We start from the raw sequence: 288,358 nt of genomic DNA, 5'->3' as shown, positions 1-288,358 counted from the left end.
AAGAATATGATAAATCTCTTTTTCAGCTGGAACAATAACCATCCAGTCCGAGGAACTGTCAGTTTGATCATCTCTTCCAACTGAAGAGCTAGACAGGAGAGCCTCCTGACTATATATATTCTTCCCAGGAGCCCCTGGGAAAGTCAGTGCATAGCTGTTCAGAGCAGAGAACTGAACTACTCCTCTGCTCCTTTGTTAAAAAGCCACGCCTCACTACTCAGGCATTTGTTCCTGCTGTCTTTAACTTTTTATTATTTTACTGTTTATTATTTATTAGAAATGTGTGTGTGTGTGTGTGTGTGTGTGTGTGTGTGTGTGTGTGCACATGCATGTGTGCATTCACACACATCAAAGAGAGTACTTGTGGAAGTCAGAAGACAACTTGTGGGAGTCTCTTCTCTCCTTCTCCATGTGGGTCTGAAGGACTGAACTCAAGCTGTCAATCTCAGACTGGGCCATCTCACTGGCCCTGTTTCTGCCTTCCTATTCCCCATATGAAAACTAGGTCGACCCTGCTAACTTACCTGCGTTACATCATTCCTGTGGTGGTTTGAATAGGAATGGCCAGTCCTATTCATGGGCTCATATATTTGAATGCTTGGTCGATCATCAGGGAGTGGTACTACTTGAGAGAGAGAAGGAGGGATGACCTTGTTGGAGCAGGTGTGGCCTTGTTGGAGGAAGTGTGTCGCTCAGTGTGGACTTTGGGGTTTCAAATGCCCAAGCCAGGCCCAGTATCTCTCTCTTCCTGCTGCCTGCAGCAGATCCAGATGTAGAACTCTCAGCTACCACTCCAGCTCTATCCCTGCCTGTGTGCTGTCGTGCTTCCTGCCGTGACAATAATGGACTAAACCTCTGAGCTGTAAGTCAGCCCCGGTTAATTACTTTCCGTCATAAGAGTTGCCATGATCATCATTACAGCAATAGTAATCTTAACTAAAACAATCACCAAGCTCAATTTTCCCCCATTGGTATAGTGATTTAGTTTCCATTTTTCCATCTATAGTGCCATATTTGAACAAGATTAAGTGCTTTCCTGATTATCTCATTAACATCTCATCTTTCTCACATGATGTACAAAAGCAGCTTCAAGCTATGGCAGACACCACCATCACTTTTGATAAATAGCTTTGATGCTGGAGTTTCAGATTTTCATAGTAGAAATGGGTATATACCTGTTTTAACTTTTCTAGTGATCTTATTCCTCCATGGATCTTGTACTTAATTGCTGTCTTAACTTTTATCTCTTCTTTTCCACATGATCCACAGACAGTCCCGTGGCAATCTCACTCCATCAATCTGAGTCTCCTTGAAAGTCCACTAAGGCTGGAATGTCAACAAGGGTAGAAATCCTAAGTCCTTATATGACCTATTTCATATGGAAGTAGCTAAATCAACCTGCTACTCATCCCATAAAATATTCTGGGGTTTCTACACTTACAGGGCATTGCTAGATAGCTAGTCATGTAGCCTTGAAGATGATTAGTGATGGGACCCTTCCCTCAGCAGCAGCAGCTTGTAAAACTAGGAACAGAAACTTCAGGGCTCAGAAAAGTCAGATTTGAGTTCCATCTCTGGCCCTGGGTAGAGACACATATGGTATGACTTTTGCAGGGAGCTATAAAAAAATCTATTCACTTCAATGGGGAACCTGTGACCAAAGAAATCATTCTACTTAAATCTAGTTTAATGAACCAGTGAATTTATTGAAATTTGTTGGCAGGATTTTCCTGTCCCAACTGCCTGCAATCAAATAACCAGCAGCCACTTTGCAAATAACTGACTTGGAGACTTAATATAAATTCTAAGTGCTCAGTCAATGCTCAGGCTTGTTACTAACTAGCTCTTAAAATTTAAGTTAACTCATATTCCTTATTTATGCTCTGCCATGTGGCAGTACCTTTATTAACGTGACAGGTTCATCTCCTGCTCCTTCTGTGTCTGGCTGGCGATTCCTGACTCCACCCTTCCTCATCCCATCCTCAGTTTGGCTTTCCTGCCTAACTTTATCCTGTTCAGCTATTGACCAGTCAGCTTGTTTACTAAACCAATCATAGAGACATATATTCATACAGTGTAAAGGAGTATTCCGCAGCAGGAGTTACTTATATAAATACGAGTGAGGGTTATTACAAGAGCATCACCACAAATTCCACCCCAGTATAAGGTAACAACTCATGAAAGCTGTATCTCTGGAGCTTTCCACATGACTTGAAGGCAACTTAGCTGGTTAGAGAGTCTCCTTTTCTAACAAATATTAGTACTTACATAACTTTGGGGAGAGCCCTTGAGTAAGTTTCAGGAACTTTCTGAGACTTGTGAGTTTTATTTACTTCCCTAGCCTTGTGTGTTTTGCTATTTATTTTATGTGTATGGAATTTTTTGTATACGAGTGTATATATGTAGTGCCTGGAGTCACCATGAAGGAGCTGGGAACTGAACCCAGGTCCTCTACAAGAGCAACAAGTGTTCTTAACCACTGAGCCATCTCTCCAGGCCGTACTTCTAGAGTCAATGAACCTCATTCAAGAAGCAATGTTTCAATTTAGAAAAAAAAAAAGCTACACAACATGGCATTGCAAACTGCCCCAAAGATCCTAATATTACAGTCTAATTGGAGGCTTTCTGGGGTAGAACAAAGACATATTGTGTGTCATAAGTTAATTCAAATGGGCCTGGCAATCACCTGAGTAGAAAAAGTTATTCCCAGAAACTTTAAGAAGTAATACGAAATATACCTAAAATGTAAGGAGACTCCCTGGTCTCTCTGGCCACTTCCTATCTCGTGCCTTGTGTTGTCCTCTGTGACAGTCTCTCAGGCTAGTTTACTCCAGCACCTGAGAGTGTGCTCTACACTCTGTGGCTGTGGTTCAGTTTCACCCCTCACGAGGGTTCCTTTTGGCCATTGCCTACTTTCACCTCACACTGCTCTGTAACAAACCCTGCCTGGCTTCTATGCCACTCTCTGTGTATCATCCGAATTGGTTTGATGGAGATTACAAAACTGGAAAGCCATGGGAGACCAGAGCAAGATCCTTGTAACAAGACCTATGTCAAACCACTTCAAATCACTCATAGGACAGCAGATGTGGTGGGTTCACTGGGAAGGGCCATGGGAGACCAGAGCAAGATCCTTGTAACAAGACCTATGTCAAACCACTTCAAATCACTCATAAGACAGCAGATGTGGTGGGTTCACTGGGAAGGGCTATAGCTTTAGGTCAGACAGCTACTTTTCTCTCTTTATTTTATGTTTCAGTGAAAGAGTAAGTCTAGGAAGGACCTATGAGAACAAAACTCTTGAGACCAAAAGATCTCTGAAAAGTGTCTGCTGAGCTGTAAAGATGTTAGCCATACCAGGGCACCAGGTCCTAGGTTCTTGCAACTTTCAGAAGCAAGTCTAGGTAGCAATTGTGATATGTCTGTTGGACCAGATGAAGAACCGTTGCTGGTTTTGTTGTTTAATGGAAATATACAGAAGGTTGGCATGTTATTTACACTGAACACACACACACTGTGGATAAGAGAGGCACTCTGAGATGGGAAGGTAAATGGAGTCATTTTTGCTTCTGAATTAGTTGGGGCTGTAAGCAGGATATAGTTGTACCTAGAGGCTCATGATGTGGAGTCAAGTACATTCAGGCATGGGGCACAGTTTTGTTCTTTTAGGCCTGTAGCCTGTTAACTTACTACCCCTCTACACACACACACACACACACACACACACACACACACACACACACACACACACACACCCCTATCCTCCATTCCATGCCCTGTCCCTATCAATTAAATGCAGGTGATTTGAGAAAGTTTCTCTTTTCAATTCCTGCCTCACATAGTCTGTGTTCCAGCATCTCTACTGCGAACTGCATTCAGTGAGTCAGGCTGATCTCAGGGGAACTACCTGTCCGTGGCTTAAGGAAGTATGTCTGCTATCAGGTCGACAAGGGGTCAACTTGTGATAATTAACCTTGATTATCTCCTTAATTGGCCTAGGCATTTAACAAAGCACCTCCTAGTGTGTCCATGAGTGATTCCAAGAGGGATTGCCTGAGGGAGACCTGCCCTGAGTGTGTGTGGTGCCATCCCTAAATAGGAGTGCAGAGAGAATAGATGAGGGAAAGGGAGGGAGCCAGTTAGCATAGGCATCCTCTGCACTCCTCCATTCCTCTGCTCCACCCCTAGCCCCACAGCCTCTTTCCTTCCTCCCTGCCACGAGTCAGCCTCTCTGCTCCCCCCACCCCTTTCTGCCACAATGGACTGAAACCTGAAACTGTGAGTCAAATTAAATCCTCCCTCCTGTGCTTTGTTTATGTCAGGTGTGTGATCACAGTGACCAGAAAAGTAACTGATGGGCCACCATAGACAGAAGAGAAAAACCCTGAGTCCAGTGAGGGGTACTGTTTATAAATACTCCACTTCCCAAGTCCTCACCCATGAACAAATGTGAGATAGATAGGTAGATAGATAGATAGATAGATAGATAGATAGATAGATAGATAGATAGATAGATAGATAGATAGATAGATATAGATAGATATAGATACAGATACAGATACAGATACAGATACAGATACAGATACAGATACAGATACAGATACAGATACAGATATAGATATAGATATAGATATAATCACTATGCAGGTAACAGGAGAGTAGAAAGCCAAGCCCCTCATGCCACCTTCCACAGAGATTAGAACAGCAGGGCATTCTGTATGTAGCAGATGTTTAACAAATATTAGTTTTTCTTCATATCATGATCTTCTGTCTCATCCAGATTTCTGATCAATCCCACTCAAGCTGTGACAAAGAGGAAAACTCAAACTGATTGCATTATATTCTATATTTTCTCCTAAGGGGAGTTGGTAAAGCTTCTCAATTGACAAATATTGATGTGTTTATTCACAAACCTTGTTGAAATAGGAATGGAACAGTTGCCTACTCCCAAACCACTCATGCGTTCTCTCCAGACTACACAGAGAGAGGTCCAACATAATGTCTTCCCTCAGAGTTGTCTGTCTAGAGCTGGTCCCTGTTGAGGGACAGTTTGTCTTTATAAACTAGCTCATAATTAGAAAGTTAGTCACCAAGAAGAATCTGTCCATCCGCTACACATGCACACACTTTCTTCCAAATCATATTACACAAGAACATAGCTAGGAAGTCCAACATCTCCTCCATTTTAGCTTTAGTTACGGCAATGGGTTTGCTTTGGGGCAACTGATGCTTCCCGGGTCATCACACCTGGAGCAGAGAGTTTTCCTAAAGGAACTCTGGGGGAAGTGTCACCGTTGGCCAATATGGCAAACTATGTGAAAATTCAAAAATAACTTACAAATACATCACAAATCTGGGGTTTCGGTTAGGTGAGCGGTTGGTTCTGATATCTATGGAATTGGGGGCATGGGTAACATGATCTGGGCAACTGGAATCCAGGGATCCAGGAGGAAGATGGAGCTGCGGTGTAGGAGGAAGGGCGAGAAGGCCTCTTCCTGTTGCATGGGCCAAGCATGTCAACATTAACACATGAATCTCCTTAGTCATTGGGCTCACCTGTAGGACTGCAAGTTTCCTAATGCACCCCAAATTCTCGTTCTGTCATTGGTGTGGACCAGGGCATTGAGGTTCCCAGCCCCTAAGCCACTTGAGGGCAGTGTCTTACCACTGCAGCCACAGCTGGGCCTCTGCCCCAAGAGCTCTGATTTCCCTGCAGCTCTCAAAGTTAGGAGGCCCTCTGATGCTCTCTTGCTCTGGTATCTGGTGTTCTGTTTCCTCTGTGTCTATAAGCCACAAGAACTTCACTACGTTCTGAGTAGACGTCTCCAACCTGATCTTCTCGGCTATAGCTGAGTGCTAAGTCCTTTGGTAGCAACGTTTATACCCTGTGTCTTTTGCTTCCATTCATTTATACAGTGTCTCCAGGAGCTTCTCCTGGCTGCCTCTCAAAAATGAATCTCTTCCCCTAAACTTATTATAACTTCTGCTCTATAGATTAGTCATCCCTTCAGAGTACATCAACTGGTCCCAAGATAGGCTTCACTAATTTGCTAGACTCCAAATGCTTGTCAGAGATACTGGCAGCATCTTCTGAGCAAGGAAGAAGTGTGTGTGTGTGTGTGTGTGTGTGTGTGTGTGTGTGTGTGTGTGTGTGTGTGTGTGTATGAATGGCATCCTTCCCCTCCTGCAAGTTATATGGTACAGAAAATAGAATATCGGTGAAGGAATCTAAAATCCTCAAGTAGCTTATGTTTTAGGTGACTCTATATGTTTGATGCTGACCCATGTTCACCTTAGTATCATATTAGAAGATTAGAAGGGAAAACTCTGCCCATTTCACTATGTACATATGTGTGCATTTCTATATTTTTGTAGTACTAGGGATTGCTCCTAGGGCCTTGTCCATGCTAGGAGAGAACTCTGCCTCTTAGCTATATCCCTGACCATTTTTACTGTTCGTTTTGAGGCCAGATCTCATTAAGTTGCCCTGGATGACTTAAAACTTGCAATCTAGCCCTTCAAGTAACTGAGATTGTGGGTAGGATTGTGTCACCAGGTCTGGTTTAGCTTTACCTTTTCTCTTCTGGAAATCCCAGCACATCTGGAGGGAAGGGTAGGTCACACAGTGTGGCAGTGTGGGTAAGGACTCTGCCTACCTTTAGGGAGCCTTGAACCTGTTCCGAAGGATTTCTTTGTTCCACTGGAGGGTTTGGTTTTCAGGTAAGCAAATAAAGGAGTCCGACGCTCACCTGAAACATCCTACTTTCTTCCTGATTTTTCCGAATTCACCAAACCTCCCTGCTGAACTTTTCTTGGAAGCAGTTCTTTCTAGCCTCACTAAACCCAGTTCAAAGTTAGTGTGTGAACTAGCTCCTTTTCTGTTGTGGTGAAGTACCCCGACAAGGCAGCTTACAGAAGACAGGGTTCATTCTATCATACGGTTCCAGAAGGGTGGGCGCCATCCTGGTGGAGAAGCCATGGCAGGGGAAGCAGGAAGCTCACTGATAACATTTTCATCTACACACAGGAACCAAAGAACAGTAAATGGGCTGAGGCTCTAGAACTTGAAAGCCCCTCCCCCCAATGACATACTTCCTCCAGCATAGCTCCGCCTCTTAAAGGTTCCATAACCTCCATAAACAGTGCCACCAACTGGGGACCAAGTGGGGGCCATTTCTCATTCAAAACACTACACTGTTTTTGTTGTTGTTGTTGTTGTTGAATGAATGAAGGAGGGAGGGATAAAAGGAAAACAAATGGGTATGTCTTGGGAGTCAGTAACTACTGGGTACTACCAAGCAAATTAGGTTCTCTAGGCCCAAGGTCCACACCGTTCAAGTAGGCTTAAGTTAAGTTGGACATTCTTGAAGGCAACTTGCAATGCGAATTCTCTTCAACTAACCATCTCCTCCCCTCCCCTCCTCCATTTACCCCTCTTCCACCTTCTCCCTTCCCCCTTCTTCCCCCTTTCCTTAAGCCTGTTGTTTTTCTTCCCAGACCTCCACACAGGCTCTTTTATTTTCATCACCAGGCTGTTCATGCCAGCAATGTGATGCAAATAAAGCGAGACAGGATTTTGGTTCTGACTGAATAAGAATCGCTCCACTCGAATTTACAAAAACACAACATCCCAGTTCCTCTAAACAGATTCTATTCAAAGTTTCTTGGCTTCAACATTTTAAGAACAAGCTGTTCTTGTGGGAGGTTAATGAGAAAGTGCCTGGTTCACCTCCTGTCCCACACTAGTGACCAACATGAAAAGAACCCTGGAGAGGAGTCATTCAAAACGAGGACCCCACCCCTGCTCTCAGGACAGTGAGGCCAAACTCAAAGATCTGTGACGCCAAAATGGGGTACAAGTTGAAGATGCTCAGAAACTGATGGTGTTTACACACAGACACACACACACACACACCATACACACTGGCACACACCCCCCATACACACACACACCCTGTACACACATACATACACACACACACACACACACACACACACACACACACACACACACACACATACATAGATTTGGTAGTTCCTACTAAAAGAGACCAACATTAACAACTTAGATATTTTATGTGTTCTCTCTTGGTTATGGAAGACAAGTAGCAGGGGTAGACTGGTGAAATTTGAAGAATTTAGAAAAGCCACAAAAATCGGGAGGATCGTGAATGCTTTCCTGTCTGTCAATGTATTCAATTACTTGAGGTAGGTGACGCAATACCAGCAGATGACGGGAATAAGAATTCATGTCCTCTTCTTGCCGATTTTCTCCTTAAAACAGGACATGGAACAATCAGAAAGAAAAAAACAAGATGCTGTGTGTATGGCCCCAGATAGGTGAGACAGGAAGAGTCCCTAGATTCTCAGCTGGATTCTACCCCAGGCAGTTTAGTCGCACTCGACAAACATCTTAGAATCAGACACAGGGGCAGGGGAGTTAGGAACAAGAGACTAACTACCGCAGAGAGTCAGTTCTGGAGGATATAGTGAGTAAGTGTCATGTTTCGTGAGCGTCAGGAGATCCAAGCTTCCTTAGCAGATGGTCAGAACTTAGAAAGCAATGATTCCGAGAAGGAACAACCTGCCTGAAGTGCATTCCCACAATGCCCTCACTCAGGACTCTGAGGCAAGAGGATCTCCAGTCACAGTTCAGCCAGGGCAACAGAGCAAGAGCCTTTTTTTAAAAGACAAAAGCAAACCAAGCAAAGAGCCCAACAAACCAGCACACCTTTGTTGAGAATAAATCCAGCCAACTACAATCTCATTTCCTCTCCCCCGCCCCACCCGACTGTGTTTGCTTAGCAACAAATTGGAAAGAACCTGAGTTGTACTTCCCTTGGGTTTCAGAAGAGCGTGTTAAAATTGTTTCTATTACTTGTTTTTGTTTATTGATATAGGTTCTCACTCTGTAGTCCAGGCTGGCATTGAACTTACTGGCGACTCTCCTGCCTCAGTCAAGTACAGGGATTACAGGCATGTGCTGCCATACTCAGAGACTCAAGATGTTGAAGACAAGATGCAGAAAGGCTGTTCCTGTAGTGACGTGGTTAAGGTTACAGGTACTTAACAGCAGTTGTTATATACTTTGGACTAAGAGGCTGTATGCCCGGGTAAGAGGGCCCTTTACATCACAGTCTAGAGCTCTGCTTTTAAGTCTACCCCAGTTATTACTTCATTCCAGGGATTTGTGTGGAGATAACTATGTGAGTGAAAGAAGCAGATTAGAATCACAGAGAAAAGCCAAAAGCTTGAAATTTCATAAGAATAAAAAGCCAATTGTATTTCCTACACATTTGGAGAGGGGGGAAGTAACCCAGTACTTGGGAAACTGAGACAGGAGGATCCTGAGTTCCAGACCAAACTGAGCTATACAACATGACTATCTCAAATAACAAAAATCACAAAAACTCCCAAATCCTCCAAAACAACAAAAACAAGTAAACAGAAATAAAATATAGGATGAAGAAGTCTACGAGAATGACTTAAGAAAATCAAGAAGACTTTTAAAATTCAATGGGAAAGCATAAAGGAAGATGTGATTAAAGGGGAGGTAGAATTGGTCCATTAAAGGAAAGGTAGAATTGGTCCATTAAAGGGGAGGTAGAATTGGTCCATTAAAGGGGACATAGAATTGGTCCATTAAAAGGAAGGTAGAATGAATCTATTAAAGGGGAGGTAGAATTGGTCTATTAAAGGTAAGGTAGAATTGGTCCATTAAAGGGAAGGTTGAATCAATCTATTAAAGGGAAGGTAGAATTGGTCCATTAAAGGGAAAGTAGATTTCATAATTGCCCAGGAAGAAACAGTGGTACAAAGTTGCCAAGTCTCTCTCAACTGATGTGCATTTTAGTCAATGAGTCCAATTCTTACGTTTTGGGACATTACTGGAATTCTTTCTATGTCTCTTTTAGTTAGGAAGGAGCAGATGGGGGCTTCTAGGCACAGGCAGTGTTCTATTTATGGATGTGGATGGTGAAGCCCGAGTAGTTGCTTGACAGTGACACTTGGCAGTTCACATTTATTGTCCACATTAACAATCACAACTTTCCCTCCCCTTCCCAGAGGCAGCCACTGCTCAGATTTTTATAGTAAACAAGTCCAAGCATTAGTTTGTCAACCTCAATAGTTTTGTTTGTCTATCTGGGAAGTAAATATAAATGGAATGAAGGATACCCAAGGCCAGTGCTGGGCCTTAGTACCTGGAAGTCTTCAAAGTAAGTAGATAATACCAAGCTGATTTTTTTCTTTTCTTTTCTTGGGGAGGAGGGAGTTGACACAGGGTTTTTCTTGGAACTCATAAAAAGATCTATCTGCCTCTGCCTCCTGAGTGTTGGAATTAAAGTCATGCACCAATATACCTGGCCTTTAAGCTGTTTTTCAAAGTGGATGAGCAATGTATGCTCTACCCCAAGTATATGGCATTCTTAGTCTTCCAGATCCTTGTCAGTTCTTGATATTGTCAGACATTCTTGTTTTAACACGTAGAAATTATAATTATGTTGAAGTTGTCACATGAGCACTTAAAATTTATATTATCAAAAAGTCTAGGGCTAGGATGTGCTATGGTTTGATTCTGAAGTGTCTCCTTGTTCCCCAGGTGGCACTGTTTTGGAAGGCGACCAAACCTGTAGGAGGTGGGGCCTAGCTGGCTGAAGGAGATTTCTAGGGCAGGGTCTTTGAAGGTTTGACTCAGTCATTTCCTGTCATGGTCTGTCTCTTTTTTCCTGTCTGCCTCTGCCACACACTCCCACCACCAGCACTCGGCTACTTTACCATGTCTCCCTGCCATGATGGACCAAAACTCTCCAAAACCATGAGCCAACACAAGTCTTTCTTCCCTTAAGCTGTTTCCGTCAGTACTGCAGAGAGACACAGGAATGACACACAACCGTACGGGATGTGTCAGAACCACAGCGGTTGCCTAGTGTGTGCAAGGCCCTGGGTTCCGCCCTCAGCACTGCCAAAAACAAACGAACAGAAAGTCTACAATAAACGTCTATTTTTACAAGTGCATTGGCATGCTTTTACTTTTCATTGTTCTCTTGCTGTTTGAAATCTTATACGTACTCAACATACTCATGTTGTTATCATTCAGTTTTAGATAAATTTTTTCATTGCTTTTTTTTGTTTTTAGTGAATAATGTGTAATTCACTAAAAACCAAAAAAAAAAAAAAAAAAAGCAATGAAAAAAATTGATGGCAAATGAACATCCAGATTCCTGTAGTCATTCTGTACAAAGCAGGGATGCTGATCAAATAAATTGTAAGGGAGATGATGGCCTCAGAATGGGACTTTGGAAATAGGGTGGTGGCCTGGCAGTGACCTGGAGTTTCTTTGTTTTGTATTTCTTCTTAATGTTGCATTTTTGTTTTGTTTTGATTTTGGAGACAGTATCTGACTCTGGAGCCAATGCTCAGATCTTACTATATAGTCCAAGCTGGCCTTGAACCCACAGCTATCCTCCTACTCAGTCACGTGAGCATTGGATTATCAGTGTGTGCCACCGGGCCTGGGCTGGAGTTTTTCCATGACCCAATCTTGTTGTTTTTATTTTATTTTCTGATGAGTGTATTAGTATATATTTAATTTTTATCTAGACTATGTAAGAGATTGGAGTATTTGCCCATTATGTAGCTCATTATGAAGTCCTCTAGTTTTTTTTCCCTAAGTAATAACATAAATACAATAAGACAAAACAAAAACAAACACATTGAGATTGGGCAAAACAAACAGGAAAAGAGCCAAAAAGAAGGCACAAGAATCAGAGACCCACTTGTTCATACACTCAGGAATCCCATAAAAACACTAAAGTGGAAGCCATAATTTACATACAGAGGACCTGGTGCAGTCTTATGCAGGCCCTGTACACATGGCCTCAAACTCTATGAGTTCATGTGAGCTTTGATCATGTTGATTTAGGGGTCTTGTTTTCTTGGTGTCCTACATTCACTCTGGCTCTTAAACTCTTTCAGCTTCCCTGAGCCCTAAGGATTTGATGGAGGTATCCCATTTAGGGCTGAGTGTTCCAAGGTCTCTCACTCTTTTCATGATATCTGGCTGTAGGTCTCTGTATTTGTTCTTACCTGCTGCAGGAGGAAGCTTCTCTGGTGATGGCTGAGGAGGACACTGATCTGAGTAGAGCAGAATGGCATTAGCAGTCATTTTATTACTATAGTGTTTTGTTGTAGACCATTAGTATTTGGCTTTACCCTAGGTCCTTGATCTAGTCTCAGGTTCTTGGTCACCCAGGCAATGTCAAGTATGGGTTCCATCTCATGGAGTGGGCCTGAAGCCAAATCATATATTGATTGGTTATTCCTACTAGCTTTGTGCTACCATTGCCCTAGCATTTCTTGTAGGCATGCAGGACACCATTGTAGATCAATGGGTTGGTATTTGTTTCTCTTTTGGAAGTGTGCTGTGTGTCTTCTTGTGCCAAAGACACAAGAACATAGAGGTAAAGACTCTCTGTAGGAACCAACTCATCTTGCCCATGTTCAATAAGTTGTATAGGTGTTGTCTTCAGCAATGGGGCATTACCATCAGTTTGTGGAGAGACACCCATGGTCTGGCAACAGCCTAGGTTCTTTGAGGATTCCCATGGGACCCCTTTGACCACTAGTTCAATTAGATGTCACCCAATCCTGATGCTGGAAGCATTTTGGTGACAAGAAATGGCCAGATGAGGGTCTGTGTCCCTGATTATTTGATGATTTCATTTAGATCATTTTCATATATATATATATGAAACTTCTACCATATTAGGTTTCTGTACTACCCTTCTATTGGCCCATAATTTTAGCTGTCTCTCCCTTATTGTCTCTCTCTCCCTCCCCCCTCCCCACTTGATCCATCAACCCCTCATCTATCCATAACTAGATATTCTCTATCCCTTCCCTGTGGAGATCTGTCTGTCCCACCTAGTCCCTTAATCTATACCTAATCTCTGTGGCTCTATGGACTATAGCTTGGTTATTGACTTAACAGCTAAAATACATACCATATTTGTCTTTCTGGGTCTGGGATACTTCACTCAGGATGATTTTTTTTTTAGTTCCACCCATTTACCTGCATATTTCATGGCTTCAATTTTTAATGGCTGAATAATACTCCATTGTGTAAATGTACCACATTTTCTTTATCCATTTCTTTTGTTAAGGGACATCTAGGTTGTTTCTAATTTTTGGATATTATAAATAGAGCAGCAATGAGCGTGACTAACCAAGTATCTCTATGGTAAGATCAAGCATCCTTTGGATATATACCTGAGTGGTATAGCTGGATCTTAAGGTAGATCAATTCCCATTTTCCTGAGAACTGCCACATTGATTTCCATAGTGGCTGGACAAGTTTGCATTCCCACCAGCAATGGATGAGTGTTCCCCTTACTTCACATTCTCAACAGCATGAGTTATCACTTGTGTTTTTGATCTTAGTCATTCTGATGGATGTAAGATGAAATCTCAAAGTAGTTGTGATTTTCATTTCCCTGATGAAAAAGATGTTGAACATTTCTTTAAGTGTTTCTCAGCCATTTGAGTTTTGAGAATTCACTGTTTAGATCTGTATTCCACTTTTAAAATTGGGTTATTTGTTTTCTTGATAACTAGGATTTTGAGTACTTATATATTTTGGAGATTAGCCCTCTGTTGGATGTATAGTTGGGAAATTTTTTTTCCTATTCTGTTGGCTGTCACATTGGCCAAATGACAGTGTCCTTTGCCTTACAGAAATTTTTCAGTTTCATGAGGTCCCATTTATTAACTGTTGCTCTTAGTTCCTACACTATCAGTGTTTTGTTCAGAAAGTCTTTTCCTGTGCCAATGAGTTCAAGGTTATTTTCCACTTTCTCTTCTATCAGGTTCAGTATATCTGGTCTTATGTTGAGGTTTCCCATCCATTTGGAGTTGAGGTTTGTGAAACATGGTAAGTATGGATCCATTTCCATTCTTCTACATGCAGCCATCCGGTTTGACCAGCACCATTTGTTAAAGATGTTGTCTTTTTTCCTGTGTGTATTTCTGGCTGATTTATCAAAAAGCAGGCATTCATAGGTGTATGGATTTATATCTGGCTTCAATTCAATTCCATTGATCATCGTGCTTGTTTTTGTGCCAGTGCCATGCTGTTTTTATCACTATATCTCTGTAGTACAACTTGAAATTGGGGATGTTGATACTTAAAGAGCTCTTTGATTTTTCAGGATTGTTTTAGTTATCCTGTTTTTGTTTTTGTTTGTTTCGAGCGTGCGCGCGCGTGCGTGCGTGCGTGCGTGCGTGCGTGCGTGTGTGTGTGTGTGTGTGTGTGTGTGTGTGTGTGTGTGTATGTGTGTTTCCATATGAACCTGAAAATTGTCCTTTGGGGATCTGTGAAGAATTGTGTTGGAATTTCATGGGAGGTTTTTTTTTTTTTAATCTTCTTAAATCATCTTCAATTTCTTTCTTCAATGTCTTAATTTTTTTTATCATACAAGTCTTTCACTTGCTTTGGTAGTTACCCCAAGATATATTATTTGAGGCTATTATAAAGGATGTTGTTCCTCTGATTTGTATACATTATTTTTGTGAGTTCATTTTGTATTCATCTGCTCTAATGAAAGTGTTTATCAGCTGTCACAGTTTCCTGGTAGATTTTTTTGGGATCTTTTATGTATATTATATCTTTGAAGATGAAGATGACTTTGACTTCTTCCTTTCCAATTTGTATCCCTTTGATCTCCTTCAGTTGTCTTAATGATCTAGCTAGAACTTCAAGTACTATATTGAATAGGTATGGGGAAAATAGATCACCTTAACTTGTTCCTGATTTTAGTGGAATTGCTTTGAGTTTCTCTCAATTTAAGTTGATGTTGGCTATGGGCTTGCTGTAAATTGTCTTTATCATGTTGAGTATTGTCCCTTGTATCCCTAATCTCTCCAGAACTTTTGTCATGAAGGGGTTTTGGATTTTGTCAAAGGACTTTTCAGCATTTAATGAGATGATTGTGTGGTTTTTGTCTTTCAATCTGTTTATATAATAGATTACATTTATGAATTAACATATTGAACCATACTGTATCTCTGGGATAAAGCCTACTTGATTATGGTAGATGATCTTTTTATGTGTTCTTGAATTCAGTTTGCAAGTATTTTATTGAGTATTTTCCCATTATGTTTGTAAGGGAAAAGGTCTATAATTCTTTCTTTGTTGAGTCTTTATGTGGTTTAGGTATTAGGGTAACTGTGACCTTGTAAAATGAATTGGGCAATGTTCCTTTGATTTCTATTTTGTGGAATGGTTTGAGTAGTATTGCCATTAGCTCTTCTTTGCTGGTAGCATTCTGCCCTGAAACCATATGGTCCTGAGATGGTTGGGAGACTGTTAATCATGCTTCTATTTCACTAGGGTATGTCTGTTTAAATTGCTTATCTGATCTTGATTTGAATGGTATATATAGAGAAAATTATCCATTTCTTCTTGATTTTCCAATTTGGTAGATTATAGGTTTTTTTTTTTTTTTTAAAGTATGTCCTTATGATCCCTGGATTTCCTCAGTGTCTGTTGTTATGTCTCCCTTTTCATTTCTAATTTTGTTAATTTGGATATTCTCTCTGTCTTTTGGTTAATTTGCATAAGGGTTTGTCAATCTTACTCATTTTCTCAAAGAACCAACTTTGTTTTATTGATTCTTTGTACTATTTTTGTTTGTTAGTTACTATTTTGTTGATTTCATCCCTGAGTTTGGTTATTTCTTGCAGTCTACTCCTTTTGGGTGTGATTTCTTCTTCTTTTTTCTACTACTTTTAGGTGTGCTGTTAAGTTGCTAGTATGAGATCTCTCCAGTTTTGTTTTTTGTTTGTTTGTTTTCTGTAGGCACTTAGTGCTAAGAACTTGCTTCTTAGAATTGCTTCATGTATCCCATAACTTTGGATATGTTGTGCATTCATTTTCCTTCATTTCTAGAAAGCCTTTAATTTCTTTCTTAATTTCTGTCTTGACCCATTTTTCATTCAGTGGTGAGTTGCTAAGTATCCTCGAGTTTGTAGACTTTCTGTTGTTGAAATCCAGCTTTAGTCCATGGTGGTCAGATAGAATGAAGAGTGTTATTTAAATTTTCTTGTATCTGTTGAGACTTGCTTTGTGTCCCAGTGTGTGGTCAATTTTGGAGAAAGTTGCATGAGGTGCTGAGAAGAAGATATATTCTTTTGTATTTGGGTAAAGTGTTCTGTAAACATCTTAGGGTCATTTGGTTTATGACATCATTAGCTCCAGCATTTCTGCTTAGTTTTGTATAGATGACCTGTCTACTGGCAAGAGTAGGGTATTGATGTCTCCCACTATCAGAGTGTCAGGGTCAGTATGTGATTTAAACGGTAGTAATGTTTCTTTATAGACTTGGATGGCCTTGTGTTTGGTGCATAGATGTTAAGAATTGCAAGTCCTCTTGGTAGATTTTTCCTTTGATGAATATGTAGTGCCTTTCCTTATCTCTTCTGATTAGCTTTGGTTTGAAATATTTTTTTGTCAGAGATTAAAATGGCTACACCAACTTGCTTTTAGTTACATTTACTTGGAATATATTTTTCCATCCTTTGTATTCATTCTGCTAATCTGTGTCTTTTATATCAGAATTAAGACCATTGTTGTTGAGAGATATCATTGAGCAGTGTTTGTTGATTTCTGTTATTTTGTTGTTGTGGTTGTGTGTGTGTGTGTGTGTGTGTGTGTGTGTGTGTGTGTGTGTGTGTGTGTGCGCTCTTTTAATTTGCTGGTATGTTTTCTTGGGTGTGGTTAGCATCTTTAGATTGGAATTTTCCTTCTAGCACCTTCTGTAGGCTGGATTTATAGATAGATATTGCTTAAATTTGGTTTTATTATGGAATGTCTTATTTTCTCCATCCATGGTGATTGAATGTTTTGTTGTGTATAGTAGTCTGGGCTTGCATCTGTGGTCTCTTAGAGTCTGCAGCACATCTGTCCAAGCCCTTCTGGATTTTTAGAGACTCCATTGAGAAGTGAAATATAATTCTAATAGGTCTGACTTTATATATTCCTTGATCTTTTCCCCTTGCAGATTTTACTATTCTCTCTGTGTTCTGTATAATTAGTGTTGTGGTTATCATGTGCCAAAGGACTTTCTTTTCTGGCCCAGTCCATTTGGTGTTCTGTATGGTTTCGTCTATGATTTTGTTGAGAAGACTTTCTGTGCCTTTGACCTGGGTGTCTTCTCCTTCCTTTATTCCTATTATTCTTAGACTTGGACTTTTCACAGCATCTCAGATTTCCTGATTGTTTTGTGCCAGAAGTTTTTTAGATTTAACATTTTCTTTGACTAAGGTCTCCATTTCTTCTATTACATCTTTCATGCCTGAGATTCTCTCTTCCATCTTGTGTATTCTGTTCTTTTTGTTTGCTTTTTGTTTTTTTGTTTTTGTTTTTGTTTTTCGAGACAGGGTTTCTCTGCATAGTTTTGCGCCTTTCCTGGAGCTCACTTGGTAGCCCAGGCTGGCCTCGAACTCACAGCGATCCGCCTGGCTCTGCCTCCTGAGTGCTGGGATTAAAGGCGTGTGCCACCACCGCCTGGCCGTGTATTCTGTTCTTAAAGATTGCCTCTGAGGTTCCTGTTAGAGTTCCTGAATTTTTCCTTTATAGATTTCCCTCAGTTTCTGCTTTCTTTTTTTTATTAAGAGATTTTCTGTTCATTTTATATATCAACCATAGATTCCCCTCTCCTCCTTCCTCCTGCCCCCTCTGCCTTCCCCCCTAATCCAACCCCTATTCCCACCTCCTCCAAGGCACGGTATCCCAAAGGGAATCAGCAGATCCTGGCACATTCAGTTGAGACAGGTCCAAGCCCCTCCTCCCTGCACAAAGGCTGTGCAAAGTATCTCACCATAGGCACTAGGCTCCAAAAAGTCGGCTCATGCACTAGGGACAGGTCCTGATCCCACTGCCTGGGGCCCCCCTATACAGTTCAAGCTAAACAACTGTCTCATTTATCCAGAGGGCCTAGTCCAGTATCATGGGGGCTCCTCCACTATTGGTCCACAGTTTATGCATTTCTACTAGTTTGGCTGGTTGTCTCTGTACTTTTCACCCATCATGGTCTCGATATCCCTTGCTCTTGGAATCCCTCCTCTCTATCATCAATTGAACTCCTGGAGCTCCACCTGGGATGCAGCTCTGGATCTCTGCATCTGCTTCCATCAGTCACTGGATGAGGGTTCATGTTTGTCCTTCTGAGTCTGGGTTACCTCACTCAGGATGATATTTTCTAGTTCCATCCATTTGCCTGCAAACCTCATGATGCCATTGTTTTTCTCTGCTGAGTAGTACTTCATTGTGTATATGTACCACATTTTCTTTATCTGTTCTTCAGTTGAGGGGCATCTAGGTTGTTTCCAACAGTGGAGGAGTATTTCCCTTACTCCACATCCTCTCCAACATAAGCTGTCTACAGTGTTTTTTATCTTAGCCATTCTGACAGGTGTAAGATGGTATCTCAGAGTCGTTTTGATTGGCATTCCCCTGTTAACTAAGGATGTTGAGCAAAATTTCTGCTTTCTATATCGATTGATTTCCACTTTGAGGTTTTGAACTCTTTTATTCATTTACTTGTGTCGTTTGTTTGTGTTTTCATAGATTTCTTTAAGGGATTTATTCAGTTCTTCTTTAAAGACCTCTATCATATTCATGAAGGGTATTTTAAGGTCTTCTTGTGCTCCAGCTATGTTATTGATTATGTTTTTATGCTGGTATCTAGGCATCTGGGTTCAGGAAGATTGTAATTCTAGGTGTTGATATCCGGTTTTGTCTTTGTTAAATGTTTTGTTCCTTGGTTTCTGTTTCCTCTCTGGTTCTTAGGAGAGTGTGGTGGCTGTGTTGCCTGGTAGGACATTCTTCTGGGAGCCTGATAGCTGTGGCCACTGGTACCTCTGGGTAAAATGTGTTTCTAGGTATCGGGAGCTGACACTTGGGAATGGGGATGGATTGAGGGAGGTTGGGGGGGGGGGCTCCACACGAGGGAGAAAAACAGGGTGTTCCACCGGGATCTGCTAGTCCCCTGGGAATGGGAACAGAGATTAGGAGAGGCTACAGCAGAAGGTCTGCTACAGAGCTGGGGATGAGACTGGGGAAATGGACTTGGAGAAATGGAGAGAGAGGTGAAGATCTCCGGTTAGCCTACCTGCTTCCCTGGCCAAAGTGGTCTTCTGATTCCCAGGGAATGCCTATTGGTGTTGGGGGCTGGGAAAAAGCAACCAGTTGGGGGAAGAAAGTTTGGAAGGGAAAATCTGTGTGATCCACTGGAAATGGAGCTGTGGAGAAGGGAGGTCTCAGCCAGTTAGTCCTAATAACTTTTTTAAATAAGTGTTTGTAGCTGGGCAAGGTGGCACACACCTTGAATCCCAGCCCTTAGGAGGCAAAGGCAGACAGAGAGATCTCTATGAGCTCCAGGCCAGCAAGGGCTACAGATTGAGACCCTGTACCAAAAAATAGTACATTTTATAAGCATGCTTGCAATATGTTTATTTATTTGTATATCATTACATTATCTGTTTATTTACTTCTTTTGGGGTATGTTTAAAAATTACACTTATTTATTTATTGTGGTGGGGGGGGCACACTACAACTTGCATGCGGAGGTCAGAGGACAACTTCAGAAGTTGATTCTCTCTAGGGTCCCAGAAGAAGTCAGGTTCCCAGGGTTGGATGCCCCTTGCACCTTTCCTTACTGAGCCATCTCTCCAGCCCCTCTTTCTGGGTTCTCCACAGAGAATTTCCTTTGTTAGCTTTTTTTCTCCCACTGAGGATCGGTGAGCGGTAAACTTTATAAGTATGGATATGTCTTTATTACATTAAAATAGAATTTAATAAGGTATCATTTTGTGTAATCAGAGGGAAGATGAATTAATCAATTATAGTTAAAATTAGATGCCTACTTTTTTTTTTACAGCAGAATCATTTTCAGATGTATCTATGATTTAACAATAAAATTCTGCCTTTCTGTGAAAAATAGAATGAAACGTGGATTTTTTTTAATTTAGCTTTGGACTAGGGAATTATTCCTTTAATATGACATACAACTTCAAACTTTATAAGAAATAAATGTCATAAAGTTGAAAGAGTTTCATATATCAGGGAAGAAATAATTGTAGCCCATAGAAAAAGCAGAAATTATTTCTCATAATATAAAACAGGTTTAAAAATTGTGTAGTAAAACCAACAAATAAACCTAAAGTAGTTGATGAATAGGAATATAAAAGTTAAATATAATATGTATTTTATATAAGGTATATGTATGTATATAATATAAAAAGGCATATACAGGGAAGGGATCACCATGGGTTAAATGAGACAAAGCATAATGACAAAATACAATGAGTTCTCCTTATTTGGATCCTGAATAGACTACATCAATAATGGAAGACATTTTTGAACAATCAGAAAGACTTCAACATGGAGTAATAGATGATACTGAGGAATTATTGCGAATTTCCTTGGCTGTGGCACCGTTTAGTGGGTACCTTTTCAAAGTTCTCAACTTTCAGAAACATGCTGAGACACTTATCTCATGGCTTTAAGGTGATGGAAAAAGAATTTGAAAAAAAAAACCCTGGTATTTTTATAGAGGGGGTGGAGCCGAGGGAGCTTTACTTCTGTGAGCATTTATAAGAAGCTGACGGCACTTGGGAGGTGGAGGCAGAAGGATCAGTAGTTCAAGCCCAGTCTAAGCACATAACAAGCTTAAGGCCATCGGGGGCTATAGGAGACCTGCCCACCAAAAACTAAAGGCCAAACCAAACCAAAGTGGAAGAAAAAAATAATGCTTTCATAAATCATCACAATTGTGTCCAAAAACACTCCGACACGTTAGCTACACTCATAACAACCACAAGCACAGGGAAGAGTTTTACTTTTTCTGACAAAGTCAATCCAAGATGTGGAAAGTGGCAAGGTCGACGTGATTTTGCTACAACGCTTGTTATGTGCATAGAGCAAAGAGGCTGGGCTGGGTAAGTGTGCTCTCAAATTCAGATTCACTCAGCATCTCAAATGCCATATATAGAGAAGTTCTTGGACCATGCAAAGGAAATTTTTTGCAATTCTCGAGCTATACATTTAAGTCTCCTTGGTTTATTTCTGGCATTTTCTGCCTCAATGGCTTTCTTTTTTTCTCTCTCTCATTAGTATCCGGACACTTTCAGAATTTAGGTATAAAGGAAATAAATTAGCTGGAGTTTTCAGATTACCATGAAGAGATAAAAAGAGAAGCATCTTGTATGATACAGAGATGCGCTGTTCAGTTTTTCGCGGGATTGAACTTGTCTCCCACACACCCTCTCACTGCACAGTTAACGGAGTTAGTTCCTGGCTAGTCCTGGTGACGGTTAATCTTGATTGGACCTGGATCAAGTAAGACCCTTCCCTGGGCAGCTCTGTGAGGTATTTCCAAGAAGAATTAGGAGGGTAAGACGCCCCAGGCGGGCAGCATCTGCTGCACATGGTCCAGATACCAGAGGTCGGAGAGTTAGGAGTGAGGCTGGCTCGCCTGTCTCTGCTGCTTTCTGGTGACTCGGCCATCTTGTTGCTGCTGTCCCTCACTGCCGTCAGAACCTAGATGCTTTGGTTCTCCAACACGGACTCTCCAGGAATATCCCGGGCAAGTTTGGTACTATTGAGACATCCAGGCTTGCAGGCTGATCAGCTCCGGGTTCTCATCTTCCCAGCATGCAGATAGCCATTGATAGACTCCCCAGCCAGTCTAATAAGTCCTCTTTGAAGATATGGTTCTGTTCCTCTAGAGAGCTTTGACTAGTATAGTCCCTGTTAGTACAGAGGGTTCATTACATGAGGCCCTTTTGCCTCAAGAAACAGAAAGGCCCTCATATTTCCCACCACCAACTATTCCTTCCTCCTCAGTGTAGGTCCTACAACAGGTGAGACTATGGAAGTCACGTTGAGATGATAGTCTGTGAACCCCAAGTGCAGTGTCTGGAAGCATCCTCTACAAGTCACATCCCCCGGGGGTCGTGGTAAGAGGTGAGCCTGACCACAGTAGGGCTGTCAGAGTAATCATTATCTTCCAATTTTCTACCTCTAAAATCTTCCAGAACGTCTTGATATTTTGAAAATATAGCCATCTCTCTAAATCCATGGGGTTTGTCTCTGTGAATTTAGCCAATGTTGGATAGAAAAGACTTGAAAATAAATTTGTATCTACAGTGAACACGTTTTTTCTTGCTCTTATTCTTTATGTAGCATTATAGCTATTTGTATAATATTGACATTGCGTTGGCTACTTTAAGCAATTTAGATATGACTTTAAATGGGCAAAAGGATATCCATAGGTTGCATGCAACTCCTAGGCCATTTTCTATAAGGGCATTGTGCACTGGTGAATTTTGGTACATGCAGAGGTGGAGAGGTATTCTGGAAGCAACCCCCCACTGACTTCGGGGGAGGACTGTGTAGTCAAAAATGAGGAAAAACACAATCACAATAGCCTTCAAGAAGAACCAGAACCTTCTGTGCTAATGTGGCAGTGAGCTCTGCTTTTCCACTGGGCACCGTGGTGGTTTTATTATGACCAGGTGCTGGATTAAGGCATAGGGGTGGAAAAGGGCTGTTCTAGTTAGAGTTTTGTTGCTATGATGAAACACTAATACCAAAAGCAAGTTGGGGAGGAAAGGACCCTCCCCCGTCAATCACTAATTAAGAAAAAGCCCTACAGGCTTGTCTACAGCCAGATCTTACGGAGCCATTTTCCTAATCGAGGTTCCCTCCTCTCAGGTGAGTTTAACTTGTGCCAAGTTGACATAAAACTATTCAGCACAGGAGTCAAAGGGCAGGTCCTTTTTGTTGTTGTTTTCAGTTTTTCAAGACAAAGTTCCTCTGTCTTGGAACTTGCTTTGTAGACCAGGCTGGCCTCGAACTCAGAGATCTGCCCGCCTTTGCCTTCCAAGTGGTGAGATTAAAGGCGTGCACCACCATGGCCTGGCTAAAGGGCAAGTCCTTATAAATGACAAAGAATTTCTTGAGACAATCTGAGAGCAGGGAGGTAAAAGTAAGAAAAAGGAGTGGAGAGAGCCGGCTAGTTAGTAGAAGGCTGGGGCACCATACGTGTGGGGAGTCTGGCCAGGGAAGTATACAGGGCACAGTGGCACAGGTGACCATTATAAAGGGAGGGTAGTAGGCTATTTAATAATTGGGTTTCTGACAGAACTCCTGAGATGGAGACAGGAGGCTCAGAAGTTCAAGGTCATCTCAGATGAATCGTGAGTTCAAAGCCAGCCTGGGCTACAAGAGATCATGTCTCAAAAAAAAGATGGGGACTTTGGTTTGTCTATAAGCATTGCTATAACAACAAAGGCCTTTGTGATCAAATAGTTTCATTTTGTTGCTTTCTTGGTAGAAGGGTGAAGGAAATCAACTAGGCTCTGCTTCCCTATCATGGTGGGCAGATCCAGTAAGGAGTAATGTCAAGTTCACGAATCCAAGTCATTTTTCAGAGGCCAGAAATTAGAGCCCTGGCCACCATGACAACACAAGTCTTTGGGAATATGCCAAAATTTGAGGACAGACCTTCAATGCCCTGCAGCCTGTGGAATGGGTGTCTGAGCCAATCTCTTGAGAGGCAGGGTTCCCGCAGTTAGAAATGAACCAAAGGAGCTGCCAACTGTGCCTTCCCTAAGCATCACCCAGCCTCCAAGGAGGTGCTCTCTAGTCTTTCCCTCCCTCCCTTGTTCCCTTCCAATGGAGAGAGTTCTCACTGTATTTCCCAGGCTGGTCTTGAACTCCTGGATGTAAGTAAGCACTTCTCACAGTCAGTGTCCATTCAGCAGGGGCTCGAGTTGTGTGCCTCCACACCCAGCTGTGATGTCTGGCTTCTGAGGTTGAAAGGAAAGCCAAGTTCCCTTCATCAGCCCTTTGATCTGTTCTCTTTGAAACCAGATAATTATAATCATTTCAGTTATCTTCATACAAAAGCGGTTCATGACAGCTCTGATTCATTCCTGTTATTGTTAGGTGCTCAGTGAGAAAGGCATCACTGGGGCCAGACTCCTATAGTAACACACCTCCTTTCTTATTTTAATGGCTAAAACCAATTTGGAGAAAACTGAGCTACCCAGAGGTGTTCCTGTCCACTATCTTTGTGATGGAAGCTGAGCATGCCCCAAAATGTTCCATTTTAACCTTTCAAACATATGGCTTTGAGCTAAGCATCCCTGAAACATTGCCATCTCCCCTTTTTTTCTTTTTCTTCTCCTTCTTCCCCCTCTTCCTCCTTTTGACAAAGTCTCACATAACCTAGGCTAGCCTTGAACTTCCTATGTAGATGAGAATGACTTTGAACTCATTCTTGCGCCTTTTGAGTGCTGGGATTACGGGCATGTGCCTCTGTGCTCTGTTGTATGTGGTTCTGGGAACTGACCCCCAAGGCTTCATGCATGCTACTCTACCAACTGGGCTACATTCTCAACCCCTACCCTCCCTTCTTCACAAGACAATTATTAATATGTGTATTGGAGGATTTATTAAGGCAACTCCACATAGTTAAAAAGGAGGTTTATTTTGAGGGGTAACTTACAGCTAGTAAGGGGGTTAGTTACAGGATCCAGGAGAGGTGAGGTGCAGTCCAACTGGGTTCTCTGGAGAACTCTGCTCGGTCAACCATCCAGCATCCAGGATCATCAGGAACCAAGAGAGCCAGCACATCTAGATCTCAGGTCTTAAGGGCTCCTGTCTCGGCCTCGCCTCAGGGGCAAGCCATAGGTAGATGTGACAGTTACCGGAAGCCTCACTGGGGTTAGTGCTTCCAGGTCAAAGCTGGAACAGCTACCCACTACATATGTGTGTGGATGGGTGTGAGTGATGTGCATGTGTGGTTGCTCATGCTCTCACACATGTGTGAAGGCCAGAGGATTCAGCTCAAGAGGCTTACATAGCAAGCTCCTTTACCTTCTGGGTCATCTTGCAGACTGCCTCATCTTCCCTTCTTGAACTATGATCTTAAACTGAACTCAGGAACCTACTCCTTAATTGCGTATGTTCAGGACTATGCCTGCCTCTGCACTGCTTTCCTATGTGCATATATATATTAGCTTCCTGAATACAATCCTGATGATTCTCTTGACACAAGAAAACACAGCTCTCACTTCAAAGAGAATGGTTTATTCCAGAGCCAAATTTGAGGGACCATAGGCCAGGAAACACAGAGCTGGGTTACCCCAAGTTCCAGGTTCCCCCCATAGACGTGACTTCATAGAGTTCTATAGTAACAGAATAAAAATAGTCATCAATCAAGGGACTTTGAAAATACACTGGTGGGGGGCATTAGGGAGGTGGCTGTGACAAGATAGCATTAGCTTTACATAGGCCTCAGATGCTATCTGATGACATCCTTAGCTTTTGGGTTGGTGGAAGCTAGTGCTCTGCTAAGTTCATAGATTCCAAAAGGTTTTCATCTATTAGTCATGGATGCTAGTTCTGACACAGAGGTGGGTAAGGGATGCATCTTTTTTGTTGTTGTTGTTTGTTTTTTTGAGACAGGGTTTCTCTGCGTAGCTTTGCGCCTTTCCTGGAGCTCACTTGGTAGCCCAGGCTGGCCTCGAACTCACAGAGATCCGCCTGGCTCTGCCTCCTGAGTGCTGGGATTAAAGGTGTGCGCCGCCACCGCCCAGCCAAGGGATGCATCTTCAGGGCACCAAAACTAGTCTGGCATAAGGTAATTAGGCTCTGGACCTGAGGCATTTCAATCTTTCCACATGGCTGTGGTTCTAATCAGCCAGTCAGTCTTTGTAGACAACTCCCTTCCAGAAATTCTCATTTACACCTTTACTTTGCTGGATGAGGGCAATTGCTCTGGAAGTCCCATGGTTTCCTCACCTGCTCCAGGCAGCAAATCTTTTCTTACTATTATTTCTGAGTACTGCTTGGTTTGGGCTTTGTAATCATGAAGGTGGGAACCCACCAGTTTCATTTACCTTATTTATTTTTTGGATGAGGCACGGTTTAAAACAAATGTTATCTAAGGTCAGTGTTTGTCATCCTTACTTACATCAAGAGAGCTTGGTGAAGTGGCTTTGAGCCATCTCAGACAATGCTAGGGAGCTCCAGACCGCAAGTCTAAAGTCCCTGGTGCTGGGGGATGTCTTTCTGAGTGCTGTGAATATATGTTGTTCCCACTGGTTAATAAATAAGCTGCTTTAGCCTATGGCAAGGCAGCTTAGAGGCAGGTGGGAAATCCAAGGAGGGAGCCAGGAAAGAGATAGAGTCTGGAGAGAGATGCTAGCCTGCTGCCCAAGGAACAACATGCCAACAGACCAGTAAACCACAGAACACGTGGCAAAACATAGATTAATAGAAATGGGTTAATATAAGATATAAGACCTAGCTAGCAAGAGGCCTGCCATAGACCATACAGTTTGTAAAAATATTAAGCCTCTGAGTGATTATTTTATAAGCAGCTGTGGGACTGCTTATAAAATAAGCAGGACTGGAGAAACCTTCCAACTACATCTTGGCTCTGCCTCTCAACTCAGAGATGCCTTGAGCCCTTGATTGCCTTATCTATCTTGCTGACCTCACAAGAGAGAAGATTAAAGGGGTAACTTGCATTAGTAATCTCATTCTGATCTCAATGCTGCATAAATAAGGGGTTCAATGGGTGTCTGGGGGTGTATCCCTGCTGGTAAAGCTTCTTTCTGCCTTGTGTGAACAAAGCTCTAGGACTGATTCTAGTGTGGTAGCACATGATTAAATTCTAGTACTCAGGAGATGGGGGCAAGAGGATCAGAAATTCAAGGTCGTGCTAAGGCACATAGTGAGTTTGAGGACTGCTGAGTAGGCTACAATGGTAGTCTGCCTCAATATAAAACAAAGAGTTGACAATCTGTCCTGGATAGGATGACACAAACCTGTCATTTCATGAGGCTAAGGGCATGATCACAAATTTGAGGGCAGCCTAGGCAACATAGCAAGATCCTGTCTCAAAACACAAACTAAAACCAAACAAAAGCAAAACCAAACAAAACAACAAAGGATCAGCAGTCAGGCTGATGATGGTTAGAAACTGAGGATAAAGAGATGTGATTTAGGTGTTTGCCTGAGAAACAGGTCCCTGGCCCCTGAATGTCCTTTCTTAGTGGGTGATCTGGCAACAGTCTAAACAAGCTCAACACTGCAAACCTCTTTAAACCTTTCTGGCTAGTTTGCTTTCTTGGGTTCAAGCTGGCCACACTCCAGCTAACTTCCAATGTCTCTCCTGTGGACAAACTGCATAGAACTTTAGCCAAAGTTACGTCAGCCGTTACTTCCCCGGGGCCCTTCATGGGCTCCAAAAACACTTCTGAAAGCCAAGGATGAAATCTTTAGAGAGGGTCAACCTCAGTGAAATAGCCCCAGGACTGCGGGGCTTCAGCCGAGTGGGGAAAACCACCTTTCCCAGGGATGGCTTCCAGCTCTCCTACTGGTTCACACCCTCTGGATGCTCTCTCCGCTGTCATCACCCTTGATGGATCCTCTTTGTTCCAGGGAAGAAGTTTGAAGAGCCTACAGGTCTCAGAGGTGTAAATATTTATCAATCTTTAAAAGCTGGGCCACAGCTTTGCATGGTCGTGGGGGAAGTCACGACTGGGACAGAGCAAGATGTAAATTTCAGAGCAAGCTCCAATCCTATCTATGCAAGAGCCACACACATGGTCTTAACTGGTGGCCATCTCTCCAGTCCCCGTGCGGTTTGTTTGTTTGTTTATTGTGTTTTTGTTTCAGGTTTAGAATTTTAGGCAGGGTGTCAGGTAGCCCACCTGTCTCAAATTCTATGTGTATCTGAGGATGACCTTGAACTGCCAATCATCCTACCACCACCTCCTAAGGGCTGGGATTACAGGCTCAGACTACCATGCTGGGCTCATTTTTATATGTTATCTATCTACTACCTATCTACCTATCTACCTGTCTATCTATTTATCTATCTATCTATCTATCTATCTATCTATCTATCTATCTATCTATCTATAGATCTGAGGCAGGGTCCTACTAAGTAGAACCAAGTGGCTTAGAACTTGCTATATAGACCCAGGCTGACCTCCAGCTCACAGAGATCTACCTGCCTTTGCTTCCCCAGTGCTCAGACTAAAGGTGTATGCCCACATGCCTTGGCTTCCAGAGAACTCTTAATGTTCCATGGTGCCTCCATGTCTTAATGCTCCCGGGCTCTTGCCTTGACCTTGGCATTCCTAAATGCCTCATGGCTCTTTACAGGGCAGCTATGGCTACACACTCATGCCAGGAGACAGGGCTCCATTCCACTCCTGCTCACTTTTCTCTTAGATTCATTCTTTCCTTAGGCATACCTCTTTCCTTGTCTTCCTTCCTAACAAGACCATCTGTGACCTACTTATAGATTTTTTTTACTTTTATTGTATAAAGGCCCAATTATTAATTATAGATCTGAACTCTTCTACAAAGCAAGTCAGTTGGAGAGCAATGGATTATATTGCATTACTCTAAAAATATACAGTTGAAAAAGTGAACAGTTGGGAGTAATTATAAGGCTTTTTTAAAAGGGATAACTTCTTTTTATAAAATAATAGATCCTCATTATAGAACTTGGCAAAAATATGAATAGCCTTAAAATCCTTTTGTCTGACATGTGTGATTGTGCATTTGTCTATGGAGCCCAGATGTAGAAAGATATCACCTTGCCCCAGAACCCTTCCCTTCTTCACATTGTGAATGCAGGAGGAAAATACCCAAAGGAATCAAGGCAAGGAGACCCAGCTCCTCACCGTGAGAAGGGGCTTTATCCCAAGCCAAAGTTAGAGCTCGGGTACTCTCGCTGGATTGAATGTAGTGCCTATATTAAAAAATAATTGGGCCGACAACTTTGAGCTTATGCTGGCTAATGAGGCCTTCCATATGTGGCCAAAAGAAATGCCACCTCCTCCCACTGGAGCCATAAGAAGCATTCTCAGTTCAGGGTCTGTTTTGGCCATTGTTTCAGACCTCTGATGAGCAAGAGCCCTGGAGAAGAGAGGTGCTTGATTTGGCTTAGCCATACCCTCCCAAGCTAGTCCCGTGTGACCCGGAATATGGCGAGTAAAGATCCCCTCTGGCCTCCTTGTAGGGGGAGGGTGGTGGTGGCTGCACAGCCCTCACGTCTGCCCCTGTGGCTGCACCTTCAGAAATGCTCTTCGAAGGGAACATCGAGTTCCCATAAAACGCCTTGTCTGTAGGGATGGTCAATGCACCATTGTTCACGTTGTCTGTGTTAGTTACTTTTTTGTTCCTGTGATAAAGTACCATGACCAAAAACAACTTCATAGAAGAAGGGGTTTGTTTTGACTTATTATTCCAGAAGATTAAGAGTCCATCACGATGAGAAAGCGTGACAGCAGGCTACAGTGGACAGAGGAGGAAACTGAGGATTTACATCTTCAATCATAAACATGAGGCAGAGAGAATGCACCAGAAGCAAGGCAACGCTACTGTGCTGGCTAGTTTTATGTCAGCTTGCCACAAGCTAGAGTCACTGGAGAAAAGAGAGCCTCAATTGAGAAAATGCCTCAATAACATAGGTCTATAGGCAAGCCTGTAGGGCATTTTCTTAATTTGTGATTGATGTGGGAGGCCCCAGCCCATTGTGGGTGGGGCCATCCCTGGGCTGGTGGTCCTAGTTCTAGAAGAAAGCAGGCTGAGCAAGCCCAGAACCAGCAATCCTCCACGGCCTCTGCATCAGTTCCTGTCTCCAGGTTCCTCCTCTGCTTGAGTTCTTATCCTGACTCCTTCTAATGATGAACAGTGATGTGGAAGTGTAAGGCAAATAAACCCTTTCCTCCCCAAGTTGCCTTTGGTGATGGTGTTTGATCACAGCAGTAGTGACCCTAACTAAGACAGTTATATACTATCAAAGCCTCCCCCAGTGACGTACTTCCTCCAACAGAGCTGCACCTCCCCATAGTCTCCCCAAAAGCAGCACCAACAGGGTACCATGCATTCAAACACCAGAGCCCTATAGGGGACAATTCTTATTCAAACTACCACAGTGTCTGAAAACACAGTTTTAGACACCAGTAACTAAACATGAGGTGTGTGGAAGCAGATGCTAGGAATAAAAGTGAGGGTCCATTACTCCAGCAAAGCCACCTTTTGATCCCAAGACCACTTTCCAGGAGGCCAGCTCACAACTCAATAAAATTGATTCCTCTAAATTTCACACAATTAACCCATTTCCCCCACAAGTTAAACAACAGGGGGAAAAAAAAAGAGTCAAATGCTTTTCGCTGACTCAAAAGCCAAAAATAACACAGACACTTGGAGATGGTTTGGTCCACTGCCCTCATTGTACAGATGATAAAACTGGGTCCCAATGAGGTGAAGTAACTCAACCTCAGATTAAGTCAGAACCAGAATCCAGTTTCTTTTATACCCCAACCTCATGCTGCCTCTGCTGTCCCTTTCAGTGAATGCAGTCTCTTTGCATTCTGGGAGAGATTAGGTCAGATCTTCCCCATTGAGGCGGTCTCTGATTAAAGTTCACATTCAAATAAAAATGCACAGTTTGGGCGGTGGTGGCACACGCCTTTACTCCCAGTGCTTGGGAGGCAGAGGTGGGAGGATCTCTATGAGTTCAGGGCCAACCTGGGCTACAGAGTGAATTCTAGGAAAGGCACCAAAACTACACAGAGAAACCCTGTCTGGAAATAAACAAACAACAAAAAATTGCACAGTTTGATACATATAAGTCAACACTCAGTAAAAGTTTAATATCAGATAAAAATAATATTTTCAGATATGTATGTGCCTTGTGAGCCTACATTTGTTATTTTTATGATCATTAGTAGTAGTAATTTGAGGCAAGGGCTTATTATATAGCTGTCTAAAATTTGGCATGTAGATCAGGCTGACCTTGAACTCACATAGGTCCACATGCCTCTGCCTACCAAATGCTAGGATTAAAGGAGTGCATCACCATCCCAGCTTATTTTTTTTACAAAAAAATTAAATATACATATATTATAAATGTATATATAATGTATACACACACACACACACACACACGCACGCACGCACGCACGCACGCACGCATGCATGCTAAAATTACCTGCTCACTTGAAACTCGATGTGAATGTTGAAATTTGGGTATTGTTTTTGAAAAACAGTGCCTATTTTTTACTTGCTAAACCTGGCAACCCTATATCCAAAAAGAAAAAAAGATTCACAGGTTGTTAAAATAAGAAACTCTGATAATTCCATTCCAGCATCTCAGTTTGCAGAGATGAGAAAACTGATGGACAAAGAGCTGTGACTTGTCTAAGGTCCCACAGGGATTTAGTTTAAGATTAAAGGGTGGATGCCTTCCAGAGCTCATCTAACACATCACTGCAGGTGTGCCTCCCCTGAAGACAATTGGACTGACTGGGTGCATTTCAGTAGGAGAGCACTTCCCTAGCATGTGCAAGTTTGATCCTTAGCACTGAAAAAAAAAATCCCACTTGTAAATGTTTTAAGAGTGAAGTTCTGAGAAGTCTTCTCCTATACAGTCAGTTTTCCTCCCTCTTAGGGCACAGCAGTACAATATGGGCTTTCGTCACCGTCAAAACAGCATCAGGCAACAGACAATTATTAGAATATCTCTCTTTTTTTTTTTTTTTTTAGTTTCTCATGGTGTTTTTTTTTTAATTAGGGATTTTTTTTAATTTTACAATACTATTCAGTTCCACATAATAGCCACAGATTCCCTTGTTCTCTCCCCTCCCACCCCCCTCCCCTTCCCCCCAGCACACCCCCCATTCCCATCTCCTCCAGATCAAGGTCTCCCCCGAGGACTGGGATCGACCCGAAAGACCCAGTCCAGGCAGGTCCAGTCCCCTCCTCCCAGATTGAGCCAAGAGTCCCTGTATAAGTCCCAGGCTTCAAACAGCCAACTCATGCAACGAGCCCAGGACCTGGTACCACTGCCTAGATGCCTCCCAAACAGATCAAGCCAATCGACTGCCTCACCCATTCAGAGGGCCTGATCCAGTTGGGGGCCCCTCAGCCTTTGGTTCATAGTTCATGTGTTTCCATTGGTTTGGTCATTTGTCCCTGTGCTTTATCCAACCTTGGTCTCAACAATTCTCGCTCACATAAACCCTCCTCTATCTCACCAATTATCATACCACAAGAGCACTTGCTTAGCTATGTTCATATCAGCATTGTTTGTAATAGCCAAAACCTGGAAACAACCTAGATGCCCTTCAACTGAAGAATGGATAAATAAATTGTGGCACATATACACAATGGAATACTACTCAGCAGAGAAAAACAATGACATGATGAGGTTTGCAGGCAAATGGATGGATCTAGAAAAAATCATCCTGAGTGAGGTAACCCAAACTCAGAAAGACAAATATGATATGTACTCACTCACAGGAAGATGCTAGATGTGGAACAAGGATGACTGGACTGCTACTCATATCACCAGGGAGGCTACCTGGAAAACAGGACCCCAAGAAAGACACGGAGAGTTGGATGAGATCTGCATGGACAGCCTGGACATGAGTGGGAGCGGTGAGGGGCGAGGGGCGAGCGAAAGAGAGCGGGAGATCCTAGCTGGATCGGGAAAAGAGAGGGAGAACAAGGAATGGGAGACCATGGTGAATGAAGACCACATGAGAAAAGGAGGAGACAAAAAGCTGGAGAGGCCCACAGAAATCCACAAAGATGCCCCCACGAAGGTCGGGAGATAGCCAGGATTGGCCTACTCTGGTGATGGGATGGCCAAACACTCTGATAGTTGTGCCATAAGCCCCATCCATGGACTGAGGAATCTGGATGCAGACATCCACGGCTGGGCCCCTGGTGGAGCACTGGGAGTCTAATTGGTGAGATAGAATATCTTTAGATCAGACTCAGAGTGCATCTGATCACTTAGAAGGCTCGTTGAAACAGGGATCAATGGGTCCCACCTAGGTTTCTGATGCAGGGGTCTGGGTGGCACTTACACGATGCATTCGTAGCAAGCTCCTGGATGCTGCTCCAGGACCCACCTTGGAGAACCACTCATTTGGTTGATGCTGTCCTGTCAATCCTGTGAGTTCTTGACTGACCTAAGAAAACAGAGAGCTTTGTGCTTGATAATGTGTCTCAGTCATAGAAGAAACACCTTCTCTGCATTATTAGAGATGTTTTTATCATTATTTATTATTGGGCGAATGTCTTCGGTGTGTATGCACATGTTCATACGTGCATGTGTGCCTGTGGGTATATATGTGTTTCTTTCTCAATTACCCCCTACCTTACTGTTTGAAATAGGGTTTTCTTGCTGAAGCAGATACCATTTTGGCTAAACTGCCCGGCCAGCAAGCTCTAGGCATCCACATGTGTGGTGATATATTGTGTACCCCAATAAAGCTTGCCTAAGGATCAGAGGACAAAGCCAGCCACTGTATTAAACATAGAGGTCAGGCAATGGTAGCACATGCCTTTAATCCTAGCATTCAGGAGGCAGAGATTACTCCAGATCTCTGTGAGTTCAAAGCCACACTGGGACAGAGCCAGGCAGTGGTGGCACACGCCTTTAATCTCAGCACTAGGAAGGAAGGAAGGTGGCAGGGCACAGAAAGGTATATAAGGCGTGAGTAAACAGGAAGTCTCTCTTTTGAGGCTGAGGTAAGAACGTGGCTGGCTTGTTCTGTTTCTCTGATCTTTCAGCTTTCACCCCAATATCTGACTCAGGGTTTTTTTGTTTTGTTTTGTTTCTTTTATTAATAAGAGCTCATAAGATTCGTGTTACACACATGTATCCAGGACTAGGGTTACAAACATGTATTTCATAGCATCCAGTTTTTTTATGTGGGGTACTGGGGATCCAAACTCAGGTTCTCATGCTTACCCAGCAAGTGTTTACTGACAGAACCCTCTCCCTAGCGCTGGAGACTTCTTGGAGGGACTGAACCATTCTGAGTAAGTTCGCTGAGCTAAGACCAATGGGATTGGGCCACAGCAATGAATAAGACAATAATGAGGCGAATTTAGCTATGAACGGAAAGAGAAAGCAGGAGCGAGGAACCACGTGAACGGTTTTGTGAAGAATCTGAAACTACACTGCAGTCGAAGTGTTCTGGGGCTATTTCATACCTTTTGTTTTTTTCCTCCAAACATAGCTGTCCAATTATGTGGCTAATTGCAGCTGAATGAGACATTCTGTTGAGATTATTCAGGTCAATACTCGAAGTTTTGAGGGCTTTGTTCAGTCACATTGGTGGGAACTCAGCGCCCTATTTCCACCATGGAGCTGGGGGCTCCTGGGTGCAGCCGGCTCCTGTTGCTCCTCCTCTCTGTGAGCTGCCTGGTCCCCGCCCACAGAACAACACGCTCATTGTTACACCTCTCTTGGCTCCTGCAGGAAACCAAGCTTCTAAGTCCATGCTTCTCATCTCTTTCCTCCTTCCACTGGCCCTTGCCCAGCTCTGAGCCCCAAGGCTGAGAAGCATTTCTGGTGAGAGTGTCTCCTGCTTTGCATGGAGCGAAGTATACATATTGTGACTATTCATCTTTTACCTAATAACATAACTCAATTCTAAAATAACTGAGGTAAATGTTATTTTTTTTAATCAAATTATATCTCCACACCGAGGCATCGGAGAGTTCGAGGGGAAGAACAGGCTTTTCTGAGAAATTCGGGTGGCCGTGGTATATTTCCATGAACAAAGCTTAATTAGAAAATATATACAACAGTGAATAAAGAGCAAGGGGTGGGGTGGGCAGAGAAACCCTCCATCACCCCATAGCTGAGGCAAGAGTCATCCCTGCTCAATGCTTATGAGTCCCCAGGAGCTCGTTTCAAGCTTGCCCGAAGGCAGAGTTCCATACAGCTAAGAGCTTCACACAAAGGGAAATGTTTCCATTAATATAGCTGGCAGCCTAGCAGCCCTTCCAGAATACCGGAATGGCACCTCATCCCACAAAGTGTGATGGGAGAAAAAGCAGATTTCACCTTTCAGCTAAAAATTCAGGAGCTGGGAATTAGTATTGGCTCCTTTAAGGATACAGGGCTGTGGGCAGTTGAATGTAGGATTCTTGTTTCCTCTGGGCCTCTCACCGGCCTGTGATCCCTTGGAGAGGAAGTGGAGCCCAGGAGAGGCCGGGAATGGAGAACTGCGATAGATTAGGAATCAATGAAGCCATTGATGGGCAGTGAAGGGGAAGCTGGCTCGGTCCCAGGCTTTCTTGCTGCTGCATCTCAGAGCTTTCGTGGGGATGGTCAGATACTGTCTGGGGAAGCGACTGCCCATTATTTAAGAGAACACAGTTGACCAAATTGATCTGTAAGAATAAAGTGTTCTAGAAGAAAGAGGTGAAGGCACCTGTCAATTATGGCCCCAAGAGGTACTTCCCAGGAATGTGCTGTGTGCTTTGGACTCAGAGGGCTATATGACCAGCCACCAAAGGGTTCATAGCAGTGACGTATGTGTTGTAACTTCTGTTTTTGACTTGGGGGACCTGTGCAGATTCCTGCTGTCAAACTCTCCCACTCATTCATTATGGTTTTTATTTAAACAATTTTTAGATTTATTAATTTTATTTTATGTGTCTAAGTGTTGTGTCTATAAGCATTGATGTGCACCATGTGCATGCCTGTTGCCCATGGGGTCAGAAGAGGGTGTCAGAGTCTCTGGAACTAGATGGTTGTAAACCACCTGTGGGTGTTGGGAACTGAACCTGGGTCCTCTGTAAGAGCAACAGGTGCCTTTGGCGGCTGAGCCATCTCTCTAGCTCCTTGGTGTTACGTTATTTTTGAGACAGAACCTTGTCATGTAGCTTAGGCTGTCTTGGAATTTACTGTGCAGCAAGACTAGCCTGGAACTCTCTATTCTCTTGCGTCAGGCTCCTCAGTACAGGAATACAGACCTATGCTACCACACTCGGCTTCCTTTTGTTCTTCAAACTAACATACACACACACACACACACACACACACACACACACACACACACACACACACACCAAAAGTCTTCAAAATATAAACTCTTTTGGAGAAAGGTAGTTCAGCTCCTCTAGTAGGTCCTTATGTTTCTGACCTTCTGGTTAGTTCTCTTCAAAGCATTAAAGAGATCCAACCCTCACCCTGAAGGAAACATCCCACACAAGCCTCAGATCCTTTCTCTGCCTTCCCCATCACATTCATGTGGAGGGCCCAAAACAGCGTGACCACACAGCTGCCATGACAGGCTTACTGGCAGGCAACACCCTGATCCAGGAAAAGTCATAAGCTGACACCACCCAGGGATCCACCCAGAGATGGGCCAGCATCTAAGGGAAAGAGCCTGACATCCCAAACATTCCAACCATCAGATAAGATTAGATAAGACAGACAGATGTCCCTGAGCCTAGCACACACCTATTCCCCTTTTACAGATACCCCTAAACAAATGTCAGCCAATCAGGGTACTGAACTCTGGAAATCCCCTCACCCCAACCTCTGCTATGACAGAAAAACCACCCTGCCTGGGCTCCAGACTCTCCTCTCTTACCGCTGCTGCGTCAGGCAGACAGAGAGTCCAAGGTCGAGCTTGAATAAAGGCTCTTTGCTTTTACATACAGGATTCGGTCTCCATGGTGGTCTTTTGGGGGGTTCCCTGTGATCTGGGCATAACAATTCACACATTCACAGGCTAAGCTCAAGACTCAAGCATAGCCCAAAAGCTGTTTGCTTCTAAACGTCTTGAAGTAGTTTCCTGATTCAAGGTATCTTACGTTTTTTTTTTTTTTTGTGTGTGTGTGTGTGTGTGTGTGTGTGTGTGTGTGTGTGTTTTCCTGTTGCTCTAATAAAATAGTCTGACCAAAGCAATGTGGCAGAGGAAGGGCGTGTTTTGGCTCATGGTTCATCCACCATGGTGGGGAAGTCAACATAGCAGGAACTTGAAGAAACTGGTTCCATTGCATTCATAATCAGGGAGCAGAGAATGATGAATGAATGATGGCTGCCCTATAGTGCTCCCTCCTCTATTTCATCAGTCTGGTATCGAGCCTTGGAAATGGGTGTCACCCCTGGTAGACAGGTCTTCCCACCTCAATGTAATCAAGACGCACACACACCCCCACACACAGGCATGTGCAAAAGCTCTTCTTCCAGGTGATTCTAGATTAACACTAGCAGTCACTAGCAGTCACGCATGTTGTTTGTTATACTGGCCACAAGCAGACTGCTTGCTTTGTGTCCATGTCTTGTTTCTATAGCTCCTCTTCTAGGCCTTGACCTCTGACCTTTTGTGATTTCTCTGAGCCCCAGTAAATATTTTTCACTTAAATTTGTCAAAGTTGGTCTCTGTGGCTGGCAGCCAAGACTCCTCCTGACTGATGGAGTTCCTTGCTCCTTGGAGTGCCTCCTGGCTCTCACCTCTCTTAGAGAGGTAGGTTCTGGTTTTGCTGATTAAGGAAGCTAAAGGCATACAACTTGGATGGGGAGCCCACGACAACAAACTTCATGGAACTGTCTCAGGTAGTAATGAATACTTCAGAGCTTAGAGACCATCTTTACATAATCTTATTTGATCCTCAAAAATTACCCTATAAATTAGGTGGCTGAATTATCCATCTTTAAAAAGAGGGGAGATGCTTAGGAGTTAAAGCCAACAGCTCAGATCTGAAGTAAGGTTTTGTGCCTTCCCAGAGCATCAGTGGTCTATGGCAGCCTACTGTCAGGGGATATTTTGATACAGAAAGAAGTATGTGCGATGAAGAAGCCAGTCTCTTGTAACAAGTCTTTCTCTCTCCCACCAGCCAAGCTCCCAAATAATGACATGGAGACTTCCTATTAATTATGAAAGCTTGGCCTTTAGCTTAGGTTTGTTTTCAACTAGCTCTTATAACTTACATTAACCCATATTTTTGGTAATGTATGTCCTACCACGTGGCTTTCACCTCTATCCCATTCTGTGTAGCCGACTCGTTCCCCATCTGGCTGGCATCTTCACTTTCTTCTTCCCAGCATTCTCTCTCTGCCCGGAAGTCCACCTATCTCTCCTGCCTACTAGTCATTGGCCATTCAGCTTTTTATTACACCAATCATCACAGCAATACATCCTCACGGTGTACAAATATCCCACCACAGTCTCTGTCTTTTGAATTAATGCAGAAGCAAGGAATCAATTTCTCCTAAGCGTACAGTGGACTGAAGGGGTTTGGGGCAAAGCAGGTGGATGAGAGAACACAAGAAGGAGATGGATTAGCCTAAAGTCGAAGAAACTGAGGCTTGATTTCAAGGGGGAAAGTGGTGAAGAAGATATTTTCGAATGTCCATGTTAGCTCTGAGACAGACACCCTACTAAGTGTTTTGTCTAAATGAAATGTTTACATCCTGTAGTCCTACAAGGCAGGTATGTATCAAGATGAGTAGATCTGCTACTATCATCACTTTATAAATCCAAAAACTAAGACACAGACAAGTCAGCTTGCTTTGAAGTCTTACAGCTTAACCAAACTGCAAGGCAAGTAGTAGAGCCTGGATTTGAACCCAGGTAGCATGGTTCTGCCTTCTGTATGCTTAATCTCTGTTTCACTGTGGCTTTTCTAGTGAGCAAGTTAGCACAGAGAAACCCACGGAGAGTAGAAGGATGCTGAGGTGTCTGAGCTTCAGGTAAAAGTTACATAAGTCGAGCTGGTCACTAAGTGTGCTGGCCATCGTTGTTGTTGTTGCTATGACTACAAATATGCTATGATATCTGAGAAAATCAACGTAAAGGGGAAAGCTTTATTTTGGTGCAATTTCAAAAATATAGATGCATGGTTGAATGGCTCTATTGCTCTTAGATCTGTAACAATGCAGAGCCATTACAGCAGAAGGGTACAATGAAAGGAAGCTGCTACATCAGAACATCCTAGAAGCAGAGAGACGAGAGGCCGGGAATAAGATACATCTTCAAAGCTACATTTCCAGCAGCCTGTTTCTTCCCCACTTCTTCCTGTCCCTTCAGCTATGAACTCACTGATAGTTTAATCTATGATGATGTTATATCCCTCACGGTCTAACTACCTCTCAAACGCACACCGGTTAGCAATGCGTCTTTAGCATGTGAGCCTTCTGGAAACATCATGAGGTTCAAATAATAAGACAAAAGAATACCAGGAAAGGATGAGCTGAGCAAATGGAAGAGTAGAGGGACATCTCCCCATTAGCTAAGCGTCAGCTCAAGCCTGTCCAAGTAGGAGGAGTGTGGATTTGGATCCTGCTCTGTCTCCCATGAGCCAAGTCATCTTGGGCAAGTCACATCGCATTGGTACCATGCTGAGAAGTGGCCTGCATCAGAATCAGGATATTCTGTTCCTTCAACAGGATAGGAAGATTGGTTTCTTGCCAAGGCCTAGATATGCAAGTGAGCAACAGACGTCTCTCTGGGGAAAGGAGGATACTCAGGAAGGTGCAGAGCAAGGACCCCCAGTAGACTCTGCAGGGGATCTGAGCACAGTTGGTGGCCTCTGGCTACAAAAAAGCCTTTAGCCCACGTGAGGCCAGGATGTATCACAGGAAAAGCTCCGGACCCCTGAGTTCTGGGAGCAGGCATAGACCATTAGGTTTTTCCATTGGAGTTCAGGGCCTATGCGGGTAGTTTTGGCAATAAGACCCAGGACGACAAACATACAAATAAGCAAGATGAAGCAGAGCTGAGCAGGTGGGAATCCAGTGAGTGCTTGGACAGTGAGGCCAGAGGAGGTGGCAGGAAAGCCACAAGGAGCTGGCTGTGGCCTGGCTTTCAAAAGAACAGGACATTGGTAATGCTGTTCCTGGCACCCCAGGCCTCCATACAGTGTGCCTCAGAATTTAGTGGGCATCAGAAACACCTGAGGGACTTTGTTAAGTGCTAATTTCTAGACTCTAACCCCAAAATTTCTGGTTGGGGGTCTGGGCACAGGGCTTGAGAATTTGTATCCAGATCCACTCCCTTCCTGTCTCTCATTTGAAAAGAGCAGGCTTCTATGAGATAATAATAAAAAAATAATATATAATATGATAAAATAAAAACTGTCACCTCAGAGTTGGACATGACAGACAAACAGAAGGAAAAGAGCCTAAGAGAAGGGTGCCTGGCTTTTCATGTGGGTCAGTGGTTATCAACCTTCTTAATGCTGCGACCCTCGTGTTGTGGTGACCCCCAACCATAAAACTGTGTTCATGGCTACTTCATAACTGCAATTTTGCTACTGTTATGACTTGTAATATAAATATCTGTGTTTTCCGATGGTCTTAGGTGACCACTGTGAAAGGGTCGTTCCATCCCCCCAACGGGGTCACAGCCCACGAGTTGAGAACCCCTGACTTAGCTCCTCCTTCTTGCCAGCAAGCTCTTCACTGATGAGAGCTCCCTAGCCTGTGGTATGATTTTAAACTTCATCCCATCCTCTGTGTGTATCCACACAGGACACACTGGCACACCAAGAGCTGAATGTGAACTTTCAACTTGCTTCTAGGCTCATCCCAGACACTGAGAAGTTGGGGAGACTTTGCATCCCTCGTTTAATTTAATCTCCCCCCACTCCCCGCCCCCCGTCAGTCAACTGAAGATACCCAGCAGGCTTAGCTCTGGCCTGGGCATGGACGCCAATCAAATGAAATGAGGGGAAGTACTCTTAAAGCCCCAGGAATGTTGTAGACTCAGGGGCTGCCACTACCGAGATTTCTCCCAGTCGTTGCCTTTGGCTGTTTTAACTTTGATTCAGCCTTTGGATGGCAAATATAAGACAAGAGATACTCTTGCCTTGACCTTGAGAAAGGAAATCACTTTCAAAAGCTCTTTGGGGAAATGCTTAGCCTGTATGTGACTTGAGATCAAATCACAGAGTCCTTGATGCTGATAATAAAATTAATAGACTCATATCAAAAGGGAGCAGAGGTCTCATAATATTGACATCATCATCCAGCATGGGCCCTTGTTGCACGGATCCTCTCGAGTGAGGCAAATGATTAACTCTGAAAGGGTCCAAAGTGCCACTGTCAGCTAAACCGTGTCTTCCTGGCTTTATGGATGGATGTGCAGCTGGTTTTCTTTTTTGGACCAAAGTATAGGAACCTCATATTCATCACTGTTTAACTTTATTAAATCTTATCCTTTGGGAAATAAAGACAAAGATGGGCTACGGACAAGGACAGCTAAATTTAGTCATGACAGTTTGGGAGCAGAAGCAGGATCAAGGCAGAATTTAAGAACTATTTATCTTTTCATAAGCAAACCCATTTTTTTTTTTATAAGCTAGCTTAAAAAGTAACAAGTTTCATTGACGTTTTCATACATACTCTGTTTGGATCGATCCTCTTTCCCACTCTTCCTTCCCATATTCCCGCCCCCCAGCCATTTGTTCACTTCTCTCCCCTCTCCCAGTATTCTCCTTTTCACTTTCATATCACGTGTGTGTTTCTATTATCTTCTCCACTCTGCTTCCTCAAAACATTTCCTCCTCCGCATGGCCCCTTTCTAATTTCACGACCTATGCTCATACTCAGGTGCATATAACCACACATATGCAAACCTTGGAAGCCAGAGTATGCATTTATCTGTCTGAGCCTGGGTTACTGAGAGATGTTTTTATGACTGACTCTAGCAGTGAGCAGCATTGCTCGGGTGCTCTTGAGTGAACCCTCCTAGGTGTTCATGGCAGCCGATACTCAAAGACATTTAGATGCAACACTTTCTGCAAATGCTATTTTGCAGCCAAGTGACAGAAATAGGTGGCAGCTTCCATGCAGGCCTGTGGTCACTTTCTGCTTTAGCTCACTGCTGCCAAACTATGACTTTAATCCTCAGAACTGACTCCAAACCCAGGCTGTTTCCAGTTTCCGGAAGTCCTGGAGCACGGCATGGGCTCACCTATCTCTTTTGCGATCTGCTTGTTTCTCAAGGATGCAGCCTATCTGGGCTGGGAGGCTCATACACGAGGAACAACTTATCCCATCACGTTCTCTTCACTGGCTTCTTCACCTGGCCTTGCTCACGTTTGTCCTACCCTCTGAAGTTCATGACCTGTTCTTGGTGGGAATATGAAAGCACACAGGAAAGAGATAAAGAGTACATCTGCTCCGTTTGTTCCCGGCATGCCTCATCTGCTGCAATACCTCATGGAACCCATTATGTAGTGTCTTTTAAGGTACTTGTTTTCTATAAGAAATGCTTGAGTGTCTGACTTCTAAGGAGCCCAAGAGCTATGGAACCTGACTAACTTCCTTGCTTAGGAGACATCAGGATTGCTGCTTCTCTCTCTCTCTCTCTCTCTCTCTCTCTCTCTCTCTCTCTCTCTCTCTCTCTCTCTCTCTCTCTCCCCCCCCCCTCCCATGGCACCCACTGAAGCTAAAACAACGGACCTTTGGTAATAAAGCCAGAGGCAGGACAGGAGAAACACCCTCTTTGGCATAACAGTGTCTAGGAAACTGGTTACCAGGGAGTTAGCATTGGCAGGATTGATCAGCTTTACTAATTTGTTTTATGTATCTGAGTGTTTTACCTGCCTGTATGTGTATGAACCACATTTGTGAAGTGCCTGAGACAGTCAGAGGAACGTGTCAGATTCCCTGGAACTGGAATTACAGGAGACTGTAAGCCAGTGGTTCTCAACCTGTGGGTCATGATCCTTTGGGGTCATATATCAGATATCCTGCATATCAGTTATTTGCATTGCAATTCGTAACAGTAGCCAAATTTCAGTTATGAAGTAGCAATGAAATCATTTTATGGTTGGGGAGGGGGTCACAACAACATGAAGGGTCACGGCATTAGGAAGACTGAGAACCACTGCTGGAAGCCAACATGTGGGTGCTGGGAATTGTACCCAGGACTCTGCAAAGAGCAACCAATGCTCTACACCGATCTAACCCAAGATCTGATCATTTGTCTACCTCTCGTTGTAATGTTAGATGGTGATGAATGGCCATCCCTTTGTCCATCCCCTCTTTACCACTCTCTAATTATGGAAATTTCAAGAACTTAATTCATTCTGTCCCCCTACAAGGGATGGTGACTTGGAGCACCTGGTAGCCTACAAGAAATGATCCTGCCAGGCAGTGGTGGCACACGCCTTAAATCCCAGAACGTGGGTGACAGAGACAGGTGGATCTCTGAGTTCAAGCCCAGCCTGGTCTAAAGAGTTCCAGGACAGCCAGGGCTACACAGAGAAACCCTGTCTTGAAACCTAACACTCCCCTCCCCCCCCCAAAAAAAAGAAATGGCCCTAAAGGTATTGAAGAGTCTGCAAGACTGAGTTGGATGGAGTAGCTAATCCACTCCCTGAATCCCACAGTCCTGGCAATGCCGTGTGTGTCGTAACAGGGCAAGCAAGGAGAGGCAAAGGCTTGCATGAGTTTTCCTGTGATCTAAAGCATGCTCTGCTGGCTCCAGTGAGAGTTCCTTGGCGAGGGATGCATCGTGCCTCCCTTCGCTCCACCCTGGCCCTTTGATAAGGCTTCTCGGCCTCCTTTCTCTGGCAGACTGCCAACTCCCTGCCACCAGGCTGTCAACTGATTCGCATGGTGCTATCTGTGAGACCCACTGTATTCCATAACTTCAGGTTCACAAATCCATATCAACCACTGGCAGTTGAGGTGGCATTGGGAACGACCCTGGGCTGTGGCACTGAAAGAGACAGGATCTCTTCTCATGAGCCTCACATTTTTGTGGTGGAGTCCAGGCAGCAAGTGATTAATCACCTATTGTGAATGATGACAGTAATATGTCCCATAAAGAGGAGCCTCAGGCACAGGCACGTGTCCTTCAGAGAGAGTGGTGTTCCATCTTAGCTCTAGAAGTGATTAGGATTGTCTCGGTGCTGATGGAGAGAAGGTAAGAGTGTCACCAAAACAGATAAGGACGTAGGTGTCTAAGCAGATACACACGGAACAAAATGATCTTTCTTCTGTGATAATGTGGAGCGATTTTGTGGGAAACTGGGAAGACAGACAAGAACAAGGTCACTCAAGGCCTTGGAGACTGTGTATACTTGAGGATTTTATTCTGTGGTCAAGAGTAAGTGGATTATGAGCTTTAAGTGGTGTGTATGTGTGTGGTGTGTGTGTGTGTGTGTGTGTGTGAGAGAGAGAGAGAGAGAGAAAGAGAGAGAGAGAATGCAAGAGAGAGAGTATGTGTGTGTGAGAGAGAGAGTATGTGTGTGAGAGAGTGTGTATGTGTGTGTATGAGAGAGAGAAAGTGTGTGTGTGTGTGTGTGTGTGTGTGTGTGTGTGTGTGTGTGTGTAGCAGACAGGTTCAGTTAGTAAAGTGCCAGCCACATAAGCATGAGGACCCAAGTTAGGAGATCCAGCACCCACATAACAAACCAGGGACATCTTTAACCTGGGTGCAGTGGGGACTGGAGACAGGAGGACCTGGGGCTTGTTGGCCAGGCGATCCAGTGAGAGGTTTTATCTCAAAAGAGAAGGTGGAGAGGGATCAAGGAAAACACCTAGTCAGCCTCTGGCCTCCAGGCATGCACATTCCTACACACAAACACACACTATTTTCTTCTGTGAAATAATTAGATTTTATAATAGGAATGATTAGATTTTTGTTTAAAAATATTAAATGGATAGAGAATGGAAAACAGACTGCAAAGGGTTAAGAGTGTAAGCCCCTCAAGGCATGGGAGTGGCCAGACACCACCCCAGAGGACCTCTGGGTCTGACTCAGGTCACCTACAGAACACTCTAATAGCCAAACCAAGCCTGTCCACAGGCAGGCAGTCAAGCTCCACCCTACAGAGTAAAAAGCCTGAGCTCAGTTCCAGGCCTTGAAATCCCACCAACCCCTGAGCTGAAAAACCCACCAGTCCCGGAGCTTGCCCCAAGCTCAGGCCTTGAAATCCCAACAATCCCCACCCTGGAAAGCTCTGCTCCCCCCGGCAACCCTATTCAAGGCCTGCTCAGTTCTTCGCTGCTTCTCACCCAGGCAGAGGCAGCCGCCCTCTTGGGTCTTTCCCAATAAATCTCTTGTGTGATGTTTGTTGTGTGGTGTGACTTTGTGGTTGGTATTCCTGGCTCCCAGCTGCCAGGATACCTTTCCCCTCAGAGCTATAACACTTACACGTGGTGAGGCCTGTCTTATATATTATGAGGTGTCTATGGTGCTGAAGAAATGTGAGTAGACTTCCAAGCCAATGATGTCAGGTCAGTTATCCAGACATGGCAGTTAGCTTCATATACAGAGGAGAGAACCATCTGACACAGCCTGCAGAACTGCCCTTTGCTGATGTAAGGGTGGCAGAAGAGACCAAGTATGGGAGAGAAACGGGGCTGTGCTTTGGGACTGTTGCATTTAAGAGCTGCTGGGAATCACCATGCACCTTCTGGTGACATGTGTCAGGACCCTGGCAAAAGCCATCCAGAAATGGACCTCCAAGCACAGACGAGCCTATGTAATGACTCTAGTACCTAGAATAACTGAAGTATGTGTCTAAAGGCAAAAGAGGGATTGCAAGTAGATGTAAAAGAACTATATTAAACCATATGAAGGCAAAGTCACAGAATACTTCTTTAAAATCCATTTTGCTGAGCTAGACACGCGGCATATGCTATAATTCCACTACTTGGAAGGCTATGTTGTGGAATATTACTTTAATTATGTAAAGATATGCTACATTTGTTTACGTTGCAGAATATTACTTTAACTATGTAAAGGTGTGTTACATTCGTTTCTGCTGTGTTTGCTTAATTATGTAAAAATGTGTTGCTGTTTTATCTTGCCTGCCTAAGGCACCTGATTGGTCTAATAAAAAGCTGAATGGTCAATAGCTAGGCAATGGAGTGACAGCCGGGGCTGGCACTGGCGAGCAGAGAGAATAAGTAGGAGGGATCTAGGCTCGAGAGAAGAGAGAGAAGAGAGAATGAGGAAGAAACAGAGGGAGACACCCAGGGCTAGCCAGACAGACAGACAGACAAACATGGAGTAGGACATACATACAGAGTGAAAGTAAAGTAAAAAGCCCTGAGGCAAACATGTAGATGAATAGAAACAGGTTAAAATAAGTTCTAAGAGCCAGTGGGACAGGCATACAATAAAGCCAAACATTTATAACTGATAATAAGTCTCCGTGTCCTGATTTGGGAGCTGGTTGATTGCCCAAAAGAAAGCCTGGTACAAGGTTGAGACAGGAGGATTGCTGCAAGTTGAAGCCAGCTTGGGCGACATAGTTAAGACTCTGTCTCCAAAACCAAATCCACTTTATAACATACTTTAAAAAATAAGTCATGTAAAATAAGACTCATCGTTTTCAAGTGTTTGGTAGAACAGTTCCCAATACCTGCCGGCTGTACTGCTCTCATCCCTGTCTAGTTCTAGAACACTCCCAGCACCCCTAAAAGGAACCATTTGCTCAGTAAATAATCTCCTCCTTTCCTGTTTCTTGTCCGTGTACCCAATCACCTACTTTCTGTCTGCAGGAGCTACTGAGACTTGTGAAAACGGAATCATGATCTGTATATCTTAATGGCATGTTTTCAAGGCTCATCCATGGTGAAGCATGTATTTATGCCTCATTCCTTTTCAGTTTTAATAACCCCTTGTGAGTATAAGACACATTTTATTTATTCAGTCGGGTATTGGGTTGTTTCACAGTTGACTGCTGTAATCAATGCTACTATGAACATTCATAAGCAAGTGTATAAGCACCTGCTTTTTGTTCTCTTGGGAACATTCCTAGGTATGAAATTCCTGGCTCCTGTGGCTCATTCTATGTATGAATTTTTTTAATAATGGCCAAGTTTTTTTTCCCATAGTGGACCACATCAATTTACATTCCCATTAGTAATGTGATTAACATTTCTGTCTCTTCTCATCCCCCTCCCTTTCTATGGTTTGGATGTGTCCACCAAAGTTTGTGTTATTTCTCAATGTGGCAGTGTTAAGGGTTGGGTCCTTTAAGAGTTGATAAGTCCATGAGCCCTGTTCTTACATAAGTAGATTAAGGCCATTATCGCCGGTGGGGGGTCCTGGTAAAGGGGGATATTTACTCTTCTCGGCTCCCTCTCCTGCTGTTTGCATAAAGGGATAAGATTTTATAATTCTCTTCTACCACCTTGATATCTGAGAATGATAAAGCGCCCGGGTTGTCACCTGAAGGTAAGCAGAAGGTCTGTGTCACACTCACATGTATTAAATTCTCTTTGAATACTTGTCAACGGCCCCTAAATCAGCACTTCACCATGCCAAGAAGCCCATTTCCTAACTTCTGGGAGCTATGAGTACGACTCTTCGGGAGAGACAGCCATGTTTGTTACTGCTCATTTTCAGCTTTTAATGCCCCCCCCCCCCCCCGCCCTGATCTGCTGGGTTTACAAGTAAGGAAATCTTAAGTCTCTCATTTCAACATCCTTCTACCAACTCCCTCAGAAACTATCACTCAGGTGTTTTGTTCGTCCCTTCCCTCCCTGCAACCTGTTGCCCCCACCCCCACCTCATCCCCCTACCCCCACCCCCACTCCCCACCCCTGTCTCTTTGCCCGCTGCAGCCTCTTCATGGTGTTTTTGACTCAGTAGCTACTACGCTTGTGGTATTGGCAGAGCAGCTACATCGGCCCAAAGACACACAGTGTCTTATGCTCCACACAGGTGGACACAGAGGAGTAGCCTTAGAGCCACTTCAAATCCTTGGCAGGGACAATCAACGCAAGTGCCACCCTCTTTACCATAGAATCCTTTGGCTGTGCTACCACTCTTGCCATCATTTTGATTCCCTCTCCTTGTCTCTGCGTGTACGACTTCCCACCTGTCTTAGGGCTCCTGTTGCTGGGAAGAGGCACCATGACCACAGCAGCTCGTGTAAAGGAAAACATTTGGTTGGGGTGGCTCCAACAGTTCAGAGGTTGAGTCCATTATCATCACGGTGGGAAGCACAGCCGCGTGCAGCCAGATATGGTGCCGGAAAAGGAGCGGAGAGGTCTACATCTTGATCTGCAAGCCACAGGAAGTGAACTGTGTACCACACTAAGCATGGCTTGAGCACAGGAGACCTGGAAACCTACCTTCCACAGTGACACACTTCCTCCAACAAGGCCACACCTACTCCAACAAAGCCACTCCTCCTAATAGTGACACTCCCTTTGGGGACCATTTTCTTTCAAACGAGGTGGGGAATTTTAAAGTTGGACTGAATGTACTTTTGCATTATGACATGGCTACAAGCCTTTGGGCCCAGGGAGTTGGAGTGTGGTGGTTTAAAAAAAAAAACGGCCCCCAAAGGGAGTGGCACTGTTGGAGTAGGTATAGCCTTGTTGGAGGAAGTGTGTCACTGTGGAGGCGGGCTTTGAGGTCTTGTATATGCTCAAGCCATGCCCAGTGTCTCAGCCCACTTCCCGCTGCCTGTGAATCAAGATGTAAGAACTCTCTGCTTCTTTTCTAGCACCATGTCTGCCTGCATGCTGCCACATCCCACCACAATGATAACGGAATAAACCTCTGAACTGTAAGCCAACCCCAATTAAATGTTTTTCTTTGTAAGAGTTGCTGTGGTCATGGTGTCTCTTCACTGCAATGGAAACCCCAACTAGGACAGAATTTGGTTCTGTGATAGGCCTGACCATGTTTTTGTTTGGAAGTATTTGAACTTCGGTATGCTTTAAGCATAAAGTGGAATGCTTTAAGCTCTGCTTAATGGGCCATACTAGTAGGAGCATGGAAGACAATGGTGCTGAGAATTATTTGATCTGTGTGAGGCTGTCTCAAGAAGTTTCAGAGGAGAAGAATTTTATCATGCTGCCTAGAGATTGTTCTTGTAATATTTTGGTGAAGAAAGTGGGTGCTTTTTGCCCTTGTCTGAAAAGTCTGCCTGAGGCTAAAGTGAAGAGTTTTAGATTAATTTGCAGAGGAAATCTCAAAACAACGTAGTATAGACTCTGTTGTGTGGTTATTAGTGGAAACTCTAAGAAAGATTCATAATGAAAAGGAGCAAGCTGAGAAGGGTAAATTATAAAATGTAAAAATCTTAGGAGAAACGGAGAACCAGAAGTGTTCAAGGAGATAAACAGATTAAGAAGTGGAATAAAGGGAGTGGTGACCTTAGGGCAAGATCCCACCCAGCTAAATTTCCAATTTGTGAAGAGGGATTAAAGAAAAGCTTAGAGCTGGGTGTGGTGGTACATGCTTTTCTTCCCAGCACTCAGAAGGCAGGCTGGCAGGTTTCTGAGTTTGAGGCCAGCCTGGTCAATAGAGCAAGTGTTTCCTCAACTGCTAGGCCTCCAATCGGCCCACTTCATGGTAGACCAGTACGTGGGTCTCACTCTCTTTCTCAAGGATACATTGACCCAGCATCCTCAGGTTTGGGGAGCTCCAGCACCATGACTTGTCCCCAAACATCTGGAAGAGCCACCTTCCACAGTCCGACCCTCACTGCCTCTGGCTTCTCCTCTGAGAAGTGTTAAACATTAAGGTGCTGAATGGAGAAGCCCCATTCCCTGGACACAACTGCACTTCTCAGGGGATCCTCACTGCCTCTGTCAACCTCAGAGTCTCATGCAATTTGAGTAGCCACTGCAACAACCAATATTTTCACAGTGTCTAAACTGTGGCAAGAGAGAGACTCCCTCTTAATGCTCCCATCTGTCCTTTCTCTTTCCTTTATATAGAAACCACCACTTTTTCTTTGGATCTATTATAGGGCTTTTCAGGAACCAAGTAATGGATTTCCATTCTAAATAGTGAACTGGAAGAGAGCCATTTGTTGAAATACCGGAATCCTTTGTTTGAAGATATCCTCCATGGCTTTGTGTCAAGAAAAGAGAAATTGGATCAAGGAACCATTTTATATGGGCTTCCCCATGAAGTAATAATAGGAACAACTGATACTCCTTAGGAAAACCAGAAGATATTCTACAATGACTCGAATAACCTAAGCTGGAATGTAAAAGCCCGGAAGTGTGAAGGAGGGTCGGCAGTCCAGGACATGGGCTATGAGTGTGTTGGTGAAACACCAGCTCTGTGTGCAGTGCTGTGTCCTGCCAGTCGGCTGAGACCAGCCTCTTTCTCACTCAAGGCTGCCATAGATGCGACATGAGCCATCCCCTGGACACTTCTGTTCCTAAGTGTCCTTCTATCCTGATGCGACATGTGTGCTCTGAGCAGGTGGGAGTTAGGTGTCCATCCTTATGCACACTATATATTCTCAGGAGGAGTACTTGCTGTGATCTCCTCCTGTCAATTGTGTGAAGGGGCTCCAGTCTGCCAGAGGTTGTCATACCAGCCACTGGCTAAATTATTCCACATTTCTCTTTTTTTTAATCCTTGCACAGGAGGAAAACATGGCCCAGGAAAGAGACTTTCCCAAATACACAAACAAAAGAAAATAATATACTTGTGACTAGACGTCAGATTTGCTTCCAAGACTCCTGGTTGCTTGTTGTCGTGTAGATGGCATTTTTAGAAGTTAAAAATACTTGGTATTTTTTCAGGTTTATGCACCTCCAGTGCCCACTCCAAAGCTATTGTTGTTTTAAGGCAGTTTCACTCTCTAGCTGGCTGGGAACTCACTGTGTAGCCCAGCCTGGCCTCCAAACTCACAACGGCCCTCTTGTCTCCACTCCCAAGGGCTGGGACACAGATGTGCTGTAGCATGCCTGGCTCCTGTGGTCATTGTTCTGTTTCTTTCTCTTCATAACAGATGTCATTTTAAAAATCATCGTCATTACAAAAACGATAAAGGCTAATTCTGAAACAAAGGAAAATGCAATATTTACGAGGCTCCCTTACATATTTGGTGCATTTCTTTCTTAACTTTCCCTTCAAATATAAATAGTACATGCTATATGTCACAAATTTATAATCATATTTTATAGCCTGTTTAGTCTTTATCTGATCCATTGTAAACATTACTCCATGCCATTAAGAAAGTTCAAGTATCCTGTATCTTGGCAGGAGCAAGATTCCATCATGATTTTCCATAATTTATACAACTGTCTTTGCTTCATAGTTTTATTGCTACCACCATTGTTGAGTTATATATGGAATAGCAATTATCATATGTGTACCTAAATCTTTGTCAGTGTCTCTAAGCATGATCCCAGCATGTGTAACACCTGGGTGCAGAGTCTGAGCAACATTGCTAACACACTGGGCTGCATGAGAAACATGCTAACACACTGGGCTGCATGAGAAACATGCTAACACGCTGGCCTGCATGATACACGTCTGTTCCAGACTTCTTGAAAGAACAGTCGATATTGGAAGAGCCTGTGCTCTTCTGTCCATCAGTCTGTCTTTTGCCCCCTCAGCCCCTCTAAAATGGTTGTTATGTAGGAAAACAGTTAAAACTGAAATGAATGAGACTCAGAAGAACAAGCACGACACACTTTCCTCATGTGTGGGATTTAGGGGAGAAAGGGTGAGAACATAGGAGGGAACTGTTAGGGAAGAGGAAGGGAGGGGAGGGTAAGAAGGGTAACAGGATATGTGTGAGCAAAGTAGATGACATACATGAAGATGTCACCATCAAACCCATTGTTTTGTACCACTAATAGCTACCCGTAAAAAAGGACAATAAAATGGCTCTCCTCTTTAACCTCTTACTTGAAAATTGTCGTGAAACTTCTCCAGTCTCATCTTAAAATTTTTAAAAATTTATTTTTGTGTCTGTGTGTTTGATGTATGTGTGACAGTGAGTGGGGTGTGTATGTGAGTGTGTATGTGTAAGTGTGTATATGTGAGTGTGTGTACATGAGTGTTTGTGAGCATGTATTTGAGTGTGTATGTGAGCATGTACGTATGTGAATATATGTGAGTGTGTGTATGTGAATGTGTATATATGTGTGTGGGTGTGGGTGTGCATTTGAGTGTGTATATGCGCATGTGTGTAAGTGTGTGTATGTGTGTGAGTGTGTGTGTAGGTGTGTGAGTGTGTGTGTATGTGTGTGAGTGTGTGTGTATGTGTGTGAGTGTGTTGGGGGTTTGTGCATGCCACAGTGCGTGTGTGGAGGTCAGAGGGAGTCTGTGGTTCTCTCTTTCCATTGTGAGTTCTAGGGACCAGTGCGGGTCATCGGGCTGACAGCTGCTGAGCCCCCTTGCCGGCCGGTGCTTCACTCCATGATAACATTTGCTCTCTTTCTCGAAACTCTACTTCTTGGACTTTCGCATCCTCATTTTTCATGTCCCACTTCCCGGACCTTTACCGCATCTTTTTAGACATGGGGATGATGCGGGCTGCTGGTGACAGGAAGCAGCTCTATTAGTAGAGATAAGTGAATGAGGATGGCTTTTTCCTACCTACAGGAAGATGACACACAGCTGCTGAAACCTGGCTGAGTGGCTCACTGAAGCCAGGGCCAGCATCTCTGAGACGCTCTTGTCCTTATTCATGTCTGTCCCAAGGTCACAGCGTAGCTGGTGTAGCCCAGGCATCCCATCTACATCCAAGAAAGGATGCAGCAACTTTCCCCTCTTCGTGTACTTTTTCCCGTAGGAAAGGAGTGTTGTAGCAGAATTCTTACTGTTTCATTAGCTAGAGGTGAGTCACACATCTGACTTCAAGTTCATCCTCTAGGGGCCTGGGAAATGTGAACCTCCTCGGATCGGGAGACCTCAACACTCTACACGAAGGAGTCAGTGTTAGCGGGGAAAGGAAGGGGTGAGGGGGCGAACGGTTCTGCACTGGCTGCAGCTTGTGATTACAGATTCCTTCCTTTGCCCTCCTCCCATGCGACTTCCTCCCTGCAAACACCGCGTCACAGTCAGATTCACATCTTACCACACTGTGATGACAGTTAAAATCCTGCACCTCCAGCCCCGGTCCAGGCACGGTTGTCCTACTCGAACCTTACCCAGGAAGATGCTATAAAACAGAGCCCTCGATGTCTGCTTCATGGTCAACGCTGAGCATCTCTGAGACTCTTGAGGACACCGAGGAATAGAATAGGTCTTGTTGTCTTAGCTTTGGGTGCCCCAAGGCAACCCAAGGAAAGTTCCGCCTGTTCCTACTTTCTTAGGGAGGTCAGTTCTGCCTGTTTCTACTTTCTCAGGAAGCAGGAGCCAGCAGAAAGGGACCAGGACCTAGAAGGAGGGAGAGTAGGGGGCAAGCACACTAAGGATCCCACCTCCACTTGGCATCAGTCTTCATTGCTACATCAATCTCTCTTCCTACTAGACCTTTTCTGAGTGGTCACTGGTGCTGTTGCATCTTGGAACAGACTGCTCTCGGGAGAATATGATAAGAATGTGTCTGAGGGTTCCCAGAGCCCAACACTCCACTTCAACGTGCCCTCAAGGAGTGTCGTTGGATCTCACAGCATGTCACACTCCAGAGGCAGCAGGTGGGTCTGGAGGAGGTGGTTAAAGATGATGAGGTGCTATTGGAACACCGGAGGTGGCCAGCTAGAACCAGGTGAGGCCACAGGAACTGGGGGGAGGCACGAGATGTGTCTGACAAAGTAGGTGAGCACGACATTGAACAAAGAGGAAAACTAACACCATGAACTTCCTTGCCCCGTGCTGGACAGGCAGCCAGTGGCGGAGTGTTGTCCTCAAGGGTACCTAGTCCTCCTCTCACACTCAGCTGTCACTGCATACGGATGCTCCTGTCTTCCACACCGTGACCCAAGAAACCGCCATTAGAGCCTTGGCCCTTGTCCGCTGAATTTCCTAAGTGACCTTCGCATCAGCTTCATCACAGACTGAGTGCACGTTCTCATCGGATGACAGCAAAGACGAAGATGGAGGCTGTGATGATTTTGTCAGCCAGGTTCTCCTGGAGCTGGGGAAGGCAGCTCTCTGGAAGGAAGGCTGCTAGCCATCAGCCACACCTGACAAGAACAGATGGAGGCTGGCTTCGGTTTCACCAGGACTCACCAAGAGCTCTTTTCTTTTAATAGAGAGCAGAGGATAATGCTAAACCAACACCTATGGAGCAAAGCCTTAGGAGCGCTTTTTAGCTGCATGTGTTTTCCCATATTGCAAATTGCCTCACAGTTCTTCTCTAATGGACAGTAAAACCAGCCATGGCTCTAATAATCACAAACAGATTTCCTCCTAGAAAATGAAACCAAACCGAGGAAAGGGATTAACAGTTCATAGATTAGTCCTACTTGTCATTGCTTACAGAGAGACAGTCACGAGTTACCTTGCTTAGATTCCGGACCCTCCTAAAAACTGTTGGTTTTCTGCAATGGTTTCCTGATTCGGGCTTCTGCATGGAAATGACACTTGAGTAGCTGTACACTTCTGTGGTGAGTTCGAACACAAGTCTAACAACTGCCAAGCAGCAAGAAACGGACACACCAGAGCACTGAGTAAAAACAAGCCATGGTGGGGCCGGCATGCACATGCACACTCCTGTTTCCCAGCCCTTGCTTTCCTACAAGGATGGCAAATATACTTGCTGACCAGAGAGAGACATCATGTGGACTCCAGTTTGTGGGAATACTTTTCCCAAAGACACAGTATTTGCTAAATGATTTTTGGTGGTTCTTTTCTTGAGTAGAGTGAAACGTGTGTTCTGATCTTTGATAGTTGACTGATTTACCCTCATGAACTAACTGGAATTGATTATGTTTTCACTGGAGGCCTGTACGTGTCTGTGTGTATTTATTTAATATTAGAAACACATTTGTATTGCATTTACTCAGCTACAATTGTTTTCCCATGAAAATTACTTGTTCAAGCTGGATTAATCATAAGAAATGCCATCATTTGTAAATTCCTCATGCCTAGATGGAGGCTGGCTTGGCTGCGTGTTGGGGTCACAGAAACTATAGTTTATTCCTGACTTTGCAGTCATTTTAAAATGTCTATCTCTACTAAGCCAAAAACAATTTCCTTTTCATTTCTCAAGTAAAACTTATTTCAGCTCGCTTAGGAAAAAAATTCTTACATGTCTCTTGAGGCTTTTTTTTAGTTCGTGTAAACAACAACAAAAGCAACGATAACTCCTGGGCAACCAAGGCCACATATTTCTCATCTGGCTGTGAGACTGGAGAGTTGGAGATAGTGATCCAATCGCACATTTATTGAACATTTATAGAGATAGAAAGAAACTGCCTTCCATATTATCAAATCCACACCCATGTTTAGAAAGTCTGGGACTATGATGATGCTGGCTTCCAGGTGGAGAGAGGAAGCAGAGCAGGAAGATAACACAGAGACCAAGTTTTAAAAGTTAGGCGAGAGTCAGGCATGACCATGAATGACCTAATCCCAGCACTGCGGGTGGGGAGCGTCGAAGGAAGAGTATCACAAATTCAAGCTTAGCCTAGACTACATAGAGAGACCCCATTACAAAACACTCAGGACACAACTGACAGTCCTTGACTAGTGGGTTGTAACCATCAAGGTACAAATACAAAACGTCATTCTAAGCACTCAACTGATTGATAGGGACGATATTAGATCATTTCTAGACCTCTAGATACAATGGACAACGGTAGGTTAGGCATCTTGAACAATAATGCATGCTGAATGAGGGCTTTTGGAATTTAAGAATGAAATTAATGAACTGTATGTCCTTATAGACACGGGCTATTCAGCAAACCAATGGATGTTTTGTAAGAATAAGCCTGTGGAGAAAAACTCAAGCTAAGCCCCTTTATTAGGGGAGAGACTCAAAAACATTCTAATAACATGGAATTGTTTATATGAGAGGAACAGGATAGTTTAACAGGTCAAGAGACAAATGAAACTGACCTGGAGACAAGAAATGAGGGAAAAGAGAAAAGCCAGATCTCAGGAAGTTTGAGTTTCTGCAGAACTAAAATAAGGAAGTAGAAGGTCGTGAATTCCTCAACACTTTTGGATCATGACCATAATTAAGAAAATCATGTAATGCTGCCCCCATATGCATGCATGCCAGTAAGCACCCCACCCCAGCCTCCCATATACTGGGTAGTACAATGTCATTCAATGATGATCTTATTACAATGAACTGTGATAAACTGTGATAGATAAACTCTATTTATCTCATTTCAGAAATGCAATTTTTCTCTCTGATTTTGTAAGTGAGTTATGATCTATGGTTTGAAAAACAGGGCTAGGTGAGGTCTGAACTAACTAGGCCCATGCACTTAAGAGTTTTGGTGAGGTCTTATTGAAAGACAAAGCATTTGGATGGCTCAAGTTAGCTAAGAAACTTTTGGCGAGCTGGCAGGTTGAAAGTTTTGCCCTTTCTCTGGGAACCATGTGAGCACCAAAGTCGGATCTAGGTATTTGTTACCTGAGTGAACCTGCCTCCAAGACATGGGGGAACTGAAACTGAAAGCTATCAGCTATCAGGGTCCACGACGACGATTGGAAGGGACATGAATGATGCTGGTGACAAGCAGTCCTGGAAGATGCTACTTGGCTGCACAGATAGACTCCCTGTAGACCTTGTATCGTGTCATGATTTGAATAACCACATGTCCCCCACAGGCTCATGTGTTTGAATATTCAGTCCCCAGCTGGTAGCATTGTTGTGTTTGGATGTAACTGTCATATGTAGGGAAAAGGGGGGAAGGGTATGACTACCCTAGAGCTGACCAAGGCTCCCACTCCCTCATCTGTTACGATCTGCACAAGCTGCCTCACGCTTTCACTGCTATGGATCCAGTCACTTCAGATGTCTTGCTTTCTGCCATGATGGCCGATACGGTCACACCGTGACCACAATAAATACTTCAACATTGGTATTTCCGTGACAACTAGCAAAGTAAACTAACGCAGAGGAAACAGTGCCAAACATCTGTGTAAAGATGAATTTCAGAGGACTCCCATAGTCCTAAGAACTCCCATAAAACAGTAAGTGAAAAGAGCCCATGGATTTGAAAGAGAGCAAGAAGTAAATGGGACAGTTTGGGAGGAGGAAAGGGAAGGAAGTGTTGCTGGAGGGCTTCTCTCCAGGTTCCCCAAGCCCCACAGTCCCACAATCCACTTATAAAATAATCACTCAGACGCTTATATCACTTATAAACTGTATGGCCGTGGCAGGCTTCTTGCTAACTGTTCTTTTATCTTAAATTAACCCATTTTTATAAATCTATACCTTGCCACGTGGCTGGTGGCTTACCCGCATCTTCACATGCTGCTTGTCCTGGCGGTGGCTGCAGTGTCTCCTCCTCAGCCTTCCGCTTCCCAGAATTCTCCTCTCTCCTTGTCCCACCTACTTCCTGCCTGGCCACCTACTTCCTGCCTGGTCACTGGCCATCAGTGTTTTATTTATATAGAATGATATCCACAGCAAGGAAGACATGTTGTAATCTCAAAAATAAAAGATATGATTTTTAAAAAAACTAGAAAAACACCAAAACAACAACAACAACAATAAAACCAGGGCCACCATTGACAACATGCACCTGTAGTCCCCAATGTTAAGAAGCCTGAGGGATGAGGAATCCAAGTCAGCCTGGGTAATAGAGTGAGACCCTGCCTAAAAATGAATGAATGGATGGATGGATGGATGAATGAATGGATACAGGGGCTCTAAAGTCTTAGTACTTAATTGTGCTCAATTTTCTTTGATAATTTTCAGAATATTTATACCTCTCTAATCATTTTCATTGATGAGACTTTCTCTCTTCTGGAATCAGCTTTTCAACAAATTTGATTCTTTTCCAATCCACTTTTGAGTTAATTCTTCCTGGTATTTCTAGCCAAAGTCTTGTTCTAATAACATTTGCATTCACTTATTTATGTCATTGTTTTTTAATTTTGAAAACTGTTGCATTTATTAGCAACAGCTATAACATTACGTGGTTATTCCAAAAGCTCTCTGTTGTTGATTCGACTGAATGCTTAAGGATTTGAGATGAGCCGCACTCAGCACACAGCCAGAGAGATCCACTCTGTCTGTACTCAGGTAAGCAGCTCAGAAAGGGGCTTTCTGGCCTGGAGCTAGCAACAGTGCCCAGTGTTTCTGATTGGAAACCAAAAATACATTTCTGCCTTTTAAACACAGAATTTCATAGATGGCACTAAATATTAAAGTTTTAAAAAGGAATAAAAAATGAAAATAAGTTTAGTTGTCTGAAACTCATTGGTATTCTCTAGTGGTTCCTAAACCTGTAGGTAGCCTTTGGCTTTCCCCAATGTAAACACACCCACTTTCTGGATCCATGGCTGCAGACAGGGACAGCAAAGGAACTCTGTCAGGTAGGCAGCACACACTGGGAACTAACCAGGACCTTTTGTTGCCTTTCTCCTGTTTGTCTCAGGGAGATCTGGGACATTTTCAATTCTTTATATCCCAACTTGTTCAAAAATTCTAACCAGGCATTGTTCTCAGCAAAAATCGGGAAACTGTGAGGAACTTGAGTACAACTGAGTTGTAACATATTCTGTACATTACTTTTTGGTCTCATCTTAGTTAACAGTGTTGAGGTCACTTCCTTAGCATCATGTTTTGTCCAGGTTTAATGTCTGTGGTTGTTCCTATTTTAGGGCAGAATTGGGCTTTTGGGTTCAGAATTAACTGCACAGTTTGAGTACAGCACAGGGACTTTTATACCACTCTTATTTCTGCCAACAGTTTAAAAGAAACATGGGATACTAATCACATGATTTGATTACTTCCTTTCTTAGTTGCATCTGTTTTACTTCTTTCTTTTGTCTTACTGGTCTAGCTAACACTTTGAGCACTATAATGAACAAGAACATAGGAAGTATATACCTTTGTCTCATTGCAAATTTTAGAGGAACATTCTCAGTTTCCCCATTTGTTGGCTATGGGTTTGTTATATATAGCCTTTATTATGTTGAAATATATTCCCTCTACTCTTAGCTTCCTCAGGGCTTTTTATCATGATGGATGTTAATGTTTATTGAAGGCATTTTCTGTATCAAGTGAGATGATCATATGATGTCTGGCCCTAAGTCTATTTATGTGCCGAATTACACTTACTGGTTGGTTTGCTTATCTTGAACCAACTTTGCATTACTGGAAGGAAACCTCCTTGGTTACTTTACACAATCTTCTTAATGTTTTCTTGAATTAGGCTTGCAAAATGTATATTGAGAATTTACAGGGGAGGGGTGTTGTTCTGAGACAGGGTTTCTCTGTGTAGCCCTGGCTGTCCTGGAACTCGCTCTGTAGACCAGGCTGGCCTCGAACTCACAAAGATCCACCTGCCTCTGTCTCCTGAGCACTGGGATTGTGCCACCAGGGAGATTGGCCTATAGCTTCCTTTCTTTTTTTATGTCCTTATCTGGCTTTGGTATTGGAGTACTGCTGACCTTGTAGGACATGTTCCTTCCTTTTCTATTTTATGGAATGATTTCAGGAGCACTTGTATTCACTTCTAGTCACAGGTTTTATAAAAGTTGTCAGAAAATCCTTCTGGCCCTGATTTTTTTTTTTAATTGTTGCTGCAATCTCATTGATTGTTTTGGATATGCTGAAGTTGTCAATACTGTCTTGATTTAATTTCATTAGGTCATATTTGTCTAGGAATTTATCTACTTCTTCTAGTTTTTCCAGGATTTTGGGGGTATACATTTTTACCATATTCCCTAATTAGTCTCTGGATTTAATTAAAATCTACAGTAACTTCTTTTTCATACATTATTTTATGAATTTGGATCTTTCCTTTTTCTATTTAGTTAGTTTGACTAGAGACTTAGCAATCTTACTGAGGTTTTTTTTTAAAGAACCAACTGTTTATTTGATTGATTTTATGTATTGTTCTATCAGCCTCAATATATTTTAATTAATTTCTTCCCTGTTATTTATTGTTTCTTGCCATCTGCTTCTTTTGAGTTTGGATTGTTCTTGTTTTTCTCAGACCTTGAAGTGAACCATTGGATTATTTATTTCAGATCTTTCTTTGTAAGTACTCATAGCTATAAAATTTCCTCTTAAATCAACTCCATTGGATATGAGAATAGGAACACCAGCTTAGTTTTGGTTTCCATCCAGTTGACAGGTTGTTTTTCATTGTTGATGCTCTGTCTGTGGATGTCTTTACTAGTGAGGTATGTTTCTTGTTTCTTGGAGACAATAGAGAGTTGGATTTAGGTGTGTTGTTTTGTTTATTTTTTAAAATTCAGTTAGCCAAGCCTGTTTATTTTATTTTATTTTTATTGGCAAGTCAAAGCCATTTGCATTTAGGGTTGTTACTGAAAGATGTTTACCAATTTCTATAATTTTGTTGGTTGCTCACCTGATTGATTGGGTTGGTTGTCTGTTCTTCACTCTCTCCCTACCACTGTTTGGGGATTTCAGACTTATTATGCTAGGGTGTTGGATTCCTTCCTACCCTCCTTTGTTATTCTTCCCTATACCCTTAGCAATGGAGACATTCTGTCTGTCTTCTCTGTGTACAGAGTATTCCTTTGAATATCTACTGGCTCAGTAGTCATGACCTGCCTTAGTTTGTTCTTGGTTTGAAATGTCTTTATCTCTCCAACAACTTTAAAAGATAGCTTTGCAGGATGGAGCAGTCTTGGTTGGCAGTTACTGTCAAGGCCTGAAGTATGCCATTCAATACTTTCTGACTTTTAAAGTGGCTAATGACAGTTCTGATATTATTCTGATGTTTTGCCTTTGTAGATGATTCCATAATTTCTCTTAAAACTCTTTTTGGAGACAGGGTCTCACTATGTATCCCTGGCTGACTTGGAACTCATTCTGTAGACCAGGCTGGCCTTGACTTCACAGAGATCTGCCAGTCTCTTCCTCCCAAGTGCTAGGATTTAAAGGCCTATGTTATCATGCTTGGCCCTTCTCTTAAAACTTTTAACATTGCTTTATTGCTTGTATTTTTTTAAACATCTTTGCATCTTATATAATAGAGAGGTTCTTCTCTGGTCATGTCTACGTGGGTGGTTTGGGGTTCTAAATATTTCTTTTGAATATCTGTCTCTAGGTTTGGGTTTTTAATGTTTATCTCAGCTTCTTCTTGTATCCTATAGATTCTTAGGTTTGCTCTCTTGCCTGCACCCCAGAGTTCCTGAATTTTGTAATCACGCTCATTTACCTTCCCCTCCCCCACCATTGGTGCCTGAAATGCAGCATTCATCAATCTCTTCTCCTGTCTCTGATATTCTTTCTTCTGCTTGCTCACGTCTGTTAGTGATGCTGTCCACTGTGGCTTTATTTAATTCATTGATGTTTTCATTTCCAACATCTTTTCTTTTTTAAAATCTCAATTTCCTTGAATTTTTCTTTTACATTGTTGACTTTTCCATCCACATTGCTGATTTTCTCATTCATTTTTGCTGACTTTTCCTTCTATGTGCCTGACTTTCCTCTCCAGTTCTGGACTAAACTCATTAACTGATTTGTATCCTCTTTCAGGACATTGATCATTTCTACCAAAAACTTAAAAAAAATTTTTTTAAAGATTTATTTTTTAATTTTTAAAAATTGACATATAATGTATTAGATACTGTCTTTTTTTCTCTCTCCCTCCCCACCCCAGACAAGGTTTCTCTGTGTAGCCTTGGCTGTCCTGGAACTTGCTATGCTGACCAGGTTGGCCTCAACTCAGAGATCTGCCTGCCTCTGCTTCCTGAGTGCTGGGATTAAAGGTTTGTGCCACCACTGCCTGGCCTAGATACTGTCTTAGTTACTTTTCTAATGCTGTGACAAAACACCATGACTAAAGGCAATTTGGGAGAAAGAATTTAATTGGGCTCGTGGTTTCAGAGGGCTCCAGTCCATCATGACAGATCAAAGGTGGCAGCAGGAACAGCTGAGAGCTCAGAGCTTGATCTAAAAGTCAGAGGCAGAGAGAGAACATTGGGAATGACAGGAGTCTTTTGAAACCTCAAAGCCCACCTTGTGACATACCTCCTCTAACAAATCTGCACCTTCTAGTCCTTCCCAAACAGTTCCACAACCTGGGGACCAAGCATTCAAACATATGAACCGATGGGGGCCATTCCCATCCAAACCACCACGGGTACCGTTATGGCATCCAGCATCTCCCTTGTTCCCCTTTGACCTCATTCCTCTCCCCTTTCCTCTTTCATGGCCCATGGGTCCTTTTGCCCATCCGCACTCTTCCTCATCACCAGGACTACCTTCTCTTGTCTTTCAGTCATTTTTGTATCTGTGAGCTATGCTTGCTTGGAGTCACCTTGCTTTTTCACACTTCTTGCATTTTGTATTGAGATTTGCACATCTGTTGCTCTGGATGCCTCTTCTGGCTTGTTTGTGGTGGCGGTGGCCTTCTTATTGACAGCCTGCTCTTGAAAGCTGAACTTCCACTACCTCTCAGCAAAGGGAAAACAAACTACTAGACCACCGTCAACACAAAACCATACAATATGTAGAAATGTTCAGAAAAACATGTCAGTGACAGCTCAGTAATAGATTCCAGGGAACAGACAACTGAAAACAGCAAAACTCCTGTGAAAATGTACTCTGAGGCTCACAGTTAATTAGGGTGAGTGTGAAAACAGCAAACAAGTGAAATAAAGGAAGGAAACAAAAAGAGTAGAAAAGAATGCTAAGAGGAGCAAAAAAGAGGAGGCCAGAGAAAAGATTTCGGGTGGCAGGGGGAGGGGCAACAACAAGGATTTCCCAATAATTAAAAAGTTCAAAACCAAAATCAGAGCAATAAAAATACAAATATAAGACTATTTTAAAAATTAAGAAGGTTGCCGGGCGGTGGTAGCGCACACCTTTAATCCCAGCACTCGGGAGGCAGAGGCAGGCGGATCTCTGTGAGTTCGAGGCCAGCCTGGGCTACCAAGTGAGTTCCAGGAAAGGCACAAAGCTACACAGAGAAACCCTGTCTTGAACCCCCCCCCCAAAAAAAAATTAAGGTAAAGTAAATAGATACCACTAAATGTATAGAAGCTACTAACAAGAAATATGCCAAGAAAGGAAAACAAAAAATATTGACCCAAATGGAAAAAAAGCGTAAACAAACGAGATAAAGGAGAATAACAATTAAAAATATAAAAAACTTAAGATGGGGGGAGGAATGTAGAAATTCTGCTAAACGCAGAGTAAAACCCTGGGGAGCTGGACATGACCTCAGTCTGACAGATCTCAGACTTCCAGGTTAGTTTTCAGTAGAGAAGATCCATTTCCCTCACCAAGGGCAGGGCCATTTCTCTTTAGGCGCTTGTCAACCTGAGCCAGCCTCCTGCTCTTTGTCCCATGAGGCCTGGCGTCATCACAATCGCCTGTGTGGGTCTTCCCTCACGAAGGATTATAACGGCTAACCCGAGGCTCCCTGGTCTGTGGATGCTCCCGACCTCAGGCCCAGGGTAGCTCAGCTTTTAACCAATGAGTCTCTGTCCAGATGGCACCTGGCTTCGGCTGCCCTAATCACACAGTGTGACAAAAAGGGATTTCTCTCCATCGCTGACATGCCTGCCAGAGGAACTACTCTCTCACCAAAGCCTACAGCAGGACTTGGGGCTCCTAAGGGCTGTGGGTTTGTGCTGAGGGCGAGGCTGGCCCATTTTTTTTTTTTTTTTTTTTTTTTTTTTTGTGATATATATTTTTTATTTTACAATACCATTCAGTTCTACATATCAGCCATGGGTTCCCCTATTCTCCCCCCTCCCACGCCCTCCCCTTACCCCCAGCCCACCCTCCATTCCCACCTCCTCCAGGACAAGTCCTCCCCCGAGGACTGTGATCAACTTGGTAGACTCAGTCCAGGGAGGTCCAGTCCCTTCCTCCCAGACTAAGCCAAGTGTCCCTGCATAAGTTCCTGGTTTCAAACAGCCAATTCATGGAATGAGCACAGGACTTGGTCCCACTGCCTAGATGCCTCCCAAACTGATCAAGCCAATCAACTGTCTCACCTATTCAGAGGGCCTGATCCAGCTGGGAGCCCCTCAGCCTTTGGTTCATAGTTCATGTGTTTCCATTCATTTGGCTATTTTTTTTCAATAATTGAGTAAAACTGAAATTGATTATATGCCACAGTCATCCTAGGGACCTCCATGCTATATATATAGCCTCTATGGTTCTATGGGTTGTGGTCTGATTGTTCATTTTATATCTAGAATCCACCAATGAGTGAGTACATACCATAACTGTCTTTCTGGGTTTGGGTTACCTCACTCAGGATGATTTTTTCTAGTTCCATCCATTTGCCTGCAAATTTCATGCTTTCATTGTTTTTCTCTGCTGAGTAGTACTCCATTGTGTATATGTACCACATTTTTTTCATCCATTCTTCCGTTGATGGGCATCTAGGTTGTTTCCAGGTTCTGGCTATTACAAATAGTGCTGCTATGAACATAGCTGAGCATGTATCTTTATGGTATGTATCAGCATTCTTTGGGTATATGCCCAAGAGTGGGATGGCTGGGTCTTGAGGTAGTTCGATTCCTAATTTTCTGAGAAACCGCCATACTGATTTCCACAGTGGTTGTACAAGTTTACATTCCCACCAACAGTGGAGGAGTGTTCCCTTTGCTCCACATCCTCTCCAACATTGGTTGTCATTGGTGTTTTTGATCTTAGCCATTCTAACAGGTGTAAGGTGGTATCTCAGAGTCGTTTTGATTTGCATTTCTCTGATGATTAAGGATGTTGAGCATTTCTTTAAATGTCTTTCAGCCATTTGTAGTTCTTGTTTTGTGAATTCTCTGTTTAGCTCTTTAGCCCATTTTTTAATTGGACTGTTCATTGCTTTGATGTCTAGTTTCTTGAGTTCTTTATATATTGTGGAGATCAATCCTCTGTCAGATGTGGGGTTGGTGAAGATCTTTTCCCAATCTGTTGGGTGTCTTTTTGTCTTATTGACTGTGTCTTTTGCCCTGCAAAAGCTTCTCAGTTTTGAGAGGTCCCATTTATTAATGGTTGTGCTCAGGGTTTGTGCTGTCGGTGTTTTATTTAGGAAATGGTCTCCAGTGCCAATGCGTTCAAGAGTGCTTCCTATCTTCTTTTCTATTAAGTTTAGTGTAACTGGATTTATGTTTAGGTCTTTGATCCACTTGGACTTGAGTTTTGTGCATGGTGACAGATATGGATCTATTTGTAATCTTTTACATATTGACATCCAGTTATGCCAGCACCATTTGTTGAAGATACTTTCTTTGTTCCATTGTATGGTTTTGGCTCCTTTGTCAAAAACCAGGTGTTCATATGTGCATGGATTAATGTCAGGGTCTTCAATTCGATTCCATTGGTCCGTATGTCGGTTTTTATACCAGTACCAAGCTGTTTTTATTACTATAGCTCTATAGTAGAGTTTGAGGTCCGGGATGGTGATGCCTCCAAGGGTTGCTTTATCGTATAGGATTCTTTTAGCTATCCTGGGTCTTTTGTTTTTCCATATAAAGTTGAGTATTTTTCTTTCCAAGTCTGTGAAGAATTGTGTTGGGATTTTGATGGGGATTGCATTGAATCTGTAGATTGCTTTTGGTAAGATTGCCATTTTTACTATGTTAATCCTGCCTATCCATGAGCATGGGAGATCCTTCCATTTTCTGATATCTTCTTCAATTTCTTTCTTTAGAGATTTAAAGTTCTTATCAAAAAGGTCTTTCACTTGTTTAGTTAGTGTTATCCCAAGGTATTTTATATTATTTGTGGCTATTGTAAAGGGTGATGTTTCTCTGACTTCTTTCTCAGCCCTTTTATCATTTGTGTATAGGAGGGCTACTGATTTTTTTGAGTTGATCTTGTATCCTGCCACTTTACTGAAGGAGTTTATCAGCTGTAGAAGTTCCCTGGTAGAGTTTTTGGGGTCACTTATGTATACTATCATATCATCTGCAAATAGTGAAAGTTTGACTTCTTCCTTGCCAATTTGTATCCCTTTGATCTCCTTTTGTTGTCTTATTGCTCTAGCTAGAACTTCTAGTACTATATTGAATAAATATGGGGAGAGTGGACAGAGGCTGGCCCATTTTTATCTGGCTTACCTTTTAGAAGTATCTTCAGCCTCCTCCTCCTCCTCCATGAGGGGCCGTGTTCAGTTTGCGGCTCTGTGTGTTGTATCTTTGACCATTTCACTGTGTGCATTTCTGAAGCTCTTCCTTGATTTCTCTTGTGGAGATAACGTTTCTTATTCTGAACTGCCTCTTTCGTTGGCTCGCGCAGAGGCAGCTTCTAGTTGTCATCTTACCCAGAAGTCCTTACGTTGTTTTAGGATAGAATCTCACTATGTAGCCCAGGCTGGCCTCAATCTCCCAATCCTCCTGCCTCAGCCTTCCATGCTGAGATTACAGGCATGTACCACCATGGCTGGTGCTCCTAGCAGCAATTATAATTTATAATGTTATACTATACGTATATATTGTGCGTACATATGTGTGTGTGTGTGTGTGTGTGTGTGTGTGTGTGTGTGGCAAACTTTCTTGTCAGGCTATCTTTGGACCGCCAGCCCGCAAATAATGACCCAGAGATGACTTATTAATTATGAAATTTGGCCTTAGCTTAGGCTTTTTCCAAACTAGCTCTTATAACTTAATGAACCCGTATTTTTTTTTTTTTAATCTACGTTCTGTCACATGGCTCGGTTACCTCTTCTTAATATAGCACGTCCGACTTGCTCCGGGTCTGCTGGCAAAATCCTGTGCCTAGATTCCTCCTCCTGGTTTCTCTCTCTCTGTGCCCAGGAGTCCCACCTATTCTCTCCTGCCTTGCTCTTGGCCATTTAGCTCTTTATTAAATCAACTAGAAGGCACCTTAGACAGAGACATATCTTTACAGCTTAAACAAATACTCTATAGCGTGTGCATGTGTGTGCACACTAGTGTGTGCACGTGAAGGTCAAAGGGCAACTTAAAGCTGTTCATTCTCTCCTCCCATTTAAGTGGATCCTAGTGGTTGAACTCAAGGCACATGCTTGGCATCAGGTGCCTTTACCTACTGCAGTTTCTCTAGTAGCATTTAAAAACAAAAACAGCATCCCAAGTTTTAGCTGGACACTTGCTGCAAGCTGCAAAAATATACAAGTAGGATTTCAGCTGATGATGACAAAGCCAATACCTGGAAGTAACGGAGGGCATTCCAGAGGTCAAGCTAAGGTCAAGGAGTCTTGGTGATATTTGGCTTTTAATTATCAGCCATTTCCTGCTATGAGTTTATTTGTGGTGGTAATCTAATTGTACTGAAATGTGATTTTGATTGTATGTTAATAAATAAAGTTGCCCAGGGGTCAGAGCTATTAGAGCCACAGCAAGAGTGTGGCGGTGGTGGCACATGCCTTTAATCCCATAGATCTCTGTGTGTTCAGGGATACAGCCAGCATTGGAGACATATGCCTTTAAGACCTAGGGGGCTGTACATTCAGACAGTGACGAGGCAGTCACGTGTTTGGGTTTACAACCAATGAGAAGGCAGAATGACTGGAAAATCGACTTACAGACAGGAAGTAGCTCTCTTTCGGGAAGCTGGGACACCGCAGGCGGAAGGTGAGATTTTAGCTCTGAGCTCTGACCTCTCGGCTTTCTCTTTTACATTGTTTCTGTGTTTCTTATTTAATAAGACGGTTGGATACATCTACATTTCTTGTGTGCTATTGTAGCTTTTCCATCATTTATTGGGTACCATTTCCCCTCTACTAAAGGAATATTTACATAACCTTGTGCGCTGACAGCTATGCACAGCCAGAACCCCAGTTCAAGCCTCCCTGTAATTATTGTCATTGGCAGCATCCGGCCAGGTCCATCCCCAGAAGGAGGAAAGTACCTTATCTGAGATACCTCTGTACTCTCTAAAAACAGACTTAAGTGTCCAGACTACCTGTTTGAGAAAGCCTGGTGGATGTGCCAATTAAGCTTAACTTCCTCCTTTCCCAAATCTTACCTCTAGTTCCAGATCTCCCTTTAACTATCACCAGAGGCATCTAGCTGTACACAGGTTGCCTAGTGACTGAGCACACTTTCCCCTACCCTGCAGAAAAACAGCAGATAGTTTGGACAGATAGGAGCCACAGGGAAAAAAAAAAAAGAAGGCAGTTTTATTTTCTCCCATTGACCTAGCAACTTACAGATTCTTTTTGTTTGTTTGTTTGTTTGTTTGTTTGTTTGTTTTTTGAGACAGGGTCTCTCTGTGTAGCTTTGGTGCCTGTCCTGGATCTCACTCTGTAGATCAGGCTGGCCTCAAACTCACAGAGATCCACCTGGCTCTGCCTCCCGAGTGCTGGGATTAAAGGTGGGCACCACCATCACCTGGCTGCAATTTACAGGTTCTTAACATTTTCTACCAATCACATTTAGGACTATAGTGGAGCATATAAGATCCCTTTTCTTAGATATTACCCAAATTTAGCCTTTAGTTAATTCATTTCCCCATTAGTCACTTCCCTTTTGGGTTGCAAATGATAATTAACAATTACTATCCCTCTATGTGATTCTTATCACCCCTCCATTTGACCCTGGGAGCCTGGTGGTCACTGCCTGAGGAAAATTCTTACCTGCCTTTATGACCCTGTAGAATTTAAGTCTGGTGACCTTGCTCAACCAGGGGCTTGCTATTGCTTGGGTTTACAGTTGGATTCCTGGGAGACTTAGGAGGAACAAGAAGAAAGGAGAGACGGAGAGAGATAAGGAGAGTACGTGTAAACGAGATGAAAGATGAGGAAGAGTCAGATGGGGAAGTCCTAGCTGGGTAAGAACAAGATGAAAAGGACCTAGATGAGGCAGACTTAAAACGGGAGAATTAAGATAGAACTTAAGAGGGAACAGTAGATAAATATAGAGAGAAATCAGGCAAGAAAGGAGCTAGGCATGAGAACAGAACTGGAGCTGTGTATATAGGATGTTATACCAGAGGAATTAAAGCAAGTGGACTATAGAGCTTGGTGTGCTTAGATTCTATTTCCCGAAAATAGTCCTCGCCATTAGTAGTTCTCTCTCCTGAGCCCCTGGAATGTATAATATTAAGGCTGCCCCCTCTAATATTATACAAGAGACACTTATACTATACACAAGACCTATATCTGCTTCTTTTTAGTATTCATATCTATTATTTACTTTTCATGTCTTGTTCCTTGTAGCTTGAGTTTTTCTGCCTTGCCCACAGTCAGGACAAATCTTTGTCACCCGCCAGTCCCACAGCCGCTCAGACCCAACCAAGTAAACACAGAGACTTATATTGCTTACAAACTGTATGGCCGTGGCAGGCTTCTTGCTAACTGTTCTTTTATCTTAAATTAATCCATTTCCATAAATCTATACCTTGCCACGTGGCTGGTGGCTTCCCGGTGACTTCACATGCTGCTGGTCATGGCGGCGGCTGCAGCGTCTCTCTCTGCCTTCCTGTTCTTTTATTTCTCCTCTGTTAGTCCCGCCTATACTTCCTGCCTAGCCACGACCAATCAGGTTTTATTTTTTGACCAATCAGAGCAACTTGACATACAGACCATCCCCCAGTACAGCCAAGTGCAGACCATCTCAGACACCTGCACTCAGGCCCATGGTCCTAATCATCCTCTATGCAAACCTGCTGGGTAATGCCACAAGGAACCCAAGAAGGGCTCCCACAGGACATACAGAACATCCCACAGCAGTTGCTTAATCTCTAAAACAATATTAACAACAACGATAGCATCTTTGTCCTATTTCTGAGTTTGCTGGAAATGCCTTTAGCATTTTTTATTTTGTATGCTCTCTGCTGGGTTAACCAGCTGTCATGTACTGTTCCCTGAAAAGCCAGTAAGATTGGATTGAATCAGAGGGGTCCTAAGAGAAAAAAAGAAAATATTTTAAAGGAATGATGGACTATACTTAAAGCTGGAGAACAGATTATTGGCTTTAAAAATACAGTGGCCACTGGCTATTCTTCACTGAGACAACAGGAGTGGGTTAAAAAGAGAATGGAGGAGAAGACTTCATCATGAAGGATTGAAGAGAGATGGGAAATAGCTAGAGAAATGTCGAAGGGTATTTTTTGTTCTGCTTTGGATTTGGTATTTGTTTTTCTTTTTAGACAGGGTCTCATGTAGCCTCACTTGGCCTCAAACTCCTATAACCAATGGTCTTGAAGTCTTGCTCTTCCTGCCTCTACCTCTCTGGATTGCAGGCCTGAGATACCTTGCCTAGCTCCTTTTGGATTTCCTTTTGGATGGCCGTCGACATTAAACCATTACAATTCTTTATTACATTCATTTACTGAGGGAGAGGAGCAAGCGTGAAGGTCACAGGACAACTTCCTGGAGTCAGTTTTCTCCTCCTACTGAGCAGGCGCCAGGGACCAAATGCAGGTTCCTAGGCTTGGTAGCACTATCTCTACCTGCTGAGCCACCTGGCCAGCCCTTAAACCATTTTTAAAACTGTTCGAGGGAGAGGGGAGAATTTTCGTGGAAAGATGCTCTTGAATGAATGAGGGAATGAGATCGTGTCCACAAGTGGCATTTGACTGAGACACAGCAGGGACAGATGTATTTGTTTATTGGTGCTAAAGGTTGAACCCAGGGATACCTCCACCCTAAGCTTGCCCTCCACCCCCTATTCATGAGCCCAGCCCAGAGCAAGGACAGTTTGTTTATAGTCACAGGAGGGAAGGCAGAGGACCACAGAAAGACATTGGTGAGCGGGCCACCGTAGTCAGTCTTCCCAGTACACGTGAACATCTCCTAGGTAGAGCTGATGAACGGGAAGGCTTCCCATCAGCAGCCTTGCACGGTTAGACCCATGCAACCTAGAGAGCCGGCTGCTTCCTGCCGCCAGGCTGCACCTGCAGCTTGGGTTTCCTCTCTACCATCCAACAAAGGTATTTCTAGAACAGTCTGAAGTGGCAAGAAAGAGGGCGTGGCCTCTGATTTGTAGGCCTGACTGAGGCTATAATGATCCCTCGGGTCTGCCTCATTTTCCTATGAATAGGCTTGAACATGGGTGTGTGTGTGTGTGTGTGTGTGTGTGTGTGTGTGTGTGTGTGTGTGTGTGTTTCACCAAGTGGCACTTGCTTCAGATACAGCAGGGAGAAAAACACAGGCGAGGAGAGACTGAGAGAGGGTAGAAGAGAGGGAGAAGGACGGAAACAGGAAGAGGGGAAGGAGGAAAGGGAGGGGGAGGGAGAGAGGGGGAGGAAGAAGAGAGATATTACCAAACTTCTTTGCAAAAGGACAGAGGCTTGCTTTCTTACGCCTTTGCTGAGGGCTCCAACCTCCACTAGACATCAAGGTTCAGTAGGTTTCTCAAACCTGACCAGTTCTCATCCCTGGGAGAGAGGCCACAAGCAAAGGCATTGTCCCTAAGTAATGCCAGCTCCTCCTTGGAGCAGAGGGCATGGAGTAGAGGAAACTGTTGTGTACTCTGGAAGTTTGGTTTCCTTACCACCTAAACCTGAGTCAGAGGGTATGAATGCCCTGAGATGAATCTGGCAGGCAGGGCATTTTCCTGTTCCCATGTCCTCCAGGGCTACCACAGAGGTGGACACCCCACCCTAGCCACTGAGGTAGTCTGTGTGTCCAGACATAGGCCGTGGGGCATGGGACAGAATGACCTGGAGAACTCCCTGACTTCTTAGTTCTGGCAGTTACTCTCAGGGATTAACACTTCCTTCCTCTAGCTATGACTCCCCTGAGGAGTGAAAGCAAAGGACTCTCTTGTTTCCGAAGAGCAGCACCCACAGGAGAAAGACTCCACATAACTGGGCTGAAGGAGCCCAGGTAGACACTCCAGTCCTCATTCGTGCTCCTCCCCCCCACCCCCGCATTGTGGGGCAGGGGACCCTGATATTCGAATGCATATTTCATAGTCTCTCATCCCACAGTGTGGAGGAGGGCCATTTGCTGTGCATGAGCCATTCACTCACGCTCATCACATGGAGAAAATTACATTTCCCCAGTTGCCAAATGGAAGAGATAAATTACTCACATGGGCAAAGCACACTGCTACAACGAGCGTTTCCAGACCCCAGACGCGCGGAGCTAAACCACACAGAAGGGAGACTCAGGGACTTCCTGTTGTCTTGGGTCCCACTCTTTATTCCCACTCACCAGACCCTCATCCGACACTGGTGGATTTACTTTGTGCGATATTTGCCCCTCTGTCCGTTTTGCATAAAACACACATCTTGAGGCCTCTTTTTCTTCCTTCCTAGAAGAGATGTTATAAAAAAAAGGAATACATCAACACAGAACGCTGCATATTTATGCATACTTGCTGAATCGATAATACTTATTTGTAATGAAAATTAAGTAAGCAGAATGTTAAAATGTGCTCTGGGGAAGAAGGCACGTTGAAATGTCTGACTACAAAGGGACACACGCCATCTTTATCCTCACCTTCTCTTTTAGGTTAATGCAAGTTCAGATAACTACTCTCTCTAACCTTGCTAGGTGTAGTCCCAAACCTATTGGTTACCTACATGATTAATGGCAATTATATCTGCACAGTAATTACAGCGACCATCTGTACCCTTACATAGGACTACCACTGAGCTGAACACTTGCTACAGCTTCCAAGGAAATCCTGTAGCTTCGAAGTTTTGTGTTTTTACCCATGTTACCCTCAGTGCGGTTACGCAACCCAAACATAACTTCCAACAGTTACTGAGTACCTTATTAAGCACCTGAAATGGTATCACTCTCCCACCCGGGATGAGGCAGAAATAAACACACGATACAGCAGACTGTGAAGTGTGCAGCTGTAGTCCCCACTCTGAGTGCTTTGGTTGGGAGGAGGGAGGGCTCACGGCTCACGGGCCCGCTAAAGCCACTGGTGACCTCATTATACAATATTTAGTTCATCACATTTTTCCCCCTGCTTAGGAAAGCAGCTTCCCATTTTAAAGGGATGCAGGCATTCAGTGGCGCATCTACTCGCTGGAAGACAGCTCAACACCAGTCACCACCGAAGTTTGGGGGCTGGAGGCTTCTCGGGTTTTTCTCTGGCTACCGAAGTCTTGGATCCCATCTGAGTTTTACTTGTACCCTACGAACCAGGACGGATGCACAGCCCAGGCAACCCGCAGCACATCCAAGGTCCGCTCGTGACCTGAGCTCCCACAGCGTGGCCTCGACCCCTCGGCCAGGGGATGGCTCCTTCCCACGCGTGTCTCCCCCTGCCTGGAGCGGTCCAGTTCCAGCCGGCTCTTTCTCTCCGCCCTCAGTCTCAGCAGTTACTGTCGAGAGAAGGCTGACCTCGAGAAAAGACCAGGCTTCGGCCGGGGCTCAGGGAGAGTTCCACTTCCCGCCATCCCTTCCCCTCGGACAGGGCCTTGAGGTGACCCCCTAACCCTGCAGAAGTGAGGACCCGCTTCTAGAGCGACCGGGGCCTTGGAGAGCAGGTGCCCGGCGGGAAGGCCAGGCTGCCCCCGGGACCAGGCTCCACGCAGGAGGTGCAGGAGCCGGGCTGCTCAGGTGAGGCTGCCTCTTGGTTTGGGTCTTGGATGGACGGTCTCCGGTGCGGTTCCCCGGGGCCCTCTGTCCCCCCCCCCCCCCTCCCCAGCCTCCCTCGCCGCAGCAGGTGGGGGCCCGCGGGCCAGGGAAGGGGCGGGGCTGGGGGCGGAGCTGCGGCGGGGGCAGTACGGGTGGGGGCCGGGCTCGAGCCGGAGCCGGACTGTCGGGGAGCCGCCGGGAGCTCGCCGGTGCCTGGGCTGGAGCAACCGGGCCGAGAGCGCCGGCGCCGCGGCTGCAGACAAAGGGCCGCCGCGCTCCATCTGCCTCGGTGAGTGGCTCCCTGCTCGCCCTCTTTCTTCTCCTTCTGCCCGCGCCTCCCGGAGTTCCGCGGGCTCTCGAGAGCGGGGAACAGCAAGGACCGGACTTCCCGCCTCTCTCTGCACCCCAGCTTCACCTGACCCGTGATCCCCCCCCTACAAGGCCGAGCAGACACCCAACTCGCGACTTTGCGAGCGCTGGCCGCGGTCTCCGGTGGGACCCACCCGGGCCGCCTTTCGGTGACCTCTTCCTTGGCGCACCGCGCGCGGGTGCTGTCCGTGGGTCGCCAGTTTGGGTGAAAAGGTTGCCGCTGGGCTCCCCCGTGGGTAGGTGCTAGCGAAGAGGACGGGGGAGGGGGGAGGCTGGGCGCCACGAAGGGACCCCACCCCTTGGGGGACAGCGCGCGTTCTGTGTCGTGGAGGGGCGGTTCTCGAGTTCCGATTCGGATCGTGGTTTGGGTGTCTGGTTCAGTTCCCTGTTAGCCTCTCCTCCAGCTTATTTCCCTGTTCAACGGGTAGCCTAGCATTTTTGCCCGACCGCACCCGAAAGAAGCGTCCCCTTTGCGGGTCGGTGGCCCGGAGAGGGAGAGGACCGGCTGCTTCCCTTGGCTGGACTGCTAGAAGCCTGCAACTGCTGGGGAGGGCTGGCAGTGCGGGCAGCGGCCGGGGGCTGACATCACTGCTCAGTCCCGGCCGGCTCGATCTCCATCAGAAAAGAATCGGAAGCCCGGCGGGCTTTTGCTTTTGTTCTCCTTGCTACTCTGGAATCCTTGGAGAAACCTGGAGGGTGGTTACCCAAAGAGGAGGTCGTGGAGAGAGTTCCAGGTGCTGCCCTGAAGTGACAATCTTCGGAAGAGGCGCTTTCCAGCCCCTAGATCCCGATCGCTCATCAATACCCTGGAGCGGAGGTGGGTAGAGCGTCCCAAAAGAGCGCGACGCCTGCCGCGGCCGCGCTTGTCACGCGCTTCTCCTGCACTCTGGAAAGCGCTACCTCGAGACGTGCATTTCCATTCATGGATCTGTGCCGAGGTTTTGATTAATGTCATCTCTGCCAGGTTCTCTAAGAACGAGTGCTGGCTGGTGTTCGATTTTGGAGCCTTTTACTGGAAGCCTACTGTGTGCAAGGCAGCTGTTTTAAGATCAGCTTGATTTCAGAGATGCTTACTGAGCACCTACTACGTGCAAAATGGATGATGTGTCATGCATGTTCTCAGTTTGACAGGTACTTGTTGAGTATTTCCGGCGTTTGAGGGAGCTGTGTTATGACCCCGTTACTGTAATCATTATTTACGGAGGACTTAATATGCAAAGGACATTTTTGGCCAAATGGATGCCAAGTGTACTAACAGGGCACGCGCGGAGGGGGTTATAAATAGAAACAAGAAGGTGAGAGTATAATAGGCCTTCAAGTTCCGGAGAAAACTGCGTTTTAACTTTATGGCGTGGTGTGAAAAGAGCGTGTCTCTGCACTTCAGGCAACTTATGCTTGAATGCTTGGTCCGACTGGAACAAGGCAGAATCATGAAAAAAAAAAAAAACTTGGCTAATTATAACAGAGAATGAAACAAAGTTTAATGTGGCAAAACCCCGGTGCTAAAAAGAGAATCCATGTTGAAGGCAGAAAGACAGGCGAGGGGTGGGGTTGGTGGTGGTGTTGGGGACTACTGGGACTCAACCAACCCAAGAAGGAAGGAGTCAATAAGTGAAGAGCTGTGGGGCCAGCTGCACTTCCTTCAGCAGGTAGCTCACACTGGTGCCAGGCCCAAGAGAGTGTCCTTAAGACCTTAAGATCCCGACCTTACAAATGGTCAGAGAGACCTGTTGAGAGATTTGAAGAGTTAACCCCGGATCTTGATTCGGACTAGCCAGAAAATTATTGCTCTTCAATACAATGGTGGATATCTAAACACTTCTGTGTTAGAGCTGCAATCAGGAGATACAATCTAAGACACAGTCGTTGTCTTGAAGTACCTGACCGAGTTCCCAAGATAAACTTGTAAAATACAGTTTGGGCATCAAGACGGAAAAGCCAAAACAGGAACATGGAAAACAAAACAAAAAGCAAAAGAAACCCTCAGAATTGTGGCTTTTCTTTGATCAGAAATGGAGAGTTTCCATTTGTTCTGCATGTTTATCTCTTGACATTGGCTTTCAGCAGTTTCTGGCAACTGCTTAATCCTGGCTTCTTGATACGAGGAACCTCTTCTTAACATTGTTTTTGATTTCCATTTTAAGTCCTTTTAAAGCGGCATGGCATTGTTTTTGTTGTGAACTTAACCCTCCTCCCTCCCCCGGAGTCTTTTCTGGAAGTAGATGTGTTAGAAAAGCTTCATAGAAAATATGGGAAGCTGCAAATGAACATGCTCGCAGGCTCTGTGCTCACTGAGGAGCTAAGAGAAGGAAATCCAAAGGAGACCAAGAGCAGGGCTTTCTAGAGAAAGCGTAAGGTGGCCTTGCAAGATGAAATAGGATTCCACTGGAGGGAAATGGCAGTCAGCAAAGGTGTCAGGGGAAAGGGGACATCTTTCAGAGCCCCAAGAAGGGGCTAGATCTTCATCTGGAGGGGTTTCCATCCATTCACCACAGTGCTCCTGAGAGATTTACAGGGTGTTGGACTGTTAGGTGCAATGTGGGCATCACTCAATTTGAGGTTCTGTGAGATTCCCTAGGTGCCCCAGCAGCTGGCCAACCTCACACCCCGCCCCCCTATTCTTTCAAGCATTCCTGGAGTGTTTTCACCTGAGCTGAGCTTGACTGTAATCTTCCTCCAGGCCAGGAATGTGACTTCTTTTTCTCCCTGCCTCCGTCCTTCCCTGCATGCTACTGCAGACAGTCTGTGGTGTAGGTGGCACTTCAGTGTCTCCCGCTGCCCATTTCTTCACCCTTGCCCTCCCTCCTCAGGTCCTCCCGTCCTCTTCATCATTCCCAGTTGCTCCAGGCAGGCCTTGCACTCTATGAAAACTGGTCTCAGGGGAAAGCAATCTGCTGCCAGTCTATTTGTCCTGAATGTGAATATAGGTCACTGTTCGGTCTTCCTTCGGGGGTCCTTCCTCTTTGAGCCTCGTTAGGAGTGAAAAGCTGCCTCTGTGGTGTTGGAAGTAACTGGGTCGACAAGGTGCCTTCCTGGCACTCCTGAAATGATGGCACAGTCCAGGGTCCTTGCTGGCCCATGATCCATATACATCTGGAGGCTTCAATCTTCTTTTTGCACAGGATCTCGCTGTATAGCCTGGGTTCACTGACCTCAAACTTGAGATTTTCCTTTCTGAGCTTCCTGGGTGCCGGGATTACAGGCATGCTCCACCATACCCATCTCCCTCTCTTTAAAGTGTAATTTTCATTTTCCCCTCAGGGCCTTCGTTGCTTTTTATCATGTGATGGTAGCTGATGTCAGACTGTAGCTCTTCGTGAGCCACCCGCCAACAACTTGGCCTTCACACGCTCTCCCCCAAGGTTTATAGATTTGTTATTTGGCTGTGGGAGTCTGCTTCTCTTTCCACGCATGCCCGTTACTTCAAGACAGATTCTTAACCGCAGCTTTGGACTTTGTGATTCCTTGTTATAGGAATGGGGACAGCTGTCCTCATAGAAATACCTTGTCTAGTGTTTAGTTATATCCATGGCTTCTACCCATTGGATGCTGGTAGCCTGTATAGCCACCCTTTCTAAATGGTGCCAACCCAAAATATCTCCAGATATCAACACATGTCCCCTGGGAGAAAAGTTACTCCTGTCTGAAGATGGGCCACTGTTCTATGGGATACTGGATATTATCTGTCATACAGGAGAGGCTTTATTTATTGTCATTTGATTCTTTTCAGTAAGAGTGACTTAATAAATGAATGATTAACTTTGTAGAACTTTCTATAGAAATAATTTCAGGTCAGAATTAACATTCTCTGTCCGCACACATGCTAGAATTCCATCATCATATTGTCAAGTTCATTTCTGAGGTAACTCTTCCCCTCTCAAATTCTTCCCTTGATGGAGAGCTCCTTACCTACCAGAAGGGTGGGTAGGGGAACCATCATTGAGAGCAAGCACGTCCCTACAGGAGCATCTGAACCTGCTGCTTGGGCAACAGGAGATCAGGGAAGTGGTGGTAGAGGTTGAGTTCTGCAGGGATTTGCTCATGTAATTTGGAGATGGCCAGGCCTTGGATGGGCTCCCTGACAATGAAGTAGGGAGCTGTGAATTTAAGCGTCAGTGTGCTTCCTGGGAAAGCTGTCCTGGGCACGGGTTAAGGAATGATGGGAGTGTGCATGAGTAGGACCAGTAGAAGCCTAGAGCAGCTTCCAAGGGTGTTGTCATAAATCATAGAAAGATCAACAGAGGATTGTGAGTTCCAAGGGTGAGCTCTAGGTCTACTGATATCTGCCCTCAAAACTAAGAACTTGACGTACTATATCCAGCATCAGCATCACCAGCATCATTGGAGGATGGAAAGAGGGCAAGGTTAGTTCAAGTCCAGCAGAGCTGCAGAGGTAGAAGTTACTTTTGTGCCTCGGAAGGTCGACCAGTGTACAGTGTACAGCGTACTGCTTCATAAAGTGAATGAGCTGGGTGGTGGTGGTGGCGGCGGCGGCGGCGGCGGCGGCGGCGGCGGCGGCGGCGGCGCACGCCTTTAATCCCAGCACTCGGGAGGCAGAGGCTGGCGGATCTCTGTGAGTTTGAGGCCAGTCTGGACTACAGAGTGAGTTCCAGAAAAGGTTCCAAAGCTACACAGAGAAACAATGTCTTCGGGGGGAAAAAAGTGAATGAAGTGTGTCTTCAGGTCATGAAATTGTCACTCAAAAGTTTTAGTAGGAGTTCATTGATTTAGATTTCTCTTTGGGAATTTCCAAGCTTAGAGTGAGACTTTTCTGTGCATTTTCCAAACAGACCAAGTGGGAAATATTTGCCTTCTTATTTGGAGGGTTGTTGTTGTTGGTGGTGATGGTGATGCACAAGCAATTTAAGTACTTGTAAGCTAAATAATAAAACATTAAAAACTATATTTTAGGTTTTTAATTAATTCATCAGTAAGTTAATTAATCTTTTGCCTTAGTTGAGGGCAATCTAGTTTCACTATGTAAATACACCCGGCTCTGTATGAGGTTAATGTGTCAAAATCTAGATGAACAAAACAAAAACAAAAAAACACCTAATACTATTATAGGGGCATTTAAAAATACTGTTTTATTCTTAAACGGACACTTTATATGAACATTTTAAAGAGTTGAGCTCTATTGAGAATTTTTTTTAAAAAAATACATTCATAGAAAATAGAACTGGAGGAGATTTAGGGGTCCCCTGAGCAGCCCTCCTTGCCCATCATGTAAGTGGGGAAACCAAGGCAACAAGCAGTCAGGTGGCTTGCCAGGGTTACAGAGAGGACCTTGAGGAGACCGGGGCGGGCAGCCAGGAGGGTGTCCCGTCTTTCTGATGCTCAGTGCTGCTGGGATACCCTTCAGTCTTCCTGGTTGCCAGATCTTGTTGGTGGAAGGGGAGGGGGCAGGAAAAGGATTTAATTACTTGCCTCATTTCCAGGGCATCTCATTCTGAGAAAGCGACTCATAGATTCCAACTAATTACACTGGTGCCAGATGTGTGTACACACACTCCTCGATCTGAACACAGCCACGAGGAAACTCCAGCAGTTGCATCGAGGGGATGGAATTATCTCACAGAATTTATTTTAGCTCATTTGAAAATGTCTTTACAGTGAATGATAATATTCATGTTTCTGTTTAGGAAAGCCATACAGAGTATCAAGAATAAACAAATCTATCTGTGCACGTCTTTGACCTCACTCATAGTTTGTTTGTTTGTTTTCTTTTCAGTAGTTTCCTCGGCTCATTTTAAAATAAAATTGAGACTATATTATATGTACAATTTTGATTTTAATCCCTTCTCAGCTAATACTAGAACAAATGATACCTATGATTCAAACTCTTGGTAACTGTAATTTCTAATGAATGGGTCATTCGGTATTTGCAAGCTCCATAATGTATCCCAACACTTTGCTATTAGTAGATATTAAATTTCCCTCCAAGTTCTCCCCACTGAATTATTGTGCCTATACTCTTTTGACAACTTAGATTATTGGTTTTTTTTCCTGTGATATATTCCCAGATATCGAAGTTATTTAGTCAATGGTGTAAGCATGCTGTATTACATGTCTTTATGAGAGTGGCATGCTAGCTTTTGCTCTTGTTGGTAGCTTGCTGTTAGTGATGAAATTTCTTCACCCTATTGAGAGTGCACAATAATCAATGTTTCTATATTTGATTGATAAAATTAATGAGTTAATCTTGTTGATTTCATTTGCATTTTAGTTACCAAATAGCTAAGCATTTTTTTCTCTAAAACTGTTTCCTGTTTATATTTTCTTTTGGTGAGTTACTTTTCTGTCTGGTTTTGTGATTAAAAACAAACAAACAAACAACCCCCCCCAACAACACCTGTGTATAAGGCCATTTCTCAAAAGAAAAAGAACAGTATGTCCCTGATTTCAAAGATAAACTGGGAATTTTACGAAAAAAAAATGTAGCCAATCTTAATGGTCCATGGTGCCAGAATCTCACTCAAAGTGTCATGTTTATTCACAGTAGTGGAGCTGCTTATGAATTACTGAAGCAAGCTTGGGCGTGCATGCCTGCGTGCCTGCGTGTGTGTGTGTGTGTGTGTGTGTGTGTGTGTGTGTGTGTGTGTGTGTGAAGACCAACATTCAAAGCTTTAAGGGGGGGCTTTTGAAGACCACCATACAGTGAACCTTTGCTGACCTTCATAGGCATTAATTCTTCATCCCTACAGCAGCCTGTCGAGTGGAAAGTGGAAAACAAAGATAAATACCCACACACACATGCGCTTTCAGTCACAGCCACTTTACCACTGTACGTTGCCGTGTGTGACCTGCCTTGGCTGTGTCTGTGGACACGATGGGAGGTTAGGCGGGGGCATATTGGCAACTTTCTCCAGACCTGATGGCTGATTTGTGGGAGAACTTTTGTGGTACAAGGTCAATGTGCCATCCTAAATTTACTGTGCCCTCTGTCATACTGCTTCCTGCGTTTTCCACCCCTCTCCCCGTAACCTCTTCAGGCTACGTTCCGAATCGTTCCGTCTTCCAAATCCCAGTGGGTTTCTTCAGCTATATCTAATCTGGGTTGCATCCATCTGTTTGTTTGCATTTTCAGTCTTAATCACTGAATTCCTTTTGTAGAATTCTAGTCCTTTTTCAACTTCACAGCCTTACTTTACGTAGTTTCCACTTACCTTGTAATTTTGTTGTTGTTGTTGTTTTTGAGACAAGGTCTTGCTGTAAGCCCAATTTAGCACTCCAATTTAGCACTGATCTTCCCACCTCTACCTCCTAAGGTTCAGGATTGCAGGCACGCACCACCGGCTCCTTGATTAAATCCAGCTTTTGTACTTGTATGCTAGGCATAGCTGTTTTACATCGTATGTCTGGGAATTTTCCCATAGCACGAATTCTAATTGGTCTTAATGATAAAAACCCGGGGCCAGATATCGGGTAAATGTTAAAAGATCAGAGAAGTAAAGGAACTAGTCACTAGAGAGGCTTCTTACCTCCACTGAATCCTCAGACCGAAGGGGAGGGGAGAGCTCTTATCTCCTTCCTGTTTTATATTCCCCTCTCTGCCCAGCCATATCACTTCCTGTCTCCACCTCCCAAGTGCTAGGATCAAAGGTGTGTGCAACCACTGTCTGGCCTCTATGGTTATCTAGTGGCTAGCTCCGCCCTCTGATCTCCAGGCAAGCTTTATTTGTTAAAACACAAATAAAATATCACCACACTTTGTAATGCCTAAGCACTTACTCTTCTTCTTTGTTACATGTTCTGATCTTTCTTGCTGGTTCGTGTTTATGTTGCCATGTTTCCTTGCTTGGTTGGTTATTTTTGAATGTGTCCTGAATATTACTTTGACGAAAATGTTTGTGTAGCTGAGTGTAGTAGCACCAGCATGTAATCTCAGCACCTGGAAGTCTGAGGTAGGAGGATCTGGAGGTCACCCTGGGCTACATAATAAGACCCTGACTTTAAAAATTTTTATGGCTATATAAATACCATATTTTATTATTTTAAAATATAAATATTTCTACATTTTAATCTCTGAAACCAAGACTATTGTTTACAGTTAATGGACTCTTACATTTATATTTGGCATTTTTAAATTTTTCTCTGATACATTAAACAATGATACATTGTGTAATTAGTATTATTTAACATTTGAGGACATAAAGTTTTGGCTGCTGCTGCTAAAGATGGCAAGGATTCTAAAAAGGATTTTAACTGGCTTGTGTGGGCTTTCTTTAGGGGTTGCAGACCGTGATCTGTTAGGAAGCTTGAGACTCTCTGGGCCACGCAGATGGCATGAAGCCAGACGAGTTTGTCTTTTGTTTTTACTTACTCCCTTTGCCTTGCTCTTTGGACTCCTGCTTTTTGATGTAAAGCGGGGACCCTGGCCTCTTGATCCCAGGGGGCTGTCCATGTGCTGCTCAGCTTTGGCTTCCTCTTTGTACCTTGCCACCCCTGGGACAAAATGGCCTTGATGCTCAGGTGCACGTGCCGGGTCTTCTTCTCCCCCAGAACCTCACATCTGCAGCCCCCCTGTCGTCTTAGCTCTCTGGAACTTAGAGGAAGTTTTGTTTTGTTTCGTGACTTATTACTAATTAACTGTGGTGTGTGTGTGTGTGTGTGTGTGTGTGTGTGTGTGTGTGTGTGTGTGTGTTTACACATGTGTGTGAAGTCAGATGACAACTTCCATGATGTAGGTTCTGGGGACTGAACTCAAGTTGTCAGACTTTGTGGCAAGCGCCATTACCCACAGACTACCGCTGTGGGATGGTCTTTCTGTATGCTGTGAATATGTGTTGCTACCATTGGTTAATAAAGAAGCTGCTACGGCCTATAGGAAGGCAGAATGGAGCCAGGTGGGGAATTCAAGGAGAGAGAGGAGAAGGAGGAGAAGGCAGAATCAGAGGAGATGCTGAGGACTTGCCGAGGAGCAAGATGTAATGGACACAGGTATGCCGTGAAGCCTCGTAGCAAAACATAGATTAATAGAAATGGGTTTAATTAAGTTGGAAGAGCTAGTTAATAATAAGCCTAAGTCATAGGCCAAATAGTTTGTAGTTAATATAAGCCTGTGTGTATTTACTTGGGACCGAGTGGATGCGGGATCAGGTGGGACACAGGAAAACTTCCTGAAACAGGCTACCCTGTTTTTTGTTGTTGTTGCTTGTTTTTTGTTTTTCAAGACAGGATTTCTCTGTGTAGCCCTTGATGTCCTAGGACTTACTCTGTAGGCCAGGCTAGCCTCGAACTGAGAACTCAGAGATCAGTCTGCCTCTGTCTCTGGAGTGCTGGGATTAAAGGTGTGTACCACCACCCTCAGATTCTTATGCTCACTGGGAAAGTCAGTTCATTATCACCAGCAGGAGGCAGAACCAAGTCTGATTCATTGAAGAGACTGATCAGAAAGAAGCACTGTCCCCAGCTCTTTTTGCCTGCCTCTTGTAGCTGGACATTTTCCTGTGTCCGGCCCGGTCTGCAGCTGCTCAGACTCAAGTAAACACACAGAGGCTTATGTTAATTAAAACTGCTTGGCCATTAGCTCAGGCTTACTACTGACTAGCTCTTACATTTATACTCAGCCCATTTCTGTTAATCTATATGTCACCATGTGTTCCGTGGCTTTACCTGTGTGCCATTGCATGCTGCTCCCTGGACAGCAGGCTGGCGTCTTCTGGCTTAGCCTTCCTCTTCCCAGAGTTCTCCTTGTCTGCTTCTCCCGCCCATACTTCCTGTCTGGCTACTGGCCAATCAGCGTTTTATTAAACCAGTGTACAAAAGCATTATTCCACAGCAGCTTCTAATAAGAGATCATCCTCCAGTTGCTCCCCAAATGCTATCCTGGTGGCAGCTGGAAATGAAGAGGTTGGGGGTGAGTAAATTTCCATTAATTGGACACTGGTAAATGCTGCTCTAGTTCCCTGCATGGATAGAAGTAATTGTCCGGCTCTTTTGTAATAAGGTGACCCGGCTGAGAGCGGACACTGGAGTGGTACCTGGAACCCCCTTCTTGTGCATGTTGTGAGGACCCAGGGAAGTGCTATCCCGGCACTAAAACTAAGCAGTAAAAAGTAGACTGACTGTGTGTTAGCTGGTGAGGCCTTTTCATCCAGCATGATGCCCAGCTTTCTATATGGAAGACAGAACCTCTCACCCATGACCAAACTTCCCTTTATGGAGACTGAACAGTCATATTCAGGTCCGAGATGCAGGATAAGCTTCTCAAGGAGGCTTGGGTCTAGTTTTTAAAAAATTACATTTATAACAATTAGTGAAAAAAAAAAAAAAAAGCAGCCATGACTCTGAAGGTGAGCAGGGAGGGGCTCTGTGGGCAGGTCTGGAGGAAGGAAAGGGAAGAAAGAAATGTTATAGCATCAAAAAATTTTTGAGCTAGATAACAAAAACCCCCAAGCAAATACACAAATAAAGGATAGTCTTAAAAATTACAGACATTTACTTGGTGTGTGTGTGTGTGTGTGTGTGTGTGTCTGTCTGTCTGTCTGTCTGTCTGTCTGTCTGTCTGTCTGTGTGTACACGTATACATGCTAGTACATGTCGGGAGCTCAGAGGACAACTCGGGAAAGTCGGCTCTTTTTTCACCATGGATCCTTCTGCCTCGGGATGGACCTCAGGCCCCAGGCCCAGCGGCAAGCAAAGCCTTTACAAACCCTTGAGCTCTCTCGATAGCCTGATTCTGGTTTCTTAAAGGAAGCTTTAGGCTACTTTCCTGGACTCCAGAAGCCACTCACTCGACTGTGCTCACAAGATCGGCAGCCACTCTCTTCCAGCCTTAGAGGTGTTTCTTCAGTAGCATTTGTGAAGCCGGAGACATTTCTATTGAGAATGACGTGTTAGTTGGGCAAAGGGGCAACATGCGGGGAAGTCCCGTCAGCCCTCTGGCCAGAGCCTCTGTACCTTTTGAGTTCCCTTCCCTGGGGAACCCTGTTGGGTTGTTTCCTTGTCCTCCACCCCAGGAGCTTCATGTCCCCCATCACTGTCAGGCCTATAGCCATGAGGTAAATGGAAGCTGTAAGCATCAGGGTTCAGGCCGGCAGGAAAGGTCCTCATCTAGGGTGAGGTATGTTTCTACCAACTTTTTGAGACCACTTCATACCATGGATTATTTTTGCATATTCCACAACGATTGATCTGGCTGATACTTTAGTTTTCTAGTATTTCACACTAGGAAAGAATACATTTAATAGTCTGTCATCTTTCTAGAAACAGAAGTCCACCGATTAATTAGGCTTTAACAACTGTCCATAACACAGACCTGTCACTCCAGTCTTGGGTCGTTCTAGTCTGTGTCTGATCCCATTGGAAGAAACAACAATCAGTTAATTGTGAAGAGGCACATGTTTCTATTCTCTGGGGAAAAAAATGTACCTTCCCGTGATTATTTTTGGAGGCAGAATCACTAGAAACTTCTACCAGTTTTAAGAATTTGTGTCCTAGATTTGTGTATAGACACATAAAATAATATATGTACCTATGGCATGGAAGTAGCAGCCTGGTATTTAATGGAGACGGGGAGAAAGAGCCTAGGGAAGCTTGGCAGATTAGGCTCAGCACACAGTATATACTTGTGTGAAAATGTCCTTATTTACTGTGCATAATGAGTACAATGAAGGAAATTGAAAACACTATAAAATATTTGAAGAAGGAATTCATGAACCATCCCCTCTCAGCCTGAAATGAATCAATTCATTTCCTTCAGCATGATTTACTCTTAAGTACATGCTCTAGCTTCTTTACCAGTCACCTGGGCTCTTGAACTTTTTTTTTTTTTTTTTTAAAGAAGGTAAAGTTATTTGAGAGTCATCAGCATGATCGTATTTTTTATTTTTGTCACATACTCTGTAAGAGATGTTATGCTATAGTAAGAGATGATATGCTACAGTTTCAATAGCGTGTGTGAAAGCCACAGGAAGCTCACAGAGCACAAGTTTGGTAGACTCCCGTGCCTGTCGGAGGCCAAGGCGTTGGTTCCAGGGAGTGCTGGGAACGTCTGGAACTTTGTAGAGGACTCAGAACTGTCATAGTGCTTTCAACAGAGCGGAAGGGACAGAAGTCCAGAACCCCAAAGGGTCTTATTTGTAAGAGGAAAATGAGAAAGTTGATTGCAGCGAGTCGTTTAGAGAGAAGAGCTGAGAACTAGATCTCAGTGGAGTAGCCACTGAGTCTCGGGATCGGAGGACGGAGAACGAAAACTTTCTCAGGAATTGTTATATGTATCAATAGCTCAGTCGAGATGGCTCTGATGACTTTGGTGGGCCCCTGTCTGATGTGCAGTGAGCCTCTTGAACTATGTCCCATCCAAATGGCAGACAGACCTTAGGGCCACCGAGTGAGGTGGGGGCTTTCCACACCGCGGGTGAAAACAGTTGTGGGCCTGTTGTGTATTGACTATGTTGCTGTTTTCCTATATTTCCCTTTATTTATGTATTGGCTGAAGGCGGACTCGGGACCTTGTTAGTTTGGTTGGGTCTCTTGATGGAAGAGGACGCGTGCATGAGTCCACAGTGGAGATGCTTTTAGCTTCCTTAGTGATTTTAGTTAAGAGCTGAAAGAACCCTTTCATGCTTATTCAGTGAATCTGCAACACCCCGAAACCTGTTTTTCTCACGAGCTGCCACTGAGTGTGAACTGCAGGTGTGTTGGTGCCACACTAGGCAGTGATAACCCACCCCGGGGTGGGGGTGGGGCTTCTCTCTCCAGTTTATCTGACCCAAGACCCCACACTCAAAAGTCTGTCACACTTGAAGTGTGTCACTTAATGAACAAAGTTCAGCATTTCCCCCGTGCTTCTGTCCAGGCTTTGTCCTCCTTCCTAATCACTAACCTTCTTGTCTTTCCTTCTACCTTTCCAGTCGACAAGAAATAATAGTAGCCTTATTATTTAATTATCACCACTAGGAGTAATGTCAGATTTCAGTAATCTGAAACTACATTACCTAACACTTAGATTATGTGAAAGAAGATATTTCCTCTCTAGTAATGGATATCTAGAAAAACATACATATAGATACAGACCCAGGGGAAGGTCCAGAAACTTGTACTTAGGTAGAACAAATATGTAGGCTTTTTTGGTAGGAGACAGTGTTAGTTGTGGTAAAGTAAGATTGAGTTGAGGGAAAGGATTTTTTACTTTATGTTTTCTACTTTCTTATTTTTTTAACTTATTTATTTTTAGCAGTGCTGGAGACCTGCCAGAACCTAGCTCCTCATATATGTTAGATAAGTGACCTACCACTGAGCTTCATACTATTTAATTGTTAAGTTAAGCCAATATATTTATTCACTGAGAACGTAATGGCAAAACTAAGATGTTGACGAAAAGAAAAACAATAGGAATGTAAGATCCTCCCCAGAATTCAATCTTGAGACTTTCTTACTGGAAAATGTGGCTTTTATAAATTAGTTCAAAGTCTATAGGAACATGGAGTTAGTAAGAGTCACATGTGGCTACCATGGTCTGGTGTAATTTCCACGATGGAGCATTTTATAAAGCCTGACAGTCTCCTAGTGGCACTGTCCTGTGTCCTGGACCAATTTTGTGGTGATTCCCCTTTTCCAGGTTGGAACCCTTAAACTCAGAGATGATGGGTGGCTTGTCTGAGATGGTGTGGTCCTCACCTAGTAGTCCAGGACTAGAATCCATGTTTGGTTTTTGGTTCAATGTCCTTTTGTCCCCAGTAAAAACAACTTTATTTGGGACATTTTTTTTTTTTTTCAAACACTCCATGTTGTCTGTCTGGTTTCCTGCCATTATGTCCTTTTTTTTTTTTTTTTTTTTTCCTACATGGAACTCTAGTTAGAAGTTATAATTGTTCTCACTAATGTCATCATCATAGGTATGTTCTCTCTTACTTCATAGACTTACTATGTCTGGTAATTATATGCACAAATTGCTTATTGTATTTTGTTTTTATGGGATTGGATAACCAAGGAATTCTTTCTGAAGTTATAAATGGAGCCATTTCTACCAGGCTAATGTCATTGTGCATAAGAACGTTCGAGTCACATGATATTTGAGCTGGAAGGAACTCTTTGAGAGAATTGGCTTGCTGGTTTCATAAATGAGTAACTGGAGATCACGTAACTTGTCCAAGACTCCACAGGGAAGTAGAGGTGGCATGGTATCCAGAGTCCAGTTCTGCTGATTTCCGGCCCAGGAGGCTTCCTCTCTGGCTGGAACAGCCATGGAGAACAATTGTCCTGGTCCTCAGGGTTTAGATGATCCATGCTGGCAAGAAATGGGTCACAGTAAATGAAAACTCCAGCTGGGAGGAGGAAGTCTCAAAAAGAAGAGGCTGCATTGAGCTTATTTTTCCAGGATTTTGTCATTGTTCGAAGAGTCTCACTCTGTAGCCCAGACTGGCTTGGAACTCACTATGTAGCCGAGGTTGGCCTTGAACTCACAGTGATACTCCTGTCTCACTCTCCCAAGTGCTGTTATTACATGTCTCACCCATTACACCTGGCTCCCATATTTTTATATATCATATATTTTAGTCATATTCACCCCTCATTACTCTGTGTTGTCTGATCCTACTCCATCCGGATGCTGTCTCCTAGTCAGGATTTCCCCATCTGTTTTCATGTATTTCCCCCCTTCTTTTTATAACCCAGTGAGTTTAATTAGGGTTGCTTGCATACACATAGGTGAGGTTTTTTTGTTTATTAATTTGGGTGGGTTTTTTTTGTTTATTTCTTTTCTGGAGCATGAGCAACTTAATAGTGGCTACACCACTAAGGAAAAAAATTACTCCCTCTCCCTCAGCAGCCATTAGGGCCTCACGAACCCCACCCCCATCCACCCTGATGGGCTGGATCTACGGGTGATACCGTTGCCGTGAGCTTGCGTACAGCAGCTGTGCCACGCCCACAGGGCAGCGCTGCACAGCAGTCCCCTGTCTTCCGTTCTGTCCATCCCCTCTTTGAAGTGCTCGGCGAGCTTCAGGGTGGGGTGTGATAGAGGTATCCTCTTTAGATCTGGCCACTCACAGTCGTTCTCAACACTTGGACTCGTTATGACTCTCAGTCCACGCACTGCCCTTTGCAAAAAAGAAGCCTTTCTGACCAAGGTGAAAGCAGCACCCATCTTATGGGTATAAACATATATATATTTAGAACATAAATATATATATATTTAGAAGGCAGTTTGTCAACATGTCCGTTTAGCAAAACAACAGTAGTGAGCACCCCCCCTCCCCCAGTGTCTATGACTTAGCCTTGAGCATTTTTTTTTTTCAATCAGTTTACAATACCAGGCGTGGATTCCCCTCTGTGGATAAGGCCTCTAATCAGATAAGAAATCATTGATTGCTCCCGTAACAGTCCTGCCACTATTGTACCGATGGGCACGGCTTACCTGGCAGGTCAGGGTTGTAACACACAGGGTTCATTGATGGGTCAGACTAAATGACTTTTCTCTTCCTGCAACCTCATCGTGCCATCTAGCACTGTGAAAACTAGCCAGCAAGAAGGAAATTTCCAGATCAGGTCCAGCTTGATTTCTCTGTGTTCTGGGTCCCACTTAGTGGGGACCAGTTGGTTTGTCAGGGCGTCGGGGTGTCTTCCAAGCTCCCTGGGTCATTCTTCCATGCAGGTGAGACTGAAGCATACAAGATGGCCTTGTGTCTAGGAGGAGGTGCCCAAAGGTGCTGACACACGACATGAACGGTGGAAGGATTTATAAGAAATGTGCGTGCTGAGAAGTTTTACATTCCTGGCTTCTTTATTTCCGTAGGGCTGGCTGTGTTATGCTATGGTTTAGAGTGGGTATAAAACCTAATACATTCAGCTCCTAGCCATAGCCTTCATCACCATAGCCATCCACTGAACTTTGAGCCGAAACCAACAGCCAAGATCTTCCTAGTTGCTGCTCCCTCGTCTGGGCCATGGTGGGTGTGTCGCATCTACCTGTCACTCTTCTGATGTATCGGAGCATTGTTCTTCAGAGACATGTGGGCAGAAACTAGCCTCTGCAAAAAGGAAGCATGCCAGCGTTGACTTAGCCTTGGGTGAACTCTGTCCAGGCGAGTGAGTTTCTGCCCAGACCCTTCCAGCATCCCGGGGCTCAAAGTTCCCCGGGCACTGACTTATGTTACCGTATTTCCTTTTGCTCCCTGGGGGATTGTTGTTTAGTCCAGGGGGATGGGAAAGAGTGTATCCAAGTCTGACCCCTGCAGGGGCAGTGAGGATACATTCTGCAGTGGAGGGCTCAGCTGGCTGGGAACAGGGGCCCCTTGCTAAGAGCAATACGGTCTCTTCTCAAGGTTTCTAAAGGCCCCAGGCGGTAACCCTCTAACCCAACATCTGGAGGGCTTGATAAATAACAGTGTTGGGGGATCCCCAGAGTTTCTGATTCAGCAAGTATGGGTGGGGCCCAAGAATAGGCCTCTGTAACACCTTCCCAGCAGATGCTCACTCACACTGCTGTTCAGGGTCTGCCTCTGCTACAAGAGGGAGAAAGGGCGTCGTCATGTGGTTTAGGAAATGGTCAAAAGATGCTGAGATGGGAATTGAAAATGACCTCTCAGCCAAGAAAATTGATCATTGTTGTTGTTGGGTTTTTGTTTGTTTGTTGTTTGTTTGTTTTAGTATTACAAAGACCTACTACCTGCTAGATATTGTACAAGCCATGTTGCTGTATGTATCATTACTATGGGAAGCAACTAGTTAGGTGTGGGGTATGTGTGAATGACTGACCAGTAAAGAGATAGCCACAGTGCTGTTCCTTGGTGCTCTGTAGGGGAGCTCCTGGGGCTTTCATGGGATATGCATTTTTTTTCATAGGCAGAAAGAGTATGTCTCAGAGGTGGCTTCTGGGAGAAGTTGAAGATGCCCAGGAGTTTGCTAGGAGATAACTGGACAGTATCCCAGGGACACAGCACAAGAGACGGTGAGAGAGAAACAAATGTGGCATGATGGGAAAATCAGGGCTCAATGTTTGAGGGGAACTTAGTCTGGACAAGCAGAGGCTGATACAGAAGCCTGTCCTTGTGGTGAGAAGCTTGGGCCAATCTGAAGTCGAGTGAGGTTGTTCTATGTTGAAGCGGGCGAGGAAGCAATTGGATTTGTCAGCTCGCTGTCTACAGGTTGGAAAACGGACTAGAAAGAAACATGCATCTGAAGATACCCAGGAAACAGTCACAGGCCTCCCTGTGAGAGTGATGAGGCCACCGGGGACATGGCCGGTACGTCATCGTCTCCTTGCATCACCCTCTGCTTCTGCTCAGTGTTTGAGACGTTTCAAGACTGGGACCACGCTGGTCCTCTTAATACAGATACTAGTTTTCAGGGAAAATGAAGTGACTCTGAATGTTAGGGAAACTTTGCGGCAGTTGAGCCACAGAAATGCCTCGGTGTGAGGGGTGTGTAGAAGGGACTAGGCTATGTTACATCCTTAGTATACCCGAGGTTGGACAGGACCACTCTTAGTCCTCTGTGTATTCGTGGAGAACTCTGAGTTTTCCTGGCTTAGCATTAGCTAGGCTCTCATTTCCCACCCTTGACTGACCTTGAGACAGATGAAAAGCCCTAAGTCACCTGCTGGTGGCCACGTTTCCTTAACTCCTAGCCCGTTCCCTTCCATTTTGGGTTGTAGGCAGGGCAGTCTCCCACGTTCATACCCCAACAATGGCACCAGTGAAGAGCAAGGGAGATCCAGTTGCAACATCACAGTTGAAAACCAGATGTGCACCACTGAAACTGGGCTGCAGCGGGCAGATAGTTGGGTGGAGACAGGTGCACAGGGGCTGGGCTGGGGATGAGTTCTCATGTGTCCCGCCTGAAAAGAAATCAACAGCGATGGATTTCACTTGTGCTTCTTGCTTCAGTCTGGTAATGAAAATTTGATTTGTGGTTTCCTCTCAGGGCTCTTTATCACGCAGTAATTGATACATCTCCAACAAATGGCTCTCGAGAAAATCAGTTCTGACAGGTCTCATCAGCACCCAGATTGTCTAACAAGGATCCCTGCAGGCGCCACCTCCTCTGTGGCACCCTGTCCTCCCTCACACCGTGGAGTCCCCCTGTGCTCTCTTCGAAGCTCTGGGAAGGCTTCTGGAGGAGGGCATGGTGGTGGCGGGACTCACATGGCACAGTGTGGTGGTGGGTTGAAAGAAAATGGCCCCCAAAGGGAGTGGCACTGTTAGGAGGTGTGGCTTTGTTGGAGTGGGTGTGGCCTTGTTGGAGGAGGTGTGTCACTGTGCGGCAGGGCAGGCTTTGAGGTCTCCTTTGCTCAAGATACCGCCCACTGTGTTAGAACACTCCCTGTTTGCAAGCAAGTATGTCGGACACCTGGCTGCTTCTCCAGCACCATGTCTGCCTGCCCACCACCATGTCGCACCGTGATGTTTATGGACTGAACCTCTGAAAATGCAAGCCATCCCAATTAATTTTCCTTCGTAGGAGTTGCCGTGGCCATGGTGTCTCTTCACAATGATAGAAACCCTAAGACACATAGATCCGTGCTCCCTGTCAGCATCAGCATCAAGATTTCGAAGTCACTTTTGTTAAGATGGTTTTGCAGCTTTGGGTCAACAGAGTCGCCATAGTTTGCAGGAGGAGAGCTGGACTACGTCCCAGACTGGAAGGGCTAGGAAGGTAATGGACATGACACCTGTCAATGTTTGCCCTAGGAAGGAGATATGATCTAAATGCTAGAGGCGGGGCCCAGACGGTTTGCTAATGACCCCCCGGGACCCTTTGGGGGAACACATTGCTAAAACTGTTTGGTCAAATGTCTTCTGAAGACTTGCATTCGTTTTTTTGGCTGGCAAAGGCAATGTGTCTCTTGATTGCATTTGCTGCTTGGCTCCAAGTGAAGGTCATCGTACAGTGTGTACTGTCACAGGAGTCTGTCTTGGGGCATTTGGTCCTCCCTCTTTCTCTTGCTGTCAGCCTGGCTCTAACAGCATTAGACTGTCCATTGTCGCCGTCGTCTTCTTCTGTAATGTCAGTTGCAGAAATCTGGTCTCCTTGGGTGCTTTATTAGGGCAGGACCGAACCTAAGCCTGCTGTGGGACATCCTCCACAGCCCTTTCTTGCTCTCTACAACAGCTGCCGTGTGCATAACTCTCTCAGCTTTAAGGCGATCCAGGATCTGAATACGCTCGCTTTCTAATTCTCCCCCGGTACAGCTCCTGGCCTTTCAACTTAGATTCACCCAGCAGGACCGACCGAAGCAATGTCTCGTGTTCATTCTGTGAGCAATGTAGGAGCTGTAGTTTCTGTGCTCTGCCCTTGGCACATCCTCAGATGCATACAGGGATTGCGTGCTAGCTAGCTGCCCTTGTGTAACAAATAACCTTATCGTTTGAATGCTTCAAACAGCTAGTGTTTGTTTCCTTACAGCTCCTGTGGATGAGGAATTGGACAGCACCCTACCTGGGTGGTTCTGGGTCAGGTCTCTCATGAGATTGCTGTTACGTGTTGGCTATGGCTGTAGACATCTGAAGGCTATCGTGGGCAGGGGATTTGCTTCTAAGGTCACTCAAATGGATGTTAGAGGGGGGCCTATTCATGCCTACATAGATCTCTCTGTAGGGCCTTACTAGGGCAAGAGAGAGCAAGTGGGAAGGTGTGGAGTCTTTCATGGCCCAGGCTGAATGTTGTCAGTCCGTCTTTGTGTGCATTAGAAGTGAGTCTAAGTCTGTTCACATTCAAAGGGAAGGGGAATTCTGTTGAACCTTCTGAAGCAAGCGCCGGGCCTAACCCAACCATCTGGATTCCTAGGATCCACTTGGTGAAAGGAGAGAACAAACTCTTGCATATTGTCATGTGACAGACATATATGTCCACTGTGAGAGCACATACACACACACACACACACACACACACACACACACACACACACACACACTAAGATACATAATCTTTTAATGTGTTAAGAACATTAATTGAAAAATCCTCATTTATTCTTATTTTGTGTGCATGAATGTTTGATTGCATACATGCATGTGTACTGCATGTGTGCCTGGTGCCTGCAGGGGCCAGAAGAAAGCATCAGACTCCTGGAACGGGAGTTAGAGACAGTCAAGAGCTGCCATGTGGGTCCTCTTCAAGAAGCAACAGATGGTCTTGGACCCTGCGCCACCTTCTCTCCAGCCCCTTCAACACGCTGGAAACGGTTGCACAAAGTGTGGTTCCTGGGTCCACCTAAAGGGGCAAGCAGAGTAGTTGAGTCCAGCCTCTGCTAAGGGCTCATTTCTCATGTGGGCGGCCTCACAGACAATCCCCTGTGCCCGTGGGTTAAAGTGGACAAGGGTCAGGACCCACGGTTAGATAACATAGAGTTAGTCTGACAGCACATACTGACTGGAGTGTTTACATCTTTAAGGGGTTTGGGGGCCTAGGAATGTTCCAGGTTGTTCTTTGCCTTCGCGGATCTCACAGGCCAATGACACCCTTTCCATGAACCACCTGGCCCTCACCATCCTTGTGAAGACATTGTCTGCTGACTACATTTCTACTCTGCAGAAACAGGAAGAATGGCAACTTAAAGAAGAGTTAGTTTCAACTGTTGAGTGGTTTATATTCTTTCTATTGGGCCCTAAGTTTTTTTACCTGTAAAATAAATATGGATGTGTTCACTGACACTTTATCCTAGGGCCTTTTTGGATAACCCGGGAAACAAGAAGATGCCCACAGAAATTCTGATCCGTCCAGTCTGCGTGCCCTGGCTCCTCAGATGTGACCCACTGGCTAGTTGTTTATGAAGATGCTGTATATTTTGATGTTTGGTGGCTCTGGATTGTAACTCTTTGGTTGTAGAAGATGCTCCATGACCTCACTGAGGAGCCTGAATCTTTCTGCTGTGGTCACACACAGTGTCTAAGAAAGCACTAGGCTACCTTGTACGTAATGACTTCCCTGCTTCCAAAACAGCTCAGCCTGTCACTATATCAAGGGGTGAATTCCCGACTTGGGCAATGGGTAACCCAGGCCAGTCGTTCTCAGCCTGTGCAGCCACACCTGGGGATTTTTAAGTAGTGTGCACCCCCCCTCCCAACACACACACACACACACACACACACACACACACACACACACACACTCTGCGGTGGGTCCTGATGCAGATAAAGTTTGAGATGCCCGGACTGGTGAACGTTCCAGTTCCCACCTACCCCAAGCGTTCTTCTCTGCAGTGGTGAATTGGGGAGCATAAATATCTGTCTTCCAAACCTCAGATGGCACATTGGGGAAGGTGTGGCTTCATGTTCATCATAGAGTCTACAACGTCTGCCAAAGGTCCGGTGCCGGGAGTTCAGCCGGGAGAGATTCCTGGAGAAAAACCAAACAGTTTATCATGTCTAAGCGTCTGCGTACTTCTTGCTACTTTACAACACATCTCCGCTGTTGCTTGCTACAGTCCAGGGAATCTGTCCAAATTCTTGGGCCTCTCTTTCTTCTCTTTTAAATAATAGCATGCACCTGCAGTATTGTTCTGGGAATATGACAGAGAGATTGAATCATTTCCCATCCACTTCATGTACCCCTGGAAGCTACAGGATATGAAGCTAGTTAAAGAAGCAAGTCTCTGTGGCATGGCTTATACTTTAAATATATATATTTTGCCCTCTCTTTTTAACCTGGGCCATTCCTTGATCTGGTGAGAGTAAGATCCATGAGTGTTAGAACTAGGTCCAGGTTGTTGATTCTGTGTTGTTCTCTACCCACAAACTGTATCCCCAACTTTTGATAGTCACTTTATGCCCTTGTGGTATGTACGGCAAATGCAGCTGGCAACAAGCCTTCATGGAGGAGTCCTCTGTTCCCTCTGCTTCCCACACCCGGAGACCTTGTTTGCAGTAGGCAGTGGGAGCCATCCAGTCCTAGATTTATCTTTGATGAGCACTGACGGAGTTCATTTAATTCAAGAGCTTACACAGATAACAAAAGGATTGGATGGTAATGACTTCTGTGAAGCGTATAGATCGACCTGTACGTGAAAATCTCAATAGTAGACATAAAGCCCAAGCATTGACCACACAAGCAATACGCATCAATAGCATCACTCCATACTCCCCTCTCCAAGGAGCTGGTGGTACCCTCAGCCTTGTACCGTGGAAGAGAATGTCTCTCTTATAAAAATCTTCCTTGGTTTCTGTTTTGGTCTTGTGTTTGAGTGGTCAGAGAGTGGGTAGAAGAGGAGAGGGAGGAGAAGGAAGGGGAGCAGAAGATAATAAGTTCTAATCTCAAATTATGCTTTATATTTATCCAGTGTGTTTAGATCCCTGGCCACAGAGGAGCCTTTAAAAATAATACAGCTGCCTGGCACCAGCCCCAGAGGTCCTGACCTGACTGGTCTGCGATGAATGGCACAGGTCCAGCCAAACCGGTATTTTTAAAAGCCCCCTGGTGATTCTGGTTACAGTTTGGGCTGTGAACGACTAACTGGCTAGCATCTCCCTGGCCCTTGATACTCTTGCCCTTGTCTCCCACTATGCAGATCCCTCCAAAGCTGATCCTCAAGGAAACACCCTACCTTCCAGGAAGTACTCTGCTGGGACGAGTAAGGGGTTCTAACCCCCTCTGGTCCTCTCTCTTAGCTCTAGGTGACAACAGGATGAGTTGTGTTTTGACATACGGGACTCTTGCTATCCAGCAAGTCAAATGCTGCCTGGTGGTCGTCCCTGGTGTGCAGAAGTCCGACTCTCCTCTTGCCTGTGTTCTTCCCTCCTCAGACACTACCCTGGGTGTCATTTTGCGCCAGTGTCCATGTGCACACGGGCTGTGTCTTCTCAACAAGGGGTCCAGTGAACTGAGTGTAACCGTCTTAGAAGTGACCTATACCACGAATGGAAAACGTGTATTGAGGGTTCCTCCCTGCAGCAACAGGAAAGCCTCCCTCCCTCTAATTCATAAAGGACTGGCAGAGAGTCCTTTACAGTATTTGTGTTCCAAGAGTTTTTTGACTTAATTCCTGGCTTTAAAAAAAATAGGTTAGAAAACATTTCTGAGCCACTTTCTGATCAATATTGGTTTGTCAAAGCTGCCAGGTTTGATTTCATCAGCTTAGCTAAAAGACCACCAACCGGGATTACGAATTGCCATACTTGAAGCAAATTATCTCTAGTTAGCAGTCCTATAAGAAATGGAGAAGGCAGGGTTACTAGAAAATTAAAACGGAAGTTATGCCCTTCTAGCTGAGGAGATCAGAAGTGCCTGGAAGTTCTTGGTGCTGTGGAGGTGAGAGCTATTTAGATGCCCCAGTCACCTGGCTGTGAATTTCAGCTGGGCAGATAATTTGAACTCGGTCCTCCCCTGTAAACGTGGGGCAATAATTATACAACTGTCCAGAAGATGAAGTACGATGGTCCTTATAAAACATGTGTAACAGGGTAAGTTTGGTGGCGGTTAGGCAGGTTTGGGATACTTTCATTTCCTTTCTCCTTACTTTATCTACATCAAGGAAGAAAGGGGATTCCTCTCTCACAGATTCAGGGAAAATCCTCAAAATGTTCTGACTCTAGGCAAGGACCTCCACCACATCTTCCTGAAGACACAGAACTCATTATGTATTTGGTTGTTACTTAGGATTTCCAAGATTCTGATTTGCACGCCATTGCCATCTGGTGGTGATACCCTCAAATTGCAGGGTGTTTCCGAGGACAAATCTTTCTTTAAAATTTCCATATGAAAAAAATGATGAGATGACAGCTGGTAGAAGTAGAGCATTATATTTTTCAAAGTACGCTTCTGTCTTCTGTCAGATCCACCACCGTGAGAAGCCTATAGATAGAGTAAATGCAAATGAGAAAGAGGTATGTGTGAATGCTGTGTGTGAATGTGGTCCTCAAGATTCCTGTGTTCGTAGCTGTGTGTGGTGGCCCATGCTGTTAGTTCTAGCACTCAGAAGGTAGAGACAGGCAGTTCTCTGAGCTTGAGGCAGGCCTAGTCGATATAGAGAGTTACAGGACAACCAAAATTTGAAAGAGAGCAAGCGGGGGCATATGGGGAAGTGATGTAATTATATTATAATCTAAAAAAAAAAAAAAAAATCTATGTTGAAATCTGTTCCCTAGTAGGAGAGTTATTCCCTTTGTAAGAGAAGTCTTGAGGTCTCTGCCTTCAGCAATGTGATCAACGCCCTTATAAAGAGTCTTGAAGGGGCTTTGTACGTTTTCTGCCTTGTTGGTGACAGAGCTTAATAGACAGAGGCCACATCTTCCAACACCTTGATCTCTTCCCAGCCTCCAGAAGGGGAGGCCTCCATTTCTTTCACCTGTGGTCTATTTAGTATGAAGTGCTTATGATCCATTTAGTATGAAATACTTTGTTCCTTTGTTCTCAGGGCTGGGGTCGGACCCAGGGCCTTGAGCATGCTCGACCAACGCTCTACCACAGGTGAGGTACGGCGTTACAGTCCTTGTGGTCTGAACAGTAATCGGGTGCACTCTTAGCCTTCTTCTGTGAGTGCACAACTGTGTAAGAGAAGTAACTTCCGGACAGGAAAGGTTTAATTGGGTTCAGCAGCCGTCCTAAGAGCCCTTTCTATAATGAAGTTATTTGAGTCATCTACTGCTCTTTCCTATGATTGCTATTTTCATTTTCTGGTAACCATTTCTAGAAGCTCAGGCTTCTTCAGTTTTGGGCATTTCAATCCATGATCAGCTGATCCCATTGTTTTGGTCCCTCGGCAGGACAGCGAGCACCTCAGGGTGGAAGTGTACAGCAAACAAGTCTGTTCTTCTCATGGCCCCGATGCCACAGAGAAAAGATAGGCAAGGGGCTGGGATCCTGCTGCCTTCTGTGAGCTGTGCCTCCCATGACTAGACACATCCCAGCAGGCCCCACTTCTTAGGTAGCACCAGACTGGAAACTCAGCCTTCGACACGTGGGCCTTGGCAGTTCATTCAAGAGCTAAACTATAGCAAGTGCCTAGTCCAAAGTTTGGAAGGGTGAATCAGAGCTGGAGCGTGGTCTGCCAGGTCTCTCCCATCAGGGGGACCCTACAGTGAAGGTCAGGTGGAGAGGGTTATCAAGTGAAGCAGGAGATGGGAGCATATAGCCTACTTAACTTCCCAAAGCTCCAGCTGGGTGATTTTTAGCTACGTGACGCACAGAAGAGATCAGAATTCTCCATCTAGATAGCCCATGGCGCCGTTCACATGAGTTTCCTAAGTGAAATTAAGCCTGCCATGGCAGTTCTTTGCTTCTGTGTATCTTAAAATAACAATGATTTGTTATTTTTCATCCTTTTGTGGTTTGGGGGACGCATGGCTGGGTGCTTCTTCTCCCTGCACTGTCATGTAAGGCCATGTTTGGCTTCTCTTGACCGCTGGCTGGTTAGGATAGGGTCTTGCTCTCATCACAGGCATGCAAGCTCATTTTTGCGACCAGTCTATGTCTGGCTTGAGCTTTTTCAGCAGGGCAACGGCTGAGCATCCTATGTAGAGGCCAGCTTCTGGGGAAAGAAGCTCAAGTCGTTCATCCTCTTACGACACACCTGGCTTCAAACTCTCAGAACGTGCATCATTTCCACTGCCCAGATGGATAGGGAAAGGAGTAGACCAATGCTCTTGGTGGGAGGGGCAGCATGTTCACACAGTGATGGGAGGGCTCCGGGACAGTCGTCTCACAAGTCTGCCTACCACAGTAAGAGCCCATGTCTGCTCACTTTCACTAACTACCATGTACCGTCCACAGACACAAAGTAGATTGTTGAATCCACCAGGCATGCAGGAGGCATTAAAAACATCAGCAACAGAGGGCTCAATTCAAGGCTAAAATAGTGTACGAATGACCTTGGAACACAAATGACCTTGGAACACAACTGTTGCTGGTCTCAGTCCCCACTCAGGCCCCTTTTAGGGGCTGCTCTTCTCTTCAGGAATCCTGGGCTTGGGATTAAAGCTTTCTTACTGTATTTAACCCAAACTCAGTTCAAATAAGTATTTATGGGTAGAAGAAAGAAACTGGAGAAATGATACACACACACACACACACACACACACACAAATAGCCTGTCAGATGAAAAAAAAAAAACCAAAACTAAACAAAACCAAAAATATCAACTCTAAATGCACAATAAAGATGTGTTTAGGGGGCTGGGAAGGTGATGCCATTGATAAAGTGCTTTCCTTGCAAGCAATCCTTAGAACCCATGTTTTTTGTTGTTTGTTTGTTTGTTTTTTAAAGTTGAGTGTGATGGCACACATTCCTAATTTCGGAGCTGGGGAGAAGAGACGGACAGATCCCTGAGGCTCACTGGCCAGCCAGAGGGGCCTGCTTGGTGAGTTCCAAGCCAATGAGAGACCCAGTCTTAAGATAAAACCAAACCCCAAAATGTGGACACACACACACACACACACACACACACACACACACACACACACACACACACCACAAGCGGTGTGTTCAGAGCCCTCGGTCATATACACATTTCTCCAATTGCTGAGGCTACGGTGTGGTTCTCCCATTTAGTGTCCATCCATCCATTCAACCACAACCTTACTCCGTGAGAAAGCTTTTTTTTGTTAGCTCCCGTTTGCCTTAAGAGAACTGGGTAGAAGAGTTCAAACTGCAATTAACAGAGAATTCACAGCTGGAGCCTCTTGTTCCATGTGGCTGTCTGCTCACCTGCAGAATCACACTGACAGTGTATTTATAGAGTAGCTGGTTCTTCAAAAAAAAAAAATCTTACAGATGTATTATTATTATTATTATTATTATTATTATTATTATTATTATTATTATTATTCTTTTCCCACCACACCCGACTCAGATGTATTATTTCATTTAATTTTCATACCAGTTCCATAAATTTCTTACTGGTATTCCTGTTGTTGTATTCCTGCTGTTCCTGATGTTATAATGCCTTGTGCATACTTGGTGGATTTACCTATCTGCTTTGTGTCCGTGGACGGGACACGGCAGTAAACGTGTTTGTCTTGGTGAGCAGACGTGAGCTATTACTCTGGTAGGCAGACCCCTAGCCAGTTCCGTTCAGTGTGATTGCTCTCTTGCAGAATGTTGAAGTTCAGGGATGCTCAGAACTCGATCAAGGAGTGGAAAGGCCAGACCGTGGACCTCTATTTCACTGGACTCCCCTCTTCCATGCTTCTAGTTTGTGTCTGTGCCAGCGGTGAGGGTGAAGTGTGCGGCTGGGATGAGGAAAGTGCAGTTCTTGGGGTGAGACCCACGCTCAGCCTCACAGTGGCCTACTGCATGAGGTTGAGAGGCAAAGACACGTGTTTTTTTTTAACTTGAATTTCAGTTAGTGGTCTAAAACTTGGCTATTTGTAGCCACTTGAAGGAGTACAGTGAGATATGTCCAATCCTGGTGGTGACCTCTCCCTTAGAGGAGGATTTCAGCCCTTGGAGGATGGACCTGCCTTCATTACTCTTCTCCTGCTGGGACAAAACACTGTAACCAAGGCAACTCATAAAGGTTACTCATAAAAAGTTTATTGGGGTCTAAACATTTTCAGAGGGTGGGTCCATGACCATCACGGCAGGGAGCATGGCAGCAGGCAGGCAGGCATGGTGCTGGAGCAGGAGCTGAGACCTTACGTCTGATGCACAAGCATGAAGCAGAGAAAAAGAACTCACTGGGAATGACGTGGGTTTTTGAGATCTCAAAGCCCCCCTCCAGGGAAACACCTTCAACAAGGCCTCACTTCCCGAACAGGTCCACCAGCTGGAGACCAGGCATGCAAACATGTGAGCCTATGGGGGCCGTTCTCTGTCAAACCACCGCAATCACAAAGGAGAAGAATCAGGACGGCGCTTGCTCAGTGGCAGAGGCACTTCCCTATCTGCCCCTTTGGATCAGAGCTGGCCAGGAATGGATGGTTTCAGGCTCCATTAGTAGCCTTGTGGACCTGTGAGTCCAGGACAGAACATTTTCACATGAGTTAATGAGGAAACTTTCTCAACGGCAGCTAATGGGCCTTCCTGCTGGGATGAAATTAAAACTGAAAGGTAAACACAGATACATCACCGGAGTGGAATAACAATGCTACACCTTGCAGGAAAAGCTGAACATGGATTAATGATTCTTTCCCCAACCGAGCTCATCAAAGCTCTACTGTGAACTGTGCAGGGATTGGGGGACAGTGTGTTCTGCTTGCCAGGGACCTATTTATGGCCCTTTGGATTTGAGTTACAGGGCTGTCCAGAGGACAGTGCTTAGCATGTCACCGGCAGTCGGGATAGGTGAGTGCCGGACTAGCCAGTACTAGTTAGTGCAGGGCAGTAACTGCACGAACAGTGTGCATTTAGTGCTTGAGCAGGCCTCTGCTTCTGGGCTCTAGAGGTCGAAATCAGAGCTCTTCCTTGATTAAGCTTCTCTTTTACAATGGGATAATGCTTATTGAAATTCATATTTGTACAGTTGTTGGCCTGACTTTGCATTCATTTGAACGTTAGGAAAAGGTGCTTTGTGGGGGAGTCGGGGAGATCATCGTTGTATTGTCTACTGGATTAGTGGCACATGCTAAAATTTCTTTTATGCATGACTTTAATTCTTCTCACAGAAAGCCTATTCAGTGGGGACATCCCAGGAACCGGAGACACTGACAGACTTAGCGATGAGGCTGGAATCCCACAATAGATAAAGACTGTCATTGAGACTGGCCCTGGACCTCCTTCCTGCCTTCTGGTGCCACACCTTCCCCATTACCTGCTTCATGTAGACACCTCCGGCAGCAGCCATACTGACTTCAGAGGTTTCTCTTAGCATCGAGTAAAATTTGGGACCCGGTAAAAATTGCTGAGGATGTAGTCTGACAGTGTAGAGCGGGGTTACTTTGGAGCATGCCCTGTGGTTAGTTTATTTGTCCTGCGTAGCCAGGGGGCAGCTGCGTGGATCAAACTTTGTGTTTGTTTAGTGTACTTCTGGGTTACAGAGCCTTGTGTGCACGTTTGCCTGCCGGTGGCGTTTGTTTGACGTGTCCAAAGCTGCTGCGCAGGTGAACAGTAGCACCACTCTCTTCCCAGGTGTCTCCTCTTTCAGAGGAAGAAAGAGGCTGAGGAAGACGAAGCTAACACCCTGGTCACATCCTGGAAACGGAGGCACGTGGCTCAAGGCTAGTGCTTGAGCTCTGGTTCTCTGTAGGCTCCTCACTCCTGACCTCAAGGGGCTTTTCTCCTGTGTGAAAGGATGGCAGGGTCGGCAGGGCTCGTAGTAAAAAACACCTCTTAATGCTGGGAAGATCCTCCTCTGTGAAGGGAGGCAAGTGTGGTCTCTCCCTGCTCCCACCACTACAGATATACCCACTTTGTCTGCAGCGTGCACAATTTTAATGACAAGACGGACTAAGAAGGCTGGAGAAGTTAATTAAGCAGCTCATTTTCAAGTGGAGCAATGTGATAGAAGGTAGTTACAGAAATAGAGAACGGGGAGTCCAGAAATAGCCCCTTACATATACAGGGGAAAGACAGAAACAGCGTGTTTTGAAGGCTTGCAGCTTCAGCCTGGCATGAATGCGTAATGAGCTTGGAGGAACTCTAGGGGTTCCTGGGTTAGAGGAGATAATAAAAGCCAGAGCAGGGTTCAAGGAGAGGCCGGATATCCTTGTTGGGGACTTGTGTTTGCTTCCTCATTGACAAGAAGTACTTGAGGGACACGACAGTCCAGACAGATGGAAGTTGATGAAGTGGAGAGCCAGAGAAGAAATACCAGGGTGGGGGATGAAAGCCACTACCCACTCTCTTTGAGGCAGGAGGAGGACCTTTGCCACTTACCGTGTTCTTTGATAGATTTCCATAGGAGAATCTGAGACCCTCTTGGCGCTCAGACGGCAGAGGCAGCTGACTCCTGTTGTTAGCAAACTGATCAGGAGCCCTCTGCCGGGTGTCTTTCTCTTTCTGTCAAGCTGTGTGACTGAAGGCACACGTTGATTTCGATCTCTCCCACCATTAAAGCCTGTTGCTTCCGCACAGTGGTGCAGGAGTATATTAGTAGAATAAAGAGAATATCGCCGGGCAGAGGGAAGGAGGCCGCCTTGCCTCTTACTCTGCTCCTAAATTTCAGGGGAGTTGACTTAGAATCATTGTACCTTAGAACTGAAGACAGGCGAGAGGTGGAGAGGGATCGAGTCCAGCTGGCTGTCTTTCCTGCCTCTTTCTCAGTAGATGCCCCTGCTAAGTACCCGACACTGATGTGAGCCCTTTATAACTACGGCCGATCATCCCCTCTGCCATCTATCCCGGTTTCACAGAGGAAGGAGTGGAGATGTGGGGAGATTACGGGACTTGCCCAGAGTCAAACAGTTAGAGGTGACATGGGATCAGAGCTTAGGTGACCTCCTCCCTCAGCCTGTGCCCTTCACCACTAGCTTTGAGGGCACTCTCTGATGAGATGTTTTCTCTTTCCCATGTGACACCATCAACACTGGCCTCTTGCAATTTCCTGCTGCAGAGTTTTTCATGACATGCCACTTCAAGTATTTCAGACAAGCCGTCGCGTCTTCCCTTCGTCGTTACGCAGACTGGGGATCCTTAATTCTCCCAGCTAGCTCTCTTCTGGCGTCGATTCCATCCCTGCTGGCTCCACGCCAGCTTCAAGACCCTGGTGAAAACCACTGAGATTCATGCTCGGCTCCTTCTGGGGGAAAATATAGCTTCCGTGATTATTACTTGTATATACTTGGACAGCTTCTGTTCTGTCTTCCTGAACAGGGTGTCCTCCATTTGTGTGTGAATCTAGGTCATTGTAAAGACAGGCAAAGGGCCAGGCTGAGCACAAGCCCCACGGAGCTTGGTGATTGCTGCCGTTAGTATAAGCAGAGAGAGCCTTGTCTATTTCCCTGAATGGATTAGGACACCCATCGAACCTTTAACAGCCCTGGCAGGCTATTAGGAAGGAATTGACTGGGAGAGTCTAAAATTTCTCTGAAAAAAAGGATCTTTTAAAAATTGCAAAACACTATTTAAAAAAAAAGAATAAAATCAGAGTACCCACGCAATCTAATGAAGATTTACTAGGAACCTACAGAAATAAAGATGGTGTGATGTTCCTACAAAGACACAAATAGATCAGTGAAACAGAGTGGAGAGTCTAGAAATAGCCCCTTACACATGCAATTGATTTTTGATGAAGACATGAAGTCAATTCAATAGGAAATAATTTTTATCAGAAGGTAGTGGGGGAAATGGATGTGTATCTGTAAGTAAAACAAACCTTGATCCCTACCTTACTCTGAGTATCAAAGGCACCTTGAAATGCATCACTGACATGATGTAAAAGCTAAACCAAAAACTTCTCTAGGATATTAATACTATCTTAAAGATCCTGAACTAGTAAGGAATTAAGCGAGAGAGTGATAAACAGGAATTTGGCAATGTCTGATATTTCCACTCATGAGAGATGCTATGAAGAAAATAAATAGGGAGCCTGGAGAGATGGCTTAGCAGGTAGACGCACTGGCTGCTCTTTCAGAGGACCCAGGTTCTAATCCCTGTACCCACATGGCAGCTCACAACCATCTTTATTTAGTTCAGGAATGTGGTGCACAGATATATATGCAGATAAGACATCAATACACATAAAATAAATAATAAATACAAGTTTAAAACTTGGCATTTAAAAAAAATAGGCACTGAACAGATTGGAAAGAAACGTTTTTGGTTTTTTTTTTTCAAAGTAAAACATTTATATAACCCCAACAAAGCAACAGGAAAAAATTCTAAAAAAAGAATTTATGAGTGAAAGACTCGAGCAGACACTTGGTATACAAATGTCTACCTAGCGGACTGGCATCCTCTACCATGAGAGAAGTACATGTTTTGACCACAATGCGGTACCATGCACAGCCACTAAAGTATTTAAAGCCAGAGAGACTGGCCACACCAAGTGCTAGTCAGGGTAGAGAAGCAGAAAGCCCTCTGCAGTTCTGTTGGGACTGTAACGTAATGCAGTAATCTTAGGGAACCCTTGGCTGTTTGTATAGTTGAGCACGTCTAACACTGTCTCAACTACTTTATACAGGAGGAATGAAGACATATGTACATCAAGACTGACCGGAGAATGTTTCCAGTGGCTCAGTCCCAGATTAGCATCAACCCAAGGGATGAGTAGGGAGTAACTCAACAAACAGAGGTCTGAAGTAGAAAATGGAGTAATAGTGGTGAAAAATACCCACATATGCAATTAAACCTCGAAAAACATAGCACTAAAACAATCCAGGAGAGCGGGGCTGGAGAGATGGCTCAGCGGTTAAGAGCACTGACTGCTCTTCCAGAGGACCCGGGTTCAATTCCCAGCATCCACATGGTGGCTTACAACTGTCTGTAACTCCAATTCCAGGGAACCCAGCACCCATGCCAAAATACCAATGTACATAAAAAAAATCCAGGAGAAAGAATATCTTCTAAACATACTGTTTCTGTGAGGTTCAAGAATAGAAAACAGGACTGTATGGTGATAGAGCTGCTTTGGTGAGGGCAAATGGGACAGGCTGAAGGAAAGACATGAGGAACCGTGCTAGGGAATGGGAATATTTTACTTACTTTCTGTGTTTAGTTTGGGTTTTGGTTTTGGAGATGATGCCTTACTGTCCTAGAGTTTCTATTGCTGTGAAGAGATACTGTGACCATGATAACTCTTATAAGGCAAACATTTAATTGGGGTGGCTGGCTTACAGTTTAAGAGGTTCAGTCCATTATCATATGGTGGGGATCATGGCGGTGTGCAGGCAGACATGGTGCTGGCTACATCTTGATCAGAAGGCAACAGGAAGTGTAATGGAGCTAAGTTCTGTGTTCAAGGAGATAAATGGATAAAGAAATGGTTAAAGGGAGTGGTGTACATCTTTAATCCCAGCACCCAGAAGACGGAGGCTGGAGTATCTTTGAGTTTGAGGCCAGCTTGGTCAACCTGGTCTACAGAGCAAGTTCAAGGACAGCCAGGCTTAGGTAGTGAAGGTAGCAACCAAAACCAGATAGCTGGTGAAGAACTAGCAGGCCATGTTCCAGCCCCAGAAAGCTGTGAACTTGGCATCTTCAGCCACATGGTTCTAGCTTTAGAGTTAAGGATAGAAGAAACAGGCTATGGAATTTGCCTTCATGCCGAAGGAAAGCCTCTGAGGCCAGGAGTATGTCAGGAGTGTCCCTGAATGGAGGCCTGGGGAGACCATTGCGTGAAGCTGTGAAGTTGAAGCTTGGATTGCCTTGGAGACCCCAAGATGTTAGACATGCCAGAGTTGTAGGATGCTGCCCAGGAGAGCTGCTAACAGGGAGTGGAACCAGCCCAAAGAGGGAAGTGTGTTACAGGTAACAGAACTGAAAAGAGTTGGAGATCCCAAGAGCATTTCACATCAGACCTGGAGATACAGATGCAGAGTTTGCCCAGCTGGTTTTTGGTTTTGCTTTGGTCCAGCATTTCCTCACTATCCTCCCTTCCCTGCATTTTGGAATGGAACTATGTATCCTATGCTATTATATGTTGGAAGTATGTGAATTTTTTTATTTTGATTTTTATAGAGGATTATAGTTAAGAAGTTGCATGAATCGCAGAAGAGACTTTGAACTTTGGACTTTTAAACGTTGTTGAGACTGTGACAGACTACAAGGACTTTTGAAGTTGGACTAAATGCATTTTGCATTATGATATTGTTACAAGTGTATGGGGACCAGGGAGTGGAATGTGGTAGTTTGAATGTAATTGGCCCCAGGAATCTCATAAGGAGAGGCACTATGAGGAGGTATGGCTTTGTTGGAGGAAGTGTGTCACTGTGGGGGTGGGCTTTGAGGTCTCATACATGCTCAAGATGCCACCCAGTGAAACACACCACTTCCTGTTGCCTGCAAGATGTAGGATTCTTAGTTACTTCTCCAGCACCATGTCTGCCTGTACCCCACCATGGTGATACTGGACTGCACCTCCGAACTGTAAGTGAGCCACAACAATAAGATGTTTTCTTTGTAAGAGTTGCCGTGGTCATGGTGTCTCTTCACAGCAAGAGAAAGCCTAATGAAGACACTCATTATGTAGCCCAGGCTGACCCTGAACTTGTGGCAGTCCTCCTGCCTCCACTTTCTGAGTGAAATTATTCATGTATACCACTGCAGCCAGCAAACATATTTTATTTCTTAATTGTGGTGATAGCCCTATGGGTGGATAGAGCATTCACAGCCCAGTAAATCACTTAAGAACTGGGTAAATTCCACCTAAATGTTAAGTACTAATAATGGTGACACCTGAGACTGGAGATACTATGATTTATTCTGAACAACGGCCACCAAGGGTTGTTATTCTCACAAAATGATCGCTTTGGTCTTAAAGTGGCCTGCGATTGTGTTCAACGTCTTCATCACACTCTTGCCGTTTATTGAAATTGTGGCTGATGAGAGCTGAGTGTCTCTTCTTAGTTGTGAATTGCTTCAAAGCAGTGCTCCTTTGGGAAACACCTCCTGTTTATTCAGGAGGCCCGTGCGCAGCTCTTTGGAAGGAACAAATGGGACTTAGATAAACAAAAGTGGCGTTTCAGAAAGGAAAATAATAGCTCCCGATCAAATGGGACTGAGCGCCAGACCCTTTTAGAGCTTAATACACGTTCATCAGCTTACCTCTTACAACACCTTCATGAGCTCGGTGTGCCTGTCAGCCCCATGAGCTGACCTTGAAGTCCAGTGAGGTAAAGGACATGTTCAAGATTGTATTGCCAGTGTGTGTGTCAGGTTGGGGTATGTGGGGGCGGGGAGGCGGGGGTTCCTGGATTCAAATTCTGGTAGGTTCCATGCTGGAATATGCACCTTAATGCTGTGCTGCACTCTGCCTGGCTGCTGGCTTATCTTCTGTCTGGTACTTCGGCTTTAATTGTCCTGGGATCTGGCCTGTCTCTGGGCTACCATATCATAATAGTTCAGCCCTGGCTCATCTTCCCAAGGAGCATCACAACCAGGGCACTTTATAAATCTCTTCCTGGGGCTCGAGTCCATGAAGATGTGTTAGGGAAGCACTCAGGAGCTCTGTTGCCCTCACTCTGGGTCCAGCCTTCACCATTCTTTCCATATACCCAAGACCAAAGAACTGAAACAGCACCCGCTAGACACCAGGCGTCTGTCGCTCTTCTAGAAGTCTACGTTAGTGTAGTATAGCTAGACTGAGGTGGTACTGCTCAGTAGCAGTCTGTGCCTACAAGAGGAGAAGCCTGGCTGTTATCCCTACCCCCTACCCACAAATTCAATAAATGGTACAAGTGTGATAAAGCCACCCAAGCCACAAAACATCATCTGGTCTTGAGACACATTAGTAGACGAAGAAAATCCAAGCCATGAGGATGACATCCATTACTGAATCTTACCATGTCAACTTCAAATGTTGCCATTACTATGCTTTTCACATTAAGTGGCCTTAGGTGTTCAATGCACTGGACACTATTATTTGTGTTCACCCATAAATCATCACTCCAAATTAGGGCATAGAATATTTTCAGACATAGAACATTTCCAGAAATTTCCCTTGTGTACCTTTTAGTGTGTTTCCACCCGTTCCTACAAAAGACGTATCTTGGTGTTAATAAAAGGAGCTCTGGGGTTTTCCCTTACTAACCTTTGTAGGCACACTGCACATTCCATGAACCCACTGGAAGGATCTTTTAGAAGTCGGCCGCATGTGCTGGATGCAGCTTGTTGCCAAGGCAGATCCAGCGATCTACCAACCAGAACCCAAAAAGCTCTTGTCTGCTCCCAGCAGCTTCTCCTCATGCTGCACCTTCATCTAAAATCAGGACTCACCTGGTTTGGGTTTGGGATTTTTTGTTGTTTGTTTGTTTCTACACCAAGATCCCCAGGGAGTCTTTCTAGATCAGCTCTGGTTTCCCAAAGCTGCCAAGGAACATGTGATCAACTAGAAAATACTAGGCTGCTTGCTGCAAAGCCTGTTTAGGTTCTTTGTCTAAAGCAGTGGTTCTCAACCTCCCTAAGCTGCGACTCTTCAGTTCCTCATGTTGTGGTGACCCCCAACCATAAAATTATTTTCATTGCTACTTCATAGCTGACTTTTGCTACTGTTATAAATCATAATGTAAATAGCTGATATTTCCAATGGTCTTGGGTAACTCCAGTGAAAGGGTCGTTCGACAGCCCCCCCAAAGGGATCAAGACCCACAGGTTGAGAACCACTGGTCTAAACTCTACACAGTCTACTTTCTTAATGGCTTTTACAAATGTGGCCTTGCTGACTACCTTTTAGTTGCTTCAAGTAAGACAGAAAGAAGATGTGAGATTGTGGTCATGATGACCATGGACCAAGAGACACTGGTAGGACACACCCTGCTGCTGGATATGGGAGGATGGCCAATATGTACTGGAGACACCTTAAACCACCGACCCTCTAGCTAAGGCCTTCTAAGCTAGGTTAGGCCTTGACATTTCAATCTCCTAAATGGAGTCAACAGACTTATGTATTGGCAAGCATCTCCTGCATGCCATGCTGTGAAGTTGTAAATGTGAGGAAGGAGTAGTTTCTGCCTGCCAGGGATTTGTAACTTGATCTTGTCACTAAGAAGAGTGCCACCTTCCAGATTGTAGCCTCCTGTTTTCTTCACTGCCACATGACTGCTCATGGGTGGTTGACTTTGGTCAATCCCAGTCTCTGTTTTTACACACATAGTAATTCATTCCTGAGTCTCCTGTCTACAGTGAGCCCTACCCTCCCCCAAATCCTTTCCCAAACTTTTAAGACAAGACCTAAACATGAGTCATTGCTGCATTTTTGGAAAGACAAGAAGGAAACTCAATGTTAGGTTGCTAACAGTTCATGAATAAATTTTGCTTTACCTTTTCCCACATGCCTTTCTCTTTCTTTGGCTGACACTGAACTCTACCGTGTTTGGCTTTCAACACACTTTTCACTGAAGTTCTCCTCCTGTTTCAGGAGCCAGCCCAGTGTTCAGCATCTCTCTCCCTGGGTCTCAGGATCCATTGAGAACTGTGATGGTTTCTTATCTTCTCTTGTTTTCTCAGGAGACTGAGATGCCTTAATTCTTGGCCAAATGGCCCTGAGACTATTAGTGGGCTTATAAGACCTCTGCCAAGGTGGCTTCTTGATGAGTCATATATCAAGGGGACATGATATCTATGTTGATTGGTGATGTTGACTCTGATCCCTTCATTAGTCGTCCACCCCCCCCCAACTCTCCCCATTGACTATTCTTACCCTTCTCTGTTCTTTGAAAGTATGTCCCTAAGTCTAGCACACCCCAAACTTAATTTTCTGGAGCAGAGAGTATTATTTGGACGAATGTGTTATGAGCAGAATTAATAATCAGCCTGTCCAGCAGACAGTTCAATCTCAAACTCTACTTAGATTCTGCTTTGTTCTTTGAGAGGATTAGTGAATTAATCCAGATTAGAAATTATACAGAATCTTGCTAATTCTCATTTCACTGATCTGTAAATAGAACGGTTTTCAAAAGAGCCTGTCAGTCTTTACTTGACCTCTAAGCTGAGATTTAGAGAGCTAAGCATGGCAGTATATGCTTACCCAACGAGTCCATGTCTCTGATTGTATTTCTACTGATCTTATCAGCACAGCCCCAGCACGAGTGACTTCACCCAAACATATTTTACCTCGTGTTTTCTGTTTGCCTGTGGAGTGTTATCCTAAGTCATTTTAGAGAGATGTTTGTGAAAGTAGCCTTGGATTTTAATCCATTTATTGTATTAAAGCCTCTGAATGGAGCACTCTCCTAAGGGGTGCCAAGCCGATTATGATACATAATTAAGTAATATCTGTATTTTCAAAACATGGAGTCTCTTCAGGAGTTGAGCTGGTTCAGTAGAATAGAGTTGCTTTAGACATTCCTGAATTCTGAAGGAGAACACTGTATTTGGTACAATTTGTTTCTTAGGCCTATTCCCCTCAGTTATGGTTTGAGAATAGTCTGTGGTTTTCACTTTTGTGTTCCGCGGAGGTTAGTCGTATTTACAGCAGCCATTTCTTGTTGTCTGTGTAACAGAATGTCAGCTTATTCAGGTGCCTTTCCCCTCCCCAGCCAGGTATCTTAAGGGAGACTGGTCCCCACCCCGACAGGAACTCAGAGTTAGATCCAGTTACCTAAGAACTTCAGCCCATGATGAGCTGGGGAAGGCACATGAGAGGGAAAGGTTTCCCTCATCCGAAGAAGAAGCAATGGAGAAAAAAAAAATGTTTTCTCTGACCGTGACACCATCATGTCTGCCTATGTGATTCTGTGTGTGCATAAGGATGCTAATAAATATTAATCCACTGGTTGGATTTCCTCTAAGTCCTGCTGGAATCTATCTCCTACTTTCTCAGCTAAGCCAAAGCTGTGGAACATTGTAGAACACTGGCAGGCTGATTTGGCTGGCAGTAGACAGGTCTGTCCCCATTCCTGGTTCTGTTCTCAACAGGTCTGATGGGACAGGGAATTACTGACCTCCTCAGAACTCAGCCTGCTCGACTTCAGCTGGCTTCCATTTCCCTGGTGAACCTGCTGTTCCATAAAATAAAAGCTACATCAGGGACACCGAGCCATCAAGGCACAATACTAAGGAATGCCCACCTCTCCTCTCTCCCTGCTGCCTCCCCAAAGAGGGTACTCTGTGCTAGGTAGCTTCATGCCAGTTTCTTGCTTATACTCTACCTTCCTCCTACTTCTTCTCCTTATGTACCTCACACGCATACATGCTTGTGGTTCCTGCAGGAACCATGCCTGTTTCCAAACTGCTACACTATCTGTCGTTTCTCTACAGCCTGATTTTCCGTGCCAGATCCATCTGGTCAACCTTGACTTCTGGGTGCCTCAGTGTGTACCTGCAACATGATTATAATAGAATCTCTTTGTGGCCTGTTGTGGGAGAACTAGTTTGTATATGCCAAGTGCGGAACACTGCCTGGCATCTTATAATACTAGTAATTAGTACTAATAAATATTCATTCCTTTTATCCTCCTATAACAGCCTTCTATTATCAGTCAGATGGCACAAGACCTTGTATTAATGTTCCCCTCTACTCTGTGGGGTCCTTTCACCCAGAGCTTACTTTTGTTCTGTGTGCAGGGATTTCTAACAAGATTAATTTTCCTTTCTGAGTTCTCAGCTTAGTGCATTAGTCACTTTTCTTACTGCTGTGAGAAAATGGTTGATAGAAGCAACTGTAAGAGAGGGATGGTGTCTCTCTCGGCTCACGGTTTTAGGGGGTTCATCCATTGTGGCTGGGAAGGATTAGTTCATTGCAGCAGGAGCCCAAGGCTGAGGCTGCTCACGTTTTGGAAGGCCAAGAAGCAGAGGGGAAACCTTGTGGCTCCTGGCTTCTTCTCTTTTATTCCATCTAACCCCCAGCTGATGAGAAGGTGCCTCCTACATTCAGAGTGGGTCTCCTACTCCAGTTAATCCTCTGGAAAACACCCTCCCAGACAGATCCAGAAGTGTGCTTCGGTTTCCTAGGTGATTCTTAATCCAGTCAAATTGACGAAAGATGAATCATTATACTTAAAGAGGGCCAATTAGAAGGAATTTGAGGCAGACAAACTCAGCAATAGGAAAATAGTGAAGAAAACCATAAAAGCTGCTAGAGTCAGATAGAAGAACTTATAAATTCTGTGATCACTCAGCTAGAGACAATATGTCTCCCTATCTTGACAACTCAATGCCATTGTCTTAACACCCAGGTCGTGGTTGATGTTTACAGTGGTGGTCCCGAGCTGGGAAGGTGATGAAATGTTTTTTAGCATGCTTTGTTTAATGAGGCCAGAAAGCATGTGGTATGCCTTAGAATTCCCAGTGAAGCGGTAAATGTTAATGTTTGGATGCTGGGAGTAATTCATCATAGTCCTGTTAGTTGTTAAAGCAATTTATTTAACATCCTCCCAGTTCCCAGATCCAACTGGATAAATGAGGCATTGCCACACATGGTTGGGGCAGTTAATTGTAAAACACCCACAAACACATAGCTCAAACGTTGCGCTATTAGATGAACAGTTCCCGAGTGTGCTCTTGTTAAGTCCCAGGGAGTCCCCCTTGACATGTGAGGATGCACAGAGCCTGTTGGATGATGGATCTGAGGCTCAGACTGACACTGGTTGCTAAAGCAGCTCTTTGTGGAGCTCTATTTTTAACTTCTTTTTGCATTGCCCCAGAGGCCCTATCCATGGTTATTTTGCTAAGTTTGGAGCAGACATATTTTTATGCCAGGGAACTATTTTGCTTTGGGCTGGACAGACTGCCACAGGTCACTCTTGTGCTCAGGAGTGGCTAACCTTGAGGAGAGTGACCCAGGGCAGAATTTCTGCCTTGCCAGTGCCTGGGATGTGATTCCATCTCCATCCTGACGTGGGACAATTGCACTAATATAGACATTGGTTAAGAGGTGAGCGATTTGAAGGCCTGCTTACGCAAGAGACAGGCCCTTCGGTGATAGGTCATCTTTCCATTAAGGATGGGGAGAGGGGCAGGAGGATGCTGATCTTAGACTGACATGACCGCTGTAACCTGCTGCCTCTTTCTGATGCCTTCCTCTGGACCACACACTGTGTATGGCATAGAGATACTCAGCTCAGATGCCATCAGCCCCACAAGGTGGGAGGAAATCGAGGCTCGGCGACAGTGAATGACTAAACAGAGAGGGAGCTGAGATGGAAACCAGTGTTAGCCTTGACCTTCATATGGAAAGCAAGGAGAGGGGTCCCAGTTGTATGCAGCGCTGCTCTAAAGAAAAAAACGTCATGGACCCAATCACCTGGCTGCGGCCTTGCTGAGACACTGGTTTTCCCACTTTCCTGGAGGTGGCCCTTTGCCCTGGGAGTTAGAACAGAGCTGGCAGAGGGCTGGTATTTCCCTCACTCTGGGGCACCGCTGCCCTGCTCACATGGTCAGTGGGTTCTTAACTAGGGCTTCTTCAGGGCTACTTCTCCCTGAGCAGTTGACCTGTGATCTCCATGGGAATCAGTTCACACTTGAGTTTTGTCGTTTGGGATCATTAGGATTGGAGCGGTGTTTCTCCCAGGCCATACCAGCAGGAGGCAGAGACAAGGACAGAGGCCTATCCTACCAGGGCCTGAACTCCAGAAGGCCTCTGTTCCATGTTCCTCTTTCCTAGAAATACGTCTATCCCAGCTCCTCCTGGGTCTCCCTACACTTAGATAAGAAGCAGTTAGAGGGAAAGATAATAAACAAGGACCACCAACTCCAAGGAGAAAAGGTGGTCAGACTTTCTTGAAGGACTGTGGCAAGAACTCAGCTGGTTGTGGAAGGGCAGAAGCAGACACAGATGCAAACAGGGAGGCATAGCCATGCCCCAGATACTTGGTTTGGCAGCTGGTCTATGCAGTCTTTTGCTGGCCACTGGTCCCAAGCATGTGAGGGGAGGTGACACATTTGGACAGAATGTCTGAGAGTCCAACTTGCTGTCCCCGCTATGATCCTGGAGGCTCATGTAGAAGCAGAGTCAACTCCACCCGTGACCCTAAGTGACCATACGAACCAAGTCCCTGCGAATGCCTGATATACATGCTGTGTGAAGGAGAAATCTGCCTGGCATGTTCAGCCATGGAGGCTCTGGGACTGTCTCTCCCGGTAGCACCGTCTCTCCCTGGTGAATGCTGTGTCATCTTTATAGATAGCTGTCGCCATCCTGCCATCATCTCTCGTGTCTGGACCCTCCGAAGCTAACATCTTCTGAGCACATGCCTTTGGAAATGCTCTGATGCATACCTGTGGATCTTTGCCAGTCATCTCCAAGACTTGTTATCTTCCTGTTCTCAGCCATGTTCTTGTCTTTCTTTGAAAAGGGGGGAAAATCCTTTTTGGAACCATCTTGAGGAAATTGTGTTATTTCCTGTTTGGCTGCGGGAGTTACTGCGTAAACTGTGGCTGTCCTCTTCCAAGGGGATGCTGGTGACTTAGCAGTCTCAAGCTGCAACAGCCTAACCCTGTTGGGCTTATTGTTATTAATAATAATGTAGGCAGTGAGAAGCCACACAGTGAGTTCTTATAATTCAAGATACTGCCCAGCATGCTATTCAGTATTCCTTTTTTAAAGTCCCATTTAATTACTTTCTGGTGCAATATCATGGATTTTTTTTCTTTCAATAAAATAATACTTTTCCTTAATCAAAAAGGATAATAACATAAGTGATTTTATTTCCCTCTTTGACATGCTTGCTGGGAAACAAGATTTATTTGGTATTTGAAAATAATAACTGTTGCCACTCAGGATCATAGCAGAGTACCTTTGCTCGCTCTTCTCCTCCCCTCCCCCTCACGGTTCACTTCTTCGTTTTTGACATCGAGCTTTAAATTGTGTAACATTATATTGCAGATTATCGGAAGTTGTTCTTGGAAGTTGACTGTAAGTACAACTTGACATGGCCCCGAGGCAGCAGGAGGCACAGAGGGAACATTTAGAGCCCTGCTTCCCTCAGTCTGGCTGGAAGTTCTTGGATGTCATCTGAGAGTGTGAGCCCTGGTTGTTTTGTAACAAGTCTTTTTCTGTCCCACCAGCCAGCTCCTAAATAATGACATGACACAGAGTTTTCTTATTAATTATGAAAAGTTGGCCTACAGCTTAGGCTTGTTCCTAACTAGCTCTTATAACCTAAGTCAACCTATTTATATTAATCTATGTTCTATCACCTAGAGTTACCTCTCTTTCATCTTGCACCTCCTGTCTCCTCTACATGTTTCCTGGCGTCTCCCACATGCCTAAATTCCTCCTCCTCCTCTTCCTTCCTCTCCCCATAAATCCCGCCTATACCTCCTGCCTAGCTATTGGCTGTTCAGCTTTTTATTACACCAATCACTGCACTATGTCTTCACACAGTGCACAAATATCCCACCACACTGTTTGGAATCCCTTGAAAATACAGAGCCATTTCCTTCCCACAGAGGCCATTTGAGGTAATCTTTCTCTAAACGCACCACACACAGGTCCCAGAGATGTCAGAAGGAGATTTCCGGCCCCTGTGATTTGAAAGATGAATAACAATAGCAGATACCTTGAATTAAGCATTTTATGTTAGACACCACACTAGCATTTTGTGTGCTTTATCATGCTGAGTCCTCTACTCTGCAAGACGTCTTGATGGAGTGGGGGGTGCACTGAGGCTCGGGTAGGCAAGGTTCGTATAGGTGAACTCCCACACTGAGTAAGGGGCAGAAACTCGGATGAAATGGATGATGGTGGCTGAGAACTGCCCTCTTAGCCCGGCTGCACAGCCTCTTGCTGGTACTAATGATGCCAAGGACAGTGATGCTGGTACAGTTTGAAATAACCAGTGTGTGTTCATGTAGTTCAGCATCCTGTGGTTGTGTAAGGGTAGCATAGCTCCTGTGGTCTACAAGTTGGAAGGGACCCCTATTGTAAAAAACCAATTATTAAGAGAGAAACAAATATTTACTAACATGTATACTTCCTATGTATACAAGAGATATGCATGTGTACATGAGTGGTTCTCAAAGAGGTGCCCGTGGAGTCCCACTTATGCAACATATTCAGCAGAAACCAGGAGACTTTTAGAAAAGTGACAATCTAAAGAAAAGGACTTGGAGACTCTGGGTGAAGTCAGGTAATTACTGACAAGTGGAGTTGGGCTAGAGAAGCTTGTTCATGTGGATTCCCAAGGTGTCACCTTCAAGACAGGAAGGGTCCAAAGTTATCTTTGTTGGTTAACCTTTGATCTCCCTGGTGCAGAGGTGTGTGTGTGTGTGTGTGTGTGTGTGTGTGTGTGTGTGTGTGTGTACACTTTGTAATTCCATGTCCTGTTTCTAGGTGAGTGCATGATGGCACTCAAGGGAGGTCTCCCTTGCATCTGGTTCTTTTCGTCTGCAGCTTCATTTTCTTTCTGGTTTGGGGGTAGTGTATTTTCATGTCAGGTTTTGCATCTAGACAGCTGTCTTTAAACACCGCTAGCTCACTGGATTCCCTTTCATCATGTTGGTCGGTAGAAGTGTTGGGTGTGTGGTGGACAGAAAACTGAGATTTGGGATCATGAAGCCTGGATCCTGGTTGAGATCAGCATCAGTGGTCAGAGAGAGAAGGCAGGACACTCGTCTTCTGTACCAGTCAGGATCTTGGTTAGCAGAACACCATCATACCGGTTAATTGAACAGAGAGTGTAAGGGAGGGTATTTATTACACAGGCAGGTAAGACATGAAAGGCAGGAGAGGACCTGGCAGTGACCCAGAGGTGCAGATACAGGAAGCTGAAGGAACACAGGGAGAAAGCGTGGAAAGGGGACTTCATCAGGGGTGCAGTCACGGTTAATAGAGAAGGGCCACTCAGAGCAGAGACTCGGATATTAGGGGTGTCTCCTCCCAGAGGTTGACACTGGGGAAGGAGTACATTGAAGCTGGTGCAGGGGGTGAGGGCTGGGAAAATGGGGAGCCAGGACCCAGTCCAGTGTCAAGGCGAGGAGCCTTACGGGGGGCTGGCGGAAGAACCCAGCTCCTACCTTGCCGTCTCCCGTGGTGTCCCCTATTGGCAGAAGCCAATACCAGCCAGCTGTCAGGGGCGCTGTGGTTAGTGGAGTGGCAGATTTCTAGTGTGGCGTCCACAAACAGAGACTAGAAGGGCTGGTTCCCAGCTGAGAGTCGAATGTATGCCTCCCCCACTTTGTAGAGTGATGAGCCTCCGACAGATGGTGTGCAGAGGCTGCATGCGCAGGCTTCTGTCACAAACACTACCAACTCCAGCCTCCCTTTCTCCTCCTCCTGCTTAGTGGCGAGCATTTTGAGGAATAATGGTCTCTTCCCCACGCTTGTTTGGTGCTGAGGATAGCTCTCGGTACACCGTGCCCATTGTGGCCTCGAATGCAGCGATGATCCAGTTCTGATAACACATAGCTCACTGGGTATTCAGTGACCACAGATGATGCCGCCAGCCCTGGCTCAGGGACTATACGGAGGCAACGTAGGATGAGGGAAGACCTGGCTGTGAACCAATTAACCTTTTTCTACAGGTCAGATGAAGCCAACAAGCAGCAAAGAGTTGTGTACGTGAGGAACTGCCTCAGATTGAGAGGTTCAGATGGGGTTTTAGCTCAGGCAAGGAGGGGTGGCGTTCACCTCACTTCAGAGGGAGATTGCTGTTCAGCAGTCTCCAAGGAGTTGACCTGGAGACACAGCTTCTCCCCTGGGAGCTCTCCGGGTGCGTCTTTACATCTAGTGAGTAAGGGAGAAGCATGGCTCTTTCACTAGCAGGATGCCACTTGGTTCCTTATCCAGGCCTAGGCCAGAGTGACCTTGCAGAAATCACCTCAGAGAGCTGTCATCCCCTCCCTGGCTGCTGCAACACTGTCCCCTGGCTTCGGAGAAGCTCCGGGGAGTCATTTAATGACACAGCAGTGATCTTGAAATTCTACAGAGGAAGACAAAGTGGCCCAGAGGAAATGGTAGCATTGCTCTAGAGGTACCTGCCCACGTCATCAAGACACAGGGACATCAGGTCAAAGAGCTGAGGAAGATGCTGATGCTGGGTTCCTTCAGGATGGTCACACTGTTGACATCACTTGCCCTGATGAGAATACTGGTTTCTATCACCGGAAGGGGTCAGAGCCTTCAGGCACTCTCCTTATCCTAAACTGAAGAGTCAGTTACATGACTAAAAGTCCATGAACCTTCTATGGACAGCTTGATGACTTTTTTGTTTGTTTGTTTTTCAAGACAGGGTTTCTCTGTGTAGCCCTAGCTGTCTTGGAACTCACTCTGTAGATCAGGCTGGCCTTAAACTCAGAGAGATCCACCTGCCTCTGCCTCCCGAGTGCTGGGATTAAAGGCATGCATGACTTTTACAACTGTAAATACTGTGTACCACGTAAGACTGCAGGTTCTATCCTGCTGTAGAAGGCTTCATGTCCTCTCCTAAATTCTCTTTGTCTTCCCTTTCTAATTATGGATTTTGTCTGATTTTGAGCTTGATATGAGTGGAATCTTAGAAAAAAATACTTGAAATTGACAAAACATTAAAGATAATGAAATGCAGTTACTCTTATGCACGTTGGGCATTCTGCTAATAGATGGTGGTTAGATGGGGAGTAGACTATAAATAACATCTATTCCATAAGATTGTTATCTTGCCTTTGTTTCAGAGCAATCATTAATTATGTTGTTCAGTGTAATTTATATTCAAGTGGTAATAAGGACCAAAAGGGTTAAAAATTAAATGTGTGCCAAATTTGGATATATATGCTAGACATAAAAATGTGAAGTTATAAAAAACATTTTAAATGAATGTTTTCATATGTTTTTCCTAAAACATTCTAAACATATTAAAATGAAAAGTCAAAAGTATAAAAATACTTTTTTATAGCATATTATATATTATATTATAGTATAGTATATATAATATATAGTATATTAAAATACTATAAATAAAATATCAAATTTAAATTAAAATCCTTTCAATAAAGCTAAATTACTTAATTACTTGAATATATCATTGATCCTTTTAAAAGAGTATTAATTTAAAATTTGAGAATTTCATACCCAGGTACTGTCTTTACACCATTTCATCCCCTCTCTGTCTCCCTGCTCCAACTCCTCTGTCCTTTAAACATTTTTATGAACATAAAGGTCCTCCTGACTGCCATCGTTAGAGTCACATCACCTCAGATGTCAGACGTGCCTGTGTAATGTGGCAAACAGCTGGACAGTTGCCCGCGTCTGCCGCAGTTCTGTGAATCCAGCATGACGTCGGTGGTGTTGGTAGAACCAAGAATTACAGAGGAGACAGAGGCCAGAAAGTAAATATGCCACCTTTCTGGGAAACCAGATTCTTCATTCTGCAGGAATCAGGTTCCTTGATGGCTTCTGGGAGGAAAGACTTGACTGCCATTTCTCACCAGCAGCCTGCTTACTGAAATTATGCCTGTTCTTAATGTTAATTACATGGTCCCAAGTCTCGGGACACAGCGATGTTTTGGTTTGAGCAAGAGACACAGACGTGTGTTTGCCTGGTGCCTGAACCAAGTTAGTCACCCACATGGACATCAGGTTACGTGTGTGCTGTGCACTGCCCCTGGGGTGACAAGGTGCTCGTGTGTTTCTCAGTAATTGTGTGTGTGTGTGTGTGTGTGTGTGTGTGTGTGTGTGTGTGTGTGTGTGTGTGTATTTGGTCCATTGTCCACATATATCCTCAAGCATCTAAGTCAGGAAGAGTTGGTGCCCAAGTCTTAGTTGCTTACACAGTATCATGTTGCTCCTTTTGAAAGATAAGCCGCCCACCCTAATCATGGTGACTGCCTAGGCTGAGGAACCCAGCTTTCTCTTTCTTTCTCGATCCTTCTCCTTGAGATTGAGGGCTTCCACCTCACAGCCAAAGGGAAGGAGGAAGCTGAAAGGTAGGGCATGTACTTCTGTTTCTGGATCTGACCCTGAGGCACGCAGTCCTGCACAGCTCGGTCTCCACAGACAGCTGAGGAATGGAGTCTTCTACAGGGTGGCCTCACGCCCAACCAAAAGTTTCTCTGTAAGAAGAGGACGGTAGTTTGAAGGCAGCCAGCAGTCTCCACAGGTGTGTTATAATATAAACTAGGAAGGGAGGATGATAATTTACATAAAAGAATACAAGGTTGACCAAGTTCAGTTGCATTTTGTCAAAGCACAGCCACAGAGGGGAGAGTTTAGACGCTGGTGCGTACCTGCGGGCCAGACACCACTTTCAGGGCTAGTTCAGTCTCCGAATTCCTTCCAGGCCCCTGGAGGCAGAAACTGAGCTGAGTTCAGATCTGCAACCAGCCACCAAGTAGTGTAGTGCCTTGCCGTGGGTTATGTGACTTCTCTCAGCCTCGGTTTCCTTTTCAGTAAATTCGGGGCTTTGCTCCCGACTCCTGGTTTGCAGACTGGGTGCCGGTTAGCTCTAGGATTCCTCAGTGTTGCACCAAACACTAGTGGCGGGCTGTGAACTCTTCTTTCCCATTGCCCATAGCACCTCCATTTTGATTAGTTATTATATTAATTACTATCTTCAGCTCTGTAGCTTCTTAGGGGAGAAGGGGGCGCTGCGGGCAAAAACACCTCTGCACCAGCCTGGGGGTGTGAGTTTGATCCCTGGGACCCACATAAAGGTGGAAGGAGAGAACTGAGTCCACAAAGCTGTCCCCTGACCTCCTCCTATGTGCTGTGGCAAGGGTGCGTGAGCACGCACCTGCACACACACACACACACACACACACACACTTATGCTAATAAATGAGTAAATAGTTATTTCAAGAAAAGAAAAAGGGGTCTAGAATTGACTTGAGGGCACTTACTGCTAAAAAAAATAAGAGTTTAGAGATGCCAGGACCATGTGATGCCTGGTGGAGGCAGCATGGTGTGGAGTCCTGTGGTCTAGATTTCAGTCCCTTCTCTGTCACCGACCTTCTGTGGCACTTCAGGCTCAGGCGCTTGAGTCTTGACTCCAAATATATATATATATTTTTATCACCTGAATATGTTGTCATTCTTATCTACCTCTCAGGATTGGATTAAGGCTCAAGTGAGATAATATATGATATTACATCTCAGAGTGTTCAACAGAGCCTGGGATGAAGGACACGTTTAGAGGGTGGTGATGACTGCCACCGCCCCACGGGCCCTCCATCCTGTGGCTTCAGCTTTGAGCTCTTCTAATATGAACAACCTCCGTGGGTTTTTCTCTCTCTGCTGGGATCCTTGGAGGTTTTCTTAGGTGGCATGCTAGGGCTAGGCCACAGAGGACAAACCGATTTGAACAACGATGAAATGGGAGGAGGTTCTGCCATTTCAAAGCCACCGTTGAAAGCACTGGTTTTTGACTGAGAAGAAAGTTCTTGTGTTCTAATACATGTGCTTTAGCTGAGGAGGAAAATGATTCCATTCTCTTGCTGCACACAGCAGGAAAAGGAGGTGCAGAGAGGACAGAATCACTTGGGACACTTAGAGCGACAGGAAAACCTAGAGCTTTGCCTTTGTTGCCCATGGCTTTCTCCTGATGAACCTTGACTTTAGGCCCTCCCTGGCTGATTCCAGTTTGTTTAAACCCTTGATAGGCCCCAGCCTCTTAGACCGGTCATCGCTCACCAGAAAGTCACACTGGTGTCCTTTGCAGCGTCCACAGAGCTGTAGGGCCAACCCTTGTGAGCCTGGAGGCAGGAGGATATTTGAAGCATGGGTGGCTGCTCTCGTGCATCAGTCCCATGTCATCAGAAGCACGAGGAAGGTGGCAGGGGGGGGGGGGGCGGCGGGGGGGGGGGGGCGGCGGGGGGGGGGGGGGGGTGGCGGGACAGGTCTTCTGACCTCCCATCCTGGGATCACCTGAAATCCTCACTAGGACGTTCTGTTACATCTTTGCTCTGGCTTGTAACACTCCTTTGGAGGGAAGCTCCAACTTTTTTGAAAACTTTCTTTTGCAGGTCAGCTTCCCCCCTCACCACCACCACCACCACCACCACCACCACCACCACCACCACCCCCACCCCCACCCCCACCCCCGCCCCGTGTGTGTACTGGCTGGTTTTGTGGATCAACTTCACACAAGCTAGAGTCATCAGGCAGGAAGGAACCTCAGTTGAGGAAATGCCTCCATGAGATCCAGCTGGAAGGCATTTTCTGCCATAGTGGGTGGTGCCATCCCTGGGCTGGTGGTCCTAGGACTGTAAGAAATCAGGCTTCAACAAGCCATGGGAAGCAAGCCAGTAAGCAGCACCCCTCCATGGCCTCTGCATCAGCTCCTGCCTCCTGTTTTCTGCCCTGCTTGAGTTCCTGTTCTAACTTCCTTCAGTGATGAACAGCATTGTGGCAGTTTAAGCCAAGCAAGCCCTTTCCTCCCCAACTTCCCTTTTGGTCATGGTGTTTGGTCGCAGCAGTAGACACCCTAACCAAGACCAGAGGAAAGTCATGCATGTATGCGTATACTGAACAGCATTCTGGTTACCCTCTACAGCAAGCTTCCACTGACTAGACCCCTCTTCCGTAGGCTACCCAGAAAATGGTGACAACCGGCCCACCTTTGTTCCCAGGGTTACCATGCCGGGCTTTCTCTTCATTTCTGGCGTCTCATGGAGACCTTCGCCTTCCTGGGTGTCGGATCTGTGAAGCTTGCTCAGGGAGCTGGCACATAACTGCCTGTGGTCATATTCTCTTAACATATCGTAGCTCTAATCTTTTCCAGTGACTGTCACTGTAGGGTAGGTCAAACTGATGAGAGACATGCCTTTTCAATTTGTTTCGATTACAATTTTCTTAGCATTGAAGATATGTGTGTTTTTAAATGATGGCTCCACGGTGTTGAGGTAATGTCTGGACCCACTTCTTCAGTCTTTGGAAAAATGAATTGAATGAGCAAGCAGTGGCTCCCTCCATAAGAGCAGATCCACCGGATGTGCTGGCGCAGGTGTGGGAAGGGACACATTGAGGCCACTAAGACTGCCCTCAACCCAAAGAGTATGCACAGGCTGTCCCGAGCAATACTGTCTCCCTGCCAGGATGGTACACACTCAGCCCCCACAGAATTCAGGCACCTGGCCTGGGTGCCTGTCCTTCTGGAGCATGTTTCTCTATGATTCGAGCTTATTAAGGTAATCACATATCACTTATGCAAAGGAGGTGAGTGGAAGCCGAGAAATGGCAAACGTATCATTTTAATTAGGCCATGTCCTTTACAAAAAGAAAGAACAATTTGAATGATCTCTTGTGAAGACTCAAATTTCTATAAACCTGAATTAACATGGCCCAGCCAATGACTTCTAGTTTAAGGTACACAGGACCTGATTTTATACATAAAATATATATTATATATATATAATATGTTGGCTAGTCTGCAATTATGAGACCCTTTGTGAGAAAAAAAAAACGAAGTGATCAGCTATGATTTGTTTTGCTGTGAGTCATTATGATGTTTACCCAGCACTCAGAATTCAGTTTAAAAAAAATCCTTGAATCCTTGACTCATCCAACGAGATGAGCAGCTCACTGCTGCTGTTGCTATCATTGCTGCTCACTGCCCTTTCCTTCCTGTCTCTCGGTAACCCTTCCTGTCCCAACGTGGCGAGCACACACACTCTCTATGGAAACCACCTCATGCTAGTTCTCCGAGGTGGGTTATTTTTAACCACGCCGTCCCTTTATCGAAGCTAAGCCTAATTGCCTGGGGGTTTCTCCCCACCCCCCATGTAGTGCATTCCCACCGTAGTCCCAGTGGAGGAGTGGACACAACCTCAGTCTGGCAGGTTGGCATGAGCAGGGATGCTGGGCTGTGTCATGGACCAGAGAGGAAACAGAAATTGGATGTTAGCCTCGCGTGGAAATGCAGGCCATACAACTTCGTTCTTTGTGTTGGCAGCAGTTGGCCTGCGTTTCACTGCGCCGAGGCCCCACACTTGCTGAGTATTTATTTGTTCCAAAGATTGTTTAGCTCTCCTCAGGAATCCGGGAGCTCCAGCCAGCTTTTCTTCTCTGGCATGGCTGCCCCGTGGGAGACGTGACTGACCCCTTCTCCCTAAATGATCAAGTTGGAATTAAAGCTGAAATGTAAAAATGGAGCCTAAGAGAAAACATGGCTGAGACAGCATCAGAACCAAGGCGAGGACTTAAACCTCCTGACTCCAAACCCTGATCTTTCCAACAGAGGGATCTTGTGAACTTTGTGGGGCATGTCATTACCTGAGGAACTTGTTTCCTAAGATGTAGATCCTTAGGTCACCAAATTAGAAATTCAGATCCATGTAATTGCAATATCTGAGGTCAAGGTCCAGCAGGATGTGGCGGCAAGCAGGCAGACATGCTGCTGAAGAAGGAGCCGAGAATTCTACATCTGGATTGCAGGCAGCAGGGAGAGAGAGAGAGAGAGAGAGAGAGAGAGAGAGAGAGAGAGAGAGAGAGAGAGAGAGAGAGAGAGAAACAGACAGACAGACAGACAGACAGACAGACAGACACTGGGCCTGGCATGAGCTTCTGAAACCTGAAAGCCCTCCCCTGGTGACACACTTCCTCCAACAAGACCACATCTCCCAATATTGCCACTCTCTGGTGACCAGGCATTCAAATCTACGCACCTATGTGAGCCATTCTTATTTAAACCACCATACTGACCAAAACCAACTTGGGGGCGGGGAGGGTTTCTTTGGCTTACAATTTCCAGTCCATTGTTGAGGGAAACCAAGTCAGGAACTCGAGACAGGAACCTAGAGGCAAGAACTGAACTATGGATCGTGGAGGAACGCTGCTCGTCTGGCTTGCTCACTCTGGCTTATCAGCCAGCTTTCTCATACAAGCCAAGGTCCCCTGCCCAGGGGTGGCACCACACCCAGTGGCTTGGGCCTTCCGTTATCAGTTAGCAATTAAGACAGTGCTTCACAGCTATGCCATGGGGCAGTTTGACGGAGAAAATGCCTTATTTGAGGTTCCCTCTTCCCAGGTGACTCTGGCATGTGTCATGTTGGAATAAAAGCTAACCGGGATGGGTATTTACTGCATTCCTTTTATCAGAGGTTGAGGGAAGTCCCCAGAAGACTCAGGAGCAGGAGGGGAGTATAATTCGGAGTCTGAGCATGTGCCAGCTGGGGCTTCGAGTTTGAAGTGTAAGGATTCTGGGACTCAGAGTCTTACACCCCATCCAGCGTAAAACCTTCCACAAACTGAGATTCATCCCAGCTTGTCCCTAAATGTCCTCCTCCCTCCCTGTCTTTACCAACGACAGCAGTTCCACCAGCAAATCTCATGAGATCCGCTTCTCTCCACACGATGTCCTATCCCTGACATCTAGGTCTGAAGTACCATCGTTGTCGCCACCCTGGGGACCTTAGTGGCCTCCTGACTGGTCTCTGCTCACTCTTGCTTTCTCCAGGACATTCATCAATTTTCAGAGGTTATTCAGAGGGAATTTGTAAACCTACAAATCAGGTCACATTTCTCTTTTGCTTGGACCAGTTCATGGCTTCCTAGTACGCTTAGGATTGAGTTGGAATTCTGTCTGGTGACACACTGAGTCTGTTCCTCCTTGTCCCATCCTGTGTATCCTGCGTGCTGGCTTCATCTCTGCTGGTTTATTTCCTGAATATTCCGAACACCGTCTTGCCTCAGGGCTTTTGCTCTTGCTATTTTCCTAAGCTTTCTCTCCCTCAGGCGAATGATGGTTTATTCTTACCTCTCAGGTTGTAGTCAAGTTGTATCTTCTCAAAGAAGCCTAAAATAATCTCTCGGCCAAGGTAAGGTGAAGCATCGGCCGCCCCTGTCTGTTACCTCATGACCCTTAGTGTGGTCTGTCTTATCTCCTGTTACTTAGCACTGACTGCGCTCTTGTTAGCGTGTAAGTTCCACTCAAGCAGAGAACTGTTTGCTGACTTACCGCTCTGGCTCACAGTGATAAGGGCAGCCTTTTGTCATTCCAATGAAATGCTGGAGACAGGAGGTTTATGAGAGTAGGTGGTGTGGCACACAGACCCTGGTGGGGCCTCCGCCTTCCAACGTCACCACGTTGGACCAAACTGCCAGCGCCGAGAACACCGGGCACAAATTCAAGTGCTGTCCAGGGCACAGCTGCATGTCATTGGCACTTGGTGAATGGATGGCTGCCTGAGCATGGGCTTCGGGGCTGCTTTGTATAAATGGAAACTCAGTACAAAAGCACCTGTCAAAGGAAGACTTCCTAGAGAGCTCCACGGTAAATTATACCTTGCAAATAGTTTAAGGTTCTAAGAGAGCATGCTGCTTAAAGAAAATCAACACCCGAGAAAGATGGGGTGCCCGCCATGCTGACACTGGACTTCTCACTTGATGGAGCAAGTTCCCAGATTTTTATTTTTCTAATTTTGCAGTACAGCGTGTCCTGATGGATCCTGTTTTCTTTTTCTTTTTTTTTTTAAGCCTGTGATTATATATGTAGAAAAAGTTGAAAGGATTTTAAGATTATTCTGTGCTTTTTTTTAAATTAACTTTTTAAGTCTTTGGGTTATATGGGTTGAGGGGCAGAAGAGGATGCCGGGTATCTTCTCTGTCATCACCCACCTCCTTCATTTAAGGCACTGCCTCAGCAAGGCTGCCTGGCCATTGGCTCTCAAGACCCATCTCTCTCCACTTTCTCGCCCCAGGCCTGGGGTTACAAGCATGTAGAGCTATGTCCAGGTTTCTGCGTGGGAACTAGGGATTCAAACACAAGTCCGCGTTCTTGCTCTGCCCACTAAGCCATCTTCTAGGCCGTCTTCCCAGCCTTGCTTCATTTTTCTTACCTTATTATCTGAATACTTCATGTCTTTCTACTTAATTTCTGAAGAGTTTTTAAATGTTCTTTTAGATTAAAAAAAAAGTATGTTTATGGGTGTTTTGTTTACATGTATGTCTGTGTACCTTGCACATACCTAGTGCTTTCAGAGAGCAGAAGAGGGTGTTGGGTCCTCTGGAACTGGAGTTAGAGATGGTTGTGAGCTGCCATGTGGATGCTGGGAATCGAACCTGGGTCGTTTGGGAGAGCAGCCAGTGTTCTTAACCACCAAGCCCCTATTTTCTCTCTGGCCCCTATTTTCTGAAAGTTTAACGATACAATTGTAAACTCAAAGTTTGGGGATAGGGAAGATAGATGCTCAGTTGAGTTAGTAAAGAGCCTGCTGCTCTACAAGTGTGAGGATCCCCAAATTCAGATCCCCAGCACCCACATAAAAGGCAGCTATAGCAGCCTTTTGTAACCCCAGGGTGCAAACCTGGAGCTCATTGGCCAGCCAGCCAGGGTAGTTGGTGAGCTCCGGGTTCTCAGAGAGTAAGACAGCGTCTCAAAAGATGTGGTAAGCAATGGGAGATGCCTAACATCAACCTCTGGTCTCCATCTGTGTGCACAAGTGTATATTCACCTCACCTACATGTGTACAACCACACAAGCCTGTACATACACTACACACACACACACACACACACACACACACACACACACACACACACACACGAAACAACCACACTAAGGGCGGATCCTTTCATGACATTAAGGGATGATCATCATGTTTGTCTGAATCTGAATGTGTCTCTCCTGGCCCCTGACTTGTACGGATAAGCTGGGAGTTAGGAACTTGGTGTGGGGGTAGCACCCCAGATGTGAGCTCATACTTTTGGGACTGAGCTTGTCCAGGAGTGCAGGTGCCCTTGCTGGAGGGCCTCGTCAGCTCTGCCACCTGGGAGCCGTGGCGGCCTTGGGTCTTCAGAGAATTCGTGTTCAGAAAAGGACCCTTGACAGTGCCCACGCGTGTTCCAAGAGGGCCCAGTCAGCTGTTAGCTTTGTCAACACCCAGAGTCCCTCTCAGCCTGGGGCACTGAGTTTCATGCTGATCCACTCTCTTGGGTGCCCCAAAGATGAAAAACACATGGAGATGAACTCATATCTTGGCTGAAGTGTGTGTGTGCCCCAGCAGGCCAGTGTGGAGAGACTCCAGCACACCAGCATGGAAGACCGGGACCCTGGGGCTGTGGGTGGGGTGGGGTGGGGTGGGGGATTCAGTTCCTCTGTGTTTTTCCCTAAGCCAACTCAGCACATGCCGCCTGGTGCTGGAGAGGAGGCAAGTCACAGGGAACTGGGTCTGTCACAGAAAACGCCACATCTGGGGAAGCTGCCCTCCATAGCCTCCAGAGACTGAGGTCAGTGACCAGAATCCTGGGATGCTCCTGGTCAGCAAGTGCTGAGTGTGAACCTTGTCAGCCTGTCTCCTCCCTCACTTCCCAGTTATGTTCGTTCTGTCCTCCTCCTACCCTGGCCCTCAGCATTGTTCTTCACAGGAGCTTCTTCCTAGCCCCCTTCCTTAAGGACTGATAGAAATCAAGATGGAGCAAGTCCTTAGACCATGGGAAAGCCGGTGCATAGACCAGAGCAGAGGCAGGGAGCAGATTTCACAACCCGCCCTTCGTTGAGCTTCCAGTTGAATTCATGACGGGGATGCTCTTGTGAGCAAGGCCAACTATGAGACACAGATGCCAGCTGCTGGGACCCTCCAAGGCCTCTGGAAGGAGAGCTTGCAAGTGAGGAGCTGCCAGTTTGGGCTTCGTTGGTTTCTGGTATGTTAGTGGGTGTTCTGCAGAGAAACAGACGTGTGTGCGTGTGTGTGTGTGTGTGTGTGTGTGTGTGTGTGCGCGCGCGCGCTCCCACATATATTGAAGTTTGTTGTAAGGATCCAGCTTATATGATTATGGTGGCTGGTGTGTCTAAAACCTGCACATTAAGCCAAGAGCTAGAGATGCAGTAAGAGCTGATACCGTAATTGAAGTCTGACAGTGCCGAGCAGAAATCTTTCCTGGTTCATGGAAAGTCAGTCTTTGGTTCAGCCCAGGTGTTTCAGCTGATTGGGTGAGGCCTACCCACATTATGTAATATGAGAAGTAATCTGTTTTACTCCTAGCCTACTAATTTCCTTGTAAATATTCAAAAATACCCCCACAGAAACATCCAGCATAACCAAGCCAGTTGACACATAAATTGTTCTTACCCTGCATAGTGCCACCCCGGACGCAGAAGGAAGGGCCGGGTGCCGTGGCCCAAATGGTTAGAGACAGCTTATTTCGTTCAGGAGGAGAGGTGGACTGGATGGATGGAGTGGACGTTCTGGCCCCTTGTGTGCTTGTGTTGGGCTAACAAGATGGAGTGGGGAGTGTCATCAAGGCTCTGGGAACCCATTTTTCCCCCTTTGTCTCCCTCCCCTCCCTTTCCTCCACTTTTTTTTTAAGCTTCTGCCTTGGGAAGAAGGGGAACCTTGAAGGGTTCATAGGTGCTGGCCGAGGAGCTCCAGCTTCCCTTTTAAGTCCTCAGAATAAATCACCGCCTCCACTGTGCATCCATATCCCCACTGTTCAGAAGCACTGGACCCGTGGGCTCTTTGCTCGACATGGCACAGGGGCATTCATCATGTAGGTGTAAATTACCGGCCGCCTGCTGCACAGGGAAACCAGCCTCCTGGCTACCCCCAGGCTGCCATCAATCTGCGAGACAAATGGCTGTTTCCCCCTGACTTGTAACTAAAGGAAGGGGCAGGCACTCCTGCAGCAGATCTGTGTGTTCTGCCTCTCCCCCTCCACCTGGCCTCTATTCCAGCCCCTGCTGTTTCGTCAGCTGGATTCTACTGAAGCCTCCCTCTGAAGGCAGGGTCCAAAAAGAAGCTGATAAACTCTCCAAGGATGTTCCAGTGACCAGCAGTGGCCTGTTGAGACCATAGACACTCCCTTACTGCTCACCACCAATTTCAGAGTTGAGCTGGGCTCTGGAGGTCTCAGTCATTTCTCCCACTTCCTGCCAGTACCCAACCTTGAGAACCTCCTCAGTTGAAAGCAGAGCCCAACTCTACCACTGAGTTATCTCCAAACCATGTTATCTGATTGCAATTGTCCTCTGCCTGTGATCAACACTTTACAGTATTTAGGACTCTACAGTGTTCAGTGCTCAGCAATGTAGCCTGGCAATGGCCTATCACCATCCCAGGTTAGATGGGTAGAGGGAGGCCTGGGACTCAGCATTTGTTCTTAGTCAGCACTAGGACTTGAAACAGACCCCGTGCATGGGACATCCTCTGTAGGAAATGACACAATTGCAGAGTCTCACAAGGTCATCTGTTTGGATGCTATTTACAGGTCACAGCGGAGATCCAGCCCTATAGGGTCCTCTCCTAATTTATACAGGCTGGATGGGAGAAATTTATGGAGTAGATAAGCCTGTCAACCACAGCCTTCTCCCTGACACCTTCAGTTTGGCAATGAACCCACAGGACCTGGAGTGTATGGGTGCTGGTGTTAGACAGACTAGGAGCAACTGGGGACCTTGTCTTAAAGCAGAGGAAGCGGAGAGAACAAGCTCCCACCAGCTCCCCTCCCCATCTGTTCCCCTCGGTCACTTCTGGTGCACTCTCTGGGGTAAGATTCCCAAGCCCTGGGGGCTAGGGCAGAAGGACAAGTTCCCATTGTCGTTTTCCTCAGATGCCCGGTTGTAGCTGGTGCAGCTCATTGGCCAGAGAGAGAAAGAAAAAAAAAATAGTGCAAATCTGTGGATTAATAAAACAGCCTTCAAGCAACCGCCAAAATATGTCCAAATCATGAAGTAATTAGAAGTGTGAAGAATTCTACCATGCTCGCTGCTTTCAGACTCAGCGTCTGATCACTTTAGGAGGCCAAGGGCTGGCAGACCATGGGGAGTGGAAATTCTTTCCATTGCATTTTGATCTCACCTCCCTGGGAGCCCGGGTTCTCTTGACATCTTTTCAGGGTCCTGACAGTTCCCAAAGGTCCAGCTAAACCCAAACACGACAGTCTGCAGCCTTGTGAGCCTACACCACACCTCCTATAATCTTGGAGTAAGGCTGTAAGATTTCACAAAATGCTTTGGGGACCCACAGTCTTATTTAATCTTACTCTCAGCAAATATTTTTTGGAAAATGTTTGTCTGAGGAAGAAACTGAGGCTCAGAGAGCAAGAGGATGTAATCTAGCTCCAGGTTGGAGTCCGTAACAGCAGCAGGGCTCTAACCAAGGTCTCCTGCCAACCTCTCCCCTGGCCCGTGCCCTCCCGTGGCCTTGGCTGTATCTCTCAACGGCACTAAACATTTCCATATCACAGTTTTCCTGACTACCAGCCAATTTCAGGTCTGTTTGGCCATGATGTCAAGTCTAGATACGTAGTTCAAACACGGTTGTTAGTTTAATAAACTGAAGCTCTGGCACCTGTAGTTATTGGTTGATTTTTTTTTTCCATCTCATTTTATATCCAGATTGGTCTGGGGAGAAGAAATGTGGGAAACTGTCTAGTAGAAAGGGATTTCAAGAGACTTAAGCCTTATCATATACCTGGAAGGGGTGGGTAGAAACACTGTGAGCTTAGAGTTTCATTGTTTGGGCTTTCTCCAGGGTAAGTGCTTAAGTTCACTGACACACTAGAAGGCTTTGCTTAGGGCTGAAACGCAGCAATACCAAGGGCTGGAGATTTGGAGCGCAGAACCCAGAGAGAATCATGTAACAAGCTTGACGTGTGTGGCTAATTCCCAGCCGGCAGCAGAAAGCTCCTGGGAGGATGGAGTTTACACAGTTTGCAGCCAGATTGAGCAAACAACAGTGTGATTAAGTTACACACGTTGGCTGGCTCCGTAACCGGAATAGAAATGTACGTATTCATTTAGGATGGAAAGTTTTCCACCAAGTAGTTGCTACTTGCACAGACTTGTCCCTGGTCCTCAAGTCGAGCCAACACCAAAGCAACCCATGGTAGAGGGAAATTGGGGGATCAGTGGCACTGAGTCTCTGCTCACTGGGGTACAATTGCTCAGAAATAATTGGGGATTTCAAAACAATGATAGGAGTGTGTTCCATGATGTGTGATCCTGATTGTGTATGTGTAGGGGTGTGAAGGGCACGGGTAATGTCCTCTGAAGCTAGCCCAGATTGGAAGTGGGGGGAACAGCAGGGTAGGATTTGAGAACCAAGTGGTCTGGACAAATCCACAGGCTGCCCAACTGGATGCTGGGAGGCAAAGACCTTTAGCTAATGCTTACAGGGATGCTGTGCTACAGGGAGCTCTGGTCTTGACTCCAGCAGCAGTCTCGATTCTTGTGGTCCCCAGAGAGGAGAATTCACATGGGAGACAGGAGTAGAGAGTCACTAGCCAAGCGTTTAATTACAGCAAGCAAGAAAGCAAGAACATGCTTTTTAGTAAAAGATGAGGCCGGGCTAAGCAGCAAGGGCCCCGATCCTGACAGGTGTGGGGCATGTATTTCTCTTCCGTTTCCTCTCCCCTGTGTCTCCTTCAGCTTGGGCATTTCCAGGTAAGGAGAATGCTTTTCTCAGAAGCCTATTTTACCCAGAATGCAGTCTGTTAAGTAGGGGTGTAAGGTGTAAGGACATGTATTGGGGTTTAGGTCCTCCTAAAGTTGCGAAGTTCACGAGGGGAAAAGGTGGCAGGGCTCTGAGGGTGCTCCTTTGGCTGGCCCATCGACAGACCGCACCCACTGTCTTCATGTCCGATTTTGGGGGCCCCAGGCTGGTTCTTCTATAGTGACTGCCACCACCTAGTGTTCTTTATATCTTGTCTTGAGGGCCCATTGGCCAGTCCTTCCTAGACCTAACCTCCTGCCTAAGAGGTTGGATACACAGAATCTGTCTTGGAGCAGTGACCTGCAGGAGCCTCAGGCAGCGGTTAGAACGGAGGCAACAGCAGCCAGCCTCAAGTGAGCGTCAGGAGTTCAGCCTCACTTCTCCATTTCTTAGCCGGAAACAGCTGTTTCATGATCCCGCCTTCCGCTGTTGAGCACATCAGGCCTGTGAGAGGGTCTCCAACTCCTTAAGGCTTTTAGTGATTGTTAACATGCAGGCAGACAGTCAGACTTCTCTGGTTTGAAGATGGAATAGGGCAAACACACCCTCAGGGCCCTCAGCCTATCTGGAACCTAGATGGCTCAGTTTGAGAAGGTTACTGAGGTCAGGGCGGTGAAGTTGTATTGATTGATTGATTGATTGATTGATTGATTGATTGATCTGTCTCGACCAACCTCTCCCTAGTAGGATACTATTTATTTGTTTGTTTGTTTGTTTGTTTGTCTGTCTGTCTGTCTGTCTGTCTGTCTCAACCAGCCTCTCCTTAGTCATCTTGGGGATCCAGGGGCAGCAGATTGTGGGTAAGACCTCTAGCTCCCCTGCCCACAGCTGCTGGACTAGCTGTGCCCTTTCCTCAGACCATTACCCAGCACCACCTGCTGCTTGCTCTTCTGTAGGTTCTCCATTGGTTTTTCCCTCCTGGCGGCCGCACCTGGCTTTGTAGCCTCCAGGCAATTCTCTTGCCTCCTTTATCTTCTGGGCCAAGATGTGCAGAGGCTGCATGACTCACAGCTCCCCGCCTGCCAATTTACTTGCCCCCCCCCCCTGGTTGATTTGTGTACCCACAGCTGCACTCTCAGTCCGTCCACAATTACTTATGGGTAGATCCGGAACGGTGAGTCCGTTTGCTGGACTGACATGCGCATTGCTCAACTGAAGGCAGACAAGCTGATGCTCTCCCTTGCTTCAGCTCTTACTGGTAACAAGTGTCCTCGTGGTCTATTGAATGCTACTGTTTTTGTGCTATTTTTGTTGGTTTTACAGTTTGGAACAGCCATTTGACTCAGTACCGAGGTGCTGTCCACCGTTTCTGAATGCAGGGAGGCTGCCACGGACCTCTCCGCGAAGTATGTGATGTCACATACGGTCAGGTTCAAAGGAACCCCAATTTCCCAAATTCCAAAAGGCAGTCCCATACATATGTCCAGAAATGAGCTCAAGCTCGACTATGGGATTTCCGACAGTGAGATAAAAGCCAGTTCCCATCTACTAAAAGGAGTCATTTTCCTCACCACTGGCCGGAGGAACAAAGGGCTGCCTGTGGTTGCCCATCAAAGCCCATGCTGGCCTCCAGGCTCCCTCAGTATCACAAGTACCTGTTAGACATCTCAAAATCTCCATCCTACCATGCTGGCCTCTCAGCTCCCTAGGCTGCCCTCCTCCCCGGTATCCATTGGCCTCTATAAGGACAAGGTTTTTCCCTCTGCCCCAGTTAGCTGTTTTCACGGTTTCTCTCTCCCCCTCTGCTCTGTTCCTCTCTTCTCCATCTCTCCTGACACCACAGCTAATCTCTCCCGCTCTCCTGCTTCCCTGGCCCTGGTCATGTCCAGTCTGCTGGCCATGTTCAGTCTGCTTCTTTCTCTCTCTGCTCTGGAATCTCCCAGATGCCTCTGGCTATTCTCTCATATCTACAATGAAAACCTTAAGCATATCATGGAGCAGGCCTGTTGGCAGTTTCTTTCCTGCACTCCCTGGCCTTTAACCACATACCTCCGACCAGACAAGAATGTTGCATTGTTGGTGTTAATGAGAAACAGTGTGGTACATTCAGAAAAAGGCAGAGGCTTATCAAAGTGGTTTCGGGTTTGAGCAGTAGCAAGTATCTTGTAGAGAAGTGGGTGAGCGGTCCCTAATTCATTGCTTAGTGTGACTTTATAGAACACAGCTGTCACAGCTAACAAGGATCACCTCTCCATTCTCTGTCTCTCAGGAGTCCAGTTATACACCCAAGTAATAGCAATCCCCTGGTCGAGCAAGGTCACTAGGCTTGAATTCCTGTGAGGTCCTAAAGGCAGGTAAGAGTTTCCTCAGGCAGTGATTATGAGGCTTCCAGGGTCAAACTGAGGGATGATAAGAATCACATAATTATTAATTATCATTTGCAACCCAAAGGGGAAGTGACTAATGAATTAACTAAAGGCTAAATTTGGGTAATATCTAAGAAGAGGGATCTTATGTGATCCACTATAGTCTTTAACATGATTGGTAGAAAATGTTAAGAATCTATAAGTTGCTAGGTCAATGGGAGAAAATAAAACTGCCCCCTTTTTTCTTGTGGCTCCTATCTGTCCAAGCTATCTGCCATTTTTTTCTGCAGTTGGGGGAAGGTGTGCTCAGTCGCTAGGCAACCTGTGCACAGCTAGATGCCTCTGGTGATAGTTAAAGGGAGATCTGGAACCAGAGGTAAGATTTGGGAAAGGAGGAAGGTAAGCTTAATTGGTACATCCACCAGGCCTTCTCAAACAGGTAGTCTGGACACTTAAGTCTGTTCTTAGAGAGTACAGAGGTATCTCTGATAAGGTATTTTCCTCCTTCTGGGGATGGACCTGGCTGGATGCTGCCAATGATGATAATTACAGGGAGGCTTGAACTGGGGTTCTGGCTGTGCATAGCTGTCAGCGTAGAAGATTATCTAAATATTCCTAGATGTGGTTAGATAAGGAGTTAAAGGTCTATAAAGTTAGTAAGGCTGTAAGAAAGGAGGGTCCGAGCTAAATTGTGTAAAGCTATAACTTAACGTCCACCTGACCTAGGCAGTGTCTCCTTGCGGAATTTACCTTAAATCAGGAGACTTGCATGTGGACTGTTATTACCGTTAGTCCTTGAAAGTAGCTAAGGGAGATATCTGATTCCAGAGAAAGCCTTTCCTGAGGCTGTTCTCCAAATACCTGGAATGTGTATGTCCAGAGAGTGATCACTCCATACTGTTAGCCCTTCTTAGGGAAAAGTCAATTGGGAAAACTATGAAGGCACATGTGGTGGTATTGTGTTCCCCAAAATATTGTGTACTCTAATAAATTTATCTGGGGTCAGAGAACAGACAGCCACTAAATACAAAGGCTAGAAAATGGTGGCACTCACACCTTTAATCCTAGCATTCCAGAGATAGAAATCCCTCTGGATCTCTGTGAGTTCAAGGCCACATTGGAAATAGCCAAGCATGGTGACACACGCCTTTAATCCCAGAAAGTCAGCCTTTAATCCCAGGGAGTGGTGGTAGAAAGCAAAAAGAAATATAAGGCGTGAGGATCAGAAACTAGAAGATTTTGGCTGGTTAAGCATTCAGGCTTTTGAGCAGTAATTCAGCTGAGACCCATTCTGGATGAGGACTCAGAGGCCTCCAGTCTGAGGAGACAAGATCAGCTGAGGATCCGGCGAGGTGAGATAGCTGTGGCTTGTTCTGTCTCTCTGATCTACCAGCATGGACCCCAATAACTCGCCTCAGGTTTGATTTTATTAATAAGAACTTTTAAGATTCCTGCTACAGGCACACATGATTTTCATAACAGAATACAGCTGATATATAACAAGCCAAGTAACACCAAAAACCCCTTGGGATTTGGCTTCCTCTGGAGGAATTCCCTGATTCCTCCAGGTAGTGACTTTGCCATAACCAGCTGAGTTCTTGTGATATATTCCTGCGGCCCGTAGCGTGTGTGTGTGTGTGTGTGTGTGTGTGTGTGTGTGTGTGTGTGTGTGTGTGTGTGTGTGTATTAGACAGTCTCTGCATCTGAGAAAGACTTTCATGCTACTAAGGGAAGAGAGCAAGAGTCTAGCTGTCCTGCAGCAGAGCCCAGCCCATGTGCTTTCCGGTCACTCCACATGGTTCAAGCGGTTCTAGATGGGGCTCAGCACCCAGGGCTTGGACGTTCCTAAGAGGCAGTAGGCTGCATCGGATGACTGTAGGGAATGTACCCCTGGACTTCTTTCTCTTCAGTTGTAAGACACCAACATTCTTTTTGCTGTGTTGCTTAATTTCCAAATAATTAGATTCAGGATGTTTCTGTGTTTGTTAGAGTCTGCGTTCTAGGGTGCAATTAAAATGTCACCCTCGCTTGTCTAGACACGTTTCCCCATCTTTTCCCCTGGGTCATTTCTGTATCTCCTCTGCCTTTGGGACTTCCTCAAACTTTCCTCTCATGTTCTGTCCTATTCTGTCTCTCATGGTGGATATTTGTGAGTTATAGCAAACACCTCTGGACTTTAGTCATTCATTAAGGATGGACTTTGAGTCTAATTTGTTGATTTTCTATGTACCACTGTGCTTAGTACAATTTCTAGTGTCTCACAGATCTTTATGATTATTACTGTGATGATGACAGTGGTTATCTATTGGTTGGATGGAGTAATTTAATAAAAGCCCTAACAAAGGTTACAGGTCTACATCTGGGTCCTTGGGTAAGAAGATGTTGTATGATATTTTGTTTGTGTTCTAACAGATAAAGCTTGCCTGGAGATCAGAGGGGCGGAGTTAGTCACTAGTTAACCATAGAGGCCAGGCGGTAGTGGCATATACCTTTAATTCCAGCACTTGGGAGGCTCATGCCTTTAATCCCAGCACTCGGGTGGTGGAGACAGGAAGTGATAAGGCAGGGCAGAGACAGGATCTCGGCCCTTTTGGTTGGAGGATCCAGAGAGGTAAGAAGTCACTGTTGGCTGCCTTTCTGCTTCTTTGATCTTTCAGGTTATTAAGCTGATCTCTGACTCCTGGTTTTCATTGCTAAGACTAATTAGGTGTATGTTTCAAGAAGACATGGGTGTCTTCTTGTCATCCTGTGTTCCCAAATATCTCTATTCTGATAAGGAAAGTTTGTTTTATGATATGAAAGAGGATAGAAGGAAATAAACCCTTCTAGAATCTACAGGTTCCTTAGCAGCACCAAAGATTCCCTTTCCCTGGGAATCTTTAGGGTGGAAAATGCTAGCAATCTGTCTTGACTTGTTTAGAAACAGTGGCTTTCTGAAAAATGGATCATTATCCCTACCCAGGCATCCTGACCTTAGCTAAAATAGCCTGGTCTCTGGACTGTGTGGCAGAAGGGTCCTATGTCCTGCTTCAAGAGACACAGCTGTCATAGCAGGTGTTGGCTCAGAGTATGTTCTAGGTTATCAGTGATACACTTGATAATGCTGAGGGCTGGATTCTTGTCAGGGACCTCCTGCTCAGTAGCTCCCCAGCCCAGGCCACTTGGACAGACAGCTGTCTGTTAACCTTACTGGAATACCTTGGTTTTACAGCTCAGGCTCCTTAAGTAGCTTCCTTCGCTCTGGGGATAAAATTAAATTCCTTAAATCTTACCCTGATCCTCTTTGGTCTCCTCAGAAAGGCTAAGGTCAGGGGTGTGGGGGCTGGATCTTATCTCTGATCACTGTTGGTGAAATGTGAGTGAAGAATTTTCCTTCAGACAGCTAACTCTGTCTGCTACAATGTAAAGAAACAGTCAACCCCATTTAGGGACCCCACTATTGGAGGGCTGGTTTATAGATGGGTGGGGCATTAGGAAGAATTCGAGGGGGCAGAGCAGGAAGCAAGGTAACAGCAATTGGGTGGAGGATGAGGGTCGGGATTCGGTTTTTTTCCAGGTCATTGCTGTTCTTTGATATGCGCCTTTTTCTGTGTCTGAGAAACTCTGTTTCTCTCTTTCTAATTATGTTGATGAGTGCCAACACCTTCCTGTCAGCCTGAGGCAGAGAAGATCGGAGCGCGTTTGGAACGGTGTTGGCCTCTGTTCCCGAGGAGGGCGGGGTGCTAACACCTGGCACAGGGTGAAGTGCCTTGGCCTGGAATGTGTCCTGTTTTCCACCATGTCCTGCTTTGGTTTTTGCTCTTCAGGAAAACTGAGATGTGTGCTCTCAGACTGGGTCAAGGACAGGGAAGGTCCATTCTAAGAGCCAGAAACCTGACTCAGTCCCTTGTGGTGACTGGGACAAGGTAGCTGGACACCAGACAGGGTAATTGGACAGACACAGGAGGCTTAGATTTCTTTGATTAATGCATGGGTTCCACCCTGCCTTCATTTTGACTGATGCCTCTTATTGGAGTATCAATTCTTCTAGACTAGGGGTCACCTGCTATCAATAGTTAACTCCCCTAGATACAGAAGAGTTATTTCTATGTATCTGGAAGGAATTCTCTGATCTAAGACAGCCAGGCTCCACTCCTAATTAGTGAGCCAAGGAACACCCAGCGACCAGGAATTTACTAGGGATGAAAATATATTGGTTTAATATCCAAATAACACTATTCCCATTATACCCATGTACTTCAGTATTTCTGTTGTAAATTCTTACGGCCTAAAACATGATTCATCTGTGACTTCCCATCTGTGTGATTAGATTCAGGCCAGGGTAGGTCTTTCACATTCAGGAACCCTGATCCTCAGCCCTGACCGTCAGATTCCCTAGGGGAACGTTCACTATCCTGATGCCCTGTCAGCTCTCCGGGCCAATTAGGGGAGTCCCTCTGGGTGGGGCACTTTATTTACCAAATTCCCCAGATGACTCCGAAGAGCAAACCCTTCTAAGCATGAGAACAGGAAACCTGCTTTATTCATCACTGTTTTCTCTAGCGCTCCGTGTAGTGTTTGGCACAAGAGAGTTCTCTGTAGCTGCTAGCATCCTCTATCACATCTCCTCACAGGTGTGAATACCACCAAACAGCACCACTGTAAACCCAGCCCAGGGCTTGCCCCTTTCCAGTGTCCTTACCCGGGTATTTGCAACCGAGTCCATCCAGGAGTATGAATCAGAAGCACGATTCAGACCTGATCTCTACCCACTGCACCCAACTGTAACGCTCCAGTCCTTCACTGTCCTTGGGGATTTTCCCATTCTGAATATCTCTCATGTATATCATGACCTGCATTTATTTCCACACCCCTCCATACCTTCAGTTCCCCAGACTTTAACAGCTCCTGAACGGGGCTACCAGTGTATACCCCAGAGCAACCAGGCCATTTTCCTCCCTATAGTCAAGACCATCCTTTCAGGATTCAAATGTGATCCAGTGATTGAGATACACCCATGGTTTTTCAGTGTTCTCTCCTTTTCCTGATCCACTCGGTGACTCTACGGGCTGCTGTATTCTAGTACACAAGGTGCCAGGGTCTGTTCCACAGAGTCCCATGGTGCACTGTACAGTGACCCTGGGGTTAGGCCTACAGACCCCTGTGACCCACAAGACCCAGTGGTCTGGTCCACATGGCCCCATGGATGATCTCCTTCCTCACACTTAATTCACTGTACCCTCTGTCTTTGGGCTCCCTCTGTTAGCCTTCTTATACTTGTGAATTCTGTCTCCCTCCATCCTTGGAGGCTTTGTACACCCATTTCCCCCATCTAGAACATTTTCTCCACCTTTTTGTCCCCCCTTGCCTCGTCCTTTGCTGGTAACCCATCAGGTCTCATTTTATGGACCTCTACGTTGGTGTAGCCATCTCAGCCATCCAGCCCAAACGGCTTCCAATGCTCTCAACATCATGCTCCCATCTCTTCGAGCACTTTCTTCGGTCGGTGGCTCCCCTCCCATCTGTGCTGTGGGACTCCCGCCCCACTGCCCACCTCACTGAAGTTCACACACACACACACAGGCTGTGGCTGACTTCGCTTGTGTCTGTCCCAGCACTGAACCGAGAGAGCAGGGCCACCGAGGAAGTGCTCGGTGATCAGTGGCCAGCCGGATGACCCATTGTCCCTTCAGAACTGCTCCAGGTTGCACCCGTCTGGCTGCTGTATGATCGGGTAGTCCCTCCCATCTCTCTTCCTCGGGTGGTGGTGGGGAAGGGAAGGTGTCTCTCCTCCCTGAGACCCATGTGGTTCCTAGAAGCACTGTTATTTGTAACAGCCCACATGACAGGTGTGCTTGGCTCTATTTTTAGCCTCCTCCTCCTAAAGATCTATTAATATCTGCATCCATCAGTTGCTTTTCTCTGGGAGTCTTTGGATGTTTCTTCATCTCCTAGAACTTCCCCAAGACTGAGTTAGGGTTTTGAGTTATTCCCTTTCTCCTGCCACTTGGGCCCCTCCGGGGTGTTTTGTTTCATTTTCTCACAAGAATTTTTTTGTTTTAATTTTTTGTTTATTATCATTGTCGATGTGCGTGGGCGTGTGGTATGGGCATGAATGCTGCGGCGCACATGTGAAAGTCAGAGGACAATCCCATGGAGTCAGTTCTCTCCTTCCACCTTTATGTGGGTTCCAGGGGTCAAACTCAGGTCTCCAGGCTCTCAGGGCAAGTGCCTTTAGCCTTGGAGCCATCTTACTTCCAGAGTTGTTCCTTCTCAGACTTTAGGTTCACGTCGCATGTCACTCAGATGCTTCCGCTCGTATATTCCTGTCTGACGTCTCCCCATAGTCTTGGGCCTGAACGTAAGAGACAATTAGGACGAGTCTCCTGGCTCCCGCAGTAGCCTCCTGGTCAACTCTCCTCCACACCTCTGCAGTTTTAAACCCACTGGAAAAACAACCCCTGCCTCCCAACATTGGTTTCTGTGAACCTTCCAAAAACCGTAGAAATAAATTGGACTAGACCTCAATGTCTAGGTTTTATGGCCTTCTACAACCTCTTCTGTCTCCCAGCCTCACTTTGCTTGATCACATGTAAAATAAAATGCTTGGACTAGATTATTGAGAATTTCTCAGTAATATTAATGATAATAGGAATAATAATGGCAATGATCAGATTAGCTGACATTTATCAAACATCACATAGCCAAGCACTAAGTATTTCATGTATATTTTACCAGTTCACTTTAAAATGATTTATTCCCCTCATTAAGCAAACAAGGCAGAGATTTATGACCTTTTTTTTTTTTTAAAGAGATGTTGAAACTCAAGCACAGTGAGGTTATACCACAGAGCTGGGAGGTAACATTGCCACGATCTGAACCCAGGAGCACAGGCCCTAATCCTTCGCTCTTTAAAAAAAAAATCTACATTTTTATTATATTTTCTCCTCTTCCAATTCCTCCTGGATCCTTCTACTTCTCTACCCACCCAATTTTGGTTTTTCTTTCTATCTCTCAAACAAACAAACAAACAGCAAAACAACGCAAAAACCCAAGAAACACACACACACACACACACACACACACACACACACCTCACAATAAACAAGCAAAAGACCAACAAAACAAAACAAAAAATGCCAAAACAAAGCAAAATGATACGAAAAGACTACAAAAATACTATTGAGTTTGCTTTGTGTTAGTCAACTGCTCCTGGACATGGTACCTGCCCTGAAGTGTGGTTGATATACCCACTAAGATTCCATTGAGTTTTCCTTTGCCGGTAAGTTTCCCTTGCAGAGAGCTTCTTGGTTAGGCGTGGGAGCCTGTATCCACTTCCCTCTCTCAGTGCTGGGACCCCATTAGGCTTGGACCTGTGCGGGCCTTGTGTGTGCTGCCACAGTTCCGTTCTGTGAGTTCCTATGTGCTCCAGTCCTGTTGTGTCTGGAAGACACCGTTTCCCTGGAGTCATCCACCTGCTCTGGCTCTTGCAGTCTTTCCACCCCTTCTTCCACATAGACCCTTCATCCTCGAGGAGGAGGAGGAGGGCTTTGCTGGAGACATGCCATTTAGAACTGAGCGCTCGACAGTCTCGCTCTCTGCACGTTGTCCATATGTGGGTCTCTTGTGTTGATTCCCATCTACCGCAAGAAGCTTTTCAGGTGATGGCTGAGCAAGACACTGATCTATGGGTATGTCCGTGTGTCATTAGCAGTCATTTTATTGCTGTGTTCATTTCGCAGAATAATAGTAGTAGGCTTTCAACTAGGATCCATGACCTACCTAGTCTCAAGTCTATTCTTGGCCACTGTAGCAGCGTCAGGTATAGGTTCCATCTCAGAGAGGGGCTGGTTACCCCAGTAACATTCGCGCCACTCTTGTACAAGTGTGTCTTGCACTGTTGTCGGCTGTAGGGTTGGTGGCTGGGTGATATTTATCCTTTGGTTACGTGCACACTACCTTCCAGTACCACGAATGTTAGTTAGTGAGTAGGGGTGAAGTCTCTAGGTAGGCAACCAGCTTGACAGCTCCTAGTTTGATAACATATATAAGTGTTGTGTTCAACAATAGGGCCTTACCATCAGTTTGTGGAGAGCCACCAGGAGCTTTTGATGTTTTGGAGTTTCCAGAGGGCCCTTTGGGTCAATGACTCAACAGAATGTAACCCGTTCTGGCACTGGAGGTTTGAGTTGGTGGTATAAGATGTCTAGTTGGGGCATTGTCTCCCCTATTATTTTGATGCTTCCATTTAGATTCCTTTTAGAAATATATAGATTTTAGGAAGTTTCTACAGTAGTAGGTTTCCATGTGGTTTTTCAATTGGCCTTTGGTGTCAGCTGTTCCTTCCCCGGTTCCCTTCTTTACCAGTCTCTTCCATAGCTCTTGCTATTCAATCCACCTATTCTAGTTCACCATGGTCTCTCCGTAACAATATGTTCAATTCCCCCTTCCTTGGGAGATTCTCTCCTCCCCCAGGACCTTCCTAGATACCTAACCTTTGTGGTTTCTTGGGTTATAGAATATGTATTGGAGGCTTAAAAGCTAACATCCACATGTAAGAGAGAAAAATTCAATATTTGTGAGATCCCCCCCCCCTTTCTGGGATTAACTCATTCACCATAATTTTTTCTAGCTGGATCTTGAGGTAGATCAATTCCCAGATTTCTGAGAAACCACCACACTGGTTTCCATAGTGGCTTATAAGTTTGCACTCCTGCCAGGAATGGATGAGTGTTCCCCCTTTCTCACCAGTATGAGCTGTCATTTATTTCATTGATCTTGGCCATTCTGACTGCCATAAGGCGAAATCTCGAAGTAGTTTTAACTTGCCTTTCTATGATGGCTGAGGGTGTTTAACATTTCTTCCAGTGCTTCTCAGCCATTTGTTGTTTCATCTTTTGAGAACTCTTCGTTTAGTTTTGTATTCCACTTTTTAATTTGATTATTTGTTTTCTTGATGCTCAGATTTTTAGTTCTTTATATATTCTAGATACTAACTCTCTATCAGACGTTTAATTGGTAAAGATTTCTTCCCACTCTGTAGGCTGATGGTGTCCTTTGCCATAGGGAAGCTTTTCAGTTTCATGAAGTCCCATTTATTAATTGTTTTTAGTGCCTGTGCTATTGATGTCCTGTTTAGAAAGCCTTTGTCTGTGCCATTGAGTTCAAGGCTAGTCCCGACTTTCCTTTCTATGAGGTTCAGGATACCTGGTTTGAGTTAATATCTTTGATCCATTTGGAGTTGAGTTTTTTGCAGGGTGATAAATATGGATCTGTATTCTCAGTCTTCTACTGAGACATCCAGTTTGACCAGCACTATTTCCTGAAGATGCTCCAGTGCCACTGGATGCTCCTCCAGTGTGTATTTTTTTTTTACTTCACTGTCAAAAATCAGGTGTTCATAGGTGTGTGGACTTATATCTGGGTCTTCAGTGTGATTCCATTTATCATATGGTTTTATGCAAGTACCATACTGTGTTTATTATTATAACTCTGTAATGCATCTAGAAATTGCGAGTGGTAATACCTCTAGCAGTTCTTTTATTAATCAGGATTGTTTTATCTATCCTGAATTTTGTGTGTTTCCATATGAAGTTGAAAATTGGTTTTTCAGTTTCTGTAAATACTTGTATTGGGATTTTGATCAGGATTGCATTGAATCTGTAGATTGCTTGTGGTAGGATGGCCATTTTCAGTATATTAATCCTATTAATCCATGAGCATAGGAGATCTTTCCATCTTCTGATATCTTCTTCAATTTCTTTAAAATCTTAAAGTTTTTATTATCCAAGTCTTTCACTTGCTTGCTTAGAGTTAACTCAAGGTGTGTGTGTGTGTGCACGTGCGTGCGTGCGTGTGTGTATGTTGAGACTATTGTGAAAGATATTTTTTTCCTGATTTCTTTCTCAGTCTGTCTGTCATTTTTTGTGTTAATTTTGTATCCTTCTATTTTGCTGAAAGTGTTTATCAGTTGAAGAAATATGTGTTGTGGGGAATTTTTTTTCTTGGTCCTATCTATTTGGTGTTCTATATGCTTCTTGTGCCTATTTGTAAATTTAGTCCTTTCATGGTATCCCAGATTTCCTGGATATTTCGTCACCGGATTTTTTTAGATTTAACATTTTCTTCCACTGAGCTACCTTGCCTTCAGCGCCTGAGGGTGTCTCTCTCTCATACCTTCTAATCTGTTGGTGAGACTCACTTCTGAGGATTTTATTTGACACCCTACATATTTTATTTCCAGCTTTACCTCGGTTTGGGTTTTCTTTGGTGGTTTTTTCCTTTGTTAATCTCTGCTTTCATGTCTTTAATGATTTTCATTGAACTGTATTTTCACAGATTTCATTAAGGGATTTATGCATAGCCTCTTTAAGGTCCTTGAACGTATTCTTAGTTGCTGTTTCAAAAGCTCGTCTTGTGCTTTGCTCTGTTGCATTTCTCAGGGCCTACAGCAGTAAGGTCTCTGGCTCCTGGAGGAAGCATATTGCCTTGGCTGTTCATGGTTGTGCTTTTGTGTTGGGATCTAGGTGTCTGGAGTTACGATGCTTGGGGTGTTTCTTGGTGTCGATATCTAGTCTTGCCTTTGTTGGGTGGGTCTTCGATTCCTTGGTTGCTGTTGCCCTCTATGGATCGTAGGCTAGTGTGGTGGCTCTGGGGTCCCTGGGAGAGAGTGCTTCTGTGGGTCAGTGGGTGACAGAAAGGAATGGAGATGAGCTAGGAAAGGGTGATTGGGGCCTCCAAAAAAATATGGTGCCGGGGGTGCAGAGTCCCCAATGTGCAGAGTCCCCAGGGAGTGGAGGTGGGAGAGGAGGAGGAGGGCCTCCAGCACGTAGGCTGAAAAGATCACAATAGAGGACAGGGAGGAGAGTGAAAAATCACCTACCTGAGTCCCAGTGACCACTAGACCCCTGGTAGAGAGTCCGTGGTTGACACAACGCAATGGAGATGGGCTAGAAGAACCAACCCTCAGCCAAGTCACTCGTGTAGAGGACGGAGAACAAGATTTAGAGTCAAAGGTTAGCGGTCCAACTCTGCTAGTTAGCTGTGTGGCCTGCCAGGCTACTTCTGAGTACCTGTCCCCTACATGCAGAATAAGAAAGCCCTGCAACAAGGTGCAGAACCTGCTGGGAACACTATAGCAAAAGGTCACAGCCTGGGCAACTGAGCAGTAGATTTACTTCCTCCCAGGCCTGAGCCAGCAATGACCGTTTCTTCCACAGCCCCAACCTTGACTTAGAGGTAGCTGGCTTTCTGGGGCCCCTGTGGCCACCCCTTACCCTGCTCCTTGTTGGTGGCATTATCTCTTCTCGTGAGGACAATTATCCCGCCGGGTTGGGATCTCACTAACGACCCCACTTACCTTAATTATTTTTTTAAAGGTCTTGTCTCCAAATATAGTCACAATCTAAGGGCTCCGACTGAAGCTTGGGAGGCACAGTTCAGTCCCTGACACGTGGGGTCTGTACAGTTTTAAGAGCATCTTGGGTCCCACCCTGCTGCCAGTTCTCACTTCATACCCATTCTTCTGTTTTTGGGCAGTGGTGGCGTTTGAGGCTCTGCTAGCAGCATGTGACTGACATGGGGTGGAATCTGTCTGCTTGGCAGCTGTTTCTAGAGTGGAAAAAAAAAACACCTTACTTTAGATGGCTGATGGCACGGTTTACAGTCCTCAAGTTAACACTGGAGGCCTTGAAGTCTTAGAAAAATATTATGATATGTTGCAGCCCTTCAAACTCGGGTTGCGTATTTACCCAAGGATGTTAGCTTGATTTTCAAAAATGGCTTTACCCTCCTGAATGACTAGCCTCTTCTTCTCCTTACAGCTGGCTAGGGGAGGCATCGGCACTTTAAAAACGAGCAGCAACACATGGGTGCCTCAGGGCTGCCCAATACCACTGTGCCCTCACCCCATAGGTTTCTGTGTTTCCAGCTGGGCTTCACTTTCCCTCCTGGGAGACCTTCCCAGAGTCACAGCAGGTGAGAAGCGAGCCACACAGAAGGAGCTGAGAGACTGGGAGAAGGGAACACTGCTTAGTCAGGATGCTTCAGCCCAATACCTGTAGAGCAGCGACTGTGGGGGGTCACTGGGGAGTCCTGGAAGGAAGAACCGAGAAGCAAGCAGCACATTGGCTCCGTGGAGTATAAGCAGCTGCCCCTGCCTGGGTGCCTGCACATGCCCAGCACCATGCACAGTCCTTAGTATGTGACCTTCCACTTTTACACCACCCTGGATGTTGGCTCCATGATCCCCTTTCTTCCAAATGGAAGCTGAGGCTCAGAGGTGCAGAACCGTCTACCCAAGGTGCTACAGAGGGAGAATGCAGAGCCAGGACTCAAGACCCTCTGCTCATCCGCAAGCATGCTCGGGGCACAATCTGGAAATGCTGTGAGGGATCCAGGTAGACAGGGAGAGAACAACTACCTCCTCCATCTGGACGGAGTGCCTGGGCACCCAGACCCGAAATGACCCGGTCGTTCCAGAAACCTGAGGAATGGAGAAGGCAGCTCAGTCTGGCCTGTGGGTAGAAGTGAGCAGCCTTGACGAAAGGGAAGTAATTCCCCAAGGGCCGCTACCAAGCTTGGTGACTGCCAATGGGAACGAACCAGAGAAAGAGAAACCTTTAAACCTGAGCCAGACTAGTTTTGTTCCAAGACAGGAATCTGTCATCTCGCCTTTTCATACCCAGCCTGTGCTCTAAGGAGACTCTTCTCTGTGGCTGTCCCTGCTGTGGCTTTGTGAGCATGGTGTTCTGTCAGGAGGGGGGTGAGGGGAAGTGAGAAAGGCTGAACTCTTCACATTCAACTACCTCGTCTCTCACTTGAGGAGGGCTCTCACTGTGTAACCCAGGCTAGCTTCGGATCTATGATGCCCCTCCTCTCTTAAAAGCGCTGGGATTGAGGGCATATGCCACCATCCACAGCATTTACTATATGTCTTACCTGGCAGTGGGGTGGGGGTGCTGGAGGGGTTTTTAGTGAGAAGTCCTGTCTATAACACTTAAAATCACATAACCCCCCCTCCATTCCTGACCCACGAAGGCCTGAAGCATCTCCTTCCAAGCAGTATCGACATCCGACGCTTCTCTCTTCTTTACCTTCTTCTCGTCTCCCTTCTTTTCCCACGCCCCCTCTCTTGCTCCCTCTCAGTTTCCCTCGGTGGCTCGGAAACCTGGAGCATACAATGTAGGCTGGCTTCTGACAGGAGATACCGGCTTTGATCTCAGGCCGGCACTGGCCTCACTGGGATGTGGACTTGGCCCTGCTACCTTTCTTGAGCCCATTTCCCGTCTGTGAAGAGATTCATAACGATCTGTAGTTTGCAACTCGTGTTCAAAGCGGCCCTGCTGTTACACAGATTAGAGTTGAACTTTACAAATTATATGGTTATGTCTTTTGAAAGTAACACTCATATGTTCTCAATTTCAATCATGTGTTTATTTGATTTTTCAGTGTTATATTCTTCAGTGTTGTGCTGCTGTCTTTCAGCTTAAAAATAACTTGAGTTTTTTATGTGAATTTTTTTAAATGAAAATTGTTATGACACCTGTCATCATAACCTAATCTGTTGTTAGAAACATAAGGGTTTTTCTCAGTAATGTGTAGAAATAATCTAGGTAAATGTTACATAAGAATAAGGTTTAGTGTTCTCATTGGCTGATTTTATAATTAAATAACTGAAAGTGGGTATACTAAGTAGCATAGTCCATAGTATCTATTGCAGTGTGTGTGTTTTCTATAAGATTTTGTTATTTTAAACTGTTCAACTGTGGCATCTGAGCACCCTTCAGACATCACACTATATAAAAATTCTTTTTCTATGTACAAAACAAAATATATTTGGTTCCGCAAACATAGCAGTATGTACTGAAGACCATTAATGGTTTCAGTAAAAGGCAGGGGATTTATAATTATAATAAGCACATGGTAACTGTTGTAGAAGAAGTGCAAGCAGAATCCTAATTAATGAATTTGCTAATTATTTTCTTCACTTTATGGCTGCTGTTGCTTGTCAGCAGAAGCATATTATTGGATATTTGGGAAGAGGAAATTTACTTGAAGACTCTGAAAGCCAGCCTACGCACCAAGCACCGAGCTAAAGAATTCCACCCCAGGGAATTTTAAGAAATAGAGTTTGGGTGACTGCTCAATTGATCATTCTAAATTAAACTACAAAGTACTGGCTTAGAAAACTTGGCTGATGTATGGGTTCTGCTGGCTTTCTGTGTCTTATGTTATATAATGACCACACAGACATACTAAGTAAAATAAAATCCAAGAAATTGCCTAAGCCCAAGGCTTACCAGGGCAACCAAGTTTCTTCAGGAGTAGCTTCACCCTCAAATATAAACCCAGGGCAGCACCCTAAACAAATGCCTGTCATTTAATTATCTTTATTTACCAAGAGTTCAACAATGCTGAGCCATAGATCTTGCCCATGGTCTGGCTGAGCAGGGAACATGGTAATTGGGCTCTGGCTCTACAGTGGTCCAAGCCTGGATGGTCCCTGTGGTTAATACCATGCAGGAGACCATGGAAGTCATTGGTAACCAGCCTCAAACTTGAACCGTCATGGAGAGACTAAAGACCTGCAGTACTAAGTCCCCTCTGTAGCTGCCTCTGCATTCTTGAGACAAGAAAGAGGTGTGTGTGCGTGTGTGTGTGTGTGTGTGTGTGTGTGTGTGTGTGTGTGTGTGAATGTGTGTGTGCATACATGTGTGTATCTCGTATGGAACCCAGGGCTACATTCATACTAAGCAGAAACTACCACCAGATCCTGCTTTTATGTTATTCATGTCTTGAGAAAAAGAGAGTCTGAGTCCACTATCCCATCACCTTTCTGCTTTAAGCCCCTTCAATTAGTAGTTTTTAAAGTCTGTCCCTGGACCAGCTGTGCTGGCCTCACCTTATAGATGTAACCAACCGTCTTATTAAATAAGAAACACAGAAACAATGTAAAAGAGAAAGCCGAGAGGTCAGAGCTCAGAGCTAAAATCTCACCCTTCCTCCTGCTGTCCCAGCTTCGCGAAAAGAGACCTACTTCCTGTCGGTTCGTTTTTTTATAGTATGTTGTTCTGCCTTCTCATTGGTTGTAAACCCAAACACATGACTGCCTCGTCACTGTCTGAATGTACAGCCCCCTAGGTCTTAAAGGCATATGTCCCCAATGCTGGCTATATCCCTGAACACACAGAAATCTTATGGGATTAAAGGCGTGTGCCACCACCGCCACACTCTTGCTATGGCTCTAATAGCTCTGACCCTGAACACACAGATATCTATGGGATTAAAGGCGTGTGCCACCACCGCCACACTCTTGCTATGGCTCTAATAGCTCTGACCCCCAGACAACTTTATTTATTAACATACAATCAAAATAATAATTCAGTACAATTAGATTACCACCACATCACCTAGGAACTTGGGGATGCAGATTCTCAGGTCTCACCCCAAGTCCACTGAACCAGGAGCCTTAGCAGGCCCAGCCAGCTATGTGTTAACAGGCTGAGGGCCCAGTGCTCCAGGAAACGGCTCCCGTGTGCACGGTGCACATCCAAGGACCACATCTGGGTCCTTGCTCGAGTCACAGCAGCTGACCTGGAAGGATGCTTGGGCTCAGACCCTTAGCCCGTTCAGTTTTGGTTCCTAACAATCTCTCCTTGCTTACAAGACACGGTGTGGATGGTCTTGCAGAAGGATGACTTCGGTCATGTCTCCCACTGACCCTAACACAGACACGCAGTCAGGATCTCCGCCTCTCGCGTGCTGGAGTTACGGGTGTGTGCCACTATGCCGGGCTTCTTACAAGGAAGAGCAACCTAGCTCCTCAGGCTTACACAGCCAGCACCTTGCTGGCTGAAACCTCTCCCTAGCCACTGAATTCTTTTCTAAGTCTCCTCCCATCCTTTATTGCTCACGGCAACTCTCACCAACACCTCCTGCCTTCCTCCTGGGGTTTAGAGAAGATGAGCATGAGGAGGGAGGAAACGCTGCTTTTCTCCTCAGGGAGGCTGGTGTTGGGGAAGGAAACTGTAGTCCGTTAATCCTGCCATCTTAGCCCCTCTATCTTATTGGCCCCCCCGCCTGGGCCTCTGTGTGTCCGAGGGAGGTGTGGGGGAAGGGAGGGGCTGACTGCATCACCCCAGCTGATACCACACCCAGCTTCAACTGACCACACTGCACTCTGGACTGAGACTCTGAACTCTTCCCTTTCTGCAGCGTGGAAATCTCTTGCCCTGTGGTCATCCCCCCCTCCCAGTCATCTCCATAGCTGAGAGTTCATGTTGATGACACCCCTGTTATCACGTGGAGGGGGACCAAGGCCTGACCAGCCATAGTTCAGCACATCTTTGCCACATCTCCACTCTTGGAGCTCCTACCTAGTAAGATTGACACCAAGACTTGGAATTTCTGCATGTTGAAGGGGGGGAGTGCATGCTTAGATAACTTCCATGTGGTGTGAAGAGGGAAGAGGGCAGCAGAACTCAATAGTGATAGGCAATAGCGTTGAGTAATGCCCATGGTGGGTTGCCTTGGCAACAGCCTCCAGAAACAATACCTAGGGATGTTGGGGGGAGACGAGAGCTGCCATTAGTTGATCTTGTAGGAGGAGCATGGAGGTGGGAGGAGGTGACTGTCAAATTGGAAACACTGAGTGGCAAAGATCCCTGGGAACAGAGTCATACTTGTCTAGGCGTCAGAAGAGTCCCGAACTCTTAGGACATGCCAGCTGATGCCTCAAAGTGGCCTGCCACTGGGAGAGTATCACCCAGCAATCCAGGGGCTGATGCACTACTCCAGTAACATCACCCTCTACCCTACCCTCTGGAAGGGCTCCAGGATCTTCCTTTTCTTTCTCCTAAAGCCCAGGATATAATTCTTTAAGTTGCCAGAAACATCATTCCCAAATAGCCCAGATGATGCTCAGCCTTTCATAACCAAGGCATAGATTTTCATAGTCAGAACTGAAGTGGAAATTATAGATCCCCTAGGAAAGGAACCCTGGCATGTCAGTTGAACTCAAATCTTAACTGAGTTTAGGACAAAGGGAAGAGTAGACATGTTTGAAAAGGAGGAAGAGGGGGACCGTCGGAGGAAGAAGAGAACAGAGGGCACTCTGGAACCAAGCTGATAGGTCCGTTTTCACCATTGCCCACGCTTGCTTTCTGTCCTCTTCCGGAGCCTTTCTGAGGCCAAATGTCTAGTGAGGAATTGGGGAGAGGGTGTGGGTTCACTGAGGAGAACTGTCTCTGGGGAAGATGTGGGGGGAAGGCAAGAGAGATCTGGAGGCTGGGAAAGAATGGGATGCGGAGTCATGGAAGGTAGACCTGGCTAAGGACATGCTGCAGGCGGGTAAGCCCTCTGCCAGGTATTAAAGCATCAGGATCAAAGGAAGGAGAAGATGTGCTTTAAAACGGCCCTGGGAGTTTCCCATGCATGCTCCAGCCTGAGAGAGATGGTGTTGCTGGATTGGAGTTGGAAGAGAGCAGGGAACGTATTTGTGATGGATTGTGTGTGATTATTAAACACTGTGTCTAGGCCCTTACTTGTGGCTGTGGTTGCCAGTTACCTCTCTTATTTGAAATCCGGTTGTCGTCCCAGTTTCACAAGTGGGTACGGCAGGAGAAGGGCAGTCTCTGGCCAAAGGCATGGGCACTGACCACTCACAAGTTGGTCGTGTCCTTTAGAACATAGTTTGGCTGACAGAGCAGCCCCTAGAAACTTGAGGGGAACCTAAAGTTGTCATAGGAGGAAAGTGAACCTCGGGAAGAGATAAGAATGAAAATCCAGTGCAGATTGACGTCGTCAACCTGGATCAGACTTTGGGGGGTCTAATGCCAGGCAGTTCACTGTCAGCAGATTTAAGACATAGTACAATTTGGAAAGGGTTTCCAGGCAACAATCCATCCAATTCCAGGTGTACAGTAAAGCTTAAGGTGTGACTACATAGAAACTCCTTTACAAAGTACACAGGACCGTGAGGGTGTGTTCTATAAATAGCTAAAAGGCTTAGAGTCTGTCTAATCTATCTCTGACCAATAACACAGAAGTCAGCAGGTCATAAAGTAGTTGTGACATCTCCCTTAAGGATGGGTGACCGACCGTCTAGGGAAGGAAGAGTCTGGGATAATCATTCTGGGGAATTTGAGTGAGGTCTGCCTCCACAGAGAGCAAAAAGGTCACCAGGTCTTTAACAAAATCCACTTCCAGCTTTCTGAGCAGGAAAACAGGTATTTTATCTCCTCCATTGAGGAGAGGTCCCTGTGTGTTTAACATTCCTGTTTTCCCCAGTGATCTGTGGAAACAAGGAACAAGGACCTTTGTGCCCCCAACAGAACCTGAGGCATTTAATTCACTTCCTAGTATTTAAGTGCCAGCAGACTGCTCTGCCCCTTTCCAGCTGTATATACTTGAGCAAATTGCTCAACCAGTCTGTGCCTCAGTTTTCTCTATTTGTAAGATTGAGATGAAACCATAGAGGGCAGGCTTGGGCAAGGACTGTCCTCAGGTCCGCCAGTGACCTCTTTCCCCAGGGTTTCCTCATGCCTTCAGACCTCCTCCTCCTCCTCCTCCTCCTCCTCCTCCTCCTCCTCCTCCTCCTCCTCCTCCTCCTCCTCCTCCTCCTCCAAGGACAGAGGGGTTGACGCCTCTTGTTCAGGCTCTCCCAAAGCAGAATCACATAGTATTCATTCAGTCAAATCCATCAGCCTCTTGACCCAGGCTGACCTTCTCCCTGACCTCATTCATCCACCGATGGCTCTCTGGATCCAGCCCACCAGCCTTCGCTGTCCCTCCAGCAGCAGACTGACTTCTCAAGGTCATGCTACTGACATCCTGCCCCAAGTGCACTCCACCGCTCAGCCCGGATTCACTTTGCAAGTCTCGACTTAAATGTCACCTCTCCGGGATGGCTGCCATTGTTCCCCAAAGTAATTGGTCCCTCCACTCATTTCTGTTTCCAGTCAGAAATGCCTCACTGTTGAGTTCCAGCCAATCTTTGTGTCGCCTCAGCCTCTCCGCCCCTGAACTGTAAGTTTCACAGGGGCTAAGGACTAGGCCTGCTTCATTTGCACCTGAATCCCTGCTGCCTGGAACATAGGGATGTTACATAAATATTGCATGAAAACATTATATATTAACGAGCACTACGGGCAAGTGCTTTGGACAGTAGAAAGTTGCTTTGCAAATGTGTTTTCATTTGACTTTTATTGCTATCTGCGGGGTTACCAGACAATAAAAAGAGCTGTCTACAACAGCTGAGGCTTCCAGAAGGATTGAGCAAAAGCATCTGTGAGGAGGCCTTACTCAGAACAGTTCGTGAACTGTGTGGTTTCTCGTGCTGTGGCTGCGCCTGAGGAAGGAAGATAGAAAGGGGACTCTGAGGGGACAGTTTGTCCTCGGCCCTGGAAACAACCTGCGTTTAGCAGCCTGAGTTTGCCAGCGTGTGATCTGACAGCCAGAGAAGAAGAGAGGAAGCGGGAACCGCACAAGATGGCTGTTGCCTAGGTTTGCCGCTGCTTGAGTGGACTTCTAACCCGCCTGTTTGACAGCCTGCCTGCAGGCACTGTCCTGCTGTGATCTCCAAGTCCACCCCAGCCTTTGCCACTCAGCCATTGGCTGCTTGTAGCTGGAGAATTTTTCTCTCGCTCCTGTCAAGTCCCACCAGTCCCGGAGCCCATTTATAAAATAAACACACAGACACTTATATTATTTAAACTGTTTGGCCTAATAGCTCAGGCTTCTAGCTATCTAGTTCTTACATCTTAAATTAATCCATTTCTATAAATCTATACCTTGCCACGTGGCTCGTGGCTTACCAGCATCTTCACATGCTGCTTGTCTTGGCGGCGGCTGGCAGTGTCTCCTCCCACTTTCCTGTTTCCTCAATTCTCCTCTCTGTTAGTCCTGCCGATACTTCCTGTCTGGCTATTGGCCAATCAGTGTTTTATTTATATAGAGCGATATCCACAGCAGCTGCTCTCTCACACTGCGCCCCTTAGGCCTCCTGCTCTTGTCCCATGTTACTGACTGGCTCCCCGGGCAAATCACACCCTCCAAGAGATGTTCCTTCAAAAACTACTCCCCGGAGTGGTTTCCATTCTTCCAAGCATTTTCCATTCCCGGGTCCTAGCCCCAAACCTACCCTGCGTTTTCATTTAGTCCTGCCTTTTAATGTACCGGGAGCGGTACACAGCTGGGCACATCAGGGTCAAGTGGCCACTCCACTTTTCTTGGGATTCTCAGTCTAAGGGAAGGAAACCCGGCTGAGAAATAGAGGCCTGTGGGCTGGCTGTCATAGGTGTGTGCACTGTGAACAAGAAGGAAGTGTTGATCCTGGAGGTGTCTTTTCCCCTGGAAGGTGACAGTGACTCCAGGCACAGAGTCACATGGGGACAGTGTTTCACATTCTAGGGGTGTGGGAACTCAGGACAATCACTCCAACCTGTGAGTGCATGCCATGCAGTTCACAGAGAGGTAAGAGTTGAGGGGTACACAGACACAGGTCTAAGTGGGGGTGCTGTGACCCCTGGGGAGCTCAAGCTTGAGCCTCTGTAGTAGAGAGCTAATACAAAAAAGTGTTACAGTCAGAGAGTGAGAAGACCAGATGTCATTTAGAAATGAAACAGAAAGGAAGAGGAAGTGGGGCGCAGCAGGAGATGGCCGGGAGAGAGAGCTGTGAGGGCTTACTCTAAACCTGCTCATTAAAGGATGCCATCGATCCTAGCGTTTCTGTGACAAGGACGCAGAAAGGAATGCTTCTCTACTCTGCTGCAGCCGTGGTGACAAGAGGTAGCACAAGCAGACTCGTTGAGAGGTACCCTAGCCCCATGGCTCCCTGGGTCACAGCCTTGTGAGGTGCCTTGGGCAGAGGTGAGAGAGGTAGAATTTTAAGCTAGGAGAGGTCCTAGGCCAGTGTTTCTCAACCTATGGGCCGTGACCCAATTTGACAAACATCTTTCTCCAAAAATGTTTACATTAAGATTCATAACAGTAGCAAAATTGCAGTTCTGAAGTAGCAACGAAAATAATTTTGTGGTTGGGGATCACAACCACACGAGGAACTATATTGAAGGGTTGTAGCATTAAGAAGGCTGAGGCTGGGCGGTGGTGGCACACGCCTTTAATCCCAGCACTTGGGAGGCAGAGGCAGGCGGATCTCTGTGAGTTCGAGGCCAGCCTGGGCTACCAAGTGAGTTCCAGGAAAGGTGCAAAGCTACACAGAGAAAACCCTGTCTCGAAAACCCAAAAAAAAGAAAAAGAAGAAGAAGAAGGCTGAGAACCACTGGTCTAGGCGCAGGCACTGGGGCTTTCCTGCCTTTGCTCCCAAGTGCCTTTGCTGCCCACTCAAAGGAGCAGGGGGACGTTTGGCCCCTAGAGCCAAGGGAATGCGAGCCTCTGTCTGTACACATTTGAAATCCTGCTTTGCCGTTTCAGCTTCAGAACTAGACACCATGTGCCTCACTAGCAGAAAGAAAATTATTTTCTTAGTGGTAAAATAAACCCTGGTTCTAAAAGCAGCCCTCTTTCAACCAGAAGTGGTCTCACTCGGGTCTTCTCTGTCCCTTCTGCATTGCCCAGTGAGCAGAACTGTGCTCAGCTTGCCTGAGGTGAAACAGGACCAGTTCTGGAGAGGTGGCTTCTCACTGTTCTTTGCCTGCCTACCGCCACCTTAACCTGCTTCCTTCATGTTCTGGGGTAGCTCTGGCCACGATGCAGAAGCCTGCCGCTATACCTTCTCCTTTGGGCCCCAAGTTGCCTGATCCCACGGCACTGGTGAGGGCAGCTTGGTAGGGTCTGTACACAGCCAGGGGTGGCTTTGAACCTTCTTAGGCTACCCCCTACTATACCCGACTCACCTAGCCTTCCTGGTGCATGGGGGCTCCAGATAGTATCAAAAACGACAGAGCCTAGCTTGGGCTGGTTTTCAAGATTCGTTAACTCCCAAGTTCTTTACCTGGAACAGGTAAGACAGGAAGAGGTGACGAGAATGTTCTACGTGTCACCTTCCTGCCGACTGCTGGCCAGACTTTCCACTGCACTAGTTGGGACACCAATCTGGCCCTGGGTGCTAGTCCCATCCTGTATTCGCAGCTAACACCCTCCATCATGGTGGAGGTGGGGGAAGGAGCCCAGGTCCTGATCAAGGGAGAACTGTTCAGACTAAGTGCCGTAGCCCATGGATCCTGTTGCTGCTAGCTACGTCAAGGCTCCAGGGTCTTCTGCCACGAGGACTTTATCAGGGTGTAGCAGAGGCTCCTGGGAGGTGGGGATGGGGGTAGACACCAAGTGCTGGTGACAGCTGGGTGACTCGGGAAGGGAGACAGCTGCCCTGGGTGTGGAGATAAGGCTTCCATCGTCTTTCCTCCCAACCCCAACCCTCCCTTCCAGATCTCTGTGTCCTTTCTCTGGTTGCTCCTCTCTAACACGAGACCCACAAGCTGGTTTGTATCACCAGGACTCTGATTGGGATGTGGATTCCTGTGGATGTGTGTAGTGTAAAGACTGTCCACACCTCTGAGTCATCCACTGTCTCCGTTACACCCCAGGGGAGGAGAGGGTCTTTTTCTACCTGGCTCCCCTCAGACTGAAAGAATATGGAGCTGACTTTAGCCATCAGATCCTGGCCCGGCTCCAGGTGCCAGGTGCATCGCCGGGCATCAGCTCCACACATCCTCTTTGGGGACAGGGACAATATCCTGGCAGTTATGGTCATCCAAAGGCTATGGGGTGCCTGGATGGGCATCTCTATGCAGAGTCGGGTCCTGCCACACTAGTGACCTGGTGCCCTGTGGCCATTTCCTCAGAACTGAAGCATTCTCTCTTGGAGCAAGGCTCCTAAGACTCGGAAGCCTTGAATGTGTGAAGGACCTTCTCCAGGGTTACGTAAATAGCAAACAACTGATGAGGGGTGGAGGTGCTGAGTGCAGTCGGGGCAGGGCGCTCTAGAGATTCAGCTTTTGTGTGACCAGGCTAGGGGAGTCTCCTTAGTGATGAACCGATCTTGAATCACCAACTGTCCTCTGGTTCACCAGCTAGACTTTGCTCTGCCATCCGTGTCCTGTCGGAAATGAAGAGATGTCCAGGTGTTTGCACCTCCCCAGAGAAAAATTACACAATACCTAGGGAGAGTCCTTTCTCTTGTCTGAGCCTCAGTTTTCCCACCCAGCCCCGTGGTTAATCAAACTTCCTTCCTTTCCCACAGGCGATGCAAGCACATGAGACTTTTCCCAGCCATACCTGATTCATGTGCTGGACTCGGTCTCTTTAAATTTCATCGACTGCTGACTCCCCACCAGCCACACTCACTCACTGCCTGTTACCCGGCTAATGCATGCTCGTGGCTGGCCCTGCTCTTCCCAGGCAGCCTAATCATTTACAGGGGTGCACTCTGAGGCCAAACGAACTATTCCTAGAGCAGAGGGAAGTGTTCCTCTTCCCAGCAATTGCATCTGCCTGCCCACAAGTAACCATTGTGGCATTCTGGCAGTTTGAGTAAGAACGCAACAATTCCTAGGCCATTCCTGCATGTCATTGAGTAAATCTGGGGGCTGGAAGCTTGGGGGACTGGATTCTAGTCCTGTACTGCCTGTGAGCTCTCCACAGCAAAGGTCTTATCTCTGGGGAAGGGAAACAACCACTTGCCTCACCTTCTCACAAGAAGAATAAAGGCCATTAGCGAATGTCTCCAGAAATTCACCAGAGGCACAACTCAGCGTATCAGACCTCAGACCTTCCATGGTACCCCACCCCGGCTCTACGGTCAGTGTTGCCCTTTCTTATGACTTGGACACATCTCTGCACCCCTCTAATTGCAGTGGCCTTCATATGGCAAACAGTGAGTAGCATCCCACGTGCCATTGAGCCTGCTTTGAGCCTCTTTTGGGAGGAGGTCGGAGGGAGGAGCCTGAGGCGATCTTCAGGTGATGTTACCTGCACCTGTCTTCCAGCACAGGCTGAGATACCCAGCTGGGGTGGCATCTGCAGGGAGGAGTCTATCAGCCAGCCTGTCTTCACTGGCTGTGTTCTTACACACCCAACACACCCACTCTCCTGCCCTCTGTTAACATCTCCTTCATAGAAAAGGTTTTAAAACTAGAGTCGGAACCACGTGCCAGAGAAAGCTGGACAGGAGACATGCTGCTGTGTGCCTTTTCATTTTACCTCTTACTCCATCAGGAGACACCAAGGAATGTCATGGGTCTCTTGGGACAGTGTGATTTTTGAACGGCATTCTACACACACAAGCCTCTTGGTCCTGATGGCCAGGACCCTTTGGGAGGCTGTTGGTCCATAATGCACAAGATGTAGGGAAGACAGAAGTGACCAGCCGTCCGATGAGGAGCCCTCAGAGGGGAAAAACAAGGTGAACAAGGTCAACAGAGTGAGCAGTGGCCTGATGACTGCCCTTGCTTTCTAAAACGAAGAGCTGAGAGGCAGTGTCCATGTGACACTGGTTTCCCACCAGCAGACATTTTTTTCCCCCTCAGCTCATTTTGGTTTCACTTGGAGAAAAGTGAATATTCAGCCTTTAGGTGCTATAAAAGTGCAGGTGATTTCTACTAATTCCTGTCTCACCACAAAAGGAAGAGTAAGGATTGGCAGTTAATGTCTGCCGCCGCGGGCACAGGCTGGCGTAAAAGGAGCGCAAAGACGCATTTGCCTTTTCTGCTCTGGAACCAAGGTCATGCTGACTCCTGTGGTTGCCCAGCCTTTGCACGTCTTGCCCTGGGCTTTGGGTAAAGAGGATGTGATCCTACTGAAGGTCCCCAGAGTTTGGTAGAAAAGGTCAGGTGCAAACTCTGGGCCTTCCCAGCCTTGTGTGTTACACGCAGGCTCACAGTGTAAGCTCCAAACTCAGGAAAAGCACTGGGGCCCCCAAGGAATTGCAGAGGCACCCGGATGTCCCGGTTTCCCTTCAGAACACAGCCCAACAAAGCCAGCATCAAGCAGACCTCACCGACTAGTGGCCGAAGTCACCATGGCGCCGTTAGATGTTTAACATCTAACATCCAGGAGCCGCCATCTTTAACTGGACATGGCGGCATGCACCTGTAACCCCAGCACTCAGGAGGCTGAAGTCAGAGGATCATGAGTTCAAGGACACCTTGGGCCACATGGCAAGACCCCATGTCATACTCCCCAACCCACACCCCAAAAGAAAGAAATCTCTAGTTTCTACTCTCCTAGATTTCCTTTTAAGAGAGAAAGTGGGAAGTTTTGCATTTAATCTACAGAAGTTAAGTGCAGGAGTCACCTGAAGTCAGACTTGGACCACTGCAATGCATGCCACCTCTCTGGCATATCCTAGAAGTCATATTCCCAGGTTCGGGCTGGGCAGGTGTCTCTCCACTGCTAGCACCGTTTCCATGGAGACCAACGCCCACACGTCATGTAAGGGAACCCAGACTGTTCTGTTTCCTCCGCTTCCCCCAAGTCAGGGCTGGAGCTACCACGAAGCCACTGGAATTTCTGCCCCTGCTATTGCAGTGTGCTGAAAGTCCCGGAAGATCTCGGTTTCCCTGGATGGTTACGTGATGTTCTCAAAAAAGAAATGGGATCACACGCCTTCAATCCCAGCACTCAGGAGGCAGAGGCAAGTGGATCTCTGTGAGTTCAAAGCCAGGCTGGTCTACAGAGTGAGTTCCAGGACAGCCAGAGCTACATAGTGAAACCCTGTCTCAAAAAACCAAAGTAGTGATAATTAATAAATAAGAAGCAAAGCCTGCAGGCTCCAATTTACTCTTTTATGGAAGGTGACCCTGCCACAGGTCTGATGTTCCTCAAGCAAACATTTTATTAAGCCCTCTGAGGCTTTATTCTTAACTCCTACTCAGAAAGAAGGACAACGGTGTCATCTCCTTTCTTGGGATCCCCATGAGCATGTTCTTTAGGAACCTTGATAAGAGAACCGCAACCCATGGCGGATGGTATGGCTGTGTCCCCGGGACACTAAGTGTCTGTAGTTAGAGTGGATTCATAGACTTGACCATCTCTCTTGACAAGAAAGCCAGGGTCAGGTCCCCATAGACGTGGCTCAGCTCCTCATGGTCATCAACAAGCTCCACTGCTCATCTGCCACTCCTAGGGTGCTGGGTTTGGTCCACCCACTTCACTGCACATCGTCTCCGATGGCTGCCATTATACCAACATCAATTCCTCTACAGCTGTGTCCACAGACGGGAGGCGGGGTTTCCTGCTCCTTGGGGAGGAAGGTTTTTCCCACCCCGAAAAGCGTTCCTTTAAAGCTGGATTGTTCAGGAGTTGACCCCGTGATCACCCAGTGTCAATTTCTGCCCACCGGAAATCAGATTACAACTGTTGTGGGTTCAGGGTTTTCACTGGATTTGGGGTCGAGAAGTACAATTGTCTCCTAGGATTTTAGGGGCTGTATCGGTTGCCTTGGCAACTGGGGAGTGCCATTTGTAGGTGGTGGGTTCAACGTCCAGATCCCACGAAAAGGTGGAAGGAGAGAAGAGACTCCACAGAGTCATCTGACCTTCACATGCACGCCATCGTACAAGGGTGCCAGCAGTCGCGTGATATCACGCACACATAGACACAGTAATAATAATTGCCCCACAAAACAAGGAGAGGGCTGCTGACCCTGAGCAGAAACCGTGTAGATCACATTGGTGATCCTGGTAGAGACTTTAACCCAGCAAGTCTTCACGTGACTCCAGCCTTGTCAGAAAGTATGACTGACGCCCTGTGAGAGACACTGAGTCAGGCACTGGATGGCCTCTCAATACTAATCTGCCTCTGTTGAATCTTCCCAGCAGACAGCAGGTCAGTGGAGCTGACTCGACCCCATGGTCAGTGTCTAGAGACGCTGCGGACAGAGTATTACTGCCGTGGAGTGGGCAGAGGCCAGTGCTCAAGAGGGGCCCTGCTGACAATGACCTGGATTCAAATGTCCACAGTGCTGAGACTTAAAAACCCAGGGTAGAGATACCTTCTCCATGGCTAAACCAGATGTGGTGTCTACTCACGTGGAGAAAGCACTAGTGACCTGGGTAGGTGGCCAGTGTCAGCTAGAGGTGACACCAGGCAGGACCTCTGAGTAGTCAGCTCACTGGGTGGAAGTCTGGCCACAAAAACTTGTTGGCCCTTTATAAAAATGGCTTACTGATCTTCCCTCAAGAACCTTGGAGTCAGTCCATGTGTGACATAAACGGTTTCACCTGAGATTGTGCGGTCTGTCTGTCTTTCTGAAACTTCCGCCCCATCTGAGAACTGACTACAGGTTTTGGGGGGGTGTTTGGGAGAAGGAAGGAATCAGTAGCTTCGAAAGGTCAATGCCTCATAGGGGGTCTTTCCTGCTGAAGTCAACAGCATGAGGTTTGGGAGACGCTGAGCAGGCAGAGGGGTGAGTCTAAATTTAGATTTCCCAAAGCCAGTGTGTAAACCAGAGAGAGCCCCAGGAATCCCAGAAAGAGACAGGTGGCATATACCACTTCACCTCTGGTTTGCCTCCATCTGTTAAAGTGCCACATAGTGAGAGAATAATTCCCTGGGATTCTGGGAAGCTGTCTGCAAGAAACCAGGCAAAAGCTGGGGTTCCGCTATCAGGAGGCCTGGGCTCGAGGTTTTTATTTCTGTGTTTATTGAGCGGTGTTTGCTATGGAACTGTGGGAGCCTGCGCTGCCCTTGAGGGAGCTACAGACATTCGTCTTGCTGCCTGCCATCTGAGCGCAGCCGAGTCGCTTGACCTTTCTGTCTCATACAGTGAATGCCATGTCCTTTGGTGTGAAATCATATCGGTTCTGAGCAGCTCAAGCTGCGGCCGCCTCCTCATGGAGATGACCGGTCTTTGCTGTGGAACCTTCTCCGCTATCCAGGGTCACATCTAAGTGCCATCTGTCCCTCTCTGGGGGGTGAGTAGCCCTGCTCTTTGGCATCTCGTGCCAGAAGTGAACAGAGAGGATGCTTCCTAGCAAACCGCCCGTGGAGAAAGCGATGTGGGTTTGTGGTAGATATTACAGAGGAACTAGAGAGAGAAATGTAGACAGTGTGTCGCAGTTTAGGAAGAGATGAGTGACGGGAAACTCAGGTGGGAATACTTGGATGAAGGCCACCTGTGTGGGGTGTTGAAATTGTGAGAGGCGATGTTGGAGTGGCAGATGATACTGAGAGGGTCAAAGTTCAAGTGCAGGACAATGGGCTTGTCTGCATGGTTAGAGCTCATGGTAAGAAGAACCTACTCCTGTAGCACACAGGGAGAGGAGGCCCACCATTGGGTAAATGTGCTGAAAAATCTGAAAGGCACAATCGAAGAAGTCAGGTGAGAATTAAAAATGGGCGGTTTAGACCCCCAGGAGGAAAATGGTGTTGCTGGAATGGAGTCTTCCCAAGGTGACATGTTTCCCGTGTGCTTTAGCTGACAGTGTGTTGGGAAGAGACTGAGGACACACAAGGAAGAGAGTCCCTCCCCCAGGGCGCAGGAAGAGGAAAGAATTTAAAAATAAATGAAGCCCTTCTTAATTATTCACAGATTATCCGCATTGCAGCCCTGATTGCCAACCAGTCCTCCTCTGAGCCATTCCAATCTCTGTTTACCACCCAGCAGGAGCTGGAAAGGGGAGGAGGCTTGGGCGTCTCTCCTCTTAGAGAGATGTTCCTGATTAGCTCCCTCTGCAGTACCCTTGGGGACCAATGAGGCCCAACCCGTGGAACTGCAAGACGCTCCAGCTCAGGTGGTATCATCTAGCTAGAACCAAGATGCTCACTGTCTCTGTCTCTGTGTGGGTGGGTGTGAGGGGGGAGGGGGATGATTCCCTGACTTGGGTGTCCAGGAGGACTTTACTACACACAGTCTGTGGCATTGTGTCTTATCTCAGCACCCTGGTGGCTAAGTGGCTCAGGCTTCTGCATACCAGTGAAGGGTATTCCTTTAGCCAAGTGTCTGTCTCTGTGCCGGCACCACTGAACCAGCACCCACAAAGTCTCGGCCCTCCACCTGAGAACTTGGGTCACCTGAGAAGTGAGAACTTGGGTCAGAAGCAGCCTCAGAGGGCATGCTCTTGGCATTTGGGGACACGGATAAGGGACAGGGGTTCAGGTGTCAGTCACTAATGGATTTGCTCGGTAGAATACTTAGGAGCCTGGCCCTACCCAATAAAGGTGACTCCTGGTGACATGAGCCAAGGAGGACAGTACCGTCTGCAGCTAAAGACAATGGGACCTGTCCGCTTTGGACTGTTCCCAAATCTGAAGTTTTGTTAACTCTGCGGCTGTTTTGCCTCTGGGCCCAGTCAGAGCTTCAGAGAGGAACCGCTGTAAATGTGACAGGCTGTCAGCAGAGCTCATCTCCTTCAGGTGTGAGGAACTGCTGGGCAGCGGACAGCTGTAGAGCCAAGCATGCACTGTGTTCCAGAGCCCTGGCTAATCTCCTTGTTCAGGAATCCTCGGAGGGCACGGAATGGGGCATGATGGCACAACCCAGGGGACGGCCCCTTCCATAACGTTCTTGCCACACAAGCCTGAAAACCTAAGTTCAGCTCCCCGGCACCCACATAAAGGCCTGTAACCCCAGAGCCGGGGGAACAGAGGCAGGAGGGTCCTTTTGGCTTGCTGGCTAGCCACTCTAGCCAAAGCAGGGAGCTCCAGGATCGGTAAGAGGCCATGCCTCAGAGGATAAGGTGGGGGAGTCCTTTGAAGAAGGCACCTGGGTTCAACTTCTGGCGTCCACATGCACAGATGTGTGCCCGCACGCACGGCCTTCAGTGGGGATCTGATCATCTGTATGCCACACCCTCCATGTACATACATGCACACACACATACACCGTAATTTCAGAGCATGAAGTTGTTTTGCTTCATTCATTATTTGTAGAGTGGTACAGAGTTCAGATGGGAAAGTGTACTCACATGGGGCCCTGTACTGTGTGAGACTTAGATACACGAGGCAGACATTAAGAATTGAGGAGAGTGGACAGGTTCCCTCTGCGCTAGACACAAAGTTCTATCTTGGTGTACCCGTGAACTCTGTACACTTGGGAAACACGTCACGCTCCTGAAGTCACTGTTGCCTTACTTCAGAGTTCTGAGTTGACCTGGCTAGGATTTGAAGGGTTTTTCACTTATCGCCTAATATCCTGTATCTGCAATTTGAGTTAACAGCCACCAGAGGAGAGCTATCAAGTCAGATGTGACCAACTGCTTCAAGCAGTTAGGTCCCCAGTGTCCCTGTCACAAAAAGACCAGGGCTCTCCACGCCAGCCCCGATATAGCATTGGTTTTGGGACAGACAGCCCCTTTTCTCTGAGTTTTCTTGTAGTTCTGTATGTGTGTTTCTGCCACCTATTTGGAAAGAATACAAATGCTAATTGAATCTCAGAGGAGGCGAATTTTCTCTTAAAGTATTCAACGGGCGTTTGCAAAATAAGGGAGGGACCCTCCTGAGAAAACAAGATGACTGAGTCCTCATTTTTGCCTGCACCGGGTTCCTTTCGCCTCTCAGCCTTCCTAGCTAGCGCAGATGTGTGTATGTCTGGAAAGCATAACAGATTCATCTTGCAAAGGTCAAAAGGGATGACTCCCCCCCCCCCCCCAGTCTGCACATGTTAGCCCTGGGGAAACAGGCACTGATGGGCTTATCAAATCAGCCCGTCTTTCTCCTCTGCCGGGGCACCGCTGCCCACAGCGTGAGGGTGGCTGAGCAGTGCAAAGCTGGAATCCCCTGAGCAAGCAGCGTTTCAGCTGGCTGGACAGATCAAATAACACTTGGGCTAGTTAACAAAAGACGCCAGTGGGAAGGTGTTGGAAGCCGGAGTGTGGAAATTTACCCAACATTGTTTCTTTGACAGGGAAGGGGACTCTGAAAGATGCTGCATTCTTGCAGCCCTACCACATCCCGCGGAGCAGTCTCAGTCAAGGTGGCGTGGATGCGTGGGTGAAAGAGGATACGCCCCCATCCGAAGCCTCTGGAGGGTCCTGGCCTGGCAGCTAAGTTCCTTTTGGACTCGGGACAGCCCATGCAACTGCAGAGCTCACGAGAGAGTGTGGCTTTTCCCAGCTCTTTACTCACCAAACTAGTTGGAGCTCTGGATTCTCAAGGGAACTTGTAGAAAGATAAACTGGCGGAAGTGAAAAGAAGCCCCTAGAACCTTCTAGAATCCATTAACTGGATCCCCCTCTTACTGCTCAGGGCACAGAGGGAGGCTGTGATCCGATTAAGCTTTGGACCCACTTAAGGAAAGCAGCAACACAGCTCAGCATTGGGGCCAGACAGAAGGATTCGAAGGGGGGAGAGTTGCTGCATATTTTACTTTGAGATCCGTGGAGATAGAAGATAAGGACACTGGCTTTTCTCCTTCTAATAATGCCAGATCTGGAAGAAGCATGAACCATTTTAAGCGTCTAGGAGGGTTCTTGAAGCCCAGGCGTTGGTGGCAAACCCTCCCGTTACAGGTACAGATGAGAACCGTTGCAGCATCCCGCTGTGCACGTCAGTGAGCCCGGACTTGCAGTCAGCCGGTCCTGTCCCCTGGCAGCAGTGACCTCACCAGGAGCAAAAGCATCCCTCAGCTGTGAGGTTGGACAGAATGAGGTGTGCTGGGGAAACCGCTAGCTGGAACTTGGCCTGTTCGGATTGCCCCTGCATCCCCCAGACGGCCCCAGACCACTGAGTCAACAATGGCCGAGAGAGGCGACTGCCTCGCCAGTGTCTACGGGTACGACCTTGGAGGGCGCTTCACCGACTTCCAACCCCTAGGCTTTGGGGTCAACGGGCTGGTGCTGTCGGCTGTGGACAGCAGGGCTTGCCGGAAGGTAGCTGTCAAGAAGATTGCTCTGAGTGATGCCCGGAGCATGAAGCATGCGCTCCGGGAGATCAAAATCATCCGGCGCCTGGACCATGACAACATTGTCAAGGTCTATGAGGTACTAGGACCCAAGGGCAGCGATCTGCAGGGCGAGCTCTTCAAGTTCAGCGTGGCCTACATTGTCCAAGAGTACATGGAGACGGACTTGGCGCGCTTGCTGGAGCAGGGCACGCTGACCGAGGAGCACGCCAAGCTGTTCATGTACCAGCTGCTCCGTGGGCTCAAGTACATCCACTCTGCTAACGTGCTTCACAGGGACCTGAAGCCCGCCAACATTTTCATCAGCACGGAGGACCTTGTGCTCAAGATTGGGGATTTCGGGTTGGCAAGAATCGTGGATCAGCATTACTCACACAAGGTATGTCTGTCCGGAAAGGCTGCTGCTGCTGCTGATCTGTGGGGTCCTCAAGGATGCACACAGTGTTCCAGAGGGCTTAACTTTCTCCATTGTAATCAGGAGACTGCTGTTAATGTTAGGGAGGGGTGAAAAGGTGCAAGGAAAGATGCATGGCTTGAGAAGTTGTCCAGAGTGGGAGGTATCCAGTTCCTAGTCGTGACTTTGCCCACATAACTGTGGCCAATCACTCTGGGCTATACAAGTGAAAGGTCGGACTAGACAATGTCTAAGCTTTCTGTTAGCCCTGAGCTCTATGGCTGTAGTACTGTGTGGTTGATGAATTTTTCTATCGCATCCACTGATCTTGGACATCTGGCTGCTCAGGAGACACCAGAAGGCTCTGGCTTGTCTCACCTGTTCCTCTTACCAGGGCTGGCCCATTCTGGGTTCTTTTCAGTCAGTCAGGAGTGAGCAATGGGGGCGGGGTGGGGAGCTAGTCTGATAAACTAATGCTCACTACAGATCAGCTAATGACTGCCCTCTTGGTCCTTCCCTCAATGTGGAGTGACGTCATGCTTGAGGATGGTTCTGTTACAATTCCTCATGGTGCGTCACAGAGTCATCCCAGCTGCGCTGATAGAGACACATGTCACCACGATTTGTTTCCAAGGTCCAGGCTTCCTCCTTACCTGCTGTGTCTTCAGGAACAGCAAATGTTCTCCTCTGCCAGACATGTTGCTACTGTAGGGTACCTGGGAGCCTCCTCATGAGCATGTTACCAGTCACGCTGAAACAGAGCCGGTCTCCCAGCAAAATATACTTTGTTTTTTGCTTTTGTTGTTTTTAATTAGAATAGAACATCCTATTGGAAGCAGGTACTCCACGCAATGTTAAAATCATCAAGGGTGAGAGTGGGCCACGGAAGACGAGGGTGGCTCTGACCTTGAACATGATTTGGCTCTGTCTCTAGGGTCCCCCCTGTTCCTCTCCTCTGTGCACAGGGAAGGCATCCCAAGCCAGGGAGCCACAACTCCCTGTCCACCCTCACTGGCTGGAACTTGGGCTCCTGACCCAATTTCAGACCCCACATCACTCCCACTGCCTCTGGCTTCTCAGTGCCCAAGTAACTTTGCTGCTTTAACAGTGTGCTTGCCCTCTGCACCCATTCCTGCAGCCGCGCCATCTGCCAAGACAGACAGCCGAGTCTGTAGGCAAGAAGCCCATGGCAAAGACCCAATACTACAGGCTGTTTGTTTTCTTGCCTTCTAAAGGGGCTATGATGTCAAGTCATTGAACCAATGGTTCTAACCCAAAAAAAATCCAGAGAATCTACATTTCTACCTGGGATACATGTATGGGTGTTTGCCTGCATATATGTCTGTACGCCATGTGTGTGCAGTGCCTGGGGAGGCCACAAGGAGACATCAGATCCCCTGGAACTGGAGTTAACAGGTGGTTGTGAGTCGCTGTGTGGGTGCTGAGACTCGAACCCAGGTCCTCTGAAAGAACAGCGAGTGCTCTTAACTCCTGAGCCGTTTCTCCGGCCCCCACAACCCTCTTAATTGCAGTAAACTAGTACTCTTGGGAGTCACCTGATGAGGCCGTTTAGTGACGTGTCCGGGGAAGGAGTGGGGAGATGCGTGTCTCACCTACAGTACAGTCAGGAAGACGGCTCCCTGGGGTGAACAGTCACCACAGTAGCAGTTTTGTTTTGTTAGAAACAGGGTCCAGCTCTGTAGCCCACAATGGCCTGAAACACGAATCAGTCCTCATGCCTTGGCCTCCTTCGTGTTGAGATCACAGGCGTGTCCCACCAATCCCAATTGTTGAAACAAGTCTCGGGATGTGACGTGGTGTGAGCAATCCCACAGTGTGAGGAGTTGAGGAGATGGGCTCCCCGTTGATATCACTCACCCCTGGAGCCTCAGTTTCCCCACCTTTGACAGAGCTGTGTCCTCCCTGCCTCTCTGGTTTGTAGATAAGAATGAAAATTAACCATGAATGTAGAATCCCTTGAAAAGTGGTTAAAAAAAAAAAAAACTGTCACTGAGTGCCCACAGAACCCAAGCACCACAGTGCAGGGGGCTGGGGCTGGAGAGGGGCGGGGCTGGGAGGGGCGGGACTGGAGAAGGGCGGGGCTGGGGAGGGGCGGGGCTAGGGAGGGGCCGTGCTGGGGAGGGCGGGGCTGGAGAAGGGCAGGGCTCACCTGACTCTGCTTGCTAGGTTCCTGCTACTTCTCTTAGTGGGAGTTTCATTCTCCCCACACAAGGAAATTCATGTGTTCTCTCACTTCATCTTTTTAAATATGAGAGAGCGCTATATGAGATTAAAAACAGTAACTGGAGCCAGTTACTAACCTGGTGTGTGCTCACGTCCACCTGGTACCCAGGGGTCTGTCAGCACCACCCACTGCAGCCGTTTGTCCTTATTCACTTTCTGCTTTTAGCTCGCCGCCCTCCTCTCCCTCCAGGGATGATGAAAGGCTTCATACTCGCTGCTTGTATTTATCCAATGTGCATTTAAATCAGTTCTCACTTAATCCTCATAATACCGTGAGGCACTTAGGGCCAATGGTCCATTTCACAACTCAGAGAAGTGGCTTGATGAGAAAGCATGAGGATCCCGGGGCGGAATGGCAGGAGGGGAGGAGCCTGAGGAACCGGGGCCTCTCATGCATGGTGAGGGCTCTTCCTGAGGTGCACTGGATTCTGGGTGGGAATTACCTCTGAGGGTTCTGGTCCTTCCTCTCTTCCAGCACTGACCACTCTCTCTCCACCTTACCTTGTGGGTATTGTGTGTGCACTGACCACTGGCCACTCTACCTTGTGGGTGTTATGTCTGCACTGACCACTCTCCTCTACCTTGTGGTTATTTGTTTCTGGGTCTGTTCTCCCCCTGGCAGAGTCCCATGCTTTGGGCGGTGGGGAATCTTATAAGTTCCTGAGATCTGGACCTCAGTTGATTTTGGTGTTTGTACTGGTCAGAGGGAAGGACAGTGATCTACTGGAACCTCATAGATAGGAAGCTAATGTGTTTGTAGATTCCATGGTTAGAAAGTCTAACTCAAAAAAAGGAACTCTACATTCTTCAGATGATAGCTGGAGTCAGATGTGTACTCCTGCTGTGTGCATCTGTGCTCGCGAGTGTGCTTGGAGGATGGGGTCTACAAGCCATGTGCCCTGTGGGCACTCAGTCTCTCTTGAAGAGGACCATTGCTTATCTGGACATACCTTTTCCACATACTGATCCCGTCCAGGGCCAGAGTGGTCCAGCTAGAGACTTCTTGGGTGGGCATGACCCAATGCAGCAGTGTGGAGCAGTCTGGTCCTCAGCCTTCCATCTTTATCACAGGTAGATAGTGTCTCTTCACACCTGCATCCTTCAGCTGCTGCAGGACCTTCCTAGGGCAGGTACCCACTTCGCTAGTCTAGAGATAACAGGAGAAACGGCCTTCTCTTCTTTAATGAGCACTAAACTGAAAGAGCTCCGAGGCACACTCAAGAGCCCTCTGGGTCTGTCCTACCATTTCTAGGGATCTTGGCCTTTACCTGGTCCAGGGGGGCAGTAGAGTCAGTGCAACACAAAGGCAGGAGTGTGGGAGCCCGTTCTGGGGTTCCTCGTGGCTTTACCCAGCAGGTCCGAATAGAGGATGATCAGGACCACGGGCCTGAGTGCAGGTGTCTGAGATGGTCTGCACTTGGCTGTGCTGGGGGAGGAGGTCTTTTGCTCCACCCCTTGGCGTCTCTATAAAAACCCTGGGCCAGAGACAGTCCGGGCCCGTTGGAATAGGTTCCAGGCCCTCTCGAGGCTATCCTTTATTTTCTATCTGTTTATCTCCGCAAGACTCTCCGCTATAAATCCTTCTATCTAATATTTCCTGCTGCTCGCACTCAAGAAAACTCTGGGAAGCTGTGGGGGTGGTGGGTAAACGCCCCACACAGGAGATGGCATGGGTGACAGTGAGGAAAACACAGTGGTTCTCCCTCATCCGTGGCAGCCTGGGAAACCCTGGTACCTGGGTTATTGAATTAGTGACTTTTGCATCATTGTGTCCAAAGTATTTGACAGGGGGGAAAAAAACCAAAAACCTTACTGGGAGAAAAGTTCATTTTGACTTATACTTTTAGTGGGTCTCTCTCAGTCCATCTTGGTGGGGATGGCATGGCAGAGTTCATGGCAGTGGGATGGCAGGGTAGGGAGCTCCTCGTCTCACTGTGGACCAGGAAGATGGCAGGGGTGGTGAAACCTTTAAACACCCACACCTAGTGTTCCAGTTTCTTTTCTCTTGCTGTGATCAAACCCTGACAAAAAGCATCATGGCAAGGGAAAGGTTTTAGTCCACAGTCCCAGGTTACGGTCCACAATCCCCGGTTGCGGTCCACAATCCCGTGTTACTGTCCACAACCCCGGGTTGCGGTCCACAGTCCCGGGTTGCGGTCCACAGTCCCGGGTTGCGGTCCACAGTCCCGGGTTGCGGTCCACAGTCCCGGGTTGCGGTCCACAGTCCCGGGTTGCGGTCCACAGTCCCGGATTGCGGTCCACAGTCCCGGGTTACGGTCCACAATCCCGGGTTACGGTCCACAATCCCGGGTTACGGTCCACAGTAGCAGGGAGGTCAAGGCTGCAGGAACAGAAAAACAGCTCCATAACATCCACCATCAAGAGCAGAAGGAGGGATGGGTGCATCAGGCTCTCTGACATGTTTGTGCTCAGCCGGGTTTCTCCACTCACATAGTTTAGAACCCCCAGCCTAGGGAATGGTTGTACCCACAGTGGACTGGGTCTTCCCACATCAATTAATGAAGACAACATCATTCGGGTCAGCCCAGTGTAGACAGTCCCTCATTGAGAGTCTCCTCTCAGGTGATCCTAGGGTGGGTCAAAATGATGATTAAAACCAAACCATGACAACGAATGGTGCCCCGCCTCCTAAAAGATTACACACACTCTTCTGAAGTCCCCAGGGTACGACCCTCTGGGGGACATTTCAGGTTCGAACCATGACAGTCCTTATCTAGCTTACTGCACGATTGACAATTCCTTTTCCTTACCTAGCTGATTCTTGGAGTAAGAGGTCCATACACACGCTTCATGGCCATCTTGCCCATCTCTGTCATTTCCCAGGTGTAAGTACTGGAGGAGGAAGAGCCCTGTTCAAGGTCGACTAATGAGCACTCGGAGCTGGTTGTGACTGTGTGCACTGTTTTTCTTCTGAGCCCCACTTCTCTGCAGTTTCTGTTTTCATTGTGGCCTGCTCACTGAGCAGCTGGGTTTGGCCTGGATCTCCGGATGTATCCCACCCTGGCCTTAGACTCCGGATCCTCCCGGCTTCGCCTCCTAGGTGCTGTGTTATAGGCATGCACCCCCACATCCAGCTTCCATTCTGCTTCTCTCCAAGGATCCTGATTGGGCAGCGGAAAGTGAGGATGCCAACATGCTTTCAGATGCTCTAGGGACTAAATCCCTAACACAGCTGCTTGCCTAAGTAGATGCTGCAATGAAGCCAGGCATCAGTTTACCTCTGCTGAAGCATGGACCAAAGCATGGAGCCAGTCTTGTCAGCTTGGCCCTGGATGGGTCATGAGACCCTTTGTGAGAGTGTGTTTATTCTTTTTTTTTTTTTTTTTTTTTTTTTTTTGAGTCCCTTTCTCCCACTTCCTCCACAAACCTGATAATTAGTTCCTTGTTATTTGTGTCAAGAAGAGGTGGCTGAATGATCAGAGCGTATTTCCCTTTGAATTTGTCATATTAGGAGATGAATAATCTCAAAAGGAAAAAACAATGCTTAAGACTTCACTGAACCCTGTGTAAACTCTGCGAAATGTTACCAGCTCCCCAGAAAGCAGGCAAGACTCCATCCACTCACTGTCTGAGTCAATGTGCCCTTCCAGGAAGGGCCACCCAGAAAACCTTCACAGGGACTTCTAGAAGACTGCCTGCAGACCCAGCTTCCATGGGGTGCAGGTGGAAAATGCCCAGGCAGGAAAGGAAGGGGAACAGACTCCTGAGAATTTGGGCAGCCAAAGGTCTTACGTTTTTGGCAGATTTCCCAAGCAAGTGTACCCTTCCTGTTAGGTTGGTGCTTTGAGCCCCCAACCCCTAGCCACTTCCTAGTCCTCTGTCTTCTTACCTCATTCTTGACCAGAATCCTTTTTCTTCACCTTCCCTATCTCCTTACAATTCCTTAAAAACCAGCTAGCTTGCCGGGGTCTCTAAGGGTGGTTACAAGCCAAGAAGCATCAGCTACACCCGAGAACTACTCAGGGAGGCCTCATCGCAGAAGCTCAGATCCAACCATCTGTGTGTCCGTGGGCCCCCAGGGCAATCTCAGGCTCCTGACCTTTTAAGAGCCATTGACCTAAAGAAATGAGGGGCCTTGCCTGTGGATGGAAGCCGGTGCCTGTGATGTGTTCCATAATGCTCAGCCCTGCGGTTCTTATGCCGGCACTGGGAAGACCATGTGGGTGAACTTGAAGCATGTACGTTAACTGGAGGGCTTGATCATGATGGCTGTGAGGCGCACGCAGCACAGCTCTGGAGAGCCTCGATTTCATTACCTTGGAAACCACCTGTTCCCCATGGTACTATTTGGCCAAAAGTTATACAAATGGAGAACCTGCTGGATTTTAACAGTTTGGAGATATGAACAGTGATTTTTGGAAAACACAGATTTTTCTTTCTGGTGTAAACTACTTCAAAGATGTTGTCTAAGAAACAAAACACTAGTTTCACAGTTGGGTAGGAACGAGGGTTTGAAGGCTCAGCAAATTGTGGGAGTTTGTTTTAGGCTGTGTTCCTCTGTGGCCCCCGAGGAGTCCATGAGGCTGAGCAGAGACTGCAGCCTGGGAACCCAGCCAGAGACAACTCAAAGCCAGTGCTGCCTTCATGGTGTTGGTTAGTGTCACTTTGCCTCCTCTCTTGTCTCTTCTTGTCCCTGCCTTGGGTGGCCTCAACCATCTTCCTGGGAAGGTACCCAGAAAGTGTCCCTCTTCCAACATAAACCCTTGAAACTGAACCTAGGAGGAAGAATGGTCACCCCTGGGGCTTCAGGGGTCTTTGCGATTAGGAAAGCATCCTTTGGGGCTTCAGCGCTTGCTTACATCCCAGATGCTCTCTACCGGGAAAACAGTGCAGAGAGTGGGGAAGACCTGCCCAGGACCCCACAACAGGACTAGGGTCCATCATACTGGTCCCGGGAGGGGCCCAGACACCCACAGAGGCCATGGGAAAATTGACTTGTAGAAGGACACTTTGCTGAGGGACCAGCCAGCAGGGAAGGTCACTTTCTTCTTAAGCTGTTAAACGTGTTATTCCAAACCAGTGGAGCCGAAAAGATGGATTTAAAAGACTATGGAATATCCCTTTTTAAAGAGGAAAAATATGACCTAGGGGATTAGAACAGAGGCTGGGCTGAAGAGTAAGTGTCTGGGCACTCAGGCAGACTTAGAAAGCTAATTTTCTTGGCTCTCGGGGTCTCCTTGCTCCCTTCTTACTGTAGAGGTCCTGGGAACAGGTATCTCAGCCTCGTGGTGTCCTTCTCTGTCCACCGCACCCAGGCCCTGCTGAAGGCAATCCCACTGAGCTCCAGGGGAGTATTTAACAGTTGCCTCAGCCCAAGCAAGCAACCAGTCAGGACTAAGCACACCAGAGTCGTGAGGTGAGGGCCTGGAGTTGCCATGCTTACCAACAATTCACCTTTGGCAACCACGTGAAGGCTCAGAACAAGAGAGTGAGGGACTCGGAGTGCCAGCCATTTACCAACCAGTCTGCTGGCTCATTAGGCTGAAATGGCCCACAGCATCCACACATTGCTGCTGCCTCCTCAAACCCAAGTTCAGCTTCTTGAGTGTGCCTGCGGGTGGAGTCTCCCCTGGAGAGAACAACAGCTGACTGAACGGCTCAGGGGGATCCCTGGCCGCCTCCTCTGGCCTCCCTTCTGTGAATGCCCCGCTGACACTTACCTCTCAAACTGCAACTGCTAACACAAAGGCTCAGAGTCCAGGAACACGCAGCCCGCCCAGGACGGAGTACAGGCTGGCCGGTGGCAAATCCTTTATTACTGAAATAAAGTACCTTTAGTTTACTCTCGTTTTAAAAGTCTGGGATCCCCGGATTCAGGACTCACAAGTTTTTGTCAGTCTTTAAGAATGCCCTCTCTTGCCGGGCGGTGGTGGCGCATGCCTTTAATCCCAGCACTCGGGAGGCAGAGGCAGGCGGATCTCTGTGAGTTCGAGGCCAGCCTGGGCTACCAAGTGAGTCCCAGGAAAGGTGCAAAGCTACACAGAGGAAAAAAAAAAAAAAGAATGCCCTCTCTTTGCTCTCTGTCACTGTTATTTACAAAGAGATGAGATGTTTTTCCTTCATGCCATTGGTGTCTTTTTTCCTCTGGCCGCTGTCAAGATTTCCTTCGGCCGTCTCACCGTCAGGAGCCGACACATGGTCTTTTTTTATTCAGCCTTGGCTGTGTGGGACCATTGAGGACAGCGGCATAGAACAGAAGGTTCCAAGGGCGAGAACCACTTTGCTGTGAGTTTTCTGACATTTACGGCTCCCTTCCAAATCAGGATCATACAGCTGAGTCGGAGGAGGAGGAGGCCAGCGCGTAGCTTGAGCGTAATTTGCAGTCACCCACCTCACCTAGTGTAACATCACCGACTTGTCATCGTGCCCCCAGAAAGTGCCATTCGCAGTGACAGCTCGGGTCCCACACACTGTTCCCTCACTCCCACGTGGACTGCCGTTTACCCCTGCAGATTCTGCGCAGATGTCCCAGGTCACCTAGTTCTCCAGGAGAGTCAGTCACCCCCTCCTTTTGCCCAGATAAGCGGCCGATCTGCGTGCCTCTTCCCAGATGGACGCCGTGGGCCCTTGGGTGAGGTACACACTTGTGTCCATTTTTCTGGCATGTAGCACAGTATCTGACCCATAAAATGTGCTCAGTAAAGGCTGGTTGACTGATGAACAAGCCATGCCTCTGCTTCCTATGAACCAGAGGGTGGTTTTTCCGGAGTCTCGTTAGTGTAATGCTTAACTTAGCCTCAGGAGAGCTTTCAAATATTTAACGCCCCCCATCCTGTCCCTTCTACCCCACCCTGCAGTCTGGGCCCCTTTGTCTCTAATGGTTTTCAGGCTTTGTTACTCAGTACTCGCTGGTGTTAAGTGACTCAACCCTCACGTTATTTGTAATAAATAGGCGCTGTCGGTTGCAGATGGGGACACTGAGGCACAACAGTCACCCAGGTAGGCTGTCGCCGAGTTGGACCTGCAAGCCCAACAGAGGCTGCCTGCAGAGGACACACGTACAGTCCCTGCCTGCCCTGCCCTCAGTTCTCTTCGGCTGACTGCACTCCAGGGCTCACGCCGTCCTACCTACCCTCTCTCTCTCGTTGACCACCTCTTCCTGTCAGAACCTTTCTTAAAGTTCACGGGCAGACCAGACCCGATGTGACGTCCTCAGCCGGGTCAGTGCGCGTGTGCGACCTCTGCTCTGTGAACGACACGCCACTCCTGTGCGTTCTTGGCCAGTGTGTCACCATAAGGGCTCACAACTGGGCTGCTAGCCAGTTAATGTATGTCAGTTCCGTATTCTCTAGTTTAAATGTATGGGGTTGGGTTTTGGTTTTCGTTGCTTGCCGTTGATGTTTGGTTTTGTTTTTAATCTCAAGCACAAGTTGTAGCCTTTGTTCCTGGTAGAGTTCATCTCCTTGGTTCAGACAAATATTCCAACAGGGAGAGATCTTTTTGGATCTTTGTTCCCTCATACAGCCTTGCCGTTTACTGTAGCTAGAAGTTTCTCCAGTCCTGCCTGGACCATGCAGTCCTGTGGCCTGCTTATAAAATAATCACACAGAGGCTTAATCTTATTTATAACTGCTTGGCCGTTAGCTCAGGCCTAACACTGACAGCTCTTACATTTAAACTCAGCACATTTCTGTTCATCTGTATGTCGCCGCGTTTTCCGGGGCTTTACCTATGTGCCACTACATGCTGCTCCCTGGACAGTGGCCTGGCATCTCCTGACTCAGCCTTCCTCTTCCCAGAATTCTCCTTGCCTGCTTATCCTGCCTGTACTTCCTGCCTGGCTACTGGCCAATCAGCATTTTATTTATCAACTAATCAGAGCAGCACATATTCACAGCATACAGAAAATCCCACAGCATTTTATAGCTTCATAATATATTTAAGGACTTCACCTGCCTCCTAGGACTTTAACTATATCACTAACTAAACTGTGTGCATAAAGAGATTAAGCCAAAGGCCCAGCCTCATGGCCACTAGGCAACTCTGACCCACCCAGCCAGTTACCCATTTACATAATTAGATAGTCATTTAACTCACATTTTAAAAAATTGTCTACAAAGACGTTGTAGAGGATGTAGCTAAAGGAGGTGGTGGAGTCTCTTTATTGAGACTCAGGGGCGCTGTTCTCAGAACCCTCACTTCCCCATCTCAGACTGCGTTTAGGGAGGATGCCTGGTTTAAAGTGTGGCTCCAGATAGTGGCCCTCCGCTCCAGGCTCTGTATAGCACACTCCTGTCTCTGGGACAGGTGTCTGATTCCTCCAGTGAGTCCTGCCAGAGACACAACAGGTCAGAACTCTTAACAAGAGAGTGGTATCCACAAATTGCAAAATGCTAGCCAACAGGGTCTCTTGATCAATTCTTAGCTGTCACAACCAGGTTTAAAAAAAACAACAACAACAAAAAAAAAAACCCTCTACTCAACCATGTACCCAGAGAGACCTCTGGAAAAGGAAAAAGGAGAGATATGCGAAGGAGGTGGAGAGAGACACCAACTTGGCGTCCATTTTGCGCGGCGGCTGCTGACCCTCCAAAATGTAACTTGCCTGAGGGAATGGCCGAGTCAGCTTTGTGGAAGAAAGTAATGGACAGCAAAATAAAAACAAGTCTCTTTAGGACTTCTGTTGGACTTTGGCTTTTAACGTCAAATTGGTTTCTAGTCTGAACACTCATGGTCCAAGCTGCCAGATGTAATTTAAGGTTCCCTGTTCCTACCTGTGGGCTTGCGCCATAATAAACTAAAATTCAGAAAGTCCTGCAAGTGAAGGAAGCCGTTCAGCCATAGAAAATTAAATTCTGTTCCCTGGGTGTTATGTACCAAGGCCGGAAATTGAATAAGGACATTCGAAAGATATTTCTAGCAACGGGACCTGAGACAAAGTCTTTTCTGCTTAACCCTCCTGTGGCCAGAACCTCGTACCACTCCCCAAACAGCTACCAGAGTCTTGCCCACCGTATGTTCTTTGCACCAATACACTTTGGAACAGTAACTGTTCTCAGACATGGTTCCTGGTTTAAACAGATTAGGTCTACATGATTTGTTCTTAACCACGTTGCTAAATGTGGGCTGCTTGTTCGTATTACAGAACCACATCTGGCTTTGCACACGGTCTTTCACTGATGCCCTTTAAGCTCCTATATTTGAAGGTCTGCGAGGTGTCCCTCCATCCAACATGGGCCCTCTTAGCTCATCTGCTCCGTGAAATGAGACTTTCCTGGAGTCCTGTGTGATATTTGCCTGTCTGGGGTACTCAGGGCCCTTGGATGGCTAGAAGAGATGGGAGCAGAGTTCAGTTGAGACTGAAGATTCTGGGCTATGGAACTGAGGAGCAAGGCCCGATGAGGTCAGGTCTGCATGTGCCCAGAGAGCATGCAGCTGGAGACAGCTTCCCTGAAACACACTTTCTCCAGGTGGGACATATCTCCCCATACCCCCACATTAGTGCCTGCATCCATTCCTTCCTCCCCTCTCATTTCCTATCCCCCCCACACACACACCTACCTACTCCCAAAACCATCTCTAGACCTTAAAACAAAAGTGACTAGTGCCAGTCATTTACATTTTGGAGACACCTCCAATGTAAGCTTTAGTTTTTATGTGAAAAGGAAGGTTGCAGCCAAAAAAAACATCCCTCAGGTATTGGCCAGCAGGTCAGGGTTGTATTTTTCAAGAAACCTTTTTATTCTTGCTATAGGAAATACATCACCTGGCTTGTCGTTTATAATCTCGATCATGAGTGTTTCACCTGGAGCATCCCCGCAGGGCTGTACTCACCACCCTTTGCGGCCTCCTCTGTCCTTAGCTTGGTGATGTATATGAGATCTACAGGACAGCCCACTGCACACAAAGGAGAGAATTTCCTTGGGTTTTGCTGGGGGGAGAATCCTGGAAGCTGAATGCCGAAGCAGCTCAGAGGGTATATGCCCTCCACGCAGTTGGGCAGGCTGGGCGAGCCTTCTCTGGCCTGCCTTTCTTAAGCTATCGAAGGCAAACAGCATCAGCCATACAGGATGATAGCCCTGCCGCAGAGTGCTCGGGACCAGGCCTGGAGCGGGGAGGCAGTCAGCCAGAGCTCTTCGAAGCTCTTGTTCTTGATGGGAAAGAGACCGAGACCCATGGAAGAAAGACTTGAAGGAGGAAAACAAGTGAGGAGCTGGGGCAAAGACACCTGCTCCTGCCTGCGCCAGCTTTGACCAGGTGTCTCCTATGAGTCTGTTAGGGTCCCACAGAGCAGAAAGAACGAACTGACTTCCCCGAGTTGTCCCCTGACTTGGATACGCCTGTAAAGCGTTACATAAAATGCAAGAAAAAAAAAATGCTCTCTCTCTCTCTCTCTCTCTCTCTCTCTCTCTCTCTCTCTCTCTCTCTCTCTCTCTCTGACACACACACACACACACACACACACACACACACACACACACAGACAAATAAATATGTTTCCTTTTTTGAATACCCTAAGCAGAACATAGTGCAGTCTACACACAAAAGGGACACCACAGTACAGAGCCAGTGTGCCCTACTTACACACACGCACTCACACATCTTTATCATCCACGTGTCAAATCTAGCAATGGGGACCAGCAGATACACCCTGAGCAGAGAAAAAAAATGGAAGCGGATTGTCTGGCAGGTAAGGAGACAGAGAATAGAGAAACAGACTGTCGCCAGGCCCAGCTCCCAGGCTGAGGAGACGGAGAACACAGGCCTGGCTCTCACGCTCTTCAGCAGTGATTCCGAGAGCGGCGCTAAGATCTAGATTGCAGCCGATGCTCCAAATCTTGGCCCTCCAGAAGGCGGTACATTATGTTTGGTGTGTTTAAAGAAGCCTGTAGAGTCTGTGCTGTGACGTACAACAGGCTTCGGCCATCGCTCCCAGTAGGTGCAAATGTCCCTCGCCCTCCCTTTCCATTTGGTTCCCGTGACAATCCTGTAGTACAGGAAGGGCCCATGTTATTGGGCCCGTTTGATAGATGAGAAAATTGAGGCCTCAAATGGCTGAGACTTTCCCAGCCCTAGAGAACTCAAGAGTGGTGATCTGAGCTTGACTCCAGGGCTTCTGTCTGAAAGTGCAAAGCTCTTCCCTGAAGACATCTCCAAGCATCGTACTTGGCATGCTGAGTCTGCGTGGGGGTGCGGGGGTTATGGTAGCGACAAGGCTTCCCACTTCTAAGCGGTGTGTTTAGTGTTCGGGATTCGGGGTCTCTGAGGAGCCCCTCACCAGGCAGGTGGTAAGCTTCCGTTTCTTCACCCTCCACCCCAGGCACCCAGCATCCTCAGGCCACTCAGCGCCCTTGGCATCCTTGGTGACCCATCTCTCATGAGCCAAACATGTTCCTCTCCCTCACTTCCCAAGCCTCCCTCTGAGCTGAGGTTCTGGGGCCTCCGTGTCCCACTTGTGAGCCCTCTGGAGCACCTCTAGATGGCATTCTCCTAACGGAGGCAACTCCTTCACACTGTGTCTTCTCCGTCCAACCCAGCCCTACATTAAATGCTTCATAGTGGGCTTAGACCTGAAGGTAAGCAACCATGGTCTCCACTGTTCCTGTCGGCTCCTTCCCATCCAGGGCGGATGAGCTCCAATAAGACGGTTCAGGCCACAGTCCTAGCAGAAAAAGTGGGCAGATAGCTCGTGGGAGTGAGTGTCGACATCCCCCTCACACACACCGTGGATATCCCATTCCCTCTATGTGATGAGCACCCTGAGGACCGGGCCCTTGAAGTGACCTTTGTGGAATCTAAGGATGTAGATGAGTAGAGAGAGAAGGGCAAAAGTGGTGCCTGGGGAGAGAGGAGAAGACTGTGTGGGAATGGGAGAGGGGAAGCCAAGGCGCCGGGATACAGCATAACCAGCAAGAGAAAGGAACCTATCAAAATGGAGGCTGAGAAGGGAAAGGGCAGACTGGCTGGGGGCGTCTGTGTGTTTCCCGCTGGTCCTGATGGCAGCAGAAGACACGGGAACTACCCCTCCCGTGCTGATGAGGCACCCAGGCCTCACAGAGACTAAGAACGCCGGTGCTGTTAGTCACCAGAAAGGAACTTGCTGGCACAGGATTTGAACCCAGATCTGAAGCAGGTGTTCTCAACACAGATTCGCGTCCTCTGAGGATCCTGCTGTCTGGCAGGGTGAGGCACTGGTGAGGTGAGAACCAAGTTCTGCTGTAAAAAACAAAACAGCCACCACACCAGAAACTTCTCTGTGCAGTGAATACCCAATCAAGAGGCAGGTCTCCAGCAAAACAGGGCCGTTCACCAGGATTGGCAAAGAATTTCGATTTGGTGGGTTTTTTCTTTTGCTTTGTTTTTTTAAAGCAGGGAGTTGAGGAAATGGTTTAGTGGATGGAGTGCCAGATGCACAAGCATAAGTCCTGAGTTTAGATGTCTGGCACCCCCACAAAAAGCCAAGCGTGGCGGCACACTCTCATAGTCTTGGCACCAAAGGGGCAGAGACAGAAATGCTGGGACCTCTGACCAGCTGGGCTGGCTGAATCGGCCCGGGGACAGATCTTGTTTCAAAAGAGAAAAGGAGGCGAGTAATTAAGAAGGACACCCTGCTGACGTGGCACACATGTGCGCCCACACAACACACACTCGCCATCAGATGAGTCATAGCCATCATAGTCATAGTCAAAGGAAAGACATTTTGGGGTCTTCCATGTGCTCATTTTATGGTTTGGGATAGATTTATTCAGATTGCACCCGAGAAAGATGCCATCCCAGCCTCAACCCTAAGGGCTAGAAGAGGCCTCCATCTGCCCTATGGATCTACTGGGCTGAGGGCTGAGGACAGCATGCCACCAACCTGCCCTGACCTTGAGTCCCAGCTAAGGTCACAAGGCTTAGCTTGGAAAGATGGGAACTGAAGCAGACCCTGCAAGTTTTTCAAGGACAACTCAGAGTAACCCTAGCTCCGAACAGAGCCCAGGGAACCTCCTGACCCATGGGCAAGAACTCAACTGGTGTGCCATCTTGGCACAGCCTGGGCATCAGGTGCAGGCACAGCACTTGCTGAGCAGAGCTTGTCTACATGGATAGTAAGTAGAATGTGTTTAATGAGGGTAATTATATGCAAGGACAGGCGGTGACGGCAGCGAGCACTCACGAGGGCTGTGAGCCTGAGGACTCGGGAGCATGCTGCTGCATTGGACCGCTTGCAGGTGCATGGAGGATACGCGTGGCTCCCGAGCCCCTGAACAGAAAAGAAAGTGGGGCTTGAAAGAAGCAGGAGAGCAGGATGGCTTGGAAGCTTGGTTCTGTAGTGATGCTTCAGGCTGCTGTTAGACCTGCCCATTTTCCCACGTGACATGCATTGGCTTCGAAGCCGTGGGGTAGGTCCAGCTTCTGAGTGTCAGGTGACTAACGGGGCTGACGCTTGAGAATCGCGGATGTGAACGTAGTGTATGAAACAGGACCCGATTTATTCGTTGCCACCACTTTATCTTCTCACAGCCTCACTTTGCCCAGCTGTAAAATACCCTGTGAATACTTGAACTGCCAGGGTAGCTGGTACATGACATAGGATGGCGATGTCTGGGCCCAGAATCCAAATTCAGGACGGCACCAGTGGTCCTGGCAAGCAAAATGAGATGAAGCTGTGGTCTTCCACAGATGGTCTCATTGCCCAAATAACACTTTAGCCTACGGGTTGAAAAGTAAAGACTTTGTGGTTTTTAGTAAGTAACCTAATATATTTCCAATGGATAGTTAATGACATCGGTGTTGAGAAACGCGATTCACACATTTATCTGTACAAAAGTAACCAAACAAAGCAGATGCAGGCCACTTGGTCAGATCCCCTCGCTTGTTTTTATTTTAAACATATTTTGATCATATCCTCCCCCTCTCCCAAGTCCTTCCAGATCCTCTCCCTACCCACCCAATGTGGTCAGAGCTTTTCTGTGTCCCAGCCTGCCTGTGGTCAGGACAAATCTCTCCCACTCGTGTCCCCCAAGTAAACACACAGAAGCTTATATTAATTATAACTGCACAGCCATGGCTCAAGCCTTTTGCTAGCTAGCTTTTATATCTTAAATTAGCCCATAACTATTAATCTATATGTTGCCACATGTTCCGTAGCTTTACCTGCGTCTCCTTGGGTGGCTGGCTGGCATCTCTCCCCCAGCCTCAACTTCTTCCTGTCTCTTTGAATTTTCCACCTGCCTCTAAGCTGTCTTGCCATAGGCCAAACAGCTTTATTTATCAACCAATCAGAACAACACATATTCACAGCGTACAGAAAGACATTCCCCCATCAACCCAACTTTAAGTTCTTTCTCAAAAACAAACAAAAACACAAAATAACAACAAAACCAGCCTGGCAGTGGTGGCACATGCCTTTAATCCCAGCACTTGGATCTCAAGTGAGTTCTAGGCCAGTCTAGGCTATAAAGTGAGATCCGGGACAGCCAGGACTGTTACACAGAGAAATCCTTTCTCAAAAAGAAAAAAGAAGAACTCAAAACCAAGAAAACAGAATAAAACCACACCCAAAAAGCAAAGCAAAACAAACAAAAAGCCAACAGACCATAACCAAATAAAAGCACACAAAAACAACTGTGGAGTCCATTGTATATTGGTCAACTATTCCTGACCATGAAGCCTGACCTGGAGTGGTTGATATACCCAATGTCTCTCTATTGGAGAAAACCGATTTTCCCTCTATCAGCAGTTAGAAAGTGGTGCTTCAATATAATAATAAAAACTCCTTTTGGAAAAAAAAATAATAAAGACTTTGGCAGGGTTGCTAAATATAACAGCAATATACGAAAATCAACTTTATTTCTGCATGCTGACTAAAAGCACAACATAGTTTGGGTACTATACCATTTAAGTATAAAAGAACAAGCAAATAGTATTTGCCAGTTTGGCTATATGATCCTGACCCAGAGACAGGCCAGATTTCACAGGGTAGGGGAGGTCTCCACCCACTGGCTGCAATTCCCATCTTCCCCTCAGGTTTAACCGTTTTCTAGTCTGGTTCATAGAACTTAGAAAAGTCCTATATGTAGTCAACCAAATGACACAAACCAGGGCCAGATGAAAGGAATGTTTGGAGGTACAAAGTGTCTCTGTTCTTCAGAGGCATCACCTCTGGCCACACTGACATGTGTCACTCAGGGGAGCTTCCATGTCCAGAAGATTTCTGTTGGTTTGGTTTCAGGAAGGGAGGTCTGTTACCTAGGCATGGATGGCCTAGTCATGCCCACCTAAACACTATCCAACTCCATCCTGCTCTGAGACCACCCAGGAGCCTGCCATGAACAACAAACAGATAGTCTCCACCCAGGATTTTCCAAGGGTAGAGGCTTTCTCCCAAGAATTGGAAATAAAGGGCAGCCATATTCTTTACAATGCAGCCAGCAGGTGAAAGCAAATAATGACAAAAATTCATAGTCCCTTTACAAAGTCTCTGTATCGCTACACTGAAATACAGCCTGGCTGGGGAAACAAATAAGCTACAACCCTTGTCAACTGTTGCGTATATTACTGTTGGGGCTGCTGAACTCATTGACGGGGCTGTATGGTCAACCACGCAGCAGAGATCGCCATTCTCCTGTAGAATCATCAGTGACAGGAGTGAAGATCCGAGCAGAGGAGACTCATGAACACAACTCCTCCTCTCCTGTAACCCCCTCCTCTTAGCTCCACCCCCTCCCCAAATGACCATCACAGCTACATGCCTTTGGCTCCCTGTCTCTGGCTTCCTTCCTAGAGCCAAATCCTTGCAGATGCATTGCTCATGTGAAGAGTGAAATCTCTGCCTGTTCTTGTGTGATTTTTCTCATTGGTCTTCTGAAAGTGATATCAAGATCTTGGCCCTTGATAAGTTTAGATTCTTTAGCTAAAGGAATCTAAGGGGACCAAGGAGGAAGGGGGCCAACCAGGGGGAATGTTCTAGTGTCCAAAATCTCTCCAACCTCCTGGTGTGAGGACAGAGGAATTCCCTTTCAAAATCATGATAGGGTCTCTGAAGTCAACCCTAACCCTCACAGCCTCTCTTCTGAGAAAACCCTCCAAGGTGACCAGACCTCTAGATAATTTGTCTCCACATGTAAGGCCATGGGCTCTGCTGTAGCTGACTTCAAAGAACGTTCTAGAATACATCTCTGCATTCCTTCATAGCTTAGAAATTCTCACAAAGGATTCCCTATCCTTGTAGCTGGAGTTTTCCTGCCTTGCCCACAGTCAGGACAAATCTTTGTCACCTGCCAGTCCCACAGCTGCTCAGACCCAACCAAGTAAACAGAGACTTATATTGCTTACAAACTGTATGGCCGTGGCAGGCTTCTTGCTAACTGTTCTTTTATCTTAAATTAACCATTTCCATAAATCTATACCTTGCCATGTGGCTGGTGGCTTACCGGCGTCTTCACATGCTGCTGGTCATGGCCTCAGCCTTCTGCTTCCCAGAATTCTCCTCTCTCCTTGTCCCACCTACTTCCTGCCTGGCCACTGGCCAATCAGTGTTTTATTTGACAGACAGACCATCCCACAGCATATCCTTGTTAGCCAATCCTCTCCTCTTGCCTTTTTACTTACTGTGGAGTTCATGAAAGCTAACTTTACGGCCCCTTACCTGCAGTTTACCTTCTGTTCTGGAGGAGATCCTGTAGCCAGGCATTTACAGGGATCACTTTAGTTGGGTTAGTGGGATGTGTTTACATGGATTTCTGTTACATCTCTCTCTACAGTGACTGTCAACACTTTACCAATTAAGTTACTCCACCAACACTCGGTGACACACTGAATTAACTCCCTGAGGTCATTAAACAAAGAGACAAGGCCAACTGGTGACTCAGAGCATAAGACTATGAGGAGAACATACCCAACCACCTGACAAGTGTATGTCAGCAGTCCCAAAACCGCTCCCGAATCCTACAATTCATAGGCCAAAGGATACTTCATATTTACCCCATAGTTGATAATAATCAGATAATAATAATAATAGTAAATGTACAAGATCCTACCAATAGCTTGTTTTGAACATAAGAAATGTTTCACATAGCAACCATCCTGAAGTGTCACTCATGCTGGAGGAAGAGACCATATTATCTTTTCCATTATCTTCCAGGCACTGCTTTAAATTCTTTCTGTGGGAAATTATATTACAAAATTCCCATAGAAAAGATCATTAAAAATTATGCAGCACACATTTGCTACCTGCAGCTTGCCAAGCGGCTAATTAGTGGGAATGTGATTTTCATGAATTCTGTGATGTTTGCAGTACCTGCCAACTTTTTTGTAATTTGTTGCCATTACTTTTTTGATTCAAAATAAACATTCATTTTCATACCTAATTTGACACTCATAATTTGGTATTTTTAAAAGACTCCCAAACCGGGATCCACCTGGCCCTTTCTCTCTCTCAGTGCCTACCCCATCTACCCTCCCTCACCAGCGTTGACAGTTCCCTGGATTGATACTATCTTTGAGATTAAACTAATGTGCTCTCTGCCCAGACTGGGAGTGTAAGCTCTCTGAAGACATGCCCCTGCCTCAGCACACCACAGTCTTTATCACTGGAAACAAGAAGTCACAGTTAGCAGAGCATTGGGAAGTTCAATGGTAATTCCCCAAATAGGTGGCCCTGGGCAGCCTCCCAGCTTGTGGGCATCTTATAGTCACCATGCCCAGTCCCAAAGCTTGCCCAGGAAGACAGTGGCCCTGCCAAGAGTCTGTGCTTTCTGGTCAATAAAAATCCTAACACGTACTGTTTACCAAAGTAAAAAGACCCTTCTCATGGCCAAGTTCGGACAAGGTTACCAAGCCAAAAGTTGAGCTTGGGCCCTGACAATAGTCATATTGAAGAAGGCTAGAGTTAGTACTGGACCTTTCTGTGACCAGTCTCTCCATCCCAGCATGCCCTCACTTCTTCCCTGTCTGGGGGTGGAGGGCTCCAAGTGGCTCCCTCAGTCTCCTGCCTTCCCACACCTTGCCCAGCCTCCCTTAACAACTCTTATCATCCCTGCTTCCCTTCTAGAACCTCTGGTGTATGCAGGTAGCTAATATTTGTAAGGTCAGCCCCCAGCCTCGTCTGTGCCTTCATCCCAAGCATATCAAGCGAGTCCTTGGGTCCCTGTGAGCAGGAGTTCTAGGGATAAGTCGGGGAGACAGTTTGCTTAGAGGTGGGCCCATCGGGTGTTATACTATTCGTCATCTAATGGGAGACAGTCAGTGTGGTTCCTGCAAGGATGGGGGCATTCATAAGACCATCATCAGCATTTCCCATAGTCTGTCCTGAAAACTTTATATATCAGTTGATTGTCGCCCACCAGTCCCAACAGTGGTTGCTTGAATGCCCTTACATCCTCGGGTGCCTGTGAGTGTCTGTTATGGTTTGAATATTAAATGCCCTCCATAAGTTCACATGTGGCAGCTTGTATCCTGGCTTGTGGCACTGGGTGCTGGAGCCTAAGAAGGCCACTAAAGGCAAGCCCACAAGGTCCCTGACCTCTTCCTGGTCTTTCCGTTTCCTGCCTGCCACGAAGTGAGCAGCCTCTGCCTCAAGCTCCCACCACCATGATGGTCACCTTCCTTCAGGCCAAAGCAACAGATCTAAGCAAACTTGAACTGGAGCCTCTGTTCAACTTTCTTTACTTTCAGTGACAAAAATAAGGAATCTTTAGGATGTGAACCCATTTAAAGAAATGCTTCCTTAACAAAGAGCAGGAACCTATAGATGAGATTCCTATACCAGGACAGCCAGATAACCAAGTTCAGGGTGAGCAGGCTCCCTCTACTATGCTTAGCAAGCAGCTGCTTCCTGCTGACAGATCATGGGTCCTGCTCAGGGTCCTCCCTGCAACAGAGACTCTTCCTCCCCTGTCCCTCACCCTTCCCGTGAAAGCCCATGACATAGGGACAGTCCTCATTGGTACAGCAGGAGTCACAGCCCAGAAGTGCCATAAGCAGCCTGAGGAGTTCCTTCACTCTCAGAGAGACCTGCACTTGGTTGAAGCCCAACCTTTGGCTTCGTTGAAGAAAAGGATTTCAAGATGAGCCAGTATGAAGCAGAGTTGGGATTTATTAGAAGGCATTTTTAATATAGATCTTAAGCACAGGGGTTAATAGAGAGGTGCTCAGGAAAAGAAATACACCTGGGTGCTTGTGTGCAGGCTTCTCAGAGTCGAGTCTAAGTGTCCAAGTGGTGACCATATACAAGATTTTGTGGGCTTTGGGGACTTGGTTGCTTAATGGTTACTAAGGGACCCTCACCTCCTTTTCCCCTCTTCCCCTTTTCAATGATTGGGACTACAGGGTGGTCCCTGAAGTGCTGTGTGTGGGCATGATTATGCTCTTATTAGACCAGAAGTCACTGAGGTTGCACAAGGGCTTGTCCTCGCACTGTAAATGTGCTCTCTGGTGAGAAGCAGAAATTAGGTTTGTGGCTGGAACAGGAGAAAGGCCTTCAACACAAACGCCGTTAGTTGTGTTGAACTTTTTATTCTCCGCTGGGAAGACTTCAACCAGATTCTAGGGGGAGAGGTTCCTTTCTATTCTCAGGTTCACATAATTTCCCCCATCTTGCCGGCCTGCTTCCCAGAGCTTTAACCACCTCAGGCAGCTCTCTGGGGCTCATGGCCCCCCCTACCCCACCCCCACCCCAACAGTCTCTGTATAATTGAGCTCCCAGGGGGCTCTAAGATTTGCCCTACCCTCCAGACCTAAGTTCCACCTGATCCTAAGTGACAGAAACAAGACAAAGATGAGTCTCCCCGCACCTGGTGCACTGACTCGATCAGCTACCTCCGTGAGGGATACCCTCAAATCCCAGAGTCTTCTGAGAAGGATAAGGTCTGGGGGAATTCACTGTTCAGAGTTCAGAGCTGAGCTGCGGTGAGTTACTCTGTGGGGAAGGGCGGGACTGAGGTATGGTGGACAAGCTAGGGAGCAACCATAGAAGAGCAGACGAGGAGACTGTGTGGTCAGTCTTGTCAGACTTTCTTTGGACAACCATCCCCCAAATAATTATTAATTATGAATTATGGTTTCGGCTTCAGCTTGTTCTCAACTAGCTCTTATGGCTTTTTACCTCTCCTCCATTCTCTATGTTGGTGTCGTTTGTGTGCCTAGATTCATCCCCCTGAGCTCCTCTCTCTGCCCAGACGTCCTGCCTAACCTCTCCTGGCTAGCTATTGGCCGTTCAGCTTTTTATGAAACCAATCACAGTGACACATCTTTACACAGTGTAAACAATATCTGGAAACAAGGCTGGGTTTGGGGGAGGCATGTTTGTTGTTGTTGTTGGTGATGATGATGATGATGATGATGATGATGTGTGTGTGTGTGTGTGTGTGTGTGTGTGTGTGTGTGTGTGAGAGAGAGAGAGAGAGAGAGAGAGAGAGAGAGAGAGAGAGAGAGAGAGAGAAGGTCAACACTGAGTGTCTTCTTCTATCTCACTCCACCTTATTATTTTGAGACAGGGACTCTCAGTGAATCTGGAGCTCACTGACCGTCTACACTGGCTGGCCAGCAAGCATCCTTCTGTTTCTGCCCTAACCCCCAGCACTGGTTTCAATGAGGGACTTACGGTGTTGCTGTGACCTTGACGCATGGCCTCAGCTGCCTCCTCTGCAGAGCAAGGGCAGCGGTGATGAAGGGCAGAAGAGAACAGGGAGAGCCGAGAGAGGAGTCCGCATACGGTCATCACCCAACAGCATGTCACCCTTATGATTCTGACTGCTCAAAAGTGCTTTAGGATTAATATTCTCTGCCTTTCTGAGTTGGGGGTGGGTGGTGGTTGCTAAAGTTCAGATTCTGACAGCAGGGTTGGCAGGACAGAGGGTCAGCAGCCTGGAGGACTCACCTAACACACCGTAGGACCCAGTCTAGTGAAATGGGACGCCCCACCAACACTCCACAGTGCCTAGACTTCAAGGTCTGCACCTGAACAGAGACACTGCCTGTGTCCGGTGGGTTTTGACTTCTGAATAGCTCCCTTTTAACTGGTGATCGATTCCTGGCATTTCCTTTTGTTTGGGCATATCATTAAGCAAGAATTTCAAACAGGCAGTCGGGAATAGCAATCATTCCTTTGGCTTAACATTTGTATTCCAGTCACTCAGCAAAGTTGAAGTGAGCCACGACCCTGCATAGGGTGTATGGAGAAGAGGAGCAATAACAGTTAGTGTCTACCTGCAGGGGTCTCTGCCTGCTTCCCCTACTGTAGAACTGACGGCCGAAGATCAGGCTGCTGTGCAACACCAAGGCTTACTAACTGCATCAGATAAGGGGATCTATAGTAATTTCCACAGATAGAAGTGAAAAAAATGATAATTGATAGATAAGATATAGATATGACAATAGAGATAGATATGGTGATAGATAGATGATAGATAGATATGATCGATAGATAGACAGACAGACAGACAGACAGATAGATAGAATGATAGATCAATTGTACTTAATGTGTCCTAAGTAGCCTCAAACTCATCATGCTCCTGCCTCAGCCTCCCGAATGCTGAGGATCCTGAGGAAATGAGCTGTCAGCTGCGCAGTCCAATCCTGTGTGCAGAGCAAGTGCTCACTCAGTGTGACTTCCCTGCCGCCCCCTCCCCAAGATGTTCCCAAAGCTTAATAACTGCATGTAAATGAGGGAGCTAAGTGGAAGGCATGCCGGTGGGAGGGGAAAAGCAAGCTTGCTGCCACCTCCTTTGGGTTTGGAGAAGAGGGCAGAGGTCGGGTTATCTGATGTTCTCCCAAGTGGCCCCACGATTCCCTAATAAACTGATCTCTGCTCAGAGGCACTCTTGTGAAAGCGGCCAGCCTGGACCACTCACCCCATCTCCTTACACTGTTCTGTGTTTCCTTCCCCATGCTCATCTCCATGAACACGTTATACGTGCGGCTGCTCAGCTGTCTTTCCTTCCAGAATGTACTCCTATTACAGAGACTCCATTTTGTCCCCTTGCTGACGTCACGTCTCCACTCTGCTGAATTTGACCTTGGCCGTATCACTCAGCTCCCTGGACTTAGACTCTCTTGGGTCATTTTGATAATTAAATGCACCAATAAGAAAGCAGCACTGGGCACCGTGCCTGGCACACTCAATGTTCTCAATCAATCCTTGCTGGCATTTGATAAACTATTTTCTAGATTGTTATCTCCCCAGGATCAGCTGTGTGGAAAAAGCTCTGTAGCTGTTCAGGGACTTGTCTCATCCTGAGCAGAGCTTGAAATAGAAAACTGCGCTAATTAGGGACTATGAAATCGCTGCTTACCTTTCCAAAGCCAGTGAACTCGAAACCTCTAAGAGAGACCCTGCTTCTCAAATATGACTGCACACTGGAGTCCACAAGGGACTCTTAACAATTATTGGTGCCTAGATCTCACCCCAGAGGGTCTGATGTCATTGATGTGGCAGGTGGCCTGAACATCAGGATTTCTTTTTTTTTTTTAATTCCCCAGGTAGTTTTAACCTGTGGCAGGTTTGAGAGTCCCTGCTTGCCAGATTTCCCCCTTGAAAGTCAGTGAGACAAATGTCTATCTGTGGCCTGACAGTTACTGGATCTTCCTAAAAAGAGAAACGTTCTGGAAGACTGGCTCGTTAAAAATTCATCACCGTGGTCCAGCAGGGCTCCTCTCAGGAGATGGCTGCTGTTGAGGCAAACTCAGCTGGAGAGAGTGTGTGAGCCCAACGTTGAGTTGCAGGCCAGCCTGGGCTACATTGCAAGGCCTTGCCTCGAAAAAGGAAGGGAAGGGCAGGGAAGCTGTTGACTAATGCAGAGTCGCAGAATGCTAACAGAGAAAACCTGGGAGGCTCCAGCAGCTCAAGCGAGTGGGGAAACTGAGGCTAGAAAAGCCAAACCAACTTTCACTCCACCCCACCTCTGCCTGTGTCCCTCAGCATCACAGCCATGGGCCCCACAGGCAACGGCCATTGGCAGCATTGGGGCTGCTTATTCTAATATACCTTTGAACAAGCAAAATATTTTGTTCTGTCTTTGAACTGTAGAATTCAGAGTTCTTGATTTGGACCTTATGAAGAAAAGGCCCAAAGCTGTTGTTATATGTGTCAGTAAACTCTAGTTGAATTCGAAGACAACTCCATCAGTAAAGTGCTTTCTAGAAAGCAGTCCAATGCCATGCTCCCGTTGGCATGCCATTTGAGAGCAAGGGGAAGTACATTAGGCTAAATGAATCGAGCCAGTCACAAAGGGACAAATCCTGTGTGGTTCCACTAAATAGGAAGACCCTGGAGGTGTCACGTTCACAGAGAGGAAAAGTGGTCACCACGGGGTGGAGGGAAAGTGAATGGGGAATTGTTATTTAATGGGGACAGCGTTTCAGTTGGGAAGGACCCTGGAGATGAATAATAGTGGCCTGACAACTTGGTGAACATTTTAATACTGCTCAACTGCATACCTAGAAATGGTTGAGATGGTGAATTCTATGGTATGCATATAACCTATCCCAATTAAAAAATCATCTTTTAAAATGTTATTCTATCACTCAGGTGTACTGACATACATGTGTAATGCCAGCAGGTGGGCCGACACACGTGTAATCCCAGCACTTGGGAGGTTAAAACAAGCCACAAGACCTTGTCTCCAAAGGGACTGGGAGTGGGTGGGTGGAGAGATGGCTTGATGGCTAAGAGCAGGTGAGAAAAAATCCTGATTCTCAAATATGACTGCACATTGGGATCCTCTGGGGACTAGTAACAACACCCTGGAGAGTCTCATGTCACTGGTGTGGCAGGTGCCCTCAAGAGCAAGATTATTTTTTATTTTTAACTCTCTGTGTGCTTCTAACCTGTAGCAGTGATTTGAGTTAGTGTGTAAAATAGTGGGATTGTTATGGCATTACTTAAAAATGACTTATTTTTAACTGTGTGCATGGGGCAGGGGCGTGCACATGTGTGAGGGCAGTTGCCTCGAGTCCAGATGAGGGTGCCCAATCTCCTGCAGCTGGAGTTCCAGACAGTTGGGGGCTGCCTGACATGAGCGCCAGGAAGCACACTTGGGTCCTTGGCATGAGCAGTACACGCTCCGAACCACTGTCCCGTGACTCCAGTTCCTCATGACGACATGCTTGTTCATGTGTGTCATTGCGCCTGATCCTGTTTTCTCCCACTGCCTCCCACATCTCCCTCCTCTCCCTCACTGGTCTCCTACCTCACCTCAAATGGCTCCGCTTTTGTGCTGTAACGTGTGGTGTATTGGTAACATATTTAATCTAGGTCCCACATTTGAGTGAAAACATGCAATATTTTGTTATTCTTCCCTCCTTTTAGACCTCCCTCTCTTCCTTCATAGTCTCCCTGTGCTTTCATGTTTAAATATATGTAAACATGTGCATTTAAATCTGGATTCCACATAGGAGAGAAATGGTATTTGTCTTTCTGTGACTCCTTTCTTTCATTTTACATGATGATTTTTATTCCATCCATTTTGCTGAAAATGACATGATATTGTGTGGGGGAGGGAAGAGAGAGAGAAAGGGAAAAGAGAGAGAGAGAGAGCACATGCGCACAAATGGAAGCCAGAGAACCACCTCTGTCCCTGTTCCTTAAGCTCCACCTACTCTGTTGTTTTTGTTTTCTTGCTTTGCTTTTGAGACAGGGTCTCACTGGCCCGGGGGTCACCATGTAGGCTAGGTTGTGGAGCCAAAGAGCCCCAGGGATCCACCAGTCTTCAGCCTCCCCGGTGCCGGGAATGCAGCTGTGCGACACCACAGTTTTTATTTAAATGTATGTCCTCATGTTTTGTCCTCATGCTCGAGCATCAAGCACTATGCCATCTGAGCCATCTCCCCAGCCCTAATTGGATTCTTCTCTGTGGCTGGGTAGATCACATTTTCTTTATCAGCTTGTCTCTGGATGGGCATCTAGACTGGTCCCCTCTCAGCTGGCGCCTTGGTTCTTGTGAGTAGTGCAGCAGCAAACCTTGTAAGTATCTCTTCTGTATGCTGGCTCAGATCTGTTCAGATAGGTTCCAACCCAGGAATGTGTACGTGCTGGCTATTCCTCCTTCTTAAACGGGTTTCTCGCATGCTTCAGTGTATATTAGCACAAACGGGAATCCCACCATCAGGAGAAGGCTATGGAAACGGAGGCCATATATTTCTGCTTAAGCAGGGCCTCTGAGAGCATGCTGCTCTTCTAAATGATCTTTTGATGAGCACCACCCACAGCAAAGCCTTAACCTCTGAAATAGTCTGCTGCTGGGTTGAGGAAGTCCCCCCTAGCCTGTAAGCAAAGCTAGTCATCAGTTCCTAGACAGACAGGCCAGGGTATTAGAGCGCTCAGTCTAAGTGAAACATCTGTTTCACTTCCCTCCAGTGCTAAAGGAACATTTCAAAGGAGGGGGCGGAAAGAATGTAAGAGCCAGAGGGTGGGGAGGAGTACTGTGACATGCCGTCTTCTGCATATGACATGGCCGTGGCACACATGAAGTCACCACAGCTGTGGTTACCTGCACAAGAGAGAGCCTGTCAGCATTCCTTCACATACATGAGAGCGGGGTTCATGGTTTCAGTTACTAGTTCTGAGAGAGGGGAGACATTTCCTTCAGTGGTGTGGCCATTGGTAAACTGTCCACGCTTCAGTCGATCGCTCCACGCTTGCTCATGCCAGCAACCCTAATTAAACTCAGTAGCTCATTAAAAAAAAATAACAAAAGAAGACATGAAAAAGTAGGAAGGAGATGGGAATAACAGTAAAAAGAGGTGAGAGAAATAGAGAGTAAAATGAGCAAAATACAGCATATGCCTGTATGAAATTGTCTACAGATTAAAAAATACATTTAAAGGAAGCGGGGGTGAGAAGAGCAGGCAGCGAGATGATCAGCGAGTCCAGGTGCTTGCCGCATGAGTCTAGTTACCTGAGTTCAGCTTGTGGAACCCACGTGGTAGAAAGAGAGAACGGACACCCCAAAGTTACACTTGAAGTTGTTCTAAAGAGAAAGTATCAAGAGAGTTGCTGGCCCAAGAGAGGGCTCCCCAAAGGCAGGATCAGCTTGTGGAGTTGAGAAATGGAATCTGCATTTAATCGACCAAGGTCTCCGGGTGATTTGGGTGTACCCCCAGAGTCTGAGAAGCCAAGCTTCAAGTCATCCACTAACAGCACAGTATTGGCACAGGTCTTCTTGAGGCTGCCCATTCTGTGCTGGGAGTCTCTGCCTGTCCTAAGAGCCCAGTGCCCACGTGGACAGCCATTGAGGTCTTATGTAAGGGGCAGTAGAGCCCCTCTTCAGATGACAAGCCAGGGTTAAGTCCTCTCTCTGCCACTTGCAGCCTGTGTGACTTACCCTTTCTCGCCTGTTTCCTTCCTATGAGAGGACTGTTAGGAGAGCCCCTACCTCGGATGGCATTGCCAGGACAGAGTGAGTCGGTCCATAGGAAGCAGTTATAACATGAGTTGAAGGAACTGATTGCTGTGAGCTAGTGTTCCCAGATCACAGATGTCACACTCAGCTCCAGTCCCCCTGTGCACCTCAGAGACCAGCAGCTCCTCAGATGGCAGCCTTGCCGTGTCTGAGTGTGGCTCTCCTGTCACCCCTCCATGTCCTATAGGCTCATGTGCCCATTGCATCACGCCTTTGTGCCAGGCTTTTGATTTCCCCAGCCCGCCCTGTGAACCCAGGCCCTCCAAGGAGCATAACATCTATTCCTCATCCGTATCTCCCATAGTCCATAGCTCCCCAAGGCTGAAACTTACACTTGTCTCTACTCTGTTTCTTTGGAGTTTGACTTAGTTTCTCCTCCTAGATCTGACAGGAACACGTGTGTGCCCCCACCCTCCCAAGGAAGTGTGTTCAGGGCTCTCTCTGGCCTGCTACCCTCCTGAAATGCAGCGTAATTGTTGCCTGTGCCTCTCTCCTTGATGGCACATGTCTCCAGAGCAGTTCCTGTGTGTGGGTACCAACCAGGTAGGAAGGACCTAGGCAGGCTATTTCACCCTCGAGAAGAGTCATATCCAAAGCCCGGGGGTGGGAAGTATCTGGGGAGACACCTCGGTGGATAAACTGCTTGCTGGGCAAGTCTGAAGACCTGAGTTTGGATGCCCAACACTCATGTAAAATAAGCCAGACATAGTGGTATGGAGCTGTAAGGTCAATGCTGTAAGGGCAGAGAGGCAGACCCCAGGGCCTCACGGCTGGAAGGCCTAGCACAGTTTGGGGTTCACTGAGAAATCCTGTCTCAGAGAACAAAATGAACAGAGAGAAAGACACCTGACATAAATCGCTGGCCTGCGTGCGCGTGGATGGGGACACACGGACGGAGGGACACACAGACACAGACACAGACACACACACACACACACACACACACACACACACACACACACACACACACACAATGGGGGGGATGGCTGAGGTTTTATTCATAGAGAAGGTATTTCTACTCACACCTGTAAGGGATTAGTGGCCACCTAGTCATTAACGGGTTTGTTAGGCCAGAGCAGGGGAGACATGGAGGGGCCAGCAGACCTGGTACCCACCTGCCTGGTGTCACTTGCTGGTGTAGCCACGGCCCTGCTGCTGCAGTGATATGCATCTAGGCTCTTCTGAGTCCCCACAAGGCATCAGGGGGGACTGCCCCCTGCTCCCCGTGGGAAGGGAACACTCGGAGCTTTAATTACACCTTCTGTCTAGATCGACCGGGGCCACAATTACACGCTGTACGGGGCAGCGGCTGCTAGATTTCTTCCCAAACACTTTTAAGCTGTTGAGAGCAAAACCTTCTATGGATTCTATACATTCAAAAAGACAGCAAAATAACCTGGTGGGAACTGCTGCAGAAGAACAGACTGCATCCAGCTACCTCCTCTGCTCCCCCACTGTGCCTCCGGAGTCCTTCTTGGCGGCCAGAGGAGGGGAGAGCAGCAGGTGAGACCATCTGAAGCCTCTTCAGCCCTGCCTTGTGCATGCCCAGAAGGGTCAGGGAGAACCGCCCGAGTGTGGGCTGCTTCCAGTGACCCCTGCCTGCAGATAGTGCCCAATCGTGCGCTATGCGCGAGCCTGTCACCCCTTCCGCCAGCCTCTCAGTGCACACACACTGCCCAAGAAGACAGTTCTTGAGACCTGAGGACAGCCATCATACAGATGGAACCACAGGCAGGGTAGAGAGGCCGGTGGAAGACCTCCCCCTTCCTGATTTATGAGCCCTGCTGACAAATCAAGTCTCATGCCTAGATATTTGTGGGATTTTTTTTTTTCCCTAGAAAATTCGGAATGTCACCCCAACCCACTCAACAAAGACTCTTCTTTTGGATTCAAATCACCAGCATGGTGTTATGGACCACCTCTACTCCCCACCCCCGGCAATCAGCTCTCTAGGGTTTATCCAGCCAGGATTCCCTGGCCCCAGTGCTGAACCCCTAGACCCAGGAATGGAGCACACACCCCCACCCCCGTTTGTTCTCATCTAGAGTGGGCCTCCTGTTTGTCCCAGGTGTTCTCTCGGTACAGGGCTTAGCAGAAGACACAGTGATTTCCCAGATCCTCCCATGCCCAGTGGCTTCTCAATACACCCCCATTTATCTTTTTTTTTTTTTGTAAAGACCTTGGGGGACCAGCATCCATAAGGAAAGACCTGTTGTCACTAATCCAGCGACATTGAAAAGCAAGGAACTGTCTTAGCTTGTATAACAAACTAGTCCATAATTGTAGCCTATGAGCAGTCTTGTCATGTAAATGAACAGGTGTTTCACATGGACGCTCTATGTCTTCACGTTTTCCAGTCCTAGACTCTATAGTGAGGTAGACTGCTTCCAGAACATTCTCTCCAATACAGGCCTGCTTATCTACTTCTCGGCGAAAGCTCTTACGCCACCTCCCCAGTGGGCACTGTGCTTTAGTGTGCTGTCAGTTCCAGCCTCTGGCTAGAAAACAAAGCCAAGCCGTTCTTCCTCTGTGACCCAGCCCCACAGGAGTGGAGAGCTGCTACGAACACGGTGGCATCTCCCTGTGCTTTTCACAGTCACAGAGAGCTACTGTCCACATGGCAGGGGCGAGTCTCTGGTGCCCTGTTCTAAGTGAAGAGAGTCGGCCTCAAAAGGCTAGAAACTGGTTCTCCTTACACAGTATTGTATTTGGAGTGAATCCAGGAGAAGCCGGAGCATCAAGGGTTCGAGGCTGGGGCCAGGATGGTGGAGTGGTTAAGAGGACATGGACTTGGTTCCCAACACCCACATGGTGGCGCACGACTGTCTGGAACTCCAGTTCCTGGGGATCCCATGCTACCTTCTAGTTTTCATGGGCAACAGGCATTCACTTGGTGCACATAAGTATATATGCAGGCCAATGGTTGCGCACATATAAATATTCATTTAAAAAATAAAAATGGGCATTCAAGACCGACCTTCATAGTAGGCTTCATAGTGAGACTTTCTCAACAGATAAGTAGGTAATGTTGAAGAATATAAAACCCCAGGGGAACAGAAAATGACGGCGGCCAGGGCTGCTTGGGGCTAGAAATGGTCAGGAGGAGACATGATGGAATTGCTGGAGATGACTGGACTATGAAATACAAGACTAGCATGGTAGAGGCATCCTTGACAAAAACTCACAGAAGCGGGCTAGAGAGATGGCCCAGTGATTAAGATCACTGGCTGCCCTTCCAGAGGACCCAGGTTCAATTCCCAGCACCCACTTGGTGGCTTGCAACCCTTTGTAACTCTTTGTGAAGTTCCAGGGGATCCTATGTCCTTTCCCACCCCCTGAGGTGGCACTGCTGTAAACGCGCAGACAACACATCCATACACATGAAAATGGGGGGTGGGGGGTGCCTCATAGAACCACACACTAAAAGGGTAAATTATACTGTGTGAAAATTATGTCTCAATAAACCTGACTTTTAAAAAAGTGAAACTATTGTAATAATTACACTCACTAACCTTTATCTGGAGCGAGGCAAAACATGAGAACTGGGGCTGGAGGGATGGCTCAGAGGTTAAGAGCACTGGCTGCTCTTCCAGAGGTCCTGAGTTCAATTCCCAGCAGCCACATGGTGGCTCACAGCCATCTGTAATGAGATCTGGTGCCTTCTTCTGGCCTGCAGACATACATGCAGACAGAACACTATATACATAATAAATAAATAAATCTTGAAAAACATGAGAACTGTCAACCTAGATAGCCTCCTGTAGGGGGAAGTTTCTCGGTCCTGCCTAGCTCCAGGGTCCAGACAAATCTCTCCCATCAGAGCTTTCTCATCTGTTTATAAAATAATCACTCAGAGGCTTAATATTAATTACCAATTGTATGGCCTATGGCAGGCTTCTTGCTAGCTAGCTCTTATAACTTAACCCATTTCTATTCATCTATGATTTGCCATGTGGCCATGGCATTACCAGTCTACTGGCATCTTGCTGCTTCTTCAGCAGCGGCTAGCATCTCTCTGCCTCTTTTCTTCTTGTCTCTCTCTCTTGGATTTCCTGTTTGGCTATAACCTGACTCGCTATAGGCCAGAGCAGCTTCTTTACTAACCAATCATAGCGACACATATTCACAGCGTACAGAAAGACATCCCACAGTCGCCTCCCCATCCACCTTTGAAAGCAGGATTTGGAACTGATCTTGAGGTTGAGTGTGTCAAAGAGAAGGACCACTGAATCCTTCAGAGCGTTCTCGTTTGAAGGGGCTCAGGCCACACAAGCAGGGTGGTACTCAGCCCCTTGTTCAGTTCCTCACAGTATTTTGTCATGCTTCCAAGGAGACAGACGAGACTGGGCAAGGTCGAAGCAGCAGTGGAGCAAGCCAGAGCGGCTGCCCATGAGGGTCACATCATCCAGTGCTCTTGGGGAAGGGGTGGGGTGGCATCTGAGGAGCTCTGGAGATGACACTATCTTAGGTGTGTTAGCCAGGAAGGGCCACAGGTCTGATGACATCCATCCCATGGATGTGAGGAGAGTGAGAAGCAGCTTCTAATGCTGCAAGTTAGACATGGAGGCCAGAGATGGTCATATTTTAGTCATTTCTAACTTAAGGGTATCCTGAGGAGAGAGAGGAAAATGAAGTCCCACTCATTTCCTCCTCCTGTCTACTCCCAAAAGAACAAAGTGTTCTTTTGTGACTCGAAAACATGATTACGGAGCCAGCAAGTAAACTGTTCTCTAGGACCACCAGCTAGATGTCTGTCTTAGTTAGGGTTTCTATTGCTGTGATGAAACATCATGACCAAAAGCAACTTGGGGAGGAAAGGACATATTCAGCTTACACTTCCACATCACTGTTCATCACTGAAGGAAGTCAGGACAGGAACTCAAACAGCAGGAACCTGGAGGCAGGAGCAGATGTAGAGGCCATGGAGGGGAGCTGCTTACTGGCTTGCTTCCATGGTCCTGCTTTCCTATAGAACCCGGGACCACCCGCTGAGGGGTGGCTCCATTCACAATGGACTGGTCCCTCCCACATCAATCACTAATTAAGAAAGTTCTCTACTGGCTTGCCTGCAGCCCAATCTTATGGAGGCATTTTCTCAATTGCGATTCCCTACCTCTCAAATGTTTTTAGCCTGTGTCAGGTTGACATAAAACTAGCCAGTACAAGGTCTTCAAAGTCATTTTAACCTGGATCCTGTCTAGCTGGAGATAACATCAGATCCCACTGGGCAGGCTCGGTGCCACCAGTGTCCTTACTTTAGACAGCAGTACCAAATAGAACTTCTGGAACTTGTGACTGGTTAGCTAAGCTCCCATGACCCCTCCCCCTAGCTAAGCTCATTTGATACAGTGGTTCACAGAACTCAGGAAAACACATCTACAGGTTGAATTTTAAAGAGTACAGATGAGATGCAATAGGGTGAAATATGGTGAAGAGGTGTGGCACGTCTAGGCTTTCTCTGGGCACACTACCTTCAGGGTCTCCTGTCCCTTCTGTTTTCATGGAGATGTCATTGAGTAAGCATGACAAATGTATGCACTTCTGTAGAAAGGTGAATGGACCAAAAGTTAAAATATTAAAAAAAAAAAAAAAAAAAAAAGGTCGGAGGACATGCTCACAGACTGAGTGGGGGACCTGGATTCTTCCTGGTCTCTCTCTGTAGCCTGCTTGTTTCTAGTTTGCGGAACAGGAACCCTCGAAAATGAGGGACGCCTTTATGCCCGACTGTGGACAAGAATAGATCCAAGGATGTCTTTATGGCCAACTCCAAGACAGGTGCAGGAAAATCAGAGCTGTTGTTAGCTGCCCTGGGTGGGAAGGATTCTAGTGGCCGTGGCCTGACTTGGAAGTAGGAGCCAGGAGCAAAACCACAGATCTGTATATGACAGTATTGCAAACAATCCCCATAGTCCTCCCTTTTCCCGCCAGTCTTGGGCCTGCTCTTCAGTCTTTGCTCAACCAGCGAAGAAGTGTCAGACTAATGCATCAGAAGCTCCTGGGTCTGTGGGCTTCCTCAGTTTTTTGTCTGTGTTAACCTCAGTCTGTGATACTCAATATCAGAACAAAGAAACATTTGGATGCCAAACTAGGAGCAACAGCAAATAGCAAGACCAATTCTAGAATCTCCTAGGGCCCCTTGGTCTTACTATTTACCTACACGTGAGTCTGTGCTTTTCCTTCAATGATGAACCATTCCAGGAAGTCCACATAGACAGTCTGGCTTCAATGTCTGGCCCAGTTTCTGAATTACATAGAAGACAAGTTCTATGTTTCCTAAATATATTTCCATGTCTGTGCATAAAAGATCATCACCATGTACAATTAGGACCGATTCTGTCCCAGACTACATATCATAACCCAAATCAGTGACCCAAATCAGCCAGAATATCTAGCCCTCAAGAACAGTTCTCAACTTGTGGGTTACGACCCCCCTTTGGCAAATCTCTATCTCCAAAAATATTTTCATTACAATTCATAGCAGTAGCACAATGACAGTTAGGAAGTGGCAGCGAAAATAATTTTATGGTTGGGGGTCACCACAGCATGAGGAACTGTAGTAAAGGGCTGCAGCATTAGGAAGGTTGGGAACCACTGCTCTAGCTCTGTAGAATCCCCAGGGTCTCCTGGATCGGTAGGAGCCCTGGCTGCCCTGTGACTCAGGGCTGCTTTGGTGCATGCATCAGTTGCCTGTATCTGTTAAGGTCTTTCTTGTGCTCATCAGGGGCCTGCCTGGTACCTGTTGGGGCATTGTTAATTCCCATCATCAGTACCAATGCCACTGGCTCAATTTCAGATCTGTGGCTGCTTCTCAGATTCAGCCGCCAGACAGTTCCAGGGTTTTGTAATGACGGTTGGGGACAGCAATGAACTTGAGCAAATGGCTCCTAGTGACCTATGTCCTTACCAGTGTGAGCAGACTTGGTTATATCAAGGGGTGTGGAAAACCATTCCTTCCAAAATAACGATGCCCTGGATCCCTCCCTCCCACAAGGAAGAGTCCCAGAGCCTCATAAGGTCCCTGAACCTATATGATCAAGAGAAAAGGAACAAGGACAGGAGGGATTCTGAAAGGAGCTCCAGTCTTCTCTGGAGGGGAAACCAAGAGGGATGGAGGGACGGGTAGTATCTGCAGATCTCTGGCTGATAATATAGGGGGACTTTATCTTTTAGGGGTATCTGTCCGAAGGGTTGGTGACAAAGTGGTACCGCTCTCCACGACTGCTCCTGTCCCCCAACAACTACACAAAAGCCATCGATATGTGGGCAGCTGGCTGCATCCTGGCTGAGATGCTCTCGGGGAAGATGCTCTTCGCTGGTAAGTTGCTAACCAAGCCTTGCTCCATGCTTCCTTCCCGGTGTTGTCCGAGCTCTGCACAAAACATGTGCTGAGCCCAAAACCTGCTCATCTTTTGTGAAAATGACTCCTTTGCTTTTTGTAGCTATAGTACTATAATTTCATATAAAAAAATATTATAAAAGCTCAACGTGGCCTTCTGAGCACAGGACTTTTGCAAGTGACCAGCCGTTTTCCTATGGTCTGAAGCCACCTCCTCAGTGTAGTATGCGAAGAAATAGGGCTTAGGGGAAGTGGTCTGTGGGGTTTGTCCTCTTAGAAGAGCTCCCTCACCCTTTACCCCATGCGAGGATGTAGCAGGAGTGCACCATTTAGGAGAAGCAAGCCCTTAAGTAGTCACTGAATCTGCCAATGCCTTGACTTGGGACATGTCCGCCTCCAGAACTTCAAGAAATAAATGTTAGCTGTTTAGCTGCTTTGTTGTAGCAGCTCCAGTGAACTAAAACGCACTTATACTCCACACCTTCAGACTAAACACTAAAAATCACCACTCAGTGTTTTCAGGCTCTTCCTCCCCACCTCCCTGACACTCTGTTCCCCATCCTGTAGCCCCACCGAGTAACCCCTTGCTTCCCTAATCATCTATCAAGACTTTCTTCACCTTGACACAAAGTTAAACCCTTCTCTGCTTGGAAAACTCCCACTGAAGTCTTGCTTGTGTCCTGTCCTCCGTGATGGCTTTGCTAACGCCCCCCAGGTGGTCATCCATCCCTTCTGGTGATCCCACACTCCATCCTCACCCTTGTTCCCGGTCTTTGCCGCGGTTGCAGTCTCCACTTACACCTCCCCTCCAGTCTCCCCTCACCCCTCTAGCTCAGCTATCATTTTGCGTCGATGTGACAAACACCTGATAGAATCGACCTAAGAGGAAGGCGGGCCTAACTTTGACTCAGTTTCAGAGGTGTCAGTTACTGTTCAGCTGGTTGTAATCCTTCAGACCTGTGGCAAGGCAGAGATGTCATGGTGGAAAGGCAATGTGGGAGAAAGGTGCAGAGAGAGAGATCCAGAAATAAAATGCACCCTTCCAGTGCGTACCTACAGTAAGCTGCTTCCTCCAAATAGCACCCACCTCCTGCTCAGCTATGAATTCCTCTGTGTATTAAGCTGCTGAAGACCCAGTGGCCTCTAAATAGTAGCCATAGAAGCTCTGTGCACTCAGACCACAGGCCTGACTGTTGTTCATCCAGGAGAACCCATTTTTTTTTTTTTTTTTTTTGGTTTTTTTTTCGAGACAGGGTTTCTCTGTGTAGCTTTGCGCCTTTCCTGGAGCTCACTTGGTAGCCCAGGCTGGCCTCGAACTCACAGAGATCCGCCTGGCTCTGCCTCCCGAGTGCTGGGATTAAAGGCGTGCGCCACCACCGCCCGGCTTAGGAGAGCCCATTTTACCCTCATCCTGCCAGGCTGGTTAGCAGCAACTGCCCCCTGCTCCTTCTGAGTCAGCCCCGGGGTGGCAGCTTCTACCTCTCCCTCTTTGGCCGGGTCTCCAGACCTGCTTCTCGGTCTACTGTTTCCTCTGTCTTGGATCCCTCCAACCTCCCCTAGTTCCCACCTCTCGGGATCCTAAACCAGCCCCGGTCCCTCTGACTACAGTGTTGGAGAACCAAGGCAATGCACAGCTGACCTCCTTATTCTGAGGCAGCCAGTGGCAGCCAGAGAGCTTCATTACAAGGGATGGAGGAAAGCCAGCAGCTAGTCAGGTTGTCTCTGACCCCATGGACACCTCAGAAGAAAAGGGAGAGAGGTCACAACAGCACCACCCTGCTCCCAGTTTTCATTGGTTCCTTAGTAAACTCACAATGTTAATGTGCCTCTCCCCCAAGTGACATCTATCACCGAAGATCACCAGGGATGATCATCAATAAGGTCATCAATTTTCCACATGGATTTATGTCATTGGCTTCTCTGAGGAATTCACGTTCCCCCAGCTCTAGAAAGCAGTGGAAGCCAGGGTTTATCATACATTTGCCATGAGCTGGCAGCTCTGGTGTGCCAACAGGATGGGTTCCTTTTACCAATCATTCCAAGTGTCAGAAGTCATCCTCCATCTATAAGGTGTTGCAAGAGAGATGATGGATAGCCAGGTCTGTCTCCAGACCTCCCTGACTCCAAGCTCCCTGCCCTTTGCCCCCTGCATAGATCATGAGATTCTAATTCGCTCTCTCTGATAGGACACAGTTGCTCCCTAGCAGGAGCTCACAAATGAGAAGGAAGAGTTCCCTGCCAGCTCAATCCTTACTAAGGAAGTGACTTCAAGCTCAGGGCTGGGTGTTACTGGTCTCTGTGTCTCAGAGGAGAGGAGTCAGGGTCTAGAGCGCAAGGTGCCACCATCTGTCTTTGATTTGATCATCACTGACGTTCTGGACCCCTAGAGAATGATCTAAAGTGCTCATCCAGTGAGGACAGTCTGCAAAAGGCTCCTAGAGTCCCATAGCTGACTCTCATTGAGCACAGGACAGGGAGAGGCCAAAGGCATCTCTTTTAGGGAATCCCCAAAGCTGTAGGCCCTTGAATATAGTGCTAGATGGGCCACGAGGGTATGATATCCCCTAAGCCATAAGCTGCTGGAAGGCGGTTCTGCAGAAGCCAGTGCACAGTGAAGGGCTCCCTGTGCCAGTGGATGGCTGGAGAGGCCTTTCCAGGAGGGATGGGTATGACTGAGGGTTCAGCCTGGCAGAGAGGAGCAGAAAGAGCCTTGAGGCTGAGAAGAGGGGATGGAGGGCAGAACAGCCCGACGGTGGGGAGAATTCGCACATTCGGTATGATGCCTGACGTAGGGAAGGCACCTGTCCTGTTAGCGTTCTATTGCTGTGAAGAGACACCATGACCACGGTAGCTTATATAAGAAAACATTTAACTGGGGACTTGCTTACAGTTTCAGAGGGTGAGTCCATGATCCTCATGGTGAGGGGCAGACAGGCATGGTGCTGGAGCAGTAGCTGAGAGCTTTGCATCCTCACCCGCAGGGAGCAGATAGATAGATATTGGGCCTGATGACACACCTCCAACAAGGCCACACCTCCTGACCATTTCCAAAGCAGTTCCACTCCATGGTGACTAAATATTCAAGCTTGAGAGGATGGACTGTGGGGGCCATTCTCACCCAAACCACCACAGAACTCAATACATAACTACTGAATGAATGAGCAAATGGATGAATGAATGCTTGTCTCGATCCTGCCCTACCACTTCTCCTCCAGACCTGGCAGGACCCACCTTCCTCTCCTGTGCCCACACAGGGAATGTGCTCAAAGGGCCTTCCAAACTCAACCAGTTTTATTCCTTATTTTCTTACTCCTGAGAGTTTCCTGGATGGGATCCTCCTTGTGGAAACATAAGGCTCATCCTAGCTTTATAATTGTTCCTTCCCCAGCCTAGTAGGGAGTGTGCAAAGCCACAGCCCGGCTGCTCACATCACCTTAGCATCAGCAGACTCAGTCCACATGGGACGCCAGATGCTAGCGGAATAGACAAGCCTCAGAGAGAACTAGATACAAGCCTGGATGAGCTACTTCCCCAATTACTGGCTGTGACAGAATACTTGACAGAAACATGTTAAGGGGGCAGAAGTTCTCTCTGATGGCTTATAGTGTCACGGCAGGGAAGGCTCAGTGGCTGACGTGGCCTGGTCAGGGGCAGCGGGAGCTTTATTGCACAGCTGTTCTACATCTCAGTGGGGGACAAGAAGCAGAACTCAGGTCAGAAGCAGGACTCTTACCCACAAGATCTCCCCGCATTGGCCTATGTCAGCCAAATAAGCACTATATCACAAAAGTCCACAATCTCCCAAAACAGCACTGCCCACTGGGGTCCACGTGTTCAAATACATGAACCCTTCAAGGACATTTCATGTTCCACCATAAGAAACCCCTGCTTTTTACATTTTACAAAGCCAACCCCAAAGACAGCAAGCACTCTGCAGTGCCCACAGCTAATTTAGTTGTAGAGTGGATATCCGAAGCCAAGTCCCTCGGCTCCAAGCCTGGGACTGCCTGCTGCCCCATGGTGTTCCCTCTCTAGCCAGCTGGAGCTGCTCTGGAGCATCCTCAGATGCAGCTGTCCAGGGCAACAACTTACCCGTGTGGCATTTGCCTCCCCAGGGGCTCACGAGCTGGAGCAGATGCAGCTCATCCTAGAGACCATCCCTGTGGTCCGGGAGGAAGACAAGGAGGAGCTGCTCCGGGTGATGCCGTCCTTTGTCAACAGCACCTGGGAGGTGAAGAGGCCGCTGCGCAAGCTGCTTCCTGATGTCAACAGCGAAGGTACCCAAGCCTGCACCGGGCCACCATCCCAAGAGGCTCAGTCCTGGCTTCACCTTTGGGGGCCAGGGCAAAGGGCATGTGGGCCTCCATCCAAAGAGCAGAATGTGAGATTCAGACACCAAGCACCTCTAGCAGCTGGTGCTTTTCCTAGCTACGAGCTCAAAAAGTGTCACATTTTAGAACACTTAGGTGTTTAGATTTTTGGGATTAGGGGTTCCCAGCCAATAAGGAATATATAAATATTTTTTTAAAAAAGAAAATATCTGATATTCAAAAGAAGATTCAGGTGGGAAACACTTTGGCTAAAGGATGGTCAACCTGTGCATTCAGACCGTAGATTCCTGACCACGTGGCAGTCCCTGAGGCGGTCACTAGTGGGCCTCCACGCTCTACTCACTGCCTGCCTCCTTTGCTGTTCTCTCCCCTAGAGGCCTGATGCAGTGCAGAGAATGTGTACATCCTCAGCTTCAGGGCTAGACGCATGCTCAGTTCCCAGTGACTAGCTGGCTGTGTCATCTTGAGCAGACTACTTAACTTCCTTGAGCCTCAGTTTACCTAACTGTAAAATAGGCACAGTAGTACCTTAGTCGGCTTTCCCTGACTGTGACCAAAAACATAAGAGACACCAGAGGAGAGAAGGCTCATCTTGGCTCACAGTCTCCGAGTCTCAATCATTGGCCTCCTCGTTTCTGGGTCTCTGAGAATCAGAACATCATGGTAGAAGGGCCGTGAGATAACAAAGCTGCTCACTTCATGAGCCAGGAACAAGAGGAGGGTGGTTCGCACACAAGAGCATGAGCAAATGGCCACCAACAGGACGCACCCTTGAAGAATACACTGTAGTTGTAAATGCACTAATGGGTGGATCCACAGGTGAGGTCAGAGCCCTCCTGACCCAGCCACTTTCTAAAAGGCCTCTCCGAATATCACTGTTCTGGGAACCAAGCCTTCAGCACCCATCTTTGGGGGACATTTCCAATCCAAACCACAGTGGGGTGGTTGTAACAGTTGACATGAGCTTGTAACATGAGCTCAGCAAAGTCCGTGGTACAAAAGAGTTGTTCTGTAGGTATATGTGCTACCTCATCAGTGGGTCTCACATACAGATGGGATACAACACCAGCCAATTTTATGAGAGCGCCAAGATCCCCACGGCTTGAGTAAGATTTCTTATTGAGAAAAAATGTTCTTTGAAGTTTATTGTTCTCTCACATTATAACGTGATGGCAAGTGATCTGGGCCAGTATGGTAGATTTGCTCTGCAAGGTCACTCAAGCACTCGGACACTTCTTATCATGCTGCCAGCTTAGGGTGTGGCCCTCTTCCCCCAGAGAAAGGTGAGGAAACAGAGCCAGTGCCTTAGCTCCAGGAATTCTGGATCTAAACTTGGTGGCCCGGTCCGTTTGTCTGCAAGCAGCCACACCCAGCAGACCCTCACCATTGTGGCTCTGAGAGGGGTGGACGCTGCCTCCAGACAAAGTCAGTACGTGACTGAAGACAAAGCTTCTTGTCATAGCTAGTCAACATTTGAGAATCCCCTGAAGCTGGGAAACCAAATTAGGCACAAGAATTCAAAAGGACATAAGGCGGTCTAACCCAAGACAAGGAAGCGCTTCCCAGTTGAGTATGATTGACAAGGAATACATCCTAGGGACTGCTGAGGGGTTGGGGGAGCAAGAGGGAGGCGCCAGGTGCTGGGAAAGCTCGAAAAGCAGGGCTGGAGGAGGTGGAGAACTCAATGGATGAATGTCATGGTCAAGCAGAAGCAAGGCCCAGAGGCTACGGGCTTCCACAGACCAGCTTCTCTATCTCCGCACTTGATCCTGGAGCGGACCAAATGCCCTTCAGGCCTTGCTGGCTTCACCTCCCACTGTGCGTGTTTCCCAGTCTCCCTCTTGTCTTAAAAGATAACCCCAGCAACCACTGGTCTTGAGGTAATGAAATGTCATGGACTTGAACTAGCAGCAGGGATAAGAAGCCGGGTGGAACCATGGTTGCCCTCAACTTTGTTCTCTTTGCTGGTATATTCAAGATCTCCGAAGCCAGGAGAAGCCAAAGAATCTGCCTGGCTGGCTGTACCCTCAGAGGGTAAGAGATACCAGCTAGGTGACATCATCACTCAGCAGGCTTGAGTGACCATCACATGACAGATGAAAGACCACCGGGGAGGCAGGACCTGATGCCACAGGGTGTGCATCTAGTTGGGTGGATTCACAAGTAAATATACCAAAAGGGGCAAATCTGGTAAGAAAGCCTGATGCACAAACTCATAGGAGTGCTGTGGACAAAGCAGGGTGATGAGCCGAGTCCTAACTCACCTGCTAGAGGGAAATCCTTCCAGTATGCCTGGGGCGGGAAGAGCCCTGGGTAGGATGCAGTGAGCCAGAGGAAGGTGGCGTAATTACATGGAAGCCTCATTATGCAAGAAATGTCTTAAGCTATTTAAGGAGACTGAATGGCTCCACCAGGACCCAGGCCTTCAGACCTGCTATCTAAAGAAAGCCTGCAAGGCTGCCCTGGGCAACCACACCCAACAGAAGCCAGTAGTCTGCAAGGACTCCTGTAGGAGTTGGGGTTGGGCTTGACGTGGGATACATATATTAGTCCAGGATGGCCCCAGTCACAAGCCACCCCCACTACAGGAGTGTCTTGAAGAGGCAGGTCAATGAGGTGCCATGAGAAGGGATTTGTAGGGAATATACAATCATTATCTTAAAACAAAGGCCAACCATAAGACAGAGGGGTCACCCTGGTTCCCGGGACCAGTGACAGCAGAGCTAAGTCCAGGGGTGAAGTTAAAGGGGGCAGATCTAGGGTTGATAGAAGGCTTTTCTGTCTTGGGCACTGGTTGGAGGCTGGGCTGTCACAGAGAGGGATGAGGGCAGTCTCACTGTTGCCGGAGCAGCCTGGGGATGGTGTGGCCCGCTCCCGGTTCCACTGGCCATTCTTGACAAAGATGGCAATGGAGTGTGGAGCTTTAGTGCTCTGTCACCATGGATAACAGGTGAGACTCAGGGGAAGCCCAGAGAGGAAAGACTTGCCAGCCTGGAGCTGTACCCTGCCCGGATTTGTGCAGTCCTGAGCACTCTGAGGTGGCATTTCTTCCAGGTCTGCAGCCAAAGACTCTCTGAGCATCAGGAAGGACTCAGAGTCTCCGCTGCTTAACTGGTCTTCCAACCCAGGTTTATACAAGGCCACTGTGTCCTCTTGAGAAGCCTGTAACCTGAAGCCGTTGACTTCACACATTGTTGGGAATGTTTCCTACAGAGAGGTCTAGGGCTATTGTGAGGAGCCGGTGTGAGGAACCCTAAGAGTAGGGAACTCAGGCTTGGAGCTCAGCTCCATCTCCCCCACTGGGTAGGGGGAACATGACCCAAATGGAGCCAGGGAAATGACAGGGTGAGAAGCACTACAAGCCCCTAAGCCAGGCAATGCTTTGAGATGAACTGGGGCACAGTCCTGCTCAGGGGGATGCACACTAGTCACTGGGTACAGGACACTGCCCAGCCAGCACACCCCAGACAACTGTCAGCTGCTAAGTGGATGGCCACGCAGGTTGGCAAATGGCTACTGCGGTGATAAGACTCCACCTTCCTTTCCTAGGTGTCTGCTCCCACAGAGTCCCCTGTACCTAGTCACTGGTGGGTGGTTGCCAAGCACAGGAGGATACTGCTAACTGAGTGCTGAGTATTTCTGAGTATTGATTAAGTCACCTGTCTTGGCGAGAATTCCAGGGGCGACATATTGTAGGAAGAACTCTGGCCTCAGACAGGAGCCATGGCCTGCATATCCCTTGTCTTTCTCTCTCCCCTGTACACCTCCACACTCACCTTTCCCATCAGGGCTTTCTCCCATGGGCTCTTGCCCCTCCTCCAGAAGTCCTCAATGCTGTCAATGGGAGTAAGTGTTTGAATACCATAGATTCCCCACCCCTCTGAGCTGTCCCGGCTGTCCCAGGCTGAGCATCTGTGTCTCAAGAATAACCCCTGACTGTCCCCAATCCCTGTGTTTAGAGCAGTCCAGGGTAAGGCCAGCTGTGGCCTCTGCCCAGCAGTGAGACCTTCAGCACATCACCTTATCCATCTGCAGTTCTGTTCTGCTCGGTTGCAAAACCAAGAAAACACTTTCTGCGAACACAAAGTTAGAAGGTACCAGGGGCTGTCACCCTGCTAAGTCTTCCCAGCTTGACAGGAGCAGCACATGACCTTTGTGACTGCCTTTGCTCCCTACAGCCATAGACTTTCTGGAGAAGATCCTGACCTTTAACCCCATGGACCGCTTAACTGCAGAGATGGGGTTGCAGCACCCCTACATGAGCCCTTACTCGTGCCCCGAGGATGAGCCCACCTCACAGCACCCCTTCCGCATTGAGGATGAGATCGACGACATCGTGTTGATGGCTGCCAGTCAGAGCCAGCTCTCCAACTGGGACAGGTGAGTGGCCAAGGCTGGTGTCCAGAGCCAAGCCCCCTTACTCTCTCATGTCCAATTTGCCTCTGATCCTCCGTGACCTCTGTTTCCCAGATTGTATATTGCATTGGGCATTTTTCCCAGCTTAGTTCCCTGCCTTTTTCCTGTCCCCAAACATTCCCAGTGAGTAGCCACCTAGGTGCCGCCCAGGGGAGTCAGGGACTTCCACTCTGCAGAACAATGTTCCCAGCTTTCCTTGACACCCTAAGACCACTGAACGTAAGCTCAGTGCACACGGGCCAAGCGTTGGTCTACTGTAATATTTCGTGAACAACAGGCTGGAGTTTTTCTCCTAGAGTTTGCTACGCAACCACCCTGCCCCTGAACTCCATCTTCAGTCAAGATTCTGCCCTTGAAAGACCGAATAGGACAATGCAAGAAAACAGAGCAGAATTCCCTGTCACAACACATTTCTCATTTCACACATCATTCCCACCTCCTGCGAGTGCCCTTGAAGGAGGCTGTGACATTATTATAGTCCGTAAGAAAGCCACAGCTTAGAGAGGTTAAGGCGCTGGCATCATGATACACAGCAAACCCATGGAGGGCCATCCCCAAACTGTATCCGTGTCCCACGCTACTAAGAGCTTTACTGTGGAGCCTCGCTTAACTTCAGGATCTTTGACAGGTGTCAGTATTAGAGAGTAGATTTGTAAACCGTTTCTGTGGGAATACTAGGATTTCGTAGTTCCTCTCCTGTCCTGGCTTTCTCTGATCAGCACCAGGGGAGGCAGCGTCAGTGCTGCTCAGTTCAGAAAAAACAGTGGAGGGGGTGCTTAGCTGTATCAACTCCAAGGGGCCTAACTGGGAGCCTCGCTGCCATGGGAATGTGACAGCTTGTTACATAAGTGACAGAGAGGCAATTTTTCTTTTTCAGTCATTTGACAGATGAGAGGTTTCAAATTGAGGGGGTGCAAAGAGGGGGCAGGGCACTGTGATTTGGGGCAGGTTTGCTAGCTTCTTGTTGTCAGCAAATAGCAATTTAGAGGCTCTTCTACCAGCTTCCTGCTGGGGCTGCCCTAGACTGTGGTCCTTAGACTTGTGCCCAGCCCCCCCCCCCCTTCCATGCCACAGAATTCAGGGCACACTTTGTTGGGTTGGCATCAGGGAAGACTGTAGCAGGGTCGCTAAGGTCACTGCTTGTCAGTCCAGGGTAGTATCATGCCGGACACACTTGCCCCCTGCCTTCTCCACCACACCTGCACAAGGGACCAGGATGATAAAGTCCGTGGCCCCGCTGCAGTGGCCTCCACCTGTGTGGTGTGCTAATTGTCTCATCATTAAGGCTGTGGCAATCCCAAGTGCCCTCAGGATGGCTGCAAAGGCGATCGAGAACGTATGACGAACACTTGGGGTGTAATGTACGAATGCCGGGGGTTCCCAGCTCTTCTTCCTAGAAACCCCTGCAGTTTCAAGGCCATTCAGGGAAAGGGCAGTGCTGAACTCTGAGAACCATGCCTGCGTTTAATGATATTCGTGGGAGGTGGGCCACTCAAGCCTTTCCCCTACCTCTCCAGCCATAGCTAGAGAACCCCACAGTCTCTGGGCTGCAGCTGCTCGGCCTTGGCTGGACTAATTGTCCTGTGTGAGCACCAGGCCTCTAGCTCAGGGGGGCAGCTGGCCAGGAGCTGCCACCTTGTCTGTGTTCCTCACCGTAGCACCTGGTGTGAGGACGGGTTTCAGCCAGAGCTGACAGCCAGCCGCCTGGCCTGCCCATCTGCCCTTCTGTTTGCTCTTGGCTATCTGATTCCACTCTCCTTGGCTACAGGGCAGTCAGTCATAGGAGGGCAGAATTCCAAGGGTCTTTGGCCTCCCCTGATGGTGTCTGTGATCTTTCTGCAGGCCTCCATCTGCTCTGCTTGGATGCAAGGTGCTACGGGGCACCTGTCCAGATCCACCATGGCAGAGGTTTTATCAGCCCTGGCCACACCTTAGAATCCCTGAGGGAAGTCTCACAAACATGCCCAGGCAGGGCCATCTAGACCTATTAAACCAGAACATTGGTAGTGGGCAGCAAGGGATACCTGGTACTTAGTTTTAATCCTCCTGTGTGATTCAAACCTGAGCCAGGCTTAGGAAACACTTTTTAGGGCTTGTCCCTCAAAATGTGCTCCAAGGATCAGCAGCAACAATAAAGGGAGCCTGTTAGAAATGCAGAATCCCAGGCCCCATGCAGTGGCGGGCAGGGATATGGCGACTTGGTTCCCCACCCCTCCTGGGTGTACTATCGCATCTCCATTTGCACCCTTGCAGGTATCCTGTGAGCCTGTCGTCAGATCTGGAGTGGCGACCAGACCGGTGCCAGGATGCTAGCGAGGTGCAGCGTGACCCACGCGCTGGCTCTGCCCCGCTGGCGGAGGATGTTCAGGTGGACCCACGCAAGGACTCGCAAAGCAGCTCCGAGCGCTTCCTGGAGCAGTCGCACTCCTCCATGGAGCGCGCCTTCGAGGCCGACTATGGGCGCTCCTGCGACTACAAGGTGGGGTCCCCATCCTACCTAGATAAGCTGCTGTGGCGTGACAACAAGCCCCACCACTACTCAGAACCCAAGCTCATCCTGGACCTGTCACATTGGAAGCAGGCGGCCGGCACGCCCCCCATGGCTGCGGTAGCAGCCGACCCGGTGTCACGTGAAGATGAGCCGACCAGCCTCTTCCTAGAGATCGCTCAGTGGGTCAAGAGCACGCAAAGCGGCCCCGAGCGTGCCAGCCCTCCCCCTGATGCCCCAGAGCACCGCCTCTCTGCCTCGCCCCCGGGACACCCGACACCCATCGATGGGGGTGCCAGCCCCCAGTTCGACTTAGATGTGTTCATCTCGCGTGCTCTAAAGCTCTGCACCAAACCCGAGGACCTACCGGAAAACAAACTGGGTGACCTCAACGGTTCGTGCATCCCTGAGCACCCCGGCGACCTCGTCCAGACAGAGGCCTTCTCCAAAGAAAGGTGGTGAGCACAGAAGGGCACGGTGCGGGAGAACTTCCGGAGCAAGATGGCACCCAGAAAGCCGGACCCCTCCCTTGCTCCTCTAGCACTTCCTTCAGCCTCTCTCTGCTACATTGGGGTTAGCAGAACAGCGCGAGGATCCGGGGAACGAGAGGAATGTCCATTTCTTAAACTGCCTTAATAACTAGCCTTTAACCTCTGGGAGCGGGTTCGAACGGAGCCTGGCTGGGAGCTATCGCTTTCCCATCGAAAGGGAGGCCTGTGCTTTGTAAGTGGCAGTATGCAGGGAAGAAAGGGATGGCGGACAGCAGTCTACAGCCCTGCCAGGGTCGAGGAGGGGGCAGAAGCAGCTTGCAGACAATAGTTTCCAAGCCATGTGACCCACCTAGTCTCAAATGGACATTTGGGCCCAGAGAAGCCGTGTCTGACTTAGGACCACAGGCCTAGTGAATGTCAGGGTGAAGTCTGAATCCCAAGCTCCTGTCCCCTGGACCAGTGTCCGACCACAGTATAATGTCTTCCTCCGCTGGGGTCACTCTGGCTTTTTGCTCAGCAAACTTGGTCCCGAGTGCTTCTGGCTGTCCCTGACCATCTGTCCCATGCATTCCTTTAATTTAGAACAATGCTTCCTGTATTCTGAAACTGGAAACAGAACCAGTTTCTTTCTCCCAGCCACCAGACATATTTTTGTGACTCCCCAAGTGCTTAAATGTCCTCACCTGCCGCATTCCCTGTACTTGCCCAAACCCAGCACAGCCTGTAGTTGTTGCTTGAGATCAGAGCAGTTCCGGGGGGTCTCTGGGTGAGTTTACTCATCTCCCAGGCCTGCGCACACAGTAGCCTCCTCCAGCATGCCCTATGCACTTTCCTGACTCGACACAGCACAGCCCTCATTCCGCGGTGGATGTCACACATGGGTGAGTTTGAAGCTGGCTATTCCAAGAATCCCTCTCGTCCAACCCCTCAGCATCCCACCCACCCCACCCACATACACACAGCTCCTCTCCAAACCTACTTCGGAACCAAATGTTCCTGGCACAAATTGCTCATTTGTAGGAAAAGCAATAAGGTGCTTTCCACAGAAACAAATGAGTTAGGAGAGAAGGTTCCACAGAGGGCCCATCATCCTTCATTAACGCGGCCCTTGATGCTGAGCATCTATTTAGTGCTAGCCAAGAGTGGACCCTAAAGGAATGGCTGGAGAGCTAGTAACCTTGTGGGCAAGAAACATAGAAAGATAAACTAAGTGTTTAAAGAGGGGTACCAACCTCAAGTGTCCTGAAGAGGCAGCTGTCAACTGGAGAACCCATGACAAAGAATTCCAAGTAACCATGCCCTCATAAGCTTAAGTTAAGATGAACTTGGAGTCCAAAGCCCTCTACAGAAGCATAGGGTGGGGACGCCAACAGTCCCCAGCCTGTCCCTGAGTACTCTGCCGCTGGTTTCTATCCTCCCCCTGCCCCTGCCAACATCCAAAGATACCCACAGGAAGTCTAGCTGGTCTGCCGAGAGATCTCTTTGGAATGTGTTTGTCCTCACATCGCAGCACCTTAAATCTAGCTAACTATGATTTATATTGAAACCTATGAGGCATTAGAAACTTATATTTTAAAACAGAAGCAACTACACTGACCAGTTTTAAATGGAAAAATATGTAAATATAAAGTGTTTAGGTTTTCCTTTTTTTTTTTCTTTAAGAAAATGCAATGCACACCACCTTTCCTCATGTGCCATTTGACCTCAGAGGGAAACTTTACTTTTTGAGTAAAGGGACATGCTGCTGATTGACCCTGAGTTCACAGAGAATTGTTATTACAGGAGAATTGTTATCATTATTCATGTTCTTAAAATAATCTGTTACATATTATTAAACTTGATCAGGATGAGCCAAATAAACTTTTATTGGAACGTAGATTCATCATGAGTTGTCATTTTAATTGGCATGTTATCTGACCCTGTCTTTTACCATGGTTGAGTAATGAGAGCCTCATTGGCCTCTCCCTGCCCCAGGAAGGCCAGTGTTTGGAGGGGTGAGGATGGGGTGGGGATGGGGTCTGAAAGGGGAGAATCCACAAACGTGAGATCAGGAAATGACTCCAGAATTAACTGTGGATTTCTATCTTGGTGTCACCTCCAAATCTCTGATAGGGGTTGGTCCTTCCTTATTGTCATAGGAGGTCTCAACATCATGAAACTGCAGAGACAACCTGTCTCAGATAGCCACCTGAGCCACACCCATCCCAGGTACCTACCTAAGGCTGCATCCATCTGAAGCTGGCTGCTTCATAACACCTGTGTCAATATGAACCCTGGCTTCATCCATTACCCTACAAATAACAGACCATGGAGTTTTCAAGTTTTGTTTCTGTTTGACTTCTCAGGAAGGCTCTTTGGTTAGAACACGTGGCTATTGAAATGCACCTCTGCCAAGATGAGCGGCCTTGTGAGCTGTTTATCAGATTCTCTCCAAACCACCTGCCAAGTGTTCCGCGGTGCCCCTTACCCGCTGTTCTGGTTAGTGCTCAGTCAACTGCAGTCTGAAGGTAGTTACTAGAGGAGTCCAGAAATACACGGTTCATTGGTTTTACATTCCACACAGTTCTAGAGCACAATGACGGCTCACATGGTTCCACTGTGCCCCCCCTGGGACCCAAATCATCCTTTGTCAAGTATATTCACTTCACTGACCCTCTTGGTCACTTCTGTAACTGTCTTGGTCATGAACGCTCCTGTTATCTTAGTGTTTGTGTATGGGACTGGGTATTATGCAGAGCTTCAGGCAGCCGCCAGGGATGTCTCCCTACCTAGGTGGTGTGAGTGAAGACAGAGCCCACAGTCAGAACAGAAACCTTGTTGAAGTGTTCTTGTTAGAGAAACTTCTATGTCCAATTGGAGGCCTGAGCTATTAAAATGTTTTAGAATGTAGTAGGGATAGGAAAACAGAGGGAGATGACCAGCCCAAAGAGCACCAAAGAAGAACTAAGAGATGGGGGAAAGGGACCCCAAAAGGAATAGGTCACAATTAAACCTAGCCACATGATGCTAAGATGAACACTTCCTGAAAGGGCCCCATGAGGACTGTGATATGAGACAGCAAACTCACCTATATGCCAAAGGGTTTTACTGAAACATAACTGCATACATGCATTCAGATATCTTCTGATTCTGTATTTGAACTTTTGATATTTTGTTTATCTTAAGGAGGCTTTTTTAAATAAAATTTTCCATTTGGGAAATAACAGCATTAAAATATTTATCTTGGGAGCTGGAGAGGTGGCTCGGCAGTTAAGAGCACTGGCTGTTCTTCCAGAGGACCTGAGTTCAATTCCAGCAACCACATGGTGGCTCACAACCATCTCTAATAAGATCTGGTGCCCTCTTCTGGCCTGCAGGCATACATGCAGGCAGAACACTGTATACATAATAAATAAATAAATCTTCAAAAAAATATTTATCTTGTTTACTGAGGTGTTTTTTTTTTTGTTTGTTTGTTTGTTTTCTGGCTTCCTTAAGTTCTGTGCCCGAGGTTAAGGGTCCCTTCTCCCCTCCATCCTCATCGAAGCTGTCGTTTGGTCTGCCATGCCTCAGCAGCAGAGCTGAGGAGTTGCAATAGTGACCACGTGGCCCGCAAGCCTGAGGCATTCTATAGCTGACCCTGTGCAGAAGTTTGCTGAGCCCTAAAACAAGATGCCTTGCCGGGCGGTGGTGGCACACACCTTTAATCCCAGCACTAGGGAGGCAGAGCCAGGTGGATCTCTGTGAGTTCGAGGCCAGCCTGGGCTACAGAGTGAGTTCCAGGATCTCCTCAACCTTCTAGTCATGATTTACTAGCCACACAGTCTCACCCTGGTTAGTACACTACTTATCTTCCAGTTATATTGGATGCCACGTTCCTTTAGCTAAATTCTACTTCGTGTAACTTAGAATTTCCTAAGTGAGTTTATTAGTAAATCCTTTATAGCATCCATTGTATTGCTTCCAAGTTTCTCCTGCACCAAAGTCAGACTTTCAGCTGGAATGGTTAGAACAGGTGATTGGGAAGCCAGTGTGAAAGCTGGGATTCTGCTAAAACAGCAAGCTCCACATGGAGAGGGGGAAGGGTCACACAGCCTCTCGTAACCATGCATCAAACATCTCCTCTCAAGACACGTCACCTGCCTCTCTCTCCACTATTTAACAGATACGGATGTGGACAGTGGATGGGGATTTACAGGTTACCCACTCGGACCCCCTCAGTTTGCAGAGAAGTTAATTGAAGCCACAGGTGAGGAAATGGCAGAGCTGGAACTAGAATCTAGATACCCCTTCAAGGACGCACATCATCCCAGCCGCCCATCTGGGCACACACGGTGGGGTTGTAACTGGAACAGCAGATGGAACACAAAGATGGGTCTGGATCACGAAGGGCCACCCTCTACCTCAGTGCCTCTAGCTGCCTGGAGCCCCAGGACAGCTTGTCTTAGAAATGGTTAACTGCATCTACAGATAATTTCTGCCCAACTTGGAGCCTGCTCTGTACAGCAGGGAGGGAGTGAGGAAAGAGAAACAGGCATTAGGGTGCGAGCATAGACGGATTTTCCTCAGAAGCAAACTGAGGTAAAGACTCAGGCACAGGAGTTGTGGGGAGGGACTCAGGAAACACTGACGAGGTAGCAACAGGAAGGAGAGAGAAGCCACTGGAGGGCACAAGTTCCTCCCCCAGGCGGCGGCCATTGTGTCTTGCAGAGGTGTGGGGAATTCTGGGAGGCAGAGTCCCAGCTCAATAGCTGAAAGGGGACTCAAGCCAGTCCAAGCATGACAAACATGGCCCTGGCAGGCCCTGCCCTCCTCCCCATCCCCTCTGCCTTGCTAAAAAAACCGTTAGCTTACATTTCTAAAGCTGGCCACTGAGGTCTACTCCCTTATGTGGCCACTTCCTCCTCCTGAGACTGACTACCCAGGTCCAGCTATCAAAGTATTGAAGGCCAACAATCAAAATCCCCCTTGAGGCCGCCCTAATTAACATGCCCAATTAAAATTAAGCACCTCACCCTAACACAGGGTTTCCCCTTTTACATTTTTAAACCACCGTTTTCCTATGGGCCACATCTGTCTCCTCTCTATCCAGAGGTGGTCCTTTGTCCCTCTCCAGGGAATGTTCTTCCCCATCTCCCTTGTGCCCATCCCCTTCTCCTTCATCCTCTATCTCCTGTCTCTGTCTCTTATTCCCTGCCCTCTGACCCTCTGCGACAAATAAATCTCCTTTGTGCTGAGAACTTGGTCTGGGGGTGTCCCAAGCCGATACCCATTCTTTCAATAGCAAAGTGGATAACCTTGGGATTCTTGCTGATGACTCTTCGCCTCAGACAGAGCACTTCCCCAGTAACTCTGGCCTCCACTGCATCCAAACGGGTCCCAAATGGCCACAGGCAAGAGGACACAGGTGCAGGCAGGTGGAAGCTAACGTGGCATGCACAGAAAGGTGAGGGAGGGCCAAACGCCTACGGTGTCAACAGTGGGAATCCAGGACACGGGCCGAGACCTAGTGCTGGCAATGCCCTACCTGCTCTGGCTAGGACTACTCGGATCTCTTCTTTCCTTCCTACAAGAATAAAGACTGAGCTCAGGACAAGCAGCTGTGACTGAACTTCAGAAGTAGAAGGAAGGAGCTGGGGAGATGGTTCAGCCCTGCTGTTAGCAGGAGGACCCGAGTTCCAGCCCCAGCATCCAACTAAATGACAAAGCACACCGTACATCTGTAATCCCTGCACTGGGGTGGGAGGTGGAGACAGGCAGAGATCCCCAGAGACCAGAGATCATTGTCCAGCCAACCTAGCCAAATAGATGAGCTCCAGAGTCAGAGATCTTCACCTAAAGAATAAGGTGGAGAGAGATTGAGAAAGACACCCAACATTGACCGTTGGCTTCCATGTGCAAAGACACAGAATTCCACATGCACAAAGCACCCACCCACATGAACACAAATATACACTACATACACAAAGAAGTGTAGAGATGAACGTGTTCCCCTGAGTTACCCCAGGAAGTTCTCTTTTCTCCATCTTTCTTTTTTTGTTGTTTATCTCTGTTGTTGTTGAAACAAGATCTCACTACGTAGCCCTGGTAGGCTGGAACTTAGAGATATGCAAGCCTCTGCATGGAGCATGTTAAAGGTGAGCATCACCATGCCGATCTCCTAGACATACCAAGCCTATCATCAGTATCCTGCCTGTACTCTCATTAATCTGGTATCAGCCATCCAAGATACTGTTGGGAAGTGTTCGTGTCAAACTAATGGAGTCTTTGTGTCAGAGGCAGCCAACAGGTCTCTCCTTAAATGAAGCAGCTCTATGTTCTTGCTAGACATCTATCTGGGCCATTGGCTGGTGAAGCTAAATGGCATTAAGAACATACAAAGATGGCTACAATCCCATCTAGAGCTTGATGCTCCAGGTCTTGGAGTTCAAAGCACTCCTTCACTGCCTGCCTTTCTCTTTGCATGTTCTCAGCTCTCCTATGGGTGAACATCCCTACACCTTCATGCCTCTTAGCATCCAATGGCCAGGTAAAAATGGCAATAGAATGTAGCAAGGTTCCAGGTACAATCAGGTACAATCCAGGAAACCAAATACAACCTACCGATGGACCACATCTGTGACATTAGTCTCCGTGGCACCAGGCTTAACCAAGCGGCTCAGCTAAACTCTGGACTGAATTCCAGTTCATTAGGAGGAATTGGCTGTTCCCACTCTGAACCAAAAAGCCATCTCAACACTGAAATGATACTAGCCTCAAGGTCCCTATAACGGGATCATGTTGGCTCTTCAGCCTGCCTCCACAGCAGCCTGCTCAGGCTGCTGTGACAGCTGTGGACAGGTAGGTAGTGCTGTAGCAAAGAGGACTGTATGATGAGAATTTGTTTTACCTTCTGCCTCCTAGAACTGCTATAGATACAACTGGTCTGTTTTCTCCCCTTTAGTTCATGAGCACAGAATTGAGATAGAGCTTCAAGAAATTTAGAAACAAGAATGTTGTGGTCTGTGTTTTGTGCTCCATTGACATAGTGGAGATTTCAATGGCCAATGAGAATTTGACTATCATTGACCTAGGACAGCTCTTCCAATCAGTCCTGGAGATGGGGTTCCTAGACAAGTGATTTATAAAGGGGAATGAATGATCTAAGAAGATAGCTGATACAGGAAACAGATGGAGCTTGGAAAGAATACACAAAGATGTGGCTTGAACCAGCAACCGCTTCTGCCTGACCCCATGGAGAACTCTGGGTTATAAACTTCACCACAGAAATGCCCCCCCCCCTTTAGGAAAAGTGGATGATGGCCTTTTGGCCTCTGTGTCAGCTCCATTCAGTCAAGGACTCTCTTGGAGCCAGCGATGGGTCATTTAGGAGCCCAAACCCCTAGGAGCAGGGCAGTCTGCACCATTCACACTACAGGGTACCACACTAGGCACTTTGGGAGTAAGGAGCGGGGAAGAAGATCTGCCACCAACAATTCTATAGTTTGGGTGGGTAGATGTGGGAAATAAGCTCTCTGAGGTCTGTGGTTTTATTGTCAGCATAGCGGCTGCACCTGAATTTACTGTTTCAGCTACTGGCTTCGGCTCTGCACCAACTGCCCAGTTACTCAGGCAGGGGCCTGCCGGGACTTCTGCATCCCACTGGAACCACCTCTGTGTCTGCAGCCAAATGGAGTTTTTAACTAAGTCTCTAATGGCTCTGTTTTACCAATAAAGATTCAGGAGTCAGATGCAGGGGTGAAAACCTGTTAGCTAGCGGTCTATGCTTAGTTGTTAGTGGGTGCTCGGGTTGTCTAGCAGTGTTGGGATTTGGTGGGTCGATTTTAGGGCTTATAATATTTTTGATTTATTTGCTCAGAGGAACTGAGAAGCCACCAGCTAACCTTCCTCCTTAGCCAGCGACCCAGCAAGAGAGCATCAATTCATCCATCCCAAACCAAAAGAGGTTACTCTCTGTGTATTTCTCTATTTGTTTTCCAGACTCCCTCTAACTCTCTATGGCTACTTCTTGTCACCTAGTTGCTGGCTCAGCCTCCTGGCCTGAGGTTTTATTTAATGCAAATTCAGGGTTCACAGTGTGATCCAATATCCCACAACAGAGGTCCAAGTGGAAGACCTTCAAAGTTCCCCCATGGTGATTTCTGCAGAGGTCCAGTTCCAGTTCCCACAGTATTGATTTCTTATGGCTGACATTCCTAGACAGTACCTTTCTTGCTATCTTTCCTTTAGCTGAGAGACTATTTTAGGAGTCCCCAAGACCTCCTTTAGACTTAATGGTTTACTGTAAGGACTTAAACTGCTCAGAAAAGCTGAAACATCTGTAGTTATGGTTTGTTACAGTGGGCAGATACAGATCTGAATTCACAAGCAAAAAGACACATCAATGACATATAGAAGGAGCCAGCAACAAGCTTCCAGGTGTCCCCTCCCAGGCCAGCCACCTATGGATGTGCTTAAGAGTCCCAGCAATAGGCCGGGCGGTGGTGGCGCACGCCTTTAATCCCAGCACTCGGGAGGCAGAGCCAGGCGGATCTCCGTGAGTTCGAGGCCAGCCTGGGCTACCAAGTGAGCTCCAGGAAAGGCGCAAAGCTACGCAGAGAAACCCTGTCTCGAGTCCCAGCAATGACATAGAATGACCCATGGTAACATATTGTTTACCAGAGTATCCCACCTGAGCCTTGGGGCCTAAGATGGTTATGGGGTATGATTAGTCACATGGTCACACAGTGCCAAGGAGACTGACCCTAGCTGCTTGATCTCCAGACGCCTCCTCCCCTGAGATCAAACCCGATGCCCCAGCCTCGGAGGATCATGGAACTCTTATCAAGACACTATGTATTCCAAAGGCTCAGAAGTTATCTCAGGAGCCAGTCAAGGACCAGTCCTCCTAGATACTAGACTTTGTTAGGAATGTGCAGGCTTTGAGCAACCAAAGCCTGCTGAGTTACCCTTTACTGCAAAGCGACATTGAATACATTTGTGTCTCCTGCAATTTCAAACTTATATGGAGCTTTTACCTTACATGGAAAATACAGCTAAGCAGAGGCAGTATGTTATTAAATTATTAGTGATCCTGTTTGGTCCCATGTGCCTACATACTTTTAAGCATATATTGCATTATTAAAATATAATAATGCAAAGTACACATGCTGAGGCAAAGCAATTCGGGGATTCCTTTTCTTATTAACTTGTGCCCTGTTTACGAAAGCTGAACCTGTTGATGGATTTACAAGCTACCCCAATGCTCATTCTGTTATCATGGTTATTACCCCTGGGGCATAATGGGATGCTTTGGGAAGCAATTGCTTCCAGCTACCCCAGAGCTGTTCTGTAGTAGAGCCGAAGGATCCAAGATTTGAAGCCAATGGGATCCCTGGCTGTGAAGCTCTGCATGTTGGCCCCCTGAGAAGGCAAGGCAAGAGATGAAAGTCAACAGCCGTTCCTCTCTGAATGATGTATCCCAGACACATCAACAGCTGTATCCCAGCTCCAACCCTCAGATCAGATCAGGAGAGGAGTGTGCAATGCCACCAGCCCAGGGCTGGAAGCAGAAAGGCAGGCAAAGGTGAGACCTCTCGCCAACAGGCTCCCACAGGTGTGACTAAAGGATATAATGGTTCATCTGAAGTGTCAGTTTGTCTAGGCCACAAGGATGTGCTGGTCAGGATTCCTCAGAAAAAGAAACACAATCAAAATTAATGAGAGAGAGAGAGAGAGAGAGAGAGAGAGAGAGAGAGAGAGAGAGAGAGAAAGAAAGAAAGATATGTTCGTATGTACATGATGTGGTGGGAGGCATGGGTGCAGAGGCTGGAGGTCAGAGGACAATCTTGTGGAGCTGATTCTTTTCCCCCCCTTTAGATGAGCTGTGAGGATTGAATTCAGGTCACCAGGCCTGCCTGTGCACAACATGGGCCTCTATCTGCTGAGACATCTTGATTTATTTAATTTAAGGAATTATGGAGACTAGCACAGTTTATATCTCCAAGAATGTGCAGCAGGCTAGAAACCTGGAAGCGCCGGTGTTGAGGGTTGTGTAGGAAGGCCCTCTGCTGGCAGGAGGAAGTCACTATTTTGATCAATGGATCAATGTAAACTTTGATAGGGCCCAACCATAATGTTGAAAATAACCTACTTGACCTAAAATCCAATAATCAAAACATGAATCCGTTGCAAAAATACTCTCACATCAACACCTAGAACAACATTAGATCAAATATCTGAGCATCGCTTACCCGTTTAAAAACAAAAATTGACCACAAAGACACCAGCCTTTGGGGTATTTACCCAGTCCAAAACACCTGCTACCCTCATACCCCCCCACACCAGAGAAAGGTCCTGCATTCAGGATTGGGCTGGGCTATCATTGTACATTCCTACCACACTTAACATAGTAACCAGCTCAGGGTTCACTTCTGACCAACACTGATGAATTATGTTCTGTGTTGGGGGGATACAGATTGAAGATTCAGGTATGTGTATGGAGGGGTGGGGGTCAGTCTTTGTTACTGCACGAACCGAACTGAGGACAGGGCTCTAGGAAATGTTGTATAAGGCCTTCATCTGGACCACAGAGCCAGGGGAAGCTGCCTGGGGAAGCAATGAATGTCACGTAAAAGATGGCTACATGGGCTGGAGAGATGCCTCAGCCGTTAAAGGCTAGGCTCACAACCCAAAATATGAGTACACAATCTCCTCCGCAGCTCCCCCTGAGCCAGAGAGTCCTCCGTTTTAAGAGGAGTGCCTTCAGCCTAGCTCAGACAAACGGTCTTTTTCTTCAGCTTTCTCGAGCCTGCTGCTGTCCTCCCTGGGAAAAGAACTCAGAAACCAGAGCCAGGAGGCAGCCATTACAAGTCACCTTCCATCAGCCTGTGAACAGGGGAGCTTATCCCTCCACAAGGAAGAGCCACAGATGCCTTTACCAACGAGGTCTCTTTAAATTAAAAATACTACCACAGAGTCGGGTGGTGGTGGTGCATACATCTTTAATCCTAGCACTCAGGAGGCAGAGGCAGGTGGATCTCTGTGAGTTCAAGGCCAGCCTGGCCTACATAGTGAGTTCCAAGACAGCCAGAGCTACACAGAGAGACCTTATCTCAAAAAACAAAATAATAATAATAATAGTAAATAGTAATAATAATACCAGCACCACTGAACAGCTCATTCGCCACCTGCAAGGACTTTAAAATAAAGTTTGGACTGCTGAAGGTAAAAAAGATTCCCCCCACCCATAGAGAGGCAGTGACAGATGCAAGGTCCCATAGGAAGTTGGTAGCTCCTAAGTGTGACCTTTGTATCCTTTTTTCTACAACAGGATGCTTGGCCTTGGGATTAGGGTCATTAACTGTGGTTGGCCATCCAAAAGTCAAGTTTTGTACCCTCTCTCTTGCCTCTCTCCTTCCCTAGAAGCTGAAAAGTGGCTTTCTCAGCTTCCTTGGGAGTAATCCGAAGCATGTGACCCAGCCTAGCAAGATATCAAAAGATGGTTCCTGAGAAACTTTTCAATACTCAAGTTAAAAGGGCCTCACCAGAAGAAAACTTCTCACCATCTGCTTTCCTTGTTTAAACCGTACGATGTGCTGGAACTGGAGCGACCTTCTTGAGATCATGAGGCAATAACCCAGAGGAGAAAAAACTAAGCAGACCAAGGGAATGAAGAAGGGATGGAAAGAGCCCAAGTCAATCATGACGTCATACATGTTGCTGAGTCAGCACTCAAGGTGCACATTTGCAGGTTTTTGTTAAGACAACAAATACTCTTATGAGAAAGCCAGTCTTCATCAGTTTCTTTCACTGGCATCTGAAGGCATCCCAGGAGACTCGGGGCTAATCTGAAAGTTCCTGATTCCTTTGCTATCTTCTTCTGCAGTCTAGGTTACCTGTAAAAATTCCTTTTATTCCAAGAGCCAAAGTTTCGGAGCACAGTATACCAGACACTTTTCTGTTGCTGCGATAAAATTTCATAGCCAGAACAACTCATAGAAGAGAGTTTATTTTGGTTTTCAGGTCCATTATGGGTCCATAATGGTAGGGGAGTCAGGGCAGCAGGTGGCTGGCTGGGGCAGGAAGCTGAGAGATCACATCTCCACCAAGTGCTAATGGCAGAGTGAATAAGCAGGAAGTGGAATGAAGCTAGAACCTCAAAGCCAGTCCCCAACCACATACTTCCTCCAGCAAGTGCATCCCAAAGGTTTTATAATCTTTCCCAACAGTGCCACCAGCTAGGAACAAAGTGTTCAAATGCATGAGCTTATGGGGGACATTTCTCATTCCAACCACCATATACAGTGAACATCTGAGCTCTTGTAAATTCTGTTGACAGCCACATGCTATACTTACCTCCTCCTGCCACCATCGACATTCTTCCAACCATGTGGTCCTTAACCTAGGGCTTTCTAACTATCCCATCTCTCTAGGTCATTTTGTGAGATATCTACTTGATTATTAGCCCCCTCAAGAACAATGTCAGGGTTTGGAGACAGAGGTTAGCAGTTAATAGTACCTGTTACTCTTTCAGAGGACCCAGGTTCTGTTTGCTGTATCTACATAGTTGTGGGAGACCTGCTCCCACTTTTTCCGTAGGGTACACTTGAAGGAGGGATGAGAAATATTTAGATAGAAAGATAGAGGGGAGAGAAACCAGAAACACAGGATAGCCTCAGGAGGGCCTGGATCTACATCCACAGGCCCCTTCTGTCTCTTCAAAAGGGGTTTTTATAGGAATGCCAAGGGGTGGAGCAAAAGACCTCCCCCTAGCACAGCCAAGTGTAGACCCTTCCTACCACCTGGTAAACACACACATGGTCAAGCCATTCCCCTAATGCAGCCCTGCTGGGTAAAGCAAGCTCAGATCCCACTAGGAAACCTCTGTGTGCCTCCACACATAGTGGCTCATAACCATCTGTAACTCTAGTTCCAGAAGATCTGATGCCCTCTTCTGACCTCTGCAGGCACCAGGCACACATGTGGTGCACATACATGCGTGCACACAAATGCTTATAAACATAAAATAAAAATATATTCCAAAAGAATTAAAACAAAATCAAACAACAACAACAACCAACCTCGGCTTGGACGCCAAGCCTCACTCCTTCACTGTCAAGTCTGCTGAGTCCTGAACCAAATCATCTTCTGGGAGAGCAAAGACAACTGCCAGGGGAAACTGCACCCATAATACCCTGCCCTTCTCACTTCCCATTCCATTTCTCCTTCACAGATGTTTCAGAGCAGCCTCAGGGAAAAGGAAGGAAGTAGGGACATCTTGCAGGTCCAGCAGAACATCATGCAGGTCCAGCAAGAGGGCTCGAAAATCACCCATGCCCTCCCCACCCCCAATATGCCATGGACTCCATGTGTGGTATCATGGCTTAGAACTAGATCTACAATATGAAGAAACTAAGGCCTTTCTCTACCTGCCTGCCCTCTTTGTGTACCGTATGCATGCCTGGGGCCCCCTGGAACTAGAGTTACAGATGGTTTCAGGCCACCATATGGATGATAGTCATCAAACCTGGGTCCCCTGAAGAGTAGCAAGGGCCCTTAACCACTAAGCCATCTCTCTGACCCCTGCCTGCCTTCGCATCAACGTCTGCCATCTTGAAATGCTTCCTAATGGAAGCTCCCAGACTCACTGTCCAGTCCAATGACCACTGGCCACACCTGACTGCCAAGCATGTGCAGAGTGCATCTAGTCTGTATGTAACGATGTGTCATTTAAGGAGGGAAACACCCTTTCCTCCACATTCCTAGATTTTATGGCTAGAGCCCTAGAAATTAAACCTAGAAGACAAAGTAACAGGAGAAAAGTTGGTGAGCCTGTGAAGCATGTTACACTTAGGAGATAAACTAACCAATGAATAACTCAAATTGTTGTTTTCCTTCATTGTTTGCTGTATTTCATTTGCCTTCAACTCAAAAATCATCATTATGCCATAGTGCCATACCTGGAAGTACCATGTTCTGATCCCATTCTCCTATAAGTGTAAGATACATACCAAATGTTACAGATGGAATGCGAAATGCCCCGTCTCAGTCAGTGTTCTGTTACTATGAAGAGACACCATGACCAAGACAATTCTTATAAGAGAAAGCATTTCACTGGGGCCTTGCTTACAGTTTCAGAGGTTTAGTCCATTGTCATCATGGTGAGGAGCATGGTGGTAGGCAGGTGTGGTGCTGGACAAGTACCTGGGAGCTACATCATGATCCATAGGCAGAGAGAGAGAGAGTCTGGACCTAGCACTGACTTTTCAAACCTCAAAGCCCACCCACAGTGACACACTTCCTCCAACAAGGCCACACCTCCTAATCCTAATTCTTTCAAATAGTGCCATTCCCTGGTGACTAAATATCCAAATATATGATCTAAGGGGGCCATTCTTATCTAAACCACCACACTCCCATAGGCTGCGTCTGAATACTAGGTTCCCAATAGGTGGCACTGCTTTGGGAAGTGGTAAGACCTTTGGGAGGTGGAGCTTAGTTTGAGGAACTGGGTCAGGGAAGAACTGGGTCGTTGAGCAATGAATCTTGAGTGTTCTAGACCAACTCAATGTCCAGTCCAAGCTCTCTGCTTTCTGATCCACCACAGCGTTAAGAACAACCCATACAATAAGCATCTGCATCCACAGATGGAGCTGCCCACCACACTGCCTTTCTCACCGTGATGGATGGATCTTATCCCAATCTAGCCCAAACAAACTTTTCCCTTACCTTGCTTCTGCTGTGTCTGTGGTCATGGCAAAGCAATACTCCAGATGCCTCAAACTGTTTGCAAACACCACTAAACAGCAACAATGTGTGTGTGTGTGTGTGTGTGTGTGTGTGTGTGTGTGTGTGTGTGTGTGTGTGGAGAGAGAGAGAGAGAGAGAGAGACAGACAGACAGACAGACAGACACACAGAGAGACAGAGAGACAGACAGAGAGAGTCTATTAGACAGATACAACAGTGTCTCTCAAAGGCAGATGGTAAAAAAGGTGGGAGGGGCTACTCCTCAGAGGAGCTGTCCTTAAGTCCTGGAAAGCAGATAACCAAGGCTCATCTCTCCACGCCCCTGTGCAAAGGGGCTTGTTGTCGCATGTTTTGGCCCAGCTGCTTTGATTCCACTCAGATCCCTGCACCTGAACAACATCCTTCTGCTTCATCTGAGTTTAATACAATCCACCACTGAGGTCCCTAGGACAAAGTACAGCATCAAGATGACCTGCTTACCAGATTAAAGGTGATTTATTTTATCTCCAGTGGTGCCAGACATTATTTTTTACATCAGAGTCTCATGGCTCTAAGCTGTGATTTATTTATTAGACTTGATAATGAGAGCTGTCTACCCTGAGCATGCAGAGGAAATTTCAGCCTGGTTCTAAAAGTAGAAGGAGCTGCTGTCAGGTATGTTCCCTGATTGAAAGTGACGTGGGGAGGGGTGCGTATTGCCACACTCATGCAACTTGTCTCTTACCTTGCAAAATGAGGTCAAGATGAACTCATAATCTTGAAGAGCTGCATATTGGCTCTTTTCTGTGGGGCTATGCAAAGACAATAGCAACAACAACAACAAAAACCCTGCAACCTTTAAAGACCTAGTGGACTGGCTCACAGCCAAGGCTACAACTCTTGGAGGTGAAACATCCCTCCAAATGCAGTGATATGAGTTCTGCAAAGATGTGCTATTCTTCCCTGCGTCACCCCAAGTCCAGTCTGTCCTAGGGTACTAACCTCTCTATCCACTGTTGTAGAATATTATTTTAAGATGTGTTGCTTTTGTTTATGCGGTGGATCATTTATTTAATGATGCCAAGATGCAATGTATTCTTTTACGTTGCATTTGTTTAACTCTGTGAAGCTGTGTTACTGTGCCTGTCTAAAACACCTGATGGTCTAATGAAGAGATCATTGGCCAATAGCAAGGCAGGAGAAAGGATGGGCAGAGCTGGCAGACAGAGAGGATAAATAGGAGAGATCTTGGAGGAGAAAGAGCAAGAAAAGAAAAAGAGGAGGACTCCAGGAGCCAGCCACCCAGCTACACAATCAGTGACTGAGTAAGGAAGAAAAAAAAGATATACAGAAATAGAAAAAGGTAAAAGCCCAGAGGCAAAAGGTGGATGGGCTAATTTAGGTTAAGGAAAGATGGCTAGAAAGAAGCCAAGCTAAGGCCGGGCATTTATAATTAAGAATAAGCCTCCATATGTGATTTATATGGGAGCTGGGTGGCAGCCCACACCCCACCCCCAAGAGCAAAACCAACCAACAAAAATCTACCATATTATTTCCATTGAGATCACATGCAACTAGGTCACCTCAATGGGACAACACATTTCACTAGCACGACGAGATCTCTCCCCAGCAGAAATTTTTAGTGACATGGGCAGTAAGATGTGAGAATTTGCAACAGCCCTCTAAGGAACAGAGATGATGAGCAGGTGGAAGGATCAATGATAGATCTCAGAAAGAGCAAGGAGTTGAGGTGGACTGAGAATGAAGAAGTGAATTTCCAACAGAGGATGGCCAGAATTCTGGGGGAAAGCGGCTTTGTTTTTCCAAGGACAGAAAATCAGATCTCTTCCAAAAGAGGACGAACAAGTTCAGGCCAGGAGGCTGACTCTGAGGACAGATGGTGACGGGAAGAGCCCGTGCCCAACAGCAGCACCTCATCTGGACCACAACTCCGAGAATATCCATTCTGCAGATACTGCCTCCCTGGGCTGGCCTGACAAAAAGCAAGCAGAAACCACAGAAGCCCGCCTGTAAGTAACGCGTGAAGTCCTGAGTGAATGCATATAGTTGACATGAGCACAGCCATGACAAGAAAACCAGAGCCTCAGACCCATGGGAACCACCCCCCCCCCCCCGCCTTCCTCTAGTCCAAGTGTGAACGTTGATAGTTTGGTAAGAAAATGGCTGCCTAAGTTTTCTCCCTCCTGGATATTTCCTGCCTGAAAACTGCTCCCCACTGAGAGTGTTCCTCCTTGTTCATCTATCCCACAGACCCCACCTCCTTGTTCAGCTGTGTGCAGTAACCAAGCCTGCCTCCTGTCCAACTGTATGTAACAGACACCCCAAGCTTCTGAAGCGCTGTGTCTTCTCCACGAGAGAGCCGGGTCCACCTGATCCCTGCCTTTCTGTGTGTCCTTGTTCCTGTCCTGTCTTCCTTCCCTCACTGCCTCCCTCAGTTCCATCCCTGGAGCGGTCTGGCACCTTCACGGATCATTCCTCAGTGGGAAAGTCCAAGGCAGTCTTTTAGTTCCTAGGATAGAACGGTCCAGGATGGTTAAGAGCAAAAGCAGGTAGTGTGTCTTTGGTCCTTCGGTTTAGTTGTTTATATCTAAGTTGTCCTATTACCCATAAAGACTCGGGAGTCAGATATCAGAGTCAAAACGTGAAAGATCAAAGAAGCAGAGGCGGAGTGGCCAGCTGTCCTTCTCTCCACACTTCCCAGATCAGAGAGACGGTGAAATCTCTTAAGGTCCTCCCTAATCCTTCCTGTGCGTCTTCTCTATCCATAGTCCTGGCTTCTCTATGGCTAATTCCGGTCAGCTAGTCACTGACTCCGCCGAGTCAAGGATAACTTTATTAACACAGTCTCCTGGTAAAGGCTTGCTCCCCAGGATGGTGCTACTGGGAGATAGAGGCGGAGTTGTTGAAAGGTGGGTCTTCACTGAAGACCTTTAGGGCATTGGGAAATTAACCCTTAAAAGGGACCTTGGGACCCCAGCTCCCTCCTGCTTCCTTACCCCCTCCCTTACTCCCCATGAAGTGAGTAGCTCCCCTCTAGCAAGCGTCTGCTCTATCATGCATCCCCGCCTTGCCACAGGCCCAAAAGGAATCAGGCCAATTAATCATGGGCTTGAATCCCATGTTTTAAGTTAACTGTAAGTTAAATGATCTCAGATACTTGTTACAGTATCACAGTTGACTGACCTATTAACCTGACTTTCAGCCCTAGCCAATTCCTTCCCCAGTGATTCCTGAAGTTATTCTAGGAGCACCTCACCACGCCCCCAGAGAAGGCATCTGGCTACCTCAGCCCTCTCTCTTCGGCTCAGGCTCTGAGAGGTTGAGAGGCCACAAGATCCTGCATTACCCTATCACCTCTCTCTCCTCTTCTTACTGCTTCAAGGCTTCCTTCCCTCAGCCAGAGGGTGAGGCAGGGACTGTCTCTTCAGGCAGATGGACCCCCAACTGCAGGCTCCCTACTAGGTATCCAAGCAAGCTCAGGCCTGCCTCCCTCTCCTTGCCAGAGTGCCTGCTGGGTAGGAGGTTGGTTCTTGGCTTTTCTAGAAAGAAAGTCTATTGACTGAAGGGGGAGGCTTGCTAGGGCTGGAAGGGAGCCCGGCTGTGAGGGCGATTGCCCTGCAGCCCACCAGCTGTTCGGCCAGCTCTGGCCACCTGCACACACTCCTCAGCTTTGAAATATCAACGCAGGAATCCAGCCTCACGGCCAGAGCAGAGCTCTAAAGAAAAGCACTGGCTGTTAACACCTCTGGCCGCGGGCGCTGGCTGGGAAACTTCCAAGCTGTTTGATGTAATTTCTGTTTTCCCTTCTCTTTTCACACCCCTTTGTGCTGGCCCCAGGCCAAAATCAATCACTCCCCGCCTTCCCCACAGCGACTTGTCTCACCTGCTTCTGCTGGCCCGAGGGAGACTTTCACTTGCACAGACCAACAGGACTACGGATCCAGCCATTTGTATTCATGGCCTGAAGCCCAGGAATTGACTTTTGATGAGGGGGGGGGGGGGCTGGGCTAACGTCAGAATCAAGCTCCAAATTCTCTCCTCTGAGTTCAGCTCCATCCTTCTTCTGTCAGGTGGGTCTCAGCCGTACCCACAGATGACGACTAACCTCTGGATGCGGCCTGCTTACCCAAGAAACAGGCCCTTCCCTTCCTATGTAGGGTCAGGCTAACAAAATAAAGCTCTTCGGAGGGTTATTGGTACCTGTGTGTGCTGTCTGCTCAAAACACACTGCTCTCATCTTAAAGGGGGTAAGAGAAAGTTTGTTCGGGAGCCATTTCGAGTAGCCAGGGCCGGAGAACATAGATTTAGGGTTACCCCGAATTCCATCTTCCAACATGGGAGTGATTTAAGGAAATTTTACAGATTTCCAGTACAAGGAATGTCATAGCTCAAGGCAAGTGTAAAATACATTGGTGGGCACAGCAGAGAGGCAGATACAGCAGGATGGGGGAAGTTTTTGTTTTGTTCCGTTTTGTTTGTTTTTGACCCAAAACTGGTGATTTCTTAGCTTTTGGGGTGGTGGAAGTTAGTGGTCTTCTAGGTTAATAGATTCTAAAAGGTTTCTATCTACTAGTCACAAGACGTTAGTTCAGACACAGAGGTGAGCAAGGAGTGCCTGTTCTGGAAGCTAGAACCAGCCCAAGATAAAGGAATTAGCCTCTTGGACCTGTAACATTCCAACTCTCCACGGTGCTGAAAGCCTGATGTCAACCATTCTCTGCAGACCAGCTTCTTTTCACAATCAGGATCCAAGATGATGCCAGGTTTGCTAGGCCCAGGGGAAGGGGGACAATGTCCTCAGGAGAAATGAAGAGAGAAGGCAGGAAGGAGGGACTGAAGAAGAAAATAAGAGGAGGGAAGGAAGAGGCACAGAGAGCCACGATTTGTCTAGAACAATGGCATCAGGAGTCCCACAGACCTCATCTGGCCAGCTACTCCACACCTGCTTTCCTAGAACTCCACTTGTTACAAGTGGGGCACATGACCCTACTTGTTGTGTGTGTGTGTTCACATGAGATTTTGTCCTAACGAATATCTCTAACTACACACACACACACACATGCACACACACACACACACACACACACATACACACACACACACACACAGAGAGAGAGAGAGAGAGAGAGAGAGAGAGAGAGAGAGAGAGAGAGAGAGAGAGAGAGAGTGTCAGTCAGTCAGCCAGTCAGTCAGTCCCTGGTTTACAGTCTGCCTTCTGGAGGCCAAGAGCAGCCATGTACTTAGACCATGCAGAATATACTCACCTCTTGGGAAAACTAGAGGCCCTGGGAACCTGAGAGACACAGATGAAGCTCTGCACGTTGGAATTAGGTGCCCTCAAGAGACGTCTGTATGGATCGTTGCTCTATGTAGTGCTCTCTCCAGGAGCAGGGGACCGAACTTCCACTCATAAGGGAAAAGAGGGGATGCAAGCAGGAATACATTGAGTTCGGGGGTGAGAAATGCTGGCTTTTGAAAAGCCACACTCCATTGGAATGGCTTCAGTTTCATGCTTAGGCCTCCTTGTTCCACAGACAGGAAGAACTGAGAACATCTGGAATCCATGAAACAACTGTCGACTCAGCAAGTGCTGGTCTAAAACCGTTCCCATCATTCAGAGCTTAGGTCAGGCCACCCGATTTCTTGTGCCTCCAGGAATTAAAAATTGCTTCAATTATTTCCTCAGTGTGCTAATTTGGAGCAAGAGTCTATTATACCCTGGAACTTGGCCAAGGGCTAGGGAAACTGAGGTCACCGTGACAGCCGTGGCCCAGAGAGAAGACTTTATTTAGCTTGTGCAAAATGGGCATTTCCTTGTGATCTCTATAGCAGAGAAAAGTAGGAAAATTCCAGATAAAAACCCTCGGGGCAGAAAGCTAAGTGTCTCTCCATGATAATAACGGTGGCCCAGAGGTTGGGAGAAGCTGTGTGAGGTATGTAAGAGGGCCATGCTGCAGACCCCCTCCTTCACAAACAGTTTTCTGCTTTTCAGCTGATTGAGCCTAAGAAGGGACCTGCTGGCTGGTGAGACTCAAGCTGTGCAAAGAATGCTGGGCCATTGCACACAGGGATGAAGGGAACTAGCTCCCTGGAACTGAGGACTTAGGGTAAGAGAGAAGCCCCACCACCTAAGACATTCTCGGCCACAGTCTATGAATGTTCTTTTCTTACAGGCAAAGCCCCCAACGGCTGCTTCTGCCTCGAGAGAGTCAAAACAAATTCTTTGCTCCCTTCCTCCCTCCCTCCTCCCCTCTACTCAGTAACGGTTTGTTGATCATCTGCTGTACACCAGGCACCGTGAGAATACAGCCATGAAGGAAGCTGTCATGTCTCGCCTTCGGGAAGCTTGCAGTATATTACTGTACACCCAACTTTTTTCACCCCATAGGACATCTCGAAGGGGACAGGATGTGCATCACATATCATGACAAATAAGAAGGTGACTTCGGCTATTAAGGACCAGCCCAGATCCTTTGCTTGATCCAGGATCCCTGTTGACCGGTCCAAGGATGAAAGGATCCATAGTCTAGAAAGCTGTTTGCAGCAGCAGCACACTGGCTAGGAAAGCCATTACAGGGTTGGGAGCTGATTCTACTTAAGAGTCCATAGATGAAGGTGACCAGGGCACCAGAACCTGTAAGGACAAGACCTTGAGAACAGTGGTGCTTTAAACCATGACTGGAAACAAGCAAACACCAAAACCCTGAACAAACAGAACCAAGACTGCAAATTCGCGTCACTCCTGCAATGAAAAGGTTTGGCTCTGTGTTTCTGTCCCCTGAATGAGAGTAGACTTGCTCTGGGTTTTACCCATAGCTGTAGCAACCAGCTCTGAACAGGTGAGGCCTGAAAATAACTCCATCCTTAACAATTTGCTTTTTTGACCCAGCTTCTTTCTCAGCACCAAAGCAAAGGGCTTCTAGAAAGTGCTCAACACTCATCCGTGCCCAGACCCAAAGTTCAAATGATTTGACACCCTGAAAGAGAAGTCGGGTGAGAAAGATAGGCTCTCCTTTCTGTTTCTTGAGAATGAAAAATCTGAGGTCCATTCCACACAATTCCTCAAAGATGCCAAGTTAGGTGGGACTCAGATGCTCACCGCAGGGACCAACTCCAATTCTGCACGCAGTTTTATTGTTTGCTTCTGTTTCCTGCGACCCCTTATTATAATGAGCTACCTGCCCACACACTGTGTGCCAGCTCTGCTTTCTGGGAAGAATGCAGGTGTTCTAACACGCACAAAGTATTTGGCTGAGACACATGCTCATCCACGCAAATTAACCTCAGATTTTACACCGTAGTGATGCTATGGGTTTGAGTTGTTTTGTATCTAGTCTCAATTCGAATCATTGACAGATTTAAAGGGGCCCACAAGAGCTGCTGTAACAAAGCTTATAAACCAGGGGGAAGGCTTCAAACAACTGAAACATGTTCTCAAGCAAGTTCCAGAAGTCAGAAGTCTGAGATCAAGACATTAAACCAGCCCTGCTCCCTATAGGACCCGAGTAGAATCCTTCCTAGCTTCCTGGCTTCTGTGGCAGCTGGCAACCCTTAGCATTCCTGGGCCTACAGCCGTCACTCCAGTGACAGTGCCTTCAGCTTCACACAGTTGTCTCTCCATGTGTCTCCAGGTCATCCTCTGCACCTATGTGTGTGTCCAAATGCACCCCCTTCTATAAGGACACTGCTCATGGCAGATTACATCCCACCCTGAGGACCTCATCTTGACTTGATTACCTGCAAATGCAGTGTTTCCTAGAGAGACTGCTCACACTGAGAAGAAGGCTCACACTAGGGAGAATGCTCACACTGGGGAGAATGCTCACACTGGGGAGAATGCTCACACTGGGGAGAATGCTCACACTGAGGAGAATGCTCACACTGGGGAGAATGCTCACACTGAGGAGAATGCTCACACTAGGGAGAATGCTCACACTAGGGAGAATGCTCACACTGAGGAGAATGCTCACACTGAGGAGAATGCTCACACTGAGGAGAATGCTCACACTGAGGAGAATGCTCACACTGAGGAGGATGCTCACACTGGGGAGAATGCTCACACTGAGGAGGATGCTCACACTGAGGAGAAGAATGCTCACACTGAGGAGAATGCTCACACTGAGGAGGATGCTCACACTGAGGAGAATGCTCACACTGAGGAGAATGCTCACACTGAGGAGAATGCTCACACTGGGGAGAATGCTCACACTGAGGAGAATGCTCACACTGAGAAGAATGCTCACACTGAGGAGAATGCTCACACTGAGGAGAATGCTCACACTGGGGAGAATGCTCACACTGAGGAGAATGCTCACACTGAGGAGAATGCTCACACCAGGCAGGATGCACACATAGAAAATGTGTTTCTTTACATTGGAACTCTGAGCCACATTGGTCATGGGAAGTTGATTTTCTCCCAGCAATCCTAGTGAAAAATTAACAAACAATGACATCACTCATCTGGCTCAAATTAACTCCACCTTTATAAAAGGGCTGAGCACGTTTTATTAACGTCAGGGACTTAGATCAGTGGAGTTTTCTCCTTGCCATACACAGCAGTCAGCCAGGTTCTACTGCTTTAAATCTTAAGCACAATTTCACACGGTGATCTCACTGATCAGATTGAGTTGACGTTCTGTATCACCTCATTCTTAAGTGAAATGACCTCATACCTAATCCATAACCAGGCTGGCAGTCACCTCATGGGTTCTGACTAATATACTACAAATTTCGTTAGTATGCATTTGTACGTATACAATGTGTGTGTGTCTGTGTGTGTGGGTTTGTGTGTGTGTGTCAGTGTGCACAGGAAGAACAGAGGACAAGTCTAGGTGTCATTCCCTAAATGACAGATTTAAAGGGGCCACAAGAGCTGCTGTAACAAAGCTTGTAAACCGGGGGGAAGGCTTCACACAAGCCCACAGCCTTCCGGCCTCATACCCCCTTACCTAGAATGTGGGCAAAAGACGTGGTCATGGCAGACATACTGGTGACAGACTGCTGCCTTGGTGAGGCGATGGCCATGATGGGGAAACTCAGGACTGACTTCAGGGGCCACTAAGGTCTGATGTTGGCTTCCAGAAGAGAACAATCAAAGCCCTGGGGCTTGGGTAATGCCATTCAAACCAACGTCTTGGGTGAACTTGGAGTGGATTCTTCCCCACTCAGCCTCTGGATGAGAATGTGGTGCAGGCCACACAAGAACTGCCTTGTGGCACTGAGCCACAGACCCAGCTACATTGTGCCTGAGTTCCTGGCCTACAGGAAGAGTGAAGTGATAAATGGGTATGTCTTTAAGCTACTAAATGTGTGATGGCTTGTCACAGGGCAATAGAAAACGAACTCATTGTCCCTTGCAGGAGTCACGTTTTCATGACCTACAACTGTCTAAGTTCTAGGCAAATCCTGACACAAGTACAAGGAAGCCTGTGTTTCTGATATGTGAACAATGCTCTGGGGGGGGGGGAATTTGGGAACAGTTCTCATCTTTCTGCTTTGTGTGGAGAATGCTGTCTTCTGAGCAGAACATAGTCAGCCTTTCTTGAGACCTTGCGTCAGTCTGATTAGCAAGCAATTTGGTCCTCATTTGTCTCCCTGGATTGGAAGTACTTTGCATTCTCTGGTGCCATTTTTCAGATGGACCTGTGACACCAAATACCCCAGCACCGTCAGGTTCAGTTATTGTTTTCCTCACATGAGGAATCTAATGCATCAAATCTATGCAATTCTCTATCACCTAAGTGTGGATCTCAGCGCCTACAGTGGCCACATCTGTAACCCTGGTGCCAGGAGACAGAGACAGGATTCCAGGGACTCACTGCCCAGAAGTCTAGCTAAATGGTGAGCTCCAAGTTCAGAGAAAAACCCTGCCTCAAAGATAGAATAGAGAAACGGTTGAGGAAGACAACCTGACATCAACTGCTGACCTCCACGTGGAAAGGCAAGCACACACCTGAAAAATACCACACACACACACACACACACACACACGCACGCACGCACGCACGCACGCACGCACACGTCTTCCATCATGAAGGTGGACTTAAAACACAGCGTGGTGGTGGTGGTGAGAATGAGAACTTCACAGCCTGGTCACCCCAGCAGGCAAAGAGTAGGCTCTGTCCACTTATGCTTCTGTAGCAGAATACCAGAGACAGATGTTCTCACAGTTCTGGAGGCTAAAAGGTCAATGCTTTGGCATCTGGTGTCTGGCCATCTTCTTGTGCCCTCATGGGGCAGGAAGTGAAGGGCAAAGGGGGACAAATTCTGTGTCTTCACTCAGCAGAAGAGAAAGCATCCACTTCTACAGTCCCTTTCTGCAGCGGTGGCAACCCATCCTGAGGACAGAGCCCTGCTGACTCAACACCTTCCCAACACTGTGATCCTGGGAATTAAGTCCGCCCCCATCATGTGAATGAAGGGAGCTGGTGTGCACATTCAGACTATAGGAGGGCTTCTTGCTATTTCTGTCCTGGTGACCACCATGTATGGCATTCCATTCTCTTTTTTTCCACAAGCATTTCCAGCTTGCTAGGATTTTTTCCAAGACAGGGCTTCTCTGTGTAGTCCCGACTGTCCTGGAACTCACTGTGTAAACTGACCTGGCCTTGACCTCAGAGATGACCTTGCCTCTGCCTCACAAAGCATCTCAGCAACAACACTGGACTCGAGGACACCAGAGACTTTCTGTGCTGTGGATATTGCTCTATATAAATAAAACACTGATGGCCAGTGACCAGGCAGGAAGTAGGTTGCCAGGCAGGAAGTAGTTGGGACAAGGAGAGAGGCGAATTCTGGGAAGCAGAAGGCTAAAGGGGGAGACACTGCAGCCACCACCAGGACAAGCAGCATGTAAAGACGCCGGTAAGCCACCAGCCACGTGGCAAGGTATAGATTTATAAAAATGGGTTAATTTAAGATAAAAGAACAGTTAGCAAGAAGCCTGCCACGGCCATACAGTTTATAAGTGATATAAGCGTCTAAGTGATTATTTTATACATGAATTGTGGGACTGCAGGACTTGGGGAACCTGGAGAGAAGCCCTCCAGCAACATTTCTGCTCCAAATTCTGGGAGAAAATAGTTTCTACCATTGGGTTCTATCCCCAGACATTACTGCATGTGAGATGCAATAATAGATGTTTGGGGCCTGGAGATGTAGCTCAGTGGGTGGTGGGCTTACCTAGTGTGCACAAGGCCCTACCTTGGACTCCAGCACCATAAAAATTGTGTGTGGTGGTGCATGCCTGAAGTTCCAGCACTCAGAAAGCAAAGAAAGAAGGATCGGAAGTTCAAGGTCATCTTCAGCTACATGGCAAATTTGAGGCCAGTCTGGGCCACATGAGACCCTGTCTCCAAAATTAAAAACAAAGCAAAAACCAAAAAACAGACAAAAACAAAAAAACAAAAAACCAAGACATTTCAGGACATGAACGCTCCCCCTTGGCCCCCTCGGTTTCCCTCACTAATGCTATCTTGCTTTACCAGTTCAGTTCATAGCAGGGGTTCGCTCTGTTTGTACTGCTTATGTCTTTTGATCACTGGGTACCGCTCCAGGGCATGGCTGCACCACAATTTTCTTATCTGGTCTCTCTTTAATGAGACTGTTCTTAACTCTGTAAGAAACTACCCAACTCTCTTCCAAAGCAGCCATGCCACTGGGCATCCCTGCCAGCGCCTGAGGTCAGAGTGCAGGTCAAAGGCATCCTCACGGGTGTTAGTGGTACCTCACTGTTTTAATTTGCAGGTTTCATAATCACATACGAGGTGGTGGTTGGAGCCTTGAACTCCTAAAACTATGATCATGAAGAGTGCCGGTACTGGTATTGCCAAGGTCAAAATATTGTCAAAAGTAGGTGGCTGTGGTAGAGTAGGGGAAAGGTTACTGTGGGAAAAGGGGCCCTAAGAACTAAGAGATCAAATTATTGGGGAACAAAATGTGCGCAAATTCCAATAAAACGATAGGATTTTATCAGCAACTCATGAACCAGGCAGCATCTAACCTTCAAAACCCGTATCTCAGACGAGCTGAGAACAGAAGCTCGGAACATGTCACTGATGGGTCCTTTCAAGACTGCCTTCTTTATGTCAGTGTAGGTAAAAGGTCACTGACGTAGTGAGGTGTGTCTGACGTTTCCTGATTTTCTGAGAGGTCAAATCTTACAAGTAAGTTAGGAGTCAGTTTGGTGGCATGGAACCCCAGCCTAAGTGGCCTCATCTGGGACCCGCTGTCTTTGGCAAGTCTACTTGCAAGTCATGAGTGGCATTGTCAGCTCAAATGTAGAGCGTTGGCCTTGTGGAGTCTTAGGCTGAGGTCACAGGGAAGCATGCAGTGAAGGAAAAAGAAAATATCTGTTTGTGGAATATTATTTTAACTAGGCAAAGATGAGTTACATTTGTTCATGCTGCAGAATATTAAGTGATTGTGTAAAAGTTTGTCACTTTTGTTTATGCTGCATTTGTTTAACGATGTAAGGGTGTGTGGTTAATTATGTAAAGATGGGTTGCTGTTTCACCTTGCCTGCCTAAGGCACCTGATTGGTCTAATAAAGAGCTGAATGACCAATAGCTAGGTAGGAGAGAGGATAGGTGGGGCTGCCAGGCAGAGAGAATAAAAAGGAGGAGAAATCGAGGCTCGAGAAGAGAGAGGAATGAGAGGAGGAGGGAAGGAGAGAGACACCCGGGGCCAGAAGCCAGGCAGTCACTGCCAATCAGACATGAGAAGCAGTGAAAGTAAGATACACAGAAGGAAAGTAAGTAAAAAACCCCGAGGCAAAGGGTAGATAAAGATAAACAGGTTGATTTACGTTAAAAGAGCTAGCCAAAAACATGCCTGAGCTAGGCCAATCATTCAAAACTAATAATAAGTCTCCGAGTCATGATTTGGGAGCTGGTTGGTGGCCCGAAAGAAAAAGCCTGGTACATATCTGAAATCGTCAAGTGACCGAGCAGGGGAGATAGCCCCCTGGGTGAAGGGCTCGTCTTGCAAGACCTGTGTTCAATCCCAAGAAGCCAGGGGTGACGGCAAGAGCGTGCAACCCAGTGCCGGGGAGGTGGAGACAGGCAGATCCTGGGGCCTCGGACCAGGCTTGGCGAGTTTAGACTACTGAGAGAGCTATTCTCAGAAAACAAAGGATGACATTCAATTGATCTCTGGCCTCTACATACATGTCCACATATGTGCACATGCACATACACACACAGGGAGAGAGAGAGAGAGAGAGGATATGAAAGCAGAAAGAAGTTAGCTTTGTCTCTCAAAGCTCAGGTGACCTTAAAAACAAAGAGACCGGGAGACAACTGAAAATCCCGAAACCATACACTTGCCCCTGAGAGGTTTCCATCAAGCACCTTGAGACAGCTCAGTGAGGAAAAACATTGTCTGCAGGAAGTGAGGTGAGGACAACTGAACATTTACGTACAGAAGCATAAAGCCCCCACCTCACACCGCATATGAAAATTAGCTTGGGGTTGGCGAGGTGAATCAGTGGGTAAAGGTGCCCGTCTCCAAGCCTTGGAGGACCTACGGGGTAGAAGGAAAGAATTGACTCCCACAGGCTGTCCTCTGAGCCCCCTGTGTGCACTGTGAAGCACAGGCATCCACACCCAGGCAAACAATGTAAATAAAAAACTATTTATAAAAAAGTGAACTTTAAGGGGACCAAAGACCAAAATCTAAGAAATAAAACTAAAAGTCTTAGAACTTTCAGTTTTCAATGTTTTCACAGCTCTAATTTTAGCAGTGGTTTATTAGATATGACAGCAAAAGCACACTCAATCAAATAAAAATATATAAATCGAATTTAGTCAACATTTAAAACTTTGGCACATTCCAAGGCATTATCATGAAAATGAAAAAAGTAGCCCACAGAAGGGAAAAAATATATGCAATTCATATGTCTGAAAGGGTTTGAGTGCCAGAATATATAAATAACTTTTCTAATTCAATAACAAAAACCACTTGGTATCATCAACTTGAGACTATAAAAGAATTTAAGGAAAGGCATCTCTAAAGAAGATATACAGATGACCAATGACTTCAGAAGATGCTCAAAATCATTCAACGGGGGGGGGGGGGGTGTCGGGGGGGCATACAAATCAAAACCGCAATGAGCTGCATCTTCACACACGCTGCTTAACATAACACACTTTGAGAAATGTAGAGTCTAGGAGACGGCTCAGTCAAGTGCTTGACACACCAGCGTGAGGGTCTACGTTCAGATCCCCAGCACCCACGTAAAAAGTCATGTGCAGTGGTGCAGTCCCAGAGCTGAGGAGGTGGAGATAGCAGGTTCAGTGGGAGACTCCGTGCCAGAAATAACATGGCAAGTGATAGAAGATAACCAATACTGACCTCGGGTCACCACATGTACACACACACACACACACACACACACACACACACACACACACACACACACCAGCCCCCTGCCCTACAATACAAAGACTTTCTTGCTGTGAGAATTCCAGGGGTGTCTGGGAATCCTAAACCTTTTGAGGTTGGGAGAGTGGCTGTCCAAAGGTAGCAGGCCGGGACGCTGCTGCCCTCCCCTGGTCACTCTCTGAACAGCTGTGACTGTGTCCCTCTGACCTGGACCGTAGGCCAGTTCTATTTGCGGGTCTGTGATCACCAAAGCTAGATAGGCAACCATCCTGGCTGTGTATGCTGGGCAGATCCAGAGGCTGAGCTGCCCCGGCAGTGAGGGCAGGGGCTCTTTGCTCTCTCTTGCTTCCCCTTCTCACACTAGCACCCTGCACCTTCCACCCTTCAATGCAGCCGACTCCTAGGCCTGGATGACCCCGCAGACATTTTCCCTCTCTTCTGACAGCTTGAAAGTCAAGTTTAATGCTCATTCGCAATGTTTGTTTATGTAAGTGTTTATGTATGGTTGGTCTTTTTGTTGGTGTTTTATTTCCCTTAGCATAATGCCCTCACCAATACCCTTTTAAAATATGTTTTAGGGCACCTAAGGAATTTGGGGTTTCTTTTTTTGAGATGGAGTCTCACTACATAGCTTAGACTGGCATTAAATGAGAGATCTTCCTGCCTTAGCCTCCTGAATGCTAAGATTCCAAGCACGTGCCACCAATGCCCTGCTTCTTTCGTTGTTGGTTGGTTTAGCTGTGCTGTGGATCAACCCATGGTCTTGAGAATGATGGGAAAGTGCTCTAGCCAGAGTCATTCAAGAAGTACTGTAAGACACTTAAAACTTACCCGAAAAGAAGTCTAAATTTGTACATCTGTGGTGCATGTTGGGCATGTGGATTTTCAAGACACTCCCCCACCCCCACCCCTCAGGAGGGGTCAAGGCTGTGAGCAACTGCTTGGTTTCAAGCCAAGCATGGTTGTATATAGTTGTATATATGGTGTATAGTTATTGTACTTTTGTATATAGCTTTTCTTATATTAGTTATAATATAATATATTTTCCTATTTTCTTTTTATTGAAATAGAAAAGGGGAAATATGGTGATATTTCATTTGTACTGAAATGTGATTTTATTTGTATGTTAATAAATAAAGTTGCCTGGGGGTCAGAGCTAATAGCAAGCCATAGCAAAAGCCAGGCGGTGGCGGCGCACACCTTTAATCCCGATCACATGACAGGCAGATCTCTGTGTGTTCAAGGATACAGCCAGTATGGAGACACATGCCGTTAATCTCAATACCAACCATAGAAGACCTGGAAGTCTGTATAGACAGGCTTGTATAGACACAAGGAGGTCATGTGGTTAAGTTTGCAACCAATGATAAGGCAGAACAGAAAGTCAATAAAAAGACAGATAAACAGGAAGTAGGTCTCTGAGGGGGAAGGACGACAGCGGGAGCAAAGGGTAAGAAAGGTTTTTTAGTATCAGCTCTTAGCTACTGCTCTGACCCCTTGGGCTTTTAACTCTGCATTTGGTTCTGTGTTTCTTATTTAATAAGACTTTTACAACTACATCTGGCATCAGACTGTGGAGTTTTCACAGCCCAAATTCACAGGTTCCTATGCCTTGCCTCTGATGGTTCATTCATTCACCACCCTCTCTGAGTGGTTTCTAAGTAACCAAGTCAGACTGGGGCTGCCAAGAAGCCCCTGGGAAGCTCTCTGCTTGACAGGGTTCGGGCCAGTGACACTGTGTCATACACCCAGCTGCGGAGGCCCAGGGGCATGGAGGGCTGTCTGCAGCTGCTAGAAATGGAATAGAACCTCTGTTGTGATCTCAGGAGACAGGGCTCAGAGGAGACGCTGCTGATGTTCAGGAGAGATACCATGTTCACGCTTACCTATGATCATCCGGATTCTAGAATGATTCCGTTTACAAACAGGGTTAGGGGAAAGGACAGATTTTTTCTTGTGATCTCACACTGGTGCATGAGAAGGAAGGACTGTGGGACCCTGGTAGGAGCCATGTCCTTGACGGAGTATGCCTAGTGGGTTCCACACAGCAGCTGGGTGCTGAGAGGCTGTGGATGAACGCTCTGCCCATAACACTGACCTGCTCCTCCTGCACCCCAGCCATTCCAACGGCACCTGCTGCCCCGGGGCCTGGAAGAAGAAAGCATGTGGGTTCTTCCTCGCTTCACTCATGGCCTTCGGTGCAAGCCTCCTCATGCCCTTCCCCCTCTGTGCCATTCAGTCCCTTCCTGCTTTCTGGCTGCAGCTTCCCACTGCTGAGGACTGTCCCAGTTCAAGACTGAAAGTCCCACAGCTTGGGAAAACTTCCCTGTTCTCTTCACGTTCTGTTTGGTTCTGGGTCTAAAGGTATATGTGTGCGTCTATACCTACTGTGTGTGGGTGTGTGAGTGTTCACCTGTGCGGCACACAAGGAGGCCAGAGACCAACTTCGGGGACCTTCTATCATTCATCACTTTTTGTTGTTGTTGTTGTTGTTGTTTTGAGGTAAGTTTCCCCGCTGAACCTGGGGCTAACCATTTCAGCTAGACTGACTGGCTGGTCAGCGAACCCTGGGGACCTGCCTGTCTCTGCATCAACCCCCCAGGACTGGTTTTATGGGTGCTTTTACATAGGTCCTGAGGATCTGAACAGGGCAGCCAGCATTTTTACCCACTGAGTCACATTCTCAGACCCTGTTTGATTTTGTTCTGCTCTGTTTAAACAGTCCCATTATGTAGCCCAGGTGGGCCTGGAACTCACAGTCCTCTTACTTCTGCTTCCCAGGGGCTTGGATTCCTCTTGGGCCACCACATGTAACCAAACCCTTCTCTCTTTCCTCGTCCCTCCTTGCTCCCTCCCTGTTTGCCATCTCTGTAAGAATTCTGTATATGCTCAGCAGCTCAGCAGCTGTCTCAGCTGGCCCCTTATTACGTCATCAGCAGGTGACTGCATCCCAGCCTAAAAGCAGGATGTGCACTCCCACTCACTCTCTCTCTCTCTCTCCACTCTTTCTCTGTGCAGTCTCTCTGTCTCTGTCTCTCTCTGTGTGGTCTCTCTGTCTCTGTTTCTCTGCACTCTCTGTGAGGTCTCTCTGTCTCTCTTGTCTGTCTCTCTCCTTCTCCTATAATAAAGCTCTAAAAGGTATCACTGGGTTCTGTCGTGACCTTTCCATGCAGCCACCAGCGCCAGCTTCCACCGCCGCCGTATACCCTTACAATCTTGATTTAGTTGTTAGACAAGATAGTCAAATGCACTGTATTTTATGCCCCTATTTCCCATCCCCATGCTGAAGTTTCAACCAAAACCTTCACACTTGTTAAGCAGGTACTTAACACTCTAGCACTGAGCTACCTTCTTTGCCCAGGACATCTCCATTTAGACTAGCCCTATGTAAAGAACTGACTAGTCACCTGTGTCTGGTAGCGTCTGCGTGAGATAGCACATACCAGATGCCCAGGTTGCAATACAAGTATTCCACGGTCTTGGTTAGGGTTTCTATTGCTGTGAAAAGTCACCATGACCATGGCAACTCTTATAAAGGAAAACGCTTAGTTGGGATGAGTCGCTTATGGTTTCAAAGGTTCAGTCCACTATCCTTAGGGCGGGGAGCATGGCAGCATGCAGGCAGACATGGTGCTGGAGAAGTAGCTGAGAGTCCTACATCTTGCGGGCAACAGGAATTGTCTGTGACACTGAGCTGAGCTTAAGCAAAAGAGACCTCCAACCTGCCCCCACAATGACACACTTTCTTCAACAAAGCCACACCCCCAATAGTGCCATCCGCTTTGGGGGCCATTTTCTCTCAAATGACCACATTCCACTCCCTGGCCCCCAAAGGCTTGTAACAATATCATAATGCAAAATGCATTTAGTCCAACTTCCAAAGTCCCCATAATCTCTCACAGTCTCAACAATGTTTAAAAGTTCAAAGCCTCTTCTGAGATTCATGCAGTCTCTTAACTGTAATCCCCTATAAAATCAATATCAAAAAGCAGATCACATACTTCCAACATATAATGGCACAGGATATATATTACCATTCCAAAACGTATGGAAGGGAGCATAGTGAGGAAATACTGGACCAAAGCAAGACCAAAAACAAGCTGGGCAAACTACAAACTCTGCATCTCCATGTCTGATGTCAAAATGTTCTTCATATCTCCAACTCTCTTCAGCTCTGTTGATTATAACACACTTCTTTATCTTGGGCTGGTTCCATTCCTTGGTAGCAGGTCTCCTCAGCAGGTATCCCATGACTCTGGCAATCTTGGGGTTGCCAAGGCAATCCAGGCTCCAACCTCACAGCTTCACACAAAGGCCTCTCTAGGCCTCCATGCAGGGACATCCCTGACTCATGCCTGGCCTCAGCAGCTTTCCTTATGTGCACTTGGAGGCAGATTGCATAATCCATTTCTTCTATTCTGAACTCTAAAGCCAGAACCAGGTGGCCAAAGCTGCCAAGTTCTGCTGCTTACTGAGACTGGAATATGGTCTCTTGTTCAATTGCATCTTCACCAGCTTTCTGTCCTTCACTGCCTAAGTTTGGCTATCCCAAAACTTGCTCTGTAGACTAGGTTGGCCTCAAACTCAGAGATCTTCCAGCCTCTGTCTTCCTAGTGCTGGGATTAAAGGTGTGCACCACCATACAGAGCTCTAATCTTTTCCTTAGTTCCTTTTCACAAGTTGGAAACTTAGCTGGGTAGGATCTTGCCCTGGGGTCACCACTCCCTTTATTCCATTTATCTCCTTGAACACAGGACTTAGCTCCATTCCACTTCCTGGTGCTCTTTTTCTCCTCAAAATTTACTTTTTGTAATTTACCCTGCTCAGCTTGCTCATTTTCATTATAAATCTTCATTAGAGTCACCACTAATAACCACAGGGTCTATACTAGGCTGTTTTGAGATTTCCTCTGCCAAAGGAATTAATCCGAAACTCTTCACTGTAACCTCAGGCAGACTCTTCAGACAAGGATAAAAGACAGCCACATTCTTTACCAAAATATCGTAAGAATGATCTCTAGGCAACATACTAAAATTCTTCTCCTCTGAAAGCTCTTGAATGCGCCACCACCCCCACCCCCACCCCGCAGTTCAAATAACTCTTAGTACCACTGTTACAGCAATACCCCAGTCCCTGGTACCAATTTCTGTCTTAGTTAGGGTTTCTATTTCTGTGAAGAGACACTATGACCACAGAAACTCTTAAAAGTGAAAACGTATAATTGGAGTGGCTCGTTTATAGTTTAAGAGGCTCACTCCATTATCATCATGGCAGGAAGCATGGTGGTGTGCAGGCAGACATGGTGCTAGAGAAGTAGCTGAGGGTCCTACATCTTGAAAGCAACAGGAGGTGTCTGTGACACTGAGCCAAGCTTAGGCAAAAGAGACCTCCGACCTGCCCCGACAGTGAAACACTTCCTTCAACAAGGCCACACCTACTTCAAAAGGCCACACCTACCAATAGTGCCACTCCCTATGAGCTCATGGGGGCCAATTACATTCCAACCCATGCAGTCACTGCTCACATGTAAGGATCCAACAGCTCTGTCCCTTTGGAGGCCATAGAGAACAGGACCCATTGAATCCAAGCTAGGAACACCAGGTTCACATGGGGCGTCTTCCGCCCTAACTCTGGTCAGGGCTTCCCTGCACGGGATGTATTCTGCCTGGTCTATTATTTAAAGCATCAATCAAAGAGGCTGCTAGAGTGCCCACTAGGCTGAAGCCCTCTCCTGCGTGGTCAGGAGTTTCCAGAGAAGAAATGCAGAAGGGCAGTCACAAGGTATACAGAGGAGCCAGTGTCTCGATCGCTTCCATCCCATCTTGCAGAAGCTACCTCTAGCCTGTTCTACCTATTCTTCCAAGCCATGTTCTGCAGCAGCTAAAGAGAGATGCTGGATCACACCATTGTTGCTATGTAAGCAGAATCTTTCAGTGTTTCCAAACAGGGATCCTTTAAGGAAAGCAGCCATTCTTAACACTGAGACGTGTTCTTCTCAAATGGACGGGAAGAACGCCAAGGGCTTGGTCTATCTCTAAGCCCCCAAATTCTCAAGATGCAATTAGGGACTAGAGGAGGCCAAATCCCTAGCATCTAAAAGTTAGTTATAGCATGAAAACTGTTCCTAGGTATGGGTTGAGGAAAAGGTTTATTATAGATCCGAGGGCAGGTATACCAAAGTATCTGGAATGGTCCAGACTGAACCAGGCCATGAAGGGGGCGGGGTGAGAGAGAGGAACCAGGAGCCAAGAGGCCAGGAGATCAAGAGACCAGCATAACCAGAATGGCTGGGTTATGTAGGGAAAAGAAGCTGGGGGGAGGGCCCAGCACAGTGCTGGGGCTGGAGAGGTTAGGGTAGGGGTAGGGTATATCAACCCATGCCTGCCGTAACAGGTACTGGAGATGCTGAGAGAGGTCCGTGTTAGTTATTTAGCTGCGTTGTGTTCTTACCCTGCAAGGAAACGTCACGAAACACGACAGAATCTGCTTATAGAGTTTATTAGAGATAAAGGGATAGAATGTGCAGGCCTGTGGGAGAGACACGTGCGTGGAGAAGAAGAAGGACTGGGAAGCATGGCGCTCTACTTTAAAACCGGCTGGGGGCGTGGCCAGGTCACGTCACTACTACACGCGTGTGCGTAAATCACATGGTCACGTTGCGCGCTTACGTAGCCATGTAACGTCACGGATTCTGGTCACGCGAGATGCCTTGGCCGGAACTTGCTAGGCGGAGGTGTCTGGGTATCCTAGTTACGAGACGCTTTGACCTGGAAATGGCTATCCTGACCGGAATTGGCTAGGCGGAAGTGTCCGCCTGGTAAATGCGTGTTGTGACCCCTTCAGTCCGCCACAGCATCTGCTTTCCTCTGTTAGCGGGCACCTCAGTTAGCCATTTGTATTTGGTTTGAGCACTAACAATTATCAAGTTGCAAGCACCTCAAAAAGTAGGAGAGAGAAGGGAAAAGAGAGACTGAAAAAAGATCCCTGGCGCCGGGCAGTGGTGGCGCACGCCTTTAATCCCAGCCCTTGGGAGGCAGAGGCAGGCGGATCTCTGTGAGTTCGAGGCCAGCCTGGGCTACCAAGTGAGTTCCAGGAAAGGCGCAAAGCTACACAGAGAAATCCTTTCTCGAAAAACAAACAAACAAACAAAAAAAAAAAAAAAATCCCTGGCTAAATTGCTCACAGAGAGTGTGCGTGCATATATGTGAATCTCTCTCTCTCTCTCTCTCTCTCTCTCTCTCTCTCTCTCTCTCTCTCTCTCTCTCACACACACACACACACACACACACACACACACACATGAGCATAAGCATGTGTACAAATGTATAGGCATGTGACATGAGTTTCTGTGTATATGTAAAGACCAGAAGCAGATAAATACTGGATGTCTCCCTTTAATACTCTCCCCTTTAATTTTTGAGACAGAATCACTCACTCTCTGAGCTGGGAGCTCACTGATTCAGCCAGGCCAGCTGGCCAGCAACCCTAGGGATCCTTCTCTCTTAGCCTTCCCAGCACTGGACTACAGGTGTGCACCACCAAGCTTTACACATGGGTACCAGGAACCTGAAGTCATGCTTTTATAGCAAGAACTTTACTGCACCATCCCAGGGCATGTCAGCAGCAATTCCATTCTAGCCAAACCTTCCCTTCCAGCAGACGTTACAGGGCCTCATGTTTCTCATGCCTTGTGTAGGTTCCTACCAGCAGAGCCTGGGGAGGAGAAAGGAAAACAAACCAGAGAAGTGACGCAGGGCTTTTCATTTGTTTGTTGTTCGATTATTTTATTTTACTGTGGGGTGGGGGATTGAACCCAGGGCCTTGCATATACTAGGCAAACACTCCATTACTGAGCAATACCCCTAGGGTACTGATTGGTTATTTCAAATGATTGCTTTGTGCCTGCCCATGGAAAATGCAGAGTACCACTTGCTGAAAAATTGGTATGAATTCCTTGAGCTTTGCAGGTAGAAGAAGTGGGCTCCACATTCGGCCCTCCTACGGTCTGCCAGACACGGGCCACACCGTGGACCTCACCTCCCGAGACACTCAGAAACATGAGACATGAGGGGGATGCTCCTTAGAAACAGTGACCCATCTTGGTCCTTTCAGCTCCCATTCTACAGCCCAAGAAGTGAAGTCGCACAGCCTGTTGGAAACAGTCTTATATCGATGCTGGGAAAACCAGATGTTATAGGCTTTGATTTCTCAGACAGAATGTGATAAACAAGTCTAAATCAGACTTAATAAAAATGCCTTGTGAAATCCAAAAGGCTAGAGCAGCCATTTCTTTCTTTGAGTTAGTCAACATTGGGTCCAGGTATAAACACAAAGGTCTTTCAAGATGAAACAGCCTTACCTGCGCATATCCCAGCTATGATGACAGAACCTTCCCCATATGTTACTCAGAGATCACAGGGGAGAGCAATGCATTAAAAACAAAAGCAAGTAAAATATGTATAATACAAGACATTGTTTGTTCCTGTAAGATAACATATTTTTATTAGAAAATTAGATTTGTTCACTTAAGTTGCAAATGAACTCTCTGGCTTTTGATTCATTCAATACTTTGCACATTGCATAGGTTTTCATGCCGGTCAGAAAAGTCAAAGATTCCCCAGGTCTATTCCTCTTAGGTCTGTAAGAGAGAGTAAACAAAAAACCACTCTGGCACACTTTAATCCAAGCATATTAACATCTTTTCAACAAATGGTGTTAATCATCATTTTTGAGTTAAACTTGGCCCTGGTGTAGAGTTGGCCCAAGGAAGAATGGCAGGCTTTGCACAATTTCTAGATGGTGTTCTTCCAACCATGCTAACATCTCTGAGTATAACTAAACTATACAAGGTAGTTACTCGTGAATCCTGTTCCTAAGTAACGGGTATTTGTCAGCGAGAAGAGCAGCTTTGTGTACAATAACCTGTTGCTCCCAATTTTACTGGTGTGTAAGATTTGTGTGGAGGTAGGGGTGTGCGACCGGGTTTCACTATGTAGCTCTGCTGTCCTGGAACTCACTGTGTAGACCAGGCTCGCCTCTGCCTCCAGAGTGCTGGGATTAAAGGTGTATGCCACCACACCTGACTTTTCTTTCTACTAAACGTGCTGCCTTTCAACTGGGAGCTACATGAAGGCTGTGTTCCATGCTTTCTTTTTGGTTTCTTGGATAAGTAGAGCCCCGTAATGAGTGGCTACAGAGTAAAGGACACAGTTTACACAGACTTTCTCATCTGAGCGTCAGAGACTTGTGTGGAGGGCTTTTCACCCCGTGTTTCTGAGGGAAAAAACTGAGGCTCTGGAAGGGAATCTTCCTAGGAAGACGACTCAGTTGTGTGCAGGGGGACCTGAGTTCAGTTCTCAGGTGCCACATAAAAAGCTGGGTGTGAGCTGGGCAGTGGTGGCGCACGCCTTTCATCCCAGCACTCAAGAGGCAGAGCCAGGCGAATCTCTGTGAGTTCGAGGCCAGCCTGGTGGTCTACAGAGCGAGATCTAGGACAGGTTCCAAAATGAGAAACCCTGTCTTGAAACAAACAAACAAAAACAACAACAACAGAAAAGCTGAGTGCGGTGTGTGTCTGTCATCCCAGGCCTAGGCAAGCAGAGACAACAGGGTACACTGGCCGCTGAGCCTATCCTAAACAGTGAGCTCTGGGTTCAGAGAGAGACCCTCAGAACATAATAATATAAGGTAGGTGCTGACAGAGGAAGACAGCCAGAGTTGACCTCTGGCCTCACATGTCCAGGGGAAGGGGGAAGAAGGGGAGGGGGTGGGAGAGGGAGAACATGAGTCAGCTTGTGTTTAAGAACACAGAGCCAGGCCCCTGGCCCCAGCACCCTTTAGTTGAATGACACCCATTTGAGAACCGAGTTTCTCCCCTTCTCCAGCAAGTGGCTCTGTCTGCTGCCACGCTGGGCAGCTCTGCTGGAAAAGTTCAGGATCTCTCTCACCCCGTTTTTGCTGTGGCTTCCAGGAGTGTGGCATGGGACATGACATTCCAATGCTCAGATCTACATTTCCGAAAAGCATTTTCTTCTTTGCAGGGAGACATTGAACCATTAGCTGGCTAACATTTGCAAACGGCTGTAGGAAACTCATTCCTGGGAAGGGACGTGACGGCGGCCATCACTCGGCAAGGGAAGGTGGGGTGTTAATTATTGACAAGAGGTTGTCCAAAGGTACAATGTAGAATTATTCATTAGTCGAGCTTTTGGGAATACTGAGTTAAAATGAACAGAGCCCCAGAGCATAAAAAGGGATTGCACCTCTTGCAAACATTCACAGATCTCCAACAAGGGCTCGGTGAGAATAAACAACTTGTTATTCTCATTTCAGTTATGCTTATGATGTTGGTTAAAATGGTAAAACCTGAGGTGAGGAAAGGCGTCTGCCACGGAAGCATGAGGACCTGAGTTCAGGCCTCAGAACCCAAGTGAAAGGGCTGGTACAGCAGTGCACGCTTGTAAACCTAATGCTGAGGAAAGATAGGTAGACCCCTGAGGCTTGCTTACTAGCCAGCCTGACCTTCTGGGTAGGCTCCAGGCCATTGAGAGAATCCATCTCAATAAACAAAGTGGATGGCTTCTGAGGTGTCACAACTCCTGGCTATCCTCTGGCCTCCTCCACCCACCCATAGACACATGTGCAACCACATAAATGTGAATACACACACACACACACACACACACACACACACACACACACACACTGTAAAATCTATCAGGTGGCTGGTACGTGCATGGTTAAGGTGTCACATTTTTCAATTCGACAAATTCAACTCATCTTTGAGACAAGCCAGTTCTGATCCACATTCTTGGAGAACTGGTAAGAGGAGGGTGCAGAGTTCCTTCAGGGTCCACAGACCAGAAAGCACAAGATGGACTTCTTGTGCTGACTAGATAGATAGATAATGCCTGGACTAACTAGTTAAGAGTTAGGAACAAAAGTGACCATTTTGGAGTTCCTTACACCTACCAGGAAATATACCAAGCACTCAGTGTTGCTTAATGAAGCCTTTGAGGCCCAGCTGCCCTAGGAGTTGGGTTGTCGTCTATGTTTGACAGACCAGCAAACTGAGGTGTGGTGGATGCACTGGCCTCCTTATAGTCATGTGAGCAAGTGGCCGAGCCAGGTCCCCAACCCCACCAGATCCACTCTGTCTATGAAGAGGGTTGGATGGGAACAGGAAGTAGACAGCAAACCACTCCGCACAGGGGATTTAGGAAGAGCCAAGGGAGATCACAGGTTGGTACAGACGGTAGAGAATAGTAAATGTTTGCCTTGGGGATTTGTGCTTCACTTGGCAAATAGCAAGGGCCTTTGCATATCAGACCATCTCTCCACAGAGGATTGAGATGTGTTGGCTTCATTTCGAACCCAAGTGTTTGGAGTTTTTTGTTGTTCCTCTGACAGGGTCTCCTATAACAAGAGTGGCCTTAAAGGCACTGCGTAGCCAAGGATGACCTTGAACTCCTGGTCCTCCTGCCTCGATTCCCGGAGTACTAAGATTTCAGGCATACACTACCACACTGGGCTTTAGAATTCAAGGTTTTTCTAAGGACATTTGACACATAGGTTCAGGAAGAAAAGGTTCAACAACGACTGAACTGAAATGATTCAGGTTCAGTATCAACATGATAATCAGCTGCAAGCCTCTGTCATCAGCAAATGTTGTCATTTATGGGTTCTTGTCACAAACTGGTTAAAACAAACTGTCATGAAAGGAGCTAGGCACCCGGGATGACCCCAGGCATCCACAGCATCACTTCCACGATTGGACATTTTCTTTTCATTGCAAAATCTTTGCAAGAATTTTATGGTTATAAAAATAATACATATTCATTACAGAAAACCTGGGGCACTGAAAAAAAAGCACAAATATGTATCTTACATCACTAGTTCCTAATCATTCCTGACAGCCTGTGGTAGTGTGAATGTTCTTGACTCCCATAATCTCATAGGGAGTGGCACTATTAGGAGGTGTGGCTTTGTCAGAATAGCTATGGCCTTGTTGGAGGAAGTGTGTAGCAGGAAGTTTTCTACAGTCCTGCCCAGCCCCATGGACCCGCAGCCACTTATAAAATAATCACTCAGAGGCTTAATATTATTTACAAACTGTATGGCCTATGGCAGGTCTCTTTCTAGCTAGCTCTTATATCTTAAATTAACCCATTTCTAATGAGCTATGTTTTGCCATGTGTTCCGTGGCCTTACCAGTCTGCTGGCAGGTTGCTCCTTGGGCAGCAGGCTGGCATATCTCCAGACTCCACCTTTCTCTTTCCTGTCTCGCTCCTTGGATTTCCTGCCCACCTCTAAGCAGGTCCTCGGGGCTGGGTGGGACTGGGGAAAACTTTATGCTATAGAAGTGTGCCATTGCGGGCACAGGCTTTGAGGTTTCCTGTGCTTAGGATACCGCTCGGTGTCTCAGTGGACTTCCTGTTGCCTGCAAGCCAAGATGTAGCCCACACCACCATGCTCCCTGACACAATGATAATGGCCTGAACCTCTGAAACTGTAAGGAAGCCACCCCAATTAAACATTTTCTTTGAGAGTTGTCATGGTTATAGTGTCTCTTCACGGCAACAGAAAACCCTAACTACAACACAGCCCATGTTGCCTTCTGACACACACTATACTGGTTTTAATAACATGTGAGGCATCTCCCTGTTTAGTGAATCTGTTGCCTGGAGTCCCACAGGCTTCTATTCACACAAATACATCCATGAGGCCCTCAGCTTCCCATGCAATCTCTCATACTCTCTTTAAGAAAGACCTATCTCACAAGCTTCCTTTCATTCCAGCCTGAAGGCAGGGGCCAGGCTTTCCTCATAGCTCTCTCAATGTAGCACTTAGTGTGACAGCAACTTGATAGTCTATTCCCCTTCATTCATTCAACTGCTCTGTATCTAATGTTAAGGAGGAAGAAATGTCAAACCTTTAGGCTGGCACTCAAATTAACAGCCATTGTGTTCGTCATGATTCTCACTGCTGTGAGAAAACACTCGAGACAAAGAACTTAAAGGAGGAACAGTCTCAGGGGGTTTTGAGGTAAGACACTTCCACTTGGGGCCTGAGTAAGGCTGACACCATGGTGCTCTAAGCAAGGGAGACTGCTTACCTCACGGAAACCAGAAAATAAGGAGACAAATGCTGACACCGGCTGGCTTCCTTCTTTCCTCCACTGTTGTTCTGTGTGGGCTCTCAGTCTACAGGATGGGATCCCTGTCACTCAGGGCGGGTTTTCTCAGTTAGCCCTTTCTAGAAATCCTCCCACACAGGTGTTTTCTAGGTGATTGCTAATCCAGTCAGGTGGATAGTGAAAACGAACCATCCCAGGCATCTTGTAAACTAGGGGACATTTGAGATAACCTGGAGAACTCTTATAAGAAAGGAAGTGATAATCCGCCTTTGTCAAAATGGACTCTCTCAAGAAAGACCCATGGCTTCAGATGATTTTTCCTTCCCTGCTCATCATTTATTTTCTGACATGAGAGTTACAGAACTGACAAAATGCATGGCCAGGAGATGCTGTGGATATTGCTTTGTATGCTGTGAATGTGTTGCTCTGATTGGTTAATAAATAAAATGCTGATTGGCCAATAGCCAGGCAGGAAGTATAGGTGGGACAAGCAGAGAAGAGAATTCTGGGAAGAGTCGGGAGTCGCCAATGAGAGGCAGAGGAAGCAAAATGTGAAGGCAGAACTGAGAAAATGTACCAAGTCACATGGCTAAACATAAATAAGAATTATGGGTTAATTTAAGTGTAAGTGCTAGTCAATAGGTAGCCTGAGCTAATGGTCAAACAGTTTTAATTAGTATAAGTCTCTGTGTGTTTACTTGGGTCCAAGCGGCTGCAGGACTGGTGGGTGAGAGAGATTTGTCCTGACGACGGGCCAGGTGGGACACAGGAAAACTCCAGCTACAAGGAGACTTTCTTGCTTCTATTGCTACGTGACAAACTATCCCCAACATGAAAGCCTGGAACTGTCAACCATCTGCTTCCTCATTCTCAGCTCTACAACATGCATGAGCCTGGTGGAGACATCAGTCAAGAGAGCTCAAAGAACTGGGGTCTGAATGGACCACCCAGCTCAGGACCTGGTTCTGGGTCTCAGACATTGCTGTGGGCTGGGTTCCCACTTCTCCCCAAGGTCATCTCAGGCTTCCTGCTTAGTTTGTGGTCATTGGACTTTTGCAGAGGCTGGCCTCCCCCCAGAATGCAAAAGAGGAAGTTGTCAGGGCTTCTAGAATGGGCACCGTATACTTTCACTACTTTCTGATGGGTAAAGCATGTCACAGTATGAACCTAGACTTGGGAGCAGAAGGCTGTCCAGGGCGTGGCTGTGAGGAGGGGAATTCATTGGTTATCCTAACAGTGGGCTACCACAGAAGCTCAAAACCAAACATTAAGTGCACTGTCTTTTGTATTGCAGAGCACAGGCTAAGGCCTCACCCCATGGCCACCATTTCTGAATGTCACCAAAATTGAGTTGTTTCTTCTGCCACTTAAACAGATCTGCACCAGATTCGAAACCTATCTGGCAGTCTAGTTTGGCAATCTGGCATCTGAGGAAGAAGAGAGCTCATGATTCCGGATCCACGGCACCTGCTATTCAGTGTAAGTCACTCCTTACAGCTCCTGCTGTCTCCAGCTACAGGACTGGATGGAGGAGGCCCTGCTGGTTCTCAGCACCTGCTATCACTTCTGCCATCTCTGCCTCCTTCCTCTCCCGGGACACTCCAAAACACCCTCTCCTCTACATTTCTTGAGGACAGCGCAGAAACTGACGTCCCAGTTCTAAGAATGGCTCTTCAGACCCCTCCGTATTTGTCTTCTCTACCCTTGTTGATCTCTCCAGTTCCCAGACTGAACAGACTGTTCCCGGGGTGACCGTGCCCAGTGAGGGCCTCAGAACTGTGGGGCGGGAAGCCTGGGGAGCAAGCTGGCTGGTAGGAAGGAGGGACTAAGCAATTCATTCATGAAAAAAATAAATTGTTTTGAGATGGAGACAATAGGCTACCCACGCCATTAAGTGATCTTTCCACTTCATTCTCCCAAATAGCCAGGGCTAGAAGTATGCACGTTACTGCGTCTGGATGCAACTTCTTATGAGAGTGATAAGACCCTTCAGATAGTGAGGATGGGTCACCAAAACATCAGCACATCAGTCAATAAGTGATTAATAAACGTATGTACTTAGTTCAAATAACTAAATGTAGATTTGGAATGGATGTATAGGCGAATGCTGGTGGCCATGTCAGAGGAGTTGCCGTCATCAATGGAGCTTATGGGATACACCTCAGAGGATAACAAAGATACTCTGGGTGCATCGTGGAGAGGCAGAGCCTTGGAAGGATTGTTCCCAGAATGCCCCTGGCTTCTCCTGAGCTTCCTCCTGCTTGCTGCTGTCCTGTTCCCGCTGTACTTGGCACGGTGTGATTACTACAGGAAAGGATCCTACTCTATCTAGTACAGTGCGACTGTTTCCTGGGAACATCCCACTCCTCACTGGGGAATTTACTTACAGATTATAATGAAGTTGATTTTTATAAGAACAATGATGATTAATTAGATCTGTGATTTAACTGAACTTTCTGAAGTAGCCCAAAAGACACAGGTGGCGAGGACAGTTAGTAAAGATGAATGGGGACATGATTCAGGTTGTTCTTGTTCTGCCAATTGCTCCACTAAGAGATATAAAAAAGGCAAAAATGAGCTAAAAGCCACCTTCCTCTTTGTTAGACATGAGCTTTGCGGAGGATAGAAAATAAGAACAAGGAAGTTTCATTCATTATAGACTCGTGAATTCTGCCTGTGAAAAACAGGCCGATGACTAAAGAGAACAATTATGTCCCTACACCCCAGGTTAGGCCTAGTTCCTTGGTCATGTGATTAATTACAGAATTAATCATAGGCCCCAGTACGCACGTTGAAGAAACAAAGTTGTAAAAGGAAGTTAAACGACCCTATTGTGTGCAAAGGAAAATAGATGGTGAAGTGAGCCCTTGATTAAAGTTTCTCTAGAGTAGAATTAAGAATAGAAATCTACACCAAAACCACAACAGCTGCCAGCTGGTACAAAAAAAAAAAAAAAACCTGGCTGAAATTGACTTGGCTTGCTTAAAACTTTGTTAATCAATTATAGAAGAATCATTGCTTTGTGATAAAGAAAAATATTTATCTACTTGTGGACTTTTGAGAAGAACTTGTGACTTTTGACCCTAATGAGACTTCCGTGTAAAGATTTTACTTTGTTTTGGAGACTATGTAACTTGTGGCTGTGAGGTAATCTTTTCTTGCATAGAAGTCTTTGTATGAGGAGGTAAAATGTGGATAAGACAAAAAATAAGAGACAGAAGAAGGAAAGATACAGGAGAAAACCATCTGGGAAAAAATGGAAGGGAACCATCAGGGAAGAAACAGAAGGAAGACACCAGAGAAGAGTTAAAAGGATAATATCAAAAAGATGTACAAAGAGAACAATGGGGGGGGGGGAATAAAAGAAAAACAACAGGTTAAAAGTAACACAGAGAAAAAAATAGAGTAAAAAGAACAACCAGGAGAGAGAGAGAGAGAGAGAGAGAGAGAGAGAGAGAGAGAGAGAGAGAGAGAGAGAGAGAGAAATAAAATGAAGCATTAAGCTTCGGCCCCCAGATAAAGTTCCTGTGTGTGTCTGTGCATCTGTCCACTAGCTTACCTGGTTCCTAGCTCCTCTCCAGTCTCTCTGAACTGCTTAAAGCTGGCCTTTTGGCAGCAGGCAAACTTGAGAAATGACCCCTAATTGTAAAGTCTTGGTATGTGTGGACGAGAGTAAAAGTTATCTGGGTTAAGTGGAAGAGCGGAAGCGGGTGGTGGTGTCCACTGTTTGCTTTTCTCATTTCCACCCACTCACCAATGAGTCCAGGCACAATAACTGAGCTTCAGTTCCAGAAATCAGATCACGTGGACCTAAGTTCTAAGCCTACTATTTACCTTGGGCGAGTTAATTTTTTCAGTTTGCTCATCCATGAAATGACAACCATAAGGGCACCCATCTCGGGGCCAGTGAGATGGCTCAGCACATAGAGGTGCTTGCTGCCAAGTTTGACCACCTGAGTTCGATTCCTGGAACCCACATGGTGGAAAGAGAGAATACCCACATGGTGAAAAGAGAGAACTGACTCCCTCAAGTTGTCCTCTGATCTACACACACACACACACACACACACACACAGTGGTATGTTCTCACTCCCAATAAATAAATAATAACCTATTGCATACAGTTGTTGCATTAATAACACTTTCAAAAAGTTATTATTGCCTATGTTAGTTACTGTTCTGTTGCCCTGCAGAGACACCATAACCAAGGCAACTCTTTTTTTTTTTTTCCAGACAGGGTTTCTCTGCGTAGCTTTGCGCCTTTCCTGGAGCTCGCTTGGTAGCCCAGGCTGGCCTCGAACTCACAGAGATCCGCCTGGCTCTGCCTCCCAAGTGCTGGGATTAAAGGCGTGCGCCACCACCACCCGGCTCCAAGGCAACTCTTATAAAAAGAAGCATTTAATTGGGGGCTTGCTTACAGTTTTAGAGGGTTAGTCCATGATCATCCTGACAGGAAGTAGACAGGCTTGGTGCTGGAGCAGCAGCTGGGAGCTTCCCATTGTGATCCATAGGCAGCAGGCAGAGAGAGAGAGACAGGGCTTGGCATGGTCTTTTGAAATCTCAAAGTCCACCTTCAGTGATACACCTCCTCCAACAAATACACACCTTCCAATCCTTTCCAAACAGTTCCACCAACTGGGAGCCAAGCATTTAAATATATGAACCTATGGGGTCATTTTCATTCAAACCACCACAGTACCCAATGTGCTGTAAATGTTACTGTTTTAATTCTGTAAGTTATCATCATCCTGCAGATTTTCAGCAATATTTCTTTTCATTCTCGGTCCTTTTAAAGATGACCTTTAAGACAATGCCATTTTAACATCATGAGAAATTGAAGATAGTTTGCAAACCACCTTCTTGGTATCTTGACAAGAAAAGATGTCAATAGCAAATAGCAAACCATCAAAAACAAATACATTTTAAAATGTTTATGGTAACAATTATTCTCCCAAGCCTCAGAAGCTACATATTAGAAATGTATGTTACCTGACAGAGAGGAACTGAGACAGGTGCTTCGGAGCATCATACATATTAAAGGCCTTTTTTTTTTTTTTTTTTTTTTTTTTTTTTTTGGTTTCTTGAGACAGGGTTCCTCTGTGGAGCTTTGGTGCCTGTCCTGGATCTTGCTTTGTAGACCAGGCTGGCCTCAAACTCACAGAGATCCGCCTGGCTCTGCCTCCCGAGTGCTGGGATTAAAGGCGTGTGCCACTACCGCCAGGTGCATATTACATGTCTTTAAGGAAGTGTGCATCCATTGGGCTGGGGAGATGGCTCAGTTGCTATAAGTCAGTACAAGGGCCTGAATTTGACCCCAGAACCCATGTTAAAAACAAACAAACAAAAACAATAAAAGCTGGGGAAAGAGACAGACAGACAGACAGACAGACAGACAGACACACACACACACACACACACACACACACACACACACATTCCCACTGTTGAGAGTCCCACAAGAAGACCAAGCTACACAACCATCACATACATGCAGAGGACCTAGCTCGGACCCGTGCAGGCTCCATGATCGCCGCTTCAGTCTCCGTGAGCTCCATGAGCCCTGCTTAGTTGATGCTGTGGGCCGTGTTCTCATGGTGTCCTTGACCCCGTGGCTCTTGGGGGACCCTTTCCCTCTGACTGGGTTGCCTCATCCAGCCTTGATATGAGGGTTTGTGCCTAGTCTTATTGTAACTTATGTTTGGTGGTTGTCCCTGGGAGGACTTCGCTCTCGCTCTCACAGAAAATGGAGGAATAGTGGACCTGGGGAAGAGAGGAAGTGGGGGAGGGACTGGGAGGAATGGACGGAGGGTAAAGTATGGTCGAGAAATACTATATGAGTGATATAATATATGAGAGAATATTTTTTTTTAAAAAAGCTGGGTTCACTGGAGTTTAGTTATAATCCCAGTGGAGGAGACAGATCCCGAGGGGCTCACCAGCCATCAAGCCTAGCCTAATCTGCAAGCCCCAGCAAGTTAAAGGACCCTGTTTCAATGGAAAGGTGAATGGTGCCTGAGGAACAGTAGTTGAGGTTGTCTTCTGACCTCCACAATCATGTGCATATATGTGCACACACACAATTTAGAAGAGGAAGTATGTACCTCTCAATGAATTTGTTTATATAGAGAAGAAATGAGATCCATGAAAGTAATGTCGAATTTTACTTTGGGTGCAGAGATACTCTTCCAGGGTGATCCCCGCCCTCCCCCCCCCCCAGTTGTTCTCTGACATCCTCTTTTCTGCTACATTCACACGAGGAGAGTCAAAGAGGTACCCAATGAGAGGGAGCAGAGGGAACAGGATGCCAGGAGCAGGGCGCTCACATGGAGCCATTTTCTCTGCCGCTCTGGACTTATAGGATCTTGTTGGCATAGAAGAAGAGCAGGACCTCAGGATGATAATGGCTCTGGAAGAAATTTTTAAAAGGTACATGTGAGGTAGGTTGCCATACAGGACACGGGGAGAAGAGGCAGGAGTGGAAGCAGCCAATGATTAGAACTGAGCCAACGGTAATTCTGTGCATCATCTTCCAGGAACCTTGTGGTTTACATCGCCTTATGAATCCACGCAATTGCAATACTAGCCTAAGTTACTTTAGGAGGTAGGAGGCGGTAACTTCCTGCTGCACTGGGTCCACTTCCGGTGTTAAGTGCCTGAAGGTGAGGGACTCCCAGGAGAATTCTCTCCTGCCCTGGCTCACTCACCAGCTGCCGGGAAAGCCTGGGGTTCCTCTGATCTTCTTCACTTTGGAAACCCCGCTCCTTCCTGAGTTTCAGGTACGGAACACAGGCTCGAACGGTCGTTTTGCAAGCCTGAGGAAAATAACATTGCCATCCAATTGGCTAAACTGTTAGAGAATCCCAGAATGCCAGGCATGGGAGGTGATCCCAAAGGACTGTAGACAACCTAAGGTCAGAGCCACCGAGGCTGGGAAAGTAATATTCAGGTCGTTTGTGAGCTTGAAACTTGAAGGATTTGTGGCTCCGTCTGTGGCCCGTGGAGAGGGCACAGCTCTGCCATGTACACAGCTCTCTCACAATTACACACATCCACGATCTCTCTTCCTCCCTCCCCCCAAAGTGGTTTTGTAGAACTCTTTGCACCTCTCCCAGTCCCATCATCCTTTGGGGGCCTGGCCTTACCTATCTAGCTGGCACTGACGGGTGTTAGGTTGGGCAGAGACAGGTCAAAGGGGAGATGGGGGAGATCGTACCCTGGAGACCCCTTTGCCCAGCTTTACATAGACACCCTACAGGCCATTCTAACTGGCGGGAACTCCAGGGCCTGGCTTCTCCGCTTAGCAGAGCTGCCCTAACCCCCTCTGGGGACCGCAGAGATTTCACAAAGTGAGTCAAGAATAAGGCTGTCTCACCTTGGCAACCTGAGGGCTTTTGTCCTGTAAATGGGTCAGGAGGGAATCTTGTGTCTGGTTAACCTGGTGGGTGAAAAATTTCTTCCATTTCCTCCCAGCAAATGCAGCCAGTTGCCCAAACAGAACAAAGGCCGAGTACCGCACACTGTCGTTCTCCTGTGGGTTTCCATCAACAAAAACAAAACAACAAAAAGCCAGATCACCATCATCAGATCTCCATCAGAGCAGATCCCAACCATCATTCTGAGCTGCCCATTGAAAGTGAACATCATATTTTTGCCATATCTCCTGACTTTGATACACAGATTTTTGTTGTTTGTTTGTTTTGATTTGGTTTTGGTTTTTCCAGACGAGGTTTCTCTGTGTAACAGTCCTAGCTGTCCTGGAACTTGGCTCTCTAGACCAGGCTGGCCTCAAACTCACAGAGATCCACCTGCCTCTGCCTCCCTCAGTGCTGTGATTAAAGGCGTGCGCCACCACAGCCCTGCTGGTACACAGATTTTTATATCCCCACTTCATGGTCCTGTCCAGGCTCCAGGGAAACCAGTGAGAACAGGGTGTGGGCCTCTCCAAAGGGAAAAAAAAAGCATCTAGAGTCGGGTCACAAAGACTGAGACAGAACTGATCATTTTGTGAATTATTCAAAAATAGATTTTAGCATAAGTGACTCATGTAAATTGCCTTGGAGTGGCATTCTGCTTATTTCTCTGTCCAGGGTGTAAGTATGTTTAAATACAATTGAGTGAGAACTTGCCCCAAGTCAACCCTCCCCTGAGGCCTAGGTATAGGAATGCACAAGCCAGGTGCCTGTCTCCTAAGAACGTGGCGATCATCTGGTGGGGGTACATGTCCTGACAAACATGGCATGAAACAGGCCATATTTAGAGTGTAACTCTTAAGTAGACTCTGCCAGTAGGCAGTGCTGTGTGGGGATTTCCTTTTCTACATGGCCAAGGATTCTGCTCAAGAAAATGACATGTAAACTGGGTTTCAATAGGAGTTAGAAAAAATTAACTAAAGTTCAGACGGCACCAGAAGGATTTAAGGATATGTCCTCAAGATGTATGCTGACATCCTAGCATGGTAATGTAAACATCGTCTCACCCTCTTCTCAGACAAGACAGGTTTGCACTCAACGGCAAACATCTAGGCAGGGTAGATGCCTGTAATCTAGGTAGGCTCATGCTGTAATCTCAGCACTCGGGACCTGAGGCAGGAGGATGGCCATGACATCAAGGCCAGTCTGGGCTATCTACTGGGTTCCAGGCCAACAAGGGCCACCTCCACTGAAATATTAACATCTGTCCCTGTGGATAAGGACGAGCCCTGACAAGCATGCCAGCAGCCCTGATGTAAGTTCTGAACTCTGTAAGCTCAATGTCTCTTCTTTTCTCTATTCAGCCACTGTGTGGCTCCAGGAGGAGTTCGGATGGGGGGGCAGGTGGAAGTTGCTCTGGGTTATGTCTGAATAAAGGTCTGAGGTATGACTGACAGGTGTTGTCTGATTGTCGGCTTGCAAGTCAGTTACGGAAGAGTCCTCACTTCGAGATTACATGTTGCACCTGAGCACTTCTTGGTTGGCGCATTTTGTCTTGTGGCTGACAGGGCATGGGCTTCGGTCAGAGGGCTGCTTTCAGGATGCATGCTGGCTCTGTGAACTATGGGCAGGCCCTAGTCTTTCTGTGCCTCAGTTTCTTCATTTTATTATAAAGACCACTGTAGCACCCATGGAAGAGGGTTGATGTAAGGATGCATAAGTATCCATGGCAACTGCCTGGCACTGTGAAGGGCACACAGGAAGGGCTCACTAAATGCTGACTTGTTACATAAAAGGGAGAACTGAGCAGCAGCTGGCATCTTCATCGCTAGTGTGCATGCTCACTTCCCTGTTGACATGGAAACTCCTTGAGAGGGAGTGAGAGGATACTATATAGCCTTTCTGTTCTCCATAACCCCCTCCCGTAACTCCTCTCAATACAATTAATTCGTCAATTAGAGAGTGGTGCAGACCTTGTTCCTGAGAAACCCACTACCCAGGATTCTCATTCCTTTTTGTTTTTGTTTTATAAGACAGGGTCTCTTTATTAGTCCTGGTTGTCCTGGAACTCACTATGCAGACCAAACTGGCCTTGAACTCACAGAGATCGGCCTGCCTCTGCCTCTGCTGGGGTTAGAGGCAGGCATGCACCACCACCACATGGCTCAGTCTGGGGTTCTCACTTCTAACCCAGGACAATTTCACAGCCCCAAATTTTATGCTTACCCTTCTCACTTACATCATCCAATAAAGTCCTGGTCTGAAGGGTGATGTCTATGAAGAAGGAGCCCAGGCCTTGGCCCTGGATCTTGCCCAGCATGATGGTCAGAGTCTTCACACTCTCGTGGATAACTTCAGAACTCACAGGATCATACAGTCCATGCACCAGGAGGTCAAGGAAAACTTTCTTGTACTTTCTCACCTGCTATCAAGGTTGGAAAAGCGTTAGCATCACACACATTCACACACACACACACACACACACACACACACACACACACACACACACTATTCAAGTTGAAAAGCAACTCCATCCCTAATTTTCCAATAGCCACAAGCTGGGACTAAGAGGCCCTAGCTTTCTTTCCCTTCTTCTTTAAATTAATACTTGTAGTTAATGTAAAAAAAATAATGGGTTTTGTTATGGCTTTTTAACATATACATCACTGTAGTTTGCTCATGCTCATCCCCCACTACCCTTCCCAACCTCCCTCCCCCCACTTCTGCTGCTCTCCTTCTTCCTTACAAGTTGTCCTCCCTGTTCGTGTCATCCACGTGTATAACATATAATAAAATGTATAATATATATGCTGCACGCATGTACGCACGCATACACACTCTTTCTTCTGGATCTGCCACCAACTCTTATCCAAATACAAACGTTTCTAGTAACCCAGCCTAAGAGCCCTCCTAGGTCTTAGAAGAACAGAAAGGACAAACAGGAATTAGGCCTCTGGGTGATGGAACTAGGAAGGTACTTCAAGAGCAGAGGGTAGACAAGAGTGTTCCAGGGCCCTTCCGAGAGCTGGGTGACTTGATAATGGAGAGGACATAAACGTGACAGGTGCTGAGGGATGGGGTATGAAAATGTCTCTCACGAAACAAACAAAAATTATGAGAAAAATCGTTTAAACTCTCCAAGAGAGTGGTATGAACTGTAGTGAAAGAAGTTGCTGTAGCTTCTTTCTGAAGGCTGACAGAGCTGGGGCATGCCGGCCCGCAATGACCTTGAGTGAGTCACACCCTTGTATAATCTGTTCTTCGCCCATGTAAAAAGAACCAGTGGCTTGCTTCTAGCCAGATGTGACCAAAGTAACCAGATGTCTCTCCTGGTTGCTAAGCTACATTATATAAGACTCCAGTAGAGCAGACAGGAGTGAGAGACACCTTGAAGAAACAGGTTACCGGGTTTTGAGAGTGTGGATCCTGGGTACCGGGGGGTGGCCCCCGGCAGACAGCCAGCAAGGAAAGAGAAACCTCAGTCCTACCCTTGGAAGAGTCAGTTCTGCAAAAAGCCACTCTTGGAAAAGTGCCCTGAACCTCAGGTAGACAGTCTAGCCAACAGTGGTTTGCCACCTTGCAAGATGCTGAACTCCGGACCCAGCTCTACAATCAGGCCCCGGAACACAGATACCACTGCTTGCTGCTAGGTCTGTGTGACTTGTTACAGTGTTCGCCGTCCACGGGCACCTGCCTGAGCTGTGGGGACCCCATGCCCTGAGGGCTTAGAGTCTCGGGAAGGTTGTCGAAACTCCACCTCCCCCTACCTTGTCAGGGGCTTCACGGGCCATGGTGCCCAGGCATCTCATTGCCAGATGGCGCTTTTTAGCATTAGGATCCCGGGCTTTTTCTGCCAAGATGAAAAACGCATTCTTCAAAGGCTCCCGCTTCTGCAACCTCAGTTTCCAAGAGACCTGGGTGGTGGGTCAAAAGTATATTGTTCAGGGAAGATAGTTCAGTTGGTAAAGTGCTTGCTCGACAAGTAGGAAGATCTGAGCACCCACACAAAATTCCGGGTGCAGTAGTGCATGCCTACAGTCTCAGGACTGGAAAGACAGACAAAGAAAGAACTCTCAAGTTCACTGGCCAGGCAGCCTAGCCAAATCAGTGAGCTCCAGTCCAGTGAGAGTAGAGCACAATGAAGAAGACACCTGACGTTGACATCAGGCATGCCCCCCCATGTGCACGTGAACACACACACACACACACACACACACACACACACACACACACACACGATTCAAAAGGGCTCAGAATATCAGCTCCAATTAGACCAAGAGAGCCTTCATCTAGTAACTGATGGAAGCAGATGCAGAGATCCACAGACAAGCACCAGGCCAAGCTCTGGGAGTCCAGTCGAAGAGAAGGAAGAGGGATTACATGAGCAGGGTGGAGGTGGGGGTGTCAAGATTCTGATGGACAAATCCACAGAGACAACAGGACCAAGCTCATAGGAACTCACGAACTTTATATCAACAGCTGTGGAGTCTGCATGGCACCAGACTAGGCCCTCTACATACAAGAGACAGTTGTGTAGCTTGGTCTGGTTGAGGGGCCCCTGGCAGTGGGATCAGGATCTATCCCTGGTGCATGAGGTGGCTTTTGGAGCCCATTACCTATAGTGGGATGCCTTGCTCAGTCTTGATGCAGGGGGGAGGGGCTTGGTCCTGCCTCAGCTGAATATTCCAGGCTTCACTGACTTCTCATGGGAGGCCTTACCCTTCCAGAGGAGGGGATGGAGGGGGTAGGAAGGCCTGGGGGGTCAGTGGGAAGGGGGATGAAGGGAGAACTGTGGTTGGTATGTAAAATGAATTTAAAAAATTCTTAAAGAAAAAAGATAACTAAATATGTCTAAGCATGTGTGTGTGTGTGTGTGTGTGTGTGTGTGTGTGTGTGTGTGTGTGTGTCAGGATTAAAGCAGGGCTTTGCATGAATTAAGCCCCCACCTCACCACTAGGCTACACTCCAACCTTTAAAGATGATTTACTTTTCTCGACAAATACGTTTGTCTACATAATGAAGACGCTGGTGGAGAAAATCATGCAGGGCTGGTGTGGAGGTGGGTTGGGGAGTTCTGGCAAGAGACCCAACAGTGAACTGTGTGACAGAGGCTAAGAGGAATGGGGCTGTCCTGGAGACACGGGTCCCTTCTACAGCGTGTGCTATGCCGTTACCGCTCCTCCCTGGGAAGCTCCCTCGGCCCTCTTCCTCCTCCAACCCCTTCTCGTCCTTCCGCTGTACCTTTAGCTAAATCAAATGAATGGCATGCTTTATGAGGCCTGCGTGATTCCTCTCTTCCGGTCTGTCTTGATACTTCTGCAGGCAGGCTGATGGCCCTACATCTCCATCCAGCAGTAGTCATCTTCCTCAACCCCTCGCTAGCATGTGACTCAACTGGCAACATCTCAACAACTGTCAATGACACATCTACAAGCATTTCAGGACATTTGAAGGTTGTCCCGACTTCCAAATTCATGTATCTGAGCAATTTAGAAGAAGAAAAAGCAAAAATAACACAATGGGAAAACACTGCACTTTTATGCAAAATCCTACACTTCCACAACTAAATACTAAGTAAGTGCAGGATAAGATAAAGATGAGATGGGAGATAGATCAAGATAAGAGGCCACCTTTCTCACAATCGGATGAGCTGCCTCCCTACTGAGCAGATGAGCTCCAATGACAAGATACTAGGGTTCTTCGGGACACAGAACAAGGCCGCCCACACTAGAGTCAGACCCCAGATGATGAAAAATCCCAACAAGGGGGGCAGGGAGATGATGGGTAGAACACTTGCCATGCCAGCAGAAAGACCTGACATTGAACCCCATGAAAAGCCAGGCACAATAGCACTCGGCTATAATCCCAGTTTCCCTTGGCAAGATGGGAGAATCCCCAGAGGTGCATGAGATGGCTGCTATGTAGAAACAACAACAAGAGAGCCCTTGTCTCAAAAGAGATGGGGGTGAGGACAGACAGACATCCGAGATTGACCTCTGACCTCCACATGTGCATCATGACAGGAACCTGCATTCATACTGGAATGGAGAGAGACAGGGAGACAGAGACAGAGAGAGAGAGAGAGAGAGAGAGAGAGAGAGAGAGAGAGAGAGAGAGAGAGAGAAAGAAAGAAAGAAAGAGAAAGAATATCAAAGGCAAGCTAGCCCCCATCCTTAGGAAGCAGGAATGGATGCAGGGTCCAGATCCAGCTATTTGCTCAGCACTGTGGATGAGACATTGTAACTTTCCAGCATCATTGCTATTTCTGAGTATTTATTGCAATTCATTTTTTCTTTTAATTTTTGAGTTAGCAGCAAGCTGAAGCCTTCTCATCTCATCTTCTCATAAGCAGCCCCTATCCCTGTTGAAAGAACTGTCATTACATGGCTTCCAGAAGGAAACCAGGCCAAGCAGTTCTAACCAGAGAGCCAGCAGGCTCACCTCTTACGTAGTGATGACTGAGGAGGGATATTTGTGTCTCACCTTGGAAAAGAAAGATTTCACTGGCATCCTTTTCTTCTTGGCCTGCGAAGTGGGGATGGGAGGGGGCTGGCTCAGGAGTCTCTGTGTTTGCTCCATGAAACTAAAAAAGAAAGGAAAAAAATGGACAAAATCACCACATGAGCCACAAACACTCTTCTGAAGTATCATTGTCAACCAGCCTTGTTGTGTGGAGTGTGCCCTGTAGTGGAAGAACATAAAGACTGGGAGTCTTCACCTTGGTGGTGAGCTAGGACTCACAGGGCATGGTCAGACGCTTTCAAGACTGACCGAAAGGAGCAGCAGCTTAAAGCTCCTGGGGGTCATTCCTCCAGTCCATATTTCTCCATCCTATAGACTCCTTATATCACAACTAATCCTATAGACTCCTTATATCACAACTATCCAAGAAATAAAATTCAGATTTTCAGCCCCCACCCACAGAAGCCTCAAGAGTTAAAAGAAGTGGTTGAAATTTTGTGTTTCTTAAAGATCTCCAAAAATACTGATGGAGACAGGGTCTCATGGAGCCCATGGTGACCTTGGACCAGCTTTGGAGATGAGGATGACCTTGAACTTCTGATCTCTCTGCCTCTACCTCCTGAGCGCTGGCATTATAGGTATAGACTACCAGGCCTGGTTCATCTGGTGGTGGGGATGGAACCCAGAGTTTCATGCATGCCAGGTATTATGGTGGGTTTTAGTGTCAACTTGCCACAAATTAGAACCGCCTGAGGAGGGAGCTTCACCTGAAGAATGTTCCTGATTGCCTTGATTGGTGTGGGAAGGCCTGTTCTGATTATAGGTGACGCCTTCTGCTAGCAATCCAGATTATAAGAGAGGTCAGAAAAGAAGACAGTCTTGCTTTCTGTTCTCTTGGCCTTCCTGCTTGGGAATGAGTTAATTTGTGCTGCTGCTGCTGCTGCTGCTGCTGCTGCTGCTGCTGCTGCTGCTGCTGCTGCTGCTGCTGCTGCATTCCAGGCTTCCATTATGGACTAGGAACCAGAGGCACCAGATGGAGACTTCTGGGGACACCCTGCCTTGTAGACTGAGTGATAGCCTTTTGCGGTCCCCCCTCTTCCATGAGAGACAGCTATTGTGGGACTACTCTGCCTGCTGAAACATCCAGCCTCAAGGACCAAGTACGTACCAGGTGAGGAACCCAAGTCCCTGCCCAGACCCCTGCCTTGACTATTCTGCAATCATGACAGGCTGTGGACAATACCCAACAGAATGGAGGCCCCTGGCACAGCACAATATGCCCCTGAGCCCCCAACCTTGAGTCCAGCTCTAGTTACAGGAAAACCCCAACAGATGTCCTCATACAGTAAAAGATGCCCATCAAAAGTTACAGCCAGCAAGGTCAAGATAAAGAAAATATGTAGTAGCCACAACAACTGCTAAGAGAGATGATAGTTTTTTTGCAGCTACAAACTGACCAAGGACAGCACCTATGAATGGGAGAAAACATCAAACCTGAGTCTGCTCCTACATAGCCAATAGACCCCAGACTCCCTTTGCTTCACCCCCTAGCTCTACTTCCTATAAACACCCTGCCCCCTGGCTACTTGGGGTCTCTCCTGCTCTGCTGCTGGGTCAGATGGACGAGAGTCCCGACCGAGTTAACTTGTAGTAAAAAGACTCTTTGCTTTTGCATCGGATTCAGTCTCTTGGTGGTCTTTGGGGGACTCTGGGTACAACACCAGGTTCTCAGCTAACTGTGCACTGAGGAATTGGTTCAGTTTTCTGTAACTTCAGTTCTACACTGCAGGAGAGACGCGTCTCCTCCAGGGCACACTTAGAAGTCATTGGGTTGTTTCTGTGCATCTGGAGCAGGTCAATTTTATCACTCAGCTCAGTTTTTTTTTTCTTTTATACATTTGTCTGAAGATACTAAAATAACCAGCGTTGTTATTTTCCTTATTTCTCTAGAAATGTTCAGAGGTTTCATACATAGAGTCACCAGATTCCACACACCTCACAAGAAGTGCATCAGGATCATCAAATGCAATTGATACATTCTTTAATTCATGCACACCATGGACTTCCAGTGCTCTCCATACTGAGGAGTCTTTAGTAACCATAGGTTCCATCCAGCTGAAGAGTCAGGTTCAGTGGTTCTCTAAGGCCACTAGAGACTCCACTAGAAGAGCTGAGTGTATTGGTGTTTGTTCTGCCCATGACGTTGGGCTATAGGACCCAAAGGAAGTGGTGCTTCCCGCCATTGTACATGACCTCTTAAAAAGGGAGGGAGGTGGGTCACATGCCCCTTCTCCCTGCTGCCTCCCTGCGAGGTGGATTTGCTCCCGGTCAGATCAGAGGACAACTTCAGCTGTCTATTCTGTTCTGTATTTGTGAATGTATTTCCTCTATTTATATCTTAATAAATCCCTACTACTCATTAAATAGACTCATGTGGATTGATCACAGTAGCTCAACCTTACAATTCTGTTTCTCCAGCCACATTCCCAGTACCACAATGTGTTTTAGTGAGGGTCCTCTAGGGGAACAGAACAAAGACACACACACACACACACACACACACACACACACACACACACACACACTCACACACACACATACACACATATATGCATTCAAAACCATTACACACACACACACACACACACACGCATTCAAAACCACTACTCCACACACATACACACGCACATGAACGCATAGTTGTGGGGGTGGTTTGAATGAGAACAGCCCCCATGGGCTCATATATCTGAATGTTTGGTCCCCAGTTGGTGGAATTGTTTGGGAAGAATTAGGTGTGGCCTTGGAGGAAGTGTGTCACTGTGGGGTGGGCTTTGAGTTTTTAAAAGCCCACACCATTCCCAGTGTGCCTCTCTCTGCTCTATGGTTGTTGTCTCAACATATAAGCTCTCAGCTACTGCTCCAACGCCATGCCTGCCTGCCTGCGGCCATGCTCCTCACCCTGATGGTCATGGACTCCAACCCTCTGTAGCCATAGGTGCCAAATTAAATGTTTTATAAGTTGCCTTGGTCATGGTGTCCTGTCTCGGCAACAACAACAAAAAAAAGGTGTGTGTGTATGTGTGTGTGTGTGAAGTTATTAAGTCAGCTTTAAAACTGTAACAGCTAAATAACACCCAAGAAACTGAGAGCCCAGTAATTACTCAGTCCTTGAGGCTGGGTGCCTCAACAACTGGAGTTATCCCACAATAGTTGTCTCTCACTGAGGGACAGCTGGTAGTTCTCAGTTCCAAGGCCCCATGCCTCAGTAGTCCCAACCTGACACCAGAAGCCTGGAAGGTTCCCAGAGAGCTAGCTGCTGGTCCCTGACCTAGGATGAAAGCTTGGAAACACTCGCTCTGCTCTCAGTGAAGGAATCAGCAGCAGCAGCAGCAGAATGAATCAACTCAGTGGCGAGAGCAAAGGGCAGTGGAGCAAGAGATGAAACCAGTTCTTTCTGACCAAGCCTTTGTGGGGGGGCTGCTACCAGAAAACAAACGGCATCAGGCTTGTCGTGTGAGGAACTTCAGGTACAGGTTCGAACTCAGTGGGTCTGGGCAGGAGCTCCAGATTCTGCTTGTCATCCAAAAGACACTATGTCAGTCAGCTTCCTGTGACTATGACAGAATACCTGAGAGATGATGTTAAAGACTGAATGGTGGATTTGGCTCACAGTTTCAGCACCATCTGTCCAGGTAGGCTGACTCCACTGCTTTGGGCAAGGAGCAAAGCAGGATGGGATATCATGGCAGGGGAGTACGTGGTAGAGCAGATTGTTTACTTCACCGTAGCCAGGAAACAAAGAGAAAGGGGGGAAAGGGCAGGGATAAGACATAGTTACCACGGGCATACCTCTGGTGATCTCTTCGATTAGGCCGGACCTCCCGAGTTCCCATTACCTATCAGTTGATGAACGCATTGATCTGTCAGTCCATTGATGGCTCAGGGCCCTCATGATGGAATCATTTCCCCAAAGCCCCACCTCTGAGCATTGCTGCCCTTGAGGACCAGGTTTTCAACACCTGAGCCTGAAACCATGGCGTTTCACATCCAATCCATGGCATGCATGAGCTCTGTGGGTGGAGGGACCACCGTTTCAGCAGTGAGGGTGTCAGTTAAAGGTCACAGGAATAGCTATTGAGAGAAGATCATGGGGTGGGAACTCGGCAGAGGCCTCCTGCAGAGCCCAGGTGAGGTGGGAGACAGAAACATACGGCCTGCTGGTTGCAACATACGGTTGCGATAGGATTCAACATGTCCGGAACAATTATTAACAGAATATGGGTGTGGCCAAAGACAAGGCTGCAGGGCCCAAAGCCCTCTGTAGAGGACTCTGGCTTCGCTCTTTATCATGTTGTACAGATAGGCGTGTACAGTTGGATCCTTTAAGTTGAACTGAAATTCATGTAAGACACAGTTCACTAGCTTTAACAATGCCCCCCCGCCCCAAAAAACCCCTGCACCCATTAAACAATCATTTCACTGCTTCATCCCCTCTCCCCCTAACCCCCAGCAACCACAAATATGCCTTCCATCTCTGGACTGTGCCCACTTGTTTTACATTGTATGGGAGCGGTTTGACTTTCCTAAAAGGCCCATTCATACTGGAATATATGTGAACACCTCATTCATTTCTTAAGGTTAAATAACATTCCATTCCATGGAGATACAACTATTGCTTTATCCATTCATCTCTTGATGGGCAATTGTTTTGTTGACTACTGCAAAAAAAATGTTGCTATAAATATTTATGTACAAGTAATTGTTTGTGTGTGTGTATATATATACTTTCACCATGCTAGGGCATATACTCAGAGTGGAGTGTAGCACAAATCTTAAATGGTCTTATTAATAAGAACAAACCCAAGGCCAGTTATTGGGGTGAACACTGGAAGATCAGAGAAGCAGAACAAGCCACAGCTTCCTCACCTCACCAGTTCCTCAGCTGATCCTGTTTCCTCAGGCTGGAGTCCTCATCCAGAATGAATCTCTGCTGAACTGTTGCTCAAAAGCCTAAAAGCTTAACCAACCAGTTCCTGGTTTTCACACCTTTTATACCTTTCTGTTTTCTGCCATCACTTCCTGGGATAAAGGTTCTTGTTACCACCCCTGGCTGTTTCCAGTGTGGCTTTGAACTCACAGAGATCCAGATGGATCTCTGCCTCCAGAATGCTAGGATTAAAGGTGTGTGTGCCACCATTTTCTGGCCTCTATGTCTGTCTAGTGACTGTTCTGTTCTCTGACCCCAGATAAATTTATTAGGGTGCACAATATTTTGGGGAACACAATATCACCACAGTGGAGTTACTAGATTTTTAAGAAATTTTATGTTTAATTCTTTAAGGAAGTAGCAAGCTTTTGAACATATTGCCAAATTCAAGGTCATGAACGATTACTGTTACAATTCAAGTGTTTGGTAGTTTTCATTCTTAAATTTAGGTCATTGGATTGCGGGGGGGGGGGGGGGGGGAGTTGGTTTGGTTTTTTGAGATAAGGTTTCATTGCGTGACCCTGGCTGACCTCAAACTTGTAGCAACCCTCTTGTCTCTGCTCTCTGGGTTCTGGAATCACAGCTATGAACACCACACCCAGCTTCAGTCATTCGTTCTGAGCTACTTGTTTGAATATGGTGTGAGGGACAGTCCTTCTTTAGTGACCATTGGCTTTGGAGCATTCTGCAGCTTTGACAGGAGAAAAGGCCAGCAAATGTCCGCAGGCGGTTCTCAACCCTGGATGTGATAGAATCACCTGCAGTGTTTTTAAAACCCAGTGCCCTGACTGCCCCAGGTCAAGGCTGTCATCATCTCTGGAGTGCCACATTGTCCAGTGGTTCTCACATTTGAGCATGCATCAGAACTGCCTGGGGGAGCATATTAAAACACACACACTCCAGGCCTAGTCCTCAGAGTTTCAGATTTTGCACCCTGGAAAAGGCAGGAGGCCTACTAGTCTGTATTTCCAGTAAACTCCCAGGTGCTACTGAGCTACCACTGGCCTGAGGGCCACACTTTTGAACCACCATAAGACAACAAGGAAGCCAGGCTGTGGTGGCACACACCTTTAATCCCAGCACTTGGGAGGCAGAGGCAGAACTCTGTGAGTTCGAGGCCAGCCTGGGCTACAGAGGGAGTTCCAGGACAGGCTCCAAAGCTACACAGAGAAACCCTGTCTCAAAAAAATAAAAAACAAAAACAAAAAACAAAGAAACCACAGCATTGAAAGGCTGTCCCCTCCAGCACAAAGGACTTACAAACTCATACTGAGGCAAAACAGAAAACAACCAAAGACATGTGTGGTCGCTCCTGAGGTTTTCTCCAGGCAACTTTATGTGTGACCAGAAGCTGCTTCTCCTTAGGTGAGACACTGTGGATCAGAGTCAACAGATACCTGATGACAGCTTACTGGTAACTTAAAAAGGCACTAACTGATAGGCTGGGACCTGCTCAGTGAGCAGGCCATGAGCCTCATTGTAAAGCAGTTGGCGTCTGTGTCCCATGGCAAAGTAAAGTATGACTGGAGCTACTCTCTGCTGGGCAAGAAAACAAGCTATTCCTTGTTTCTTATGCTCAGCTTCTTTTTGCAAGGGCAGCTGAGCCACAAAGGATGCTAACCGGCTAAGGCAGCTTCCCCCAGCTTCTGAAACTGAGCGGCAAGCCCGGTCCTAATAGGCAGGACTAGAAGTCATGGAACGTTCGCAAGCAGGGCACCGTGAAGGCAAGTTGAGCTGCTGCTCCTGGAAGACGCAGTGCCTGTGGTTAGAGAGAGACTCTCACAGGCTCCTTCTCTAGCTTGCCGCTTGTTCGAGCAAACCCTCTCGGATGTCCCTGCTTCCCCTCAGGAGACCAAAGCTAGGCTCTCCTGTCAGCTGGCAAGCTGGCTTCCAGAGCTCATCTTGATCTTGCATGCAAACTTGGAAGCGTTTTCCACGCTGACAGGGGAGCCTTCTACATCAGCATTCCTAGGACTTGTCAGACCCCAGGCCCACTTCAGACCCGCTGGACCAGAATCTCAGGGAACAAAGGGCCCGAGTGTCACCCTTTTTGTACAAGACTCCGGGTATTGCTAAAGAAACACTAGTGTGCGCGAATCTCTGAACTAGCAATTAATCCCAAGATTGGCACACTCCGTGGAACTGAGGCCATACCCCAGGAGAGACCCCAGAAATCACAGAAGGGCTTGGGGCCGTGTTTTGAGAGAAGAGAAAATTGGTACTTGCAGAAAGTAAAGAATTGCAGCATGTGTTTGTGGAACACATCGAAGTTCACAGTTGCTAATGGTTTGAATACGGTTTAGCCCTTCCAGACTCACATTGAAACTTAATGTTCACTGTGAGCCAGCTCAGGCTGTGCCGTCACGAATAAATCCATATTGCCATTCGTGTGAGTAAAGGACCAATGGGTTAATGCTATCTCAAAACTGAGTCTGTTGTAGAATCCAGCTTGGTTGGGCTGATCTCTCACCAGGGGATGTTTCTACAACACTTTAGGACTCCATCACCAAGGGAACCACCCACCAATGGGGTCCTTTAACTTTGGACCAGAACTGAGAGCCCAAATCACTCTATTACTTACCCCATCTCTGGTGCTTTGTTATTATGAAATAACAACAGAAATGAACGAAGATGACTGTCAAGATAAAATTAAAATCAGTCTGGGGCTTGATAGTAGCCCCAGGAAAAAGCATGACCTTAGCATGCAGAGATCTTGGCCTCTGGGATGCTTTTTTTCTTCCCAGTATAGAGGCCAAGTGCAGGAGTTTGCATATGCTGGATAAGTGCTCACCCACCACCGCCTATAGCCCCAACCCTCCATTGTTTAAAAGCAAGTCTCATGACATAGCTCAGGCTAGCCTTCAACTAGCTAAGTAGTAGCTTCAAACTTGAGATCTCCCTGCCTCCGTCTCCTTGGTGCTGGGATTAACGACAGGAGCGACTGTGTCCATCCAGAATGCCACTATTAAAATTTCCATAAAAAGCAAAACATCTGTTAATCCTGGGCTATGTAGAGAGCTCCCAGGCACCATCCCAGGCTATGTGGGGAGACTCTGTCTCCAAACCAAATGAAATAAAAACAAACAAAAGAAGAAGCAAGCAGGGTACAGCAGTGCACCTTACCCTCGAGGCTTCAGGCAGCAAAAGCAGAAAGGCCACGGGTTCCAGAAAGGTCTAGGCTATAGAACAAACAAGACCTTGTTTCAAAAAATAAAGACAAAGTAAAAGCAAACTCAGAGTCCAAGGTGTTGCACAGTCCTAGTACCAGCAACAGACTCAGTACCGGCAGCTTTCTTCCAATAGCTGTGACCTTTACCCAATCAAAACCAACCAAGGAATCATCTCTACCTGTGACCACACAAGCTGTCTGAAAGGAACACGGTAAACAAACTACTGATGAATTCAGGACAGGGAGTCCTGGTCACTTGGCTCTTCCCATAGGCGCTAACCAGCCATTTCCTACTAGAGGTAGACTCTACTGTTAAGCTTAGCGAGACCCAGGCTGGGGGACCGAGGAGGAGGAGGAAGCTTGGACACCTCGAGCTGAAGACAAGAGTCTGGCTGGTGCTTGTTTGGTCCCTTTACCCACTGCTTAATACAACCCTCTGCCTCTGAAGGTGCTTCCAACGTACGCCACGTCCAGGCTCAAGGTTTTCATTACCCCCAAGGCCATGAACATGTCCTGTTCATCCTACAGAAAAGTTATGGATCAGGGGAACTAGAAGCCTTCAAAGCAGTATTCTAACACTTTACAGACATAAATCCCTGAGACTCAAATATTAGTAGCTTTATGATGTACGCCCTTCGACGTATGGAAGCCACAAGGCATTTTATGAAGACCCAGGTTACAAACAGCTGTATTTTTTTTCCCTCACCCATAAAATGATGGGGAAAACTGCTAGATTTCAAACTACCCTTTGAACTCTGAGCTCATTAGCGATGATGATAATGTGGGTAGCTCCTGACAGCAGATAAGGCACTTTTGTTCAGGAGGCATGAGGTCAAGCTCTCTGAACGTGGGGTAGGAAATATTGACTCCGTCTGCTTAACTCAGGCTGAAGGTTAACTGTGATTCTCTGGGCTCCGTGAGAACTTTGTCACCCACTGCAGTGGGGACAGTACTCATTACATCTGCTCCATGGTAGGAGCATGCTTCCTAAGAAGCAGTTCACAGCTGTACCTGTTATTGCAACCGTGAAACTAATTAGTTTACTTAATTAATTATTAGCGCACAAGGGATCAAACATCTGAAAGCGCCCGAGGGTACAAGGGGAGAAAGTCGTTCTCTGAAAGCAGGGTTAGATGTTCTCCAGTGACTTCACGATGGAAAGCAGTTAAATTATTGCTGTGTCAATAGGTGTAGACAAAGTTTGAGGAAAATTGTGACTCATATGGACTGACTTTTTGAACTGAAATGATGTTGCAGGTCACTTCAAGAGTTTAAGTTCTTGCTAGAGTAAAACAAACCAAAGCTAAAAAATGACACGACATTACATGCGTGGTTTGCATAAGAAAATAACTCAAAGAGCCAGCTAGTAGATTAATATTCAAAGAAAAGGCCATGACCTGAATTAGTAGGAATCCTGTGCTTCAGGTCAAGTACCAGAGGTTTTAGTGTTCATGAGTCTCTATTAACTAAATCCAGCCCCACCAACTCAAATAAAAGAATTCTTATTATATTTCATTTAATTTCCACATTTTCTTGACAGGAAGGCTTCATTATCTTCCTTTTAGAGAAAAAAAAAAAAAGCAAAACCCTGGAAGTTTAGGATAATATAACTCATTTGAACTCAAACAGAAATGAAATTCAAAATCCTGAAACCTTCCAAACTGCCCTTGAACTTGCAATCCTTCTGCCCCAGCCTCACTGGGGGAACTGGGGGTGATAGCTGTGCATCACCTCAGCAGGCTCACTGTCTGTCTGTACTTACCATCGGAACCTGAAAACTCCTAGACAGCTAACTCCCTGCGTGCTCACCAGGGGTGCAGACACTTTAGTCTGAAGCACCCTCAGGCCTTCCTCCACTAAAAATCTCTGCTAAAATACAACGATCCACAACCCATCTAGTGACCCAGTTGTATAGTTTATTAACAGAAAAAAATAATAATAAATGGCTTGCAGGTCTGCTGTGGTCCACTTTCATCTTCCAAAGGAAACGTGACCCGATAGTGACATTCTTGGGATTCAGTTCCCTCCGACGCCAGCGGCCAGAGCACATTCCAGGATGGATGTGGGAACCAGGGCGCCTGCACTTTTGCGCAATCACCTGCAGTTACCTTACCTGGCTCCTGGGGAGGCTGTCATGTGAGGACCTGCTGTTGTCGGGCTGGAGGCTGCTGGCCCGGGGACCCCTCCGGAGGGAGGCAGTCACTCTGTTCCCGCTGATCGCCAAATGTGGTGACTCAGCGAGATTTTCCCGGCTGTGGTTTCATTCGTTACGAAAAGAGGAATCAGAAGGTGAAGAAGGGTCGTCTCGGAATTTGGAGCCAGCAGAGAATAGGAAAGCGAGACCAATGGGAGAGGGGATCCGTGAGTACGAGGTGGGGTCAGGGGCGGGGGTGGGGTGGGGACAGGGGCAGGACACGGGTGATGGGACTGCCCTCCAGTGACACCCACAAGGTTGTCGCTCGCCGACCCAAGGTGCTGTGCCCTTCGCGCCTCCGCATTACCGAAGGATCTCCTACCTGCTGCTGGCTGTGCCTGCCCCGTATTAATTTCTCCTGTCCAGTCCCACCCACACTTTCTCCAGAAAGAATGGCAATTCTGGGGACTTTTAACCCTCAACCAAGACACGCACCGCTCCGCGTCATTTCCCCCATGTTTTCCAGTAGATGGCGCCATCCTTCCAGTCAAGGCTTCCAGGGCTCTGGCCGCCTCTCCCCACGTAATCCAGTTAGAGCAGCATTTAATCTTAGGATTGGATGCCCTCCCTTCTGCCAAGCAGCCTCGCTGTAACTGACTGTCGCACTAACAAGTATTTTAACTGCTAATGCCGCCTCTTGCTCAATACACGCCATATGTCCGGGAAGGAGCGATTCAAACACTCAACAACTTAAATCATTTTTTAGTTAAAAACTGAACGAGGTTTCCGCGGCTGCGGCAGCCACCCGGAGCCTCCCTCGGTGTGTCGTTTCTCCTTCCCTGAACTCTGCAAACCACCTGCATGAATCTTTGCATCAATAAATGGAGGCAAATATTTATTGACTGGCCCTGTGAGGGATGAGGAGGGCAAAATGACCTTAAAGGGGCAGAGATAAGAGGGAAGCAGTCAGCCGGGCGGTGGTGGCGCACGCCTTTAATCCCAGCACTGGGGAGGCAGAGGCAGGAGGATCTCTGTGAGTTTGAGTCCAGCCCAGGCTACCAAGTGACCAGCCTGGGCTACCAAGTGAGTTCCAGGAAAGGTGCAAAGCTACACAGAGAAACCCTGTCTCGAAAAAACCACAAAAGAAAAAAGAAAAAGAAAAGGAAAAAAAAAAAAGAGGGAAGCAGTCTGTTTTCACAGAGTTGAAAGCCGGTTATGCTAACAGGTAACATTCACGAATACTTCTGTAGGGAGCCGCTATTCAAAGATGGCGCTGGCTTCCTGGTAGCCTAGCTGTAAACAACTCCATATTTGGCTATGATGCACGAGTATGGTAATTGGCCTTATGTCCTCAGCCTATCCCGTGGCTCCCCGTGCTAGCATTCTGGCGGGACCCAATCACAGTACGGCACGTTTGCCTGATTCCCTATATAAGCAGCTGCAGTTTAGTCCTCGCCGCCCCTCACCTCCCGCTCTCCCTTAACCAAGAGGCGCTCCAATAAAGTGTGATCTGAGAAGAATCCTCGCATGGTGGTCGTTCTTCCTCGCTGGCCGAGGAGCGCGCCGCAACTGGTGCCGAAACCCGGGATGGGAAGGTAACTTCGGACACCAGGTGAGGGGTCGAAGAGGATTCAGAACTCAACACACGGAGCGGTGACGTCGGTAGTAAGTTCGCCAGGAATGGCTACGACGTTGGTATGCTGATTACTATAAGGGGATTAATCCGCAGCCCTTCGCTCAGACATGGTAAACGGGTATCGACATACTTCCTCATGCTAAGCCCTAAATATTACATCAGTTATTCCACTTTAATTTTGACAGCAAACCAAGGAAACAATGCCTCCCATTATCCTCGTTTCCATACACTTAGTGGCAGGGTGAGAACTCCATTATAGGCACACGAACGCTAGGGCTTGGACTCCCAGCCAGGATGCTGCTCTGCAATGGACCAGTTTAGAACATCCAATTAGGTGATAGGTGGATAAATATAAACCACATAAGTACATCAGAGGAGGGGAAGGGAAATCGATGGTCCACAGTAAAGAAAAATGAATATAAAACAAAACCCTCTCTGGACTGGACTTTGAGAATACCACAGCTGACCTTTGAGATGCAATTTCAATAGGGCAAGGACAGAAATAGCCCTGGAAGATGTGAAGGGACGTGTGGAATGCATGGGTGAAGGGCGGGGGGGGGGGGGGGTGCCTCCCCCGCCCCTTGCCTCAACCTAGGAGGCAATCAAGGAATTAAGAAAGGCGCATCTACACGAAATGAGAACACCTGTGGATTTTCGAATTCAGGTCTTCCAAACGAGCTCTAATCTTTTCGGTGAAATCTCCAAGAGTAGGAATAGATTTGTAAAGGCAGCATCCAGATGCTGAGCATTTAGTGCTACAGATGACCCAACACTGGACAGGATTATGCCAGGGACAGAGGAATCCGGGGAAGAAAAGCCTGGGCTGTCACTGTGACTACAGATCGCAGACCAGAAATGAAATGTACACCCCTGCGTGGACACAGACACAGAGGAGCAGTGTCTTTGCCTGTGATTAGCAAGCCCTCTACCGCTGAGCCGGGCCTCCAGCCCCAGCTGGTACCCTATTAATAATCCCTTCTTTCTAAAGTTACCCTGTATCCAAATTTAAAGACATTTGATAGAGTATAATGTCCTCTCTGTTGCCAAATGGAAAACTAATCAGCGTCCCTTCACTGTCTGCTTAAAGCCACCAGGGAAACTGAGGCTGAGACTAGCAGTGGTCACTGGGAGCCCTGAGAATGCCAGCCGTGGTCTCACCCTGGCACCTGTACACTGTGGTCACAAGGGCATGGGGCGGGGGGGGGGGGGGAGGGGGTAGCACTCAAGAGTGTTCCCAGCACAGTGTGCAGCAACTTGTAAGGACTCTTTATCAAGACACAAGGTCCAAGAGAACCCAAGACTCCCCTCCCTTAGCCTTATGCCACCGTAAGATTCTGGAAATTAGAAAAGTGTTACTAATAATTTGATGGTCACGTGTTGATATTCAGGTAAGGTGCTATTCTTTAAAAAAAAAGCACACTATAATTATTTAATTTGATTATCTGATAGCTCTATTTTTATTCCCCATTGACATTTTCATTTTGTCAGAGAGACACACAGGGACGGACACCACTAGAAGTATAAGCCACCAAAAGTAGTTATTTCTCCTGAGTTATTGATGAAAAAGGCATATCAAATCAATAGACAGTCCACTTTCCACTTAGACCTGTGAAATCGGGAGACAACCTGTCAAAATGGCTTCTCTTTAGTTCAGCATTGACAGGAGAGCTTCCTGCCTGAGTGTGTATTGTCTGGCCAGAAATGTGTCTAAAAGGAGGGACTCGGGTTTCCTGCTTCTCATCTTTCTCCAGGAAATGCCAGGCCAAGCCTTGTCAACAACTTTCACTCCCAAAAAGAGGGAAGGGGATGGGGTGAAACTCAGCGGCGGAGCACTTGCCTAGCTTCTCATCCTTTCTTGCTTCATTCATCAAGTTTATCTGATCCTACTTCTGATGCCAGGTTGTTCAGCCGGTGAAGCCGATCCTCACCCCACCCCCTGACAACCTACCAGGAGAGGACTTAAGACAGAGTATATGGTGTCCCTGTTCATCACAAAGCAAAGTGTCACAAAAGTTGCTGATTAAGAGCCAAAGGGCAAAGGGCAAAGGGCAAAAAAAAAAAAAAAGCAGGCTCAAGCTGGAACCCTGTTGATAGCAGTCAGACAAGTAATCCTGGTCCCTCTTCACACTCCTCAGCCCACCTGAACCGGTGTCGGGGCCACCTGCAGCAAGAGGAGGCCCTTGGGAGGGTCTTCTCAAATGTGCCACCGTCACCTCCCACGGTCCTGCATACATGTGCCTTAGTAAGGAAGTGATGGTCATTGCTTCCAACCTGGAGTAAACTGCAGGCCACAGAAACAGGTGCTGGGCTCATCCTCGGCTTCAAGTCTGCCGCGGCACACTAACACAGGAGTCTCTCATGCCCCTGGTCTCCTGCAGATAAGAGTTCTGCAAACTGAACAGGAAGCTGCTGCGTCCTTGTCCCAGGGCTCTCCCTTCTGTGTGTCCTGCCTTTATTGCTTGACAGTCATTGCAAAAAACTCCCAGTCCTTCTGGGGATGTCTCCTTTGACCCAGAAAACCCCCGCACTGCCGTAAGTACCAAGAAATTTAAACCTTCCCCTTCAGGACACTGGGAAGTGCCCAGGCCACTAACGGACTTACGTCCAGCAATCCATCAAATGCCTGAGAGTTGTTGCTTTGCAGAGCAATATGCCACCTGTCATCACAATATCCTGGACAGGTGCACCAGGCCAGACTGGCACAGGGCTGGCACAGAACCCAGCACTCCAGGAGGCCAAAATGTATAAGTGACAGTGATCGTATGGGCCTACTATAGATGTCTCGATGAATTGATGTCTCTGTATCTGTGCCCTCCCTCCCTCTCTGTCTGTCTGTCTCTGTCTCTCTGTCTGTCTGTCTCTCTCTCTCTCTGTCTGTCTCTCTCTCTGTCTCTCTCTCTCTCTCTCTCTCTCTCTCTCTCTCTCTCTCTCTCTCTCTGTCTCTCTCTCTCTCTCTGTCTCACTAGGATCTTGCTATAAAGCACATGCTGGCCTGCACTTCATCAGGCCTAGCTACTAGAGAGTCTCTGGTCCCTGAGCACATCCAGGTGAACAAAGCCCCGCTGTGTGCCCCGTCCTCCCAGAGCTTGTGGCCAGAGCCGCCTTCTATGTGGACTCTGCTGCCTCATTGAGAGGATCTTTGCTGAAAAGGGACAGACTGCTTCTGTGCTGGAGGGGAGGGGTGGCATGCAAGAAATGGACATCCAGAGAACACGCGGCCCAGGAATAAAGTCCGTGTATAATAAATGTAAATGACGGGTTTAAAAGGAGGGCACTGGGGTTGTAGCTCAAGAGTACTTACCTGACATGAAGGAGGCCCTAAGTTCGATCCTCAGTACTAGCAGGGAGAGTAGAAAGGAGAGGAGGAAGGAAGGGAAGGAGGGAGGGGAGGAGGGAGGGAGGAGTCCCAGTTAATGGCTCCCACAGCATCTCCAGTGCTCCTATTTCCCAGAAGTAATCATGAACTTACGTAGTCATTTTTTAGTCTTCCTGGTTAAACCCATACAGATCAACAGCCCGTGTTGTAGCAAACATTAAACAGAACAGATAGAATCTAGAAACTGCTCGGAGCCGCCTTACCTGAGTTACGCAACGAGGAGCCCCGGGCACCGGGCTTTTCCTCCTGGGCTCATCCTGATGAATGGCGAGGAGAGCTAACTCTAGGAACACTGCTATCCTTTGAGAAACCCCGCAGTCCACAGTGAGCTGTGTTTCGTCCTTGAAGATGAAACATTGAGCACATTAGAGAGATCCACAATAGGGCCTTTTGTTGACTCTCTGCCCCCTGCTAATTGCTGGAGATACAGAGCAGGGCACGTGGCTCTGCACACGCGGAAGATCCCCCTCGTGTGTTTTTCTTGCTGCTGGAGCTGGCTGCAAGCTGCTGTGCTTTTCTGTGGATCAACAGAAAACAGATCAGCAGCGCCAAGAGGAGAGAGCCCGCGGCAGCCGCGTCCACGCGTCCACGCGTCCACGTCCACGTGCGGGTTTCCCCTCTGCCCTCAGCAGCCCAAAGTATTCTTACTAGGTGATTTCGACCTCCCAGCCTCGGGGGTGGGGCCGTTCTCTGCCTGTGTGGCCAGTTGGGAAGGAGAGGCAGTGTGAGTCCTGGCCTCCCCCAAAGATTCAAGTTAATGGGGCTGGGATCTTGGGGTTCAGCCTCCTCCTCTCCTGCCTTGGCCAGCTAAGGGCGGAGTCATTGTCACGGCCTCTCACCTGGCCTGCTCTGTCTCCTTCCTTGTTTCTCTCTTAAGTCTATTTTGAGCAGTGCTTAACATGTCCTTTTCGTTTTCAAATTTCAAATTTCCATTTTTCATTCATTCCTTCACTCCTTCATTGGGGACATGTGTGTAGGGTCAGAAGAGTCGGTTTTCTCCTTCACCAGGAATCGAATTTAAGTCCTCATGCTTGGCAGCAAGGTAACCACTTTCACCCACAGAGTCTTGTGTGTGTGTGTGTGCTTGGTTTTGGTGTTTGGGAGACAGGGTCTCATGTAGCCAAGGCTAGCCTCAAACTCACTGTGTAGCCACTGAGAATGACCTCCTGATCATCCTGCCTCTATCTCCCAAGCACTAGTATGTGCCACCAACCACATCTGGCTTTGAAATAAATGTTTCTTCAATCGGTACCGGGGATTGAACCCAGGGCCTGTCACATGCCAGGCGAGCATTCTTCCTGCGAGCCACGCCCCCAGCCCTTACATCCTCCTTAAAGTAACCTCCTCCAGGACTGTGCTGTTCCATTCAATTTCACATGTAAATGGTTGGACCAATGACGTTCCACCCGGTGTCACGTGATGGGAGGGCACTGTCAGACACTGTCTGACCAAGCAAGCAGCAAGCCCAGGTCCAGAGTGCTTCGTAAGGAAGGGTGCTGTCACTGCCCGCTCACTCTCTTAACGAGACAGCGGACCCTTCCGTAAGAGAGGAAGATGCCAGCAGGACTGCATTCTTCTATGTACCCCGTAACAGGTATCCCATGAGCACCCCATATTCAATCCCAGAATGCCCCCCTCCTGCTACAACTCCA

General features: G+C 46.8%; 2 protein-coding genes and 2 long non-coding RNA genes across 14 annotated transcripts; 2 read left to right on the top strand and 2 right to left on the bottom strand.

The window, feature by feature from the left end:
* Nucleotides 1-68,799: 68,799 nt before the first annotated feature.
* Nucleotides 68,800-72,799, bottom strand: LOC143269619 (uncharacterized). Its single transcript, XR_013046173.1, has 3 exons — nucleotides 72,690-72,799; nucleotides 71,745-71,844; nucleotides 68,800-70,748 (listed from the first exon to the last, which is right to left on the bottom strand). It is a non-coding gene; the product is annotated as an uncharacterized LOC143269619 (long non-coding RNA).
* Nucleotides 72,800-72,982: 183 nt separating this feature from the next.
* Mapk4 (mitogen-activated protein kinase 4) lies at nucleotides 72,983-217,185 on the top strand. Of its 4 annotated transcripts, XM_076555481.1 has the most exons (7): nucleotides 73,440-74,313; nucleotides 74,461-74,627; nucleotides 166,269-167,643; nucleotides 203,418-203,562; nucleotides 207,699-207,860; nucleotides 212,093-212,294; nucleotides 214,584-217,185. In XM_076555481.1, exons 3-7 carry the CDS (start codon nucleotides 167,098-167,100, stop codon nucleotides 215,278-215,280), a joined length of 1,752 nt encoding a protein of 583 aa, XP_076411596.1. In that variant the 5' UTR covers nucleotides 73,440-74,313; nucleotides 74,461-74,627; nucleotides 166,269-167,097; the 3' UTR covers nucleotides 215,281-217,185. The 4 variants fall into 4 exon arrangements, with proteins under 4 accessions (XP_006970163.1, XP_042119719.1, XP_076411596.1 ...); XM_006970101.4 differs by lacking the exons at nucleotides 73,440-74,313; nucleotides 74,461-74,627 and adding an exon at nucleotides 72,983-73,109; XM_042263785.2 differs by lacking the exons at nucleotides 73,440-74,313; nucleotides 74,461-74,627 and adding an exon at nucleotides 73,267-73,416.
* Nucleotides 217,186-254,200: 37,015 nt separating this feature from the next.
* On the top strand, nucleotides 254,201-261,007 carry LOC143269618 (uncharacterized). Its single transcript, XR_013046172.1, has 2 exons — nucleotides 254,201-254,537; nucleotides 258,909-261,007. It is a non-coding gene; the product is annotated as an uncharacterized LOC143269618 (long non-coding RNA).
* A 1,231-nt stretch (nucleotides 261,008-262,238) lies between these two features.
* Nucleotides 262,239-287,241, bottom strand: Mro (maestro). Of its 8 annotated transcripts, XM_042263818.2 has the most exons (8): nucleotides 281,674-281,950; nucleotides 279,515-279,570; nucleotides 271,426-271,525; nucleotides 268,710-268,856; nucleotides 267,182-267,367; nucleotides 264,906-265,061; nucleotides 264,238-264,345; nucleotides 262,239-263,939 (listed from the first exon to the last, which is right to left on the bottom strand). In XM_042263818.2, exons 3-8 carry the CDS (start codon nucleotides 271,519-271,521, stop codon nucleotides 263,886-263,888), a joined length of 747 nt encoding a protein of 248 aa, XP_042119752.1. In that variant the 5' UTR covers nucleotides 271,522-271,525; nucleotides 279,515-279,570; nucleotides 281,674-281,950; the 3' UTR covers nucleotides 262,239-263,885. The 8 variants fall into 8 exon arrangements, with proteins under 8 accessions (XP_042119752.1, XP_042119755.1, XP_015857601.1 ...); XM_042263821.2 differs by lacking the exons at nucleotides 279,515-279,570; nucleotides 281,674-281,950 and adding an exon at nucleotides 286,910-287,241; XM_016002115.3 differs by lacking the exon at nucleotides 279,515-279,570 and having other exon boundaries at nucleotides 281,674-281,956.
* Nucleotides 287,242-288,358: the final 1,117 nt, after the last annotated feature.

The sequence above is a fragment of the Peromyscus maniculatus genome, chromosome 19 (assembly GCF_049852395.1).
Source record: "Peromyscus maniculatus bairdii isolate BWxNUB_F1_BW_parent chromosome 19, HU_Pman_BW_mat_3.1, whole genome shotgun sequence".
Taxonomy (NCBI): Eukaryota; Metazoa; Chordata; class Mammalia; order Rodentia; family Cricetidae; genus Peromyscus; species Peromyscus maniculatus.
This window is presented reverse-complemented; position numbering and strand designations above follow the sequence as displayed.

Bases quoted from the DNA above. Each gene is read 5' to 3' on its own strand.
- Mro (XM_016002348.3), bottom strand. From the start codon at position 275,297: ATGGGAACTCGGGAGGTCCGGCCTAATCGAAGAGATCACCAGAG. The intron at 267,365-268,709 runs GTAGGGGGAGGT...CCTTGATAGCAG, and splicing joins CCCGTGAAGCCCCTGACAAG to GTGAGAAAGTACAAGAAAGT. The intron at 263,940-264,237 runs GTGAGTGAGCCA...AATTTCTTCCAG, and splicing joins CCAGGCTTTCCCGGCAGCTG to AGCCATTATCATCCTGAGGT.
- Mapk4 (XM_006970101.4), top strand. From the start codon at position 167,098: ATGGCCGAGAGAGGCGACTGCCTCGCCAGTGTCTACGGGTACGACCTT. The intron at 203,563-207,698 runs GTAAGTTGCTAA...TTGCCTCCCCAG, and splicing joins GGGGAAGATGCTCTTCGCTG to GGGCTCACGAGCTGGAGCAG. The intron at 212,295-214,583 runs GTGAGTGGCCAA...GCACCCTTGCAG, and splicing joins CAGCTCTCCAACTGGGACAG to GTATCCTGTGAGCCTGTCGT.